Genomic DNA, 248,010 nt, shown 5'->3' on the forward strand with positions numbered 1-248,010 from the left:
TCAGGAAAGGATTTGTATCCTTTCCATTTTCTTGTATGCAGTCTTTATGAACTCAGTAGATTGCCATCATGAATATCTTCAGCCTGGGATTGGAGATGCTAATAAAACCTCTGCATCCACTGAATAATCTTGTTTTTGTTTGGTTTTTTTTTGCAAGGCAGTGGGGTTAAGTGGCTTGCCCAAGGCCACACAGTTAATTATTGAGTGTCTGAATCCGGATTTGAACTCAGGTACTCCTGACTCCAGGGAAGGTGCTCTATCCACTGCAGCACCTAGCTGCCCCCCTCCACTGAATAATCTTGAATGAGATTTTGAGTAGATCACTTCTCTTAGTCTGTTTCCTCATCTATAAAATAAGGAGTTGGAACCAAATACCAGCATCACAGATTTTCAGAGTTGGAAAGGACATTGGTAGCTCTCTAGTACAACCCATCCATGGAAACAAATTTTTTTCTACAAGGTACCCAATGAGTGGTCATCAAGCCTTTGAAAATTTCAAGTGAGAGAGAATCCATTCTAAACTCCCCATCTCCACCCGAAGCCCAAAGACAGCCATTCTGCTATGCTTCTATTGTTGGATTTTTTTAGGGGATATTTTACATGAAGCTTAACTTTTTTTTTTTTCTGTCCTCTCAGACCAAAAGATGCCAGATGATAAATCTTTCCTAAGACAGGTAGTCTTTGGAGACAACTATTACTGTCTTTGAGTTGTGTTTACTTTTTTCTAAAGGACTAAGGGATTTTCCATCTGATTTGCAGCTGAAACCTTATGTATTAACCTGTCCCATCAGAATGTGATCCTCAAGATTTGATTTCCTTGTAATCTTCTGCATTATATTTTATGCATTTTTCTAAGAAGGGATTCCTAGGCTTCAATAGACTCATAGAGGTAAAGGATGAAGTCCCTAAATGTCTGTGGAGGAACTAATTGCTTCAAGCATGAAAAGACAGTTGCCTCCTAAATGAAATTCAAAACCACTCCAGTTTAAGCCTCTAAAAGTCCACATAGGAAAAAAGAAGTGGATGAATAACTGCTCATAAAATTTATATGCAATGTATGCTTTAAGGTTTTCCATGTGCTCTATTGTCAAGTCCAGGGACAGCCAGTCTGCCCATTATCTTGGATATCTTGGATAGACATTATTTGATTGGAATGGGCTGGGTCTAATTGGAAAAATGTCATAAACTGCATATAAGAAATTGGGCAGTTCTTTTAGGTTGTTGAAACAAAAATAATCAAAAATGGACAACCCAAAGGGGCAATAAAGAGATATAGAAGTAGGCATAAATAAGCTTTATAAAGCACATTTACTGTGGGTTTTTTTTATATTTTTCAAGGCAGTGGGGTTAAGTGGCTTGCCCAAGGCCACACAGCTAGGTAATTATTAAGTGTCTGAGGTTGGATTTGAACCCAGGTACTCCTGACTCCAAGGCTGGTGCTCTATTCACTGCACCACCTAGCCACCCCTTTACTGTGTTTTTTATTGAAAAATGTAGCATAAGAAAAACTAAATGAATCAGTAGCCAAGTAAAACATAAGATATAGATACACCTTATAAAATGGAACAGGTCCAGGGGAAGACCTCTAGCTCACTGAGTAGACTCCTTGTGGAGATTTATGGAAGAGTTGCACAGGCTGAGGTGTATATAATAACTGCTCTGTTGCACAAGATCTCAGTTTGAATCATTAGAAAGGACTTGGACTAAACTTAGATTTAGGTTCTGGGGCTGCTTCTTAAAGATACAAATAAATGTATTTTTCCCCTCTCTGTTTCCTCATCTGTAAAATAATGGAATTGAACTAAAATCTAAATTTAGAACCTAGATTAAAGTTTTATGACTTTTTTTTAAATCCTGTGATTCCAGAGCATTCTAGGAAAGAAAGAAAAACCTAAAAAAACCTTGTGACCACTATGACTCTGCTCCAGAGATGTGTCCAACCACATATAATCTCAGGGATATAAGAAGCCCCAAGGAAGGAATGTGGGCACCCCAGCAAGAAGTTCTTATGACTTACTGCAGTAAAATTTTGCCATGATTAAGTCATATATAGATAGATAGATATAGATATATACCACCCATATAGTGTAGTGAAAAGAGCACTAAATGCAGGAATCAGAAGACCTGAGTCCAAAACTTTCCATAATACATACATATTTTATGACAACCTTGGGCAAGTCTTTTATCATCTCTGGGCTTCATTTCTTCTGTAAAATGGCCTCTGAGAACCCTTCCAGTTTTAATTCTTTGATTCTGCTGCTCTCTATTGAAAAACTTCACTTTAACTAAAGAGGCAAAGTGGGTTGAACAGGGAAGTGTCAACATTCTCTCATTTTCTAGCTTAAAGCTGAGAATCCCAACCTTGGTTTAGAAAAGGGGTTAAAACATATCAGACTGGGGTTGCTCAGTGGTGCAGTGGATAGAGCACCTGCCCTGGAATCAGGAGTACCTGAGTTCAAATCCGGCCTCAGACACTTAATATAGGGGAATTACCTAGCTGTGTGGCCTTGGGCAAGCCACTTAACCCCATTTCCTTGTAAAAAACAAAACCTAAAAAAAAAATCAGACTAAGGTGGGTAATAACTTCCATTTATACAAGCTTTAAAGAACCCTGTTAGATTTTGCTTCATTGTCTCCATATTACAAATCAGAAAGCTGGTATTCAGAGACTTTGACCTAAAGTTTTCTGACTTCTCAAATCCAGGACTTTCTACTGTAACAGAATTGAATGAGAGAACTGGGAGGTTAGAGAAAGGCCTAGGCTTGTGGCTTGGGCCAGACATGAGTATTGTTTGGTTTTCTGTTCCCAAAGTCATAAATGAATCTCTAGTCCCATATATTTCTAAATATTACCTTATGGATCCCCGCCTCTTACCAAGGTAATTTTTAGAGGTAAAAGTTGAACTCAAATCTCAGCTTGCTTCAAGAAACTTAGTTATGGTTTGAGGCTGTTGATGAAATCAAATCTTTTCATGCGTTGAAGAATATTATGTGTTGGTATTTTTTTACTTTTTTCCTAAAAATATCTGGTGACTCAAGGTTGGAGAGGAGTACTAGGATTATGATTTTTTTTGTGTTGGTATTGTGGGGTCTGATAAGTCCATGTTCATTTATCAATTAACCAATGTTATTAATTGCTAGGAGCTACAAGATATAGAGAATTAAACAATTCCTCCACTCCGTTGGAATTCAGTGGAATACAGCACGAGTCAAAAGAGCTTTGCTCTTTACATTAAGTATGATACTTCCTCCCTTGTGCCTCCACTGTCCGTAAAAAGAGGGGGAAGGAGCCCAAGGGCTCTAAATAAATGATCTCCAAAAATCCCTTCCAGTTCTAATTCCTATAGATCACATTCTAGTTAGTTTTCATATTTCCTATGAAAAGACTAGGGAGCTGATCATAATTCTTTTTTATTCTCCCTACTTTCAAAAGCTCTTCCATCTGATGTTTGGGGGAGACTAAACAAAGGTTCATTCCTCAGTAAGACTGATTGCACACATAACTCTGAAACTTCTCCCGGCCTCATCTTGGTGGAAGTTGTGGTTTCAAACACCCAAACTTCTCCCCTCCCCCCCCAAAATGCAAGTCAAGAGTCCAGATGCCATAAACCAGGGACTTAAACCTCTGTGCCTCGGTTTTCTTATTTGTAAAATGAAAGGCCTGGATTTGTCCTGTTTGGCTCTTCTATAGCTAAATAATCAGGTGTCCCTTTCTTCCTGATGTCCTGTGATTCTTCCCAAAGATCTTCCTTTGCCCCCCCCAAGTGGAAGTTGATGGATGGAAAGCTGGCCCTGTAAATGAATTGCCTTCATTAAGAGGGAGATCGGGATAGAATGTTTGAGGTCTGGGCACCTGGGGTCAAGGCCGGCGCACAGCCCCCCGCTTCTGTTCACCACCTCCGGAATGCTTTCCATTGTGCCTCTTCCAGTACGTTTGGCCCCCCGCGCGGTCCTCACCGATCCGATCCAGCGTGTTGTGCCCCTTCTGGGTTCCAATTTCCTTTCCTTCCCTCCCCGGGATGTACGTTCTAGCCCACTTCATCTCCCGGGCTTCCCTCCGCCCCTTCCACCCCATCCTTGGGTTCTCTCACCACCACCCCCCCCCCCCCCCCCCCGCCGTCCGGAGGGGGCGGAAACCCTCCTCTCTCCAGGAGCCTGTCTCTTTAAGAGACGCCGGAGCCTCCGAACTCCGCGCCTCGGCCTGACGCTAGAATGACAGCAGCTGGCCCGGTATGCCAATGCAAATGAACAACCTCCCCCCCCTAAGGCGGGCCAATGGGAAGCGGAGGTGCCGGAACCGCCGACCAATAGGGCGGGGGCGCTGGGGCTCACCATATAAGGAGCGGCCTCGCCATAAAAGGAAACATTGTATCTCTTTATATGGGGGGAAGGGTCGGGGGATCCCTCCGCCGACAGCGCGTGGTCCCGGCCCCCTCCGCCCTCCCGCCCGCCGCCGCCGCCGCCGCCGCCGCTGCCGCCGCCGCCGCTGCCGCCGCCGCCGCCGCCTCCAGCAGCTGCCGCCTGGGCCCCAGCCCCCGGGGGCACGTTGACGGCCGCGGGGCGCGCCGCCCAAGCTCTCGGACAGGGGGCGCTGCACGCGGCCTGGGGCAGCCCGGGCCACCGGGGCAGGAGCGCGAGGGCCCGGAGCGGGCCGTGCCAGGGGCCCCGGGCTCGCGGCGGCGGCGGCGGCGGCGGCGGCGGGAGCAGGAGCAGCGGCGGCGGCGGCCGAGTCGGGGCGGGGAGCGGAGACCGATGGCGGCGGCGGCGGCGGCGGCAGCCCCGGCCCCGCGCTGATTGCCCGCCCGTCCCGAGCGCCATGTTACCGAGCCAGGCCGGGGCCGCGGCGGCGCTGGGCCGGGGCTCGGCCCTGGCGGGCGGCCTGGGCCGGGCCCCGACGGGGCGGCCGGGCGGCGGGCCCCGCGGGGCCAACGGGGGCCGCGGCCCCGGGAACGGCGCGGGGCTGGGGCCCGGCCGCCTGGAGCGGGAGGCGGCGGCGGCCGCGGCGGCGGCGGCGGCGGCGGCGGCGGCCACGGGGACCCTGTACAGCGGCAGCGAGGGCGACTCCGAGTCCGGCGACGAGGAGGAGCTGGGCGCCGAGCGGCGCGGCCTCAAGCGCGGCCTGAGCGACATGGAACTCGGCGTGGTGGTCGGCGGCTCCGAGGCGGCGGCGGCGGCCGTGGCGGCGGCGGCGGCCGGGGGCTACGGCCCGGTGAGCGGCGCCGTGAGCGGGGCCAAGCCGGGCAAGAAGACCCGCGGCCGCGTGAAGATCAAGATGGAGTTCATCGACAACAAGCTGCGGCGCTACACGACCTTCAGCAAGCGGAAGACGGGCATCATGAAGAAGGTAGCCGCGCCGCCGGCCACCGGGAGCCGGCGGGGGAGGGGGCGCCGCGGGCGGGCCCGGGATGAATGGGAGGTGGTGCGGCGGGCGGCGCGCTGCGGGCCCGGGAGACCCGGCCCGCGGGGAGGAGGAGGAGGAGGAGGAGGAGGACGGCGCCCCGCGCCCCGCGCCCGGGGGAGGCTGCCGGGAAGCGCGGCCCGGGCAGGGCGGGCACCGAGGCGAAGAAGGGACCGGGCGAGGAGAGCTGCCGCAGCGGTCCGCCTCCCCGGCAAGCCAAGACCCCCCGAGCGGACAGCGGCCCCGCGGGGCCGGGGAGGTAGGGCCATGGCCGGCTGGAGAGCCAGCTGGCGCTCTGCTTCAGAGACAGACTTACGTGCACATGGCTGGGGAGAGCTCTGATAGCACAGACTGGGAAAGAGGCAGAGGTGTATAGCTCTGGTGAGTGGGGTGAGGAAGAGTACCAGCTCCAGGGGCGATGAAGGCTGGCACAAAACGGAGATCCACGAGCATTGGGAGGGAAAGTGGAGAAGCATGGGGGAGGGGAAGCCCCCCCGGACCTTAAGAAGAAAGACTGTCCAGTTTTCCAGAGAAAGTGAGAATTCTGAGGGAAAGCTGGCTGATGGATCGTACTGCACCTGAACATTGAAATCCCAATTCCCCTCAACACTTTTACTCTCTTTTGTGGAAGAGGGCCTAAGTTTCCTATGCTCTCCAACATGGTAAAAAGTGGGTGGGAAGAGGAGGAGTCTAAATTGTTAATTGAGGTTCAGGAGATTTCTTTCCGGTGAGAGAGGAATAGGTTCTTTTTTGTTTGTTTGTCTTTTTGGTTTTAGATTTTTCAGGGCAAGGGGGGTTAAGTGGCTTGCCCAAGGCCTCACGGCTAGGTAATCATTAAGTGTCTGAGGCCAGATTTGAACTCAGGTACTCCGAATAGGTTCTTGAAGAAAGAAAAGATGTCAGAACCTTGGAAGGTACTATCCTTGTATCTGACCAGTGCCGAAAATAGCATTGTGCTGTTGCTCTTACCCCCCCCCCCCCCCAAAGATGTGGAAGACCTAAACTAGAATGTAGCTGTGGAGCTGGCTTCTTGAGAGACTCCAATCCTTGGCACAAGCACAGTGATCGATAAGGGGAGCCTCACCTCCCACTGAAATACAGATGCTTGGAAATTGAGCTATGAGCTGTAAAAGGTTCCTGAATTGAGAGGAAGATTATTGTTGGTTGGTATGTTCAGGGGCTTGATATAAGGCTAAGCAGAGCAATGATCAAAGAGGCAATTTGGTGTCCAACAAACAGATGAGCACCAGATAGGAATTCCAAAAACCCAGATGAAAGTTCTTATTCTTTCATGAAATAGCTGGATGGTCACTTCAGACAAATCAGTTCTTCTCTGGCCTCTGATAGTCTTCCTCTCCAGAATGAGGGGATGGGACAAAATTAGATTTATTTCCAAGATCTCTTTCAACTCTGAACATTCTTTATTTTGAATTAACTCCTCAAAATGGGGGAGAAGGAAGATCAATGCAATTAATGGCAACTAACCATTACTGTTAGGATTCAGGAGATAAAGGAAGGGTGATGGCATTAAAAGTCCTGCCAAGAGTGAGAAAGGGCATGACACAAGTATGGATCCTGGGACAGATCATGTTGGACAGGAAGGTGACTTCAGCTGTTTGTAGAAATCCCAGACACATGTTTCTTCCTAGTGCCCTGCTTGCCTTTCAAAACAGTGGGCATATAAAAAGTTGGGGGGGGAGGTAAAAAGAGAATGTGAGATTGTATGTGTGTGTGTGTGTGTGTGTGTGTGTGTACACATATGCACACTCACCCCTAAGCCTCCCAGCAGCTATGCTTGTAGGACCCTGAATGTGACCAAATGGATAAGAGAGTAGCTGTACTGGGCTCCTTCTCCCCTAGAGTTGACATAGGTCATCAAGAGGGACCTGGAACCTATAACTAAGCTAGGGTATTGGTTATATTGCCCTGAGGATGATTGGGGGGGGAGATACTTAGTTGAAGTATGGGGCATGGATCTATATGTCTTAAATGTGCTGCCTTTATAGTTCAACTTCTAATGTTCTCAGAAATCTGATCGAAACTCAAGTCAGCATGGAGTCTTAAGGCCTAGGTCATTATATAATCCATTCCAGTATCTCAGAGGAGCATAGAGTTAAGAAGTTTTTGAGGGTCTCATAGGGGTACTCCCACCCTTTTACTGACAACACTTACTTCCTCCTTTCACTTCCAGGCCTATGAGCTATCTACACTGACAGGAACACAGGTTTTGCTACTTGTGGCCAGTGAAACGGGACATGTATACACCTTTGCCACTCGAAAACTGCAGCCCATGATCACCAGTGAGACTGGTAAGGCACTGATCCAGACTTGCCTCAACTCGCCAGATTCACCACCTCGCTCAGACCCCACCACAGACCAGCGAATGAGTGCTACAGGCTTTGAAGAGACAGACCTCACCTACCAGGTGTCTGAGTCTGACAGCAGTGGTGAGACGAAGGTGTGCACATGGTGGACTACCTCTTGGAGGGGAGAAGGAAGGGGGAAAAAAAGGCATAATAATGTAGGGAGGGACTGGGCTAGTGCTCCCCCCAGCCTGAAGGACAGGTGCCCAGTTCCCACTGTCTGAGCTGGAGCCCAGCCCCCTGATAAGCGGGTGGCCTCCGTGCCCATATAAGGCATGCTCCGGCTCCACATGAGCCTCCTCCCGCCCGCCCGGCTGCCTGCCTGGCAGGGGCCCTTGCATTCCTCCAGCCAGCTGTCTCCCCACTGGGGGTGGGGGTGGGGGTGGGGGTGTAGCTGAATCCTGCCTGACTGTGTGGGTTAGGAGGCCAGCATTCACCGGTCCCAGGATGATCCTGGGAACCCGGCATACCTCATGCCTGGCTGGCTTAGCGGCAGACTGACTACCTATCCAGCCTGCCCTGCCAAGCATGTCACTAAGCGTGGTGGGGTGGGGCCATTCACTAGCCACTGTCTGGGTCACCCCCTGTCCCGCCCCTCCTTTTTCCCTCCCTTCCCCCATTTGGGGGAATGGGCTGGGCTTTCTCCCTTTAGTCATCAGCAGCTCCGCCCTCTTGTGGTCTTCAGCCAAGCCCTCCAACTCTCTTAGCAACACCTCCACCAATGGGTGGCCACAGACAGGCAGTTTACTTCCACATACAGCCTGGTCTCTAATCCATCCTACAGATCTTGGTTCTTGTCTGTCACTGGGCAGTCAGGATCCCTTTCTCCTCTTCCTCTTCCTGTTCCTCCTCCCCCTGCTACAAGCCCTTGTACTTTTCTGAGGACAGAAGAGACTGGCCTGCTATATCTCTACCTATAACTGGGGCTTTTTCCTCCAGCACATGTGTGTTGGGAGTGGATGGCCAAAAGATTAGGTGTTATTTTGGTGGAAAGGAAACAGGCACTCAGACTGAATTGCTGTTTCCTCACTGTCCCTGCCAGTGGGATCTTGAGTACTTCTTTGGAATAGGACTCCTCTTCTCTGGAGCTAGGGAGTGAGAGCTAGCATCTGTCTGCCTCACTTTCCTCACCTAAGGAATGGGGATAATGATAGCACCTATACCTCCTTGGGTGCTTGTGAGGCTCTAATGAGAAGTGCTTCGCAAACCTTAATGTTTTATAAATCATCATCATCATCATCTGTCATTATCAGTCAGACCTTTGTTTTAGATTTTTTCAACTTTAAAACTTGAAGGGACTTTAGAGACTACTAGTTTAAACTCATTTTATGGTTAGGCCTGCTGGGGTCCAAAGTGATTGTCCTTCTTAACTGAGCATTGCTACTGGGGACCTAATGCTCAGGGATATTGGGGGTCGTGTTTCAGTGACAGGTCATGATGGGTAGGATCATCTGATCTAGGCTCACAGCCCCATCCTTGCCCTGGCTGTAGGATACACTGAAGCCAGTGTTCACAGTCACCAACCTGCCGGGTACAACTTCTACCATCCAGACGGCACCCAGCACCTCTACAACCATGCAAGTCAGCAGCGGCCCCTCCTTCCCAATCACCAACTACCTGGCACCTGTCTCCGCTAGCGTCAGCCCCAGTGCTGTCAGCAGTGCCAATGGGACTGTGCTGAAGAGTACAGGCAGTGGTCCTGTCTCCTCCGGAGGCCTCATGCAGTTGCCCACCAGCTTCACCCTCATGCCTGGTGAGTGTTGAGAGGAGCAGAATTGATGGGTTTTTTCCTACTTCCCACTTTATGCTTGGTGCCTTGAAGAGCAAGCCAGTTCTGAGAGTAGGGTTGGCACAAGAAGATCTTTTCCACAAGAGAAAGGGAGCAAATAGTAGCAGCAAGGACTAGGCCTGACTTAAAACCTCTTATGTCCCATTCATTGGCAGGTGCTCCCCTCCCTGTTAGGAAAGCTACCACCTTACTCTGGCAGGGACAGCTGCCTTCACTTGCCTTATCTAGTCAACCAAGCCCTGCTGCTTCCAGCTGTGATGGGGACAGCTTTCCCACCCATGTTGATGGGCAGAACTAGCCTTGTCCTAGGTGAGGGCCTGTGACCAGGCAGGGGAATGGAGTAGAGAGATCTAGAGCAGGGGTAGAAGTCTAGGGGGAAGAGAGAGTTCAAACTACTCCAATTCAGACCTCTGGTAGTACCATTTTCAATTCACCAATTCCTCAGTTCCTACTGGGTGCAGTTCCTTTTAGGAATAAGGAAATAAGATGTAGCTTCCATCCACAGTTAGTACATGTCAGCTATGTTAGAGAAGTACCCAATGAAAGTGTTACTGAGGTTGGAGGGGAAGGGGAGATAGTCTACTTAGTGATCAGAGGGCAGGAAAGGAATGTTCTAGGGAATACTGTTAACAGAATAACAAGGAAGGGAAGCAGGGGACCAGTTGTTCTGTGTTGAGAAATAGTGTGCTGAGAAAAAGAGAGATTACTTGATTATGAAAGGCTTTGAATGCCAATCTACAGGGTTTATTTAAAATCTGTGTGTGTGTGTGTGAGAGAGAGAGAGAGAAATAGAAGCACATTCATTCTATAGCACCACAAGGCAGTAGTGCTATATTCAGTGGGGGTAGAGGGGAAAATGAAGAGTGAGAAAGGAACTATGTCAGACCATAGAAACTGGGTGTGCTTTGGAAGTCCATTGGTGTCTGAGACTTGCATCCTAGCTGGGATAAACCATGAGTAGGGTCTCTGTTTCTGACAGGTGGAGCTGTGGCCCAGCAGGTTCCAGTCCAGGCCATTCAAGTTCACCAGGCCCCTCAACAGACGTCTCCCTCTAGTGACAGCAGCACAGACCTCACACAAACCTCCTCCAGTGGGACAGGTAGGGTTCAGATCTTTGCTCTTCCTTTTCCCCAAGGAATAGATATGAGACCCTGACAAAGCCTTTGCTTATAGGTAGTTCTTGAGACTTTATCCTTACACCTGAGAACTGTGGTGGGGAAAGTGGGCTGTTTCTTCCTTTTGTAAGGGGACAAGAATGGAAGAAGGTTTTGAAACTTTCTCTTGTTTGGCATCAGAGTAGACTAGACCTAGACTGGAAGACTATAGAACAGTACAGTTGAAATTAGCAGAGGATAAGTAGAGGAGAACAAGAAGGGGGGGGCAGGGAATTTGTATGAGGTTGGACAGTTATCAGTATCCATCTCTGTATGGTGCTGTACCAGGGATTGGATTCCCTGAAGTGTATAGAAACCCTATGTATTGAGCTCTTCCAAGACTGTTCTATGATGAATAAAATGAAGTTAAATGAAACACATTTCTATTTCCAGGAACTTATGACCCAGTCAAGAAACAAGACATATATACAGATATATAGAGCATAGTATGAGAGCCAGATAGAGAATCCTTTAAGGCACATGGCTTGTGGTTGGATCAGGGCATGAATCGGAGGAATTGCAGATGTAGAGTTGAGCCTTGAAGGCTAGGTAGAATTTCAACTGGCAGTTGATAGGATGGAAGACTTTCTGGGCATGCCTCCAGTTACTTCAAGAGTAACATGAAGTTCTGGGGCAGCTAGGTAGTGCAGTGGATAGAGCACCGGGCCTGGAGTCAGGAGTACCTGAGTTCAAATCTGGCCTCAGATACTTATTAATTACCTAGCTGTGTGGCCTTGGGTAAGCCACTTAACCCCATTTGCCTTGCAAAAACCTTAAAAAAAAAAGTAACATGAAGTTCTTAAGATGAAATGTATTAGAATTCTCCTTGATTTAAAAGATAAGTGCAACAGCTGCATATTTAGTGAATGGGGAATGAGAACAAACAGCATGGCCTTCTAACTCCAGAGGAGTTTATTGAGATTTTTCAGTGTATGAAATCAGTTTAAACAGGTGTGGCTCCTACTTAGGGAATGGGGGTGGTTCATAGTCTTAAAACAAGCCCATGAGCAGATGGGCAGAATAGCTAGCTTGAAAATGGTGATAAAATTCGTGTTGATTATTTTAGAATTTAAAATAGACTTTCTGAATAAGATTTAGGTATTGATGTTGCATTTGGGTAAAAGAATAATCACGGGAAAAAGAGGCTGATTAAAGCTTTATCATTAAGTTGAACATAGGTGGTTCCTGTCTCTGAACTTCCAGGGTAATTATGTCTGTCTTCTTCCTTATTTTCCAATCCTTTGTTGGAGGATCCTTTCTGCCTGGGAATATGTATGGGGATAGGCCAGAAGAAATGGGGGTAAGAGAGAAAATGCCTTTTCTTAGCCAGATTCTTGTGACACTCAATTATCTGCTTACCAGTGACACTGCCCGCTACCATTATGACTTCATCCGTGCCCACCACAGTGGGAGGTCATATGATGTACCCCAGCTCCCATGCAGTGATGTACGCCCCCACCCCAGGACTGGCTGATGGCAGCCTCACCGTGCTCAATGCCTTCTCCCAGGCGCCTTCTGCCATGCAAGTTTCCCACGGACAGGTCCAGGAACAAGGTAAATTATGTTATGGGGGAGGAGGAGAAGAATGAGCAAGGAAGGCTTTCCCCATTCTCTGAAAGGTGGTCTTGACCACAGACACTGGGTGGCTTATTCAATTCACTAATTGCTGCCCTGCCCCCAGAAGCTTCTATGTTAAGACCTTTGACCTCAGCCCCTGTGTTTTTCTGATTCAGGTGGAGTCCCCCAGGTGTTCCTGACTGCACCCTCAGGAACTGTGCAAATCCCAGTGTCTGCTGTTCAGCTTCATCAGGTAGTTGGATGGGGTACCTTTCTTCAGTCCTACTACAATCATAGTCATCATTCACATTTCTTGAACACACTTAGCTGTTGTGGTTGTGGTGGTTATCATTTGGGGGAGGGCAGCTTTTTTGAATCAGATTGAGAATTCATCATCAGTGTAGGAATTTCCCAATGAAGAATCTCCATGTGCCAATTCAGATCAGTAACTGTTCTGCAGCTAGTATACTCTAAGCTAGTTACTTGGGACACTAAGGGGTTGGTGATTTGTCCAGGGTCACCAGTCACTGGTAGAGGTGGGTGGTCTTTCTGACTCTATCTCCCACACTGTGCTTCCATTCTGTACTGTCCATACAGCAGCCTAGGAGGGACTCTGCCCAAGGGATGGGTACTATGGGTGTTTTACACATGAGGGGGCAGGTTCAGAAAAGTTGCAGAGATGTCAAGGGTCAGAACTAGAAAGCAAACTCGGGGCTTCTGCCTCTAAAGATAAGAGTGAAGTCCTTCGTATTACATAGTCCCTCATTGTCTCCTACCTTGGCACTGGAGCAAGATGAAGCTCTTCTACTAGAGACTCTTTTACCTTCTGTTGAATAAGTTTAAAGCATGCATTGCCTTCATTCCTCCCCTTCTTCCCTTCCTACAGATGGCAGTTATTGGGCAGCAGGCGGGCAGCAGCAGTAATTTGACAGAACTACAGGTGGTGAACCTAGATGCAACATCGCACAGCACCAAGAGTGAATGAGTAGCCCTGCCAACCCTGGACTGATAGATGGACGGCCTCACTTATTTATTGTTGCCTTTTTCACGTTTTCTTTACACACACGTTGACAGGCCGCAGAGGGAGGCAGGGAGGAGAGAGGGGCCACCACAGGACTTCACCCTCTCACTCCAGCCAAAGAAATGGACTTGCCTGCCCTCCACCCTTTTCCTCCCTCTCTCCCATCCTGGTTCCACCTCTCATTTCTGTTTACTGTGGGGCTGCCTTGCTTCCCCCCTTGCAGCTTGGCTCAATGTTTGCCACAAGTATTAACTATGCCCAATGGGACCGTGCCCCCTCCTTCCCTCTGTGGGACCGGTGGTTACTAGGGTACTGCATCCTTCTAAGGAAGCAGCTTGGAAGTTCTGCCTTCAACCTCCTTGCTGTTCTTGGGTTAGCACTGTGTCTGCCATAGCTGGGTGAGAGACCACCTTCCCTCAGAGCCAACTGTGTTGCTGGGGAACCATGTTCCCATCCCCTCAATCCCATTAGCTCCCAGCAGTTGGGCCTATGCACGGGGCAAATGTCCATGGCCAGTGGGCACACTGCCTCCATCCCTTGCCACTTGTGCCACAGTGGCTTCTGGGATGGAAGGAATGGCCTGGATCCCCTTTCATCCCCACTTACCCCCCCCTGCTGCTTTACTTAAGGTTTAATTTTGAACCTTTTATTTGAGAGGAGACAAGTGAAAACAAATCTATAAATATATATTTTTAAAATATTTAACTTTTTTTTATGGCGTTTTTCTCATTATCCCACCACCACGTTTTTCCTTCCTTTTCCCCTTTTCCTCCTCCTCTTCCCATCCTCTTCCCTGGGGAAATGCTGTTGGCTTCCCCAGGACTGGTTGGGCTATAGGAGGTAGAGCCATCCTGTGATCTCCAGGATCATCCCACCAGTATGGAAGGGTAAAAGATGCTTTGGAATCTTAACAGATCCTGTGTATAAGTCAGGAAGATGTGGGGAAAGGGCCCCTTCGGCCATGCCTCAAAAGAGCAGAGAAGGTTCTCCACTGGCTCTGGACCTCGTCTGCCCTTTAGTGTTGAGTGAGACTGTTTCTAGGGAGCAGAGAAGGGGGTCCAGCTTCTAGGATCAGGGTTTGTGGGGACCTGGCCCAACCCCACTCTGGCAGAGGCCCTGGATTTTGTTTGTGCCATGTGTATGGGAGTTTTGGCCATGTATTCCATCAGGCCTCAGCTGCCTGGGACAAGTTGCAGTGTGCAGTGGTGGGAATTGGGGATGGGGTGGTGGGGATTGGGACTGACTAGTAGAGTTGGGAAGCAGCTCAAGAGATCGATGCAGTACCGGGGAGCCAGAGAAGGGCAGCTCTCCCAGGGAGTGAGCAGCTACTGTAACTTTTTAAATTTAAGACAAAAAAGCCTTGAAGAAAATGACTTTATTTTTCTAAGTGTAACCTCAGTATTTATGTATTTCTTACAGGGGCCGTGCCCCACCCCCCCCTCTACCCCCCATTAGGCGGATGTGCAGGGTAGGCCAGCATTATTAGCAGAGGGTTTTGTACCCAGTGAACCTGCTCTCCTCTATTACCTGTATTCTGAGCATTTGGTTTTCCAGAAGCGGGGAACTGCAGTTGAGTTGGGGTTTTTTGGTTTAACCCTTCTTTGACTGCTTTTAATTCAGTGAAAAATAACCCTGCCTTGACAGCTTGGTGGTGGGATGCAGAGTCTCTGCTCACAGCCCAGATCTCAAGGGGATTGATTTACCAACAAACTAAAGAGCCCTGTAATCTGCTTTTCTCCATGCTCTCTTTCCCAAATCTGGGGTGCTGGAGTGGGAGCCACCATACTGAAATTTCCCACAAAACCTGGTTGGTGGGGCAGATGGATAATACTGGATGGGTTGCAAGGATGGGTCACGGCTGGTGTCTGGGACTAGGAATTGCCTCTCAGAGTCAGGGATTGGGGGAGTTAGGGACTCAGGTCTGTAATGTGCCCAGCCTCTCTTCTCTGAATTGCAGCCATGTCCTCCTAGGACCCACCTTGTCTCTCCTTGGGAAGAGAGCTTTATTTCCATCATCTCCCCAAAGAAGGCAAGATCCAGTGAGATAAGGTTAAGTGCTTATAATGTTTATGTGAGCGCAGCCTTGTAAGAACATGTGTGCTTCAGGGATGAGATGGCATTTCTTGTGTGGTGACCCTTAGCTTTCCCCCTCCTCTGGCGGCTCTGGGTGTGTGAGTGTGTGGGTGTGTGGGTGTGTGTATGTGTGATGAGTGTGTGGCGTGTGTTTGAGTGTCAGTGGTTTCTACATCCCTGGGGTGCTGACCCAGGATTTCATGGACATGATCACAGTCCTCTATGTACAGAGCTTTCTTTTGTATTAAAAAAAAAATACTCTTTCAATAAATGTATCATTTTGTGCACAGAATCTGGAGTCTTGGTTCTTTTTTTTTTCTTAGTGCCGATAGCTATACTCCAGACCTTTAAATGAGAGGTGTTAAGTGGTGGTGATTTTTTTTTCTTTTAAAAGTTAATCAGGAGGGGTGGCTAGGTGGCGCAGTGGATAAAGCACCGGCGCAGGAGTCAGGAGTACCTGGGTTCAAATGCAGTTTCAGACACTTAATAATTACCTAGCTGTGTGGCCTTGGGCAAACCACTTAATCCCCAGTTGCCTTGCAAAAAAAACCCCTAAAAAATATAATAAAAATTAATTGGGGCAGCTAGGTGACATAGTGGATAGAGCACCAGCCCTGGAGTCAGGAGTACCTGAGTTCAAATCCAGCCTCAGACAATAATTACCTAGCTGTGTAGCCTTGGGCAAGCCACTTAACCCCCATTTGCCTTGAAAAAACCTAAAAAAAAAATTAATCTAAAAAATATTGATCTTATAAAGTCAATTTCAGTTCCCAATATATCTCTCAATTCCCATAAATCCATCCACTGTACAAATAAAAATAAAAAAGATAATACAAAATAAACCATGGCAATTAGATATAGGGTACTCTTCCAAACCCATAGTCCCTCACCACTGCAAAGAAGGGAAAAGAGGTATAATAAATTTTTATTTCTATAGCCAAGATTGGTCATTTCCCAGTATGAGTTGGTATTGTTGGCAAAAAAGAGTCCAGTACTGGGTTGGGGAGGGCCTAGGGGCTGGTGTCTGGAATGGAGAGGACAATTTGAGTTTCCTAGGCTCGGGCTGGTGGATAGAGGAGCTGAGTTCATATTTGACTTTAAGACACTAGCTGTGCGAACCCTGGGCAAATCAACCTGACTGCCTGTTTCCTTAACTAAAATGAGGATGAAATGAGAATATTTGTAAAAAGTGTTTGGCACAATGCCTAGTATACATAGTGGGCATCATGTAAATACTTATCTTTATACTCCCCTCCCCCTTTGGGAAAGATGGAATTTTTAAAGTTGGAGGAGGGAATAGAAAATTAAAGAGATGGGAAAATAACATGGACTCAAAAATAGCATTTGGGGACAAAGTAAGGGTTGGAGAGGGGTTCTGAAATAAGATTTACGGAACCAATGAAAAAGCATCTCAATATTTCAAAAGATCCAAGATGTAACGTAGACTACAATGCAGCCATACCTTCTTTGTGTCCTACAGAGGATCTGCTCCAGATGGGGGGAGACTTTCCAAGGGATCTAAGTGCAATATGTGAGCTGTCCCTCATTCAGAACAGGAAGATAGACTTATTCTGATACATGTTCTAATAAAGTTTTATACACTTTTTTTTTTAACTGAAGTCATCTCTGGAAACATGTTGCAACCTAACTGGCCCTAATAATGGATTTTTTTTTTTTTAGGTTTTTACAAGGCAAATGGGGTTAAGTGGTTTGCCCAAGGCCATACAGCTAGGTAACTAAGTGTCTGAGGCCAGATTGTCTGAGGCTGGATTTGAACTCAGGTACTCCTGACTCCAGAGCAGGTGCTCTATCCACTGTGCCACCTAGCCGCCCCCTCTTCTTTGCCTTTTACAGTCACCCAGTTCTTTGGAGACTAGTATCCAAACTACTAAATTTGTTGATAATGGAGGAGGGCTCAGAAGAAAAAATAGGATTCAAGAAGTAAATGCAGATAAAGGCTCAGAAATAAAAGTCAAACAAATGAAGATAGATTCTTTCTTCCTCCCAACATCCTGAAACCTTAGGATCTGGACCTGCACAGGTCAGCATTTAAAGTTTTAGTGAGTTAACCCAGAAGACTGTAATATGAAAGGAAGAGAATAAGCCTACTGCCTATTGTGTGCCAGTCAGAGAGCAAGTGTTTTACAAATATTTCATTTGATGCTCACAACAACTCTTAATATTCCTCATTTTACAAATGGAGAATAAGTGTTTTATAAATATCTTGTTTCTTCCTTACAACAAGACTGGTTAGGTTCTGTTATCACCATTTTAAAAATAAGGAATCAGGCAAACAAATGACTTGTCTAGTAAGTATCTGAGGTCAAATTTGAATTTAGGTCTTCCTGGCTCCAAGCCCCCTGCACCATCTAGCTGCCTCATTAATGGTATACTATCACAAAGCCAGTTTTTTCCATCACCAGTGGTCCTGACTTTAATCCTGTCCCTGGACAAGAGGTTATTTACTTTGTATAACTGTCTTACTTAAATCCAATTCATAATTAAGTCAAGAGTTACTGGTCCTCTGAAAACAAAGGATATTGTCAAACCTATATAGCAGGTACTATACTAGTAGATAGGGGTCTAAAGACAAAAATGGAAAATTCTTTAAGGAAATGACATTCTAGGTAGGAAGCAACCTATGATGTATATGGAAGCAAATAAAATCTATACAAATATATTCTATATATTATGAACACAGTTATTGGGAATGAAGGGGCGAGAAGAGCATTCCCAGAAGGACTGCAAGTATTCCAAGACCGAGGTGAGAAGGGAGAGTTCATTTTAGATGGAGGACATACACAGCCTGCGCAAAATGTTCATAGATGGGAAGTGAAATATACAGAGGGAAGGCCAAGAAGGCCCATTTGGTTGTATTGTAGTTTGTGAAGGGGAGAGTAATTGAATGCAATAAGCCTACAAAAGTAGGATGCATCCAGATTTGCCAGTGGCTTCAAGTGTCAAAAGCTTTTGTATGGTATTCCAGATGCAATAGGGAAACCTTCCTGACTCCAAAGTGGCCCTTTATCCACTAGGCAATGCTGCCTCACAGAAATATGTTGCCAAATTCGCTACAACTAAGTTGAATTACTTGAGTGTTGACATTTATCAAACATGGAAAATGTTCAGTATTGTTAAGGGAAAGAGTCCCTCTGGTGGAGTTTTAAGCAGGTAATTGGTATTAGTTATCGTGTTTCAGGGCAAACAATTTCTATGTTATAGAATACAACATATTTTTTTGTATCAAGATTGATACAAAACATCAATGCAATGCATCATGAAAAGAAAATTTGTATTTAATGAAAAGGTGCTTTACACATTAAGTTTTGGTATTTGGGGGGAAATTTGTTACATTTAAGAACTATTCTGAAGCTGTTAATTAAAAAAATAAAATGTTGCAGATTTTCAAATGAATGAATGAATGAATGGATGGATGAATAAATAAATATGTTGCCAACTAACAGAGACCATATCCTGGAAAATTTTCTGTCCTGGAAACTTGGAATGCTATTACAAGAATAGTCATCTAAGGCCATTCCCCTCTGGTTCTGGAATCATGAACTACAATCAAATTAACTTTGCCATTGTTCCTGGATGGAATGTGATGATACCCTCATCATGCCTGTGCTCCATCCTGTCCACCATCCCCCCTTCCCATATGAGTTGTTTACTCTCAATAAAATGAAAGTTGTTTGAGATCAGGGACTGTCTTTGTATTGTTTTCCTATCTCCAGACAGCATAATGTTTGAGACATTCCCCTTAATCAATGCTTTTTTATTCATTCATTTTTTCCCTTTGATAATAGGTAAGAAAATTGTCTGAATTCAAGCAAGCCCATGTGTTTGAGGAATAGAGCTCCAGGAGAGAGGATGTCAGAAATAAGTTTCAAGAGAATAAAAATAGAGAAGGACTTTGGAAGAAAAAAAAGTCTGGAAAATGAGAATTCCTGAAAGCTGAGGGGGAAAAAAAAGATTATGAATATAAGCGTTCAAAAATAAGGCCAAAATGTCAGGCATGAATGTCAGGTCTAAGCTCCAGGAAGGAAAGGTAGATACAATTTCAGAAATAGGGTCACAGAACAGAGAAAGCCTTAGAGCCCAGGACATGAGGATCGAGAAGGATAAAGGAAAAAAAATAAAAACAAAGTTGATTTGGGGCTCAAAAATAGGGCCCAGGATTCATACAATTTGAGTCAGAATTACCATATGGAATTATAGTCCAAGAAAGTCAAAGATGGAAAAGAGTTCAAAATTGACCAAACTATTCAAAGCAGGATTTTTATGGCACCCCCCCCCCACAAAACCCAAATAAACAAAATGAAGTAGGAAACAGTGGGTGCCAATGGATTGAATGAAGAGGAATAATTGAATGAATTGTGATATATGGATACCATAGAATCTTATTGCAACAAAAGAAAAAATGATTCAGGAATTTGGAGAAACTTGAGAAGACTTTTGAGCTGATAAAAAGAAAGCAGAGTACTTCTCTTGGTAACTCCAGTGTCAAGGAAAATAAAACCAAAGATACCAGAATTCAGTAGAAAGATGATGAAACATTTCATTCCTCAGGAAAATTCTGTTTCAAGAAAACTCCAGCCTACTAGGGCCATTCCCTTCTGGTTCTGGAACCATGAACCACAATCAAATTAACTCTGACATTCATTGTTCCTGGATGGAATGTGTCAAAATATTCTTTTATGACCTCACTTACCATCCGTATAATCTTTCCAGACTAAAGTGCTTCTTCCTAGCCCACTCTGCCCCCATATGTGTTGTTTCTCTCATTTGAATGAAAGTTCTATGATGCTACATAATGTAGTTAAAGTGCTGGTTTGATTTACTTAACCATTTATTGGGAAATCTTAATTGTGTCACTGTAGGTGGAGGTTATGGAAATAAGGGCAGAATTGTTAAAAAAAAATGCTTATTTTAAAAAAAATTTTTTTTTGCAAGGCAATGGAGTTAAATGGCTTGCCCAAGGCCACACAGCTAGGTAATTAAGTGTCTGAAGCTGGATTAGAATTTAGGTCCTCCTGACTCCAGGACTGGCGCTCTATCCACTGCACCACCTAGCCGCCCCTAAAAAATGTTTATTTTTTTTTAAATCAAACGTTAATTTTAGAACTTTAATTTTTAAAATTTAAAAATAAAACATTTTTCAAAATCTTATTTTAAAAGAAAAAGTGGTCCAAGAAATAAGAGCATGGGTGAGACTAGGAAATAGGGAAAGGCAAGGATTGAGAGAAAACTGTGGAACTCAAGAATCTTACCCAAAAACATAAATATTGAAAACTATCTTTTGCGTGTAGCTGGGAAAATAAAAATCAACACATTTTTTATTAAAAAAAAAAAGAAACAAGGCTTAAAAAGAAAGAAATAGGGGCATGGGAGGGAAGTGTAGCTGGAAGCTGGGATAGGGTCAGGGAAGAGCTCAGCTAGAGTGAGCCCGAGGTCCTCCCTCCCGAGCCGCGGGCCCGCCCGCAGGGAGGCGGCTCCCATCCCGCTAGAGGTCGGGCGGCCCCGCCCCGCCCCGCCCCCCCGGAGGGCGCCGCGCAGGCGCACGGGCCCCCGCCGCCCCTCCCCCCGGCGGGCGCTCCGCCTGGCTTCCGTAGAAGCCGCGCCGTCAGCGCAGGTGCGGTAGGGACCCGGAAGTGAGGGCGCCCGCTGACTGAGGCGGCCGGCTCCGGCGGGACCGGCTAGTCGGAGCCGGCGAGAGGGGGCGCGCGGGGCGGCGGGAGGTGAGAGGAGCGTGCGCACGGGGGGTCCCCTGTCTCTCTCCAGCCCCTTCCACTTCGAACCCTGCCCCGCCGCCCCGAGCCGCGCGGCCCCAGGAGCCCACTCCCTGTACCAACGGTCACCCCGCCCTGACCCTCCCCCTCGCAGCCTTGTCCCCACCCCACCCCGCGCACGCGCCCCCTCCCGCCGACCCTCCCCCACCATGCGTTTCCCGGGGCTCCCCGCCGTGCACACCTGCCCGGACCCTTCTCTTTCCGCACGCCCCGACTTCCGCCCCGGCTCCTCGAGGCGCCCCCCCCCCCCCCCCCCGCGACCCTTCCCCTTCGCAGCGTGCAGCCACGGCGGGCGCCTTCCCGGGGCTCCCCGGCCGTGCACCCGCGCTCCCCTCCACCCCGTCTGACACACAAGCTTCTCCTTCCCAAGCTCTCCTCCTGGTGGCCCTTTTTTTTTCTGTCCAGCCAGTCCTATTCTTGCTCTTCCCCTTGCATACACCCTGCTGGAATCCTCCCTGACACACAGACACACACACATACACAAACACACATATACTTCCCCTTGCATGCACCCTGCTGGAATCCTCCCTGACACACAGACACACACACATACACAAACACACATATACTTCCCCTTGCATGCACCCTGCTGGAATCCTCCCTGACACACAGACACACACTCATACACAAACACACATATACTTCCCCTTGCATGCACCCTGCTGGAATCCTCCCTGACACACAGACACACACACATACACAAACACACATATACTTCCCCTTGCATGCACCCTGCTGGAATCCTCCCTGACACACAGACACATTTCTCCCTTGCATGCACGCTGCTGGAATCCTCCCTGACACACACAGACACACACACATACACAAACACACATATACTTCCCCTTGCATGCACCCTGCTGGAATCCTCCCTGACGCACACAGATACACACACATACACAAACACATATATACTTCCCCTTGCATGCACCCTGCTGGAATCCTCCCTGACACACAGACACACACACATACACAAACACACATATACTTCCCCTTGCATGCACCCTGCTGGAATCCTCCCTGACACACACAGACACACACACATACACAAACACACATATACTTCCCCTTGCATGCACCCTGCTGGAATCCTCCCTGACACACAGACACACACACATACACACACACATATACACACCCTGCTGGAATATACTACTTCCCCTTGCATGCACCCTGCTGGAATCCTCCCTGACACACAGACACACACACATACACAAACACACATATACTTCCCCTTGCATGCACCCTGCTGGAATCCTCCCTGACACACACAGACACACACACATACACAAACACACATATACTTCCCCTTGCATGCACCCTGCTGGAATCCTCCCTGACACACACACATACACAAACACACATATACTTCCCCTTGCATGCACTGGAATCCTCCCTGACACACACAGACACACACACATACACAAACACACATATACTTCCCCTTGCATGCACCCTGCTGGAATCCTCCCTGACACACAGACACACACACATACACAAACACACATATACTTCCCCTTGCATGCACCCTGCTGGAATCCTCCCTGACACACACAGACACACACACATACACAAACACACATATACTTCCCCTTGCATGCACCCTGCTGGAATCCTCCCTGACACACAGACACATTTCTCCCTTGCATGCACGCTGCTGGAATCCTCCCTGACACACACAGACACACACACACATACACAAACACACATATACTTCCCCTTGCATGCACCCTGCTGGAATCCTCCCTGACACACACACATACACAAACACATATATACTTCCCCTTGCATGCACCCTGCTGGAATCCTCCCTGACACACAGACACATTTCTCCCTTGCATGCACGCTGCTGGAATCCTCCCTGACACACAGACACACACACATACACAAACACACATATACTTCCCCTTGCATGCACCCTGCTGGAATCCTCCCTGTCACACACAGACACACACACATATACTTCCCCTTGCATGCACCCTGCTGGAATCCTCCCTGACACACACAGACACACACACATACACAAACACATATATACTTCCCCTTGCATGCACCCTGCTGGAATCCTCCCTGACACACACAGACACACACACATACAGAAACACACATATACTTCCCCTTGCATGCACCCTGCTGGAATCCTCCCTGACACACACAGACACACAGACACACACACACACACACACACACACACACACACACACACACTCCCCCTTGCATACACCCTGCTGGAATCCTCCCTGACACACACAGACACATACACACACACACTCCCCCTTGCATGCACCCTGCTGGAATCCTCCCTGACACACAGACACATTTCCCCCTTGCATGCACGCTGCTGGAATCCTCCCTGACACACACACAAGCGCGCGCACACACACACACACACACACACACTCCCCCTTGCATTCATCCTGCTGGAATCCTCCCTGACACACACACACACACACACACACACACACACACACACACACTCCCCCTTGCATGCACCCTGCTGGAATCCTCCCTGACACACAGACACATTTCCCCCTTGCATGCACGCTGCTGGAATCCTCCCTGACACACACACACACACTCCACCTTGCATGCACCCTGCTGGAATCCTCCCTGACACACACAGACACACACACACACACACACACACACACACATTCCCCCTTGCATGCACCCTGCTGGAATCCTCCCTGATACACACGCACACATACACAAACACACATACACTTCCCCTTGCATACACCCTGCTGGAATCCTCCCTGACACACACAGACACACATACACACTCCCCCTTGCATGCACCCTGCTGGAATCCTCCCTGACACACACACATACATACACAAACACACATACACTTCCCCTTGCATACACCCTACGGGAATCCTCCCTGACACACACACACAGACACACAGACACACACACATACACACACTCTTCCCCTTGCATACACCCTACTGGAATCCTCCCTTACACACACACACACACACACACACACACACACAGACAACCACCCCTCCTCCTTGCCTACTCTTCCCCTTCAGGTAGAAACACACTCCTTACTAACCCATTTGCTCCAGGACACGGGAAGCCAGTCCTGATTTTCACCGCACACATTCTGTCTGGACTGAATTGAAGGGTGAAATGGTGTAGGAAAGGCAAGAAAGGAATACCCCTTTGGAAGGAATTATCCAAACAAGCGTGGTGAGGTTCTGTTTTGGGGTGATCCCAGAAACATTTGTATCATCATTTTCCATTTTCATACCCCTACACTTTGACATAGCCTGGCTTTATTAATTTTTTTTTGTCCATATCTGCTCTCTCTGAAATAGCCCTATGTGATTATCTTCCTATACCATCCCCCAGATATTAATTTTAATATAGTCACCACGTGCCACCAAGCTTGCCATAAGCTCTTCTTTCTACTGGAACCATCGTTCCTTACTTTTTTTATTGCTCTGTTTGTCAATCTTTTCATTTTCAATTCTTCCAAATTTTACCAATTATTTTATCCTCTCATTTCTTTTAATCTCCAAAAGACATGTTTGACTGGATGATCTCTCCAGGTCCTTCAGGCTCTAATTCTATGACCCATCTTCCTCATTCATTATTATTATGCCTCACTTCAGTTCCTTGTCTTCTTAAGTTACATTGCATATTTTACCTTCCATGTTATTCTAGTCCTAGTTTAATCATGTCTGGCATCTTATGCTCTCCTGCAACTACCGTCTGTCACCTTCCAACAGCAACCCCAATTCCTTTTATCTGTATCCCTGCCCTGGATCACTGGTCCTGGGCTCCTCTTCCCCTCCTCCGCTCTGATATGATCATTGTGTTCTGCAACCCTCCACATCCCCTGAGAAGATTATTTCACAATGGGTACTTTTCCTCACTTCTGCTCCTTTTCTTCCTCTGATCTAGGAGCCCAGAATGGTGGGAGAACGTAGAACCAGAGATTTGCTGGTGCCCTTGGGGCCACGACTACAAGCATACCCTGAGGAACTGCTCCGGCAGCGCCAGGGTCACGATGGGCATCCAGAGTACTTGATCCGTTGGACTGTCCTTCAGCGTGGGAAGGAGGGTGGAGTGGGCAGTGGAAGCTCTCTAGAGGGCAAGGCGGAGCATATCCTCATGTGGCTCTCAGCCCCCGAGGTCTATGCCAACTGCCCCATGCTTCTTGGCGAAAGAGCACCAGCCAAGGGGCCGCAGCACGAACCAGTGGGGAGCGCGGGCGCCTTTCCCCGGGATGCTGGGGGGCTGGACGAAGCCTCGCTGGGAGAGATGGCCGCAGATGTCCGAGGACTGGTGCGCAGAGCTGCCCGACAGCTGGATGGTGGGGGGAACTCGAGTCCCGCGGCTTCGGTGCTACACACCATCCACGTGCTCAGCGCCTATGCCAGCATCGGACCCCTTGCCGGTGTCTTCAGGGAGACAGGGGCCTTGGACCTGCTCATGCACATGCTGGGTAACCCAGAACCACAGATTCGCAGGAGTGCCGGAAAGATGCTCCAGGCCTTGGCAGCCCATGATGCTGGTAAGGGCCAGTGGGGAAAGAAGGGGAAGCAGGAAAGAGGTGGGACGACAGCAGGACCAGGGATCAGGGAGCACTTGCAAAGAGAGGATGTCAGAACCTTTTGGTTTCATCAGAGACAGCGTGCTATCTGCCTGTGCTCAGTTACAGTGAACTTAGAGCTACAGTTCACACCCACTGATGAAAGAGAGAGACATCAAGAGACAGTGTCTTCCCTTACTAGTTTAGAACTTACAGGTCAGGCATTAGGATAGATGGCTTTTGTACAAGATGTGATCTCACTTCTCAGAGCACGTCGTTCCCCCTGTCGGGTCCTTTGGTGAAAAAGGACTTGGTTCTGCAGGAGGGTGGAAGAGAGTGAGGCTAAGAGAGAGGCAGGCAGTTGATAAGAGTGGAGGAGTGGGCAGAGAGAGAGGTAAAGCACATTCCCTGGGACAGGTTGCAGAGCAGAGTTTGTATTTTAGGGAGCAGGGCCCACGTGCTCCTGTCACTGAGTCAGCAGGATGGCATCGAACAGCACATGGACTTCGATAGCCGCTCCACTCTGTTGGAGCTGTTCGCGGAGACCACATCCTCCGAAGAGCACTGCATGGCCTTTGAAGGGATCCACCTGCCCCAGGTAACCTAAGGGAATTGAGGAAAGGTCTCAGGACTGGACTTTCATCTCCTTCCCCTGCCCCCATCTCTTGGCAGTATGGTTAGAAGCAGCAAAGTAGGGAGATCACTGGCCTGAGTCCAGTGTGTTTATCCTGCAGATCCCTGGAAAGTTGCTCTTCTCCTTAGTGAAGCGTTACCTGTGTGTCACATCACTCCTGGACCAGCTAAGTAGCAGTGTGGATCCAGGGTCTGGGGAGTGGGGGAACCGGTGCTCCCCTAACAAGGCCTCTGTTGTGGAAAAGAGCCGAGGACAGAAGGAACTGGAGTTTAGCATGGCCATGGGCAACCTGATTTCAGAGTTGGTTCGGGGCATGGGATGGGACCGGGGCCCGGGGAGGCAGCCCGTGTCTCCCCCTCGGCCTGCCCGATCTATCTTTCAGCCCCTATCGTCTGTGCCGAGCACCATCCTCCCCACCCTGCTCACCCCTACGTCCCCCAGGAGGCCAAGCCGGGCCTTCAGACCACGGTCTGAGTTCTCGAGTCTGAGTGGTTATGCTGACTATGTTCAGGAGACACTGCAGCCGGGGATGCGTGTTCGAATGCTGGAGGATTATGAGGAGATCAGTGCTGGGGACCAGGGCGAGTTCCGGCAGAGCAACAATGGAATGCCCCCTGTACAGGTCTGTGTGAGTGGATTGAAAATGGTGACCTGAAGATACAGATGGTAGAATAGCATCCTTGGGAAAGAAGACCCTATAAAGTAGGGGAAGAAGATGAGAGAGTGATTTTCTTTCTACCTAACCCCCCAGGGAGGGAAAATGGCCATTTGGAGAAGATTGTCTCACCAAGAGGGCAGATAGAGAGAGGATTCCTTGTAGGTGGTAAGGAAACAGAGACATCTTAGGATACTGATAGACATATTTTCTTCTCATTTGGCAGAAGAGAAAGGGATGCATGTTTGGATCCTTTTTGTCTTGGGCAAATCTCTTCACCTCTTTCCTAATTTTCCTCATCTATAAAATGGGGCTAAATAATAGCCCCTCCCTCCCAGAGTTGTTGAGAGGACTATAAGAGGTAATAATTATGAAGTGTTTAGTATAGTGCTTTTCACATAGGACATACTATATAAATGTTAGCTGTTATTATGATCATTATTATTATTATATGCCCAAGCTGAGGTTGCTTCTGCTAACCTAGATGACTAAACTTCCTCCTTCTCCATGCCAGGTGCTGTGGCAATCAACAGGTCGTACATACTGGGTACATTGGCATATGGTGGAGATTCTGGGTCCTGTTACTGAGGATAAAGTCACTGCTGAGCCAGAGAAAGGGACAGGGGGCAGTGGTCCCCAAGCCTCAGGTATAGGTGAGCTTGGGGTGGCAAGAATACAGGTTCCCTGGGGAGTAGTATATGGAGGCTTTTCTGGGTAGTGGAACTGTGAACGAAGAGGCACATTACCCTGACAGTGAGCTTCCCTGAAGGTGTCCAGTGTCACATTCTTCTGGTTAGTTGGTCAATACCCTCATGTCTTATGCCCACAGCACCTCCTTCCTTAGACTGGAAACCCCTTGGGGGATTGTATGCTCTGCCATACCTTAAACCTGAGGCTCAGAACAACACAGAGTCTGGTTGCCTGAGCCAGGCGGAATGGTGGGAGCTACTTTTCTTCATCAAGAAGCTGGATGGGCCCGAACAACAGGAATTTCTTCGGCTCCTCCAGGAGAACCTGGATGGGGAAGTATGTTGAGCCTGGTAGTGGAGCTCTGAGAAGTTGGTCTGTTGGTAACGGGGAGGTGAGTCAGGATGGGAGGAGCTAGTAAGTGGAGGTCAGGAGAGGGATTCAGAAGCTGACATAGTTCTGAGCAAACCATAACTACCCAGGGTAGAGAAATATAAGAAGGTATTCCAAGGTCTATATTCCCTCTTAATCCCGATGGCTCCTTTCCCCTATTGTTTAGTATAATGAGTTTTCCTCATTGTCCACAGACCCTGGAGGAGGAAGCCCTAGGTGAGCTCTCAGTGCCAATGGAATTGGCACAGAAGCTGGTATTAGCACTTAGTGGGCAGTGCCAGGGCAGCACCCACAATGATCTGCTGAGTTCTCATGTCTACAGCAAGTATGGGCCACAGCCTAATACAGGAAATTCAACCAGCCCAGTCCCTGTGGTGCCTCAGGACACCTGTACCCCTAAGGCATCATCGCCTGAGAAAATCAAGGTGGAGGCTGAGTCCCCTAAGGCTCAGAATGATTCCCAGCTATTCAACCAGCTTCTTGTGGTGGAAGGGCTGGTTCTGCCCTCTGAACTGAAAGAATCAGCCAGTGGTGAGTTCAGCCATAATAAGGTGCAGTAGTGACTTGTATTAGGTATGTGGTGGTCCTGAAGGAGAAGAGTGGGGAAGGCCACCTTGGCCTGTAAGTTAGCCCTAGGTGAGGTCGTGGCCTGTGTTTATTACCTATAAGGATCCATTCCTCATGATTTGATTGGAATCCAACCATCCTTATCTTCCTTCTCTGTTTCCAGTATCTGTAAAAAGAGGAAAATTCATGTTCTAGGTTCCTCAGTGTTGAAAATTGCTTTACCACTTGGAACCTTTAGAGTGATTGTTGACCAGGGAATCCAGGGAGCATTGTACATCAAGGAAGACTGAGACATTATGTCTTTTTCCCTAAACTGCAGAACTGTGCAGTGCCTTGAGGGGCCCTGGTCGGAGGAGCAGTCTGGAACAGCATGTGACAGAGGCTATTGCCATGGTGCAGAGATCCAGCTCCGAAACAAATCTGCAACTTTCAGGGCTCTATGCTCTCTCTAAAGCTGTAGAGGAAGCCATAGGGCGTGACCACCCTCTGCTCCGTCCAGACAAAGCCCTCAGGTCAGACCTTTGGAGAGGTTGGGAATGACTGGCAGGTGGTATGAGGCATGAGACCAAGTGTGAGAGGAAAGGGAACAAAGCCAGGTAGACTAGGACATGAGGCAGAAGAAGAAGGAATGGGAGCTATCTTAAAGAAAGGAAATGTAGAGGGAGAAGAAGGATTTCAGAGTAATGGAAAATAATTGGAAGCTGGGCAAAAAAGGATTGGTTGGGGCAAGGAAGAATTCATTAAAGTGAGGGGAGAAGATTGTAGAGTATCTTGGGTAGAATAAGAGTTAGGAAGAATCAGTTGAAATAGATGAGGGAGAGTTTATGACTTAGAACAGTTGAGAATTGAGATAGGAAATTGGGAAAATTTATTCCATCCTCTTCCCCCCACAACCCTAATCTTCAAATCAAAATTATTTGCTGCTCTAATATCTTTTCCCTTTAGAGAGAAATTAGTCAAGACATTGATTGAGCTGCTGACCAATCAGGTTGGGGAGAAACTGCTGGTGGTACTGGCATTACGCCTTCTTTATTTGCTCATGGCTAAACATGAGTGGCGTCCCCTCTTTGCCACAGAAGGTGGGGTCTATGCTGTGCTGGTCTGCATGCAGGAGTATAAGACTTCAGTTCTTGTGCAACAGGCTGGGCTGGCGGTGAGTAGTAGAAATGAAGATGGACCATGACCTTCAATACTTGACCATTCCCAGTACCATCTCTAGGATTATATAGGGCCTAGACAGATCGTGGTATTCTGGGGTCCCCCACAGTTTTATACTTTGTATAAATCAGAAATCATTTTATACTTCGTATCCAAAGCAATTTCGAAAGTGAAAAAGAAATCACAGGAAATCACAGCCACGTGGTCCGATTCAGAGTGAGAGATGTGCTTCCCCCCACCTTTGCTTTAAATGAAGTAAGGGAGAGTATTGCCGCCTGATGATATTGTACCTTTTATCATTTTTAGTAGCAATTGTTCGAAGTACCTTTCGTTCACTAGCTGCTTCCTCAAAGCATTGATCAGCTACTACTAGCACAGGGCTCAACAGAACACTGAGTATTGTGGCTGGTTCTGGTCATATCTTCCCATCACACCACATTTCCTTGTAGGCACTGAAAGTCTTGGCCAGTGCTGGGCCCTGTGAACTCCCCAGTGGAGACAGTGGTCGAGCATCCCCCTTGGCAGCTTCTGAAGCCCAGATGATCCGGGAAATATTTGCCAGCATTGGCTCAGCTGCCCGCCCTGGCACTGACAACCTGTTGGGGGCAATTCCTGCTGCTGTCATCCTTATGCTTCAGACTGAAGGGTAAAGGAGTTTGCTGCTTTTTGCCTCACCCCTACTGCCCATTACCTCTGTCTCCAAGAATATCATTATCTCTTACACCCTTCTGAGCTTAGTACTACTTGACCACAAGTGTTATTTCCTCATTGTAGAAATTCCCTTTAACCATCAGGTTAAACATTGATGGTCTACCTTGACTGATGTTGGGGCAGATTCTGTATGGGAATGTGGGTGAGGAGATCTTTAAAGATCTGTAGAAAAAGAAATTCTTTTTTAAAAATTAATTTTTTCCATTGAACAGAAATCTATTTTCTTTTCCTCTGACACCCTGCCTGTTGGAGAAAGAACAGTAAAAGGAAAAACACTTAAAACCAATATGCTGTCAAACAAAAAAAAATCCCTACTTTGAACACATTCACATGTATGTATGTATGCATGTGTCTGTGTTCATGGCATAATATATACATACATTCATGTGTGCGTGTATTTATATACATGTCTGTGTGTATACACATGCATACATGTATGCTTACATATAACTCTTGTCTTGATGGCCTGAGTTAGTAATGTTCCTAGAGGCAGGGAGATGAATATGTGTTGTACTTATATATACATAGACTACTGTTTTAAGGGCCATGAGGGCAGGGACTGTGTCTTTGCATTATTTTGTATCTTCTTCAGTATTAGGGCAGTACTCTGCAAACAGAAGATGCTTGATCATTGTTGAAGTAATTATTAAATCTGGGAGCCTGTTATTGGAGTTCTTTCCAACTTCAGCCACGGATCGTGTAATGGAAAGAACACTGGATTTGGCCTCAGAAAGTTTTAGTTCAAATCTAGCTCAGAAGCTTTTATTACCTGTTTTGCCTTGAATAAGTCACTAAAATTAAGTCTCTGCTACTCAGTTTTCTCATCCTTTAGGTGAGGAGCTTAGATTAAATGCTTCCCAAGGTCTCTTCCTGCTCTTAAGTCCTATGTTCTTCCTTTCCTTCTATTCCTTTTCATCCTCCTCTACCCTATCTCTCCTCCTCCTCCACCCATCTCCTTTCCAGGTGTTCCTCAGCTGTAGGCAATGGGCTGCTCCTCCTCAACATGCTTATGTGCAACCATCAGGCCCTAGGAGAACAACTGGCAACCACAGACCTACAAGAAGCGCTGCACAGCCACTGTGGTGGAGGGCCAGAGCCTGTGCCCCCCACCTGCACCCTCATCCTCACCCTGCTTAGTCGGCTTTCTGAGCATGGACCCCCTGGCACTCCAGAGCATGCAGGTACCCCCAGTGGACCAGGAAGGACTGGGGAGTGGTAATTTGTTCTGGAATTTAGAAGAAATCAAGGACTGCTGGTCTCTAGTTGAACATTGAGACATTAATTATCAGCATTTTCACTGTGGGGTCATATTAAAAGTCAAGGGAGAAATAAGAAAAATGGGGTTCAGTGGTCTTTTTTAGATCTGAGTACAGATTTTCTGAATCTGAGGTACAGGAGGTCTTAGAATGGACAATGAATAGAGGCTGGGGAGTCCCTTCTAGAGAAGACTTTGAACACAGGAGGGAGAGAGAAAGAGAGAGAGAGATAAGATGATTTCTTGATTTCCTCTAATTGAGAGGAAATCTAGAACTCCCCAAGGGTCACAGAGAGTGGGAAAAAGTAAAGTGGTTCCAAGAAGTGAGAAAAAACAAGGCTAAAAGTAGAAAATGTTTGGAAATTCTGAAGCTTTGAAAAAGATGAGCCTCCTTTTAATTTATTGGAGGAAATGGAAATGGGGTAACACTTTTTTTTAATCTCCCTCTACAGATTTGAAATCACTTAATTTGGGAGAATAAAAATGTATTTTGTGCTACATGACTTTCTTTGGAAAAAAACTCACAGAAGGGATCAAAATAAAAGAGAATTTGCTACATATTCCTACGTTGATGGGGGTAGGCCTTTAGTTGTGCATTATTTTATTTACCCTTTTCCTTCTGTGTGTTTGAACTATAGTAGCAGAGCCACCTTGCCCTGAGCCCCAAGCTGGAGCAGATGAACCATTGCTGCGGAGCCTGGTGGGGAGTGCTGGCCCCTCTGGGGAGCTACTTTTGGAGCTGGAACGAAGCATCTGCCCTGAAGGATCCCGGGAAAGTGATGTGAACCAGGTACTGAAGAGGCTTCAACATCAGCCCCAGCCTTTCCTGCTGTTGCTACAGAGCTTGGAAACCCCAGGGCCTAACAAGTCACTGCATATGACAGTTTTGAGGTGAGAGAATGAGTGGGTGGAAAGGAAATAATGGGCTTATTAGGCGATGGGGAGGGGTAGAACCTGAAATCAGAGGATGTTGAGTTAGGGTAGAGACTATGCAGAAGAGGAAGTCAGTGGTCAGTATGAAGTAAAAAGACTATTTCAACCCCCACCAGAATACTGATCAGGTTGCTGGATTTCCCTGAGGCCATCCTCCTCCCTTGGCATGAGACTATGGAACCATGTCTGGCCTGCATGAATGCCCCCAGCAATGACCGGGAGGTATGACTCTTCAATGGGGAGGGAGTCTGGGGAGCAGCATCCAAAATACAAAATAGAAGACTCCATGTGTTGCTATTCCCTTTTGCCTGACTCCTGTTTTCTACTGTGTCTCTCTCCTTGTATCTATTTGACTAAACTTTGTGTATTTGATTTTGCCCATCTCTTGATCTTCGGCCCTTTTCTACTTTACCTTCCCTGGTCCCCTTCCCAGGTGGTTCAGGAATTAATTCGCTTCCTGCATCGCCTGGCCACATTACACAAGGACTGTGCAGTGGTTTTGTGCCGCCTGGGAGCTCGAGAGGCCCTCACCAAGGCCCTGGACAAGCACACAGCCCAGCTGCTCCTGGGACCTGAGCTCCGGGACCTAGTGAGCGAGTGTGAGAAGCATGCCCGACTCTACAGTAATCTTACAACGAGCATCCTGGCTGGATGTATCCAGGTCAGAAGCACGGGAAATGAAGGAGAGCCTAGGAAATAAAAACAATTGGGGTGGGAGGTGAGGGAAAGTACCAGGTAAAAGCATGGGTCCACACCAACAAGAAAGAGGGGTTAGTGGCTTTTATTTAAGAGGAAGGGAGAGAGCATCTGACCTGAGAGAGCATCTGACCTAACAGTATGATTTGGGACAATTAAGGGAGTGGGATATTCTCCTCCATGATACTCTAGTCTATAGGATTTGATGGGAGGAGAAAAAAAGCAAAATCTTAGTTCTTCAATTTTTTTTTTCTCATAAAACCATGTTTCTGTGCCCCACTCTGCCCCTTTATTCCCATGAAACAAATCCACTCATACCTCTGTTGTCTTTCTATAGATGGTACTTGGCCAGATTGAAGAACACAGAAGAACCCACCGACCAATTAACATCCCTTTCTTTGATGTCTTCCTCAGACATCTCTGCCAGGGTCAGTGTCTTTTACCTACTTCTGGCTAGGGTCAGTGTCTGCCTCTCCCATTCCCATCTTTCTCGGCCTAGTGGTATTTCCATTCCTTCTTTGTTGTTCTCTGTCACTTGTCCTTTCCTCAACCAGACTGTGATTTGTTCTTTCCTTCTTTTTTGGCCCCAGGGTCCAGTGTGGAGGTAAAGGAGGACAAGTGTTGGGAGAAGGTGGAGGTATCATCCAATCCTCATGGGGCCAGCAAGCTGACTGACCGAAACCCTAAGACCTACTGGGAATCCAATGGCAGCACCGGCTCTCACTATATCACCCTGCACATGCACCGAGGGGTCCTTGTCAGGTGGGTTGAAATGGGCAGTCTCATGAGGCATGCTTATGTATTACCTGTGTTCTAGATAACATACACTGTCACACATTGGGTTGCTATATCTGTCCCTCCCAGGACCCATATGTAAGGGAGCATGTCTGTACTTGGTATGAGGTTACCTGCATCTGCTTTTGGTTCAGCTGCTAATTCACTTGTTGACCTTAGGCAAACCACTCAGCTCCTATGGGCCCCATTTTCCTCATCTGTAAAAGGAAGGGCAGGAGAGGGGGACTTACCTGATTTATTAAGATCCTTTCCAGGTCTAAAATGTTTTGATTCCTTGACTCTCTGAGCCTAGAAGTACAGGAGAGAAGGAGATCTTTGAATCCTGACTAAGGAGCTACCCTCTGGGCATGGGCTCTAATGGATTCCTCCCCCCCAGACAGCTAACTCTGCTGGTGGCCAGTGAAGACTCAAGCTACATGCCGGCTCGTGTGGTGGTTCTGGGGGGAGACAATGCCAGTTCTGTCAGCACTGAGCTCAACACAGTGAGAACCCCCCTCATATACCTTATTCCCATTCCCAACAGCTAATATGACCTGAACCTTATGTAGAGACGATTCCTCCTCCCCCAGAGGGAACTCTAACCCTTTGTCCCACAGGAGGAATAAATTAGTGAGACTAAGAGTTAGGATTGTAGAATTGTCGGGGCATGAGGTCCCTTGGAGCTTGTGAAGGAAGAAAAGATTAGTGGTGCCAGGGGGCTCTAGTAAGTTGATTAGGGGCAAGAGGAAGAGAGTACGGCTCCCTTCTGCATCATCAGGAACATAGCAACTCTTACCCATGCCCCAGGTAAATGTGATGCCTTCTGCTAGCCGAGTGCTGCTTCTGGAGAACCTGACCCGCTTCTGGCCCATTCTTCAGATCCGAATCAAGCGATGCCAGCAGGTAGAGCATAATGCAGGGTCCATGGAGATCAAAAGACCTCCTTGAAGAGGTTAGGAAAACATTAAACAGAACAAGAACCTTGTGTCCAAGGAACAGGAGGAGATAATAGGAGTGGGAGAGTTATCCTAGCATTTGAAGTATTTGAAGGATGGATACCAGATTTTCAGTTTGAGTTCTCACTTGGATGGGGAGAGGTTCTAAAGGCAGTAGAATTCTAATAATGTGGGGTGGCTAGGTGGCATAGTGGATAAAGCATCGGCCTTGGAGTCAGGAGTACCTGGGTTCAAATCCAGTCTCAGACACTTAATAATTACCTAGCTGTGTGGCCTTGGGCAAGCCACTTAACCCCATTTGCCTTGCAAAAAAAAAAAACCTTAAAAAAAAAAGAATTCTAATAACGTGAGAGTTATTTTTTAGACAGTTAAGACACTCAATGTTGGTGGGATTTGGGGTCCCAACTTTCTACCAGCACTTTATTCCAAAGCTGGGCTGAAGGAAGGCTTGGGGAGGGAGCCAGGCTGTTGCAAGAAGTAAATGACAACCACATGTTTCAGGGTGGCATTGACACCCGTGTGCGAGGGGTGGAGGTTCTGGGCCCCAAACCTACATTTTGGCCACTGTTCCGAGAGCAGCTGTGTCGCCGCACACACCTTTTCTACACTGTTCGAGCCCAAGCCTGGAGTCAGGATATTGCTCAGGATCGGAAGCGCCTTCTGCAACTCTGCCCTAGGTGTGGAGAGGGACATGGGGGGAGGAGGGGAAGCTGGGACTGGTGTGGTGGCAGTGGGAGTAGGACAGGAGCAAAGAGGTCAGGGGCAGGGTGGGAGTCACTGCCTGGGAGAGTCCTGGGGGAGTCAAGGAGGGGGGATAGAACAGTTCTGGGGATGAGGCCTTCCTGATGTCCATGGAGGGCTCTTGACATGAGAACCTTCAGGGTATGGTATTGAGGGAGAGTCTTGGGGCCAGGGGCTCGTGCCTCTAGCTCCTGACCCTGTCACCAGACTGAACGGGGCTTTACGCCATGAGCAGAGTTTTGCAGATCGCTTCCTCCCTGATGATGAGGCTGCCCAGGCCTTGGGAAGGACCTGCTGGGAGGCTTTAGTCAGCCCTTTGGTGCAGAGCATCACTGCCCCTGGTAACTATCTCATTGTTTCTCCCTGAGACATTGTTCCCCCCCCCCCCCAACCTGGTAACTTCTATAGACTCTGCTCTGGGAGCTTTTCCTCATGAACTTTGCCTGGTAGTCATTCTGTCACATTCCCTGGTAACCATCCTGTAACTTCTCCAATGATAGCTTTCATTCAAGAACTGTCCTCAGTCTGTATCCTACCAACCAGCTCAAAATTTCTTCATTTTTTCCTGACCCTTTACCTGCTATTTGTTCCCATATTGGAGTGTCTCCCTGAACTATCTTCCCTTTTCAGATGGCAGTGGGGTAAGCCCCCTGGCCTGGCTGCTGGGTCAGTACTTGGAGCACAGAGAGAAGGCCCATTGCCCACAAGGCCGAGCAGATTCTTTTACCTCACGGGTCCGTCGCCTGAGCCACCTGCTGGTGCATGTGGAACCTCCCCCAGGACCCCCTCCTGAGCCTCCCACCAGACCCAGTGAGTCAGGGAATAAGTCCTGGTTGAGGTTCTACAGATAGAGCCTGTTTGAAAAGAAAAAAATCACTCCGGTACTTCCCCTATTTCAGTTCACTGCCTCCCTTCCCTCTGTTTCTCCCTAAGTCCCCATTTCCTTTGTTCTTCCAAGTTTGTTACATTTTCTGCTACTCTCATCCATCTTTGAACATTATTATAGGTTAGGGATGAAGGGATGGTGTCTTTTGTTCCTTACTATATCTACTACTCTTCATGAAAAGTTGGGGGGCTAGGGTGGGTGGCCTCAGGAAAGCATCCACAAACTGAAGACTCAAAGCCTACGATTTTTCCTCTTTTTAACTCTGTCTCCACAGATGGCAAGAATAGTAAGAGTCGGGAGCTGAACTCAGGGGCTGGCCTGGGACCTCCTGGTGGCAGCCTGAGGGGTATCACCCTGTGCTGGAGGGGTGTGGTTCAAGAGCAGGTGGGCAGGATGGGGGCTGGCAGGGTTGGAGGAGGGCCTAGATGACTGGCTACCCCTTCATGCTCCAGCATCTTGCCCCCCAGGTGAGCAGGTTTCTGACTGCAGCCTGGCAGGCCCCGGACCTTGTGCCCAGATACTGTGACATCTATGAACGGCTCCAGAGTGCTGGGGCAGAGCTCTTTGGACCACGTGCAGCCTTCACACTGGCCCTCCGCCAGGGTTTTTCTGGAGCTCTGCTCCAGCTCTCCTTTCTCACTGCTGCCCATGTGAGTCCCCTCTGGCCCCTCATCCTCAGATATGCATGTCTAGATTCCCAGGCCCCTCATCCCTCCCTTGTTACCTCTGCCTCCCTTTCACTCCTTCTCCCTTCTATTTCCTGTGCCCAGGTGAGTGAGCAGTTTGCCCGGCACATTGACCAGCAGATCCAGAGGAGCCGGGTAGGTGGACCCCAGGGGGAAGAGATGCTGGGTCAGCTACAGAGGAGCCTGGAGCCCATGATGGTCCTCTCTGGCCTAGAGCTTGCCACTACCTTTGAGCACTTTTACCAGTGAGTGTGGGGCCTCAGAGGGAAAGGCAGAGGGCCAACAGGGATGGGAGACAGGGGAGCCAGTCATGGCTGAGTGGGGACTCTAGACAGGGTCCTCCAGCCTGGAGGGAGGGAAGAGCCCCATGAAGTATCAGGGAAGGGGGAGCCCAAGGCCACAAGAAAAGGCTGGCACCGAGTCCATCCTTGGTAAGGCCTGGGCTGTGTGCACTACAGGTACTATCTGGCAGACCGCCTCCTGAGCCTGGGCCCGAGCTGGCTGGAGCAGGCTGTGCTGGAGCAGATTGGGCTCTGCTTCCCCAACCGACTGCCCCAACAGATGCTGAGCAGCCTGAGCACATCAGAGGAGCTGCAGCACCAGTTCCACCTCTTCCAGCTTGAGCAAATCGACCAGCAACTCCTAGAACAGGAAGAAGATGAGGAGCAAGGGTTGGAGGCCCATTCCCAGGAGGAGGTGAGGCAAGATGCCGGGGCTTCAGGAAGTGAGGGACAGGGGCCAGAAACCCAGTCCTAGCAGGAGGTAAGGTGAGAGAAAGAGGCTGGAAGCCCATCCCCAGGGGAAGGTGAGGGCCAGGGGTCAGAGGCTCAGCTCCAGGGGGAGGGGAGGTGAAAGAGAGAAAACCATCTCCAGGGAGAGGTGAGGGACAGGGCCCAGAATCTCATCCCCAGGGGGATTTTAGGTGAGAGAGTAGCTCAGACCCAGGGGAAGATGAAGGACAGGAGTCAGAGACTCAGCCCCAGGGGGAGGGGAGATGAAAGAAAGAGGCCCAGCCCCAGGGATAGGTGAGGGACAGGGCCCAAAGGCCCAACTCCAGGGGGAGGCAAGCAATAAAGCCCAGAGACCCATCCCCAGGAGAAGTTGAGGAATAGGGACCAGAGTCCTATTCCTGGGAGGAGTTGAAGTGAGAGAGAAGCTAGAGACCCATACCCAGGGGGAGGTGAGGGATAGTTGTCAGAGATCTAGTCCCAGAAGGAAATGAGGTGATGGCAAGCCAGAGACCTATCCCCAGGGCGACATGAGGGACAAGATTTAGGGATAGGAAAACAGGAAAGATAAAGAACTAGGGAAGCCCTTGCCTGGGTAGAAGAAGGATCTGTGGTATTCATGTTTGTAGGGCATCTGGCCCAGTGCTTTGCACATGGTAAGATTTTTATTAAGTATTTGTTAGATTGTACTGATTTGAATGAAGAAGATCCCTGAGAGCCATTTGCTCCCACAGCCAGGGGAGGAGCTGCCTGAGGAGTCAACCCCTGAGGTGTCTGTGCTGGTCCTGTCTCCCCGATGCTGGCCTGTGTCCCCCCTCTGCTATCTCCATGAGCCCAACAAGTACCTTCCCCTGGTTCTCAGTACTAACCTCAGCCGGTTTTCCAACTTCTATAGTCAGAGTAAGAGGATGGGGTGGACAATGGGGAGGTGGGGGGTAGAAGGGCTTTTCAAGAAGGAATAGACTGGGGGCGGCTAGGTGGTGCAGTGGATGGAGCACCAGCCCTGGAGTGAGGAGGACCTGAGTTCAAATTCGACCTCAGACACTTAATAATTACCTAGCTGTGTGGCCTTGGGCAAGCCACTTAACCCCATTGCCTTGCAAAAAACCTTAAAAAAAAAAAAAAGGACTAGAAAGCATCTGGCAGAGCAGCCTGAAGAAGGCCTATTAGGAGAGGGTTTATGTAGGAAGATATAATGAACATCACGGTACATGGAAATGGGATAGCACTCTAAACTATAGGTGCTGAGTTACCACTGGAGTCTTTAATCCTCAGCATCCTGTTTTTGATAAGGTCAAGAGTTCTGTGGAGGGGAGGAAAAATGGAATGGACAGCCATGGTCACCAGGGGCCATAAGTGATTCTGGAAAAGTATGGTACATGGGTGCCTATGGCATCTAAAGTCCTTTTGTTCTTTCATCAAATAAAGAATTGGAAAGGACATTACAGATGATGCAGTTCTACTTTCTCACTTTTTAGGTGAGGCATCTGGGCTTTAGAGGGATGATCACTTGCCCAAGATCACATATTTAGTGGCAGCATCTTTACTATATAGTACTATTTTCCTGCCTTAAAAGTCTAGCACTGTCATATTTCCTTAGCTTCTTCACTGAGCTAAGCCCTGCTCTGAACTTTGGGAAAGGGGAAGTCAAGAGATGGGTGATCCCTTTTGAGGGGAATTTTCCTCCTGGCTCAAGGGTAGAATGGAAACAGCTATCTAGGGCAAAATGCACAATGTGTGGTACAGCAGAGGAATATTTAAAAATTACTTTTGTAATATCCTTTTTAATGCCAGAAAATTCCACATTCTATGGAGTAGACTATTTTGTAATAACAAGTACAATGAAAACTCAGACTATCAAAGGACCATAATGTGTAGACAGTGTAATTTTTAAATCTCATCTGAGATCCCAAACATTTAGCCTTGCTCCTGCCCCTAGATAATTCCCATGCCCACAGGGGAAACAGCCAGTGTAATGAAGACACATTTTTGCCTTCACTAACCTCCAAATCTCATGATCTTTGTTTCCTTAGCTTTGAAAGATTGCTTTGAGAATTAGATTTCATGCCTTACTAGTTTCATGTTTCCAATAGCACCAAGCACAGCATTGAACACACAGGAAAGTCAGTAAAAATGCATTAGAAGAGAGGCAGAGAAAAGATACTGAGACATAGACTTCTGTGGACAGTTCTTACCTCATTTCCAGGTCAGAATCGACCAGTCCTAGAACTGGGGCCTCGTCGTCGGCTACAGTGGTCATGGTTGGGCCGGGCTGAATTGCTCTTTGGAACACAGACACTGCATGTCTCCACTCTGCAGATGTGGCTTCTTTTGCACTTCAACGAGATGGAGGTATATTCTTTCTGTTCCACACTGCTTTTGATCTTCCTATCTTTTCTCTGTCCTGTATGCCTTCCTCCATCTTTTTTTTTTTCCAGTCTTTAGGACCTAACTCTGCCTCTATCCCTAAGTAACCTCTCTTAGTAGGTACCCACTAAATACAGGTTTCCTTCTACCACCTCCAGCCCTTTGATCTTCTTCCTAAGGCCAGCCATTTGCCAGAATTGCTAGGGGAAGGAGTGCTTTATAACTCTTAATTCTGTTATTCCTTTCATTAGGAGGTACCTCTGGATACTCTGCTTCAGAGCTCAGACCTCTCTTCTGAGCTGCTGAATCAAGCCCTTCAACCTCTCACCTCAGGGCTGGGCCCTCTAAGCCTTCATGAGGGTCAGGGTTTTCCTCCTGGAGGTAGGTAATGGATGCTGTGCAAGCCCTCTGCCCTGGGGAAGGGCAGAACAGGGAAGGGGAGGTGAAGGGAGAAGGGAGGGATTTAGGCTTTTACACCACTTCTTCCCCTCAGAGGAGCTGTGTCCTGTCCCCTGGTCATGTTTCTGAGGGCATTGGGGGTGGGGGTGGTGTCTCAGGTGTGCTGCGACTTCGGGAGGTGGAGAAGGAGCCTGGGGGGGAGGCCCTGTGGCTGCTCCCCCCCCAGACATACCTGAGTGTGGAGGAGGATGAGTGCCGGACCCTGGAGAGGAAGAGGAACCTCCTGAGCTGCCTCCTTGTCCGAATCCTCAAAGCCCATGGGGAGAAGGGCCTGCATATTGATCAGCTTGTCTGTCTGGTATGGGGGAAGGGGTCCTTGGAAGGTGGTGAAGTGGGAGCTCCCTGGGGAATGGTTACAGAGAAGCTCCATCATGAAGAGGCCACCAGGAGGAAGGGGCATGGGTGGATCTGGGGGTACTGGATACCATAGAGGGTCATTCTCGCAGTTAGGTAGCAAAGGGGACAACGTGTTGGAAGAGCTGAGTTCAGTTCCTGCCTCAGACACCTCACTTTGCAATCCTGGGAAGGCCTTTATCCTTTCTAAGCCTGCTTTGTCATCTGTAAATTAGGGATAGTAGCACCTACCTCACAGAACTGTGAGGATCAGATGAGGATAACATGGAAAGCACTTTATATATCTTAAAGTGCTGAATAAGTGTTAGTTATTGTTACTCTCTGGAAACCAGAGAGGAGATCAGGGTTGGGTGACAATGACTTTTGTGTGCCCCTAGGTGCTGGAAGCCTGGCAGAAGGGCCCAGCTAGCCCCAGGGGTTTGGGCAGTAACATGGGTGGGGAGGCTGGTTGCAGCAGCGCCGATGTCCTCTCCTGCATCCTCCATCTCCTGGGCCAAGGCTATGTTCGAAGGCAGGAAGACCGGCCCCAAGTCTTGGCATATGCAGCCCCGGAGCCTGCAGATCCCCAGTGGGGTCAGGCCAATGTCCCTTTCTGTGGCACTCGGAGTTCTGTGACCTCCCAGCTCAGGTAGGGCTGGAGGACCCACTTTGGTCCCTTACTTTCTGATGTACTCGAAGCAAGCTAGGGTAGCTTGACTACTGGGGCCCCAAGTTCTGCTCTTACCGCCCCAAATCCCCTCCTTCTCATGCCCTCATCAGGCCAAGTGTTCAGTGGAACAGGCATTTTGCAACCACATTGTACTCTAAGATACTGAAGTTGCAAAGATAGCCATCTGTACTCAAAGAGTTTATTATATTTTCCTTACTAAGCATATTTCACAATAAGCAAATCTGTATTAAAAATGTAACTCCACTTTTCTATATATGTCTAGCAAGAAACAGCAGGAAGAGCTGGAAAGAGAAATCCCATTCAAAGTAACCTCAGACAATATAAAATATTTGGGAGTTTATTTGCCAAGACAGACTCAGAATCTTTTTTGAAAACAATTGTAAAACACTTTGCACACAAATTAAATTAGACTTAAATAACTGGGCAAATATCAACTGCTCATGGATAGGTAGAGCTAATATAATAAAAATGACAATTCTACCAAAACTAAACTATCTGTTTAGTGCCCTACCAATCAAAATTCCAAAAAATTACTTTAACGAGTTAGAAAAAATTGTAAGTAAATTCATATGGAGAAATAAAAAGTCAAGAATTGCCAGGAGCTTAATGAAAAAAAGTGCAAAAGAAGGTGGCTTAGCCCTACCCAATCTAAAATTATATTATAAAGCATCAGTCATGAAAACTGTTTGGTATTGGCTAAGAAATAGAGTGGTGGACCAGTGGAATAGACTAGGTGTAAAAGCAGGAGATGATTATAGTAATCTGCTGTTTGATAAACCCAGAGTCTGGCCATTGGGATAAAAACTCCCTTTTTGATAAAAATTGCTGGGAAAATTGGAAGTTAGTATGGAAGAAACTTAGATTAGACCAAAAATGTAACTCCATTTAATAGAAGCTCCTATAATGCATCTAAAAACATGAAAACCTGTGTTTGTACAAAAGGCAAATTGACAGATAAATTCACGTCTTAGAATCGCTACAGCTCTCTCTTAATATTTTAAAAATATAAGATTAATTTTTACCAAAATTTTACTTGTAAATGGTCATAGATAATCTGTCTCTAGCCTGATCTTGATTGGGATGGGTTAGACTTATCTAAGTTGTATGTATGAGATGGTTACTAATATTCCATATTCCATCCCCAACTAGACCCAAAGAAGTGGCTGCCTTGGCATCCTTGCAGCTACCTGCAGGCAGAACCATGAGCCCCCATGAGGTAGAAGGCCTAATGGAGCAGACAGTGAGCCAGGTACAGGAGACCCTGAACTTGGAGCCAGATGTTGCCCTGCACTTACTGGCCCACACTCGATGGGGGGCTGACCAGCTACTGCAGAGCTACAGTGAAGATCCAGAGCCCTTGCTGTTGGCCTCAGGCCTTCGGGTACCTCTGGTCCAGCCTCCACCACCACTCCCCACCCAGTGCCCTGTCTGTGTCAGCCCCCTGAAACCTGAAGACCAGCCACCTACCCTCTGCTGCATGCACTACTGCTGCAAGGTGAGGATCCCCTACCTCTAGCCACACATCCTTCCCCCACCTAACCAAAGTTCTGTTTTCTCTTCCTTTCTTGACTTCTCTCTTTTTGATCCCCTGCCCTTAATTTCTTTTACCTAAGCTAGACTTTCATCTTGCCCCTGCCTAAAGTAGTCAGTATTCTCTGTTTTCCATCATCAGTTTTTCTTCTCTTTCCCCTAGTCTTCCTTACAACATGGTTCTCATTTCCTTTGGGATCTCTTTCTTCTCTTCGGAATGTTTTTTCTTTTCCTTCTCTTTACTACATTGATTCAATCGTTCATTCATTCATTCATTTATTTATTTTTAGTTTTTGCAAAGCAATGGGGTTAAGTGACTTACCCAAGGCCACACAGCTAGGTAATTATTATGTGTCTGAGGCTGGATGTGAACTCAGGTACTCCTGACTCCAGGGCCGGTGCTCTATCCACTGCGTCACCTAGCCACCCTCAATCATTCATTTAACAAATAATTATTGATCATCTACTATGTAAGGCCAATGGCCTAATAGAAAGCATGTTAGGACTGAGTCAGAAGATCTGAGTTGTGGTCCTAATTCTAGTCCTGACTAGCTGAGTGACCTTAGACAGATTCATTTATTTTTGTCTCTGTCTCATCACTTATAACAGGGCTGTCCAACCTTACTTTTAAAAGTTTTTTATTGAAACAATAGACAATACATTTTGATTTGCCATTTTAGTGAGAACTCTGCGGTAGCTTGGCTTTGTTTACTAAAGCATTTAGGCCGCATTTTGGACAGCTCTGATCTATAAAGTGACAATTATAACTTCATTATCTACATTATAGGGTTGTGAGAAAAATACTTTAGGGGCAGCTAGGTGGTTCAATAGAAAAAGCATCGGACCTGAAGTCAAAAAGACCTGAGTTCAAATTTGACCTCAGACACGTACCAGCTGTGTGACCCTGCACAAGTCGTTTAACTTCTCTTTATCTTATTTCATTGGAGAAAGAAATGGTAAACTACTTCAGTATCTTTGCAAAAAGAAACCCCATGGATAGTGTGGTTCTTGGGGTCACAAAGGGTCAGACAAGACTGAAAATATCAAAAAAAATTACAGGGGTGTGAGAAAAAAGTTGATGAGCACTATATTCATGAGATGTTGGTATGTGCATGGTACTCCTCACTAGGCACCAATGAGAGATGTTCAATCAGATTACAAACCTTTTCCAAGCCACTGAATTATGCTGAGGTCGGTGGGGGGGGGGGCATTAAGCCCAAAGTGAAACAATCCATACCATGAGGAATTTAGAATTGTGACAGGGAGATGAGACAAAACACATGAAAAATTCAATAACAATATAAAGCACTGTGTGCTAAATGCTTAAATAAATGGTAGAAATGCTCCCAGAGTTTAGAAGAAGCCACTGGGGGCAGCTAGGTGGCACAGTGGATAGAGCACCGGCCCTGGAGTCAGGAGTACCTGGGTTCAAATCTGACCTCAGATACTTAATAATTACCTAGCTGTGTGGCCTTGGGCAAGCCACTTAACCCCATTTGCCTTGAAAAAAAAAAAAGAAGCCACTTCTTGAGGCTAGCAGTGGCTGGTAGGGAAGATAGGTTAGCACAGAAGTGTCCGACTCAAGGCCAGATACCCAGATGTGTTGATAAAACTCCTGAATGGGGCCTTAGACCACATTGAAATGTAATTGGGAAATGTTTAATAAAAATACAAAAAACAGAGACACCGTTAATTTGTCCCTTTTTATTTGATTTTGACATCTCTGTGACAGAAGATATTCCAGGTAAGAAAGGCAGGACAAGCCAATGTTAGGGGTTGAGATGACTTTTCTATTATAGTTGAGTAGACTTGCTGTGGCAGAGGATACTTGTAGGGGAGTAGTGGGAGCTCAAGTTGATGCCTAACTGATTAACCAAGGAACTTGAACTTTATCCTCTACATAAGAGTGAATCATTTTACATTTTTGAGTTGGAGAATGAGATGGTTAAAATTCAGAATGATTAACCTGGCAGTCTTGTATAGGATAGATTGGAAAAAAAATGGGAGAGAAGAGAGATTAGGAGAATCATGAATACAGGTGGGAGATACTGAAGGTTGGAGCTGTAATGGCAGCAGTAGAGCTACAGAAAGAAAAATGTGTGGGAAGAATTTATTGATAGACTGAAAATTAAAATGGAAAAAGGAAGTCAAGGATTGCTGAAGTTTTTGGAGCCTGAAGTTTTTGGAAAATGTTATATCATTGGCAGAAATAGAGGAACCCTATTTTGAGGAAGGAAGATGATTTTTTTTAAGGGTCATTTAAGGGTCATTGTTGCCTTCAGCATTATGTCATACTCAATGCTGAATATAATCCCTCCTTCTCCTGTCCCAATCTAGGCTTTCCTCATAAGATTTTTTTGAAAAGCACATCAGCAAAACTAGCTAACATGATGACCACATCTGACAATAGAGACAACATAAACCATCCACAGTGTCTTGAGTGAAAGGATGCTATTTTGCTAATTGGTTTTAGATGTTAAATTTGTAGTGACTTCAAAACAGTCAAGTGGAAATGTCCAACAGAGGACGGGAAATAGAAAAAAATGGTCCAGGTGAAGTGAAAGATTGAAAGGCAACCACAGTAGCTAAATCTTGTCCTCTCTGCCTTTTACCTTGTCTGAATTCTGCTTAGAGCTAATGTCTCTGATTCTCCTCACTCTATTATAGTCATCTCTATTATGCATACATGCTCCTTGTCCAGCTCCCAGAGGTGTAGATATGGGTCATGCCCCAGGAGGTTAAGTACAATGACTGCCCTTAGTTAGCACTGAGGAGTGACAAAGTGGTTTTCTCACAGCAATCCAGTCATACAGGTTCTCTAAGGGTCCCAATTTCATAGAAAGAAAGAAAGACTCAGAAAGAGTGAATGACTTGTCCATAGGTAGTGTTAAAGCTAGCATTACAGTCTGGGTCTTCTAGCTCCAAATCTAGTATTTGCTTTCCACCGCACCGAGACCCAGATCACTCCAGCTGAATCTTAAGGGGAAATATCTGGCTGTGTGGGGCAGGTCACAGGGCCCCAGGTACAACCTCAGTGTTTACCTTCTGCTGTCTGTTCTCAAGCTGTCTTTGGTTCTGATCATCTCAGTCCTGTGTCCCTAGTCCTGCTGGAATGAGTACCTAACCACACGGATTGAGCAGAACCTAGTGTTGAATTGCACCTGTCCTATTGCTGACTGCCCTGCCCAGCCCACCAGTGCCTTCATTCGTGCCATTGTCTCCTCCCCTGAAGTCATTGCCAAGGTACTTGACTATTCCTTTCCCAACTCCCCCTGCCTCTGCAACTCCAGTGCCTTGGAAACTGCAGGGACTGACTCTAGGCCTGGGGCAGGAGGGATATGATTCTGAGATTTAGAGAAGATCTCGTGGAATTCCCTCCTGATTCTCGTGGTCTCTCTTTCTGTTATAGTATGAAAAGGCCCTTCTGCGGGGCTATGTGGAAAGCTGTTCCAACATGACCTGGTGCACCAACCCCCAGGGCTGTGACCGTATCCTGTGCCGCCAGGGCTTGGGCTGTGGGGCTGCCTGCTCTAAGTGTGGCTGGGCCTCCTGCTTCAATTGTAATTTTCCTGAGGTGGGCACCCCATCCCTCTACATATACTCACATGGTTTCCTCACATATGATGTACATAGTCACGTGTGTTCATGAGCATGTGTGCATGCAAACCCAGTATTGTTTTTTCTCTCTCCATTCCCCCTTACCCCCATTCTTTTGCTGCATTGAGATATGCCTATTCCTCTTTCCTCTCCAGAATTTGGCCCATTCTTTCCTTTGATATCCCTCCTCTTCCCTTCTTCTCCTTCCTCCCCTTCCTCCTCCTCTGGCTTAATGGATTTAGGGCCTCTGCCCCCCTTTTTCTACCCCTCTTCTGAACTCAGGCTCACTATCCTGCCAGCTGTAGCCACATGTCCCAATGGGTAGATGATGGTGGCTATTATGAAGGCATGAGTGTGGAAGCCCAAAGCAAGCACCTGGCCAAGCTCATCTCCAAACGCTGTCCTAGCTGCCAAGCACCCATTGAGAAGAATGAGGGATGTCTACAGTAAGAAGGGGAGAAGGAGGTGGCTGTGGTAAAGAGATGGGGGAGGGGTCCCCATGGAATGATCAGCCCTTAGTTTTAAAGCCTTTAAACTCTGCCTGACTAGAACAAATAAGAGGATTCAAGAGAAAGAACATATTTCAGTTGGGGAGAAGTGCTGAGAACTAAAAAGGAAGGAGCTGTTCATTGGAGTGGGTTTGTGATCAGGTTGTAGAATTTCTGAGGCATGGGAGAAGAGTGGAAGAATGGTGATGCAAGGGTTGGATAAGTTAAAGGCCTGGGTCCTGCTCATGTCAGCTCTTGGATTTTATGATAAATTTAGCGGAATCAAAATTTCCCCAATCATTTTAGAAAGGATTTGGGGGTACTGTAGCAAGGGCAGCTATTCCAAGTGCTCTGGGTCTTTGGCATTGCTGGTAGCAACATTATCCCAAGACAGACCTCTGATCTCTGGTCTCCTCAACAGCATGACATGTGCCAAATGTAACCATGGCTTTTGCTGGCGTTGTCTCAAGCCTTGGAAGCCAACACACAAGGACTATTACAACTGCTCAGCCATGGTGAGAGGAGTAGAGAAATGGAGATCTGAGGGTGTTGGGGATAGGAAGTTGAAGCTCCTAGAAGGAACAGGACATGGCAGCCTCACAGGTTCCAGCTTGGGCTTTGTGCTCTAGAGCACTGGTTACCTCTCATTCCCTTCAGAGAGGCTGGTGGAAGTAGGATGGGGAAAAAGGGAAGAAAGTCTTAGGACATGGAAACCCTCTGCTTGATCAGTCTATTCAGAGATAAAGCCTATCCATGGGATGCATAAGCTGGGATGGCTCTGTCCTTCCTCCTTAAGGAGAGGGGCCCAACTCCTAGAACACCATTCATCACACTTCAGATTGAGGTGGGGAAGATTACATAAAGAACCAAAGATGGGGAGTCCTTGTTCAATGAGCTCTTTCCTTACCCCCCCCCCCCGAAAAAAAGGGAAAATCCATTTCCTGTTTCCTCATCCAGGTAAGCAAAGCTGCCCGACAAGAAAAGCGGTTTCAGGACTACAATGAAAGATGTACTTTCCATCACCAGGCCCAGGTGAAAGAAGGTCGGGGAGGTAGACAGGAAGTCTGTGGTCTCAGATACAACTGATGGCCCAGAAGCAGCAGAGTCCCTGAATTGCCTAAGTTTTGGGGAATGAAATTTAACCTGCATATGCTGATGTTAATGAATGTCTCTTTGGGCAGGAGTTTACACTGAATCTACGGAGCTGTGTGTCTGCTATCTCAGAGATGCCCCCACCACAGCCCCTCACCTTCCTCATCGATGCCTGCCGGGGCTTAGAACAGGCCAGAAAGGTTGGATGGGGGTTTGGGAGAGGCAGGCTGATGGGTCTGGCTTCCTTCTCATTATCTAAATTGAAGTGAAGGAGGGAGTAGAGGAGACAAGCCTAACCTCCCTGGACAGGGGGTATAGGAAAAAAGTAGAGTTGAGGAGGGAGGTGTTCTCAGCTGCAATTGGAAGGCTCTCTAATCATCCCCTAGGTCCTCGCCTATGCTTGTGTATACAGCTACTACAACCAGGACACAGAGCGAATGGATGTGGTGGAACAGCAAACAGAAAATTTGGAGCTTCACACCAATGCTCTGCAGATCCTTTTGGGTGAGGCCCCCAGTCGTAGAGTAGGATACCTCAAACCTGCCCCCTCCCACAGCTTCAAGGCTGGGCCAGGAACAACGTTCCCCCTTCCTCTCTGTCACAGATTCCCATAGAGAGGACACCCTTCTTCCTTCCCCCCTCACTTCCTTCTCTGTTCAGTGTTCTCACTGCCCACAAGGAATAAAGACAGACCCTGTGCTAAACCATCCCTGCAGAGGAGACCCTACTGCAGTGCCAGGACCTGGCTGCCTCCCTGAAACTCTTCAAGGCAGAGTACCTAAGCACAGGCCTGGAACTTCTTCGACGTATTCAGGAGAGATTATTGGCCATCCTTCAGCATTCCACACAGGTGACTATCCCCTGCCTGGGCTTCCTCTGTACACATATGGACAGCCCATCCCTCCAACATACACACTACTCCTCTCCTTCCTGGTACTTTCAGCAAAATATTTGAGCCTCTTCTCTACCCAAAAATCATTGTAAGGGGGCAGCTAGGTGGCACACTGAATAGAGCATCGGCTCTGGAGTCAGGAGAATCTGAGTTCAAATGTGACCTCAGACACTTAATAATTACCTAGCTGTGTGACCTTGGTTGGGCAAGTCACTTAACCCCATTGCCTTATTAAAAAAAAACTAATAAAAAAGAAAAATCATTGTAAAACATCAGCACTTTTGAAATGAAACTTTTCTTGCATTCTAGGAAGACTGGCAGTTAAGTTGAAAGATTAACTACATAATAAGAGAGAGCTGTACCACTTTATATTACCACTTGAGTATTGTATAAGGAGTCAAAAAACTGAGTATTCTAGTTCACAAGAGAGAAAGATCACTGGGTATTTTGGGGTAAATGAGGACAGAAATTTGCTATTTGATCTGATCTTGAAGAAATGAGTGAGATTCAGTTAAGTAAAGAAGGGCATTCTAGGTAACTTTTATCCTTGGCCCCTTTACATACCCCATTCTATAGGACTGCACAGTAGCCCTGCCCTAAACTTTGAAAGGAGGAAACTCAACAAATTTCATCTACTACCTCCTGCATTCAAGCTTTGGTCTGGGAGATTTAGATTTGTTTTCTCTTTCCCTCTCCCCTCCTTTCCTTTCCTCCCTTCCCTCCCTTTCTCCCCTTTCCTCTCGCCCTTTCTACTTTCCCTCTTCCCATTTTTCCCTCCCTCTTTTTTGTCCCCTATTTTCCCTTTCTCCCTTTCCTCCCTCCACCCCCCCCCCCAAGACATCTGATGTTGATTACAGATATGTGAATGAGCAGGAAACTCTTCACCATCCAGTAACTCATAGCTAATGACCCTCTCCCCCAAATCTTTCCTTTCCTCTGGCAGGATTTCCGAATTGGTCTTCAGACTCCACCAAGTTCAGAACCACAAGAAATGAAGGTGTCTAATGTGCCTAGCAACCAGTAAGTAGAGGAGTAAGAGGTGTTCTTGCAACTGATAAGGGTTGTGGGATGTGGGAAAGCCCTGAATCCTTTAGGTCCTCCTTCTACAAGCTGTTGCTGAATATGTCTCTCCTCTCTTCCTCCTTTTTCTTACCCCAGGCCACAGGGATCCTCAGAGCTGGGCCAGGAAGAGGAAGATGAGGAGGATGATGATGAAGTGCCGGGATGGCAGCAGGATGAGTATGATGATGAGGAGCTGGATGATGACAACTTCTCCTATGATGATGAGTCAGAAAACCTAGATCGAGATACTTTCTTTTTTGATGATGAGGATGAGGATGAAGGCTATGACTAAGGGGTGGTGGCTGTGCCTCCCCCCAAAATCAACCCCTCCCCCCAGAGAGGGTAGAAAGTGCCTAGGGTGATTGTTTAGGAGTTAAGGGGGGATGGGGGTGGGTCATCCCTCTCCCATAGAGGGGTCCCCAGGAGGGCTGCCCTGAAACTCCCTGGGGAAACCAACCACCAGGGATTGTATTTTGTTCTGTTTATTAAATAAACGGCTTTTCTTGTATCTGTCTTCATCTTAGTGCCTTTCTTCTGAAACTGCTCCCAGCTGAACTTGAATGTACTTGTTTTATATATCATTGTTTGCACCTTGTTTCTCCTTGAGACACAGAGAGTTTTCTGCCTTTGTATCCCTAGTGCTTTGGACAGTGCCTGACACCCAATATATAATGCTAGCCCACTGCCTGGGGGTGGGCCTTGCATTTTTATTTAGTTGTCTGTGTGCTGCCCCCTAGTGGCTGGTTTGAGGATTGTGAGGATGGATTTTTGCCTTTGTGAGAATGAGGAAGAACATAACCTAATTTAGGGAGCTTTAAAGATTAGCAATTCAGTAACTTTATTGTCTGTAATGGGCAAGAAAGGTGCTTAGGGACCCACAGAAATGAAGAGAAGCCTGTAGCTTATTATATGACCACAATGAAAATATGACAAATATGGACAAGATATAACAAAAAAGGTTTATGAGACTTGAAAGGGGAAATAACATGCAAGGTGTCTTGGTGGATGTGGCACCAAAACTGGTTTTTGAAGAATGAGTAAAACTTCAGTGGGCAAAAATGAGAGTTGAAACATTCTAAGTATAAATATATAGAGAAAGGCACAGGGGAATTTAAGGGAATGGTAAATAAAGATGATAGAGTAAAAGAAAGTAGCACATATACTTGCTGAGAAAAGGAAGTTTTCCTTTTTGGGTATAGTAGGCTTTTAAATGTTTGCTAGTAGTTTGCATATTGTTTGCAAATAGTAGAAGACCTTGAATTTTAAACTAAACCTTTTAAGCTGAGACTGAGGGTACTGAGCAATCAATCTCTACCAATGAAGAGAGAGCCCCCTTCACATGACCCTCAGGCCAAAGGTGGCATTCCTCCTTTGAACTGAAATAATACAGTCCCTTGCAAAGAACAGCCAGGGCAAATTTGAAACCTGTAACAATGCAGTATAAATGCAAACATGAATGCTTTAAAACAAGGGTGGTCTTTTCCTTGTATCTAAGATGATCATCCTTTGGTATTGTTTTGGTTTTTTGGGAGAGTTTTTGTACTTAAAGATTTTATTTATTTTGAGTTTTACAATTTTTCCCCTAATCTTACTTCCCTCCCCCCCCAGAAGGCAATTTTCCAGTCTTTACATTGTTTCCATGGTATACATTGATCCAAATTGAATGTGATGAGAGAGAAATCATATCCTTAAGAAAGAAACATCAAGTATAAGAGATAGTAAGATCAGACAATAAGATATCATGTTTTTTTCCCAAATTAAAGTAAATAGTCCTTGGTCTTTGTTCAAACTCCACAGTTCTTCTTTGGTATTGTTGAAACTAAAATAAATGAATGTTAACATTTCTGCAGTAGATATGGCACTCTACAGAGCATCACCTGAGAGGATGCTGTAGCTACTACATACTCAATTCCATAAAACACAATGCACAATGAGAAAGTCCATGATCAATCAAAAAGCAAGTATGACTAACAAGCAAAGCAGTTACCCAGTTTAAAAAGAAACACTAGCAATAGACCCATATTACAGCTTAGTTATAAGCAGTATCATATGTATCACTCATTGCTATAATGTAGACATTACACAAAAACAGACATCACAGAAATGTAAGTGATGGCACAGGATGCTCAAACACAGAATTCAATTCACATAGCAGTCATATATCACCTGAACAATCTATAGTATCACCTAGAATCTAGGATATAACTAGATCTTCAAGTTGACCTATAACATAGCTTAGCTTAGTTCTCTGTCAGTCAGCTAATGAAGAATTAGAATTAGACCAAGGTCATTCAACAATTAGGTGGCAAAACTGGTGAAGCACACAGATGCTAGAGGACACTAGCTGGATAATCTTGGAGGAATTATTTAAGCTTTGCCTTAGTTTCCACATCTGAAAGTGCCTACCTCCCAGGATTGTGAGGATCAAAGGAAATAACAATTGCAAAGCATTTGGAGAAGAACATGGCACATAGTCATGTCAAGTTGGCTATCAATGTGTGGATGCACTATATCCCAGGAATCTTTAGCAGTTTGGGGCAGGAAAGGAATTGCCTCTAGTTTCAAACACTCCTGCTTTGTGATAATCCAGTTTCCTTCACTGAATACAACACTAAGCCCATATCTGGGTCACATAGTTTCATTTAGCTGCTATCTTTTTTTCTCAGACTTTGTTTAGGGATTGTTCAGTCAGTCATTTCAGTGTGTCTGACTCTTCATGACCAAACCTGGGTTTGTTTTTTTACAAATATATTAAAGAGCTTTGCTATTTCCTTCTCTAGATCATTTTACAGATAATGAAGCTGAGGCCAACAAAGGTTAATGACTTGCCCAGGTCACACAGTTTGTAAGTGTCTGAGGTCAGATTTGAACTCAGGTCTTCCTGATTCCAGGCCTGGCAACACCAGCTGCCTTTGTTTAGATGAGTATCCATCAATTCTCTCCAACTATGTATTAGAAAATTCAATTAATTCTCCTCGGGGCTAATTAAATAAGTGGTTAGAGTGAATAGTCCTGATGGAGTCCCTCCATTCCCTGAAACTATTTTATAAATAGACAAGTTTCCCAAACTTTCAAAAAACTTTGTGAATTCATAGACAGATGACCATTATCATAAACTCGGGACTGAAAACTGTTCTTTCTAATAAACAATCTAGGGCAAATGGCATATGTGCCAAAGTACTTACTGGTCCATTTTAGTTCTTTTGTTCAAGTTAAGTAATAAATCACATGTGCATCTTTCCATTTTTTTCCTAGTCACTACCACTGTAGGTAATACAGAAGGATTGCCGAGTTCTGTGATGATGCCAAATTAATCAGCATCTCTTTGAGATGGTTTACGAAATCTTCCATCATAGACAGAGAAATCCTCCTTTATCTTTATCTGAGTGCTCAAGAATTGGTGCCCTGGATTTTCTTGGTTGCACCCAAATTCATGAAATGAAAATTGGCCTGTCCTTTTGCGGAGTTTCATCCTCAACCTATCCTTCCACACTTGTGAAACTGAAGAGACCCCAAAGTCATATTTCTCAGGATACATCAAAGAGGTGAACAGTGGGTGCTCCTGTAATGTTCACTAGAACTTCTTGCATCTCTCTTTGTAGGTCCACATGGATGGTCTGTTAGTTTTTTGCCTACAATGTCCTGCTAGAATTTTGAAGACTAGAATTAGTTACAATTGGTACTGAAACTCCAATGAATTTTGTAGGGTCTGGACATACCAGAGCCAGAATGTCCCCTTTTCTATTGACATTAACAATATTTTAGGATATTTTAAGCTCACCTGAATGTTTCTCAAGCATATTAGTATCACTGAGATCATCAGGTCCAAACCCTGTTTTAGACTTTGTTTTTTAACTTTTCTTTTTTTCCAATTGCATGCAAAGGTAGTTTTCAACATGCATCCTTTAGCAAGTTTGTGAGTTCCACATTTTTCTACCACCCTCCCCTTCCCCTCTCCCTCCCCATGGCAGCAAGCAATCTAGGAAAAGTTGTATATGTACAGTTGTGTTTAACATATTTCTATATTAGTCATATGTAAAAAAGAAATTAGGTTTAATGGGGGAAAACCATGAGAAAGAAAGAAAAAAAGTAAATTTTTTTTAAAAACTGAACATAATATGCTTTGCTCTGCATTTAAACTCCATAGTGTTTTCCTTTCTTTGTTTTTGGATGTGGATGTCATTTTCCACCTGTTATAGAATTTAAAGATATTTTCCCCAAATGCTGTCATAAAAATATGGGAAATTGATATGTTCTTGAAATTCCACTATGCAGGACAGCATCACAGTCCATATTCTCAATTTTTACCTTCACCTCAGCATAATGTCCTGTGAGTTCAGGTGTAATCTATGCAAAAGGAATTGAGGATGAGGTCAATGTTAGTGTTCCTGGGACCCAGGGTGACCTCCCCTGGCCCTGTTCCAGTTTCCCAAAACTGGATCAGAAAATTTTAGCTTTTCTGTGACCCAGGCTACATTCTTTTTGCTACCTCCAACATAAGCATAGCCATCCATTCTACAATTATAACAAAAGCTAGGTCAATTACTCTGATGATTTACCTCTTAAGTGTTCTTATGTTAATTTTTCCTGGCCTCCATTTCCATAGTCTTCTCCAAGGAGAGAAGGATAATGTACTCTTACTTCTCTCATCTGATTGTCTTGGGTTCTGTGCCTGCAATTCAACTCTGGTGGTGCTGTTATCTCATTTTTCTCCTGTGGCCTACACTTGGAAAGCCTGGAACCTACTGAGGCTGAGTTCTGTGCAATATTGACCCTTGAAACTCTAGAGTGCTTATCTCATCTAGACCATTGCTGGCAATGCTTTCTATGCCTGCATTGCTCTGATGACATCAGTTGTATGAAGGTCATATACAATCTCTGCACTGTAATTTTTCCTGCATTCCCAGGATCCACTTATTGCTCCACTGTGAGTAGTTCAACAGACTTCTTTCCTCCCTTCCTCTGTATAGAATTAGAAACAAAAATTAGCTCAGGGATCTTCTTATTCACCCTCTTCAGACATCACAGCATCAAACATTTACAAAAGATGTTATCCACTTCTAGAATGAGAAATGATGAACTCTGAGTGCAGATTGAAGCATACTTTTAAAACTTTCTTTTTTTTGTTTTGTTTGAGTTTTCTTTTTAGGTATGGCTAATATGGAAATATGTTTTGCAGGACTTCACATGTATAATTTATATAGAACTTTTATATAGGGACAGGAGGGAGGGAGAGAATTTAGGACTCAAAATTTTGGAAATGAATGTTAAATTTTTTGTTCTTAGTTGGTAAATATCTCATGAAATAAATAAAACTATATTTTTAAAAATAAAGTTTGTATTCATTCCTTCCAGGTAATATTTGTCCTTGCTATGAGCCTCATCGCTTTTTCTGGCTCTCTTGTGGGGACTTCTAGTGTCCTTCCAGGTGCCATTTTGCCTAACCAGTCCAAGTCCAGGTATTGTTCTCCTGGGGAACAAGGTTCATGTCCAGGGAAAATATCAATTTGGTACCTATAGAGTAAGTATATAAGTAAGCTTCAGACATATTCATACATGAAGTGAAATTCTTAAATTTAATTGTTACATACATCTCTTGAAGGGAGGCAGGCATTTTATAGTGAACTAACACCTTGTCATTGTCCAAAACCTCCCCTCGAGCAAAAAACTAATTCAGCAAACTTTTTTTGAGCATGTTTTGTTTGTACAACACTATGGTGAGTGCAGTAGAGGTCCAGAGATGATAAAGAAATCAGAGTCCTATCTCTCAAGAAGCTTATGACCCAGGGGTGGCTAGGTGGCGCAGTGGATATAGAGCACTGGCCCTGGAGTCAGCAGTACCTGAGTTCAAATCTGACCTCAGACACTTAATAATTACCTACTTGTATGGCCTTGGGCAAGCCACTTAACCTCATTTGCCTTGCAAAAAAATAAAAAAAATTTTTCCAAAAAAGTAGATAGTACAGTAAGCAAGTACTTTGCAAATTTAGCACAAAGCTGACTATGTTGGGTTCTTCTTGTTTTTGACTGGACTTGTGTTTTCCTTGGTAGAGAGAATTCCTAGGAAAGAAATTCCTTTTACTAAATAATAAGCTGACTGAAGGAAAGTGGTCAAACAGGTCACAAAGCCATCCTTACAATAATTCTCATAGGCCTTCCTCTCCTTGTTCCCCAAACACAGGCTCTGGTGTCTTTGAACTTTGACAAAAGGCCTAGGGAATGGAGTGGGATGAGGGAAGCTGGAAGGAGAAGGAAGGTATGAAAAGAAGGTGTGGAAATAGATGATGCTATTCTAGCATCAGGATGCTTCTCTAGCCTGGGGAGTCTTGGGCTCCAATCCTTCCCAGCTCCCTCCTGTTTCCTTCCTGCCCCTGCATTTAGATGGGAATTTTTCTTCCCTGTGGGAATAACAGGGATAGTCTTAGGAGAAGCTATGAAATTGGGGAAGTCCTGGGAAACTGTGAATGAGGAAACAGAGTTGTACTGAGAATAGGGATGGGACACCAGATGATTGAAAGAGGGAGGGAGCCAGTTGACTAGAGTGCTGAACACTTGAGGCACTAGGCTATAATCAAAGAGGTTGGTCAGGGTGAGAAGTGGAGAAGAGGCCAGGCACTTGAGTTCTTAAGGGTGATCAAGAACTGAGCAGGTCAGAAGTAAGAGACTGAGACCCAGACACCTGGGTCCTGGAGGAGTTAAGAACATGATCAAGAAATTGTATATTGCTAAGGAGGGGCTGTTAAGAGCTGGGCAGGAGGAGGAGATGACTGAGGATTTGGAGGAGAGGTGATTAATGTGTCTTACAGTGAAGAGGCCTGGAGATGGGCAAAGAGCCAATACAGACCCCTTAGGTCTTAGAGGAATCAGATTTATTCAAGAATGAGTCATTACATCTCCTTTCCCACTCCACAAGTCCTCCTACTGCTCTTTCTCTTTCTCTTCTTCCTGATTCTCCCCTGCTCCAGGACCTCAATGAAGGTAGGAATTGTGGTTCTCAAGGTGGAAATTAACTGTGAGCCCCTTGATTCAATATATATGCTAGGGAAGCCGGTCCTCTCCATTTCCAGAGGCTTTTCACCCAACTCACTGAGATCTGATTAGTCAAAAGATAAGTGTCCTGGTGGCAGATGGAAAGCTCTCTGTCCCAGACCTCTCCTACAATGACCTTTATCCTTCCACTCCTGGATGTTCTCTGGTCTAGAATTTCCACATGCCTAGAATGATCTTCCACTTCAATTCCACCTACTGATTCCCTTGGCTTTCTTTAGGTTTGAACTAAAATCCTGTCTTTTAATTAATTTATATTTCCAATTATATGTAAAGATAGTTTTCAACATTCTTATTTTGTAAGATTTTGACTTTCACATTTTTCTCCCTCCCCTTCATCCTCTTCCCCCTCCCCGCCAAGTAATCTGATATAGGTTATACATGGCCAACTATGTCAAGCATATTTCCATATTAGTCATATTGTAAAAGATGAATTATGGGGCGGCTAGGTGGCACAATGGATAGAGCACTGGCCTTGGAGTCAGGAGTACCTGAGTTCAAATCCGGCCTCAGACACTTAATAATTACCTAGCCGTGTGGCCTTGGGCAAGCCACTTAACCCCATTGCATTGCAAAAAAAACTAAAAAACAAAACAAAACAAAAAAAAAAGATGAATCAGAATAAAAAAGAAGGGATACCCATGAGAAGAAAAAAAAAACATTTTAAAAACTGAAAATAGTATGCTTTGGTTTGCATTCAGACTCCACAGTTCTTTCTCTAGATATGATGGTATTTTCCATCCAGTCTTTTAGAATTGTCTTTGAGGTCAACATTCATTTTTTTAAAAAATTAATTTTCTGGGGCAGCTAGGTGGCACAATGGATAGAGCACCGGCCCTGGAGTCAGGAGGACCTGACTTCAAATCCAGCATCAGACACTTAATGATTACCTAGCTGTGTGGCCTTGGGTAAGCCACTTAACCCCATTGCCTTGCAAAAAAACCCCTAAAATAAATAAAAAAAAAACCAAAAATTAATTTTTTTCTTTTTTTTTGGCAAGGCTATGGGGTTAAGTGACTTGCCCAAGGTCACAAAGCTAGGTAATTATTAAGTGTTTGAGGATCAACATTCATTTTTTTAAATTTATTTTTTATTCTCATTTTGTACAAATGTTTTTTTTACATTAATAAAATATTCTTGTTTACAGGTAATCAAAATACCCCCCCATGAATATAGATAGACTTGCTTGGGCAAAAAAAGGAAAGGGGAGAGAAAATAATTAAAATAAAAAAATAATAGTAATAATTGTAGGTATGGCCAGGTGGCACAATGGACAAAGCACCAGCCCTGGAGCCATGAGCACCCGAGCCCATATCCAGCCTCATAAACCCAACAATCATCCAGTAGGGTGACATGCAAGCCACCCGATCTCCACTGCCCTGCAAAAACCAAAAGGAAGGAAAAAAAAAGACCCAAAATAAAATAAAATAGTAATAATAGTAGGGGTGGCTGGGTGGCAGACAGACTACTGGCCCTTGAGCCAGGAGAACCTGGGTCCAAATCTGGCCCCAGACACCCCAAAATCACCCTGCTATGTGGCCCCAGGCAGGCCACCCAGCCCCACTTGCCCTGCACCTTCCCCCAAATAATAATAAAAAATATGGTTCAGTCTTTGTTCCAACACCAACAACTCTGTCATGGGTGGATCACATTCTTTATGATAAGTCCATCACAAAAGTTACTTCCATATTTTTCCAACGTTGCCATTGCTGATCGCAACTCCCTCCTTTCTTATTTCTCCACTACCACTACTATATTTTCTCTCTCCTGTCACTCTGACTCTGCTGTAGGGTCGCTGAGTGGCGCAGCAGACAGATCCCTGGTCCTGGGGCAAGAAGCCCTGAGCCCCCATACCACCCCTTAGGCCCAGAATCCACCCAGCCCTGTGGTCCTGGGCAGGACTTCCAATCCCAGCCCCTTGCAAGAAGTAAAAAAGAAAATGTGTTATATCTGACCACTCTCCCCTCATGGTCCATCCTCTCCTCCTTTATTCACATCCCCACCCCTTCCCCCTGCTCCCCCCCCTCCTTTTTACTCCAGTTGTCTATACCCCATTGAGTATATTTGATGTTGCCTCTCCTAGTCATCTCTGATGAGAGAAAAGGTTCCCTCATTCCCCCTTGCCTCCCCCCTTCCATATCATTGCAATAGCTCATTGTAATAAAAAAAAATCTTATTATGTGAAATATCTTGGACTATTCCCCCTTTCCTTTTTCTTTCTCCCATTCCATTTCCCTTTTTTTCTATTGACTCCATTTTTACACCATATTTTATCTTCGAATTCAGCTTTCTCCTGTGTTTCAACTATAAAAGCTCCCTCTACCTGCTCTATTAACTGAGAAGGTTCATATGAGTATGATCAGTGTCATTTTTCTATGCAGAAATACATACAGTTCATCATCATTAAGTCCCTCATATTTCCCCCCTCTCCTCCAATCTGTATCTGAAGATCAAACCTTCTGTTCAGCTCTGGCCATTCCAAAAGGAACATTTGAAATTCCCCTGTTTCACTGAAAGTCCATCTTTTTCCCTGGAAGAGGACATTCAGCCTTGCTGGGTAGTTCATTCTTGGCTGCATTCTAAGCTCTTTTGCCTTCGGGTATATTGTATTCCAACCCCTACGAGCTTCCAATGTAGTTGCTGCTAAGTCCTGTGTGATCCTGACTGCAGCTCCACGATATTTGAACTTTGTCCTTCTGGCTGCTTGTAATATTTTCTCTTTGATTTGGGAGTTCTGGAACTTGGCTATAATATTCCTAGGGGTTGGTTTTTTGGGATCTCTTTCTCCGGGGGATCGGTGGATTCTTTCCATTTCTATTTTGCCCTCTGCTTCTAGAATATCAGGGCAATTTTCCTGTAGTAATTCTTTGAAAATGATGTCAAGGCTCTTTTCCTGATCATGACTTTCAGGTATTCCAATAATTTTTAAATTATCTTTCCTAAGTCTGTTGTCCATATCAGTTGTTTTTTCAATGAGATATTTCACATTTTCTTCTAATTTTTCATTTTTTTGGTTTTGAAGTATTGATTCCTCATTTCTGGTAAATTCACCAATCTCCCTGAATTCTATTCTTTGTAGGATTTGTTCTCCTCAGAGAGTTTTCTTATCTCTTTTTCCATCTGGCCAATTTTGCTTTTTTAAAGCATTCTTCTCCTCAATAACTTTTTGAACTGTTTTATCCATTTGACCTAAGCTGGTTTTTAGCATGCTATTTTCTTCAGCATTTTTTTTTTGGATTTCCTTGACTAAGCTGCTGACTTCATTTTCATGTTTTTCCTGCAACTCTCTTTCTTTTCCCAGTTTTTCTTCCAACTCCCTCATTTGATTTTCAAAGTCTTTTTTGAGCTCTCTCATAGCCTGAGCCCAATTTCTGTTTTTCTTGGAGTCTTTAGATGCAGGAGCTTGTGCTTCCTCATCTTCAGACTGAGTATTTTGATCCTTCTTGGGCTCATTTGCAAAATATTTCTCAATGGTCTTCCTCTTATTTCTCTGCTTGCTCATTTTCCCAGCCTGGGACTGGTTTTGGGGTGCTTCCTGAGCTTTTGAGGCACTCCCACAAGGGTCTCAGTGTGTGAGGCTCTGTCATCCCTCCTGGTCTGTGAATGCCATGGGGCTGAGGTGGGGGGGGGCTGCTGTTCTATGAGGGGGTCTAGACTGTGATCAAGATCTGAATGTGGTCAGAACCCCAGAGTCCTATTCCAGGGGCAGAGGACAGAGCTCTGCAGTCTCTCTTCACTCCCCTCCTTCAGCTCAATGGGCTCATGCCCTGGGGGCTCTTGCTTACGGGCTCCGCCTACTTCTGGGCTGCAGAAAGACCAAGGTGCTGGCTGTGTGCCCTGAGGGCTGGGCTCCACGTGCTGGCTCTGGCAGAAGTCCCCTGCTGTTCCCCCACTTTGTGCCTGGTGCTCCCCGGGGTGCAGCTCAGGAGACTCCCTCCCAGCGCCTTGGAGCTGCCTCTGGAGGCTGAAGTTCTTTTGCTCTGGGGGGCCACCCCTCTGGCAGGCGCCCCTCTGACCCCGGGGAGCAGAGCCTTTCTGCTCTTTTCCAGGTTACCTTGAGTAGGAGAACTGCCTCTCTTGGTCCCTTTGTGGGTTCTGTCTCTCCTCAACATTCATTTTTATAAAAATTTCTTCCCCCCATCCTTCCTTTCTTCTTCCCTAAGATAGCAAGTAATCTGTATTTTATACATGCACAATCATGGTACACATATAAAATCTTATCTTTTATAGGAAATCTTTACCTAACCCTTTTTATTCCAGAGTAGCTAAGTGGCATAGTAAATAGATAAGCAGGAGGACCTGAGTTCAAATTCCACCTCATTTATTAGCTGTATGACTGTGGACAAGTCACTAAATCCTGATTGCCTCCAATGTAAAAAAATAAAATAAAAAAAGCCTCTTCTCCCCCCAAAATCCTAATGCCTTCCCTATGTTAATCATTTCCCATTTATACTGTATAAAGCTTGCTTGTATATATTTTTTCTTCTTATCTCCCTTCTTAGATTGTGAGGTCCTTGAGGGCAGGGATCACTTTTTACCTCTTTTTTTTTTTAACCTCCTGACAATCCAAATTTCCCAGGATTGTTCTGGCACACTGTAGGTACTCTTGTCATTTTGGGCCCTGTGAATCACCCTCTTCTCCTTGATGCTGTCTTCTCTCTAGGTTTTTAGGACACTGCTCTCTCCCGATTCTCTTCCTACTTATCAGACCACTTCTCCATTGATAGATCCTCATCCTTATCATGCCCCCTACCTGTAAGTATCCCATGTGATTCTGTGGTGAGTTCTGCAATACGCATGCAATTGATTATCATACTGATGATTCTTAAATATACCTATACTACTCTAAACTTCCTGCCAACCTCCAGTCTTGCATCTCTAATTGCCATTCAGACATTTCCAAATGGATGTCCAATAGACATCTTAAACTCGTGTCCAGAACTGAATTCATCTTTTCCCCAACCCTCTTCCATCCCAAACTTCCCTCTTACTTGAGAAGGGCACCACTATTCTAATTCTCCAAGTTCACAACCCAACTGCCATTTTTGACTATTAATTTCACTTTTGCAATGTCTCTTACTATAGAGCTTTCCATGCTTCTCTATTCATCCCATATATAATTTCTGACAGCACAGTAATACTTCATTATATTCATTTATCACAATTTGTTTAGTCAATCAATGGGCTGCTACTTTTGTTTCCAATTCTTCGATTTTTAAAATTAAATGCTACCATATTTTGGTGCATCTGAAGAGTCTTATCACTGACTTTCTTGGGGTTTAAACCCAGTAAAGAGAATCTGGGAAAAAGGATATAGACATTTTATTTTTATTATTCATTTATTTATTTATTTAAGGTTTTTTTTGCAAGTCAATGGGATTAAGTGGCTTGCCCAAGGCCACACAGCTAGGTAATTATTAAGTGTCTGAGGCCAGATTTGAACTCAGGTACTCCTGACTCCAGGGCTGGTGCTTTATCCACTGCACCACCTAGCCACCCCTGGGCCTTAAACATTCTGAAGAAATCTTTGTTGAATTCTATCTTTGTTTCTGTGAGCAGGTTTCTGTAAACTCCCATCTCTTTTCCACCTTCCCCACCCCCAATATATGACACAAAAATACAACCTGAATACACGTTTTAATTCAGGATTGGGGATTGGGGCCAAGAATAACATATGGAAGAAGTGAAATCAAGCAGGTTTTGGAGTAGAAATTTAAATATAAAGGTTAAGTCAAGAAGTAAGAGTTGGAGATGGGGAGGAAGCTCCAGGCTCAGGAGAACTGAACTCAAAGTACCGGTCCAGCAGTGTCTCCACTTCGTTCTCTTCATAGTCCCACACCTGGAATTGTGACCCATCAGCAGCACCCCGGATCATGGCTGAGAGCACTGGGGGAAGAGCAGAAGCAGGGGTGAGGCACAGTAGTGCCAAATGTCCAGATTCAGTCCAGGATCACTCTGGGGGAAGGGTACTAGTCTGTGAGTCTGTTTCAGTAGAGCTGCCTTCCAGCACCTCAAAGGACACCATCTGGACCAGGAATAAGGCCCTGGAGGCAGTGCTAGGAATAATGACTGGAACCTAAGAAGAGGAAGAGCTTGACTCAGGGTCAAAACTGTTTGCAAATGTTGGGGGCTGCCCCTTGGAGGCAGCTGAGCACTCTTCAGGGAAGGTCTTCGAGCAGGCCTTGGAGATCACTTGTGGTGGGTCTTGTAGATGGCATTCTTCTTCAGCTCTCTTTCCAAGAGTTCATTCTATACAGATGGGGCTGTGATGAACACACTCTGACCCATACTGCTCAAGCCTCTCTTATGCTCCTGTCCTCTCAGGAAGCTAGGAGTGGATGGCAGAGCATAGGGGCACTCACCTCGGCCAGACTGAGGGCGAAACAGACATAGAATTCTCTTGTTGAGAGCCATAGCCCGGCCAAGCTCATAGCCGACACCCAGGGAAGGTTGAGTCACTTCAGCCACCACCACTACAGGGAGACAAGTAGATGATGAGCTGGCTTAAAGTTTCTCCAGTGTTTGTATGGAAGCCTAGAGGGCTAGAGATTGCATAAGAAATGATGTAGCATGGGTACAATTAAATGTAAGGTGGGACTATTATTCTAGAAAGGTATGCAGAGAGCACACTCTGGATGTCAACTTTGGAAGGGAAGGGCAAAAGACTCTTTGGGCATGCATGTGGATAAAAACCATATAAATCTATACTGTGCTTCCATGAACTGGAAATCCAAAGGGGGCAACTCACCATCTGCCTGCTGCAACCAAGCTAGGTCACGCTCATGAATCAGTCTGTCACCCCCTGCTGCTTCTTCCCCTGCAGAGATTGAATGAACAAGGAGTCAGCTGAGCAAGGATGGAGACCCACTCCTACCCTGCCCCATCACCTATCCCTGAGCCCCTCTCTACTCACTATCCATAATCCCACTGTCTTTTTTTTTCTTTTTTGAGGCAATCAGGGTCACAAGTGTTTGTGTGACCAGACTTGAACTCAGGTCTTCTTGATTCTACCCACTGAGCCTCATAGTTGTCCCCACTCAGTCTTCTTTATCCCACAGTCACTCACTATTAACAGGATTAAAGAATAAGAAGTTAGCTTGTGTGAGTTATATAAGATTCTTTTCAAACTGAAGATTCTATGAAAAATGTTTAGTAAGAATCCACTATATGCTAGGTTGTATCCAAGATGGAGCTGTATGGAACTGAGTTCCTGTCCTCAAGATAAGAGAGAGAACACAATAAGTGTTCTGGTCCTTGAAAGATGGTTAAGAAATGGCTATCTAGAGTGAGGGGAGTATTCTCGGTGTGAAGGATGGTATATACACAAAAGCTGAAGTGAGAATGGGAAATCGAGAAACAGAGGAGTGGGTCAAAGTGAGTCTTCTTCAAGTGAGAGTGGGAGATAAAACTACTGTAGATTGTGGGAAGCCTTGAATGCCAGGCTAGGAAGTTTAGATTTTATTCTGTAGGCAGTAAAGTAAATTTTTGAGCAGGAAAATAAGCATGATCAAAGTAATATCTTAGGAAGATTAAACCAGAATGAATCGAAGGAGGAGAAACAGGATACAAGAAGATCTACAAAGGAGTCTATTCCAACAGTTTTAAGATAGAAATGATTGTTTTAGGTTGGTGACTGCATTAATGGAAAGAAAGACATGACATCATGGATACTTGGAAGGAAAATGCAACAAGATTTGTCAACTGACAATGTGGAGGATAGGGAAGAGATTAAGAATTAAAAGAGGCCTCTGATCAACTAGTTTTAGAGTTTGTGATTCCAGCAGAACATTGGGAAGAAATGTATTTCAGATAATTGGAAATGTGGGTCTGCAGGTTATGAGAGGTTAAGGAGGGCTAGAGATAAAGACTTGGAACTCATCTGTATTTAGAACTGATAAAGTCAAGGCAATGAATAAGATTTCCAAAGGTTAGTATAAAGAGGATCACAGATAAATCCTTGAAGGATACTAATACTTAAAAGGTGAGAAATAAGAATTAGCAAGGGAGCACTATAGGAACTAAATAGAGGTTGGAGGAAAACCTCAGAAGCAAAGGGTTTCCAGAAGAGAAAGCTGATCAACTAATATAAGGTATTTACAGAGAGGTCCTAAAGAAAAAGGCTATTGGATTTACATTAATTTAATATTCCCAATGAGAGAACAATTATCAAAAGAAATCAATGTAGCTATACAGGGAGCTAAAAAGAAAGACATATGTATGAAGGATGGAAGATATGACATGTCACCAAAAACTTAGGAAAAGAGTATATAATGTTAGCAGATGCAAAGGGACATGTGGGAAAAGGACCCTGAGGAGGCCTTTTCCAGGAGACTAAAACTTCCTAGATAAACAAAAAAAACAGCCATAATGGTAAAAGAGCTCAAAATCATGATTCTGGGCTCTGTTGAAGGAACCAAATATAGTTAACCTGGAGAAAAGAAGGCTTAGGGAGAGCATAATAACAATAATTGAAAAGCTACCCTATAGAAGAAGGATTAGCCTTTTTCTTTTTGGTCTCCAAGATGTAGAACAAGAAGCAATGGATAGATGTTGAGGAAAGGGGTAGCTAGGTGGTGCAGTGGATAAAGCACCAGCCCTGGAGTCAGGAGTACCTGGGTTCAAATCCAGTCTCAGACATGTAATAATTACCTAGCTGTGTGGCCTTGGGCAAGCCACTTAACCCCATTTGCCTTGCAAAAAAACCTAAAAAAATATATAAAGTAGATGTTGAGGAAAAATAGATTTCAAGTCACTATAAGGAAAAAAATTTCCTAAGAATTAGACTGTTGGGGGTGGCTAGGTGGTGCAGTGTGGCCCTGGACTCAGAAGTACCTGAGTTCAAATCCATCTCAGACATTTAATAATAACCTAGCTGTGTGGCCACTTAACCCCATTGCCTTGCAAAAAAAAAAAAACACCTAAAAAAAAGAATTAGATCAATGAGTAGCATTAGACTGCCTTTTTCACTGCCACTGGAAGCCTTCAAGCAGAGATTAAAGACTACTCCATGGAGGTATTGTAAAGGTACAGTTGTGGATGTGTGACTACATGACTTCTGAGGTTCTTTTAAAAACTATTATGCTTAGATTTTATTATAGAATTACACTATTCTATTTCCAATTATTCTGGAAAGAACAGTCAGTGAATTGTAAAAAAAAAGTTCTGACAAATATCACTATGAGACAATTGAACTTAAAAGTGACTGAGAGACTAGAAAGGCAATTATATACCGAATTTACAGATGTGATTGTGGAGATAGTGTGAGCAATTTTTAAGAATTGACATGGAAGAGAAGAGCTAAATGACTAGAAACAGGCAAATATCTCAAGTTTTAATAAAGAGAAACAAAATTAAATGGATTTTTTAGAGAGAGAGCTTGTGACTCTAGAAAGGCAGGGGGTGATTACCAAGAGCTGAGTTCACTAAAAACAAATACTTTAACTTCCTTCCTTTTGTGGCAGGGTCATTGGTCTTGGTGGCTACTAGACTCTAAGCTCCTTGAGGATAAGGTCTATCTTTGCCTTGTTTTGTAACCCCAGCAACTAACACCTGTGCTTAGTGGGCACTTAATATCTGACTGATTGTAGAAAGCAAATTTCTTTTTTCTTTCTTTTTTTTTAAAGAAAGATTTTATTTAGTTTGAGTTTTACAATTTCCCCCCCATTCTTGCTCCCCACCCCACAGAAGACATTCTGTTAGTCTTTACACTGATCTCAGTTGAATGTGATGACAGAGAAATCATATTCTTAAGGAAGAAAAATAAAGTATGAGATAGCAAAATTACATTATAATGTAATGCTTTTTTTTCTAATTTGACGGTAAGTCTTTAGTCTTTGTTCAAAGTCCACTATTCTTTCTCTGTAGAAAGCAAATTTCAATTCATTATATATATAATATACTGAATATATATATTGAATATAATATATTAAAATATATATACAAAAAAAATTATTGACTTTATCGAGGCGGAGGGATTGGGTGCTGAGAGAATGGGTCACCTCATCCTTCGGTCCCCACTTGCTAATAATAACATTAGCAACGGACCCTGCACCAGAGTCTATGCTAAGCGCTTTGCAAAGCTCATCTCATCTGAGCTTCACAGCAACCAGGGAAGCTTTTACTGTCTTTTATTAACCTTTCCGATTTTGCAGATGACTTTAGGTGGCGTGCTCAGAGGGCCCCCCCTCGGGCATCTCGGGGGTTACATTTGAACTCGGTCTTTCCCAGGCCGGCGCTGTGCCCACCTCGCCACCCAGCTGCCCCCAGCTGCCCCGGAGCGCCTTCCCGGGATCTCGGGTCAGCCAGTTCAAGGGAGGCGGATCTCTCCCCGTAGCTAACAGTCGGCCCCGCCCCGTGACCCCGGTCAGGCCCCGCCCCGTGACCCCCGGCCAGGTTCCGCCCCTCTCCAGTCCAGACCTCGCTCCCAGCCACGCGCCGCGCAGACTCGGCAGGGGGCGAGGAGGGAAGCACCCCGCCCCCCTCCCGGAAGCACTGGGGCGAGAGCAGGCCCCGCCCTCGCCCCGCCCCCCGCCCGCCTCTCACCGCACGCGCTCAGTTCGGCAGCCGCCACGTGCTCCGTGAGCACCGCCCCGTAGCGCCGCAGTCTTGACACGATGCGCCCGTAGAGGGCTCGGTCCTGCCTCCCACCTCGGATGCTCCCGCAGAAGTACAGGGCCCGTGGGCCCGGCTCCTCGGGCTCCCGCCCCGGAGCCATCGCCGATGCGGCCGCCATCCGCGCCTCAGGTACGCTCCCTCCAGGCTCCGCCCCCTGCGTAGGCTACGCACCGCCCCGGGTGCCGCCGGGAGTGGCTCCAGGCGCAGGCCCCGCCCCTGGCGCTGGGGAGCTGACGCTCGCACGTGCACAGCACGTGGGTCTCCCGTGGCCCTCCCCTTCCCCAGTGAGCCTGGCACATCATCCCTCTGTAAAATGGGCATAGGGCAGCCAGGTAGGTGGCGGCGCCCGGGATCAGGGCGTTTTCGGAGTTCAGACTTGACCTCGGACATTGCAAAGTCACACAACCTTGTCTGCCTCAGTTTCCTCATCTGTAAAGTGAGCTGGAGAAGGAAAGGGCATTCCACTCCAGTATCTTTGTCAAGAAAACCCCGAATGAGATCACAACTAACAAACAGCAACAGAACGGGAACACCAATAAAAAAATTAATTAATTAATTAATTAATTAATAGATAAAAGCACCTTCCTGTAGCCTGTGCTTGTTTCAAAGTTATTTCCACGGTGTCCACCTCCTCTTGAGGGACCCCATTGGTCTGCCATTTCTTTCTCCAGCTCAATTTTGGGTCAAAACGGATTAAGTGACTTGCCCAGGATCACACAACTATTAAGTGTCCGGATTCAGTGGCTTCATACTGGCTGTGTGACCTCAGGCAAGTCATTGCCTCGAATCCAGGGCCATCTCCTGTCATCCTGATTCATATCTGGCCACGGACTCAGATGTCTCTGGAACAGAAAGTGAGGCTGGTGACTTAGCACAGCATCCCTCTCACTCAAATCCAATTCATGTGCTTGTTGAGCACCTTCCTGATGTCACAGTCTACTTCAAAAATGAGGGACAAATATCAAGTGTCTGTATGTAGAGAGCTTTGCAAACAATAATCTTAATAGCAATCATAGTTATGGAATTTAGAGTTCAGGTGGAAGTCTTTTTTTAAATTTTTATTAAAGATATCATTTGAGTTTTACAATTTTCCCCCAATCTTGCTTCCCTCCCCCCACCCCCACCCCACAGATAGCACTTGTCAGTCTTTACTTTGTTTCCATGTTGTACCTTGATCCAAATTGGGTGTGATGAGAGAGAAATCATATCCTTAAAGAGAACAGAATTCTCAGAAGTAACCAGATCAGACAATAAGACATCTGGGTTTTTTTTTTTCCGAATTAAAGGGAATAATCCTTGTACTTTGTTCAAATTCCACAGCTCCTTATCTGGATACAGATGGCACTCTCCTTTGCAGACAGCCAAAAATTGTTCCCAATTGTTGCACTGATGGAATGAGCAAGTCCTTCAAGGTTGAATATCACTCCCATGTTGCTGTTAGGGTGTACAGTGTTTTTCTGGTTCTACTCATATCACTCAGCATCAGTTCATGCAAATCCCTCCAGGCTTCCCTGAAATCCCATCCCTTCTGGTTTCTAATAGAACAATAGTGTTCCATGACATACATATACCACAGTTTGCTAAACCATTCCCCAATTGAAGGACATTTACTGGATTTCCAATTCTTTGCCACCACAAACAGGGCTGCTATAAATATTTTTGTTTTTACCCTTTTTCCCTCATCTCTTCAGGGTATAGACCCAGTAGTGGTATTGCTGGGTCAAAGGGTATGCACATTTTTGTTGCCCTTTGGGCATAGTTCCAAATAGCTCTCCAGAAGGGTTGGATGAGTTCACAGCTCCACCAACAGTGTAATAGTGTCCCAGATTTCCCACATCCCTTCCAACAATGATCATTATCCTTCCTGGTCATAATGGCCAATCTGAGAGGTGTGAGGTGGTACCTCAGAGAAGCTTTAATTTGCATTTCTCTAATAATTAATGATTTAGAGCATTTTTTCATATGGCTATGGATTGCTTTGATCTCCTCATCTGTAAATTTCCTTTGCATATCCTTTGACCATTTGTCAATTGGGGAATGGCTTTTTGTTTTAAAAATATGACTCAGTTCTCTGTATATTTTAGAAATGAGTCCTTTGTCAGAATCATTAATTGTAAAGATTGTTTCTCAATTTATTACTTTTCTTTTGATCTTGATTACATTGGTTTTATCTGTGCAAAAGCTTTTTAATTTAATGTAATCAAAATCATCTAATTGGTTTTTCATGATGTTTTCCAACTCTTCCTTAGTCCTAAACTGCTCCCCTTTCCATAGATCTGACAGGTAGACTAGTCCTTGATCTTCTAATTTGCTTATAGTATTGTTTTTTATGTCTATGTCCTGTAACCATTTGGAGATCTTATCTTGGTAAAGGGTGTGAGGTGTTGGTCTAATCTAAGTTTCTTCCATACTAACTTCCAATTATCCCAGCAGTTTTTATCAAAGAGGGAGTTTTTATCCCAGTGGCGGGACTCTTTGGGTTTATCAAACAGCAGATTACTATAATCCTCTCCTGCTTTTACACCTAGTCTATTCCACTGGTCCACCACTCTGTTTCTTAGCCAATACCAAACAGTTTTGATGACTGATGCTTTATAATATAATTTTAGATTGCGTAATGCTAAGCCACCTTCGTTTGCATTTTTTTTTTCATTACGCTCCTGGCAATTCTTGACTTTTTATTTCTCCATATGAATTTACTTACAATTTTTTCTAACTCATTAAAGTAATTTTTTGGAATTTTGATTGGTAGGGCACTAAACAGATAGTTTAGTTTTCAGGTGGAAGTCTTAATCCACTGGAGAAGAACATGGTACTCCATTCTAGTATATCTGCTAAGAAAATCCCAAATGAGGCCATGAAGAATCAGGACTGAACAACAACATATTTCAGGACCTGTGCTAAACACTTTATAAATATGATCTCATTTGATCCTCACAACAATCCTGGAAAGTAAGCACTATTATCATCTCCATTTTACAGATGGGGAAACTGAAGAGGACAGAGATAAAATGTTTGGCCCAGGGTCACACAGATAGAAATATCTGAGGCTGAATTTGAACTCAGGTCTTTGTGACTCCAGACCCAATACTAGTAACATAATTCTTATTCTTGGAAACTTTGCCTTTCAGAACACCAAACCGCATTAGCTTTTCACATCACTCTCCTGACTCATTTGAACATATATAATACAAAACAATTCCTGGAGCTTCTTTAATTGAATTACTGTCTAACCATCCCTCACCTAGCTTATACTTGTGAAGAAGATTCTTATACTCAATTGAATTTGATCTTATTAGATTCATCTAATGCTCAAACCTGTTATTTTGATTATTATCATGGTGACAAGTATAGTGACAGTGGAGAGTTCAGAATTTGGAGTCAGAAGACCTGGGTTCAAATCCCAGTTCTGGTACTACTTGTTTGACCTTGCACAAATCATTTTATCTTTTCTGTGTCTTCATTTAGGAGGATGAATATTATTATGGTGGCAGGCATGCTCAAGGCATACACAATGGCTTCTAAGGTGTCTCTCTAGATTTAAGTCTATTATTTTATAATCTCATAGAATTATTCCTCCTATGTGCATCTCAGTTTCCTGACCCGCAAAATGAGAAAGTTTTGTAAAAACTAGCAGATATGCAAAAAAAGGATATACCAAAATTCTAAAAAATTCTGTAGTTCTATGAATCCTTAAAAAGACACAACAGAAGATAAGAAAATGGCATAAATGCACAGAAAAGATGTAACAATTCACATTTAGATAGTGCTTAAAAGTTCATACAATATTTTCCTCACAGTAATACCTAAGGCATATGTTACTTAATTATTCCTATTTTAACTTTTTACTTCAATACTTAAAAGTTTCATCATTTTATTCCTATGGATATTTTCTCCTTGGGCAGGATCATTATTGCCCTTCCCTGCCATGGAGTTTGGCCAGTGGAAAACTCTATGGAGTATTGGAACACAGGGGAGACACTGTGCACTAGATCAATAGGAGGTCCAAGACCCATACCAGGGCAATGAGAACAAAAGATAGGAAGAGGGGTCAGGTTGCAGGTCCCCAGCCTGAACTGTCCTGAGATCTTGGACTAACACAAGAATCAATACTCTAAGAAAGCAGCAACAGGAACAGTCTAGAGTCCAGATTTTCCCTAAATAAGTGCAGAAAGCCCAACCCAAATATCAAATCTGAAGATGGTAAGAAGCCTGGAAGAATGAACAACAACAACAATAAAAATTCCATTATAAAGAGGAGCTATTATGATGGTTGGCATGCTCAAGGTACAATCCCAGAAAGAATGACTCCAAAACAATTATAAGCAAAACTTCAAAGAAAAATATAGCTTGGGCACACTTTTCTCTAGAATTCCAAGACACAACAAAGAAAGATTGCTTTTTTTTTTTAAATAAATCGTTCCAAAAGTATTTATCAATGAAATGAGAGCTCTGGAGGAAAAAAATGAGAATTGTGGAAGAAAGAGTTGGAAAGGGAGCTTCATGCTTGACGCAAGAAGCAAACCTTATCCAAGCAACAAACCTTCCTGAAATTTAAAATGTACCAAAGAGAAACTATGAAGCAACAAGAAATATTATAAGAAGTCAAAAGATTGAAAATATGGCAGGAAATGGCAGAAACATCTGATTTGGAAAAAAAAAGATTGAAGAGAAAAAAATTTTAAATCTTTGGACTACCTTTAAAGTCCTCCCCCTGTCCCCATCAAAAAAGAACCTCAGATGTCATATTTCAGTGATATGCTTATATCTCTTAGAACCAGAAGGCAAAATGAGAATAGAAAGAATATTTCATGAAAGAAATCCCAAATTGAAACTTCCAGAAACATTATGGCCAAAATTTGGTTTTTAGATCAAAGAAAAAGTACTCCTAGTAACCAGAAAGAAAATTCAAATCTAGAGGAGTTGCAGTCAGAATTTTACACAATTTAACAGCCATCATCATAAAGGAGAAGTGAACTTGGAATCTAGTATTCCAAAAGGCAAAGGATATATGACTGCAATTAAGAATAACTTATCCGGGGCAGCTAGGTGGCTCAGTGGATAGAGCACCAGCCCTGGAGTCAGGAGTACCTGAGTTCAAATCCGGCCTCAGACACTTAATAATTACCTAACCGTGTGGCCTTGGGCAAGCCACTTAACCCCATTGCCTTGCAAAAACTAAAAAAACTAAAAAACTAAAAAAAAATAACTTATCCAGCAAAACTGAGTAGAATGAAGGGGTGAGGGGGGGAGAGAATTGGACCTTTAATGATATCAAGGACTCCCAAGCATTCCTCATAAAAAGACCAGAGCTTTGGAGAAATTTTGTAGGTTGAATATAGGAGTGAAAAGAAACATAAAAAGATAAACATGAATGAAGAAAATAACAGCTAAACTGCTTACTTCTAGTATAAGGGAATTCTTCCATGTGACCCTTTTTAACCCTATTATTAGGGATAACAGTTTAATTAGACAGAAAACCTATGATGGTTTATGTTATGTCCTGATGATCTTAAAAGGAAAAACGGAAAGAGAAGGGAAGAGAGATACACTAAGGGGAGAAGGGAAAGAAAAGGTTAAGGAAAATTATTTTACATAGTTACAAAACATTTGCCTAGTGAAAAACATTTGGGGAAAAGGAGCAGAAAGGGGAGAAGAGGAAATGGAAATTAGAAGGAGTTTAGATTAAGGGAAGAATTAGTCCTAAGGGAGGAAAAATATACTGTAAGGATATGCAAAAAATTTCATGGGTTTCTTTTTTGAAGTGACAAAGAATGGTAATCTGAGAGGTATCATAAATTGGGGAATGGATGAATAATATATATTATAAATGTGATGGAATGCTATCATGCTGTAAAAAATGAAAATAAAGGAGATGGTTTTAGAGAAACCTAAAGAGACTTACAAGGATTGGCACAGAGTAAACTGAACTTGAACAATATATAGAATGACAACAATATTGTAAAGACAATTGTATTGTAAAGTCAGGAACACTAAGGACTGATGATGCAACGTGCTCTCCCCTCACTTACTAAAAGTAAGGGGAAAGACTCAGAATATGGAATCACATACACACAGACAACTATAAAAGACATAAAAATATGACATAATAATGAGACATTTGTATAATTAGACTGTAATGATTTTTTATATATATTATATATATATATATGTAAATATGTAGAGAGAGAAAGGGAGTTCTATATATGTGTGTGTTCCTAAAAATTACTGTTCTTTGCAAAATTCAACAATTAAAACTCAGAGCTTGCAGGAAAAAAAAATGGGTTTTGGAACACAACACTTCTAGCCATAAATGTTTCTTTTATTTTTGTAACTTTGTCTTTCATTCATTATTTTTGTAACTTTGTCTTTGCATTCCTCTTCCCTTAATACTCAGGAAATAGCATATGTTCTCTCATTTCTTTCAAAACATTTATTCTTTCAAGCAACTTTTTAATCGTTAAAGCTTTCTTTTTGCATACTCTGCTTGTGGTTTTTTGTTTTTTTTTTGTTAAGAAACCAATGTTTATTTTCCATCAGCATTTTTCCAGCACTGTTAGAGCATCTGGGTAAAACTTAGGACCACTCTGTGGTAGTTCCTACCCATTCAGTGGCCTGAGCAGTAGGAGCTGCAGACCAGTCCTCAGTAGCCGGCTGAGCACTCCAATCTTCAGGAGGGAACTGCTGAATGGGCGTAGATGGCACCTGGACGCCCTCAGACCAATCAGCCACCTCTGGCTGAGCAGCAGTGAATTCTGGGGCAGGTGCAGTTCATTCACCCTGAAATTTCTCCTTTGTCACTGCCTTCTCAGCTGCGGCCTGCTCTTCCTTTTCAATCTCCTCTGTATCTCTGTAGAAGTAAAGATCAGGCATGACCTCACATGGGTGCTCACAGGAGATGGTACCACGCATCCGCAGGACTGAGTGAGCTCCCTTGTTGTTACACGGAATGGCAATGTCCACATAGCGAAGTGGTGAGTCTGTGTTGCACAGTGCAATGGTTGGAAGATTAACATATGATGCTTCTGTCAAAGGCTGATGATCTGCACGAGGATCAGTGACCACCAAGAGGCAAGGCTCCCTGAAAGCTGTCTGGATCTGGTTAGTAAAGGTGCCTGGGGTGAAGCGTCCAGCAATAGGTGTGGTGCCAGTGGCAGCAGCAAATTTCAGAACAGCTATCTGGCCAGTGTTCCTGGATGAGATGACATTAACATCAGCTGGATTTTCAATGGCAACAATGGCACGAGCTGTCAGCAGAAGCTTTTCCCAAGTTTTCTTCAAATAAATGATATAGATGCCATCACTCTTCCTTTTGTAGATATACTGTTCCATCTGGAAGTCTAAATTGGTGCCACCCAGATGGGTGCCTGCAGCAAGGAATTTGAGGACATCCTCCTCCTTCATCTGCAAGATATCCAGGGCTCTGGACATTGTGAAAGTCTCCCTTGAAAGTTACAACCGAAACCGTGAACACTACCATATGGACCCCTCTTCTGGGCAGCGTGGAAAGGCTACTTGTAGTTTTTGAACTAGAATGTTTAGGCATATTTGGGATATTGAACGAATGATATATTTCTATAGGTGTATGAATGTGTATACATGTATGAATATATGCATATATATATTTGTATATATATATATATATACATGAGAGGGAGAAATTCACAAATGTGAAAGATTTAGCGAAACACAACTTTGTAAGATAATATGTGGAAAACTAAAGTAAATGTTTGAGGTATATATGTATGTAATGTTCATTTTTTCTATTTCTACGCAGCTCAGTAGAGCTAAGTGCAGTTTTCTGTGTTCACCTAGTATTTCTTGAGGTTGAAGTCATCCATAAGCAAACATGAAATTTATGTTATGCTTAAATTAATCCTTAATAATATATCAGTTGGAGCAATTTCATATTTTCAAAATAAGGATCATAATAGAACTGATTATATAATTTATATATATGTATACCTATACATATATTAATTTCATTTTGTATATGGTCAGTGTGGAAATTTGTTTTGCTTAACTATATATGTTTATGAAAGAGGTTTTGTTTTTCTTTAATTCTCAACTGTGGAGGGGATGGATAAAGTGGGAAGAAGAGGTATATTTTTGCTGATCAAAAATAAATAAATATTTATGTATACACACATATTTATACAGAGAGTATCAAATAGCAAAAATCTACCTTATCTGCCCATGAGAAAAAAGGAAAAGAAAATCCATTGCAAATATATATATATATAATAAAAAATTTCACATTAGTCATATCCAAAAATTTCTCTCTTTCTACAATTTAAAATCTTTCTCCTCTTGATCAGCATATGAGTAACTGTTGTATCACTAGTTCACTGAAATTGTAGTTGTTCATTACACAGAAAAAAGTTTCTAATTTTTTCAGTTATTTACCATTACCGTATTATTGTCATTATATAAACTATTCTCCTGTTCTATTCCCTTCATCTGACATTAGGGTCATATAAGTATCCTTTGGTTTCTCTAAAAATCATCTTTTTCATAATTTCTTTTTTTTTAATTTTTTGCAAGGAAATGGTTGAAGTGGTTGCCCAAGGCCACACAGCTAGGTAATTATTAAGTTGTCTGAGGCCGGATTTGAACTCGGGTACTCCTGACTCCAGGGCCAGTGCTCTTCTCAATGCAACACCTAGCTGCCCTTTAAAATTTTTTTTAAAAGATTTTATTTATTTTGAGTTTTACAATTTTTCCCTTAATCTACTTCCCTCCCCCCACCCCCCACAGAAGGCAATTTTCCAGTCTTTACATTGTTTCCATGGTATACATTGATCCAAAATGAATGTGATGGGAGAGAAATCATATCCTTAAGGAAGAAACATAAAGTAAAAGAGATAGCAAGATCAGACAATAAGATATCAGTTTTGTTTTTTCTAAATTAAAGGTAATAGTCCTTGGTCCTTGTTCAAACTCCACAATTCTTTTTCTGGATACAGGTGTTCTCCATCACAGATACCCCAAAATTGTCCCTGATTGTTGCACTGATGGAATGAGCAAGTCCATCAAGTTTGATCATCACCCCCATATTGCTGTTAAGGTATACAATGTTTTTCTGGTTCTGCTCATCTCACTCAGCAACAGTTCATGCAAATCCTTCCAGGCTTCCCTGAATTCTCATCCCTCCTGGTTTCTAATAAAGTAATAGTGTTCCATGACATACATATACTACAGTTTGTTAAGCCATTCCCCAATTGAAGAACATTCACTTAATTTCCAATTCTTTGCCATCACAAACAAGGCTGCTATGAATATTTTTGTACAAGTGATGTTTTTACCCTTTTTCATGATCTCTTCAGAGTATAAACCCAGTAGTGGTATTGCTGGATCAAAGGAAATGCACATTTTTTTGTTGCCCTTTGGGTGTAATTCCAAGTTGCTCCCCAGAAAGGTTGGATGAGTTCACAGCTCCGCCAACAATGAACTAGTGTCCCAGATTTCCAACTTCCCTGCCAACATTGTTCATTGTCCTTTCTGGTCATATTGGCCAGTCTGAGAGGTGTGAGGTGGTACCTCAGAGATGCTTTAATTTGCATTTCTCTAATAAATAGTGATTTAAATCAATTTTTTTCATATGACTATGGATTAATTTAATTTCCTCATCTGTAAATTACCTTTGCATATCCTTTGACCATTTGTCAATGGGGGAATGGCTTGTTTTTTTGGAAATTTGACTCAGTTCTCTTTATATTTTAGAAATGAATCCTTTGTCAAAAATACTAGTTGTAAAAATTGTTTCCCAATTTACTACATTTCTTTTGATCTTGATTACAGTGGTTTTGGCTGTGCAAAACCTTTTTAATTTAATGTAATTAGGGGCGGAGCCAAGATGGCGACAAGAAGGGATCCAGTCTTAGGAGCTCTCTGATAAAACTCATAAACTTTCGAGAGACAGAACCCACAAAGGGACTCAGTGAGGCAGTTCTCCTACTCAAGGTAACCTGGAAAAGAGCAGAAAGGCTCTTCTCCCTGGGGTCGGAGGGGCAGCTGACAGAGCGAAAGAACTTCAGCCTCTCGGAGGCAGCTGCAGGGCGTTGGGAGCCACGGCTCACAGCAGCAGGGGAGTCTCCGGAGCTGCACCCCAGGGAGCACTGGGCACAAAGTGGGGGAACAGCGGGGGACCTCTGTGAGAGTGAGCATGTGGAGCCCAACCCTCAGGGCACACAGCGAGCAGCTTGGTTTTTTGGCAGCCCAGACCCAGAAACAGAAGCAGGCGGAGCCAGTAAGCAGGAGACCCCAGGGCATGAGCCCATTGAACCTAGGGAGGGGAGTGAAGAGAGAGAGACTGCAGAGCTCTGTCCTCTGCCCCTGGAACAGGACTCTGGGGCTCTGACCACATTCAGATCCTGATCCCAGTCTAGGCCCCACCATAGGACAACAGGGCCCCCCGACCTCGGCCCCGTGGCAGAGGGGGGCACATATGGTCATTCACAGACCAGGAGGGAGGACAGAGCCTCACACACTGAGACCCTTCTGGGAGTGTCCCAAAAGCTCAGGAAGCACCCCCAAAACCAGGCTCAGGCTGGGAAAATGAGCAAGCAGAGAAATAAGAGGAAGACTATTGAGAAATATTTTGCAAATGAGCCCAAGAAAGATCAAAATACTCAGTCTGAAGATGAGGAAGCACAAGCTCCTGCATCTAAAGACTCCAAGAAAAACAGAAATTGGGCTCAGGCTATGACAGAGCTCAAAAAAGACTTTGAAAATCAAATGAGGGAGTTGGAAGAAAAACTGGGAAAAGAAAGGAGAGAGTTGCAGGAAAAACATGAAAATGAAGTCAGCAGCTTAGTCAAGGAAATCCAAAAAAATGCTGAAGAAAATAGCATGCTAAAAACCAGCTTAGGTCAAATGGATAACACAGTTCAAAAAGTTATTGAGGAGAAGAATGCTTTAAAAAGTAAAATTGGCCAGATGGAAAAAGAGATAAGAAAACTCTGAGGAGAACAAATCCTTCAGACAAAGAATAGAATTCAGGGAGACTGATGAATTTACCAGAAATCAGGAATCAATACTTCAAAACCAAAAAGATGAAAAATTAGAAGAAAATGTGAAATATCTCATTGAAAAAACAACTGATATGGAAAACAGACTTGGGAAAGATAATTTAAAAATTATTGGAATACCTGAAAGTCATGATCAGGAAAAGAGCCTTGACATCGTTTTCAAAGAATTACTACAGGAAAATTGCCCTGATATTCTAGAAGCAGAGGGCAAAATAGAAATGGAAAGAATCCACCGATCCCCCCCGAGAAAGAGATCCCAAAAAACCAACCCCTAGGAATATTATAGCCAAGTTCCAGAACTCCCAAATCAAAGAGAAAATATTACAAGCAGCCAGAAGGACACAGTTCAAATATCGTGGAGCTGCAGTCAGGATCACACAGGACTTAGCAGCAACTACATTGGAAGCTTGTAGGGCTTGGAATACAATATACCGGAAGGCAAAAGAGCTTAGAATGCAGCCAAGAATGAACTACCCAGCAAGGCTGAATGTCCTCTTCCAGGGAAAAAGATGGACTTTCAGTGAACCAGGGGAATTTCAAATGTTCCTTTTGGAATGGCCAGAGCTGAACAGAAGGTTTGATCTTCAGATACAGATTGGAGGAGAGGGGGGAAATATGAGGGACTTAATGATGATGAACTGCATGTATTCCTGCATAGAAAAATGACACTGATCATACTCATATGAACCTTCTCAGTTAATAGAGCAGGTAGAGGGAGCTTTTATAGTTGAAACACAGGAGAAAGCTGAATTCGAAGATAAAATATGGTGTAAAAATGGAGTCAATAGAAAAAAAGGGAAATGGAATGGGAGAAAGAAAAAGGAGAGGGGGAATAGTCCAAGATATTTCACATAATAAGATTTTTTTTATTACAATGAGCTATTGCAATGATATGGAAGGGGGGAGGCAAGGGGGAATGAGGGAACCTTTTCTCTCATCAGAGATGACTAGGAGAGGCAACATCAAATATACTCAATGGGGTATAGACAACTGGAGTAAAAAGGAGGGGGGGGAGCAGGGGGAAGGGGTGGGGATGTGAATAAAGGAGGAGAGGATGGACCATGAGGGGAGAGTGGTCAGATATAACACATTTTCTTTTTTACTTCTTGCAAGGGGCTGGGATTGGAAGTCCTGCCCAGGACCACAGGGCCGGGTGGATTCTGGGCCTAAGGGGTGGTATGGGGGCTCAGGGCTTCTTGCCCCAGGACCAGGGATCTGTCTGCTGTGCCACTCAGCGACCCTACAGCAGAGTCAGAGTGACAGGAGAGAGAAAATATAGTAGTGGTAGTGGAGAAATAAGAAAGGAGGGAGTTGCGATCAGCAATGGCAACGTTGGAAAAATATGGAAGTAACTTTTGTGATGGACTTATCATAAAGAATGTGATCCACCCATGACAGAGTTGTTGGTGTTGGAATAAAGACTGAAGCACATTTTTTGTTATTATTATTTGGGGGAGGGTGCAGGGCAAGTGGGGCTGGGTGGCCTGCCTGGGGCCACATAGCAAAGGATGATCTTTGGGTGTCTGGGACTGGATTTGGACTCAGGCGCTCCTGGCTCAAGGGCCAATGCTCTGTCTGCCACCCAGCCACCCCTACTATTATTACTATTTTATTTTATTTTGGGTCTTTTTTTTTCTTCTTTTTGGTTTTTGCGGGGCAGTGGGGATCGGGTGGCTTGCATGTCACACGGCTGGGTGATTGTTGGGTTTACGAGGCTGGATGTGGGCTCGGGTGCTCGTGGCTCCAGGGCAGGTGCTTTATCCATTGCGCCACCTGGCCATACCTACAATTATTACTATTATTTTTTTAATTTTATTTTTTTTTCTCTCCCCTTTCCTTTTTTTGCCCAAGCAAGTCTACCTATATTCATGGGGGGAGGGCTTTGTTTACTTGTAAACAAGAATATTTTATTAATGTAAAAAAATTTGTACAAAATGAGAATAAAAAATAAATGAAAAAAATGAAAAAAAATTTAATATAATTAAAATCATCTAGTTTGTTTTTAGTGATGTTCTCTATCTCTTCCTTAGTCATAAACTGCTTCCCTTTCCATAGATCTGACAGGTAAACTACTCCTCCTTGATCTTCTAGTTTGATTATAATATTGTTTTTTATGTCTAAATCCTGTATTCATTTTGATTTTATCTTGGAATGGGTGTGAGATGGTCTAAGCTATGTTTCTTCCATACTAACTTCCAATTTTCCCAGCAGTTTTTGTCAAAGAGAGAGTTTTTATCGAAGAGAGAGTTTTTATCCTAATAGCTGGACTTTTGGAGTTTATCAAACAGCAGATTACTGCTATTGCACCTAATCTATTCCACTGGTCCACCATTCTATTTCTTTTTTTCTTTTAGTTCTTTTTTTTTGCACAAGGCAAATGGGGTTAAGTGACTTGCCCAAGGCCACACAGCTAGGTAATTATTAAGTGTCTGAGGTTGGATTTGAACTCAGGTACTCCTGACTCCAGGGCCGTTGCTCTATCCATTACACCACCTAGCCTCCCCCCTACCACACTATTTCTTAACCAAGACCAGATGGTTTTGATGACTGATGCTTTATAATATAATTTTAGATCTGGTAGGGCTAAGTCACCTTCTTTTGCACTTTTTTTCCCCCATTGAATCCCTGGAAATTCTTGACTTTTTATTTCTCCATGTGAATTTACTTACCATTTTTTCTAACTCATTAAAGTAATTTTGGTAGGGCACTATACAGGTAGTTTAGTTTTTGGTAGAATTGTCATTTTTATTATATTAGCTCAACTTATCCATGAGCAGTTGATGTTTGCCCAGTTATTTAAATCTGATTTTATTTGTGTAAGAAGTGTTTTTTAATTCCTTCATAATTTCTTTTTTGGGGGGGTTGTTTTTTTGGTTTTGGGGGGGTTGGGTTTTTTGCAAGGCAATAGGGTTAAGTAAGTGGCTTGCCCAAGGCCACACAGCTAGGTAATTATTTTAGTGTCTGAGACTGGATTTGAACCCAGGTACTCCTGACTCCAGGGCCAGTACTTTATCCACTGCATCACCTAGCCGCCCTCCTTCATAATTTCTTACAACATAATAGTATTCCATTTATATTCTACAATTTATGGGGGCTCTCTCAGATTTCCATTCTTTGCTACCTCAATTAGAGTCGTACATATTTTATATATCTTTAATTTATTTTGCTTGGAACTAATCATTCCCTTAACCAAATCTCTAATTCCCCCTCCTCTCTTCTTCACTTTCCTTCCTATTTCCCTGTTGAGTGAAATGTATTTCAGTAGTCAGATCCCTTTCTGTGTGTGTATGTGTTCTTTCTTCCTTTGACCACTTCAGATGAGTGAGGTTGAAGTGTCAAGCTGCTTTCCCCACCCCCTCCTTGTTTGTGTAGATATCTATTTGCACACCCTGATTATATTAGTTTTTCCTAATCTTCCTTCCCTCCTTCCCATTGTTTTCCTCTTCCTCTCTCTTTCCATTTTCTTTTAAGTTCATCAGGACATAACAGAACCATTTCTAGGCCTAGTATACTTAGATTCCCTCTATGATCCCTAGCTATGATAGAGTTCAGAAGAAACATTTGTCTCATCTCCTCATACCAGAATGTAAGCACTTTATCCTTCTGTATTTCTTTGTGATTATTCATTTATGTTTACCTTTTATATTTCTCTTCACTCCTATATTTGACCTTCAAAGTTTCAACAAAGCTCTGGTCTTTTTTTTTTTTTTGAGGAATGCTTAGGAATGCTATTTTATTAAAGATCTATTCTCTTCCCCCTAACCCTGTAGATTCTACTCAGTTTTGCTAGAGGAGTTATTCTTGGCTGAAAGCACACATACTTTGCCTTCTGAAATATTGGGATTCCAGGTCCTCTTCTACTTTATAGTGATGGTTGCTAAATTGTGTTTAATTCTGAGTATGGCTCCTTTGTATTTGGATTCTTTATTTCTGGCTATTGGGGATTATTTTCTCTTTGGCCTGGAAACTAAATTTGGGCCATAATGTTCTTGGAAGTTTCATTTTTTTTATTTCTTCCAGGAGGTGACCAGTGAATTCTTTCTATTCCTATTATGGTTCTAAGACATCTGGGTAGTTTTCTTTTAAGATTCATAGAAATATGATATCTAGGCTCTTTGGGAAAGCAGTTTTTTGTTTGTTTGTTTGTTTGTTTGTTTTGCAAGGCAGTGGGGTTAAGTGACTTGCCCAAGATCATATCACACAACTAAGTAAATATTAAGTGTCTGAGACAGCTTTTGAACTCAGGTCCTCCTGACTCCAGGGCTGGTCCTCTGTCCACTGTGCCACCTCACTGCCCCCTCCAAGTCAGTTGTTTTTGCTAAGAGATATCTTATATTTCCTTCCATATTTTCAACTTTTTGACTTCTTTTAATTCTTGTTGTCTCATGGAGTCATTAGCTTCTTTTGGTCTATTCTAATTTTCAGGGAGTTTGGCTTTGGCAAAATTTTGTACTTATTATGGCAAACTATTAATTTCCTTTCTAATTTCTTAACTCTCATTTCTTTTCCTAAGGCTATTAAAATTTTGTAAACCTTTTATTCTTAATCTCTTAGAGATATTCTAGTTCAGTTTGTACCAAGCTATATATTTTTCTGAAGTTTTGCTTATGGGTATTTTGGAAACATTCTCTTCTAGATTGATTCTTAAGCATGCCTGCTACCATAATAACTCTTTATAGTGGAATTCTTTTTCTGTTTACTCATTGTTCTAGTCTTGATGTGAGAGCTGGGTTTTTGTCATCCTTCTGTAGTAATCTGGACAGGTCCTATTGCTGGCTTCTTGGGCTAGTGATTGTTGTATTATTTCAAGATCTCATGGACAGGCCTAGGACATGCAAGCTTTCAGTGCTCTCATCTTGATCTGATTGAAAAAAAGCCTATTTGTACTTCCCTCTTTTCCCCTTAGCTTTGCAAGTTCCTTATCTGAGTTTTGGTCTAAGCAATAGTAGATTCTACTAGATTCAGCCACTATCAGCTATCTGGAAAGCTCTGTTGGTACAGAGTGATAGAATTGTGTGCTTTCCTTTGATCTAGAATTCCTATTATAGTTATTTCAATGCAGGCTGAATTAAATTCTAGAATTGAGACTCTTGTTCTTCTGGATTCTAAACTTCACTTCTGCAGCTTTCTTCCAAACTTTTTTCCTTTCTCAGTACACCACCTCTCTGCCTGGGAACACCACCCTCATGCACAGGGCCCTTTCTCAGTCTACCCTGGCTCTGCAACTTAGAACTTGGTAGTGGGCAATATGCTGCCAGTTGGCAACTGTCCCCAACTCAGTGCCCAAGTTTGGGCCTGAAATTCCTTTTTCCCTGGTGTACAACCTCTCCCTGGGCACCAGAGTACCCTTGCCCTACTCAACTTCTTCAACTTCCAAAGACTTCTCTGTCTTGCTCCCCAGGCCAAATTGGGCTGGACAAATGATTCAAAGTGACTTTTTCTGAATTTATCCATCAAATTTAGTCTGGTATATATATTCTAGATCTGTTTGGAGGTTTGTGGAGAAGTGCTTGGCTATCCTGCTTCTTATAATTCTGTCATCTTGGTTCTACTTCCCTCTTTTCCCTCTACACTTTAATAAATACATAGCAATGAGTTACTGTGGCCAAAAAAAAAATCATCATTTGGTAGTTAACTATCTGATGATGAAATCTTTATTTTACAGATGAGGAAACTATAAACCAAAGAGGAAAAAATGAGATTAGACTAAAACTGAGTCTTCTGACTCTTGAACAGTTCAGTGACAGTTCCACTGTATCACAAATCCAATATGTGACTAGTAATAATGATAATTATTATTACTATGGAAAATTTCCTTACAAAAGGCATAAGATATCAATGAAATACAGGACCTATTACACAAAGCTAGAGAAAGATTACAACTTCCTCAGAAAAAGAAGGGAAATGATAGTTGTTTGTAGAACAGGTCAGAAATCTACAGAAATACTTTTAGAACAAGTAGACAGGGACAGCTAGGTGGCACAGTGGATAGAGCACTGACCCTGGAGTCAGGAGTACCTGAGTTCAAATCTTCATAATTACCTAGCTGTGTGGCCTTGGGCAAGCCACTTAACTCCATTTGCCTTGCAAAAACCTAAAACAAAACAAAACTAGTAGATATCACTTTACCAAGCAATAGTAAAGGCTAATAACATTTACACACCCTTAGATTTGTTGAGTGGAACCAACAGTGGTTTACTGCTAGTTAGAACCAAGGACAAAATTAAAAAGCTCTCCACGTGTGACAGCCACAAGAACTCATCCAGTACTAAATCAACAGGGAAACAAGAAATAAATGATTGAGTCATGAGGATTTGTTTGTGGAAGTGGAAGGGTCTTTGATGGCAATTCAGGACCAGGTTATTGCCATGAAAAATTACAGAAAATTGATCCTTAAGGATCCCAGATTTAGTGCAACAACATATCACCATAGGTTTTAATTTTTTAGCACTTGAATAATCAGAATGATTTGACTTGTGTCTATTATTAGACATCAGAATTTTTCATGGACAGATAAATATCCATGATACAAATACAAACCTTGTTGCCTGGATATAATTTTGACCTATAAAAACTTAAGTATCACATTTTAAATCACCATACCAAATGCTCATAAGCATTTGGTAGCTCTAAGCTACATTGAATGAAAAGCTTTCAAAACATAGAGACAGTGTGGGAAAACAAAATCATGGTAGACTAGGATGAGGCACATTATCACCCTTTTATCCTGTCTGCTACTACAGAATTCTTTCAATAAAACTCCATAGATGATGAGCATACACCCTTTTTTTAGGTTTTTGCAAGGCAATAGGTTAAGTGGCTTGCCCAAGACCTCACAGCTAAATAATTATTAAGTGTCTGAGGTTGGATTTGAACTCAGGTACTCCTGACCCCAGGGTCGGTGTTCTATCCACCCCACCACCTAGCTGCCCCAAGCATATATCTTAATGTGTATATTCACCAACAAAAAGCAATTGTTTTATCCTAGCCTATCATTCTCTGAGTTTACTACTCTGATGTCTCTGGCATCAGCCTCTCTTGCCAATCAAAGGGAAAGAAAAAAAGAATTTAGAGCTGGAAAGAATCTTAGAAATCATCTAGTCAATACTCTTATTTTATGGATGAGAAAATTGAATGCCCAAGGCCATATAATATAAATCAGTGTCAGAATTAGGATTAGAATCCAGGTCTTCCAATTCCAAACTCAGTACTCCTTTTGTCACATATTTTGTCTCATTCAGCAGGCGAGGAACTGAAATTCTTCAATAGGAGATAAAAATCAAGCACTGCCTGAATTAAAGTGATCCCAATCCAAAGGGGGCAGGATACTGGGGCTGATAGGAAGAGGAAAATAAATCTCTAAAGAAGGTAGGTCGAGAGATAAAGAACAAATGAAAATGAAGAGAGGAAGTGTTATGGAGATTGTTGAGGGATTCTGAGGAAAGGAGGGATAATAGGAAAAGATGGGGTGATTATGGGGATAAGTCAGGTGATGGGGACAGGTGGGGAGACGTGAGGGCAGGTGGGAGAACAGGTGAGGAAATAAAAGTGGGACAGGTTTGGAGAGTAACTCAGTAGGATCAGTGAAATCGGAGTTGAGGGACCAATCCCTTATTAAAGGGATTAAATGAGGGGGATCCTCTCTCCACAGACAGAAGAGGGTGTTGTCAGAGCCGAGGTGGTGATGTCAGAGCCGGAGCGGTGATGTCAGAGCCCGGGCGGTGGGGCGGTGATGTCAGGGCTGGTGCTGATGCTGGCGGCGCAGTGCATTGTGGGCAGCTCCCCGCTCCGCCGCCGCCGCCGCCGCCGCCGCCGCCGCCGCGGGAGGAAGATCGGGGTCGGGCCGGGCCGGGCCGGGATGGTCGGGGTCGGGAGGTCGCCGCAGCCGCTGCCGCTGCAGCCACCACCGCTGCCAGGGGGAGCCGGCTGCGCCAAGCCGCACTGAGCCGCCCCCGCCCCCGCCCCGCCCGGGCCCCGGGGGATGCGCCGCCCGGAGCCGCTGCAGCCGCAGCCGCAGCGGAGACAGAGCAGGTGAGGGCGGGGCGGGGCCGGGAATCGGGGCCCTGGAGCCTGGATCCTGAGCAGCCTGGGTTGGGGGCTGGCCGCAGGAGGCCGCGGCAGGAACCCGGCGGGGAAGGCCCGGGCGGGGGCCAAGGAAAAGAACGGAGGCAGGGAGGGCCTCCCGGCTTCTCGGTCTCCCGTTCTCACCCATCCTTGCTGCTGCATCCCTCCGCTCTCAGATCCAGGCTCCCTATATCCTCCTACTCCCCCGCCCTCCCGTCACCACCCAGAGCAGGGCCAGAGGCAGCAGAACCGAGAGCCGTCCTTGTCCTCAGCCCCGGCTCACTCATTCCTCCTAATGCTCTAAGGAATCAGGCATCCCCGTTTCCTCCATGGATTTTGCCCTCATGACTTTCATATTGCCCACCTGCAAGCCCTTCTTATCTGTCTATATAACACCTGTTCTCATCGCTTCTCTGTCCCCATTGCCCCTTTACTAGTCCAGATTACCCCTTTACATGTATCCATCAATCCTTCATCTATTACCATCAGTTTTCTCGCATAAATCTATCCTATTACAATCTTCCCTTGATCCCATCTTTTTCTACCCCTCTCCTGTGTAACCATCATGCCCTCAGGTGAGGAGTGATCATAATCCTCTCAAACTGTTTCCTCAATTTTCTAAACAACTCCCAATGTTCCCTCATCTCTTCCCATCATTCTTATCTGTCCCGATCCACTTTCTGTTATCTCCATCTATTCCTGTTACCTCTCACCTGTTCCCATCACCCCTTATCTGTTCCTATCTTCACTTGCCCCAGTTCTCCAAACTTGATCTTAACTCTCCAGCTCTTCCTATTACCTCCTTCACTGACTCCATTATCTCCTCACCTATTTCCATCATTCCACCTGACCCATTACCCTCTCCACTTGTCCCATCACTCTGTCTTTTCATACCCATTACTTGAGTTCTTTAATATAGACTCCCTATAACATAGACACACACACACACACACACACACACACACACACACACACACAGGAATTTTAATGTATACCTCCATGAGTTTAACTTAGAATTACTTATACATTTACTTATACAATTATTTATACATCTTTACATACACACATTTGCTGCACACATGTACTATTAACATGTACCTACTATTTCATACCAACAGACACATACTTATAAAAATATACACAGGCACAGGCTTTCCCTGTTCTACCTCATATGCATCCCTTGATCCAAGTCATGGAAGTCTTGACCCAAAGAAGAAGGAGGAGGTTCAGTTCTTTCTTCCTGTATACCTACTTCCATCTCCACCTAAAATAGATAAGGTGATCACTAAGGAGAGGGGGATACAAGTTGACAGACTTCAGAGTCACATCAAACACAATCCATAATTTCTCCCTACAATTTCTTCAAGCCTTATGTCTTGGATTCTATTCTTCCTTTCATTCTGTCATGGTTTATACTATCCAAGGGAATCTTCCTCCTAAATACCCCTGTCCCATTTTAGCAAGGACAGCTAGGTGACACAGACTTGGTTTCAGGAAAACCCATCTTTGTGAGTTCAAATGCAACCTCAGACATTTACTAACTGTGTGACTGTGGCTAAGATAAAACCCTGTTTGTCTCAATTTCCCCTACTGTAAAATGAGAAGAAAATGACAAACCATTACAGTACATTTGCCATGAAGAGTTGGACACCACTGAAATGGCTCGGCATCAATAACAAAATATTTCAGTACTGGTGAGAGACTTGGTGGGGTCTCAGCTGTTGAATAAACTGACTTTTTTTCCCCCATCAGTTACACACAACTCCTCCTGCCTAGATAGCAAAACCCAACCACTAAAGGGAGTTCTGAATCATTTACCTCCAGCAAGAAACTATTGGAAATTGGGAGGGTTCATACCCCATTTCTTATCTAGGCCTCCCCACCCATGAACTTGGTTTTAGGATGTCTAAATGCTGGTTCCCAGGGAAACCACACATCCTATCCCAATGATAAAAAGAAGCAGTTTCTTAATACCTTCTCAGACTTCCATTCTGGTATAGATACTCTTTCCTACCCATGGCCTTACCAACTTTTTCTTTTTCCTGGGTGCCTAGATACTCTACTTTTTTCTCTCTCATCTTTCTTAACAAAGTATACCTTTTCTACAGAGTTAATTTGAAGAAGGGATAGACAGCTATTTTAGGAGGAAAAAAGAAGAGCAAAAAAGAGAAAATTGACCCTAAATCCCCAAATAATATTATCACCTTCCATGCCCACATGATCATAGAGAGAGGGAGGATGATAGCCAATTATTTCTTTCATTCAAAAATCTCAAGAGAAGATTCCTGCTCTTACCTCCCTAAATGACAGGTGCAGTTTGCTAAACTCTCAAGTTTAGGAAGCCTTTTCTTATGACTACCTTGTTTTGCTCTTTTTTTCCCCTGAAGTCTCATCCCCTCCTGTCCTGTCCTAAACAGAGTAGTCAAAGTCTCTCTCCCTCCTCTATCCCAACCAAGAAAACTCCTCTATGAGAAAGTCATCTGCCCATTCATTCTTCCTTTTAATCCTCCTTTACTCTATTAAGTGACTTCATTTTCCTTCATCTTCTAATTCATATTGGCTCCCTGCTTCTCTCTCACCCTCCTGCCGATGCCTCTTCTCTTTCCCTCTCCTCTCCTTCCAGCTGATTAATTGTCTCTACTTCTAAGGGATATCTTGGGCCTATTTCACAAGGGGATGCTCTATTCCATCTTTCTTACCCCTGTGTCTGTATTAGTGAGTCTCTCTTTCCAGGTAGAAATTCTCCAAAGTTGGTTTTGAGGTTTTGGTGTTTTTTTTTCTTTCCCATTTATATGTCTGCCTAGGGTGCATTTATATTGTTTTGGCTTTTCTTGTCTAGGGTGATTTCCAAGGTCAGCATGTCTCACCTTAGATTTCATGTCTTTTCTGTACTCACATGTCTCATTTTTGTTTGCATGGATCTCCTACATAATATCTCATCTTAGATAATTCTCAGTTACATTGTCTCTTTCTCCATTAATTTTTATCAAATCTTTTTACATTAGCATGTAGCACCCCTACTCTAGCATGTGTCTCCTTAGTTAAAATAGCTCTCCTACAATGAGTAGCATCTCACCTTAGCATGTTTCTCAGACTTAATATAGCTCTCTTAAACTACCATTGTGTCTCTGGTTAACCAACATGTCTCACCTTGGCTAGTATATCTCTCACTTGCCTATCAAGATGCCTATGATTAATATGTTCCTCTTCTCATCAAACATGTCTCTTTTTGGTTTGGGGGTTCTTTATTAATGTTTTTCCCATAAATTGTTATTGTTGGTGTCTCCCTCAGTTCTGCTCTTGGCTAGCATGGCTTCTCCTGTTGATTCCTTTCTCACACCAAGATTCATGTCTTTCCCTCTTCAAAATGTTCTCCAGATGGACTTACTCTGGGTGGGGAAGGTGAATGGTACAGATAACAATTTCCCTTTGGGAGGTGGTGGTTGGGAAATTTAGATTTGGGAGATGTTGGACTTTCCTTATCTTCGAGGTGGGTCCTATGCACTACCCTAGTTACTTTCATCCCCACCCACTCACAAACCCTCCCCACTTCCCCAGGTAGATGGCCCAAACCAGGCAGGTGCCACCGAAACCCCTCCCTCTGGCTGGTGGATGCAGTGCCTAGCGGCTGCCCTCAGGGAAGAGGCCAACATGAGTGGGGGAGGGGAGCAGGCCGACATCCTGCCGGCCAACTACGTGGTCAAGGAGCGCTGGAAAGTGGTGAGTGACCCATGGAAATAGAAGGGCAAGGAGTAATGAGGGATGCTTGGAGGGAGGTGGGTAGGATGGAATGGGACGGAAAGGGTTAAGTGGCTGCTGCTCTACGTATCCCAGCTACTGAATCCCAAAGGGGGTGGTGCTCACACACATTTGCATATTGTTAGCATTCTATTTGCATGCTTAATTTTGTAAAGCTAGGCTGAGAAATCTTTGTTCCTGCCCTGCTTTCCCGATCACCCCTTCCCAACAGTCCTTGCTCTAAGCTCCTGAAAGCTCTCTTTTTCTGCAATGTCAGATTGCACGGGCCCATTCTAGATGTTGTCCTGATTAGATTTACATCAATGCTCTGGGTATGAGCTGCAGAGCTCCAGGGAGGAATAAGAAGGGAGTTCTTTTTTCTCTATCAGACCCCATTAACTCTCTAAGGCACTGGTTTAAAGATGGTCCCCTCCCTGGTTTGGCAGAAGTAGAGAAGGCTGAGCAACATCTCTCCTAGACAGGCTCTAGGGGTGAGGACCTTGCACACTGCAGCCTACTCCACCCTACCCATGCTCAGATTCCTTCTTTACTCCCTCCCCCTCTGGCTCCTGCGGCAGGTGCAGCGTACAGAGACTACATTTCCCACCATGCATCACTCACCCAGATCCAGGATTCCTTGCTGCTTAGCCTCCTGGGAATTGTAGTCCTGACTTCCTTTTTATTAGTTCTGGGCTGAATAGGAGGTGAATGAAGAAGGAGATGTCAGAATTTCATTGTGATGGTGGTTTAATCTCCTTCATCTCTCCACTACAATCTCAGTGTTCTGTTGGCATTTTAGAATCAAGATATTTTTTAGGAAATTCTGGGATGAGGGTGAGGTTCCTTCTGTTTGGGGAACTGAGTGACCCTCCTCTTCTTCCCTCCCCCCTTTTGAATCTCAGGATTGTAGATGTGTGTGTGTGTGTGTGTGTGTGTGTGTGTATGTGTGCATGTCTGTGCATATTATGTTTGTTTGGGGTGGGTAGCAGGAGGGCTAAAAGACATATTTGGGGATGGAGTAGCTAGAAGAGGGAGTTTATTGGGGTATATATTACCTAGACTAGTGTTAATGCTAGGACTTTGTACAGTAGTGGGAACCCTATGGAGAAGGGAGGGCCTTGGGCTTTGGGGATAGGATTGTCTCCTGGGGCAAGAGCAAGCAAGGAGAAAGCCTGGATCTTAGATTTGGCTAGTCTCCATGGCATCAATCACCAGGTCACTCAGGTTCCTGTTGCTGGGGAAGAGGAGGAGGGGGAAAATAGAGAATCAGGGAGAGAAGGGGCAAAGGTTGCCCTAGTGTCAGAGAAAATGACACCTATGCCTAACTTCCTGAGCTGGTGAGAAGGGGCACTCCCCTTCATTCCCTTCCTCATACACTGGCATCCTGAGGTGGGAGAGCAGATATAACTGAATGGTAATTCAACTTAGGAGAATGGAAGAGGAGAAAGCTAGAAATTATTTTAGTAGGACTTTCTTCTCTTAATTATTAATAATCAGAAATCTCTAATCCAACTATTTATCTTCTTGTTTTCAGGAGGGGTTTGAAAGCATAGCACTTTAACATAGGAAATAAGAAAATATAGGACAGACTAAGAAAGGAAGATGGAAGTATCTGGGACTTGGGACTAAGATAGTTCTACCTTTGTCTATTCTAAGTCTTTGTATATGTAATGCTATATATTGGTATCTCCCCATAAAATGAGTTCTCCAGTCTTCCAGTCTGGGGGAGTGGGAAACAAAGTCTCTGGACTCAGAAAACTCCCAGTATAATGATGATGGGAAGAGATACAGGTCAGTTTTCTGATCTAATTTAAAGTCTGAATGGGACAGAGAAGAAATTGAAAATGGGGAAATAAATCCAAACTCTTCAGAGGCAGAACCATGTGGGCTAGCAATACTGAGAGAGTAGCACCAGGTGGTGTTATTTAGGGAAGGCTACTGGGCAAATAGGGGCTGATGAGTATTGTTGAGTAGAATATTGAAGGTGAGAAGACAGGATTTGGTAAGGAATGAGGAATGAGGAAGGGCTTCTCACTGGAGAGGTTAGGGAAGGGGAGTATAGACATGGAGGGCAGTAGATATTCTAATGCTATTTTCTAGGGGAGCGGGTGGGCAACGTCTGTAGAAGAAAGAAAGAAAGAAAATGCCCAAAGAATTTAGTGGGGGATGGGGATGAGGATGTTCTAGTTCTCCCAAGTTTTTATGCTTTATCCCCTACCTTAGGGAGGCTGGCATATGTCACTCTGAGTCAGAAATTCTTACTGGTTATCTCATTACTTCAGGGGCACTTTTTCCCTTTTCTCCCTTTCCCAAAGCTCTTTCCTTTTTTCCTTCCATGGAGTCCGTTTCTGACCCAAGCCATTAACACTGCATTCCACAAGGCCCCTCTTCCTTCTGTAGTCTTCCTCCATGTCTCTCTGTCTTTATCTCTTTGTCTGTATTTATCTTTCTTCTCTCTCTATCTCTATCTGTCTTGGTTTTTCTGTCTTTCCCTGTGTGTCTCTGTCTCTCCCCTATCACCACCACTGTGGGGAACAACTTAGTTTTTGTTCACCTGTCCAGATTTCTAGCTCCGGTCCCCTTCTTTCCAATAAATTCTTTTAATCAATCAGAAAGTATTTATTTAGCACCTACTATATACAAGACACCATACTAAATTTCTGGTTTGGGTTGCTAGGGGTAGTGCAGTGACCCTAGAGTCAGTAGGACCTGAGTTCAGATTTGGCTTTAGATGCTAGCTGGGTGACTTGGACTGGTCATTTAACCCTGATTGCCTCAAAAAATGTATAATGCCCCTAAAGAAGGGATTTCAATAAGACATACACATACACAGTCAAATAACAATGCTAGTCAGTATTTATCATATACAGCATATATATATATATATATATATATATATATATGAGAGGTACCTCTGAATCAGGAGCCTCTGGATTAACTTCTACCTTCTGACACTAAATACGTGAGCCTCAGAAGGTCACTTGACCCCTTTCTGTCTCAGGAAACTCTCTGAAGACTGTAAATTGGAGAGTAGGTGCCATTTTCCAATTATAGAGAGAGTTTTCTCACTAGGAATTTCCGATATGATCCTCACTGTCTTTCCTGGGATTTCCTATAAATGTGAAATCACAGGTCCTGAACTAAAGAACAAAGAAATGAATGAATGAATGAAACATAACATGTGAAGCTGTTTGGTTTGGTTCCCATCACATATCTGCCACTTACTAACTGTATGACCTCATACCTTGTCTTTCTGAGCCTCCATTCCCTCATCTATAAAATGAGTGAGTCGATTCACACATTCTCTAAGATTCCTTATGTTATATATCCTAACAGTCTGTATTCTATGGCTCCTGCCGACTCTGATATTCTGTGATTCTAGTGCTATGTGACAAAAGGACTGAGTGGACTAGAAGCACTTTAGAAGTAAAGCAGAGGAAGAGACAGTTTACAGTCTGGATGACTCCCTGAACTGAATAAGTTTGAGGACCTTCATCTCCTTGTCCTCTTTTTCTCCATCATCATCCTTTGAAGCCATGAGCCTTATAGCCTTTTATGCCAATTTCAACTCCATGATTTCCTCTCCCCTCCTCATTTCTTCCTTCCAGTTATTTCTCTATATTTCATTTTCTCTTTTTCCCTCATCCCACAGTCTCACCTATGGCTTCTTTACTCTTAGATTATTGACATAATCTCCTGGTTATTTCTAATCACTTCAATATCTCCTGTACACATGATCTTCCCCAACCAAACCCCATTCTCTTCTCTCCCTTGCCATTTAGTCTACAGTTATCTCATTGAAATAAAATCCTCATCTAGAACCTCAAGGACCTTCGCTCTTCTGTCTCTTATTATTTTTCTTCCCCTTCTTTCCCCTTTAAGCCTACTGTCTAGAACTCTCCACTCCAGCTAGCCAAAAGTCTCCTCCCATGCCATCTTTTCAGCCTTAAATGCAACTCTCTTTCACTGAATAGCTGGGAATAATCCTTTGACCAATATCCTTCCAGAAGCCTTAGGCCTCATTGATCCTCAGCCTGTTTCCTGAACCATCATCACTACTTCTCAAAACTGTTCCAGAAGACTTGTCTTTGATATCCTTTTTTTTTACTTTTTACAAAAACTTCCCCAATTCCTGAAATCAAGGCTACTAACTAGACCTTCCTAATGCTGAACCAACTTGGTTTTCTTGAATTCAAAGGACTGACACAGCTCACCTCTAATTATCCATTTCCCTTCTGGCACTATCACTGTCTCAAGGTATCCCTTTCTCTAGGCACATACTTATCTGGGTATTTGTTCTATACCCTACCCGAGATATATCTATATATCTATAGCTCTCTCTCTCTTTCTCTCTCTCTCTCTTTCTCTCTCTCTCTCTCTCTCTCTCTCTCTCTCTCTCTCTTTCTCTCTCTCTCTCTCTCTCTCTCTCTCTCTCTCTCTCTCTCTCTCTCTCTCTCTATATATATATATATATATATATATATATATGTTCTATACCCCCATCTCTTAGAAGCCGAAAGATTTTTTTTCCTCCAGCCTATAGCAAGCACATAGGAGTCACTTAAAAAAAATATTCTTTGAAGCTCTGTATCTACTTCCCTCTTGGAGGCAGCTAGATGGCACACACACAGGATTGAGCACTGGCCCTGGAGTCAGGAGAACATAAATTCAAATATGACTTCACTTACTAGCCATGTGACCCTGGGAAAGTCACTTAACTCCAATCACCCCCCCAAAAAATAATAAAAATAAAAGGAATCTCATTCCAGAGTTGGTGGCCCTGTACTAACCTACCTATATCCCTAAGCCTACCTAACCTTGCCATATTGATCTCCTGTACTCAGGACCAAAGCTACCACTGGTAATTTTTGCATTTAGAGCCATGGGTAGGTGGAAGGTCCTGGGATCACAGTGTCTGAGAATGAATAAATGAACTTCAGAAAGTTTCTACATGAAAGTTTCTACAGAAAGACTGATTGATACTAGGATATTGGGAGGAACAAGGAGTCAGGAACCAAAAGGGTACTCCTAGGAAGGAGAGAATATACTACTTGATGGTATTGTCAGGACTTTAGAAATTTTGGTGCTCTGAAATTTAAGTACAAAATTCCACTTGCTCCACTCTAGTTACAGCACTGACTGGGTAGGTTTGACAACCAGCTCTGCTCTCCCAAGAGAAGAATCTGAGTTCTATACACCTAAGTTTTCAAGACTGAGATTCCTGGATTGGTTTATGATGTTTTAACCATAGTCCTATGAGAATTATTTAGTCAAGTAAGTTGCATTTCATTTTTCTCCAATAAGGGAAATACCAGGAAATACAAATCAGTAAAATGGCATCAATTCCTATCATCTAATTATCGGAATTAAATCTTATTTGAAGGTCACCCTCAGAGTTCACAAAAGACACTCTTTTCTTTAATCCTGTTCCCTACCTCCACTTCTCCAAACTTTCAAGAGTAATTAATTTTTCTAGGAAGTCTGCCTTGATAAATGTCACTGTGCTCATCCTTGTCTTTGCCGCTTCCTCTCAGAACTGCCATTTATTGCTCTTCCATGTATAACGCTCCAGTGTCTAATGTGATGCTCTATTGTATAATGCTGGTCTGAAAGTCCTTCCTTTATTTTCTGTTATGGGGGAAGGAGAAGAAAAATAACACCAGATTTCAAATGAGGAGATTTGATTTCATATGCTGGCTCTCTTACTCTCTCTTTATATAGCTTAACATTAGGCAAATCATCTCATTTCTCCAGGCCTCAATTGCATCCTTTGTTAAAACAAAAAAGTGGATTAGCATATGTGATTCTAAGATGCATTTTTAACTTTAAATCCTGGAATTTTATGAGTGTTGGGAACATGATATAGATATAAATGTACCCCAGAAACCCAACTTGTCTTACTGGGGAATCTAAGTTGAGAAGAGGGTGTTTCCCAAGTGGTTTCCCTTTTAGGCTTCAGTTTCCTCATCTTTAAATTCCCTAGTTTCTAACATAGGGCTCTTCCTGCTCTAAATTCTACAATTTTGATCAGGAAGAGCCAAGGACAGATAGAAAAATGAGAAATGACTTGGGAAGGTTGGGATAACGAGAATCTAAACTTGTGCCAGGTACAAGGGCCTTTAAAAATTATAATCTAACTTTCCCATCTTAGAGATGAAGACTGTATCCCAAAGTAGGAAAGTGACTTACCTAAGTTTATTAATGGAAAAGTTGGACTAGAACCTAGTTCTTAACTCCCAGCTTTTTCTACTGTATCATAGCTGTAAAGGGAATGAGATTCATTCAGTTCCCTAGAACTGCCTGGACTCAGTGGAGGCCAGACCAAGAAACTGGGGCTGCTACCACTCAATCCACCATGCTAAAAAGGCAGACAGTACAGACTGATAATAGCTAATGTTTGTATAGCACCTACTATGAGCAAGGCACCATGTAAGTACGTAACAATTATTATCTTATTTGATCCTCACAACTGCCCTAGGAGGCAGGTATAATTATTATCCCTACTTTACAGATGAAGAAACTGAAGCAAACAGAAGTTAAATGATTTGCCCAGGTCCCATAGCTAGGAAGTGTCTGAGACTGGATTTGAACTCAAATCTTCCTAACTCTGGACCTAGTGCTCTATCCGTCATGACACCCAGCTGTTAGGTTACAACTTCCCACATGCCCCCTTGCTGTCTGATTTTTTTCCACATCCTTAATGTTCCACTCTGTTCTCAACCTCTTGCAGCCTGACACCAGCCCAACCCTACACTGAAATTGCTCTTTTCATGGTTGTCAGTGACCTCCCAAAATAACAAAGAGCCCCTTTTCTGTTCCTATCCTCCTTGACCTCTGTTTAGCATCTGACATCCTTCTTGCCCACTGATTAAGTCTCTCTTCTCCTTTGACTTCAGAAACCAAGAGAAAAGAGATCTTTTTTCCCCTGAGAAATACTCTTCTTGGTTCTCTTAAAAAAATCCTCCTCTGTCTCCTTTCTTGATTTCTCCAAGCTTTCCCCTTCTCTTAAATATGGTGATTCCTTAAGGGTTTTTTCTCAGACCTCTTTTTTCTCTCTACCTCTCTCTCCCTTGGCAAACTTATCCTCTTCCAAAGTTCCAATTACCACCTCTTTGCAGATAACTCCCAAATCTGTATCAACAGTCCTGACTTCTCTTCTGAGTTCCAGAATTACATCTTCAACAGCTCCACAGGATATTTCTATCAAGTTGTCTGACTGGCATCTCATGACAGAAGAGAAAGAACGCTGGCACTGAAGTCAGAGAACCTGGGTTCAAATCCCATCTTTGATCCTTATGACCCTGGGTGAGTTATTTAAACTTCTGAAATCAGAAGACTGGGTTCAAATCCTATCTTTGACCCTTATTACCCTTGGGTGAGTTACTTAACCTCCTGGAGTCAGACCTATGTTCAGATCCTATCTTTGACCCTTATTACCCTTGTTGACCTTGGATGAGTTGTTTAAATTATCATAGGAGGTCTCCATTTCCTCACCTGTACAAGCAAGGTATTGAACTAGATGATCTCTGAAGTCCTTCCAGCTCTTGTGATTTTATAAACTTGTTATGTTTTCCCTGAAACTTATTCCTCTTTTTGATATCATTATTTCTGTTGAGAGTATAAATCATTCTTCTGTGTATCAGGTACAAAATATTAGGTTTGCCTGTAACTCATTTCTTCTCCTTTATCTCTTATGTCCTTTGGCTACCAAATCTTGCGATTCCATCTCTTCAACATCTTTCACTGTGTTCACTCCTCTCTGTCTCCACTGCCACCACCTTAGTACAGGTCCTTTATACCATCTGCCTGAACCATTGCAATACTTTTCTAACAGATTTTTCTTAGCCCCACTCTTCATTGCTTCCAGTTCATCTCTATGCTACTATCCTTCTGTATAATAGATGTGATCATATCATATCATAATCAGAATTTTCAGTGGTAACTAGATTACAAATGAAGTCCAGACCCTTTTATGGTGTTCAAGACCTTCCAAATTTGGTTTTATTTTATGTTGACTATCTTCCATGTTCTCTGGGCTTCTTTTTGCCTGTTGATCACAGTTCATGCAATTCCCAACACCAGGTCTCTGCTCACACAGAATTCTTTACTTTGACTGTCTTCTGTTTCCTTTACCTTTTGTAGTTCAGCTTATGAAGGCTAGATAACATTCTTCCTCCCTTCATTTCCCTCTTGGATCTTACAATATACTTTTTGGGGCACAACTCTAGCAATATCAAATGTTTATCATATAATATTATATATTATAATTATGTCTTATTCTACAACTAGACTATGAGTTTCATGAAGGTTGGGGGAATGGGTCTTATCTCCTGTGGCCCTCTCCATATATGAGACTCATAATAAATGTTTAATGAATGAATGGAAGGATTGTTACCTGTGTTGAGCATTTGTCTAAGGGTTGTCAGAATAGTTGGCACTTTTCGGTGAGCAGAGAAGTTAATGACAATCCTTTGTTGAGCCCCACTTCCATTGTCCCATGATATAATAAAGGATGCAACCTCTTCTCCTAGAAGCTTTTTACCATTACTTATGTATTCTGAGAAGGTGCCTGCTCTCTTGAGTGAAGGTTATCTAACTCTGGGTTCCTGGCAGTCCTCCTGGAGGAGGAAAAAATTCAGAACCACCCAAGCAGTCAAAAAGGCTTTTCTCCCTGGATTGTTCTCTGCATGGAAACATTAAGACCACATTCCCTTTTCTCAGACTTTAAAATCTGATATATTTTGTGTGTTGTGTGAATATGTAGACTAAGCCCTCCCTCTCTGCTATGTAAGCCTTTTATCTTGGGCACTAAGTAGAGGAACTGATGGGCAGGGGAAGGAGGGAGGGTTTGACATAATCTTTGCCCTTAGAAAGCTCCTATTTTAATGGAAGAAACACACCCTCTGCATTTAGATAACTCTCAATTTAAGGAGGGAGGGAGATATAATTCTTATGCCCAAGATCCTTGCCTTCTGAGAGCTCCCAGAATGAAAAGCAAGAAATAGTCCCTTTCTTCAGGAAGTCACCCAGCTTATGGGGAAGACAAAACACTCCAGGTGGACATAGAAGCAGACTGTAGTTCACAGAGGGAGAAGGTAGTAGTGAGGAAAGGGGGGATCTGTTCTAGAACTGGGCTGAGCTCTCTCTCTCTCTATCCCCTTCTGTAGCTAAAGAAGATCGGGGGCGGGGGCTTTGGGGAGATCTACGAGGCCATGGACCTGTTGACCCGGGAGAATGTGGCCCTGAAAGTCGAGTCTGCCCAGCAGCCTAAGCAGGTCCTCAAGATGGAAGTGGCGGTGCTGAAGAAACTACAAGGTACTTATTCAGGCTCCTAGACCTCCCAATGCTTCTCACTCAGGGTACACTCTCTACCTCAAAGGAACTGACAGTGATCAGCCCTGAATCTCCCCATACCATTAGGCTTTGCTAGGCAGTCATGGGCATAGTATCCTAGGGTAGAGAGGTGGGGGTAGGGATGATAGTGGGTAGATGATGGAGGGGAAGGTGATGGGGAAGTGGAACCTGAGAAAGGGTTGTAGGATAGGATACTGGGGGTGGAACAAAAAAGAATGATGGAACTGGTCATGACAGGTTTGTGATTCTCTGTGGTCCACAGGGAAGGACCATGTTTGCCGGTTTATTGGCTGTGGAAGAAATGAGAAGTTCAATTATGTGGTAATGCAACTCCAGGTGAGACCCCTGAGGACTGCCCATCTTTACCCTTCTGTCTCTTCTTGATGAGTGAGGACTCTGGGGAAGCAAAGGAGGGCCTGTGGTCAGATTAGGGAGGCTAGTGCCATCTTGGCTGCTGAGCCAGTGGGTGATGGGACTCTGGGGAGGCACTATGACCACTGTAGCCCTGGCATGACTCCAAGGGTTATAATGTGGCCAACACATTGGGGATGATGTTCTAGGGCCGCAACTTGGCAGACCTGCGCCGCAGCCAGCCCCGGGGCACCTTCACCCTGAGTACTACGTTGAGGCTAGGCAAGCAGATCCTGGAGTCCATCGAGGCCATCCATTCTGTGGGATTCCTTCACCGGGACATCAAACCTGTGAGAGCTTATTGCCCACCTTTTCTTTTTTCTCCTTTCCCATTCCTTTCTCCTTCTACCATATATGAGAAAATCAAACTCCAGACAAAAAAAGGAAACTAGCCAGTCCAGATATTACATCAAGCTTTTCTTTCTTCTTCTTTCTATCAGTTTTCTAATGTGAAGTCTTTAAATTTTTATTTTTATTTTTTAATAATTTGACCCTTATTCATTATAATTGGTTTCCTATACATTCTATTTTATACATTTAAAACTATAGTTTTGAAAAGGGATTCATAAGGTTTCATGAGACTGCCAAAGAGATCCATGATTTAAAAAAGGTTAAAAATTTTCAGTCTATACTAAATCATTACTAGATAGCTAAGCTAGAGCTTTCTCTGCCAGAAAAAGTCTGTTTAGTATAGGAGAAACCTGGGTTCTACCCAGCTCTGACACTTGTGAGCTATGAGAATGTGACATTTTAGTAAACCTCTCTGAGCCTCAGTTTCCCCATTTGTTAAATAGGTTAATATACTGGAGTAACTGTCTCATTGGCTTGCATGAGAATTAAATCAAATAAGCCATGGAAGATTCTTTGTAAACCTTAAAGTGATATGTGAATGTCAGTTGTTATGTTTAGTTGCTAACATCTCAAAACTCTTGGGAAACAAAATCTTTTCTTATCTTCTTTGTCCAACTGTTCTTTATGAATAAAAAAATGAAGTTTTGTGGACTAGGTATTGTACAGGATGAACAAAAAACTGGTTTGGATGTCCAAACCCAAAGAGTAGTTATTAATGATTTGATGTCCCTTGGATGGGTGGGGATTGTCAGTGAGGTATTCCAGAGATCTGTACTTGGCTCTGGGCTGTTTTACATTTTCACCTGTCACTTGGATAAAGGTATAGACAATATGCTTTTCTTATTTGCAGATGACAGAGAGTTTGGATGGAGTGATAATTTACACTCTATGACCAAGTCAGAATTCAGAAAGATCTTGGAACACTAGAACCCTAGACTTAATCAAACCAGTTGAAATTTAATAGGGATAAATAAGAAGTCCTATTCTTGGATACAAGAAGTCGCTTCACAAGTACAAGACGATGGAGGCATAACTACGCTACAGACCCACTGAAAAATACCTGAGATGGGGAGGTTTAGTGGACTGCAAAGTCAATATGAGCCAGCAGAGTAAGATAGCAGCCTAAAGGAAACTAGACCTCATCACTACAGACAGAGAATTCAACATTAAGGAAATCACAGTCTCATGGTACTCTGTCCTGGTCATACTACCTCTAGATTCTAGATACCTCAGTTTAAGGAGGATATTGACAAACTGAAGAGTGAAAGGCAACCAGTTTTAGCTAAAAATCAGCTGGAGGGATATTTCTTCTGGGGAAGAAAAGTCTCAATAGGAACATGATAGCTGTTATCTAGGATTTTAAGAACTGTCATAGTGAAAAGGGATTAATCATGTTCTGCTTGGCATCAGATGCAGAAGTTGTGAGTAAAAGTTGCAGAGGCAGTTTTCTGTTAAGAATTTGTTGTTGTTATTGTTTGTCCTTTGTTCTCCCAGAGAACCAATGACATCAACAGGGCTGATTTGACTTGCAAGTGAATTAGATTTAAGTGAGGCAGAGCTGCATAAAATCATCAGCCTCACTCCCTCCTCCAGAATCATTGAAGTCCAATGGCAAGACAAAGGTCAAGATGACCAGTGATGGTACAGGATGCAGTGGAAGATCTTGGTCTTTCTAAATTAATGTCTCTCCCAAGCCTCAGTTTGTCTGAGGAAAAGCCCATTCAATGATTCAATGATTAAGGGCTAGGTAAGAAATATATGTAACATATTATAAATTATATATATATAATTATATATTATATAAATTATATATATAAAACAGTTTACTATCACAAAAATATCAATCTGGGAAATAAAGAACCTCGGATTTTCTGAAATAACTTTCTAGCCATTTGAGTGGTTCGGTAGCAGAATGGGCTTCCTTGATAGATAGTAAGTTCCTTGTCCCTAGAAGTATCCAAGCACAGGCTGAATTTTCACTTGTTAGGGTGCTGTAGAGGGAACCTGTCCATGTGGAGATTGGACAAAACAGCCACTGAGGTCCTCACACAAGGATTCTGTGATTTTGATTTGCTTCCAAGTGCAATCAAAGATAATGCCAGAAAAGGAAACAGATCAAGTGTGTCTCCATATGCCCCTTATCTTGCCAAATCAGGCAGCCTCTCTTGCTTAGAGACTATGATTCCCTTGGGGGGGGGACTTCTCCACAGATGTTTCAGGTAAGGAAATGGGACCCCAAGGAGGGAAGGAGACTGGCTGACCTCCAGGCCCTCACTGCCACCAAATGTAAGGCACAAGACCTAGATGTTGCTCCCATCTGCTTGGTCTTCCTTCTTACCAGAGGTCGAGTTTCTTCCTCCACTACATCCCTACAGCCTTCCTATCTTTGAATTCCTTCCTCTTTCCTAGCTCTCTTCTCCTGAGGGGCAGGGTCTGTCTTTTTACCTCTTTTTGGTTTCCCCAGAACATAGCACCGTGCCTGACACACCTAAAAAGATGTTTATTGATTGATTGATTATCAATTAGAAAAAATAATTACTGAACACAATTCTGTGCCTAGCCCTAGGGGAGGCTCCAAGGAGGAATGCAAGATGTCATCCTTGTCCTTGTTAGTATCTAACAGTAATGGAAGACACAAACAAACAGTATCCATCATATAACAGCCCAGGGAAGGTGGGAAGGTGTGGAATGTTGTGATGTGATGTGATGGACAGAACAACAGATTGGCAGATGGAAGACCTGAATTATAGATCCAATTCTGTAACAATGATAGCAAATATTTATATTATAATAGATAACATTTATACTGAGTTTCTTGCTCTTTACAATTATTATCTCATTTAACCTCACAACAATCCTATAAGGTAGGTATTATTATATCCCCATTTCACCGATGAGGAAACAGAGGCAAATGGAGGTCGAGTGATATGCCCAGGGACATACAGATAGAAAGTATCTGAGACTGAATTTGAACTCAGATCTTCATACTCTAGGCCTGGAGCTCTATCCATTGCCTCACCAAGCTGCCCCACTATGCCAACAAGCTGCATAGTGTCTCAGGTGAAAGACAAAGTGTGACTTAGTGAATAGAGAAATAGTTGCAAAGCCAAGAAAACCTGGGTTCAAGTATCATCTCTTATACATACCTCTTTTTTCCACCTATCCCAGTTTCTCCCAGAGTATCCCCTAACCTATTCTCATCCCTCTAGTTTCCCTTCCCTAGATGTGCTTAAAGATGGTTGGGGGCAGGGGTTGGGAGACTGCAAGATGACTCAGCTTTTTTCTCCTTCCCATCTCCTCAGCTACAGTACTCTAGACTCTGGTGTCAAAATCTGCCCTTTTCCTCCTTTCTTCCCTCCCCTCTCCACTTCCCTCCAAAAGGCACCACCTCTTCCTCCTCACCTGAGCTTGCCTCTGTCCTTTTCTCTCTTCCCTACCCCGGAAGGAGTATTTTTCTCTCTAACTTCCAGTGATACAATTTAAGTTTCTAGCTAAGCTAGGAGAGACAGAGGCATAATAGAGGGCAAGATCTGTCCACCCAGAATCATTGTATTTTCATGGGATCCTAGATCTTAGAACTGGAGCTCCAGAAACCATGTGGTCCAGTAACTCTGGGTTATTATCTCCTATTTTAGAATTTAGACAACTAAGTTTCAAGGAGGTCAAGGGAGTTTAAGAGACTTGTCCAATGTTTAATTGTCTAATTTTTAATAGGAAAAAGGGGGTGTGTGACAAGAACAAGAGCCAAGTTCCCTTCCTCCTAGTGCAATGTTCTTTCAACATTAAACCCATGAATGTGCTGATAAATGTTTAACAACTGGCTTGATGGGGAAAAAAAGTATGTATTAACATTTTCTTGTTCATAGTGAACATTTACCATCTGCTTTGACTACAGCATATCTCTGATTTACCCTTGATGCCATGCATCCTGGGTCAAGAAATGAGTTGGGGGTAATGGTACTAGTAAAACTACTATGGGATTCAGAGGGTTAGCTGTTTCCCTTGACCTTTACTCTCACCCCAGCACAAGGTCATTTAGAGCAGCCTTTAGAATCAAATGGGGTGAACCTAAGTGCAAGGCAAGGAGAGGGAAATATTAGGGAGAGTTTTCCTCCTCTCCTATTCCCCTATTCCCCTATCCCACTACATTCATCTGACCTAGAGAAACTCAGGATTCATGGATCCACTCCCTGTCCCCTCCACAGTCGAATTTTGCCATGGGTCGCCTGCCCTCCACCTACAGGAAGTGCTACATGCTGGACTTTGGACTGGCTCGACAATATACCAACACCACGGGGGAGGTTCGACCTGTGAGTACCACCTCCCTACAATCTGGAGACACTTTCATATTAGAAACCTCCCACACTCCAATGGCTCCCTGAATACTCATAGTATACCCCACCCAGACATAGATATCTGGGATACACCTACTCTAACACAAGGAGTGAATGAATACTAGTCTCCTCCCCTTTGAGATCTGCCCTTCACTTTCCAGTGGACAGGGGGTCCATCAGCATCCCCTCCTTCAGGATGGAATTATCTGGTTTGTATCCCTTGCCAGAGATAGGAAGAAAGGGACTAGGGGCAAGGGGTTATTTGAATCAAATGTCAGTGTATTTTAGGTCAAAGGTGTGCATGTGTTTGAGAATTGAAGCGTCTGGAATTGAGATGAGTAGGATTGAACACCTCTGAGACTTGGGTCAGGTTTTAGGGTGTTAAGACAAGGTTGGCTTCTGGAGTGTCTTTGTGCCTGATGGGTAGGGCTAGGTATGGCATCTTCCAGACAATGTATAGAGGGTGTCAAGTCAATATGACAATGACAATGATGACAGTAATGATGATGATGAATTTATATAGTGACTACTAAGTGTCAATCACTGTGTTAAGCATTTTATAAACATCTCCTATGAGCTGATGACTAATAATCTTTCTCCCCTGCAGCCTCGGAATGTTGCTGGGTTTCGGGGGACAGTTCGATATGCTTCAGTCAATGCTCATAAAAACCGGGTAAGTAGGTGATACTTGGAGTTGGTGAGGACTGGGGTAGAGGTTGTTGAATAAGGAGATAGAGGTTCCTAAGAGAGGAGAACAGGGTACCCTCAATAAGTTCCTTTCCCTCCTTTGTCCTGTGACTCCAGATTCTGTCCCCACATTTTTCCAGCTCAAGACAAATAATGCAGAGAGCAGACAGAGGAAATTTGGTTTTCCTTGGGAACATCAGGGTCCCCTGTCCCTTTGAGGCCCCTCAGCCTGCAGCCTCCTACTACTCAGGGACAGAAGCCTGGGGGAGCCTTAGACACTCTGGATCCCATTCTGTCCCTCCAGGAGATGGGCCGACATGATGACCTGTGGTCTCTCTTCTACATGTTGGTGGAGTTCGCAGTAGGGCAGCTTCCCTGGCGCAAGATCAAGGACAAGGTGAGGAACCTGGGAAGAAAATTTGACTAAGATGAATGGGGTGGAAGTGGGGGGCAAACCTGGGAGGGAGTTGGGGAGGGGCAGGGAATAGGAACCAGGAAGAGCCGACGTGGGCCCAAGGGCCTGGGGAAGGAAGGCAGTGCTGGGGCGGCCTCACTGTTGAAGGGACCTTTACTTCTTCCTCTCCACATCCTCCAGGAGCAGGTGGGCATGATCAAGGAGAAGTATGAACACCGGATGCTGCTGAAGCACATGCCCTCAGAGTTCCATCTCTTCCTAGATCACATAGCCAACCTCGACTACTTCACCAAGCCCGATTACCAGGTCAGTGCCATCTCCATCCAGTGCCTTCAGAACAGGACTCTAAGAGAGAAGGAATGGGGACAGGGAGCAAGGGAGGCTCAGCTGTAAGGGGCCTGGGACCCCACCCTGCCTGCTGACCTCCCTCTGAGCATTATCCTGCTTACACTTTGGGGGTCCCATCCTGGGTTGCTGCTTCTGAGCATCCCTCCTCCAGGCTGCCTACAGGATTGCTTAGATACTGAGGACAGCTCTACCTGTTGTCATCCTGGGGTTCATCCATCTGCTGGGAATCCCTACTGCTCTATTCTCTCTGCTCCACAGCCATTTAGAACACAAGGGAATTTTTGGACATGGAGGAGATCCTTTACTGAGCTTTCTGGGAAATATATGGGCCCTGCCCCCAAGGAACTTATAGTCTCCTCAGAGCATTTCCTTAAAGGCAGAAAAATAATCAAAAAGGAGAGGATGTAATTCTCCCTGCTTGGGTGCCCCTAGCTCCTTGCATGGAGAGGTGGCATATAATAGATAGAACACTGGAAGGAATATCTGACACTGATCCTGGACAAATCACTTTCCTTCTCTAGGCCCCAGTTTCCTTATTCCTAAAATGAAGGACATGCTAAGATCCCCTCCATCTCCAAATTTTTTTTAGGAATAGGACAGAGGGGCGGTTAGGTGGCACAGTGGATAGAGCACCAGCCCTGGAGTCAGGAGGAACTAAGTTCAAATCCAGCCTCAGACACTTAATAATTACCTAGCTGTGTGGCCTTGGGCAAGCCACTTAACCCCATTATCTTGCAAAAACTTAAAAAAAAAAGGAATTGGATAGAGGCATTAGGAAGTCTCACAATCAGGGTGCCTGTCTTCAGCACCAATTTTATTTTGCCACCCAAGTTAAGAAAGCTCTTTATTTGAAGTGCTAATTTGCATATCGATTATTCAGTATTTATTTAAAAATCAAAATTCTTTTTTTTTTGGTGTTCTACCCAATTCCCTGCAGATTCTGAACTTTTAAAAATTTTTGGTAATATTTCCATTTAATTAGTTTCCTTGAAAATACCAAGGGGTTCTTAGGCTTCACCAAACTGTCAATGGAGGTTCAAGACACACAAAAAAGATTCAGAACCCTTGAGCTTTGATGCTTTTCTGGCCCATCTCCCTAAGTTCCCATATTTTACCTTTCTACCTCTCCACAGTTGATCATGTCTGTGTTTGAGAACAGCATGAAGGAACGGGGCATCACTGAGAATGAGGCCTTTGATTGGGAAAAGGCAGGGACTGATGTCCTCCTTTCCACCAGCACGTCTACTCCACCACAGCAGAACACTCGACAGACGGCAGCAATGTTTGGGTGAGTCGAGAGAAGCTAGTGATTACAGTACTTGTGACCTCTTTCCCAGCACAACAATTCTTGATTTAGAGAGGTAATTTCATCCAACTCCTGGTGCCAGGGCAGAATGTCCCTGCTATCCCAACAAGGGATTGCCTGCCTCTCTCTCTCTCTCTCTCTCTCTCTCAGTTTCTCTCTCATATAAACTATTTTTCTGTCTATTCTTTTATTTAATTCATTTCTCTATTATTTATCCATTAATTAGTCTATTTATTAATGTATTTTAAATTTAGGATTTTTTCAGTTAATATAACTCAATTTTTTAATCTACCATGCTTCTAGAGCAAGGTATTCATGAGTTCATGGAATGGGAGTGAGGACTCACAGGAGAGGATTCCCAACCTCTTACTTAGGCAACCATAGTAATGTTTTCCACATCATAAAATTCTAACTAATTTCTTAATACCAAATTCTGAAGAGAAACTCAGAATCCTAGGCAGGAATGGGCTTGAATCATTTCAAATTCTATAATTTTCAGATCTGCACCTTTTCTTCAACCACATTTTTACTCTGTCTGACACAGTAGGCACTTATTAGCCTTAAATTGCTCCTTATTATCAAATGATCACAGTTTCTGTTTCTATAGCACTTTGAAATCTATATCATTGAAATCTATCTCATTTAAACTTTACAACTACCCTGTGGGATTGGCACTTTTATTATCCCCATTTTACAGATGAGGAAAGAAAGGTTCAGAGAAAGTGACTTGTCCAGAGTCACAAAGGTGTTAGTGGAGGCTAGATTTTGTCTTCTTATGTATAAATCTAATACACCATGCTGAATCTCCTGGTCCAGGCTCCTTGGAGATCTTTACTCTTCCTTTTGGATATATAAAGACGAGTGTTCTTTTTTTTTCCTTTTCCTTCCTTCCTCCCCCCCCCCTTTTTTTTTGAGGCAATCAGAGTTAAGTAACTTATCCAGGGTCACACAGCTAGTGTCTGAGGCCATATTTGGATTCTGGTCTTCCTGACTCCAAAGCTAGTTGTCTTTCTATTATACTTTGCTGGGCCATGTCTAGGTGTCCACAGTGCTTTGTTGACCCTGGATTCTCCTGTCCTAAGCACATCCAGTCAGCCCATAAGCTTTTATTAAGTGCTAAGCACTGTGTGAAGTACTGAGGGCAGAAAAGCAAAAAGAAAACCAAATCAGGAGCTCACAGTCTAATAGGAAGACAACATACAGATACCTGTAGAAACAAGATATGGATAGCATATATTATAGATGATCTCAGCAACCATAGGAGTGAGCACATGAGCCACTGGGCTATAAGGCTGAGGTCTGTGGTTCCTGAATCCTGCTGTATGAGTGTGGACTATGGGAAGCTTTTAACATGGATGTTTAAATGACCAGCATTTGCTGTTCCTCTCCCCTCCCCCCCAACTCTGAAGGAAGTGTTTGGTTAAGGTAGTTGTTTCCTGGTAGACTCACTTATGTTATCTGTCCATCCTGAGACTCAGAGACAATGAGGCAATATCAGGTGAACTTAAGTTTTTTGAAGAGATGAGTAGAGTAACACTATCCCTCAATTTGTCTTCCTTAGTATCCATGTTCATTCCTTTTTCCTCTCTCTTTATTTCTAATAAGCAAAAAAAAAATCAAACTCAGCTATTATTGATCTTAGGGATACCAGTTTTTCAGCCTCCCAATCGCCTGATTGCTTATAGGAAGGGACTAGGACAAGTAAAGAAAGCTGTAGGAAAGGGATGATAAAATCAGGCCTTGAAAACTAATGCCTAAACTAATGCCACCCCACCCCTCTGCCAAACTGGTATGATCCTGGACATTTCCTCCTCCATTACCACCATCCACCTTTGCTGTCTTCTGCTCATGTCACTGCTCCAGAGAAATGAGGGGAGGGTCAGCCAACTGCTGACTCTGAATCCTTTACCCTGTGGTGACCAAATTCTCAGTCACAGCTCCCCCCTGAAACTTGCCTGAACACTTGTAACAAATAAAATAAAATTATTTTCAGATTTGAAGAAAAAAACAAAGATAATCTCAGAGAGACAGTTCTTAAGATTAACGATTAGGACTGAGAAAAAAAACTTCTTGTGAAAGGTGGAACTTTACTTGTGGGACATGAAGGGAACCAGCAGGTTAAGGAGGTGGAGATGAGGAGGGAGAGGGTACCAGGCATGAGTGACAGCTAGCTAAAGAAAATGCCTGCAGTCTGAGAAACAGCCATGGTGGAAAGGATTGCGGTATACTAGAAAGGTAGAAGGGGCCAGGTTATGAAAGGCTTTAAAAGTCAGAGAAAGTATTTTATATTTGATCATGGAGGGTTAAGGTTTCAAAAGACATTTTTAGCATTTGAAATAATGGACAGCTTACTAAGCTTTTTACTACATTGCTTCTAATTTGAGGGAAGTTCAATTAAATTCAACAAATTCTTATCAAGCACCTACTCTATGCAAAGCATCATACTAGGGGCTGGGAATACATGGATAAAAAATATTTAAAAAACAGCAGTCTCCATCGAGTATGATATAGATACAAATAAGTAAAATATAAGGTAAAACAACAGAAACTTTAAAAGGGAGCTGTCCAAAGTAATCTAGGAAGGTGTATGGAGGGAGAGGTTAAGATAATACCTGCAGATGACAGAATTGTGGAGTTTCCCTCCCACTGAGCTAGCATCTGGCTTAGACAAAACATGACTCTACTATCTTGATTAGGTGAACCAACTGTGGTGCATTTCCTCCCCAGCTGTGCATAAAGGTAACTTCTGGCTTTTCACATTTCAAAGCTGGCATCTTGGCAGACCATAAATCATAATCCATGGATCGTAGAATTTGAAGTCAAAAGAGATCTTAGAAACAATATAGTCTATCCCCCTTTTAAACATATATCCATCCAGCATTTCCTAGGTTTACAATAATACAGTTGAATTATGTTTGTAGGCTTTTCCACACATGATTTTCAACCATCAGAAGGGAAGGGCCATGTTTTTACTTCATTTAGAATTAGATCCTTGACAGAATAGGAGCAAAGGATGGGGTAATAATGAGCCATTGATTTGCACACAGATCTCACTAGTAGTTCTGCATGAATATTCCCCAAGCTTTCCCTTCTACCCCACCAAAAAATATTTTCTTCTTATTACTTATAACAGTGTTCTCTACCAGAGACTTAAAAAAAAAACTACATGCAATTTAATGAAATTGTTAAATTTGTTACATGTCTTTTCTGATGACTAACATAAGACAAGTCTAAAAGAAAAGAATGGGTTAGTCTAAATAATCTCTGAGGTCCTGGGTTCTGGGAACCAATGAAAAAGGACCTCCCCCTGGTCATGATGGCCTAGCTTTTAACTTCTGCTGCTGAGGATGCTGAAGCTGATGGATCACTTAAGCTTAGATGTTCTGAGTTGCAGTAGAGGAAAAGCTGATTGGGTATTCTTACAAATCCAGCACCAATATGGTGAACCCCCAGGAACTGAAGTCCACCAGACTGCCCAAGTGAACTGGCTCTAAGTGAATTGCTAAGTGAACTGGGTGAACTGGCTCAGGTCATAAACTGGGGAAAGCTTTAGTGCTCACCAGCAATGATTTTGAGCCTGGGAATGGATTGTACACTTCCAACCTTGGCAAGATAAAAAGGCCAAGTTAAAAAAGAAAGAGAGAAAGAAAAGAAAGGAGAGAGAAAAAGAAAGGAAGGAATGAAGGGAAGGAAGAAAGAAGGGAGGTATAGAGGGAAGGAAGGATTGAAAGTAGGAAAAGGAGTGGAGAAAATAAAAAAAAGAAGGGAAAGAGAAGGAATGAAGGAAGGGAAAGAGAGAAGAAAAGAAAGAAAGGATGAGAGAAAGAAGAAAGGAAGGAGGGAGGAAGGGAGAGAGAGAAATAAGGAAGAGAAAGCAGGGAAAGAAAAGGAAGGGAGTGGGAAGGAGGGAGGGAAGGAAGAGGAAAGGAGAGGGAAGGAAGGAAGGAAGGAAGGAAGGAAGGAAAGAAGGAAGGAAGGTCACATTGAACCTCTTGATATAGATTTATGTTTCTTACATGCCACTTTGTTGACCCAGTGGACACCACATTCCTCCACTACCACTTTGGTTCTTTATTAGAGTACTTTTCTTTTCATAGTTCCATCTAGAAGTAGTTGAGTGCCACCCACAGAGCTCACTGGTAGATAGGACACTTGCAGGGTTTCACACAAATATCTCCTAAACATTCCTCTCTACCCAACCCATAGACCTTTCCTTTCCACAATCCACTGCCCCACTTCAATGCTTAGTAAATGCTCTCTTCTTATTAGTCATAAAAAGAATTATTAAATTTTTGTATGATTTGAAGTAGATGATTTCCCCACTCTTGACTTCAGTTTGCCCACCTGTAAAGTAAGGCATCTGAGAACAATTGGGGATAGGGAAGAAGGACCTGTGGTGGAGGGATCACTAATGATTTTTTTCTATCTGTCTCTTCTCTCTTTCTCCAATCATAGGGTGGTGAATGTGACCCCTGTGCCTGGGGACCTGCTAAGGGAGAACACAGAGGACGTATTGCAGGGTGAACATCTGAGTGACCAGGAAAATGCACCACCTCTTCTACCTGGGCGGCCTCTGGAAGGGCTGGGCCCCATCCCTCATGCCACTTCCCATCCTGGGGTCCCCGAAGCTGAGATCTGGGAGGAGACTGATGTCAACCGCAACAAGCTCAGGATTAACATCAGCAAAGTAACCACCAAGGGGAATAGCCCAGGGGAAGACCTATTTCCCCATTCCTCAATTCCTCTATCTTCTTATCTCCCATCTCTCTATTTCCCCATTCCTCAGTCTCCCCATCCCCCCATGCTCTTGTCCTCATCTCTCTGTCCTCTTACTCATAATCCTTCAATTATTATGCACCATTCCACATCTCCTCCTCCTCCCCTTTCCCCTAGTTGTCCTTTTTCCTTATCCTCCAGTCTCCCCTCTCCCAGGAAAGGGGGCCTCTCAATCCTCTCATCTCAACACTCCTCCCATTTTCCTTGCTCTGGAAAAGAACCATCCCATCTCCTCGAGGATCCCCATCTCCTTGAAAAAGGGGAACTCTCCAGGAGACAAAGTCTCTTCCCAACCTCCTACCCCAACCCAAAGCATTCCTTTATCCCCTCCCATCAAGCTCTGGCCACTGTAGCCTACAGACCCCCCACTCTCCCTTGCAGACACAGTGTGTGGTGGAGGAGGATCAGAGCCGTGGAGTGGGGGTCCCCAGCTCCCCAGTACGTGCACCCCCAGACTCCCCAACCACCCCTGTTCGCTCCCTGCGCTATCGAAGGGTCAACAGCCCTGAGTCTGAGCGACTATCCACAGCTGATGGGCGGGCTGAGCTACATGAGAGGAGGTGGGTCTGGAGGCTGGGGGAGGGATCTGGGTTGACTGGGTTCAAAGACTCAGTCCCCTCCATATTTTCCTTCAGCTCTTTCTCATTTAGCTCTTATTTGGGTTTGGGATAGATCATACAAGGGAAGGGGTGTTGGTTTTTATATAGTGTCAACCATACATAAATCCTGAAGGATGCTGAGGGAGACAAAGAAGGTCTCAGATACAGGGGACAGGGTAGCCTAGGCCTTAGACTAGGACTTTAGAATGGGATGAGTTAGTTATGGATGAAGAAACAAATGAATAGATGAATGAATAAATGAATGAAATAAAAAAAGCATTTATATTATGCTAAGTACTGGTGATACAAATACAAGTAAGCATGGTAGGAGGTGGGACTAAGTCCTGAGAAGAAATTTGGGTCCAAAGATATTTCTCTTCACTTAAAAAGGCTTCTGAGAGGAAAAACCAAGGAAAAACTTTTGGCTAGTGGACAAAGGGAAAATGGAGGTCTTCTTGGGTGGAGAGAATATATTTGGCTCCCTTAGAAACCAGAGTGGAGGAGAAGAAGTGTTTCTGAAGCCCCAGAGTCTGGGGAGGCCTGATGTCAAGGGAAACTATAGACATAGATGGTGGAGACACAGGAGAATGTTGATGGAATAAAGAGTGTCTGAGGTTGGATGAAGTGCTAAATTAGGGGTGTGGGATGGAAGGGAAATCTAAAGGTGTGTTTTCTTCTGTGAACTTGTCCCTTTTCAAAGAAAGTACATCCCTCCAGAGGGAAGGGATGGTGAGATGTGTGTGGCAGTTGACCCAAGCCTCTCTTGGGCATCATGGCTATGGGATAATTGGGGTTATAAGAGTAGAACTGCTAATTTCTACTGCAATCTCATCCCATAAGGAGACTACAAGAACAGTCTCTTGCCTCCTTTTTCAGAGGATGTAAAGAAATTATTAGCCAACCCATCTAATTGAAAAACCCCTGTGTGCAGTCTATATTGTGGTAGAAACAAGAAAAAAAAGAAGGAAACTCAGTCCCAGAAGGTTAAGAGTTTACAGTCGCAGAATCTCAGAGTTAGGAAAGGGACTTAAAGAACATCTAGTCTAGCCCTCTCATTTCAAAGATGAGAAAACTGAGGCACAGAGAGGAGTGACTCAGTTGATCATTCACAGAAGAGTCAGAGGTTCAATTCAACATGTATTTTATTTCACTAAACCACCTTTGTCTCTATCTCTCTGTGTCTTTTTCTTTCTCATATTCCCATTAAAAAATTAATTCCCTTAGAGGGCTAAAGAGGATTGAGGAGGTGCTGATGGGTGTTTAATAAGGCTGAGTAGAGACTGTATGCTTCTGGGGGAAAAATTCTTGACTGATCTTCAGGAATCCTGAAATCTAGTCTTGGCTCTGCTACTAATTATCTTTGGATTCATCATTTCCTCTTCTATGATCCTCAATTTCTTCATATGAAAAATGAGAGAATTAGATTAGAAATCCTCTATGGTCCCTTTTTTCATGAAACTCATCAGAGAGGGCTTTTTGGAATTGGTGAGTTTTAAACAAAGTTTGAAAAGACCAAGAATTGTAGGAGAGATCAATACAAGTTTTGGACAGAGAACAGTAATAAAATAGGAAGGGTCAGGGAGAAAGTATGCAGATTAATGATTTTGAAGGGAAACTCTAATAGCTAAGAAAGCTGAGGTTTGGGAGAGCTTTGGTGAGGGAGCTTGAAAGCTAGACAGAACAATTTCAGTTGCCTTTGAAGGGCTTCTGTAGACCCAGTCCTAAAATGTAGACACCCTGTGGAGTTTTCATCTTGAGCATCCTTTTCCTTCTAACTTCCACCCCCTCCCATTCTGTAACTCATTTTCACCAGGGTGGAGTGTCTTCATTTCTCTCCTTTCCCCTCTCAAAACCTGTTTTGAGGTAATGAATGTGAATGAATGAAAAAGCATTTATTAAGTGCTTACGATGTGCTAAGGTAAGGGCTTAATATCATTTATATATTCATGTCTATTTACATTTTCATGTAAATTTAAGTCACTGACAATATTTGAAGCCTTATAAACCAATAAAATCAATAGCTATTTATTGAGTCCCACCATTGAGAGGCAGTATGATGTAATGGGAAAGGTACTGGATTTTTGTTCAGGTCCTCCCTCTCCCCTCCCCCCAATTCCCTGTCCTACTCCTCTCACTATCTATGTGACTTAACCTGTTGGGACTTCAGTTTCTTCTTCTATAAAGTGAAGTTGGCCTAAGTGACTTTTAAGGTCTCTTCTTTTTCCACTGAGTCTGGAATTCCAAGAAGTATAAGAATCTAGGAGATTGTGATTCAGCTGTAGAAATGCGTCATAAACAGAGAAAAGATTTAATAACAAAATGTTTAAAAAGCAATTAGACCGAAAGAATGTAGATTTCATATGATAATGCCCAAACTATTGTATAGACAATGATTATCACACATGACTTTATGAATAGAGAGAAAAAGAAAGGAAGGAATGAAGGGAAGGGAGAAACGAAGGAGGTATAGAGGGAAGGAAGGAATGGAGGAAATGAAAAAAGAAGGGAAAGAGAGGGAGAGAAGGAAGGGAAAGAGGGAGGAAGAAAGGAAAGAAAAAAGGATGAGAGGGAGAATGAAAAAGAAAGGAAGGAGGAAGGAAGAGAGAGAGAAAGAAGGAAGAAGGAAAAGAAAAGGAAGAGAATGGGAAGGAGGAAGGGAAGGAAGAGGAAAGGAGAGGGAAGGAAGTTAGGGAAAAGTTTATGAGAAGCATTTGGATTAGTAGAGGTGGGGTGGATATTCAGGCTATCAGAAAGCATAGAGCCAGACCTAGAGATGAGAGAGAGTAAAAGACATTAGAATTTCAGGATTGAGAGCAGAAAGGAGCCTTAGAGATCATCTAATCCAATCCTCTTCATTTTACCAAAAAAAGAGGAAACTGAGGCCCAGAACCAGGATGGGAGGGAGAGGGGAAGGACTTCCCGAAGATCACAAAGCAGTAAACAGAGAACAGGGATTTGAACCTCTATTTTCTGTCACTAAAACCAACCCTCTTTCCAAGAGGAATTTATTCTATGATGAGAAGACTATTCTTACCTGAGTAGAATTATATAATAATGAGAGATATACCTGGAAAGGTAGATTGGGGTCCGATGATGGTGAAGTCTTCAAAAGCCTGGTTAGTTAAGGAGTCTGAACTTTATGCTGTAGGTAGAAGGGAGCCAGTAAAACCTTTTGAGTTTGGGGGAGGAGGGGAAAAAGGAGGAAAATTAAACTGGTCTAGAATGGATTAGGGATGGGAGCCAGAGTCTGGTGGACAGGGATGGAGGAGTAGGTTTGGGCTTTCTCCTAGTTGGTGGTCTTCAAGCAAAGGTTGGATGGCCATTTGTCTGGTGTGTTGTAGTAGCGTTTCTTTTTCATGTGTGAATTGGACTCCATGACACTGGCTGAGGAACCTTTAAGCTCTGGAAGTTTGATTCCAGATCAGACCCAAATCTGTGATTCTGAGTAGAGATAAGGAGATTAGTTAGGAATCCAGGCAGGAGGACCTGGAATAGAGTGGCAGCATTTTTCATGTCTAGGATGTCTTTCTCCGGCTCCTGAAATCGCACCAGGTGGGTACAACATTGGCCAGCCAGGAGCCTGACCCTACTGGGGAGTTGACCTGGGCAAGCTGGGCTGGGGAGAAGGGTGGGTCTAGAACTGGGCAGGGTCAGGCTGAGCCCCCAGGGCTGTGTGGCTTTGCAGGTCTCGGATGGACCTTCCGGGATCCCCCTCCCGCCAGGCGTGCTCGTCCCAGCCTGCCCAGATGCTGTCGGTGGACACGGGCCAGGCGGACCGGCAGGCCAGCGGGCGCATGGACGTGTCCGCCTCGGTGGAGCAGGAGGCCCTGAGCAACGCCTTCCGCTCCGTGCCGCTGGCCGAGGAGGAGGACTTTGACAGCAAGGAGTGGGTCATCATCGACAAGGAAACGGAACTCAAGGACTTCCACCCAGGCGCGGAGCCCAGCACGTCGGGCACGACGGACGAGGAGCCGGAGGAGCTGCGGCCCCTGCCTGACGAGGGCGACGAGCGCAGGCGGCCGGGGGCCGGGGCCGGGGCCGGGGCCGGGGCCGGGGCCGGGGCCGAGGCCGCCTCCGTACGGCCCCGAGGACGCAGCATGCAGACTGTGGCCGAGGAAGACCCCCGGCAGCATCAGCAGCACCAGGGCTCGGCAGAGCCCGGCCTGCCTCCCACCCCGGGCAGCCCCTCCCACTCCTCCCTGCATTCCGGACCCCGGCCTCGGAGGAGAGAGTCGGACCCCATCGGCCCGCAGAGACAGGTAAGGTCTGCGCTCCCCGCCCCTGCCCCGGGCAGCTCCTCAGCCCAGTCCCAGGGGTCTCCGCTAGGGGAGTGTATTGAGGGAGGGGAGACTAGGAGCCCCGCGGCGATCCCACGGCCCCCACTCTGGTGTAGCAATGGTGAGGAAAGCCTATGGGGCTGGGGAGACAGCCCCTCTGGGGTTCTCATCCCAACTCTGCAGTGAACTTTCTGGGAGACTGTGGACCAAGCACTCTCCCTCTCTCACTTGTTAAATTGCAATCCCCTCGCCTGCCCTGCTTTCTTGAGCTGTTTGACACCAGATTGGGATAGTGAATGTGTGAGTGCTTTGAAAAGAGGAAAGGTGAGAAACACATTCAACAAATATATGAGTTATTGATGGATGTGTGCTATTATGGGGGATGAAAAAAAAATGTTGAGACAAGGTCTGCTCTGTCTTATGTACCTGCCCTCAAGGAACTTACAAAGTCTAGCCTGGAGACAAACTCTGATCACTATATATTGTTTTCTGTTATTTAACTGTTTCAAAGGGATAAAATGCCCAATGAGTGACAGAGGCAGTAAGTGCTTTAAGAATAAGGGGCCTGTAAATCGCCATAGGGTAGGGCTGCCAGTAGGGCCAAAGCTGGGCTTGGAAGGATAGGTGGATTTGTTCAGGAGAAAAGGAGAGAACAAGGGAGAGCAGAGGAATGGAGACATGAATATACAAAGGTTTCTTTGGGGAGGAAGGAGGGAAAAATTGTATGACTTGGAACAGAAGCTGTTAAAGGGAAATAGGGAGGTAGGGGCTGGATTATGGAGTTCCTTTAATGCCAGACCAAGGAGCTTGGAATCTGTCCTATGAGTAGAAGAAAGTGGTATTTATTATTATGCTCTGAGGGAGTACAGGTGTCAGGGTGACCAGGCATGCAGCCAGCAAGGAACTCTGAGCTCCTTTCTTCTCTGGTGCCCACACACTCAGCTGCTCTCCCTGATCTTCCTCCCTGTGACCTCTGGGGTGCCAAGGGGTCAAGATGGGTGGCCAGTTTTCTATTCTGTAAATGAGGATTTTAGGCTAGTTTAGTGCTTGCCTGGTGCCCCTCAGGCAAGAAAGGTTCTAGTAGAAGGGCTGAGACATCTTCTATATAAGAGATGATAGGCTCCTTAGGAGGTGCCAGGGGAATGTCAGAAGGTGCCAGGCAGGGAGCTGGGCTTGTATGCGTCAGCACTCTACTTCCAGACTCTGGGGACAAAGGGTCCTGTGGGGTTACAGCCCTGGTGCACTGTCTTGCTCTTACCTTGCCCCACCCTTAGGTAGAAGAGGTCCTACCTCGGTGGTACATCTCCCAGAAGAGTTAAAGCATATTACAGAGATATGGAAGGAAGGAGGGGGAGGAAGAAAGAGAAGAGGAAAGGAAGGGGGAGAAGGAAGGAAGAAAGGAGAGCAGGGGGAAGGAGGAAAGAAGAGAAGGAGGAAGGAAGGAAGGAAGGAAGGAAGGAAGGAAGGAAGGAAGAAAGAAGAGGAAGAAGGAAAGAAAAAGGAAAGGAAGAAAAAAGAGCAGGGAGAAGGAAGAAAGAAGGGAGGGAAAAGGAGAGAAGGAAGAAGAGGGAGGGAGGAAGCATTAAGTGCCTACTCTGTGCTGAGCACTTTTCAAAGTACTTTACAAATATGATCTCATTTGACAAATATGGGATAGTGTTCCTTATAGATTTAACTCCTGCAAAAGGCTGCTCTGGCATGAACTAAATAGATGGCAGGGTTGGGCACAGGAGCTCTCCAGAGGCCCTATCCCTCTGGGAGTGTGGCAAAGCAAAATAATGAAGATGAGAATTTGTGTCCATTCCTCTTCTGCTTCCTTTTCTGCTTATGTTCTGGTCTCCTTCCTCTGGGTCCTATACTCTATATTCTCACTACACAGCCCCCATTTGTGCTTCCCAGGATGGTACAGTGCTAATAGGAGCCAGCTGAAAGAGACCAATCTCCCTGTCTCCAGACCAAATAGACCAACTAGTCCTAATATATTCATTCTACCTTTGGTCTTTTGAAGATAAAGAAAACCCCATCTCTGCTTTCTAGATTAGAGAGGCATTGTGGTATGTTGAAAGATCCTAGGTCTTTGGAAATTCATGCCATCCATATACACAGCCAGTGCATATACTTACACACATACAAATATACGTACATATCCATGGGCACTCTGTGTGTGCATCTACATATTTAGCCTGTCTATAAAATGAAGGCTAAGGTTCTCTATGGCTCTCTAACATTCTGTGAACCCTAATTTATCTCATATGATGAAAATTTCAGGCTTTTAGAAGTGGGTGATATTACATAAAACCTGAGAGGAGTAGACTGGGAGTACAGATTAAATCTTAGGGCAGATTTTTTTGTCAAGGTATTATCCTGGGCTAGAGGAGTGAAGGGGACTCATTTTCTCACATTTTCTCACATTAGGCACTCTGAATTCAAGGGACACAGACTTGGGGCAGGGGGAATTCAGGAGGAGGATACCCCAAGTCTGAATAACAACCTCCCAGTGACTGAACAAATTATCAGAACGCACTCATTATTAATAACTCTTTCTTAGGGTCAATAAGCACTTTTGAGGGGAAGAAGATGGGAATTACATGAAGGTATAGACAGGTGATATTCAGGGAGAGGACATTCACTTTCTTTCTGTCAGTAAATATAGTTGGAAAAGGGAGGTTATATGAACAAAGAAGATTTGTGGGGCTGGAAAGGGTGATCTGGGTTCAGATATGGAAGTAGGGTGAGATGTCTAGAAGGAAGAAGTGATGATGGACAATGCTACTGAAGGCAACAGATGGACCTGGGACTGGCTTATAAAAATGAGAATAGATGAGTAAATGAGGCAGGAGTTGGAGCCTTCAGGAAGAAGGATAAAACTATATCTTACACACATCTGAAGACCTCTCTTGAGAAAGTGGCTTGAGCTATCAGAGTTTCTGATAGTATTCCCCCTCTGTCTCTCTTTCTCAGCCCCACCACCTCCTGTGTTCCAGCTGCCATCCCAACTGCTTGACCACCCTTGGGGTTTTATTTCTGTTTTCAAGAGCCAACTGTTTTCTTATAGTCCTTCTGACTCATGGTACTGGGTCTTCCCTTCCCCCACCCCCATGCTGGGCTTGGCGCCTCAGGCCATGACCATCTGTCTGTCTCTTTCCAGGCAAAGTGGGGAGAAGGGGAGATTTGGAGTGGTTTGTTTTTGAGCTTATCTGTAAATGTGTAAAATTCTGATAGCAAAGGAATATATAAGAACAAGCTGTTTTTCTCTGTATGATTGTGTTTACTTGCTTGAGTGGATTGGTGAGTGATATGCCTGTGTCATGTGACAGAATGTGACAAGGTCCATGATTATGTATGTGTTTATCTGTGTCATTTTGTATAGAAGTGCCTCAGTTTTCTATTCTGTAAATGAAGGTTTTAGGCTAGTTTAGGAGTTCTTAACCTGGAATATTTAGATTTCAGGAATTCCTTGAACTTGGATAGAAAAAAATTACATTTTAATTTTCACTAACATCTAACTGAAATTTAGCATTTTCTTCAATTCTGAACATAGGCAACAAATCACAATCATATTAGACTTCAACAACTGCCAAAGGCATCCATTATACCAAAAAAAATGGTTAAGAACCCCTGGACTAGCAGATCTTCTAAGGCCCCTTCCAGTCCAGGAATTTGGGGCTTCTTTGTGTGTATTTCACTGTTTGGATAATGTAACTCTGCTAAGTATGATGGTTCAGAGACAAAATGAAATGGTCCTGTTCTCAACTTACATTCTGTCACAGAAATGGATTCAGCTATAATATACAGACATGAGCAGATTTCTTGTATAGACAAATAAGAAAAGATCAGGAAGAGTCTCAAGGAAGAAACTTAATGTTTGAGCATAACTTAGAAGGTGGGAAGAATGCCTATATCTGTATGTGTACATGGGTACAATAGGCATATGAATATGTATATTTGTATATGTCTGTGTCTACTGTACATGGATTATCAGAAAATGGTCAGTATGTGTGAGATCTGTGTGTGGGTCAGTATATATGGCAAATGTGGTAGTATCTGTGTAAATTTATACATATCAACCCGTATTGTCAGGATATAGCCTTCAATCATTCAGTCTGGGTCCATATAGGATCATGGACTACTTGACCGACAGAACCTTTTGAGATGAGTAAGTGATGGATAGTCAGCTTGTGAGATGGCCTCCATAGGTAAACTGTTTCAGTACAGGAGTTTTCTTATCACTTTTTTTGCTCTGGATTGATCACCTGACTTCCTTCCCACCCTCTTCCCCGCCCCAAATTTTCTTCTTCCTTTGAAGGGTGCTGGGTCCTGAGCTGAGCTTTATTTTTTTTTAAGATTTTATTTATTTTGAGTTCTACATTTTTTCCCCTAATCTTACTTCCCTCCCCCATCCCCCACAGAAGGCAATTTGTCAATCTTTACATTGTTTCCATGGTATACATTGATCTAAATTGAATGTGATGAAAGAGAAATCATATCCTTAAGGAAGAAACATAAAATGAAAGAGATAGCAAGATATCAGGTTTCTTTTTCCTAAATTAAAGGTAATAATCCTTGGTCTTTGTTCAAACTCCGCAATTCTTTCTCTGGATACAGATGGTATTCTCCATCCCAGATAGCCCCAAATTGTCCCTGGTACTGTTGCACTGATGATTGAATGAGCAAGTCCATCAAGATTGATCATCACCCCCCCCATGTTAGGGTGTATGGTATTTTTCTGGTTCTGCTCATCTCGATCAGCATCAGTTCATGCTTCCCTGAATTCCTGTCCCTCCTGGTTTCTAATAGAACAATAGTGTTTCAGGACATACATATACCACAATTTGCTAAGCTATTCCCTAATTGAAGGACATTTACTTATTTCCAATTCTTTGCCACCACAAACAGGGCTGCTATGAATATTTTTGTACAAGTGATGTTTTTACCCTTTTTCATCATCTCTTCAGGCTATAAGCCCAGTAGTGGTATTGCTGGATCAAAGGGTATGCACATTTTTGTTGCCCTTTGGGTGTAATTCCAGACTGCTCTCCAGAAAGGTTGTATGAGTTCATAGCTTCACCAACAATGTATTAATGTCCCAAATTTCTCACAACCCTTTCAACAATGATCATTGTCCATTCTGGTCATATTGGCCAGTCTAAGAGGTGTGAGGTGGTATCTGAGCTGGGCTTTTAAGTTTGGGAATTCTTGAAGTGACAACATAGTATCTGATGCCCTGGAAGAACTTTGAGGTGACTGGTTGTATCACTCTTTTGCAGGGGCATCTCAATCTCATTTTCCTCATCTGTAAAATGAAAGGGGTGAACTCACTGACCTCCAAGTTCCATTTTCCATATCTATACTCCTGTAAGCCTTTGATTTCATCACCCTAGATGAGGCCTAGAAGGTATGAGATGGGGAGAGGGAGCTATGCCAAGATCCCAAAACCTGTCCACTCACAGTCCTGTCCCAATCTCACTTTCTTCCTTCCCAGCACCAACCTCTTGACCCACTCTTCATCAGTTATCATGTCTCTCAGTATGTTAGTTTGCACAGTTTGAATAGCTGAATTGGAGGACATGCTCTAGACCCTGAGAGCAGATCCAGAGAAACTGGTTCCTGCTCTCAGGACCCCAGGTGTGAAGAAGACACATGATTGAGCTTTTGGGGAACTTTTGGGGATCAGCTTTGGAGAACTCTCAGTCTGAAGGGATAAACAAGTCCCTGTTAATTCAGTTCAATTCAATAAACATTTTTTAAGCATGAGACACTATCTTAAGGCTTTCCTAAGTTTGATGGTAAATAGCCCATGTGGACCTAAGACATACTTCCCAACAATGTAAAACTTGACTAGAAAACTTTTCTAATTATTCCCAGGATTATCTGAGGGATGGGACTGCTGGGAAATAAAACCAGTCCTGCCCATCACTAAACCCTGTTTTGGATTTGCAAGTTTGGGGACTGGGAATGACTTCCTGTTTTATATCTTTCCTTATTAAAATGATCATTAAATAAGTTAAGATATACAGTCAATTCTTGGTTATCTGAACATAGATATTCTCCAAGAGTATATAATAATGAAATGTTGTTTTAACTTTAGAAAGTAAGGTGTGATTTGGGATTTGAGGTTGTCACAAGATTTTCCTTCCAAAAGCTCTTTGCCTCAGGCAGCTATTATTTTATGTCATTATGTCTTTGTTTCCTGTAAGCATTTTAGACTGGGTTGGGGTAGAAGGATGGGTCATTCTGCAATGTTACTTCCCATTTCTCTCAATATAATCTAAAACCCAATCTGTAATATTGAAGAATCCTGACCATTCTTGAGAAAGAGGGAGCCCTTTGCCTCCCCGGGGTTCAGGAGAGTGTCTATGCATTGGAGTATCTCTCAATGATTGTACCCATCCTGAGGATAAATCCTTTGGCATCAGGAGTTAGAAACTCACTGAAACAGTCAATTGTCATCAAAATGCCTTTTATTCAGCCCTGGCAGGTCAGTCATTCATTCAACAGTCATTTTTCTGCTTACTACCTGTATGATGTTGAGCAAGTTACTTAACTTTATTTGGTCTTAGTCTTTTCATCTATAAAAGGATGAAGCCTCTAAGATCTCTTCCAGCTTCAGAACTATGAATAGACAGTATCTGAGGTCCTTTGCAACTTTAGCTCAATGAGGAATCTATCTTTCTAGCCGTATTTCACTTTTTTTGTTATTGTTGTTTAATAATTTTTCAGTCATGTCCAATTCTTCATGTTCTCTCTTGGGTTTTTCTTGGCAGAGATACTGAATTGGTTTGCTATTTCCTTCTCTGGCTTATTTTTATGAATGGAGGCAAAGGGGCTGAAGTGACTTGCCCAGGGTCACACAGCTAGTCAGTGTCTAGATCTAGATTTGAACTCATAAAGCTGAGTCTTCCTGTCTTCAGGTCTGGCACTCTATCCACTGCACCACCTAACTGCTCACATTACTCCCTTTCATTCATTCTGTATTTTAGCTCATCTAAACTACTAGCTGTTCTCTGATATCACTCATTCATGCAGATACCTGGATATACCACTTTACTTACCCCATGCCCTTCATTCCATTATTCTTCTCTATTTGTTAAAATCCCTATCTTTCTTCAAGGTATTGCTTAGTTACCACCTCATCCATGAAGTCTTTCATAAACTCTCTCTAGCTAAAAATGATCTCCCACAAATTTCCTTAGAAATTCCTTATAGAGGGCAGCTAGGTGGCACAGTGAATAGAGCACAGGCCTTGGAGTCAAGAGTACCTGGGTTCAAATCTGACCTCAGACAAAAAAAAAAAAAAGAAATTCCTTATAGAAAAGCACCGGCCCTGGAGTCAGGAGTACCTGGGTTCAAATCCAGTCTCAGACACTTAATAATTACCTAGCTGTGTGGCCTTGGGCAAGCCACTTAACCCTGTTTGCCTTGAAAAAAGAAAAAGAAATTCCTTATAGAGCTCTCCTATGCTTGAGAGTATATGCCATGAGTATGAAGATATACTAAGGCTCTTCATAACCTTCAGCTCTCCCTGTTGAGAACATTGGCACAAGGAGAGTTACAGTGTACTGATCTGATGGAGTGGTTTCCTATTCTATTCTCCCCATTAGACTGTAAGCCCTTTTCATCTTTTATTGCAAGTCAAGGACCTGAGTTCAAATCTTGCATGAGAATGCTATCTGTATGATTTGGGCAAAGCAATTCATATTTTAAACTGGTTTATATAGTCTCTAAGGTCCTTTCTGGATTTAAATCTAAGATTCTATAATCCTACTTATGTGTTATATTATGGCGTTCTCAAATCTTCCTTTGCTTAATGCATAGCCTTGGATATAGTAAGTGCTTAATAAATGTTGAATTAAGTGTCTACTGTATGCATTGGGGAGGTAAAAAGATAAGTTAAGCATGGCTTTGGTCCTCAAAGAGCTTATAGTTAGATGTCTTTTTTTTTGAAGGAAGATATAAATTCAGATAGAGTTAACATTAAGCTATGCAGTTGTTAACCATGAGCAGTGAGGTCTTCATCCCTGTCAGCTCCTGTGGGCTCAAAGATTGCAGACCCACTAGCCTACTTTATCTAACCTGAGTCAAACAAAATGATGAAAGAAAACATAATTCAATAATAGATTTTTTTTTCTGTTCTGCTATTCAGCAGACTGTTTCTTTTATGCAGACTGCTTTTCCCCTACTTCAACATGGAAACTTGAGAGTTGATTATAAGTAAGAATTTAGTGTCATACCAACACACTGACTCCTTCCTTCCCATAGGGACAGTTGAAGATAGCCTAGCATTGGGAAACAGGACACCTAAATCTCCATTGTAGTTGTAGTTGTATGACTGGGGTAGGGAGGGAGAAAAGCCCTTTTCTTTGATGCTCTTTGGAAAAGGGGGAAGCAGGATGTCCATAAAGATGGCAGTGAGACTTGAGGTAGAACTTTCCAACTGGAATGGTGGTATGGGCCCTAAAGCCTGAATTGATCAACTACGGAAGGCTTAGTACTATCTATAGGCTCTTCCTTTTTCCCAATTTAGCATATTTTCCTTCAACTTCCTCAGCTAAACTCCAATGAAAAGGAAGGAATCTTGATATCTCTAAATGTCTATCAAACCTTTTGCCTCCTCTTGTCACCTTTTCCCTACAGTTCCCAATCCAAAGAGAGTAGGCTGAAGCAAGAGAAGTTTGTTCCCAGTATATGTTCTAGTACTGTGCTAGAATGTACTCCTGAACTGGAAACAACATTTTATTCTGTTCTGCCCTCCACCCTCCCTCAAGCATTTACAGACCCCTTTTCTGGTATTTTCTTCCTTCCATTTCCAGGATGGGGAACAGTTTAAACTTTTCTCAGCAGATCCATTAGAAGAAACATTCAAAAGAAATCCTGGACCAAATTCTAGAAGTCTTGACCTTGCCTGGTGCTTTCCTGTGGCCTTGGATACATCAACCATACCTTCTGTTACAGTCTGGAAATAGTGCTCCATTCTGAGGATCTCAGAGGAGGGGGGGGGGCAGAGGAGATAAGTGATGGAGGTAGGAAGTAGGAGAGGAGGAAGAGTGTTCATGGGGAGAGAGGTGGGGGGTGCAGCCAAGGATTATACCCCTGAGTAAAGTAAAGTAAAGCAAAGCCCCCTGGCTCAAAGGAAGGCATTCTAGGCCAGACTGCTGCCTTTAGGAAGAGGTCATATGGAACAACAGGAGTATATAGGGGGATGAACTTTCAGAAGCATCTGAAATGAGGAAACAGGCAAGAAGTCACTAGTCAGGCTCTGGAGCAGAGTGCAAGTGATTTTCTGTTAGCTATAGTAGGTAGAGAAGGTTCTATTTATATAGAGTAGGACAACCTCTCCTCAGGGGGTGGGAACACACATCTATCTCTAGTCAGGGGGAGACTTCCAAGGGTAGGACTCTCTGAAGCGTGTGGTTTGAGGGTGATGATGTCATGTGTGATTTCAGTAATCAATAACCAATCAATCAACCAAGCAATATTTATTGTTGCTAAGCTCAGTAGAGAAGAAATAGCTGGGGGAGGGGCAAAGTGCTGAAACCTTTGGAGGATCAAGAGACACATGTTGGGATTCAGGACCCTCTATGAGTGTGGAAAGTGGATCAAGTGAACCTTTCCAGATGAGGTGGGGGTAAGGGATGCAAACCAGAGAGGGCTTTGAGGTTATCCCCAGAGTCATGTGCCAAAAGCAGTTTAAACCATCCCTAAGGCATCATAGAGAGGACTAGACTTGAGTCAGGAAGAAGCAGACTCAAAACTTCCCTCAGTTCCTCTCTGTATGACTGACCCTGGAGAAGTGAAGACTTCCAAGATCCCCTTATAGCTCAAAATCAGCACTATGATTGAGCAATGGTAATTGCTGTCAGCTGTTCAAAGTAGCTAACACTGGCTTAGCCATTCATACACACCAGGTGGTCTCAGGCCTCCTCTAAGGACTATGGAGTTGGCAGTGGATAGCAACACCTGTGATTTTTCCCAGGAGAGAGGGGAGGTAACTTAAGCTGATTGAGCCACAGCATGCTGCCTAGTGGCCTGATCCCGGGGACGGTAGGGAATGAGAGCAGCTGATTTGGTGGAAAAGTACCCCACTTTCACCCTCCTCCCTCTTTTCTGGTGGCACATCTATTTCCTTATCCTCTCTAGGGTATATGATCAGGTGGAATTCAGTACCATGCCCTTACAAGCATTTTTTTTTTCTGGGTGAACTACAATTCAAAACAATGGTAAGTCTCTGATTTTAGAGCATGAAGGAAGACAAATTCTACACATGAAACAGTTTAAGAATGACTGCGACGGAATTGACTTTGGAATTTGGAAAGACTGTAGTTTAAGTCCTGTCCCTGCCAAGCTGATATTTTTTTTAAGTTTTTTACAAGGCAAATGGGGTTAAGTAACTTGCCCAAGACCACACAGCTAGATAATTATTAAGTGTCTGAGGCCAGATTTGAACCCAGCTACTCCTGACTCCAGGGCTGGTGCTCTATCCACTGTGCCACCTAGCTGCCCCCCAGGCTGAGATCTTAAAGAAAGTTATTTAATTTTTTGGTACCTCAGATGCCCAGACTGCAACTTGGAGAGTTAGGTATTGATTAAAACGGATAGGAAGAACTACAATAAGGATGACTCCTTCCACTGATGAACTGAGGGGGAGGAGGAGGAGGGGAAGAGAAAGAGGCAGAGAGACAAAAGGAAAAAGGACGAGAAGAGAGAAGATTTAAACATTAACTTGAGAGAGAGATGTGAAGAAATTAAGAAAATACTGTTCTTGAAAGTCAGTAAGCCTTCGTTTGAATTTGGGTTCCATCAACTTAACTAGCTGACTCTGACCAAGTCAAGAACCTTTCACGTGAAAGCCCAAGTTCCCATCTATACAACGTATAGATTTATATTTTATTGTATATTATATTTATAATATGTGATACATAATATATTTATAATACACAAATACATTTTATAACATATATTTATAACATATAAATATATTTTATAATTTATAAACAATATATTTATAGTATAAATATATTTTATAATATATAATGCATTTATAATATAAATACATAAACATACTTTCATAATGTATAATATTTATATGTATATTAGCTGTTATATTTCTACTCCTCACTTCCCAGGATTGTGGGGAGGCAAGCTGAGACTATAACAAAAAGGGCAGTCATTCTTAGGAACACACACCCACACGTGGAGAAATACAAAAGTGCGAACCAATACTGAATAGAGCTAAAGAAGCGCCGTGGAAGGGCACCACGCAAGCCGGGGCGGAGGCGCGCCTGGGGCCCCGGAGGGGCTGGCGGGGGGCCGGGGCTGCCCGAGTGCGGGAGAGGCGGCTGGAAGCCGGGAAGGGCCCGCCGGCCGCACGCTTGGTCAGCCGGCGCGGGAGTGCCACTGGCCGGGAGGGAGGAGTCGGGGCGGCGGCTGGAGCTGGCGAGGCCCGCGGGGTCCCCGGGACGCCGGCGTCGTCGAGGGGGCTGTGAGCGGCGTGTTGGCCCCCCGAGACGGAGCTGTCGAGTCTGTGCCTGACGCCTCTTTTCCCTCCACTCTTCTTGGTCTCTTTCAGTCGGAGGAGGACAGACTCTCTGGGCACTCCCTCCCGAGGTACAGCCCCCTGCGGCGACTGGCGTCCTCCGTGTTCTCCTCCTCCACGCTGGAGACGGAACATTACCCTCACCCCGGCGGCCCCGGCTCCGGCTCCCTCATTCAGCGCAGTCGCTCGGCCGAGAGCAGCCCGGTCCGAGCGCCCCACCGGCGCCACGCGCCCCTCGCGCCCGGCAACCACAGACTCATGCCCTCGGTGCTCCGAATCTCCAGGTCCCAGCTACAGCAGGTGTGGGCCCGATTCACCCACAAGACCTAGGCTGGGCCCCCCTCCCCACCAGAGGGGGCAGGGCGGGGAGGGGGGCGCGTGGAGGGAGGGGGGCGGACAGAGAAGGTGGCCCCTTCCCAGAATGCAATAATCACACACGTACACACACCCTTACACACCTTACACACACACACACTCTCATGCACACTTTTCCTTCCCCACTCCATCATGCAATACACACCACCCCCAATAACATTGGCTCAAGGTACTGTAACATTCCCCCTTCCCTGACCAAAAAAACCATCCACTTATCCAGCCCAAACACGAAATGAAGGTCTCTTTCCCCCATCCCTTCTCTGCTCCTATTCTTCCCTTTTTTCCAATACCCAAGGGAGGTGGGGGGGAGGGGGAGCCAGTGGTGGCAGTGATTGGTGTATGTAGTAAGCAAAGTCAAATGAGGATGAAAGGCCCCGCTCCCAAATCCCTCAGATGCGGATGACTGACTGTCCAAAGTTCAGTGGAAATGAAGGTGTCAGGGAGATGGGATGTCCCAGACCTCAGGGTCAGTCTGGGGTGAGGTTTTTCTTTGCCGTGTAATCTGTGATCTCCAACCTCCTGCTGCTGCTATGTGTGATTTATCCTCTCCCCACTTACTGAGGTGGAAGGCAAGATCAGAATAGGAGAGAAATGTGTGTCACTGCTACTCTGTATCTGACCGGCCAGCATTTCTCCCTCAGAATAGGCAGCTGAGTCAGAACAAGTATCTAGTATGCAGAAAGGAAGATGAAGATGTGTGCCACTGTCCCAGGTTGGAAAAGGTGGGAGGGAGGGCTTCCCTGTTGCCCCCCATAGTTTTTCAAACAGAACAGTCTCTGGGACCTGGCTCCCTGTCTTTAGTGTCATCATCCCAGGGGGACAGTGTTTTCCAATCACCTCCCAACCTTCAGGCTCTACTTTCAGGTACTCCTTGGAAACACTGAGGGGCCTTGGGACCCCAGTAAAGGTGCCTCCCCACTTAATAGCTGCCAGTGACATCCAGCACTTCCAGCCTCAGGGAAAAAAAGAAAGGACAGTTAACACCTGAGTGTAAGAAAGAACAGAAGTTTGAGGCTAGGACTCCCTGGAGAAAGTTTTCCAATGGCAAACATGTTTATTGCATGTAGAAAAGCTAATGCTGAGTATCATATTGTGTATGTGTATGTGTGTGTGTGCATGTGTATGTGTGCGTGTCTGTGTGTATGTGTGCTCAAGCTATCCCTTTATTACTGAGTACCTCCATACTATCAGTTCCTCAACCCTAATCCCTCCCCCTATCTTATTGGCTCATGTCCTTGTCTCCTCACCTTACCATCTGTTTCTAGCTGGAGATGGTGATCACAAAAGGAATCTGTAAATGAAAAAAAAAATGAGAGGGTTGGAAGAGATGGTTCCTGAAGTCTTTTACAACTTTGATATTCTATTTTCCAGGACTCCAAGGAACTGAGCGCTTTCCCCTGGTATAGCTTGTAATAGGGCCATTGGTCCCTTGGTTTGAGGAAGTCTTTAGGGACCAGGACAGTCTCCATTTGTATTTTCTGGTGACTGATCCTGATTTCCCTTGGCCTCAGTTACCTCATCTGCAAAATTGGGAGGTTGGGTTCAATGACTTCTAAGCAATGATGCTATGACGCCTCCATGTCAGTGAACTTTTATTCTCTTCCAGTTCAATGGACAAATCTGGGGTGTGTGAAGTAGGGATTTTTCTCTTATCCTTCCATCTTCTTCAGAAGTACCTCTCCAAACCCAGGACAGTGCCAGGGTCTGAGATTTGGTTGGCTTGGGTTTCTGTGTCTGGAATCTTAGAATCACAGGGCATTGTTCCTGGAAAGGATTATGTACACTTCTCCCTGCATCCTTCCTACTTCCCACTCAACTTTATTCCAGCAAAGGAGTTTTTTAAAAAGCTGGCAGCCCCATTTCTGCAAACAATCTTTGATCTTGGATTCTTTGCCCTCTACCAGATTTATAATCAACTCTGAGTCCCTAACTCTGCTGCCCTTGAAACTTCCAAATGCTTTCTGTGGAGGGTAATGCTTAATTTTTTCTGCATCCCCTTCCTAGGAGGTGGCAGGCAAAGAGCCTCCAGAAAATAAAAGCACAAAGCACAGGCAGATAGATCATCAAATCCAAAGCCATCCCTCCCTAGGATAAAACTTGAGGATAGGGATGTTCTATAACCTTTGACCTACCTTCTCAACCAATGACCCACTCCTCTCAATTCTGGTAAACTACAGAGCTAAATTTCCAGTGGACTCTCAAAGGAACCCCTGCCCCCCCCAGCGCACACACACACACACACACACACACACACAAACACTTATTTTAAATTTTTGCTTGCCTTCCACCTTCTGCCATCTTACTAACTCTTTACTTTCTATTCAAGAAAATATTCAGTATATCTTAATTCCCATGAACCTTCCTTTTCTGTGCCCAGCTTTCTTCCAATTCCTCTTGGCCCCTTCTGTCTCTAACCACCTTTGAAGGCCCCCTCCCTTTATCAGTAAGACATATAATAAAAATGCCCTTTCCTTTATTTCCCCAAAATTCTCAGCTAAGTTTGCAGCAATGGAGAATTCCAAAGGCCTGGGCTAACTGGAATTAGGCCATTTTGATTACTGTCAGTGTGAAAGAAGTCAGCATTGTTAGAGGACATTCTATTAATAGAATTCTCCATTAACCAGATCTTTCATCTAGTTGTTCATTGATCACTGATATTATGCCCAAAAAGTTATGAATAGTTTCTAAATCATCAAAGATTAAATTTCATTCAGAAGAGTAGCATTTTACTGTATTCCCTTTGGGAAGCTGCAACCTTAATTCCAACAATACCTTATAATAAGGTAAGGAGACTTTTTTTTTAAACAGTCATGAAGAACTCACTTAATGTAATCCAGTGACCAGTCTTTCAGAGTAGTCCATTTGGGAGGTTCAAAACACATTGAAATTCCTCTTTAAGGATTGTTTTTGGAGCCTGGGCCCTTCCAGGGTGACATCCTTGGATTTTTTGAAGATGGATTTGTTTTTCTGTAAATAGTCAAAAATCATTCTGAGCCAATTTTACAGAATGTAGTAGGTAGTCAGGCTGGAGAATGATTGGCCTATGTGGCCAAAAGTGAGGGATGCCCAGTAAGGAGGCAGGAGATTTTGTGTGATTTTAAAGCAGTTCTCTAAAGGCAGTTCTCTACATGGAATATGCTCAGCTTTTGCTTGGATGAATTCTGGTGTGTTTGCTTGAAAAAAGTGTTTCCTTCTTTTTACTGGAACATTTTAAAACAGAATTCTTGGATTTACCAGAACATCTCATTCCTGGGATGCTAAATAACTGGGAACTTATGTACTTTATTGGTTTATTTATTTAATCTTTCATTTATTTACTTAAATTATTTATTGATCTTTCCTGGATTATATAAGTGTGGGGAGCCTGGAGTTAAAGCGAAAAGAAAACTTTTTTTCTTCCCTTTATCCCTTCTTTGGATGTTTCCACAAAGGGATGGAGTAGTATGCAATATGTTTTCCTTCCCAAAGCTGACTAGCAGTCTCTCCCCTTTCTTCTTCCCCAATAGGAGGTGAGGACATTCACTGTTGATTTATCTTTAAAAGAGGATAAAAAGAGCACACACACATAATATGTCACATCATCTGTATGCACTCATCTCCTATTGCCCTGGGGATAGTCTTCCATTTCAGAGACAGTCTTTACCCCCTTATATTGGTCCTTTACTTCTCACAGTGCCTGCAAGTTGCAGGACAGAGAGGCAGAGGCAGAAATCAGAATATAACTGTAACCTAGTGTGAGCCAGGTCAATGTGAATCCCCAAGAGAAAGAGTGGATATTTAAAATCAGATTATTGGGAAATAGCATCCATGGCAGGATAACTGATTGGGTATTCAGTAAAATACATAGTTCTCACTGAATTTTGAATTTGATTTTCTTGGCCCTTGTCCTAAAGGTACAAAATTGATGTTTCTTTGGCCTCTGAAAACCTCATCTTTCTGTTAGGGAGTAACTTGGTGTCCTAGAAAAGACATCTGACTGGGCCACCAACTCCACTTTGTGACCTCAGAACTTCCCCTCTCTGAATTTCTCTCCTCTGTAAAATGAGACAGTTGAATTAACTAGCTTTTTAAGTTCCTGACAAATCCAATAACCCCATGATTCTGTCTTTTCTTAAATGAGTGGACCTCAGACTTTTTTGGAAAATAGATGGACCCAGCCTTCAGGGTTCTGAAAGAGTTGTCTTCTCCCTTACCCATTCCAAGCAGTGGGCTTCTAAAGAGAAACTCTTGCTTTTTGACCAGGCAAAGTATATGGAATTTAAGATCTTAGAGGTAAAAGGAAAATTTTAGATGTCATCTAATTTGATTCTCTTACATAAGAAAAGTTCAGAGGGTGTTAAGTGACTTGCCCAGAATCACATCATAATACAAATTTTTAAATGTAGGTCTTCAGACTCCAAATCTAGGATTCTTTCATCTATCCCAAGCTACAATACCATCTGCCTGTCTGTGTATGAAGGGTTGTATGTGTGTGAACAGGTGCATGCTTGAGAGTTTATGTGTGTGTTTAGTGACTCCATGTGATTTCAACAGATTACCATATGGTTTTCCTGGGGTGTTTTAGAAAGAGTCTTAACAGTTCTTGGGGCTTACAGAGCAAGAGTTAGATGGGCAAGATGGTTATAAACCCTTATACCCCCCCATCTCTGACTCCCTGACCTTCAAAAACCTTCAAACACTAGGTCCACTCATCCAGTGTATATGAAGGCAAAGCATGAACACATGGGCACTTAGCTAGCCCCTGATCTAATGAATGAGTGGAAGTTGGAACTCCTGAACTATTCCTAGTGTATTATTAACCTTTCTTAACCTACTTAAGGGGATTTCTACTTGCAACTGCATAAGGGCTCTTGATCTCTCTCCATTCCTTACTTTGCCTGTCTTACCCCAGCTGGGTTACTGAATCCAGTGATTTCAGTTTGGGCCAGAGAGGATGTGTGGTGAACTCACCCATTGCCTGCTAGGAAGGCCATGGAGGGTCTGGTGTTTGAAATCTCTCTCTTGCCCTTCCCTACCCCCCCCCCATTCTAGCCCAGAAATAGGGCTAATACCTGATACCCAGTCTGATGTGTGTCCTTGGATGCTGGGGTGGCCATAATGAGGTCTATCAATTTTATTGAAGGGACCAAAAGAAATGACTTTGAGGAGGGGGTTAATGATGATCTGGGTAGGAGGTGGAAGTTTTCTTTTCAGCTTACTGGTACTGGGGGATGCTGCCTTCTCTTACTGTGTCCCTTGCATGGTTCTTGATTGCAATGGGCTGGGGGAGACACTTTGTTCTTCCCACCTGTGTCAGGATTCAGTCCAAGCTGAAAGATAGGACCTGGGCCAGTGACCCTTTTGCTGGTGAGAGGCCCCAGTGTGCTAAAGTTGCTGGCATTGTAGAGTGGTTTAAGGAGTATTCAGATCAGCTTTCATTAAAGAAAAAGAGCAAGTTTCTTCTGCAAAAGCCCTGATTCCTAAGCCAGAGAAGAACAATCTAGAGGGCTTTATTTCCTTCAAAGTAATGGCTAATGTTTTATCTTATTTTTGTTAACACTCACCCCAAGGCATCTGGCTCCCTCCAAATCCCCTAGGAATTTTCTCCACAGAGACCCACATTATTTAACCAGACCTTTCCCATCTCTACCTTTGTACCCAAGCCATGGGGTAGGTTCAGTTAAGTGTGACAATTCATCTCCTCTTTTTTTTATTCCTCTTCCAACCTGTCATCCTGGGGTTCAGGGTAACCAAAGGTCAGTCCAAGGCATTGAATCCTCTAGTCTTGCTGACTTCTGGTAGTTCAGAACAAGCTTGGTTGGGTTTCAGAGAACTAAAGGGCTATTACCTACTAGGGATGAAGATTGGAGATTGGAAAGTTGTTTGGGGGACTAAAGGTATCATTCTGATGAGGAGAAACTTCCAGTCCCATACCCTTATCTGGCACCGTCGTCGGCTGTGTGTGTGGAGCTGGGAGGGGTTCTGGGGGTTCCAAGGAGGCTCTGTTCCGCTGTGCCCCCCCAAACTCCATTCTTTTCATGGGGTCTGCAGATGTTGAGACAAGATGGGACAGGAGGAGTGAGGGGGGGAAGGGGAAGTCGGCTCTGCTATCTTCCGACAGCCCCCACTCAAGTTTTATTTTCTGAGAGACTTGGAATTCTGCTTGGGCCACAGGGCTCCGCCCTGCCCCCATTTCCCGTCATTTCAACCCCCTGCCCCTGACGCCAAACTAGAGTTTTTCTCCCCAGCCCAGACAGCACAGAGGCGGTGGCGTTTCTGGGCTGTTTTCCCAAAAGTTCATTCACTGTAGTAAGTTTGTACTCTGCCCCCCACCCCCGCGGCGGCGATCGATCGCATCACGAATGTATCTTGTGTCTTTTTAACAAGCTGCTAAACCAAGCCGCGTGACCGGGGCTAGAGACGCGGGCGAGGGAGGAGAGCGTGGCGCCGGGGATGCCGGGGGCCCCCGGGGCCCCCGGGGGCCGGGGCTCGGGAAGGGAGGCTTTCTGCCCCCGCACCTGCCCGGAGATGGCTCCCCGCTTTCTCCTGCCCCTGGCTAGCACCTCATTTCTCACACACTGATTTCCAGAGCTTCCGCCTTGGGGTGACCTCAGCCCCCAAGCTGGCAGTGGGGGCCGTTTTTCTCATTGTCTCCTCCCAGAGGAGCTGGGGACCAGGCTGCGCCTCCTCCCCAATTGTCTGCTGCTATTTGTATATATGTTGGTTTCTCATTTTTTGCCCCTGCCTTTGTCTATGTCCGTACCTTCCCTGCCATCCTCCCCCCCCCCAACATTTCTTTTGGCCTCCGGCTCTCTTTTCTTTTTCTCCCTGGGTGAGGCCTGGAGGATTGAGGAAGGAGATTCTCTTCCCCCCCCTTAACTTCCTAGATGGGGAGAGAGAGAGAGTTGAACCTGGGGGAAGAGTTTTTGTTAAGTTGGGGGAATGTTTTTCTGGCTCAGTGGGTTTCTCTTCCTCAACTTCCACTTCCCCCCAGTCCTTTCTTACCTCACCCAGCCAGAAGAGCTGGGTCCCCCTTCCTTTACCTCTTTCCACCACCACCCGCCCCCCCCCAAAAAAAAATTTGGCCTTGCAATTTGGATGCCAAAGAGCCTAGAGTGAAGGGGAACGAAGCTCAGAGCCTGGGTCTCTCTGAGCAGTCCTGGCCCTTACTGGCCTTGCCCACTGTTCCAGATTCTCCATTCCCTTTCCTCTCCTTCCCCCAATAATGGAGGCCACGGGGGAGGGCGGTCCCCTAACCTTCCACTCCTCCCCATAAAATAAACTCAGGGACCAACATCTGCTTCCTTTGCACTTGCTCCACCACTGTACCCCTCCCTACCCACTTTGAGGGGTTGAGGGGAGGGGGGGAGAGAGACAGGGCTCGGGGCTCCTTCGATCTGACAGTATTGGGCAAGAGGAGGGACTGCCCCAAATCCCTTCATCCCCATCCTCATTACCATCGACCATTTGGGGGAGGGTGTTGATTGGGCAGCTCAGCCTCGGAGGCACAGCCCAATTTCTCTGAGGCCATAAGCACCCTTCTTCCTCTCCCTCCCTGCCCCCTCACACCTTCACTCAGCAGACACCTGCTGGCCAGGAGGGCCCTTCTTGGCCAGGAGGGGAACCGGGGGGGGTGGGGGACACAGGAGAAATGAATCTCCCGAGAGGTCCTGAGCCACAGCTGGTTTATCCCTGAGCCTCCTCCCACCATCACCCCAGCCCCCTTTTTTAATGCAATAATACTGTATTATACGCTTGCACTATTCTCCCGGGGCAGACCAAGCATGCAAGAAACAAGAAAAGAAACACTCGGACGCTTCTTTTCTTTCCTTCCTTCTTTCTTTGTTTCTGTTTCCACCCTCCTCTCCCCCTCGGGCCCTGCCCTTCCCTGGTGTACATAGCGGCGCCGAGAGCGGCCCGGCTCCGGCCTCTGTATCATACAAGCATGCACTGGAGCGCCCCCGCCCCTCGCCCCCTCCGCCCCTCGCCCCCTCCGCCCGCCCGGCCGGGCTGCCTAGGACTGCGAGTACTGTACAAATCCAACACTTGAACATGACACACCAACTCCACAAACGCACACGCGCAAGGTCACGGGGTGGGGGCGGACACGGACACGCACCGACACGCACACGCGCGGGGGCCAGAGCGGAGGAGGGGAGCGCCCCGAGGGCCCCCAGCCGCTGTGCAAAGGATTTTGTGCCTTTTTTAAGTCCCTGTATGTTAACCAGACAATCCGGAGAGCTTGTATACTACCAAATCCTTATTAAAGACTCCTTCCAGGACTCTGCCCGCCTCCTGCCTGCTTTCTTTCGCTCACTCCTGCCCTGGCCCTGGCCCTGTTCTTGCTCCGACGGTCACCCCGGGGTCTTCGCCTTTGGCTCGGTGCTCCCGGGGCCCAAGCACTGGGCTCAGGATTTTGACCCAGCTGAAGGAGGGGAAATGGAGGGGTGCGAGAGAAGGGAGGGGAGGAGGAAGGCTTTCCTGGTGGCATATCAACTCTTCCCCCTCCTCACCCCAATCCCCCAACTAGGGATGTTGACATTCCTGTTCAAAGATACTCCTTGGTGTGCCCCGACAGGCATTCCTTCTCCTTAGTCCTATTGAGTTCATCATATTTTCATACTGTGTGCTACTAAGCACTGCACTGTACCGGGAAGGGACAAGCTCCCTCTCTGACCTATAGGCCAGTACAAAGAACTGAATCTTTATATATTTAGGGACTGCCTGTTTTCAGCACTTAGATATTTGCTGGTCAGGAGGCTTGGTGGCACCAGGTTCAGTCTTGATTTCCTTTTGTGAGGAGAGCAGAGGAGGGGCTTAGGGAGAAGGGGCCCTGGGACTAGCAGGCCAGAGCTGGCACCGCTCCTTTACCCCTCTTTGTCTCTGGGTGGCAGTTGATGGCCGCAGCCTGCATTCCTGTTCTGCTCCCTTGGGAAGCTGAGGACAGTCAAATCTTTGCTTCTCCCAGAGGGGCTCTAACCTTGTGAATGATTTGTTAGGATTGCAGAGACTAGTTACAGCTAGGAGTGGAGAGGGGGAAATTTAGGTGGTAGGGAGGCAGAGAAAAGGCAAGAAAAAGGAAGAGAAGAGAAGGAAGGGATGGGATGGGAAAGAAGTGAAAGACTGAGAAAACCTCAGACACAGAAAGGAGAAATGGAGGGCTGAGATAGAGAAAATCAGAATCAGAGAAAAGGGGAAAGAAAGGGAGAAACAGGGCAGAGAGGAACAGATATTGCAGGAGAGATTCCATAGAGAGGTAGGGTGACTGAATTACTGTGGGGGTGGGGCGAGAGAAATAGCTTGGAGGAGGAGAAAAGGAAGAACCAGAGAAATCGGCTCTGCGGAGCTGACTGCCGCAGTGCCCAGCCCCCAAGGCAGGCTGGACTGTCTCCTAGACTATTATTCTCCTTGGGGCAAGGAATAAAAAAACAAACAAAAAGGACGAAAAGAAAACCTCATTTCTATGTGGAGCCTTCCCCAGAGAGGACAAATGGGGGTGAATTCCCTAGTGTACCCTCATCCCCTAGAACATTTAGACTTTGATTTATTTTATCCCTATTTTTTAAGTTCCCAGGCCTTGCCACAGGGGATGAGACCCCAGGGTGAGGAGGCAGTCAGTCAGATGGGTGAACCTTTCCCAATAATTTCAACCCACCTTGTGTCTTAGAGCTGGGCTGCCCGCTTACTGGATCCAGGCAGCAATATCTACCTAATGTGCTCAGTTGTATAATCCTAGGCTGTCCTAGGGATGGGAAGGACATGAGACAGGCCCAACTCTCAAAGGACTCGGAAAAGAATGTGACTGTAATCAAATATGGAGAGGCATAGAGAAAGGGAGAGGACAAAAACCTAGGAGAACAGAACTTGAGAGACAAAGCCAGATGAAACAGAAAGAGAACTGAGAGAGCCATATATAGGTTGCAATTAAGTAGAAAAATGAGGGTGGACTCTCTTTAACCTCCCGATAACACACATTTCCTGAGACACCGTGAGATACCCCCTTGCACTGGAGTGTAGTCCAGGAGAAGTGGAAGAGGTAATGGAGGATGCTTGGATGGATGTTCTGCAATGGGAGAGGGTGGAGCTGGATTGTAGGCTTCCCTGGGATGCTGCTCCCTTCTGCTTCTCCTCTCTACTTTGCTTGGCTCAAAGTGTAACATTGATCTGTAGTGAGCAAAAGGCTGGGCTTGGAAAAACAAGCCCTGTGTCAGAATTTTTGGCTCTCCCATCTGTAGGCACTATTGGGCCTCAGTTTTCTTCCCTGTAAAAAAAGGGGCTAGATGAAGTTACCCCTAGAGTCCATTCCAGTTTAAAATCCCAGCATCCTCTGATGTTCAGCCTGTATCTCTAATTAAAGATCAGTACTTTGACCCCATTAGATAAAAGCTGATGAAGGAATTTTTTATATCTTGGCCCTCTTGTAAGCACAAGAAGGAAGAAAAATCAGATGCCTTCTCCATTTCAGTGCCCATGCTCATAAGTTTAGAGGATCTGAATTCAAATTTGACCTCAAATATTTACTAGCTATGAGACCCTGGGCAAGTTACAGAACCTCTCTCACCTTGTTTCCTCACCTGTAAAATGGAAATCTCCATCTCCCAAGGTTATTGTGAAGATCAAGAGAGATAATATTTTTAAAGTTCTGTCACATAGCAGGAACTTAATAAATGCTTCTTTTCTTCCTCTTTTTTTTTGTCAGTTGTAAGCAAAGGGATAGGAATAATTATAAGTATTTGATTCCCAAGGCTCCTTTGGAGGTTAGACAACTTCCTAGATCACTGTGGGGTTTGGGGGAACACAGAGGGAGGCATACTGTACCTGGGTAAGAAAATCAGAAGGATTCATGCTGACCTTGGAACAGCCTGCAGTTTATAGGAAAATATTTCCTCCTCAGGAAAATGCTGAGCTAGGATCTGCCCATCTAACTCATTTATTCCTCTCTAAAGGAAAGAGTTAGCAAAAAAAAAAAAAAAACTGTCAATAATCTACAATGGAAAGAATTCTGGAGTCAGAGGAACTGGGTTCAAATTTTATCTTTGATTATTCTATCCATGTGGCCTTGAGCAAATCACTGAACTACCCATGGGCAAAATCCTTAACTTCCTTGAACCTCAATTTCCTCCTCTGTAAAATGATAAGGTTCTGCTAGATGACTTCTAAGGTTGTTTCCAGCTCTAGTTTTATGGATATCACTTCTCCTGTTCTGTTTCCTCTTCCCTTCCTTGCCTTGCCTGAACTGCCCTGGAGTCTCTATTGGCTGTTTCAGCCAGCTAAGGCCAGACTCCCAGAGTTGTTTCCTTCTAACCAGAGATTTGCTCCCTTTCACTATAAGTGAAGGGTCAAAGGAGGAGAGCACACTGACTTGGGGCTACTTTACCCTGAGGGATCATAAAGACCCTTATAGTTCATCTCGTCAGGCTCTAGAGCTAGTCTACTTGTGAGGTTCTTCCTGAGTGGTTAACCCAAGATTTTCAAAGAACCCCCCATTCATTGATTTCCCCCCAGGAATCTCTCTAAATCACTATTATCTCAAACCAAATTTAACAGAATTCTGGCATTCTATTATGTGACTAAGAGCTCAATATGACTCTTTGGTGCTGGTAGTATTTTATTCCTTTTGATTATTAAATATGAAATTGATATCTTGAAATATCCCCCACCCCACCCCAATCATACGATTTCATCTGTGTAAGGAACTTCAGATTGGCAACTTTTCTGTCTTAGAAAATTACTTGGGTCCATTTCCTCATCATAGTCACAGTTTAGTATGTGTTCATTAGTCAATAAGCATGTATTAAACATTCAAATTTTGTGCCAGATACTGTATCAGAGGTAGTAGAGGACTTGAATTGTTCTTGTCTCCAAGGCTTCCCTCTTTCCCTTAGGCCACATTGATTCTCTGTGTCTTTTAAAAATGAACATTTTATTGATGTCCCTTTCTTACATCACTATCATTTCTCAGTGATTCGCCCCTCTCCTAAAAGAACCCTCCCTTGCAACGATAAGCATGGTTAAATAAAACAAATTAACACACTGGTTATTTCTGACAGAGCATGCTTCATTTTATACAACCACTTTGCCAAAAAAGGGAAGCATAATTTACTGTCAGTTCTCTAAAGTCATAATTAGTTCCTGAAGTGATGTTTTCCATTTAGATCTAGGTTCCAGTCCCATCTCTGATATATACTAGTTGGGTGAGCCTGGGCAAGTCTCTTAATTTCTTGGTACTCTCATCCAGAAGTATGAAACAATCAGCTCAGTTATTGCTGCTTTAACCAGATTAAAATATAACTGAGAAATATTTAACAAAATAGATAAAATTACAATAGAACATAAATGATGTTAATCTGTAGTTTTCTAATTCATTCTGTGGTCTACAGGGATCCTTATATAAGTTTAGTGACTCTGTATTTGAGTTTGATTTCTCTGATCTAGGTAGCACTCTACTATAAATGGCAGAAAAGCTGCTGACCTGAATTAGTAGAGGAAGTTTCCTCCCTCACCTTAGATTTCCCTATGCTAATGAAATCACATTTTCTTTCCTGGTCCCTAGATTTCCATCAACTCCTAACCAGAGGGCCCTCTGATGTCTTTCAGTGTTGCTTTCCTTTATATTGTTGTGGGCTTTGTTATACTGCTTTCCTGGTTCTGTTTACTTTACTTCAAAATGCATCAGTTCATACATTATATCTATCTATTTATATTTATATACCCATCTGTATATATACATATAAGATCTATAATCCTCTCTATTTACACAACTACTAGCCTACTATAGGGTCTAATCACCTCAAGGCTGGGTTATTTCAATTATTTCTATTTGATCTCCCTGCCCCAGGTCTAACACTACTCCATTCTACCTTCACTCATCTGCAAAAGTGATTTTCCTGCAATTCATATCAATCACCACTTTCTCTGAAAGACTCTTAAATCAAACTTCTCAAGTTTCTCTGAATTCTTATATATTCATATAGTATAAGACTATTCCATTACATTCACAATTTTTTCACCACACTGCCCTACTTCAAAAAGCTTAGATAAACAAAATGGACACAATTTCCTCTTTTTGTCCAAAATTTCCCAACCTCTATCTGTAAGGTATTTCAAAATTGTGTGTAGGGGTCATTGTGTGTAGGTTCCATCAATATATTCCAGAACTACAAGTGATCTGTGGCCAAATTAGTTTGGGAAACACAACTTCAAAGGTCAAAGAAATCAATGGTTCCCTATCCATTCATTCCTTTTTTTTTTTTTTGGCAAGGCAGTGGGGTTAAGTGGCTTGCCTGAGGACACACAGCTAGGTAATTATTTTTATTAATTTAATATTTATTCTCATTTTATACAAATAATTGTTTTATACATTAATAAAATATTCTTGTTTAAGAGTAAACAAAATACCCTCTCCCCCATAAATATAGACTCGCTTGAGCGATAAAGGGGAGAGAAAAAAATCAAAATTAAAAAAAATAATAGTAATAATTGTAGGTATGGCCAGGTGGCGCAATGGACGGAGCACCAGCCCTGGAGCATGAGCACCCAAGCCCACATCCAGCCCCGTACACCCAACAATCACCCAGCCATATGACGTGCAAGCTACCTGAACCCCACTGCCCTGCAAAAAAACAAAAAAGAAAAAAGACCCAAAATAAAATAAAATACTAATAATAGTAGGGGTGGCTGGGTGGCATACAGAGCATTGGCCCTTGAGCCAGGAGCACCCAGGTCCAGATCTGGCCACAGACACCCAACGATCACCCTGCTATGCGGCCCCAGGCAGGCCACCCAGCCCCATTTGCCCTGCACCCCCCCAAAATAATAATAATAATAAAAAATGTGCTTCAGTCTGTGTTCCAACGCCACCAACTCTGGGTGGATCACATTCTTTATGATAAGTCCATCACAAAAGTTACTTCCATATTTTTCCACCATTGCCATTGCTGATCACAACTCCCTCCTTTCTTATTTCTCCACTACCATGTACTATATTTTTTCTCTCCTTTAACTCTGACTCTGCTGTAAGGTATCTGAGTGGCGCAGCGGACAGATCCCTGGCCCTGGGGCCAAGAGGCCCCGAGCTTGCATACCACCTCTTAGGCCCAGAATCCACCTGGCCCTATGGTCCTGGGCAGGCCATACAATCCCAGCCCCTTGCAAGAAGTAAAAAAGAAAATGTGTTATATCTGACCACTCTCCCCACCATGGTCCATCCTCTCCTCCATCATTCACATCACCCCCCTTCCCCCTGTCCCCCCTCTCCTTCTTACTCCAAATGCCTATACCCCATTGAGTATATATGCTGTTTCCTCTCCTAGCCACCTCTGATGAGAGCGAAGATCCCCTCATTCCCCCCTTGCCTTCCCCTCTTCCATATCATTGCAATAGCTCATTGTAATAAAGAAAAATCTCATTATATGAAATATCTTGGCCTATTCCCCCTCTCCTTTTTCTTTCTCCCATTAATTTCCCTTTTTTCTATTGACTCCATTTTTTACACCATATTTTATCTTCAAATTCAGCTTTCTCCTGTGCTTCAACTATAAAGGCTCCTTCTACCTGCTCTATTAACTGAGAGGGTTCATATGAGTATTATTAGTTTCATTTTTCTATGCAGGAATACATGTAGTTCATCATCATCAAGTCCCTCATATTTTCCCCCTCTCCTCCAATCTCCATGCTTCACCTGCGTCCTGTATGTGAAGATCAAACCTTCTGTTCAGCTCTGGCCATTCCAATAGGAACATTTGAAATCCCCCTGGTTCATTGAAAGTCCATCTTTTTCCCTGGAAGAGGACATTCATCCTTGCTGGGTAGTTCATTCTTGGCTGCATTCTAAGCTCTTTTGCCTTCCGGTATATTACATTCCAAGCCCTACGAGCTTTTAATGTAGTTGCTGCTAAGTCCTGTGTGATCCTGACTGCAGCTCCACGATATTTGAACTTTGCCCTTCTGACTGCTTGTAATATTTTCTCTTTGACTTAGTAGTTCTAGAACTTGGCTATAATATTCCTAGGGGTTGGTTTTTTGGGATCTCTTTCTCGGTGGGGGGGGGATCGGTGGATTCTCCCCATTTCTATTTTGCCCTCTGATTCTAGAATATCAGGGCAATTTTCCTGTAGCAATTCTTTGAAAATGATGTCAAGGCTCTTTTCCTGATCATGACTTTCAGGTATTCCAATAATTTTTAAATTATTTTTCCTAAGTCTGGTTTCCATATCAGTTGTTTTTCCAATGAGATGTTTCACATTTTCTTCTAATTTTTCATTTTTTTGGTTTTTAAGTAATGAGTCCTGATTTCTCGTAAATTCATCAATCTTCCCAAATTCTATTCTTTGTCTGAAGGATTTGTTCTCCTCAGAGAGTTTTCTTATCTTTTTTTTCATCTGGCCAATTTTACTTTTTAAAGTATTCTTCTCCTCAATAACTTTTTGAAATGTTTTATCCATTTGACCTAAGCTGGTTTTTAGCATGCTATTTTCTTCAGCATTTTTTTGGATTTCTTGACTAGGCTGCTGACTTCATTTTCATGTTTTTCCTGCATCTCTCTCATTTCTTTTCCCAGTTTTTCTTCTAACTCCCTCATTTGATTTTCAAAGTCTTTTTTGAGCTCTGTCATAGCCTAAGCCCAATTTCTGTTTTTCTTGGAGTTTTTAGATGCAGGAGCTTGTGCTTCCTCATCTTCAGACTGAGTGTTTTCATGCTTCTTGGGCTCACAGGCAAAATATTTCTCAATGGTGTTCATCTTGTTTCTCTGCTTGCTCATTTTCCCAGCCTGAGCCTGTTTTGGGGGTGCTTACTGAGCTTTTGGGACACTCCCACAAGGATCTCAGCGTGTGAGGCTCTGTCCTCCCTCCTGGTCTGTGAATGACCATATGCGCCCCTCTTTGCCACCGGGCCGAGGTGGGGGGGCCCTGTTGTTCTATGGGGGGTCTAGACTGGGATCAGGATCTGAATGTGGTCAGAGCCCCAGAGTCCTGTTCCAGGAACAGAGGACAGAGCTGGGCAGTCTCTCTCTCTTCACTCCCCTCCCTCAGCTCAATGGGCTCATGCCGTGGGGGCTCTTGCTTACTGTCTCCGCCTGCTTTTGTTTCCTGGAACTGGGCTGTGCTGGCCATACTGCTCTCTGTGTGCCCTGAGGGCTGGGTTTCAGGTGCTCCCTCTGGCAGTGGTTCCCCCCCCCCCAGTTCCCCCAATTTGTGCCCAGTGCTCCCCCCGGGGTGTACATCAGGAAACTCCCCCACTGCTGTGAGCTGCAGCTCCCAGCGTCCTGGGCTGCCTCCAGGAGGCTGAAGTTCTTTCACTCTGGCAGGCCACCCCTCTGGTGGGCCGCCCCTCCAACCCCGGGGAGCAGAGCCTTTCTGCTCTTTTCCAGGTTACCTTGAGTAGGAGAACTGCCTCATTGGGTCTCTCTGTGGGTTCCATCTCTCAAAAATTTAGTTAGGGTTCTTAGTTTATGAGTTTTATGAGAGAGCGCCTAAGACACATCAGTTCTTGTCACCATCTTGGCTCTGCCCCACACAGCTAGGTAATTATGTGTCTGAGACCGGATTTGAACTCAGGTACTCCTGACTCCAGGGCTGGTGCTCTATCCACTGAGCCACCTAGCTGTCCCCATTCATTCATTAAACAAGCATTTTTCTCATGCTTGTCATTTATAAAGGATTCTACTGGAATAGGGCTGATGTAAAGTTAAGTAAGTCTTGGTGAGTCAATCAGCAAATATTTATTAATTACCTACTATGTATTAAACACAGAAGATACACAAAAAGGGCAACAAAAGGTGAAAACTAGGGAAACAACTTTCAAACAGTTACATGCATACCATATATATTTATATATGTATGTATACAGTATAAATTGGAAGCAATCTCAGAGGAAAGTCACTAACCTGGAGAGACCTACGAAAACCTTCTTGCAGAAGGTAAGATTTGAGCTAAGTCTTAAAAGAAGACAGGAAACCAGAAGTTAGAGGTGAGGACAAAGAGCATTCCTAGGACAGAAGATGAGCAAGGTGGATTTTAGAGGCTGTGATAGAGAGTAAAATGTAAGAAGGTTGAAAAGGTTAAAAGGGAGCAGATTATAAAAGGCCAAACAATTTTAGATTTGATTGAGGGGCAATTGGGAGAAGGTGGTGGTTGATGTGAATTTTAGGAAAATTAGTTTTGGCAGGTGAATGGAGGCAAATTTGAGTAGGGTTAGACCTGGGACAGGGAGACCAAATAGAAATAATTGAAATAACCCAGCCTTGAGGGGATGAGGTCCTATAGCAGACTAGTAGCTATGTGTGCGTGTGTGTGTGTGTGTGTGTGTGTGTGTGTGTGTGTATAAAAATATATATATCAATCAATAGATATATAATAGATAACATATAGATAAAGATAGATAATAGATAAATAGACATATACATATATGCATATATATGTATCATAGATTTCGTGAAGGTAGAAATTATAAGACTGGACAACAGATTAGTTATGTAGGGTGAGTATGAATGAGGAATCAAGGATGACACTGAGTTTTTGGTGAAAGGGAAAATAGTATTCTCAACATAAATAGAAAAATTGGGAATTAGAAAAGGTTTGGGGTTTTTTTTTTGGGGGGGATGAGAGAGAATGAGATGATTTCTGTTTTAGATATGCTGATTTTGAGATGTCTATGGGTCATCCAGTTCAAGAAGTCCCACAGGGTGGGGATGCAAGAATGGAGATCAGGAGAGAAATTAAGAGGAACTATATAGGTCTGGGAATCATTCACAGAAAGATAATTGAATCCTTGGGAGCTTATGAGATCATCAAGAGAGACAGTATAGAGGAAGAAGAAAAGAGGGCCCAACACAGGTTCCTGGGAGATATTCATAGTTAGTGGATATGACTTAGAGGGGAACCAGAAAGAGCTGTCTCACAAAAACTTAGCTTCCTTCTCTGAGGAGTCTCAGAATGAGCTATAAGTGAGTGGATAGAGGCCACTATCCCTAGGCCCCATAGATTTACCCCGAGTACCCTCAAGAAGCAAACGACGGAGAATGTCCAGGGCTACAACAGGGAAGGAAAGGCAGAATTTCTCCAGGTTGTCCCTCTCTCAGCCCAAGGTCCTCTTTCCTCTGGGTAAGTCTCCCCTCTGAAGAGAGTACCACTGATAGGGAGGGACTGGATATTACACAAATAAAGCAGGCATTGGGAATAATGAAAAGAGCTCTAAGATTGATCAATGCTGTGATCAGTAGCAACTTTGGAGGACTGAATCTGAAGGGAGGGCATAGATTCTAGGTGGGAAATATCTTCAGATATGGCCAGCATGTTTATTTATTTGGCCTAACTGTACTTATTTTATTATACTTATAATAACAGAGTTCTCTGAGGGAAAGGGGACATTCTTTGGAAGTAAAAGTGATTTTTAAAAAATAACATCAGACGGCTAGGTGGTATAATGGATAGAGCACTGGCCCTGGAGTCAGGAGTACCTGAGTTCAAATCCAGCCTCAGACACTTAATAATTACCTACTGTGTGGCCTTGGGCAAGCCACTTAACCCCATTGCCTAGCAAAACAAACAAACAAACAAAACAAACCTAAAAAAATAGTATCAAAAATCTTAAAAGGAAAAATGCTGAGCTACTAGGCAGTAGGAGACCTAAGTTCATTCTCTGCCATAGTGTAAAGCTTTATCATTTCCTTTTTCTAAATCTCAGTTTTTTTTATACCAGTACAGGGGTGGAAATTATTACCTCCCTGGTAATAAGAGCCATTCATAGGGCTTTGAGAATAATAGAGAAAGGAATTATAACCATGATTCTAGGGGAGGTGGTGCACCATGACTCAGAGCACTTCCTTAAAGAAGGGTTGGGAAGGTGTGGAAGAGAGAAGGGAGAATTGGAACTTTAAGCAAAACTATCCTAGTAGAAGACTTCAACCTGCCTCTCAGAATCAAATGTCTAACCAAAAAATAAACAAAAAGGAAGTTAAAAAGGTGAATAGAATGTTAGAAAAGTTGCATATGATAGACCTCTGGAGAAAACTGAATGGGAATTGAAAGGAATATACATTTTTCTCACTGGTACATGGCACTCACACAAAAATTGACCATGTATTGGGCATAAAACCCTCATAATAAAATGCAGAAAGGCAAAAATATTAAATGCATCCTTTCCAGATCATGATACAATAAAAATCATGTGCAATAATATTAATTGGAAACTAAATAAACTAATTTTAAAGAAATCATAGATATAATTAATATTTTCATCCAAGACAATGACAATAAAGAGACAACATACCAAAACTTATAGGATACAGCTAAAGCAGTTATTAAGGGAAATATATCTCTAAATGCTAACATGAGTAAAATAGAGAAAGAGGAGATCAATGAATTGAGTGTGTAACTAAAAAAAGCTAGAGAAAGGACAAAGTAAAAATCCCCAATTAAATACCAAATTAGAAATTCTGAAAATTAAAGGAGAAATTAACAAAATCTAAAGAAAAGAACTAATTGAACTAATAAATAAAACTGAGTTGGTTTTCTGAAAAAAAAATTAAATGGATAAATTTTTGATTAATTTTATTTTAAAAAAGAAGAAATGGAATCTTAACTGAGTGGCTGAGTGGTAGGGTCTGTTGATTATGCCCAAGGGTAAAGAAGGAGCAAGCAACCTTGGGTAAAAAGAAGATGGGTATAGGGAAAGGAAAGGGGATTTTGATAGCTGGTAATTGAGGGGAACAGAAGGCATTCCTTCTAGGATGATGGGCTAATTTTCCCCTGAGCAAACCAACCAGGAGAAGGTGTCCAGGAAACAGTTGAACGGGGAGAGGAAGTAGTGATAGATAAGGAGGTACTCAGAGATCAAGTTAGTCAGTCTGTCAATATTTATCAAGTAGTGACTCTGTGCCAGACCCTGTGTTGATCACTGGGAATAAAAAGAAAGGCAAAAGACTTTGGAAAGACTTGATGTTTAAGGGAGGAATTTAACTTGGAAGATAAGGAAGCTAGTAGGAAGAAATGAGAGAGACAATTCCAGGCATATGATGTGCTTGAAGATACAGTGAAGGAGACTGAAAAGGAGCAGTCAGATATATAGTAGGAGGACTAGGAGAGGACAATGTCACAGAAATCCAGAGAGAATAAGGTAACCAAATAAATGAGATATTGGGGTTCTGCAAGAGCAAAAGCCAAAGAAACAGAAACTAGGAGAAAAGGGACCAGAATTTGTGTCTGAGACCTGGGTTCTAGTCTTCTCTTTGCCATTAACTCCCTGTATTTCTTTGGACAAGTCATTTATACTCTCTGTGACTCAGTTTACTGAACTGTGAAATAAAATTGGGGTTAGTCTAGATCAGTGGTGTCAAATTCAAATAGAAAGGGATCCCTAGACAGCATATGGACTTCGAAAACTTCAAATTAATATTATTTATGGTGATTTTTGTTTGTTGAATTGTTATTTCACAATTCTAAGTGTTTGAAAAAATAAGCAAAAATACACCATAAATAATATTAATTTGTATCTTAATTTGTAGATTAGTCTGGTTGAACCCACTTATGAGTTTTCCTGGCTACTTACAACAGACAGGCAGGGAGTGTGACACCTTTGGTTTGGATGACCTTTTAGGTCTCTTTCAAGTCTGATATTTTAGAATTCTTTGAGTCTCTTGCTCCCTTTAGCTAAGATTCATCTCATCCTCTTTCTGATGTTTTCTGGTGCTAAGCTCTCAGGAAGAGGGGCTCAGTCAATTGGCAGCTAAGAGTGAAGATTATGATTATGGGGAGGGGACCCTTCTTTCTTTCAGATAGCAGTGATCTAAGCCAGTGTTGCTTTGGGTTTGTAGAGAGCTCATTTCTCAGTCTAGGTTTATGGATCTGAATGACCCTAAAGGGCTCAGAATCTTCAAGAACCCTTTTAACAATAACGGCCCACATTTTTCTAATCTTTTGGGTTTACAAAACACTTTTTCACATAGCCATGAGGCCATAATGCAAGTGTTATTCTCCCCATTTGACAGAGGAGGTACTCGAGCTCCTGAGTTTGGGAAGGGACTTATCCAAGGTTACATAGCTATTAAGTAGAGAAGCCAACATTCAAATCCAACTCTCTGGACTCTAAGCCTAGTAAACCTTTCAACTATAGCACACTAACTTAAGGACTTCTTCCCCTCAGTAGTTTTATGCAGATGAAACAACAGGATCATAACATCATAGATTTAGATTTGGAAGGGCCCTTCGAGGCCATCTAGTCCACAGATGGGGAAACTGAGGCCTGTAGAGGTTCAATGACTGGAACAGGGTCACACAACTATTGTGTCTGAGAGGGCTTCCTAAAGCCAGAACCAGCTATTTAGTATTCAAGCAACCCTCAAATCCAGATTCCACCTGCAACATAATAAACATAATAAACATAAACATAATAAAATAAAAAAGCCTTTCTTCAAAGATTCCTCATGGCATGGAGGTGAACTGGGTTTTCAGAAACTAAACCAACACACTAAGTGTGCTCTGAATGGTCCTGCCAAGCTGGAAGGGCTTGCAAATATAGCATCAGGGAGATGTCAGTCTGCAAAGGCTAAGGTCAGTGAGTCTTAGAAGATTCGCCACCAGCTGAGGACTTTTTTTCTACCATGGTAGCTCTTGAAGGTCATCTGATAGGGGCTGTGAGCTGCATGAATAGAGTGAGGAACCCTCCCTCCCAGAGGCAGTCCCAGATGTGTTGGGTATTCAAAGCTTAATCATACTAAAATCTTGTTGTTGTTATTTAGTCCTCTTCAAGTGACCCCTTTTGGAATTTTCTTTGCAAAGATACTGGTAAGGTTTGCCTTTTCCTTCTCCAGAAAGGAATGAGGAAATGATGAGGAATGAGGAAACTGAGGTAAACAAGGTTAAGTGACTTGCCCAGGATCACACAGCTAATAAATCTGAGACTGGATCTGAGCTCAGGGCTTCCTGACCACAGACATAGTTCTCTATCCAATGCACCACCTAGTAAAGTCTAATGGAGGAAAGTGCTTGCTGGTTCTAGAGTTGTAGGACCTGGGTTCAAATCCTGCCTATGATACTTACCATGTGTGACTTTGGACAAGGGACTTCATTTGCCTAGGTCTCAGTTTCCTCTTCTGTAAAATGAGATCTAAATGGTCTATGAGGTCCTCTCCAGTTCTGTCTATTCTGTGACCTCTAAATCTATGATCACCAATTAGTCATTTATGTTCCAGGTGACTCTGATATTACCCTTAGGGAAATTCTCTTCCTATAAGGGAAGACAACTTGTTTGTCTGTGAGATGTTCCAAAAGTCTTGGTGCAGTTTTAAAGATTTTCATAGCTATTAAACCATTAAAGCTGAAAGGTGCATCAAGACTTCTTGAGGAAGTATATCTAAGTTAGATAATAAATAATTTGGGGGGGGGGGGTGGAGGCTCCTGGCAGCTGGGTTGGGGTGGGGAACATTAGTAAAAAGATTCCTGTAGAAATTGACTCCTGAGCTGAGTAATCTCTGATGGCTTCTAGTCATCCAGTTTCCACTTTAAGACCTGTAGTCATGAGGAAGGAGGTATCCAATGGTGGAAAGAGGACTTGCCTTGAAGTCAGAAGACCTGAGTTTGAGGACTGGTGACCTTAAGCTAGTCACTTCACTTCTCTAGAACTAAGTTTCCTCATCTTTTATCTGAAAGGGTTGGATGATTGGTGGCAGGGGTGGGGTTGCTTGGTGGCAGGGGAGCAATCTCTAAGATCCCCCTTCAACTCTGCCAGCAAGTGGCCAGCAACTCTGCCCTTCAGCAATTGATTCAACCTCATATCATACCTATTTATCTCACCTTACAAAGGCTATGGTAAGAAATCATATTGGCAATTATTATTATTGTTATTATTTTCAAGGCAACTCATTCCACTTTTGGATAGTTCTGAGAAGTCTTTCCCTATATCCAACCAAAATCTTCTTCCCTGCAGCAACCCCCCATTGCTGATAAAGTGACCTTCTCAGATCAACCGGAATGCATCTAATCACCCTTTCACAGGTCTCCAAATGGATGAGGGCTACCATCAAGTCATTCTGTTGGTCTTCCCCTTTTCCAGGCTAACTGTCTTCACCTCCTCCCTTGCCATAAAAAGCCTTCCTGAGGTAATGGCTAGAAGCAGCTATTCAGTATTCAAGCAATCACCCTCATATCTAGATTCTCCCTTTGAATCCTAGATAGATGATCCAGGGTTAGGGAGCTAGTTAGGAGGGAAAGAGAGGAAGCAGGAAAGGAGAGAAAAAGAGGGAGAGGGAGAAGTAGAGGGAGAGAGAAAGAGAGAGAGAGAGAAGAGGGAAGAGGGAATGAGAGAGATTGGTCTCATCAATCAGTAAGCATTTATTAAAGCACATTTTGTTGTTGAGTCATTTCAGTCTTGTTCAACTCTTCCTGACCCTATTTGGGGTTTTCTTGACTACAATACTGGAAAACTTTTCCATTTCCTTCTCCAGCTCATTTTATAGAGGAGGAAACTGAGGCTAACAGGGTTAAGTGATTTACCCAGGTTTACCAAAGCAAACTCAGGAAGATGAGTGTTCCTGACTCCAGGCCCGGCACTCTATCCACTATAACAACTAGCTGTCCTGATTAAGTACCAATCTATGCCAGTCTATCAGTCTTCTGTCTAGTATCTGACATACAGTAATAATGTCATAGTGTCTGACATATAGTAATAAGAAACACTATCAATGATACAGCATTTGAAGGTTTTCAAAGCATTTTCCATTTATTGTCTCATATGAGTCTTACAACAGTCCTGGGAAGAAAATGCTACTATTGGCTTCATTTTATGTATTAGAAATATAAACATTGTATACACTATTTAGACTGATTCCTCCAAGTTGGGGATTGGTGGGGAGGGCAGTACAAAAGTGACCCAAAGGAGTCTTAGATGTTTATGGCTCTCCACTGGATGTTCTGGTTAGATGGAGGCAGTCCATAGGAAGCCCACTGCTGGGATACTTTGGGTTGGAGGAATCGGAATTCCATAACTCATCCAGTCCTCCCTGAATCCAATTGCAGGTATTCTCATTGTCTTCACCTTTTGAGGTAAATGGCCTCCCTAGGGCTGTGCCCCTGAGCCTGCCCTACCAGGACTTCAAGAAAGACCTGTCTGATTACAGGGAGCGTGCCCGCCTCCTGCATAGGGTCCGAACAGTGGATTTCTCCCATGTTGTCCTCAGTGCTCCTTGTCAGTCCATGCCAGCTCCCATTCAGCAAGAGATCAATGGGAAGGACCAGGAAGAGGATAATGAGGAAGAGGAAGAAGAGGAGGAAGAAGAGGAAGAAGAAGAAGAAGAAGAGGAGGAGGAGGAGGAGGAGGAGGAGGAAGAGGAGGAAGAAGAAGCAGCAGCTTTGGGGCAGGTGCTGGGGCTGAGAAGTGACTCCAGCAGTGAAGTGAGTGAGAAGAGTACAGACAGAAGTCAAGAAGGAGCCCCATCCACACTGCTTGCTGATGATCAGAAAGAATCCAAGGGCAGGGCATCCATGGCTGATGGGGACCTGGAGCCAGAGGAGGGCTCCAAGACACTGGTGCTCTTCTCCCCAGGTGACATGAAGAAGTCACCTGTCACCACTGACCTGGCCCCAGACCCTGACCTAGGCACCCTGGCTGCCTTGACCCCTCAGAATGAGCGGCCCCACCCCACAGGGAGCCAACTGGATGTATCTGAGCCAGGGACACTGTCTTCTGTCCTCAAGTCTGAACAGAAGCCCCCTGGGGCTAATACTGGGGTGGGACTGGCAGGAGGACCAGGGGGAGTTGTGGCAGCTGCCTCCTCACCCTTCACCAAAGTTGAGAGGACCTTTGTGCACATTGCTGAAAAAACCCATCTCAATGTTATGTCTTCCGGCGGGCAACCTCTTCGACCTGAGGAAGCCTCTCTTGGCAATGGAGGACTGAGCACAGAGGCCATCCCGGAGAAGGGAGTTGTTGAGGAGAGGCCCCCTGTTCCCTTAGAGAATGGCAGTATTCTGTCTGGGCCAGATGGAGCAGAGACTGAAAGCTGTGCCCTATCAGTGCTACCTGGGGATGTACCCTCAGAAGTGACTGGTGACACTCTGCTCAATGGCCTTGCCCCCACCACTGGGCATCCCCCCACCATCCCACCTGAACCTGGTTTATCTTTAGAGCCTGGAGTGCCAGAGAAGTCAGTCCCTGTGGTTCCTGGATCCCAGGCTCTTCTTGGCTCCCGACCCCGGAGCCGTATCCCCATCCTCTTCTCTGAGGAGGACACAGGTTCTGAGCTGTCAGCCTCAGCCTCGGCCAAAGAACGGTGGTGTAAGCGAACACGGCAGCCTGACCTTGCCCGCCTGGTGATGGAGAAGCGGCAGGGTCGTCTCCTGTTGAGGCTTGCCTCTGGAGCCTCATCCTCCGCTTCCTCCAGTGAGGAACGGCGTCGGGCCTCAGAGACACTGTCTGGCACGGGATCCGAGGAGGACACTCATGACTCGGATGACTCTGCTCCCAGGAAAGTGGAACGGGCTGTGGGCACGAGGAGCCGCATCCCTCGGCCTGTCACTGTCAGGACAGCCACCCCAATACAACTCAAAAGTGGGGGGAGTCCCCAGAGGATGCCACACCCCAACAGCATGGTCCCATCACCAGACACAGCCATCACCAGCAGGTAAATAGCTCTGTGCCCCATCCCTCTCTTCCATGGTGAAATGCCCATAGATGTGGTGCTATGTAAAGGATCTGGCCTTAGTTTCATTAAATCTTTTCAGAAATCCAACTTTCTCTTTTGGAACCCACCAAGGGACCTTTGCCATTTGTTTTCAGTATTTTCACCTTTATCCTAAATCTTCACTGATCACTGCACTGAGGCCTTGGCCCTGAGTCTGGCTTCTGAATACAAAATTTGCCACCTTCAATCCTTAATTACCCTTCTTTTTCCTTCTGCCATTACCCCCTAATCAGACCTTGGAATCCAGCAGCCACTTCCTTTTTAGCTACTAACCCAGTCTCCACCTCCATACAAAAAGAGTACATTTTCCAAGTTTAGTTAAAAGGGAAGAAAGTAAAATAAAAATTCAGAGTTAATACTATTGAGTAAGATAATTGAAAGTTCAATTGGGTAGTATTCTACTTCTAAGTTATTCTATCCAGCTATAGTATACTGAGAACTGATTTTGCCTATGAGTCTCTCTAGGCCCCCCTGTCCCCAAAGGATGGCTTCTCTGATCCTAAAACTCATCACCACCCTCAAGCAAATTGGGATTCAACTACCTGGGTATTCTGGAACTGTGGGATCCTAGGTCATGGCCAGACAGTTAAGAAAAATTGGGGAAATGGAAGGAAAGACAGGAGGCCTTTGGCTACCTGATGATGTATCTATCTATCTTTCCTCTAATCAAAGGAAAAACAAAGAAATAAAGAAAAGTAAAACATCACCTAAAAAAATAGAGACCAACACTAATCAATTCATCAGCCAGCATTTTTTAGGCAACTACTAAATACCAAGGTGGTGAGGCTACAAAGACAAAAATGGAACCATTTCTACCCTCAAGGAGCTTGCATCCTATGAGAGAGACAGCATGTACTTAGACTACTCTCAAAGCAAACTGAGATGAGCTCATCCATCCTCTTGGAGGAATCCATCCATCCCTCTACTAGGTTGAGCCATGAGGATTCAGGGTGAGCCAGCAGGATGCCAGGCCTTGAGGCAGTGTCCAGTGACTTCAGGCCACTGCTGAGTCCTTCCCAAATGGACAAAAGTAGGTTCATACCAGATATGCTGGGGCACAGGGTCCATCATCCTGTCGCCCTCCTTAATAATGCCACATTAGGTGCTCCTAATGGTGAACACCCTTACCTGGTTACATTATTAGCTTCTAAACCCAGTATATTCCAAATGGCATGTATTATGGAGAGTGAAGAGCAGGCAAAGGAGTCAAGAAGGAACTCAGGCTGGAATTTTCTTGTTTCCATTGTCCAAAGACTAGAATTCTTGGACTTCAAGGAAACATGGATGAAGTAGAAAAAGTCCAGAAGTAGAAGCTCCAATATTTCTCCCCCAGAAAAGAAAGGGTTAAACTAGATGATCTCTAAGGTCCTTTCCAATGCAAAAGTTTGAGGATTCTAAATAGAATTCTACCTGCTAACTCAGTTTCCTGGCACATTCTGAATATGCTCTCATGTTCTCTCCCATTCTTCCCTCTTAACAGGCTCCAGCTACAGAGATCCCCTGGGCCTCCAGCCACTGCTGACCTCCGCGCCAAACAACCTCCTGCCCACTCAAGCCCTGGTTCTGCCCCAAACCGTGCCAGTCCCCGCCGCCCCAGCCATGCCCCTTCCTCCCGTGGTCCAGTCCTCCCTTCCTCCAGACATCTCAGTGCTTCCCCAAGGAGCCAGTCTCTAACCCGGAGAGAGAGTCCCTCTCCCTCCCACCAGGCTAGGCCAGGTGGCACCCTACCACGGGGAGCACCCCTGGCCAGGGCTCAGCCTCAGGCTCTGGGATCCGGGCAGCCTGAAGGCCCCCCCTCACCAGGGGGCCCCAAGAAAGGACCTAGAGGGAAACTCCAGACTTATAGCCCGGCAACCAAAGGCAGAGCGGGGGCCTCAGGGGCCTCAGAGGGCAAAACCGGGGCCAGATAATGATGCCTAGCTCTCAATCCAGTCAGGCTGGGTACACCCCCAACTTTCACACACACCCCCCACCTTGGCCGATGACACTGGAACAACTCCCCCAGCACAGCCTTACATGCCAGATATTTGAGCAACCCACCAACTCTACCAGTTCCCTCCCAAACACCCACATGCAGGTACACCTCCATGCACACGTACATACACACACACACACACACACACACACACACACACACACACACACACACATTGTGTTGGCGCCTTTTAGGTAAGCCCTATCCCTTTAATAGGCCACCTGGAACCCTTGCTGCCTGGGCAAAAGGGGGTACTTCAGAGGGGAATTTTCCTTCTCCTTCCTGGATGCCTTCTACCTTCCTCACAATCTTCTCTGCAGAAACTCCAAGGCTGGGCTGGATTGGGCTGAATTGCTTATTCCCCAAGAAATGAGGCTCCTCCTTGCTTCCCTAGTTGCTATTGGGAGCCGGGGGCAGGGGGGGGGGAAGCCTGATGGATGTATTGGTCTTGGGACCAACCCCAGGATGTTTGGGCTGGGACCCTGAGGCCCCAAAGGAGTTAGCCACACTTTAATTCAGGTCCCCAGCTTTCTTCATAGATGTCAACAACCCCGAGGCCTGCCATTCATTCATCCCTAGCCATAGCTTCATTCTTCATCTCTCTCTGTCCCTGGTGGGGTTCTATTCATATGCCATGGATGACCTCCCCTTCTCTCTTTCCTTCTCCTCCCCCTTCTTCCCTGGAAGTCTTCAAATCCCAGCAGTGAGAATTCCCTTCTTCACAGGAGTTAGGCCCCACTGCCTCTTAAGAGTCAATCCAATCTTCACACCCTTTTTTCCCCAGAAAGGATGGAGCAAAACTATTGAGCTCCCCTAGATGTCTGAGTGCTTTGGATTGGGGAGGGAGAGAGAGAGAGAGAGAGAGAGAGAGAGAGAGAGAGAGAGAGAGAGAGAAGGGTCAGGTCTGGCCACTGTTCTATCTCTGCATCAAGTGATCCTGAAGAGGCAGGGTGATGATGTCATCTTCCTCCCTGGGTATAGTTCTACACCATCTCTGTCCCTCAAAGAACAAGGGTGCCTCTTTAGGGCCTACCACTGCAGACAGAAGCCAAACAGCAACCCAGGAGAACCCTCCAGATTATGACCTGGTTTTGTGGGTGAGTATTGCAGGATAGTGGACCTGTAAAAAATATTTAAACCCCTCCTGGGATCACTTTGCCCAATGCTCAGAACATATCCCCCACCCATTGTCTAACTTCAATTCCTTTCTCACCCCATACTCAGTGTTGTTGTTGACATAGCTGTACACAGCACATTTCATTAGGATATGCACGACCCAGAAAAATTTTTAAGGTGAATATTTATTGAATATTACAATCATAAAAATCATTTTTATTGTTCAGATAAGCTAAGAAAAGACTAAACATAAATTTAATTTTTAAAATTATTAATTATACTTTATTTTAAAATACAAACTAAAAATGAGGCAGAAAAATAACAATTTTGATATTATGTTGTGCCCAGACACTAAAAATTTAATTTAATTTTCTAAAAAAATTAACAATTAAAGTTTATTTTAAATATAAACTTAAAAAGGAGGCAGAAAATACTAAGTTTTAATGACATTAGAATGTGTCTGGGCATTAAAACTTAAATGAATTTTTAAAAATTACAATTAAACTTTATTTTAAAATATAAAAAAATGAGGCAGAAAACACCATTTAAAAATATTAGGATGTGCCTAATGAGCTTTAGTTTAAAGTTACCTTTCTCTGCCTGCCTTCAGTGAAGAGGGAGAAGTATTGCTACTTGTACTGTCTATAGTGACTTCTTAGATTTGAAGATTATTAAAATACCTTCTAGGTGGAGAGAATAAGGAAGACCAGAGTTCAGCTCTATCCTCAAATACATCAGATTGGGTGACCCTGAGCAAGTCAGTGTGCCAGGAGACTTTTAGAATTGCAGCTGTAAATAGGTAAAGGGAGCTACAAACCTTGAGTTTCTGGTGGCAGTGGAATCACAGGAGTAGACAATACATATATGGATGCATCTATATGTATATGTCCATGAATATATATACACACACCCATATATATCATATATATGCATGTGTATGTGTGAAGTATAGCAGTGGTGAGGTGGGGGAGGAGCAGGGTTCTCCCAGCTTCCAAATCATGCTCATACCTTTTTAGAACTGAATGATCTTCTGAATATGGGGTGAAAAGGAGCAATCCAATTTGGGGAAGCTTTCATTTAGTCATTCAGCAAACACTTACAAGTGCCTCCTTTGTTCCTAAGGTGGATCTCTGGGTGGATGCCACGGAGCTCACCACTGCCCCTCTGCTCTTCTGTCTGTAGGTCTGCAGAGAGGGCATTCTCTACTCAACAGGCCTGCCCAGCCCCTCCCTGCCCCCACTGCTGGCCACCCTCCCCTTCAAGCCTGGTGCTGTTTTCTCTGTCTCTGACCCCAGTGCTAGAGGCAGCAGAGACTGGACTGTAAGGGTACTTAGGGTCCCAGGCACCTGAGGGAGCTGTATATGGGAGAAAGGAAGCATGAGAAGAGGAAGGTTGGCAGGGGAAGGAGAAGGTTAATATTGGCCCTCCACTTCCCTGTCCTCCCTCCCACCCCACAATGGAGCAGGAGGAGTGCTCCTTTGAAGAGCTTCTTCCAAGTGTCCCTCCCTGAGCAATCAGTCCCCGGGTCAGCCCGACTCTGCCTGCTCACTTCTTGTTCTTGCCTTTCTGCTCTCCTCCTCCTTCTCTGGGGTAGTAATCCTTAATACCAGAGAGATATCCAGACAAATATGGAATTTTAATCCTGAATCCTCCCAAACCCGTACCCTGCTTCCAAGGAGAGTAGACAGATAAGACAGCTTTCCCCCCAGAGCACTGAGACAGGTTTAGTCCTCCTGGGGCTACCTCAGCCTGTCCTAGTCAATGCATGAAGGACTTTAGAGCCGGGATATTACCTTCAGCTGGTGGTAGGAAGCACAGGCAGCTGGGACGATTGAAGCTATCAGGCCAAAAGAATGTAACGTCCTCTTCTCTCCTACCTTGGCACTTTCCCCATCCTGCCACTTATTTCCTACAGCTTGCCTGTAGGACTATTCAGACAATCTGTTCAGCCACCCCTGAATGGGGTGGGTGTTCTGGGGAAGGGAGGAGGGGTTCTCCCTGCCAGGTCTGTGCTCCAGAATCAAGATTGGGAAAGGAAACCCCTCTCCCTTCTCCCCAAATGTGCAGCAAAATCTCAGAAGAATAGCACTATGGGTTACTCCAAAAAAGGTCAAGGTCAGGTTAGCATTTAGCTCATCTTCAAGAACGAGAAATAGAAGACATGGGGACTCAGGTTCTTCTTGCCCTGAAAGAAGGATTGGTCTAAGAGAGAGGGCAGAGGTGGGATACTGGCTTCTTTTCCCTCCAGTGATTCAGAACATTCTAATACTCCTGTCCATCTGGACTAGAGGACCCTGATGGCCAGAGAAAAGACTGGGGATTCAGGGTTCTCTTCTCCTTCCCCAGCAGAACTGGTCATCTTCCAGTCATTCCTTAATTATCTGCTTGCCCTATCCTCAGCAATTGACACCTGCCCGTACCCTCAGCCCCACTTTTGGACTTTAAGGGAGAGAAGACCTGTAGAAGAAAGATGGTCAAGGGAACTGTTAGCAAGGATACCTTGGTTTGTTTTCTTCACTCCAGAGAGGTCTGGACCCTAGAGATGGCATAAGGGGCAGGGTCTCTCTGAGATACCAAGTTGGTGTAATTTAGGATCTATATAAGAGATGGACGTATCATTGGAGCCTAGGGAGAAGATCAAGAGGAAGTGTAGGTGGCAACAGCTTCCACATCAGCTGCCAGCAATTGACCATTTCCAAAGTGACTGGACCCAGTTGGGCAAGTATTTGGCACAGCAAGGGCATGCTAGACATCCTTGGTTAAGGCAGCACCAGTCAACCCACTCCCAGGGTTGGAGATAGAGGAAGCTGGGGAATGTGTCTCAGGCATGGCCACCTCTCAACCTGCCCTTTAGAGGTGCCTGTCTATACCTGCAGGGGCAGAGAAATCCAAAGGAAAGTTGAGGCTGATCTAGGTCACTCAGGAATCTCCCTCCCTTCTCACCGATGACAGAACCTCTTTCTATCTTCCCACCCACTGCCCAACCCGGTCCCAGTCCAAGGCTATCCCATTCCTCTAGATTCAGCCTAGGAGATGTTGAGCCTCCAAGTACCAGGTTACAAAGAATTATGCCATGCCCAAGGGGTTGGCAAAGGGAGGGTAATGCCCAACTCCTCACATACAAAAACTTAGAACATCTCTGACTGACAATCCAAAAGTCCTGGAGGGGAAGGGTTATGACCCCCCTTTGTTGCCACCCCAAATATGAATGTAAGTTCCACCCTTGGGGCCAAAGTCTACCCAGGTCAGATCCTTAAAGCAGAGAGATAGAGCCTAAGATAGCCTTTGGATACTTGCTGCCTTCCCTTGGAAGAAGAACTGGTCAGACACTCCCAAGTCTTTTGGGGGTGGAAGGGGATGGGAGATTGGAAAGTCAAGCATCCTTATGTCTAGAAGCTGACTAAAAACACCTCCCACTGACCTCAGACTTCAGCAACACAGAATGTCACGAGGAATGTGAGGGAAGGGGTCAGGGCTGGGCTGGTTTGGACCCTCAATTCCCACTTCTCCCCCCTCCCCCATGCTACCAAGGCTCAGAACAAACATAATTGCTATGGCTCCCTCTTTCAAAGAACCCAGCAGAGCTCTGCCTCTTCCTTCTCCTCAATATACCTCTCGACCACCATCCAAAACATATATCCAGTAAGGCTGGCCTAATGAGCACCCATACCCTCCTCTCTCCCAGATGAGGTCTACCCAGCTCAGAGCCCCTCTCTCCCTTTCTTTCATCACACAAATGCCTTTCAGAAGGAAGAGCAAGCCTGTTTTAATCTCAGAAATGGGGTTTCCTTTTCATAGGCCTCTCCTCTCCCAGAAAAGAAAATACCCCCTCCCCCAACCCTTAACTGGGCCTGGCTGGTCCCACCATGCTCTTAGGGGATGGGAGGTGTGCCAAGACACACAGACTACTCTGCTGGCATTCGAGGGGGCAGGTCTCTGGCCTAAAGTCCCTCACTTCAAGGGGAGGTGGGTCAGGATAGACCTAAGGCTACCTGGCCTTTCTCAGCTCCCACTGTTTAGGGATGTGTTGGATCTAGGGGAAGGTTTGGCCATCCTCCAATCTCTGTTCTGCTGAAGAAGCCACGGAAGAATGTTTACATGCCAAACAGAATGTAACAAATCCCCCACTACCCCTACACACACAAACACACAGATGCATACACTCTGCCTATAGTCACTGCATGGCCTCTGCCCCACCTGCCTGGCCCTGTCCTGCCCCTGGCCTTGGAACTCCAACATGGTCCATGCCCCCCAACACAGGCCATTCCCACTTCCACTACCACCCCAAGCCACTGTCATCATTAGATTGGGTCTTGGAAGGGAAGTAGCCATGCCATTAAAGCCTGTTGACCTTTTAGCTGGCTTGGACTCTCCTTCCCTGCAAGGGAACTGTTGAAGGGACCTGCCTTCATTTCAGTCTCAGGGAATTGGGGTTGGAAAAGGAGGGGTATCTGTTTGTGGAGGGGAGTGGGAGGTAAAGGTATCTGCTTGGGTAAAGACTGGCCAAGGAGGCACATGTCCCAGGGTCTGTTCTTTATCTACTCCAGAGCTAATCAAGTCATCATTAGTTGACCACAAGTTCCCAGGCCCTAGGATGGGGGAGGGAGGGTAGTGTAGTAGGATAAGGCTGGAAGAGTCAGGAGGTAAATTAAGGCACCTTAATATATGATTGCTAGTTCCCTTCCTTTTAAAAATGGTCCAAACCTTGATTTCATCAGCATAAAGGAATTCCTTATATGGAAATTCACAATAACAGATCAGCATCCAACATCCCTGGTTTGGGGGACGTGACTATTTGATGACTCTACTAAGATGACTATTGATCTGTCATACTTGAATTTGTCTGAATCTTGCCTTTACCTCTGCATATTATCAGCTTGTGTCATTTTTCCAGGTAAAAGATTTCCTTCCTTTATTCAAAGTTAGAAGAGTTTAATGGGGTAACTAGGTGGTGCAGTGAATAAAGGACTGGATCTGGTGTGTCAGGAAGGTCTGAGTTCAAATTTGATCTCAGATATTAGTTGTGTGACCCAGAGCAAGTCACCTACCTAACTTATAGTAAATTCCTCCTGTTTGTGACTTTCTAGGCTTCAATCCTGTTCTTTTTCAACCTTTGAAATAGTGCATTGAAATGGCCACATTCTTTTACTTTGGTGCCCCATGGTGTCCCTACCTTCCACATCTATTCCCTTGCTTCTTTGAGGCCCCACCTGCACCTCCTCCATTCTGTGTCCTTTCTAAGGAATGGTGATTAGATCTGCACATAAATTCTATGCAATTCAGTACCCGCATCCCTGCTGAAGTGTCTCCCTCTGCCCCCATCCTTCTAGGCCTGGTTGTTACCAAAGGGTCAGAAGAACCCAACTCTATCATACTCTCAGGAATCCCAAGACCTGCTAGCCAGACACAGATATTAAAACTAGTATTAAAACTGGACTCATTTCCCTTGAGGAAGTCACTTGAGTAGGAAAAGAAGCAGGAATAGGTACTGAGAGAAGGCATTCTCTGTCTCCAAACTACAGGGCTTCAGGAAGAAAAATCTTTTGCCCTCTCTTCAATCATGGTGAGAGTCTACCCAGAATCCTACAGGTCCTTTTTCCTCCCCAATCAGTCCCCTTTCTCTTCTGTGCCCCTATCACTAAGGAACTAGGGATATTGAGGCACAGGGCTGTCAGAAATGAGATACTCTGGGCAAGGTACATCTCTGTCTCCTGGAAGCTCTCAGTCTTCTTAGAACATAAGAGACATAACACAAACACACACACACGCACACACACACAAAATGTTGATACAAATAATAGCTAGCATTTATATATCGCTTTATGGTTTGCAAAGTATTTAACATGTTAACTTATTTGATACCTATCTGCCAAAATGAAACTGTCTGGCATTAAAAATATATACATTTATGGAAAACAATATAAAAATGTGTCCCTTGTTATACCCTTTGCTTATATTCCCTAATTTCCACTCTAAGAGAGGTTAAGTGATAAGTAAGATTGAAATTGAGCTCCTAAGTATGACAAAAGGGAAAAACCCAGAGAAATATCCCCCTTTCCCTTTCTCTTCTCTCCTCCCCCTTCTCTCTCTCTATTCTTTTTCTTGTCTTCCTCTTTTCTTCTTTCTCTCCTCCTTTTCTTTCTCTCCATATCTTCTTTTTTCCTTTTTTCTTCCTCTCTATTTGCCTTTCTCTCCTTTTCTTTTTTTCCACTTCCCTCTTTTGCTCTTTCTCCTCTCTTTTTCCTCTCTCCTCTGACCCTACTAGACAAAGGGGAAGAAACTATAAGGAGAGGCACCAGGGAGCAGTTCAAAAGAGAGATCAAATTGAGTAGGGAAGATTTCTTTTACCTGCAGCCCTATTAGCAGTTTGAAATAGCAGCAGGCCTTTCTCATCAGATTCCTGCCTGCTCCTGTCAGGTAAGTTGCTGCTGCTATTCCTTCCAAGACTGGGACATATCCCAAACCTCTCTATCCATAGAGGACTCTGAGGTGAATAGAAGGTGACTGAGGAATAGGATGGACAGAGAGAATCAAGGGCTTTCTGGATAGCTAGAACTAGATGGGTTTATAAATTGTGGAGGAGTTCCCTCCTTAAAGGCTTCAGATTTCATTCAGCCCAGGTCCCAGACTAGGCCCAATTCCAAACTTAGGGACTCCTTTTGTGGTTCTGTGGTTCTGTGTACCCTTTGCATTCTCTTTCATCCCCATATCTTCCATCATCCCTATATTTCCCATCATGAATTTCCCTATTATCACCATCTTTAACCTCCCCTTTATAATTGTCATCTCCTCAATTAAGTCCTCAAAATCACCTTACCATCAAAATCCTCAAAATCCAGTCAAAATGCCAATTATCACTATCTCTTCTATTATCATATCACCATCATTACTGCCATCATCATCCTCATAACTATCCCCCTCATCTTTTCTATTAGCACCCCCATTCCCAACATCATTACTCGGTCATTTACCTATCCCTGTTGTCACTACTACCATTCTCACAACAATCTCCTGTTCCCATTACCATCCTCATTCCCATCTCCTCTATCCCATTACCCTACTTCATTATCATTATTCTTGTCACCATAAGCAACATCTACAAGGAAAATGGCCTCAGTTAAGAAGTGAGCCAACCCTGGGTAGAATCCAGAGTTTTCTTTCTTTGAAAAGAATCTTGACCTTTACCAATCAACCACTTCAAAGTTATAATCCTCTCCTATTGCCGTTATTTTTTGCCAAGGCTATTTCCCTTGATCTCTGAAGTATGAAACTGTATTTTGTCAATAGAATTTCATTATCACTGAAGGGAAAGCCAAGCAAATGAAAGCAAATTTATCAATACAAAATCGACAAGTTATGGTATACAGTAATTTTATACTAAATACTACACCCCTTGATGGTGATATTAATTTCTAGTTTCTCAGACCATTTTGTGATAGGACCAGTAGCCATCTCCCTTCTCCCTTTCTCATTTTAAAACTAGTGAAACTTTGTTCCAACCAATTTCTGGAACAGGGCTTATAAGCATCTAAAGTCCTCTGTAAGAGCAAGTCTGATCCAACTAGAAGTGGGGAGAATCATTACTCCTCACATCACCCAATTGTGAACACTGAAGAATCTTGCCAGCTTTAAGAACCTACGCTACAGACTTTAAAACTACACAGAGTTAGAAGTCAAAAGACCCAAATTCAGCTTCGTTATTTATTTCGTAGTTGACCTGAACAAATCGCCTTTAAACTTTTTAAGTCTCACTTTCCTTGTCTGTAAAATGGCTGGGGTGTCCTGGGGTTCCCTTGATATTTGAGTGTTTTTCAAAGAGGATTTTACTATGATTTGGGGGCTGGGGTAGGGTGGGAGAAGAAGAAATAAAGGAAAACTTCTAGCGAAAATACTTCTGGCTTCCCTAAGCAACCTAAGAAGGCTTATTTGCCCCCTGCATGGATCAGACCACATCTAGAGGCTGATGTTGAGTTCTGCATATCATATCTTCCAGAGAAGACAAGTAGAAGGGTGAGGGAATTGAAGACCATGCCATGTGCGAGCTCATAAGGCACATTACCCAGCACATAACCCTTGTCCCTACCACTCCTCACATTACATTTATGACTAGCTTTGTTCAAGCCATATCCCCACTAGTCAAAAGTATGCCTCTGGAGGCATTTTTAATTGTTGTAACCCTGGTGCTTTGTTCATCTAACCATTGACATATCCTTGCCATCCAATCTGCTACTGATGCCTCTTGATCACCAGACTTTCTGAGATCATGCCCTGGGATCCTTCATTCCCATGGCTTTAGAATCATAGCTGTGAGGCCATACTGTGTTGACCGGAGAGTCAGATGGCCCCATTTAACCCAACAGATTCCAGACCATGCTTCACATTCCATCAAACTCTAACATCCACCTAACTGACTTGTGGGTAATTCCCTCCCCTGCTCATTCTCATTCCCAACTTTCCACTTTTCTCTGGAAACAATCATTAAATCAATATTACCATTGCTTCTAAAAAGGGTTTGCCAATAGACTCCTTCTTGGTACCACTTATCATGGTGGTGACTTCCCAAACAAAAATACTCTTCCTTGGCCATCACTCCATTATGCCTATTATTTCACATACTAGAATGATAACTTCCTGAGGACAGGGATTGTATTGCTTTTGCTTGGGCTTAGCACAAAAAAGTACACAGTAAATGCTTAAGAAATGCTATTCATTCACTGACCATCCATTCCTTTAAAAATAGATGTTGTTAGGAGTTGGGAATACAAATTCAACCAAAAAGAAAGACAGCCCCTTTCTACAAAGAGCTTTCAATTCTTTGTGAAGACAAAAACATAAAAGAGAAGGGGAAAGGGCATGTTGGTCTAGTGAATGAGGGGTGGCCAGTCTGAGGCTCTTCCCCAAAATGGGGGTTCTGGGAAAAAAATTGCATCAATAAAAGAAGGGGCCTGCAGGAATAGTCCAATTCAGGCCCCAAAATGAGAATAATGAGTCCCTTGAAGTAGCCAAATTATTTGAATTTGTATTGCATATTTCCATTGAGCTGGGATCAATTACCATAGTTTGCATTATGATAATTTCTAATAGTACAAATTCAAATGTCAGTAGATTTATCATACACACTAATTGGAATCTAGCTATACTAGTAGACTTCAATGTCCTTCTCTCAGAGTCAGAAAAATATTAGTCTCTTTTTCTTGACTATTCAGATGCAAGTTAACCTAATTTTCATAGAGTGGGGGGGAGGAAGGTTAGAATCTCTTGAAATAAACAATATGAATATAGGTGTTTTGTGGAAGAAAAAAACCTTTTTAAACAATTAAAGCTATAAATAGACTTAAATTTAAAAAATTAAATAAATAAATAATGAACTCCCAGTCACTGGGGGTCTTCAAGTAGAGGCTGGACAGCCATTTGTAGAAAGAATTCCAAAGTTTAAAATATCACAGAACTCTACATATACTCTGATTCAGAGATGTCATGATTAGGAATATCATTCAAGATGGTCATATACAAAGAGGAAAGTAACATATAAATTTGACTTATAGTCATTTTTTTGTAGTTGAATTCCCTTTGTTTTTCCTTAGGAAATCCTTAAGCCTTCAGAAAGGCAATGCATTACTATATTAATTTAATCATCCAGCAAGAGAGTGATACATGAGTTATCCACCAAATGGAATTTCACTTGAGTTACCAATATAGTATGCTGTCAGTTTTGCAAAGCACCCGTGTCTGTGTGTGTGTGTGTGTGTGTGTGTGTGTGTGTGTGAGAGAGAGATAGAGAGATAGAGAGAGAGAGAGAGAGAGAGAGAGAGAGAGAGAGAGAGAGAGATTGAGAGGACTTTCCTCTGACCACAAGCCCTCACTTTAGTGGAAGTCCAAAATCAAAATTACTATTTGTAATGTGCTTATGAGACCACACTTTGTTTGGGTTCCCTTTTCTCTGGTCACAGTCTCCTGATTTCACAAGACTCAAGGATTTTGCATATTGTGGTCATATAGTATATTGTACATAGAATAAAATGGAAAGGAAATAGACCAAATACTCCTAATATGTAATCCTCCAGTCATCTCCTGTTTACCCTTCCAGATCCTCTGATCATACATATCAGCCAGTAGTAGTTACAGAAAAAAGAAAGGGGCTGTCTACATCCTATTTCAGGATTATGGATTAGGAACAGGAGAAAGTAGAGAGGACAGTGAAGAAAATCAGTTTCCACAATCTTATGGTCCAATAGCTGACTGCTCACCTCCCATCATCTCTGGTTGTCTCTCGGGATCAGAGCCTCTTCCAAGCATTAGTCCCTGGTTGTCCTGCTCTCTGGGCACTATCACTTCAGTGTGTCATTGGTCATGTTTTCTGCATTCCTTCATATGTCCCCATGGATCAGCAGTTTACCTATATTACTCCAAGAAGTGCAAGTTGGAGGTTAGAGAGGAAGCCAATCTTGTATACCACAGTGTACACATTCCTATTCATCCTCTCAGAGAACTTCTCTTCTTTTACAATCGCAGGTTCACTAAGATCTCTAGTGAAGGGATCCCAGAAGGGCAATCACCCTCTGATGTACCATTATACACTGCTCTGCCAGTCTTTTTCTCTCTCAGTTATTACCCTGGGTTCAGGGGCAAACATTGCAAAGAGATAAGAGGGCAAATAGGAGCACATGTTCCTGTTACAAAGCACCAAAAGAGAAGTGGGTGCCCATTGATTGGGGTGAATGTTAGCATAACAGAATAAATTGTGGCCTATGACCAAAACAGAAAATTATTATGCCTTAAGAAATGATGATTTTGAAAACTTCAGAGAAACTTAGGAAGACTTAGATGAACTGATGCAATACAAAATGAGAATAGCTTGGAGAAAAATTTACATAATGAAACACAATAATATGAAAGAAAATAATATATTTAAAGACTTCAAAACTATAATCAATACAGTCACCACTAGATTCCAAGGGATTAATGGTAGAGAATGTTTTATGCCTTTAAGCAGAGAGGTGATTGATTACAGATGAATGAATGAAAGAGCATTTTTTAAAGTGTTTACTCTTTGTCAAATATTGTTCTAAGTGCTAGGGATACAAGTAGAAAAAGTGATGTAGCCCCTGCTGTCAAACAGCTTATACTCTCAGTTTGTTTGTTGGATGGAGGCAAGTAAGACCCAGGGACCATCAGTCCATGGAAACTGGTTAGATAATAATACCTGGGGTCTGCATGATACAGAGGTAGAAAGACAATAAGGTCAGATGGTCCTCTGTTTGACCAGAAGGAATAGAGTTGGTCATTCCAATCTCATCCAAGCCATGGGAATGGTCAAGCAACCCTGAAGGGTTATGAGTACCCTGGTAAGGTGAGCATGGAGGAAGAAAAGGTAAGGAAGAAAAGTATGTCTAGTGGTGTTAGGTCTTCCCCACACTCTGCCTTGAACAGGTTCTAGGATACCTGGGGCTCAGGGCCAGTGGAGTGGGGGTGGGGTGAGAAGCAAGGAAGGGGGAACATTCCCAATGGGAAGGATGCCTTCCCATTACTCAGTTGTCTTGGATGAATCCTGGGACCAAAGAGTGGGGGGGGGGGAATGGGTGAAGGTATGAGACCAAGGAATAAAGGTGCTCCTCAAAAGAAGCATAATGAGACATGTATTACCAGAGAAGGTCAATGTCAGCAAGGTGCTATGGTGGAATGGGAACTGAGGGCCTGAGAGACACTGGAAAAGCAGGAAGACGGCTGGGAGACATGGTGGGTAGTCATGTAGAAGGAATAATTTTGAAAAAAGAACTAAAGAGAAGGAAAGAGAAAAAAGAAAGAAGAAAAGAAAGAAGAAAGGAAAGAAAGCAAACAGAAAGAAAAAGAAAGAAGGAAGGAATAAAAGAAAAGAATATCAATAAAACTTTTGTTTAAAAACATTGGGGCGGGGCGGCTAGGTGGCACAGTGGATAAAGCACCAGCCCTGGAGTCAGGAGTACCTGGGTTCAAATCCCGTCTCAGACACTTAATAATTACCTAGCTGTGTGGCCTTGGGCAAGCCACTTAACCCCATTGCCTTGCAAAAACCTAAAAAAAAATTAAAGAATTGAGGTATAGGTTAGACCAGATACCCTCTGAGATCCTTTTGGACTTTGAGCCATCTTCTCTGAGCCTCAGTTTCCTTAACTGTAAAATGAATGATGAACTAGATTTAAAGTCCCTCTCTGTTCTAATTCCCATGATCTTATGATCTTATAGTTAACTTGGGTCTGTTTGATCCAGGGAACTCACTATACGACTTTGGGAATAGAATGTAATTAGCTCCTTAGGGGAAATGACCATTTTTCTGTGGCAGTCAGGTGGTACAATGATGAAGCATTGAATCTAGAGTCAGTTACTTAAACTTTCTCAGCCTCAGTTTCCTCGCCTGTAAAACAGTAATAATAACACCTACCTCACAGAATTATTGTCAAGATAAAATGAGATAGTATTTGTAAAATGCTTTGTAAATGCTATTGTTATTAAGTTATCCCATTGTGTCTGATTCTTATCTTGTCAAAGATACTGGAGTGGTTTGATATTTCTTTCTCTAGTGTGTCCTCATTTTCTGTGCTTTATCCACTGCACCACCAATGTTAGCTATCATTATTATTCCATACTAGTATCCTCAGGACCTAGATACTTTGTATGCAGTAGACACTTAATAAATGTGAGTTGAATTGAATTGAAAACAACAATGACTTTATACACTGACAGGCATTGATAATTTGTATTTGTTTTTCATATTCAAAACTCTGACCTTTCCACTGGGTTCAGGGAGGAAGTCAGCATTTCTAAGAACATTATGCCACCATATTACTGAAACTGTCCATTTAGAGTCATCAATTGGTCATCATGATCACCATCATATTAATTATTCTAATAATACCTCCTAGCACTTTACTGTTTACAAAGTATCTTCCTAGCAACACTTTTGTGGGGGGAGCATGACTATTTTCACTTGGGTTTGGGGAAATCATCAGAGTTTACTCAATATCACACAACCAGTAAGCTGCACAGTTCAACCTAAAGTCCAGATTTGGCACCTTCAGGCAGAGAATGGGACCTGAGGAAAGGTTGAAAGAAAGAGGATCTGGGGAGACTAGGAGAAAAGAGAGTGGAGCTGAAGACCAGGGGTGGGTAAGGAGTCTGCTATTTTCTTGAGAGTCCTGAGTTTAAAGGGACTAGGAGTGGCAGGGGCAGAGGAAAGGGGAGAAGGAGGTTACTGGAACTGAAGCATGAAAGTATAATAGAAAGGATCTTGTTGGAATGTGCTAGGACCTTGGTCCAGGATCACTGGGGCAAAACGACTCCCACAGGTGGTCAACCTTAGGTCCAGGGTCAGTGTCCCTGTGTCTAGGCTTTTAGACACTGTGAATACCATTGGCCTTGAAGCCCTGTGCCTCCTTACTTTAAAGAGATCCAGGTAACTTCAGGAAAGTCAGGACAAAGGGCACCCAGCACAGACTGGCATGATGCCCAGGACCTCTCCACCTCTGCCCCAGCCTGAACCTACTACGTGAATTCATTTATTCAAGTTGGAAAAGCAGAGCCTTGGAGCTCCACTATGAGGTATGGCTGAGACATTGGGATATGGGCTTCGGTGACTCTTATCTGGAAACTGGGGCTAGGGGAACCTGGAGGAGGGGCTGTGGAACATTGAAAGAGGGAGACTAACTGGTAGGAATGAATGGTTTCATTTTGACTTTTTTGTCCCCAGAGAAATGGATGATTCAAGATACATGGTGGATGATTTAAAAGTGTTTGTTGAATAGGAGAGGGGAGAGAGCTATACAATATTGGGGTAAAGGGTTGGCCAGGCCCTGGAGAAAGAGAGTGTCCAAAGGGTTGGCATAACTTAACTGTTGGTTTTAGCACCTTCTGGTCCACTCCCTTTGACCTGCTCATACCATGATGGTGATCAAAATTTCATCATCATTATCGTTGCACACCAAATATTTCCTGAACCACAAAATCTCAGGAGAGAAACAAAAGCTCATCTCAGGTTCCCTTCTCAGGTCTGATCTCCCTTCTGCTCCCCCTCCTCTATTTCCCAATGACCCCTCCTGGATAATGATTCCTCTTGTCAGTGCAATGATACTGAGTTAAATAGGTGAGTAACAACCCTGATATGATGGGGGGGGGTGAGTTGGAGAGGAGTGAGAATGGGGTCTGGGACTGAGTGGTGGGAGGAATCCCATGATAAAGATGCTCCTCTGCCTATATATCCACCTAAGCAGTATGTCTCTACCTCAGCCTAGCCCAGCCCCCAGAGTGGGCGGGTTCTCAACTCACCCAGGTTGCTGGCTTTTAGATTTTCCCCAGAGTCCAAGGGTCCAGGCACTGGATTTAACAAGTGGGTGCTTGACAGCCAGGGCCCCATGCCCCGGTGGGAGTCATGGGCTTTGAGGAGATCCTAAAGGAGGTGGGTGGCTTTGGTCGTTTCCAGATTCGAAATGTGATGCTGTTGGCACTGCCTCGGATCCTGCTGCCTCTGAACTTCCTCTTGCCGATTTTCATAGCTGCAGTGCCCACCCACCATTGTACCCTGCCAGCCCAAGACCCTCTCAACAACCTCACCCAAGAAACAACTTGGCTGGAAGCCTATTTGCCCCGAGAGCTTGATGGTAGCCTCAGCTCCTGCTACCGATATCTCTACCCACATCCACTCTCCAACACTAGCCGGGGGGAAGGGGAGGACCAAATTGTGCCATGTTCTGAAGGTTGGGACTATGACCAATCACAGTTCTACTCTACTATTGCTACGCAGGTAAGGTTCCCTTTCTCCTGTCATGTTTGTTGGACTTTACCCAAAGCGTCAGAGTGAGGAGGATTTCTTAGGTCACGCCATTCAGCTCCAAGAGTCTATGGATACCTGAGAATTGGATAGGCCAAATGTGGGGGAACTCCAAGAATGAAAGGGATAGCCCTATTCCCTACTTGCATATTCCCAGAATAGAAGCAAGGGACCATTGACTTCAGAGCTGGAAGGGAAGCGAGAAAGTACATCCCTTCATTTACAGTAGATGTTACTGAGCTCCAGAGAAGCTAACTAATGACCAAGGTCACATAGGGAGTAAATAGTAAAGTCAGGATTTGAACCTGGGACTTATTCATTCTACTGTATGCAGCACAAGGAGAGGGAAAGACAGTGACTGAGGACATTGGAAATGTGTGAGCCAGGGTCTAGCAGAATGGAAAGAGTAAAACTAGGAATAAGGGTTCTTATTTACCTTCTCTGAGCCTCGGTTTCCCTCATTTGTCAAAGGAGTTCTCACTAAGGAGTCTACTAGCTCTGAATTTCTTTGAGGGTTGGGATTATGTTCCTTTTTTGTTTTAGTTTTGTTTTAGTAGTTCCAGACCCTAGCCTACTTCTTTGCATAAAATAGTAGAATAATAAATATTTGTTGATTACCAAATCAAGAACAACATAATAGACTATCTCCAACTCTCATTCTGGGATAAAAGTAGAAAGTGGATTATATGACCCTGGTGGGAAATATCAGGCCATAGCTTTCCATTTCCCTCTGAGATAGAGGCAAGAGTGGGAGGGGAGAGCATTATCTTTGGAGGCAGAGGGGTGGATAATGGACTGGGAGAGTGGGGGGACTCCTAGACAAACTGAGCCCAATCCTGCATCCTTTATGGATGCCAACATAGATTCTCTAGGGCAGTGACTGAGGCAGACAGCGATCAAGGATGCTTAGCTTCCTGCCCTCAATCCCTACCCAATCTAGTGGGACCTAGTGTGTGAGCGAAAGGGACTGAATCGTGCCATATCCACCTTCTTCTTCGTTGGTGTGCTTGTGGGAGCTGTGATCTTTGGATACTTGTCTGACAGGTACAGGGGTTCAGAGGGCCCGGGGATGAACCAGAGAACCTAGGAAGACAACTGGGCTTTGCAACTCAACTTGCACCATCTGTGCCCATCTTAACCAAACCTAGGTCCCAGATCTTTCTCTGCCTAGCATGTGCCCTCTCACTGACCCATCCCCATGCCGGTATAGCCCCATAGCCTAGGGACATACTCCTCTGTCTCCATGTTTTATTTCCCTGCCAGAAGTCTCCATTCTAGGGGGGGAGGAAGCATTGCCTTCTAGACCCTTTGGAAGACCTGATCCCCGTGTGACTCTGATGCCAGGTTTGGGAGACGCCCACTGCTCTTGGTAGCCTATGTGGGCGCGCTAGCCCTGGGCCTGGTCTCCACCATTTCGGTCAACTACATCATGTTTGTCATCACGCGCAGCCTTACAGGTGTTGCCCTGGCAGGCTTCACTATAATTGTCTTGCCCCTAGGTAAGAACCTGCCTGGGGGTAGAGGGGAAGGGGAATGGAGGAAGAGGTGGCATGTTCTCTTCCTTGGTGAGGGCAGAGAGAGAAATACAAAGGTGGGGAGGGTCTGGTTGGATGATCAGTTATGGTCTGGGGTGTTAGTGAACCCAGAATTTCTATAGGGATCGGAGAGGGGGCAGATCAGGTTGGGAGAAGGGGATGTATCTGAGGGCCAGATAATGACAACTCAGGTCTTCCATCTGCATTTCTTTCTCTCTATTTCCTCTTGGTCTATTCCTTCCCTGACCCTTGTATGTCTCTCTCTCGCTCTCTCCCTATCTCTGACATTCTTTCTGTTTTCTCTCTCTTTCTGTCTTCTTCCCTTTCTTTTGGCAACCTTTGTTTCTGACCCTCTGGGTCTCTTTCTTTTTATCTGTCTCTGTGTCTTTGTTCCTTTCCCTTTCCCTTTCCCTCTTTCTACATCTGTTGGTCTCTCTCTCTGTCCATATTTTTCTTTCTCTCTGTCTCTTTGTCTCTGTCTCTCTTACCTCTCTCTCTCTCTCTCTCTCTCTCTCTCTCTCTCTCTCTCTCTCTCTCTCTCTCTGTTTCTGTCTCTGTCTGCTTGTCTATCTGTCTCTCCCTCTACATGCCTCTCTTTATCTCTTCCCCTTTTCCCTGTTCACCTTCCTGGAACCCAGAGTTAGAGTGGTTAGATGTTGGACATCGCACTTTAGCCGGTGTCCTTGGCAGTGCCTTCTGGTCTGCGGGGGTGATGCTCTTGGCTTTGATTGCCTATTTGATCCGAGACTGGCGGTGGCTGCTTCTGGCTGTGACCCTGCCCTGTGCCCCAGGCATCCTCAGCCTCTGGTGAGATGAGTGTGTGGCTATGGGCATCGAGGAGGAAGTGGGGTAAGGGGAAGGTCCTACAGCCCACTACATCCCAAAGCAGAACATTAGTGTGGGTATCTGGTGGGTGGTTTGAATTATCCCTCCCTCATTCTTCCATTTCCTTGGAGGATGGTTCCTGCACCCCTTGGCTTGAGAGTGGGTTTCCCTAAACATGAGAATACTGTCCTTACATAGGCTGAGGCCCAGGGACCAGTTTGATTTGGGGGTGCTCCCTTTCCCCACCCATCCCTCCTGCCTGCCCCTCTTGCTGTCCCAGGCTTCTTTCTGGCTGGAGTGCTCCACCCTCTGCCTCCTGCCTCCCAGGTGGGTGCCTGAGTCTGCCCGATGGCTTATGACCCAGGGTCGCATAAAGGAAGCCCAACTTTACCTCCTCCGATGTGCAGCACTCAATGGCCGGCCTCAAGCTAGGGAAAAACTAAGCATTGAGGTAAGGGGATTGGGGAAGACAGTCCTGATCATGGTCCACACCACCTTCACACACACCACTCAGCCCTTAGGAGTAGGAGAGAAAGGGTGGCTAGGTGGTGCAGTGGATAGAGCACTGGCCCTGGAGTCCAGTCTCAGTCCAACCTCAGACACTTTATAATTACCTAGCTGTATGGCAAGCCACTTAACTCCAATGCCTTGCAAAAACTAAAAAAAAAAAAAAAAAAAAAAAAACCTAAAAGGAGTAAGAGGGAAGTCCAATAGATTTGGGGATAAGCATCAGACTCCCCTGTGACTATCATTCACTTTTTCCATTCACTTTTTCACCCTGACCCTTCAGGCTCATGTCCTCTACCCCCCATCTCTGTAGACACACAGGTGGGTAGTGGGAAAAGCAACTGCCTGGGAGTTAGGAGACATGGGTTCTAGTTTCAGATAAGTAATTTGATAATTACTGATTATGTGACCTTGGACAGGTTATTTCTATTTTCTAGACCTCAGTCCAACCCAATTCCACAGTCCCTCTAACATGAAGATGAATATTAGAAGAGCAGACTGTGAGGCAGAGAACTTTCAAGCCTGATTAGTCTGCAAGATTGGTGGTGCTGTTAACAGACACTGGACATTTAGGAGGAAGATGGATTTGGGGAGAGAGAGATTGGACTGGCACATAATGTGTAATTTGAACTTGTTGAGTTTGAGGTAGTGTTGGGGAGATTAGTTCAAGGAAGACATGGATTTAGAGAAGACAGGAGACTTAGGTCTAGTCAATCCTGCCATCTGCTTGTAGTTGTTCAGTCATTCTTCATGATCCTATTGGAGATTTTCTTGGCAAAAATACTGGAGTGGTTTACTGTTTCCTTCTCCAGCTCATTTTACAGATGAGGAAACTGAGTCAAACATGGTGACTTGACTTGCCTGGGGTTACACAGTTAGGAAGTGTCTGAGATCAGATGTGAACTCAGGTCTTCCAAGGCCCACATGCTATCCATTGTTCTGCCTAGCTGTCCACCTGCCATCTACTTCTTTGATGGTATGAACTTATCCAAGTCACTTCCCTTTCTTAGAAGGAGCCTCAATTCCTCCTTTCTCTTTTTGAAGTATTTGTGAAATGCTTACACATTATGTGTCAGGCAAGGTCATAGACACCAGGAAAACAAAGAAGAGAAGAAAAATGGGAAAAGACAAATTTATAAAATGAGTGAGTTGGATTGAATGACCTCTAAGGCTCCTCTAAGCAATTCCATTCCAGGATTTTAATTCTGGATTTCTCTATATTTCCTCCAACCTCCCTGACTATTCTGGGAAAACTGGGGGCCACTGCCAGTCATCTTGACCTATGTTTTGTCACTGGATTCTGATGACTTTGCCTCATTTAAATCCAATTTACTTGCAAGTCAAGACAACACCACCCTGAAGTCATTGATCCTCTTCGAGGACTAAGAACAAACAACAGTCCAGGTAAATCCCTTTCCCTAATGCCAGGCCCTGAGTCTGGTGGCTGAAACGGAAAAGGTCGTTAGAAAGCCTTCCTACCTGGACTTGTTCCGGACACCCCGACTCCGGCACATCTCCCTGTGTTGCATGGTAGTATGGTGAGAACTGGGGCCCTGTCCTAAAGGGGGCATGGCTGGCATAATCCTCCCACACACCTGGGTTCTCTGAAGGAAGAGGGAGAAGAATCCACCTGAGAGTGATTGGTTCTAGGACACTCCAGTCTGAGAGAGGGTGGGACTTGGGAGGTCCGGGACCCAGCCCAGTTCTAGAACCTGAGATGGTAGAAGTCTTGTTGGTGGGGAAGGTGAAGGATCTTTAAGGAGGAGAGGTCCAAGGGGAGGAATACAAGGAAGGGTTCAGAGTGCATTGTGTGAGGGGTTGCCTGAAGGGAAGACAGAAAGGTGAGGGTCAACAGAGGAGTCTCAGAACAGAGAGGTCTAGGAAGGAGGCATCTGAGAGGAGGTCTAAGGGAGGGTATGGGGAGAGAGATGGGGGTGAGGCGGGGGGGCACTTTATGAGAAAGGAGGGGCATCTGTGAGGAGTCTCTGAGTCATGAATTGTGGTGTCCCAGATCCTCCTCCTCCCATCATCACAGGTTTGGGGTGAACTTCTCATACTATGGCCTGAGCCTGGACCTTTCCGGACTGGGGCTGAACCTGTACCAGATACAACTGCTGTTTGGGGCAGTGGAGCTGCCCTCCAAGTTGATTGTCTACCTGTTAGTGCGCTATGTAGGGCGCCGCTTCACTGAGGTGGGGGCCCTGCTTGGCACAGCCCTCACTGTGGGCACCAGTCTGCTTCTGCCCTCTGGTGAGTCCTCAGGAAGCCTACCAGACTACAGACTTGCCCCCTGTAGTGAGCCCTATACTCACTCTGAGATACTATTTCTAAAGTGCCTAGAATAGTGCCTAGACATAACAGGTGCTTGATAAAGAATTGTTTCCTTTGTTCCTCCCTCCCTTTTCCCCCTTCCTTTCTTCCCTCCTTCCCTTTCTCTTCCTTTTTTTCCTTCTTTCCTTTCTCTTCCCTCTTTTCTTTCCTCCCTCCCTCCTTCCCTTTCTTCCTTCCTACCACCTTCCTCCCTCCCAACTTCCCTCTCTCCCTTCCTGATTTTATTTTTCCTTCTTTCATCCCTTGCAGACTAAAACCTCTCCTTTTGACAGGGGTCTTTGATGTCCTAGAAAAGAGTACAGGACTGTGAGTCAGGATCACTAGGTTCTTGTTCTGTCTTGATTACGACTGATTGTTTAACCTTGGGCAAATCATTTCTCCTGATCCAGCCCTTAGTTCCCTCATCTGTAAAATGGGTTGGTCTAAATGATCTCCAAGCTTTCTTGAAGATCTAAATTCGATGCTTGTAGCTGTGATCCTTCTAACTCTTCAAAGTCCTATGGTTCTACAATTCTGAAAAGCCTCAGTCTTCCTGTGAGATGCCTGCTACCCGCTCCCACCCCCCAAATGTGCTGACCACAGAAGGTCCCTAGTCACTCCCCAGCATTCTTCTCCTCCCAGGGTTGGTGGTATGGAGATTAGTCCTGGGGGTGGCTGGAAAAGGCTTTTCAGAAGCAGCCTTCACCACTGCCTACCTGTTCACATCAGAGTTGTACCCCACTGTATTGAGGTGAGTCTGGGATCCAAATATCAGTCTTCATCTTATTTCAGCCCTATGCCTCACCAGGCATTTTAGGAACCACTTTCCACCTTCTATCCCACTTCTCCACCCTCTGAGATCTCTCATTCTCTCTCTCTCTCTCTCTCTCTGTGTCTGTGTGTGTGTGTGTGTGTGTCACACACACACACACACACACACACACACACACACACACACAGAGCCATATCCACCAATTGGTATACCCAAGAAACATCAGAACTGGTCTGTCTGTGCAGAACTTCTGTCTACATATTTGGAAGGATATAGGTCTGTAGTTAAGTCTGTATCTGTTTAGAAGCCTAGGGAGTTAGGAGTACCTGAGTTCAAATCTGACTTCAGACACTTAATAATTACCTAGCTGTGTGGCCTTGGGCAAGCCACTTAACCCCATTGCCTTGCAAAAAAAACCCAAAACTCTAAAAAATTTTTAAAAAAGAAGCCTATGGAGATCTGGGCTCTTCCTCTACTCTGTGTTCTTATGAGCTTCAACTATAAAATGCAGTTAAATTAAATTGAAATCAATTAATTTGAACAAACCTCTGTGAGGCTTAAACAGTTAAGATCTGTAAAATGCTTTGTAATTGGGAAGGACTACATTGAAGAGTCTGCCAGAAAAGAATCTGGGTAAAGGAGAAATGTTGATTCTGAAGAAATTACTTTGGAAGAGAATAATGGTTTTCAAGCATTTAAAATGCTGTTAAATAGAACACTGACCTTAGAGACAGGAAGATCTCAATTCAAATCCTACCTCAAACATTTACTAGCTGTGTGACCCTGGGCAAGTCACTTAACCCTACTTGCCACCAAAAAACTCGACCACTAAATCAAACAAGGAAACAAACAAACCAAAAAAACCCACAATGTTGTTAAGAGACTTGGGATTAGAGTTATTCTACTAGGTCTCAGAGTTTGCAATTAGGATTACTAGGTAAGGTTTCAAAGAGGCAAATTTGGGCCCAATTTAAGGAAAGATTTCCTAACAACTGAAGCTGTCTAGAAGTGAAGGGTGGGTTTAGCCTTATTGTCTATACAGGGTCTTAGTGAAATTCATAAACTTAAAATAACATCAATATTTTTGGGATACTCCATATGTCTCAAAGGATCCATAGGTTAAAGTTGCTATGGATGGAATTTACTCTCAGCTTTAAATTGGCATAGAGTTGACTGGATCATTCCTGAAAAACCTTCCAATTCTGGGGATTTGGGGACATGAAGAATAGCTATGATGTGGTTTGTTTATTATCTATTGGTCATGTGAATAGTAAGCTCTGCCTATCTCCCAGGGCCTTGGGAGCAGAAGAACTGGAATTGAGAACACAGTACCATGAATGGGGGCAGACTTCCCAGCATTGAGCCAGAAAGACACTGGATGGAAGCAGGGGATAGCTAGCTCCCCACTGATACTAAAAAGACCCCCCAAATACTAAAAAAGATATTTGTATACCAAGCATCAATCTATCCCCCTCCATTTTAAAATAATACATTTCATTTTTCTCTAATAACATGTTAAAACAATTTTAAAAATATTTTTTAAAAAGTTTTGAGTTCGGGACAGCTAGGTGGCGTAGTGGATAAAACACTGGCCTTGGAGTCAGGAGTACCTGGGTTCAAATCCGATCTCAGACACTTAATAATTACCTAGCTGTGTGGCCTTGGGCAAGCCACTTAACCCCATTTGCCTTGCAAAAAAAAAAAACCCAAAAAGTTTTGAGTTCCAAATTCTATCCCTCCCTCCTTGAGATAGTAAGCAATCAGATACAGGTTATACAAAACAATAATGCCTCACTCTTTTAAAAAAAAATGGGAATCTTTCCCTTTCTTGTAATAGATTGTCCTTTTAAGACTTCTTTTCCTATTCAGAATCAACCTGGCTTTTATTCTAATCTGACTCCATCTGTGTTTAGGTAGTACAGTAGATAAAGTGCTGGTCCTGCAGAAAGGAAATCTAAGTTCAAATCTGACCATAGACACTGGTTGTGTGACCCTGAGCAAGTCACTTAACCTTGTATGCCTCAATTTCCTTATCTGTAAAATGAGTAAAGAAGAAAATGACAAACCACTCCAAGATCTTTGCCAAGGAAGCCCTAAATGGAGACATAACAGAAACAACAACAAAACAACTGACCACCACCCACAACAACAACCTATGTATAGGTGTTAGGAGAAGAGGGGAGGTGAAAAGCCTTATCCAATACCAAATTGCCAGATATCTTTCAAGGGAAATCTTTGGTCCTGAGAATCAAATTACATAGATGAGGGAATTTCCTCTGTATTTCATATACAGTCTTAGAAAGTTGTCCATGGCTAAGAGAGGTAGGAAACACAATTTGCCCACAGTCACATTAACTGCTAAATATCAGAACTTTGGTCTTCCCGATCCCCAGATCCTATGTTCTACCTGTGACATTGCCTCTCAAATAAGATTGGATGAGAAAATGCTTTGGAGAGCAGCCTTGATCTGCAGTCTGAAGACCTGGGTCCTAGTTTTGACTGGGACTAGTCATATATTTCTGTATTCTGGGCCTGAGGTTCCTGACCTCTCAAATGAGGGAGGCTGGGCTAATTGCCCCCTTCCAATGTGAGACAAGTGGAGAAAGACAAGGATGACTAGATTTAGAGCGATTTATTTATTTATTCATTTGTTTATTTTAGGTTTTTTTTGCAAGGCAAATGGGGTTAAGTGGCTTGCCCAAGGCCACACAGCTAGGTAATTATTAAGTGTCTGAGACCAGATTTGAACCCAGGTACTCCTGACTCCAGGGCCGGTGCTTTATCCACTGCACCACCTAGCTGCCCCTAGAGTGATTTAAATCTGAAATCTGTCACTTCTTAAGTTTTGTTACGTCGGTAATTTCTTAATTTCAGTTTTCTCATCTATAAAACAGGGATTATGCCTGTAATTCTCATTACCCAGGGTGGTGGAAGTGAGGTTCACTTATATATGTTATCCCCTTTTGGGGGCTCAATTTCACCATTTGCCAAAGACTTGTTGATCTCTTATAGCTCTCTATCCTGTTGAACCTCTGTGATTGAGGAAGGAGGGCCTGCAGTTTATTATTATACATTTAAGTGGGCATATTGGTCATCAATTGGTCAGATGGTAGTTTGAGACACTGGTTCATCACCTTTCTCTGAATTCTCTGTTCTCTACTTCCCTGGCACAGACAGACAGGGTTAGGACTAACTGCTCTGGTGGGCCGACTAGGGGGCTCCCTTGCACCACTGGCCACCTTGCTGGAAGGGACCTGGCTCCCATTGCCCAAGGTCACCTATGGTGGGATTGCCCTTCTGGCTTCAGCCACTGCCCTCCTGCTGCCAGAAACTCGCCATGCAGAGCTTCCTGAGACCATCCAGGATGTGGAGAAAAAGAGGTATATTGTTTTCTGTTTTAGATTTAGGGCTCTAGGGATGGAGCAAGCAAGCCCTGCCTTAACAAGGAGTTTTAATGGATTCCCTATTCCCTCACTTTCAAGGAAATATTCTCATTCTGCTCCAAACTGGGTCAGTGGGAGAAAAGTGGGTTGAGGGGTTTGAGGAGGAGAAATGTTTGAAAAACAATATTTGAGGAACAATGGATTGCCCAAATCTGTTGTATTACTTCCTCTTCCTCAGGACCTTGTCAGACCCCCAGGAAGAGGAGATACCCATGAAGGTACTACAAGATTAAACTGGGAAGCATCAGAGCACTGGGCAGAGAGTACCAGATGTGGGATCAAGAATCCAAGCTCTGCTAACTTCTATGACTTCAGTTTCCTCATCTTTAAATAAGGGGACTAGACTAGTTCTCCAAGGTCACTTCCAGCTCTAAATCCTATGATACTATAAAGTGAGCAAAGACATCATCTCTTTCCACTTGGTCCCTGGGAAAAGGAGTAAGTGATGGGACTAATAGATCTCACCCCTACCCTGCAGAACTGCAGCCACAATGCACTGGACTACCCGATTACCCCTAAAGAGTTGGAACAGACTTTAAAGACAGTCTAGCTCCTCTACATATGGTATTTAAGCCTCATATAAAAACTTCAGTCACAGGACTGCCCGCAGGGAATCTCTCCCTGATCCCTGTTTGGGTGTGTGGATAAAGAACTCCTGTCCTTCATTCTGGGGACAGGGCTACTGGACAGGAATAGGGGGAAAGAATGTCCTAGTCTGGGTTCTGTTGTGTGGTTTGCTGGGTCAATTTCCTTCCTCACCTGTAGAATGGGGAGAAGACCACCTCCCCAGCCTACCCCACAGGGCTGTTGCAAGGATCAAATGAATGAATATAGATCAAGTGCTTTGAAAAGTTTAAAGTCCTTGTACTGTAAGTACTCTGATCACCTGAAGCAGGGCTGCCTCCTCTCCATGGATGTTGTAGCCTGGAACTGGCTACTAACGTGGCTGATTTACACTCCCTGCCTGAGGAGGCATCTCAGTAGGTTCCTCCCTGTCCCCCCCTCCCAACCAGTCCTCCCCCACTATGTCCCACCCTGCACCTCAGGCCTAATACAAAGGGCAAAGGGACTGAGGTCAAAGGAGCAAACTCTTTTATTGGATGAACTTCAAGGAAAGGGGAGAGAGAAGGTAGAAATGTAGGGAAACCCATAGAGAAAGATGGCCATTCCTTGAGGTCACTGAAGGGAGGGGATGGCACTGCCACCAGGGCAGCTCTGGCATGCTTCCAAAAGTTCTCCCCAATTCCTCCTCATGAATTTGGTTTGTTCTGAAACCAAGGTCGGAACAATGTTGTCGAGAAGGGCATCCTCTCCCTCTTTCTATACTGCCACTCCTCTTCTCTCCATCATTGGATGCTTGGCAGGTGCTATGGGGATAAGTGTAAGCCACCAACCAGGGTGGGGAATGGGGAATGAAGTCTGGAGGCTATCTGGAACACTGATCCCTGTCCAATCGGAAAGGATGGAAATCTCTGACCCTTTTGTTCAATCTGGCAGATGGGAAGGGAACCAGAATAGGGGAAACAAATTGCTCTTTTAGCTTCTCAATCAGATTTCAACTCTATGGAGTCGTAGATGTAGCAGCCAACGTCACCAATGTTCACACCTGGAGAGGTGGAAGAGTGGAGTCACTGAAGGCACAGGGGGAACACTGGGGAAGAAGGGAGGAGAGAGGACGACTAGGGAGACAGTGGGTAAGAAGGGAGGATAGTAAGGAAGACACAGGGTAGGGGGCTGGGGAGAAATGGGAGTTCGGGAATGAGAAGGTATTTTAATATATAAGGGAGCTACATGCACATCATGCATAAGGTATATAAATGAAATGCATATCAGCTTGGGTAGTTCTGGGTTGGGGCTCCCACCTTTGGGCCCAAACAGGTATCCGTAACAAGGAACGTGACAGTACGGGAAACCATCATGCTGGGAAGACAGCAGGAACTTGCTTTAGACCTGCCCTAAAGTCTTCTGTGCCTCCCCCACCCCCAGCCTCCCAGTCCCCGCTTCCCTTCCAGGGCGCTCACTAGCTTCCTGAGTCTCCCCAACCCCCACTCTTCCTTCTCTCCTCTCCAGGGAGAGAATCTACAGCTGCAGTCACATCACTGACCTTTTCTGAGCCCCAGATTTTCCATCTATGAGATGAAGAGGGTTGGGGCTAGACCATCTGACTCTCATGGTCTGTGGCTCTGGGGTTCTAGGAGAAGGCAGAGACCCCTCCCCTAATTTTGCCTGTTTCTGGATCCCAGGCTTTACTGTACTCATTTCACCGTCCCACCTGGTTTAATCCCTTGGCTTACCTCTGCGTGGCTCCCTGCCGTTAGGGTTTTGCGGCAGCGCTGGCATCGGAGACAGGGTCGATGCCAGTTCCTGCCCAGGGACATCACCTTCTCAGCTAGTGGAAAGAGAGGTCATGGTACCCAGAGTGTGGCTAAGGGGGTTGTTCCCCAGTGCCACATAGGGTCCTGCCTGGGCAGGAGGAACAGGAGGAGAACTGATCACCTCTCCCACTCTCATATCTCTCCCAACCCCATGCCTGCCCATCCCAATGACCCAGATCTGACTCTGACTCTCCCCCCTCCCCCAACTCACCAAAATAAACAGGGTTCCCACAACCAGGACACAGAGACGTCTCGCCAGCATATGTCTTCACCTGTGTGGGGCCTTAGGAAACAAGAGACTTTGGCTGGACCTGGTATTGGGAGTAACCTGGCCAAACTCCTTTCACTAGAACTGGGCAAAGGGATAGTCTGCTGCAGCAGCTAGTGCCCTCCTCTATTAGGTGCCCAAATTTAAGAGGTGAAAGTAGGGACCTGCTCCACTTTAGAAAAGTTCTACTCCATTATCCCATCTTCTCGTCCCCCCAATGCACACACCCTGCATCTCAACATCATCCCTTCACCCCGACTCAGCAGTTCTTACCACCCACCTTTCTATCCCATCAGGGACCTTGGTCATCTTCCTTTTTGATGCCAAGGTGCCAACCCCCTCTTGCCCGCCTGCTTGGCCCCAATCAGCAGCAACTCAATCCCTAAGAAACTTGAGCTGGACATTGGAGCTGAGGCCCAGGGCAGGTGGTGTCAGGTGTTGGAGAATGTGGTGTCAGTGCCTATTTGGGCCCAGGGAAGAACAGGAGGAAGGGGAGGCAGAGGGGACACATTCCAAGCCCAAACTTCATACACAGGCAACAGAAGAAGGGAAGGAGAAGTCAAAAGACAAAGATAACTATTGCTACATCTTTCCAAAGCAATGGACTGAGTGACCTGGGTTTCAGTCCCATATTCTTCACTGAATAGCTGGGTGACCTCGGTCAAGTTCAGTTTATTAACCTCCCTACACCGCAATTTCCTCATTCATTTCTACAAACATTATAAACTGAGTGAAGGAGCTTAGAGATGAACTAACCCAACGCCTCTTTTTACATATGAGGAAACTGAAGTGAAATGGGAAATAACCACAGGTCACACAGATACTAAGGAGCAGATCCATAATACAAAGTAAAATTTCTAACTCTGCTGTGTACTAGTTTGTATCTTCTCATTGCCTTGCATAGTGTGCCACACACAGTAGATGATTAATAACTATATTCTTATATAATAACATATTGCATAGAAATAAAACAAGTCTATTAGATAAGTAATATAATAAATACAAAATAAATATAATATGAACATTTATATAAACATAAATAAATTAATGAATATATGATAAACATCATAATAAATAGAAAATAATATAATACATTCTGTATGAATATATAAATAAAATAATAAATATCATATTATAATATATTAATAAATATATATATATATTATACAGGTAAAGATCAACAAGGCCTAAAGAGGCAAAAATGAGAAACCTTCTAAGTGTGTCTCTGAAGGCCCTATTCTCTCCTTTCTGGGATGCATCCTGCCCATAGCTGGGGCCCCATCCTTCAATGATAACTTAGATAATGTGAAGGGGATTAAGCAGGAAAGGTAGGTTGGGACTATAAGACAATGGGGTTTAAATGGAGGCTGAAGAATTTTGTGTTTTCTCTTACAATAGGAGAAAACACAGGGACAACAGAAAGCCCCTGATAGTTTCTAGGCAGGAAATAGAGCAGCATTGTTTCTATGGTAGACAATTTAGCAGTTTTGGGATGAATAGTTGGTTAAAGGCAAGGCGGGCCTAGTTGAGAGACTGTAGTGAGGTAAAGAATGAGTGGCTATGAGCCTGAACTAGAGTAGAGACCATAGGAGTGGAGAGAGGAGGATGAATTTGGCAGATGCTTTGGAGATGAAATCAACAGGATTTGATGACTAAAGGTGCATGGGCCAGATAAAGGAGAGGAAGAAATCAAAGCACTCCCAGGTTATGAACCTGGGTGAACAAAAGAAAAGCATTCTCAACAGACACAAGGAAGCTGAGGTGGATGGGGACCATAGAGGGAAAGAGAGGTTCAGGTCAAAATATATTAGTTTCCACATTGTAATGTGTGGAGTTTGAGGTTCCTGAGGAGATGTCCAACATCCAGTTGGAAATGTAGAATGACATTTCAGGGGAGAGGTCAGCGCAGGTTACTCTAATGACCTGGGAATCATCCTTGCCATGAGAGCAGAGAGATCATCCCCCTGACCACCTCACAGAACTAACATAAGTATCCAGTGAGATAGATATTGGGAATGGATTTGGGATCTCATTAGTATAGAGAACACCAGAGTGAGCAAATTTCCTCTACCAATTCAGGTCAGCACTTTCCAACCCAACCCTCTTATAACCTTAGAACAGAGGTGTCAAACTGACCGCTCCATCCAGATTAAAATGTAATTGAGAAATGTTTAATAAAATAAACAAAAATATAATACAGTATACATAATGTCAACCTGTGGTTTCTTAAATCAATATAAAGGCCACAGGGATCTATTTCTATTTGAACTTGACACTGAAGGTCTTAAGAGATTTTTATGTAACACCACACAGCTAATATGTGGGGCTCAAATCATGCCTTAAAAATATAACAAGAAATGGCATAAAGAGTGCTATTGTTTCTGGCCCTAGAAATGAGGGTAAGTGATGAGGATATTGGAATACATCTCTCCTTTCCCAGTAATTCTGAGTTTTCTGCTACTCCAGGAGGGCAAGAAGCTGAGTTAGCTTTCTGATGCTGTTTACTCCACTTACTCCAAAAGGGCACTTACTCCTCCTTGCCCTCTTGGCCTGAGGGAGGCCTGTCCTGCTCCTAGGTGGGCTGAAGCTGCCAGCAGTCAAGGGCATGGTGGTAATGGGGGTTGGAGGACGGGGAGGTTCTTCCACGTAGGAGCCCACCCCACCAATTCTGATTCCTGAAACCAAGAGCAGAGAGGAAGAAGAGTGGAGGTGAGAATTCGGTTGTCCAAGTATACCCCAGAAGATGTCCCCTGCCCAATCCAACATCCATTCTGGGAACTGCTCCCAAGTCCTCCCCAATCTCATGGCTCCATTCCTAGGACCATCTCATCATATTCCTTTTTTCCCAAACAAGATGAGATACTGCTCTCTACTGCTTTCCTTTCTTCCCTCCATCCCTTGTGAAGACAGACACTTACCTCGGGGACCAAAGAGAACTGCATAACATGGTTTGTGACAATATGGCTTTCCATTATGCTGAATTCAAGGAGAAAGCAGAAGTTGAGAAAAATGAAGTCACTACCAAGATCCTATGGAGGATTCACAGGGGACCCTTACCACCACCCCATGACCCTTGTTTTCCAGTGAGGGGAAGCCACAATCTACTCCAGTTTAGAGTCCCAAAGCCCTGATGCTCTCCGGATACCCACCTCCATAATCCAAAGTTATCTAGCAAGTTAGGGATCACCTGTTCTTCTATAATACCCAATGGGTATTATGACTTGTAGTGGAAGATGCCAGTTCCCTGAACCCAGCTGGACATTGGACTGACTCATGACCAACTGCAGAAGGGGATCTTCAAGGACCAGAAGGCAATCATCTTCCATTTAACCTTCTCTCCCTACCCTCCTTCTAATGCAACTCCTGAACTAGGGATTTCAAATTAAATAGGGGCGAAGCTGAATTTCTCTGATGTCAGGGTATGATATGGGAAATGGTGGCTGACTGAAAGGTGCTGAGGGATTGGAGAAACTGAATTGGGTTGGAGTTGGGGGGGAAATGCTATAATGAAGACAAATATTTATACAGTGCTTACTATGTGCCAGAGTTTTACAATTATCTCACAAGAACCCTTTACAGATGAGGAAACTGGGGCAAAGAGAGGTCAAGTGACTTGCCAAAGGGCACCCAGATAGTAAGGGTCCAAGACCAGATTTAAACTTGATTTTCCAGATTCAGTGCTCCATCCACTAAGCAGCCTAGTTACCTCCAAGGCAAACAGAGGTTAAGTGACTTGTCAGCTAGTGTCTGAGACCAGATTTGAACTTAGGCTTTTCTGGCTGTACTGGGAGACATTGACTTGGGGAGGAGGGAAAGAGCTAAGAAAGGGCAGTCCGATAACAGAGACATGATCCAGGCTCAGAAAGGATAGCCAGGCAGGGCATTCAGGACTGATAATCTGGACACCTTTTATGCTTATCTCTCCACCCATTTGGGTCATACCAGCTTCTCTCTCCTCCCCTTCCCTCCCTTCCCTTCTTCCTAGTTTCCCAATAGGGGCCTCACCTCAGCATGTCCACCCGCAGCTAGGACATTGTGGCAACGCTCACATTTCAGGCAGAATCGATGCCAATTCTGACCCAGGGAGCTCACCTTTTCAGCTGTGTGAAGGAACAGAGTGGACAGTGGAGAGTCAGGATCTCAGTTTGCAGCTCAGCCCCTCAGGGACTGCAGTAATAGGATAAAAGGGAATAGATAGGTGGGTGTTACAGAGAGCAGGGAATGCTCTCACTGGCGCTGAGACCACTTCTCATTTCTCCACTCTACCTAAACCCTTCCCAAACTTTTGCATCTTTGCCAGCTCCTGATAACCCAGTCTTAGGATTGGTTCACTCAAGAAGCAGTAGAGAGGACTTTCAAGGGTACCAGCCCCATTCCTGGGACTCTACTCTGGGAAATGGGGGTAGGGATAAGAGACAGGTCCCCTACTCCAGCCCCTACCCAGTCAGCCAGGGTACAAATTGCAGTACAACTGCAAAGGGGTGGAAGTCCTGGGGCCTCATATTCTTTCCCACTACCTTTCCTGTCCTAAGGTAATAAATTACTTCCTAGGATTCCCTCCCCAAATAACGTCTTCACCAAATTTTCATCCCATAATCACTCCTATTTCTAACTCGTGATCTTCCCATACTTTTTCCCCTAGGAGATTCCCGAAACCTTGTTACCAGAATGTTCCCTAACTTTTTTTTTGTACCCTGGAGTTTCCTTCACAAAGTGCCTCCCAAGGTATCCCCCAAATTCTCCCCAGTCTAGGGTCTCCCTCAAAAATCTCTCCATTCAAAAGTCATTCCCAGAGTCTCCCTCAAATTTCCTCAATTTCTTCAAACTTTTCTCCCAGCGTCTTCCCCAAATCCCTCTCTGGGTCTCCCCTCGATTTCCCTGGCCTCACCGAAGAACACAGGCTGCTGGCAGCGCGGGCAGGTCCAGCTCATGGTTCCCTCGGGCTCCAGAGTTAGTCTGGGCTCTCAGGCTCCAGGCTCTGGTGACTTAAGTCCTCCTGGGGCTCCCTTCTCTCCCCGCCCACTGTCACACTCCAAGCCTCATTGGACATTGTCTGCTTTATCTGTTACTATTGGCTGTTGAGAGTTTCAGCCTCCTTTACCTGGGGACCCTGGGTTTCTTCACAGGTGCTGCCGGGAATGTGAACTTTCTTGAGGAGGGAAGGATAGAGGGAAGGCGGGGAGCAGAAGGTGGATGGACATCAAGAGGGGGCGCAGAAGAGGTGTGAGTGTTCTGTCAATGCTTCCCTCGTGCGACAGTCACACCAATGTAGGGCTTCCACCCAGGAAGACTGAGGGGTGTGTAGAGGATGCCGACCCTGGAACTCAGGAGGTACAGGGCTACCAGGAAGAGAAGCTTGAGCATCTGTCTTTAAATGTAATGGGAGGGCAAGCACATGTATGTGTGTGTGTATAGAAATATCTGCAACACCAGTAAAACAGGAAGATGAGTTCAACTGTGACCTAAGACTCTTTCAAGATATATGACCCTGGACAAGTCACTTTTATTTATCAATTCATTAAAAAATAACAACAAACCCATTACATTTTAAGGGAAAAAAAATATATTTTCCAAAACCAAGAACATAATGACAATGGTGACATTATTTTATATATTTTTGAAATATCTTTAATGTCAGCTTAACCAAAGACAGCTGGGTTTTCATATCTACTTCTGTATTCAATCTGTGGTGTTATGTTGTTTTAGATGTAGTATATGAAAAATAATGTAACCATACACAAAAATGTAATTGGAAAAGGGAGAAGTGTTTCAATAAGAAAATGTCAGTATTATTCTGGGGGGGGGGTTCTTTGTTTGTTTTGGATTTTTGAAAGGCAATAGGGTTAAGTGACTTGCTCAGGTCACAAGACCAGTTTGAAGTCAGGTCCTCCTGTCAGTGCTCTATCCACTGTGTCATCTAGCCACCACCCCCTTTTTTTTTTGTTAGTATTATTCTGAAAATATTTTTTACCTTCTTAAAGAATCTCTGGGACTCCTAGGGATTTATAGTCCATATTACATTAGTAATAAGGTCTGAACAAAATCTCTGTGAGGGCAAGGAATGTGTTGTTTTTGTCTTTACAGATATGGTACAATGTCTATTTAATGAAATTGCTGGCTGTTGTCTTAATATTCATAACATTTAATATGGACCTGGAATTTAATAGAAAGGGCCCCATCTTTTCAACATCAGTTTTCTCCTGGTAATGCTATTTTACTGTGACTCATGAAACACCCACAATCTCTGAAGAATCAAAATTGTGCCTCTAAAGGGCAATGGAAATGCTCAGGGTGGGTAAGAAGGCATTGGCGTATCATAAAAAATATTCATCAAGGACACTTAAGACAAGAAAACAAGATAGGCTAGTGCATTGACAGCCAGCCTAAGTACTATATTAATATTCACAATACATTAAAAGATTTCCAGTAAATTGTGTCAATCCTTTAAGGAAAATTTATGGAAGGACCTAGACAAGAATCATAGGATGAGAAGACATGGAGATATTGCAGTCTCTTTGCACTGGTGGTTGGGAGTACCCTTTCTTGTAAAATCCTGGGTCCACCCAACTTTCACCCAACCTGGATCCACCCAACTGTAACAGCCCTATTGTCTCTTAGTTTAGGAATAAAATATGCTTATTCAAAAAATCCCTATTAGAGTTGTCTTCTAATGCCTCATCTTGGCCAGGAGAAGCCCTAGGGTTCCTGAAGTCATTGTGAGCAGAGCATAATCTCTGTTATATCTCACAAGGCTGGAAAGGCATTGCACATGAGCTCTAGAGCCACAACTAGGGCAAAGCAACTGGGGCTTTGTTCCAGGTTTCAAAAATTTGCACTCCTGTAGCATAAAAACAATTGAGCTTAGCACATATATGTTGTTGTTGTTCAATCATTTTTCAATAGTCTCAGATTTCTTGTGATTCCTTTGGGGTTTTTCTTGGCAGAGATACTGGGGTGGTTTGCCATTTCTTTCTTCAGTTCATTCTACAGATGAGGAAACTGAGGAAAACAGGGCTAAGTGACTTGTTCAGGGTCACATAGCAAATATCTGAGGTCAGATTTGAATTCAATTATTTCTTACTCTAAGTCTTAAGTTCTACCCACTGTGCCACCTAATTGCCCTAGCATAATTGCCCTAGGATAATTAATAAAAATAGGAAAATGCCAGATGATGTCTTCTTTCTTGATGCCATCTTAAACCAGTGGAGTTCCTCCAAAGCCTTGTCTCATCTCCTAACTGGAACTGAGCTTCTGAGCAGCCTACCGATAGCAGCTTCACAGCATCTTAGCATTTGTTTCCTTCTCACATAGGTCTGTGTTCCCCAGTCCTCTGCCAACAGGGCAAGAATTCTACAACTTTCGCAAAACAAAACAAAACCCCAAATAGTAAGATATAAAAATAGATTGTTGTCTTATAGACCAGGGATAGAAAAGAATTTTAAATGCTTAAAATTTTCTTCCTCCTAAACTGATTGTATCACTTGGTTGGTCTCAATGACAAGAGTGTGTGCCTGTCATTTGAGTTAAATTCAGGGAGATGGTCACCTGATGATTTTTTTCTTCCATGTAACTCATAAAGACCTTCGACTCAGGCATGGAGGAATAGAGATGGGCATCCACAGAGGGAGGAGCATCCTGCCTCTGATGTTCAACTGCCCTTGAGACTTAGAGTAAATAACTCTGTCTCCCCAGCTTCAGTTTACTCCTTACTCTTGCTGAACCAATGATATCAGGAGGGTAGGTCTTAACTTGAGAATGAAGTGGATTTAAGTGAGGCAGAGCTGAGCAAAGTCATAAACCTCACTCTCTCCAGTCAGAGTCATTGAAGTCCAGTGGCAAGACAAAGGTCAAGATGATTGGTGATGGTCCAAGATACAGTGAGTGACCTTGTTCTTTTTAAATTAAGGTCTTTCCTAGGTCTCTGTTCTTCTGAGGCAACGCCCATTCAAAGACTAAGGACCAGGTAAGAATTGAAACAAAAGATGACCTAGTTTACAATCACAAAAATATCAGTTAAGGAGAGGAAGGCCCTCAGTTTCTGGCCAGAACAGAAAACATTTCTCTGACTGAAAAGGAAGACAAGAGGAAGGGACAGGTTGTGCTAAGCTCAACAATTATTATCTCATTTGATCCTCATAACAACCCCGGAAAAGAGGTGTTATTATTATTATTCTCATTTTACAGATGAGGAAACTGAAGCAAACAGCTGTGAAAGACTTGCCCAGGACCACATAGCTACAAAGGTCATATTCTAACTCGTCTTTTTATTTGAGACCCAGAACTCTATCCACTAAATCATCTATGGATGTAGCCCCTACTTTTGAATAATCTTAGCAGTAACAAATCTTTGTCCTTTCTGGGTTGACAACTGTAGAGCTGTGATTCTGTTGTTGCTAATATTGCAGAAATATTCATCAACAAAATTTGTTTGGTGCATAAGTTTTTCTGCTCAAAGAATGATCACATTTGTCATATTAATTGTAAAAGTGTAGTCAATATTCCAAGAATAATTACACTTTTCCTAACAGAACTTACTTTTTACCCCCTCAAATACGTTACTTGATTTTTTTAATTATATGTAAGTAAATTTCAACATTTGTTTTTAAAAAATTTTGAGTTCCAAATTCTCTCTCCCTCTCTCCCCATCCCTCTCATTGAAAAGGTAACTAATTTGATATAGGTTATACATATGTAGTCATGCAAACATATTTCCATGTTAATCATGTTGTGAAAGAAAACAGACCAAAAAAAACCAAGAAAAAATAAAGTTTTAAAAAATATACTTCAATCTGCATTCAGTTCTTTCTTTGGAGGTAGATAGCATTTTTTTTTTATCATGAGCACTTTAGGATTGTCTTAAATCATTGAATTGCTGAGAATAGCCAAGTCATTCACAGTTGATCATCATAAAGTATTGCTTTTACTATTTGCAGTGTTCTCCTGGTACTACTCACTTCACTTTGGCCATGTAAATCTTCCCAGGTTTTCCTGAAAGCATTTTGTTCATCATTTTTTATAGCACAGTAACATTCAGTCACAATCAAAAACCACAACTTGTTTAACCATTTCCCAAGTGATGGACATCCCCTCAATTTCTAATACTTTGCCATCTCCACAAAAGAGTTGCTATACATATTTTTAACATAAAGGTCCTTTAAAAATATATATTTATATATGTATATATATGTATGTATATATATATGTTTGGGGTATAGTTTCAAATTACTTTTAAAATATCTTTATATTTTATAACAAATAGCACTTTAAAGGAAGGTAATGAATTTTAGCTGTGCAAATTAGCCTATTATGGCTTTATTTGAAATTATTCAGTGACTTTTCATACTGTCTAGAGTACCATTAGCAGATAGGTATTCCTTAGGTTACTCTGTGAGTCTACATTCCTAAAGCTACAACTCATAGACCCCCACTGATATATTTATCTCTCAACAGTCAGCCAAAGGACACAATTAGCTCATAGCAAAGGCTTTTTTTTTGAACTAATATAAGAAGGAGTTCTTAGAATGTTCCCTCCATAAACCTATTACACACACACACACACACACACACACACACACACACACACACAAACACACAGTCCCATGGACAAACACACCATCATTGAAGAGATTGAGCAAGTACAAAGATCACCCATAAGGGAGTTGTGTGTGAATGGGAAACTCATTTCAACACTACAGGATCCCCTAATGTCAAGTCAATCAGATTGGAGAGGGGAAAAACTAGAAAACAGGAAGACTGGTTAAGGAGTATTTTGCAGCTAAGCAAAGAGTTGCCTTTAGAAAAAACTGAATGATACTTAGAATACCTTTATATCTCCTCATTTAGAACTATTTTCAGAGATCATTTAGGAGCCACCTAAGAAAACAAGAATTAGGGACAGCTAGGTAGTGCAGTGAATAGAGCACTGGCCCTGAAGTCAGGAGGATTTAACCCCATTGCCTTGCAAAAAAAACTAAACAAAAAAAAACAAAACAAAACAAAACAAAACAAGAATTAGTTTGTCGTAGGTTTATTTTTGTCCAAATATGGTACAACTCATCAAGCCTGACTCCAAATGAATTTCAGCTGTTTCTGAAAATCAAACCATCTACAAAGGACAAAAATTTGTCACTAAAAACATTCTTCAAAAGACTAGGCTGTAATCCCATTATTGGCATAAACTTCAAGGACTTGAAAGTTAAAAAAAGAAAGGTACATTATATACTCCAGTATTCATAGCAGCATTTTATTTTTGTGGTAGGAGATAACTGCAAAGTCACTGCTCTATGCCTATGGCTGGACAAATCACAAATAAGAATAGAATGGAATATGCCATGAGAAATTACACATATGAAGAATTCAGAACTGATACAGTAAGCAGAACCAGAACAATGACTATACTAGTGTAAACTAAATGAACGCTAACAGAGTGTTGGACTCTGAATAAATATGATAACCAATTTTGACCCTAGAGAACAGATAAAGAAACGTACGTTCCTCTTCTCTTACTTCAGACACTTGATACTTCTAGCTGTGTGACCATGGAATGTGCAGCAAGAAATTATACAGATGAAGAATTCAGAACTGATACAGCAAGCAGAAGCAGAAGCAGAACAATGATTAACCTCTTGTAAACAAAATGAACACTAACAGCATGTTGGACTCTGAATAGTTATGAGAATCATTACTTTGCAAAAACCAAAGAAGAAAAAGGGGAAAAAAAGAGAGAATTAGCAAGGATGCCACTGTCCCTTAATCACAGAGAATATAGAGGGGAGACACTTTACCAGTTGTTTTTGCTTAGTTGTTTTTCTTTATTACAAGCAAGGACCTAATTATTAGGGAAGAAATTTAGAATGGGGGAGGTCATATATTTAGAAATTCCTGTGATGTGAAAGGAAAACAATAAAATTTCCAAGAATATTGATCAAAAACCCTGATCAAATTCGGCAAGTCTTTGTTTTTGACTTTTGATTTGAACTTCCTATAAAAAAGCTGGATATCTCCTGGAGGTCTCATAGAGGATGAATCTCATTGACAAGGATGAATTAGTTGACTCTGACCACTTCAGGACATACCACTGAAAGAAGAACCACACTTTGTGCTAACCTTTAAAATGATTCTTCAATCAAATTCTTTTTGTCTCTTTTCATTTTCTGAGTAGATCAGAGATCTACTTGAAGGGGGGTACCTGTAAATTGGCATATCTTCCTAGTAGCTATCCCCTGCCCCAACACTCACCTCAGCCCTAGTTGAAGGAGGTAGTATAGATTTCCCTGGACATAGCCCTGAAGAAACATATACTCTGAACTGTGGAGCAGCTGTAAAAGTGAGGAATTATGGGATCTCAAGAGAATTCCTGAATTCCAACTTCTCACAAGAGGTTCGAATGCCTGAAGCTCAAACCTCTAGAGTTACTAATCATCATAATTCTAGAACTCAACAGGATGGAGGAAAGGAATTTTTGCAGTGTCAGATTCTTGCAGTTCTATTTCCAGCCTAGTCCCCACTGCCATCACTAAGGGGGCAATCACCAAAGAGGTCCTCCTTCCTCATTTGTCACTTGTCACTATCACCACCAAGGTTATAAATGATCTTATCTGCTGGTAGGTGAGCCAAAGAACTCCAAGAGTAGCAGTTCCCACCAGACCACAAGTCCAGTTGCTAGGGCAACCACCACAGCCATCATCCTGGGAATCAGCCCCTGGGGAGATGTGGCCAGGCCATTGCCTCTGGGGATGCTGTAGCCAAAGCAACTTAAGATCCACCCCCCCAAAAAAAGTTATCTCCATCAAAGTCCTTGAACCATTATCTAATAGTTCAAACTGATTTTATCAGTGGAAATGACATTAAAGATACATGATGATTTGTTTTGCTGCTTACACACTACAGATCGCAGGACTTTTCCATATGACAAGCAGTGGAAACTTTCTTGTCTAGGCTGTATCCACTGTTATAACATGAGCTTCTTGAATACAGGTATTTAATTCTGCCTTTTTATTTGTATTTTTTTAAATTTTTATTTATTTTATTCATTCTCAAGAAAGAAGAGGATAAAGCACAGACTAATGCTCCAAAACTAAATGAAAACCAGGGATATCTGAGCCATAAAATGGGGAGAACAGAAACCCTGGAATTTGAGTGTCATGTTTTTTTTAAATTATTATAATGCTACCTTTATAATAAGTTCCATTGGAATAAAGAAAAAAAAAGTACGAATATCTTAGAGGCTGCCGGGGAAGAAGGAATTCACTATAAACCCTGGAAGAAGGGATGTCATCATTCCTGGGACCTGTGAATGCTGTAAAAAACCCATATAGACCTGAGTGTGAAAGAACTGACTCCAGGCACATCATCAATAAGCAATAGAGATGGGCATGAGCCATAGAGTTATTTGGTTTCTTCCTTTTTCTCATTTTTTTTCTGCTTTTGTTGCATGATCTCCAAGTTCTGCTTTTGGTAAGCAGCAGAGACCCCCACCACCCTGGCATTTTCCTTTACCCATTTACTTTACTTTTCATGTTCTTTTGGCAGTTTATGCTGGTTTGGGATAGGGATAGTCATGGCTCCTGTGGAGGCTCCAACCTGATTCAATGGCCTCTGCATTTTCCCCTCTAATGTTACCATGTGTTCTTTTGACAATGAAGGTCTGATGGGAAAGAGTTGCTCTTCCAGCAATCCCAATCATCTCTTTTTTCCTAGGGAATTCAAGTCCTCTGGGTGGTATCATAGGACCAGAGGTCTCCATGGGTTTCTCACAAGAACTCACTGGAACTCACTGGTAGGCTGTGGGTGGAGAGGTAGGTGCCTGTCTAGCAAGTCTAAGTTCCTTACCTTTCCAGAAGGAGTTCCAGCCCTTAGGAGAACACCATAAGGGAGAATGCTTATATCAGTCTCTGGAATGAAAGTGGGACCCACTGGAATGTTGGGAAATTGCCTCACTAATAAACCCCAAGTCATTTTCCTTGTGAAAGGAGACCTGTGGGCAAAGGCAGTGCCATAGGGCAATGCAGTGAAACCAGACCCTGGAGAAACGTAGAACTCAAAAGAAAGGATTTTGATAGTAAGCTACTATGAGTCCTTTGTGTTTTCTACATTTTCTATGGGGTAGAGTAAAAGCTATCCTACATGAATAAATTCAATGAATATTAAATAGCAACTAAGAACTCTTTTATTTACCCTGCATGTGAAGAGACTTATAAACTATTTTTGAGGTTTTCTAGATGCAACTCTTGATGAAGATAACAACACAAAAAGAGTGATTTTGCCTCAAAGCCAAATTGGACAAGTGTAAATATTGGGTTTGGAACAGGATCTGTGAATGAATGGTTCTTCTTGCAGTGTTGGTTTGGTGATGCTGTCTTTGTATAACTAATCAGGCAATATAATGTTATCAAACAGACTTGGAATTATGAAGCATAGGTTTAATCTTGTATCTGATATTTGTTTGTGAGACCCTGAGTTATTACTTCATTATCCTGTGCTTGTCAACAGCTTAATTTTTAATTGAATACATGAAGTTCTTTTTTTATTTTATTTTTTTTAAGGTTTTTGCACAGCAGTGGGTTAAGTGGCTTGCCCAAGACCACACAGCTAGGTAATTATTAAGTGTCTGAGGCAGGATTTGAACCCAGGTACTCCTGAGTCCAGGGCTGGTGCTCTATCCACTGCACCACCTAGCCACCCCACATGAAGTTCTTTTTTTTAAATTTTATTTTTTTATTCTCATTTCGTACAAATTTTTTTACATTAATAAAATATTCTTGTTGAAGAGTAAACGAAATACCCCCTTCCCCCCTGAATATAGACTTGCTTGAGTGATAAAGTAAAGGGGAGAGAAAAAAATAAAATTAAAAAAATAATAGTAATAATTGTAGGTATGGCCAGGTGGCACCGTGGACGAAGCACCAGCCCTGGAGCCACGAGCACCCGAGCCGGCATCCATCCCCGTAGACCCAACAATCACCCAGCCGTGTGACATGCAAGCCACCTGATCCCCACTGCCCTGCAAAAACCAAAAAGAAGAAAAAAAAGACCCAAAATAAAATAGTAACAATAGTAGGGGTGGCTGGGTGGCAGACAGAGCATTGGCCCTTGAGCCAGGAGCACCCGGGTCCAAATCCGGCCTCAGACACCCAAAGACCACCCTGCTATGTGGCCCCAAGCAGGCCACCCAGCCCCACTTGCCCTGCACCCTCCCCCAAATAATAATAATAAAAAATGTGCTTGAGTCTTTGTTCCAACACCAACAACTCTGTCATGGGTGGATCACATTCTTTATGGTAAGTCCATCGCAAAAGTTACTTCCATATTTTTCCAACATTGCCACTGCTGATCGCAACTCCCTCCTTTCTTATTTCTCCACTACCATGTACTATATTTTCTCTCTCCTTTCACTCTGACTCTGCTGTAGGGTAGCTGAGTGGTGCAGCAGACAGATCCCTGGTCCTGGGGCCAAGAGGCCCTGAGGCCCCATACCACCCCTTAGGCCCAGAATGCACCTGGCCCCATGGTCCTGGACAGGCCTTCCAATCCCAGCCCCTTGCAAGAAGTAAAAAAGAAAATGTGTTATATCTGACCACTCTCCGCCCATGGTCCATCCTCTCCTCCTTTACTCACATCACCACCCCTTCGCCCTGCTTCCCCCTCCTTCTTACTCCAGATGTCTATACACTATTGAGTATATATGCTGTTTCCTCTCGTAGCCACCTCTGATGAGAGCAAAGGTTCCCTCATTCCCCCTTGCCTCTCCCCTTCTATATCATTGCAATAGCTCATTGTAATAAAGAAAAATCTTATTATGTGAAATATCTTGGCCTATTCCCCCTCTCCTTTTTTTTCCTCCCATTACATTTCCCTTTTTTCTATTGACTCCATTTTTACACCATATTTTATCTTCGAATTCAGCTTTCTCCTGTGCTTCAACTATAAAAGCTCCCTCTACCTGCTCTATTAGCTGAGAAGGCTCATATGAGTATTATCAGTGTCATTTTTCTATGCAGGAATACATGCAGTTCATCATCATTAAGACCCTCATATTTCCCCCCTCTCCTCCAATCTCCATGCTTCACCTGAGTCCTGTATCTGAAGATCAAACCTTCTGTTCAGCTCTGGCCATTCCAAAAGGAACATTTGAAATTCCCCTGGTTCATTGAAAGTCCATCTTTTTCCCTGGAAGAGGACATTCAGCCTTGCTAAGTAGTTCATTCTTGGCTGCATTCTAAGCTCTTTTGCCTTCCAGTATATTATATTCTAGGCCCTACAAGCTTCCAATGTAGTTGCTGCTAAGTCCTGTGTGATCCTGACTGCAGCTCCACGATATTTGAACTGTGTCCTTCTGGCTGCTTGTAATATTTTCTCTTTGACTTGGGAGTTCTGGAACTTGGCTATAATATTCCTAGGGGTTGGTTTTTTGGGATCTTTCTTGGGGGGATCGGTGGATTCTCTCCATTTCTATTTTGCCCTCTGCTTCTAGAATATCACGGCAATTTTCCTATAGTAATTCTTTGAAAATGATGTCAAGGCTCTTTTCCTGATCAAGACTTTCAGTTATTCCAATAATTTTTAAATTATCTTTCCTAAGTCTGTTTTCCATATCAGTTGTTTTTTTCAATGAGATATTTCACGTTTTCTTCTAATTTTTCATTTTTTGGTTTTGAAGTATTGATTCCTGATTTCTGATAAATTCATCGATCTCCCTGAATTCTATTCTTTGTCAGAAGGATTTGTTCTCCTCAGAGAGTTTTCTTATCTCTTTTTTCCATCTGCCCAATTTTGCTTTTTAAAGTATTCTTCTCTTCAATAACTTTTTGAACTGTTTTATCCATTTGACCTAAGCTGGTTTTTAGCATGCTATTTTCTTCAGCCTTTTTTGGGATTTCCTTGACTAAGCTGCTGACTTCATTTTCATATTTTTTCTGCATCACTCTCATTTCTTTTCCCAGTTTTTCTTCTAACTCCCTCATTTGATTTTCAAAGTCTTTTTTGAGCTCTGTCATAGCCTGATCCCAGTTTCTATTTTTCTGGGAGTCTTTAGATGCAGGAGCTTGTGTTTCCTCATCTTCAGACTGAGTATATTCATCCCTCTTGGGATCATAGATAATATATTTCTCAATGGTGTTCCTCTATTTTCTCTGCTTGCTCATTTTCCCAGCCTTAGCCTGTTTTGGGGGTGCTTCCTGAGCTTTTGGGACACTTCCACAAGGGTCTCAGTGTGTGTGAGGCTCTGTCCTCCCTCCTGGTCTGTGAATATGCACTCCCATCTGCCACGGGCCTGAGGTGGAGGGGGGGCCTGCTGTTCTATGGGGGGGCCTAGACTGTGATCAGAATCTGAATGTGGTCAGAGCCCCAGAGTCCTGTTCCAGAGGCAGAGGACAGAGCTCTGCAGTCTCTCTTCACTCCCTTCCCTCTGCTCAATGGGCTCATGCCCTGGGGGCTCCTGCTTACTGGCTCTGCCTGCTTCTGTTCCTGGATCTGGGCTGCCAGAAAGACCATGATGCTTGCTGTGTGCCCTGGGGGCTGGGCTCCACGTGCTCACTCTGGCAGAGGTCCCCCGCTGTTCCCCCACTTTGTGCCCAGTGCTCCCAGGGGTGTAGCTCAGGAGACTCCCCCACTGCTGTGAGCTGGGGCTCCTAGTGCCCTGGGGCTTCCTCTGGAAGGCTGAAGTTCCTTCCCTCTGGTGGGCCGCCCCTCCGACCCCGGGGAGCAGAGCCTTTCTGCTCTTTTCCAGGTTACCTTGAGTAGGAGAACTGCCTCTCTGGGTCCCTTTGTGGGTTCTGTCTCTTGAAAGTTTAGAGTCCTTAGCTTATGAGTTTTATCAGAGAGAGCCTAAGACTCAATCCTTTCTTGTTGCCATCTTTCAGGTTGTTTCCCATGAAGTTCTTTTAAAGAAAATTATCAAACTAATGCACAGTTGATGGAGCTATGAACTGATAGAACCATTCTGGAAAGCAATTTGGAATTATGCCTAAAAGGGCTATAACATTGTGCGTACTCTTTGATTCAGCAATACCACTACTGGGTCTGTATCTGAAAGAGATCATTAAAAAACGGGAAAAGATCCACATATACAAAAATATTTAGGGCAGCACTTTTTGTGGTAGAAAGAATTGGAAATTGAGGGAATGCCCATCAATGGGGAAATGACTGAATAAATTATGGTATATGAATATAATGGAATACTATTGTTCTGTAAGAAATGATGAGCAGGGGGCAGCTAGGTGGTGCAATGGATAAAGCACCGGCCCTGGAGTCAGGAGTACCTGGGTTCAAATCCAGTCTCAGAAACTTAATAATTACCTAGCCATGTGGCCTTGGGCAAGCCACTTAACCCCATTGCCTTGCAAAAACCTTAAAAAAAAAGAAATGATGAGCAGGTGGATTCCAGAAAAGCCTGAAGCCACTCAAATGAACTGATGCTAAGTGAAGTGAGAAGAATCACAGAAATACTGTGCAGTAACAGCAACATTGTGTGATGATCAACTATGACAGACTTAGCTCTTTTCAACAATACAGTGATCAGAGACAATTCTAAAAACTCATGATGTTAAAGTACCACCCACATCCAGAGAAAGAACTAGGGAGCTGGAGATTGAAGGGATGTCCAGTGGTTGGGGAATGGTTTGAATAAATTATGGTATGTGGTTGAGACGAAACGCACTTCTATTATGGGAAATGATGAACAGGATGTTCTCAGTAAAAATGTTACCAGAGCAGGTGCAATGGGAAATGTACCTCATACAAAGTAACAGCAATATTGCAGGATGATCAGCTGTAAATGACTTAGCTTTTCTCAGCAATACTATGAACCAAGGGAACTCTGAAGGACACGATAAAGAATCCTATCCATTCCAGGGCTGGTGGTGTCTAAATATAGACTGAAGCTTCCTCTTTTTTTTTTCACTTAATTTTTCTTAAGGTTTCTCAATTGGGGGGGAGGGGTTATGTTTACTTTTACAACGTGACTATTGTAGGAATGTTTTTCATGATTATACCTTTTTAATGTATATCAAGTAACTTGCTTTCTCAAGGAGGGGGAATGGGGTGGGAAGAAGGGAGAAAATTTGGAACCCATGGATTTGGAAGTGAATGTTGAAACTTGTTTTTGCATGTAGCTGGGGGGGGGAATAAAATATAATTAGAAAAATTCCAATATAAATTTCAGTTTTAGCTTGTATTTAGGGTGTAGCAAAACATGGCTAGTAGGAACATCATATTATGTCCAGGTACTCAGTGTACAATGGATATTGGTTATTAGACAACCTTTATATTATCCCACAGAAAACACATAAGATGTTAAAGATTCACAGGAATCCATAAAGTATTCACATAATGCATTAGCTGCTCCCAGAAGGAATTGAACTTGGGGTTGCTGTCATAGCAACCTTCTCTCTTTCCAGTGTGTACTTCTTTCCTGGAGTCCTATAGTCTCCCCAAGACTTGTAGTGCCACCCTGTGGTTTAGACTTCACCAAAAAAAGGAACCAAGCTTTGGAGCCAGCTGAAAAAGCAAACCTTTTTTCATCAGATATGCATTGTTTGAATAACCCACTAGCTTTGTTCTTCTACAGAAGAATCGTAAAGACTATCTTCTATTTTTGTCAAAGGTATTGTTGAATCAAGAAATGTCTCTCTAGGAGACCTAGTGCCTGAATCAGAACATAAGGAATTCTTTTAAAAATTGATAGTTTTTGTTTTTTATATCACCTTGATTTCTCAATATAAATTCCCTCCCTCCCCACCCTCCTTCCCCAGAAGGCATTCCTTATAACAAAGGACAAAAAGTAAGGAGAAAAAAAGGATAGTAATACTGGTATATCAACAAACTTGATATTTGCTGTATTTCAAGCCCATAGTCCCTCACCCCTGAAAAAAGAAGGAAATATAATGTGTCTTCTTTAGGACCAAGATTGATCATTATAACTACACTGTATTTACTGTCCTTTTTTTTTGTCTCTCCCCCCATTTACATTATCATAGCCATTGTGCACAACTGTTTCCTGATTCTGCTTACTATATTTTGCATCAGTATAATATGTTTTCTCTGTGCTCTTCATAGCCAGGTCAGGTTTTTTTCACTTTTGATGTGAATTTAACAATTATCAACAAACATTTCCATATATAAAAAAGAAGTGGATTCTATCTGAAATTTTAGAGTTCTGTTATATATAGTTTTTTAAAAAGCATTTATAATTAATGAAGTGGTGGTATAATAATATTTCCTCACATGTATGAACCTAAATTTGTTTAGTCATTCTTAAATTGATGGGCATCTACTTTGTTTTCAATTCTTTGCTACTATATGAAGTGAAATGACATAATTTTGGTGTAATTGAGAAATGTCATTTTATCATGCTGGGTCTCCTGCCTGGTGTCAGCATCTCATAGGAAAAGGAGAAATACTATTCTATCATGTACCCTTTTGGGTAAGAGGAGAAAATGCCATTTCATCATGCCAGATCTCCCTCCTGGTTTCCAGTTTCCCCTCTGAAGAAAAGAAATACTATTCCATAAAGTACCAGGTTTCTTGGCTTTGTGGTAAGGGGAGAAAACACCATTCCACTGAACTAGTTCCATCTGGTCTCATGTCTCTGGCTAAGAAAGAAGAGAACATCATTTCACTGTGTACCAAACTTCTCTCTTCCAGGGAAGAGGAGAAAGAGCATTTCATCTAGCCTGGTCCTTTTAACTTGGGAGAAAAGAAGTAACACCTTTCCTTCAACTTTAACCATTTGTACCCTAGCCTGAAATGCCTAAAAATGGGTCCCCCCCACCAGAGGCCAGAGATTCATGGACAATGAAAATTTTCAAAAACTCATTCCTTAATGATCAACAAACTCTCCCCGGTCTCATGTCTTTCTCATTCTAGTGATTCTGAGCCACAAAGGATCATCATTCAAACATACTTCTCCACTCCACCTCTCTCACCCAATCCCTTATTACTATTCCCCTCAACCCAAACCCTTCAATGTCCCCATTTTAAAGCTGCCCACTGTGCAGTTTGGAATATCTGTTCCAGAGGCAACCAATTTGCTTTCATATTAAATCTTTTCTTTTCCCACTTCTTTCATCTACTCTCATTGAGACCCAGAGCCCTCTTGATAACATTCTTCCTAGCCTCCATTTCTAGTATTGACTGCACCTCTACCTCTTGTCTTTCAACCTCAAAACTCATTTTTGTCCATTGCTGTGACCTCCAGTTTTTCAGTCTCTCAGTTCTTTCCAAGTTCATCACTCTTTTAAGTTATTCTTCCATCTCTGTCCCATCATGGCCTCTTGATGAGCCAATTCAACTCTACACTGTCTTCTTGAGTCCCTCGAGTCATTTATAATCTCACCGAATTAGTTCTACAGAGCCTTGGTCTTGGATTACTCCTATTTTCTGTTGCTTTTGCTCCCACACACAATGAGAAAAATCACGAAACCATGCTGATTGGGTCCACTCTAAATTTATGTTACACAACCTCAATTGGTATGTCTCTGCTGCTAGGCAACCCTTCTACACCTCTCTAATCAACTCAGTATCCCACTCTCCACAGATGCTCTTCCAAACCTTTTCATCCCTCCTCAAACCACCTATGGCTCCCCCTCTCCACCCTCTCAGCTGAGATCCTTGCCTCATATCTTACTGAAAAACTTGAAGCTATTCCCTGAGAGCTCTCTTTTCTCTCCTTGTCCTTATCTCATATCAGCCAGATGTTTTTGCCATTATCTTTTCCTTTATCCTTGTCTAACATGAAGATGAGGTGCTTTTTCTTGCCCAGGTAAATCCTTTTGACAACAAATGATTCCATTCCATCTCATCTTCTTTAGATTGCCCTTTCTACCATCCCCATTTTCTGTTAACTTCAATTGCTCCCTGATTACTGACTGCTTTTCTATTGCCTACAAATAAGTTCACACCTCCTCCATCTTCAAAAATCCTCATTTGACTCATCCATTGCAGCTAGATATTGTTCCATATCCCTACAGATCGCTGTATTATCATGGTGGAAGAACTTGTTTAGCTCAATGAAACTATGGTCTATGTCATGCAGGGTTAGCCAAGATAGAGAGGTCATAGTGGAGAATTCTGACCAAAGGTGATCCATTAGAGAAAGAAATGGCAAACCATTTAATAGAAACTCCACTATCTTTGCCAATAAAACTCAATGGACAGGAGTGGCTAGGTGGCATAGTAGATAAAGCACCAGCCCTGGAGTCAGGAGTACCTGGGTTCAAATCCGGTCTCAGATACTTAATAATTACCTAGCTGTGTGGCCTTGGGCAAGCCACTTAACCCCATCTGCCTTGCAAAAACCTAAAAATAACTAAAAAAACCTCAATGGACAATGCTAAAATGATAAAAGAGCTGACATCAGAAAATGTTCTCATGTTGGAAGTATCCAATGCACTACTAGGGAAGAAGGGAGGAAGACTAAAAGTAGCTCTAGTACCATTGAAAGCAGCTGGGCCAAAGACAAAAGGAATATTATACATCTGATGATAAAAGGAAAGTCTGATGCTGAAAAGATAATATAGTAAAGGAACTTGGATCTATGAACCATGGTAAGTTGGATGTAGTCAAACAGGAAATGGAAAGATTAAACATAAACATCTTGAGTGACAGTGGATGGCAATACATCAATTTAATTCAGATGATTACTACAAATATAACTATGATCTCAAAAATTATATCTGTTCAAATTCAAGGCAAATCATTCAAAATCACAGGAATAAGGGGTGGCTAGATGGCATAGTGGATAAAGCACTGGCCTTGGAGTCAGGAGTAACTGGGTTCAAATCCCATCTCAGACACTTAATAATTACCTAGCTGTGTGGCCTTCGGCAAGCCACTTAACCCCATTTGCCTTGCAAAAAACCTAAAAAAAAAAAATCACAATAATACAAGTCTATGCTCCAACCACCAATGCAAAAAAGGTCAGAGTTGATCACTTCTGCAACATAACACCAAAAAAAGAAAAAGTCATATTCATCATAGGGGATTGGAAAGCTAAAAAAGATAATTGTAATAACAGTTTATTATTAGAATACAAAGTGAAGCAATGCAGAAACTCATAAAGTTTTGTCAAGATAACTCACTGGCTATAACAAACTCTTTTTCAATGACCCAAAAAGTGACTCTACACATGGACATCATCAAATGGTCAATATAGAAATCAGATTTGCAACCAAAGATGAAGAAACTCTATACAGTAAATTAAAACAAAACCTAGAGCTGATTGTAGACCAGATCATGCAAAATTCAGACAAATTGAAGAGAGGAAAATGATTAGAAATGTAGATATGACCTAAATAAGATCCCTTAGAAATATGAACTGGAGATGATGAACAGATTAAAGGGATTTGATATAGTAGATAAAAGATACTGATTCACAACATCATATATGAAGCAGCAACAAAAACATTACAAAGAAAAAGAAGAGCAAGAAAGCAAAATGCTATCTGATGAGGCTTTACAACTCACTGAGGAAAGAAGGAAAATAAAAGGAAAAAGAGAAAGGTAAAGATCTATCCAACTGAATGCAGAATTTCAGAGAATATACAGGAAAGATAAAAAGTCTTTTTTAAAATTTATTTTTATTAAAGATATTATTTGATTTTTACAATTTTCCCCCAATCTTGCTCCCCCCCCCCCCAGAAAGCAGTCTGCAAGTCTTTACTTTGTTTTCATATTGTACCTTGATCCAAATTGGGTGTGATGAGAGAGAAATCATATTCTTAAAGAGAAGTCTAAGAGGTAACAAGATCAGACAATAAGATATCTGTTTTTTTTCTAAATTAAAGGAAATAGTCCTTGAGCTTTGTTCAAACTCCACAGCTCCTTATCTGGATACAGATGGCACTCTCTTTTGCAGACAGCCCAAAATTGTTCCCAATTGTTGCACTGATGGAATGAGCAAATCCTTCAAGGTTGAACATCACTCCCATGTTGCTGTTAGGGTGTACAGTGTTTTTCTGGTTCTGCTCATCTCACTCAGCATCAGTTCATGCAAATCCCTCCAGGTTTCCCTGAAATCCCATCCCTCCTGGTTTCTAATAGAACAGTAGTGTTCCATGACATACATATACCACAGTTTGCTAATCCATTCCCCAACTGAAGGACAATTACTGGATTTCCAATTCTTTGCCACCACAAACAGGGCTGCTATAAATATTTTTGTACAAGTAATGTTTTTACCCTTTTTCCTCATCTCTTCAGGGTATAGACCCAGTAGTGGTATTGCTGGGTCAAAGGGTATGCACATTTTTGTTGCCCTTTGGGCATAGTTCCAAATAGCTCTCCAGAAGGGTTGGATGAGTTCACAGTTCCACCAACAGTGTAATAGTGTCCCAGATTTCCCACATCCCTTCCAACAATGATCATTATCCTTCCTGGTCATAATGGCCAATCTGAGAGGTGTGAGGTGGTACCTCAGAAAAGCTTTAATTTGCATTTCTCTAATAATTAATGATTTAGAGCATTTTTTCATATGGCTATGGATTACTTTGATCTCCTCATCTGTAAATTGCCTTTGCATATCCTTTGACCATTTGTCAATTGGGGAATGGCTTTTTGTTTTAAAAATATGACTCAGTTCTCTGTATATTTTAGAAATGAGTCCTTTGTCAGAATCATTAATTGTAAAGATTGTTTCCCAATTTACTACTTTTCTTTTGATCTTGATTACATTGGTTTTATCTGTGCAAAAGCTTTTTAATTTAATGTAATCAAAATCATCTAATTGGTTTTTGGTGATGTTCTCCAACTCTTCCTTAGTCATAAACTGCTCCCCTTTCCATAGATCTGACAGGTAGACTAGTCCTTGATCTTCTAATTTGCTTATAGTATTGTTTTTATGTCTATGTCCTGTAACCATTTGGATCTTATCTTGGTAAAGGGTGTGAGGTGTTGGTCTAATCTAAGTTTCTTCCATACTAACTTCCAATTATCCCAGCAATTTTTATCAAAGAGGGAGTTTTTATCCCAATGGCCGGATTCTTTGGGTTTATCAAACAGCAGATTACTATAATCATCTCCTGCTTTTACACCTAGTCTATTCCACTGGTCCACCACTCTATTTCTTAGCCAATACCAAACAGTTTTGATGACTGATGCTTTATAATATAATTTTAGATCGGGTAGGGCTAAGCCACCTTCTTTTGCACTTTTTTTCATTAAGCTCCTGGCAATTCTTGACTTTTTATTTCTCCATATGAATTTACTTACAATTTTTTCTAACTCGTTAAAGTAATTTTTTGGAATTTTGATTGGTAGGGCACTAAACAGATAGTTTAGTTTTGGTAGAATTGTCATTTTTATTATATTAGCTCTACCTATCCATGAGCAGTTGATATTTGCCCAGTTATTTAAATCTAATTTAATTTGTGTGAGAAGTGTTTTATAATGGTTTTCAAAAAGATTCTGAGTCTGTCTTGGCAAATAGACTCCCAAATATTTTATATTTGAGGTTACTTTGAATGGGATTTCTCTTTCTAGCTCTTCCTGCTGTTTCTTGCTAGACATATATAGAAAAGTTGAGGATTTATGAGGTTTTGTTTTATAACCTGCAACTTTGCTAAAATTGCTAATTGTTTCCAGTAGTTTTTTAGATGATTACTTGGGATTCTCTAGGTAGACCATCATGTCATCTGCAAAGAGTGAGAGTTTTGTCTCTTCCTTCCCAATTCTAATTCTTTCAACTTCTTTTCTTCTCTAATTGCTGATGCTAACATTTCTAATACACTATTGAATAGTAGTGGTGATAGCGGGCACCCTTGTTTCACCCCTGATCTTATTGGGAATGCCTCTAGCCTCTCCCCATTGAATATAATGCTTGTTGGCTCACTCTCTCCCGGAGGCAATGTGCCCAGTGCTCTCATTGTGCGCTCCCGCCATGGCATACCGTGGCCAGGGCCAGAAGGTGCAGAAGGTGATGGTGCAGCCCATCAACCTCATCTTCAGATACCTCCGAAACCGGTCCTGAATTCAGGTGTGGCTATATGAGCAAGTAAATATGCGAATAGAAGGCTGCATAATTGGTTTCGATGAGTATATGAATCTTGTATTGGATGCTGCAGAGGAGATTCATTCTAAAACAAAGTCAAGAAAACAACTTGGCCAGATCATGCTAAAAGGAGACAACATTACTCTACTACAAAGTGTCTCTAACTAGAAGTATATGGTCAGTGGAGTTAGAAGACACTTGGAAGGCAATTTTTTTTTCTTAGTTACACTCACTGGGAAGCAATAGTACTACATATTTTTTCATGTTATTTTGGTCTTTTATGGTTTAACAATAAATGGACTGTTCTGGGGTTTGTTTCTATAAAAAAAAGAATATAATGCTTGTTGATGGTTTCAGATAGATACTGCTAATTATTTTAAGGAACAGTCCATTTATTCCTCCACTCTCTAGTGTTTTTAATAGGAATGGATGCTGTATTTTGTCAAAAGCTTTTTCAGCATCTATTGATATGATCATATGATTTCTGATAGGTTTGTTGTTGATATAATTGAGTATACTAACAGTTTTCCTAATATTGAACCAACCCTGCATTCCTGGAATAAATCCTACTTGATCATAACGTATTGTCCTAGTGATGACTTTGTGTAATCGTTTTGCTAAGATTTTATTTAGGATTTTTGCATCTATATTCATTAGGGAGATAGGTCTATAATTTTCTTTCTCTGTTTTAACTCTTCCTGGTTTAGGTAACAGCACCATATTGGTTTCATAGAGTTAGGCAGAGTTCCATCTTTCCCTATTTTTCCAAAGAGTTTATATAGGATTGGAACCAATTGTTCCTTGAATGTTTGGTAGAATTCACTTGTGAATCCATCAGGCCCTGGAGATTTTTTTTTAGGGAGTTCAGTAATGGCTTGTTGAATTTCTTTTTCTGAGTTAGGGTTGTTTAGGTATTTAATCTCTTCTTCATTTAACCTGGGCAACTTATATTTTTGTAAATATTCATCCATTTCACTTAGATTATCAAATTTATTGGCATAGAGTTGGGCAAAATAATTTTGAATTATTACTTTAATTTCCTCCTCATTGGTGGTGAGTTCACCTTTTTCATTTATGATACTAGTGATTTGGTTTTCTTCTTTCTTTTTTTTAATCAAATTGACCAGAGTTTTATCAATTTTATTGGTTTTTTCATAATACCAACTTTTGGTTTCCTTTATTAATTCAATAGTTTTTTTGCTTTCAATTTTATTAATTTCTCCTTTAATTTTTAGAATTTCTAATTTGGTATTTAATTGGGAATTTTTGATTTGTTCTTTCTCTAATTTTTTTAGTTGCATGTTTAGTTCATTGATTTCCTCTTTCTCCAATTTATTCATATAAGCATTTAGAGCTGTAATATATCCCCTGAGAGTCACTTTGAATGAATCCCATAGGTTTTGGTATGTTATTTCATTATTATCATTATCTAGGATAAAATGTTTAATTTTTCTATAATTTGTTTTTTGGTCCACTCATTTTTTAAAATGAGGTTATTCAGTTTCCAATTTGTTCTGAGTCTATATCTCCTTGGCCCAGTATTGCATATGACTTTTATTGCATTGTGACATGAGAAAGATGTATTCACTATTTCTGCCTTTCTGCAGTTGAGCATTAGGTTTTTAAGTCCTAGTACATGATCAATTTTTGTATAAGTTCCATGTACTGCAGAGAAAAAAGTATATTCCTTTCTATCCCCATTCAGTTTCCTCCATAAGTCTACCATATCTAATTTTTCTAACAATTTACCTCCCTAATTTCTTTCTTGTTTGTTTTATGATTCGATTTATCTAGATCTAATAGAGGGAGGTTGAGGTCTCAAACTAATAAAGTTTTGCTGTCTATGTCTTCCTGTAGTTCTTTCAGCTTCTCCTCTAAGAATTTGGGTGCTTTCCCACTGGGTGCATATATATTCAATATTGAAATGACTTTATTGTCTATGGTACCTTTTAGGAGCATAAAGTTTCCTTCCTTATCTCTTTTAATGCTATCTATTTTTGCTGCTGCTTTGTCTGAGATAAGGATTGCTACCCCTGCTTTTTTTACTTCAGCTGAAGCAAAATATATTTTGCTCCAACCTTTTACTTTTATATATATATATCTGCTTCAGATGAGTTTCTTGTAAGCAGCATATTGTAGGATTCTGGTTTTTAATCCATTCTGCTATTTGCTTACGTTTTAAGGAGCGTTCATCCCATTCACATTCAAGGTTATGATTACTAATTCTTTATTGCCCTCAGTGCTATCTTCCCTCTGTTTGTATTTTTCCCCCCTTTCCCCCCTTTTATCCATATTCCCCAGTATTTTGTTTTTGAATACCACCCCCTTCAGTGTGTTTGCCCTCCTATATCACACCCTCCCCTTTCTTTCCCCTTTCCCTTTTCCCTTCCCTTCCTTTTGTTATTTCCCCTTATTTCCCCCACTCCCCTTCCCTTTCTCTGTCCCCCCCTCCCCTTTTCCCCTTTTAATACTTGAAAGGTTAGATGTTTTATAAGTTAACTGAGTATGTGTAGGTTGACTTTAAGCCAAGTCTGATGAGAAGAAGATTCAGGTGTTTCTCCTCTGCTCCCTTCTTCTCCACTATTACCATAGGTTTTTTGTCCCTCTTAGTGTAATGAGATTTACCCCCATTCAATCCTCTCCCTCCTCCCATCTCTTTCCTGTCCCCCTTTTTAGGGAGGTAGTGTTTTTTTAGATCATTCTTTCTAAGTCATAGAAAATTCTGAGTGTCTGTCCCTTCTAGTTCAATATATTCTATCAAATAGAGTCAAAATTCCTGAGAGTTATTAGAGTCTTTCTCCCAAGTGGGGTTAAAGCCAGTTACATCCCATTAGATAGTAGTCTCATGGATAGGTCATGGATGTCTGTCATTTATGGCTAGGTGTATTCTCTCTGTTAGAGTTACATTTCTCAAGATTTATGAGAATCTTTTTTTTTCCCCCATACTGGGATATAGCCAGTTTCAACTTACTGGATTGCATTTTTTTCCCTTTTACTGCCCCTCCCTTTTTTTTTACCTTTTCAAGTGTCTCTTGAACCTCCTGTTTGATGTCCAAATTTTCTGTTTAGCTCTGGTCTTTTCATCAGAAATTTTTGGAATTCTTCCATTTCATTAAATGTCCATCTTTTTCCCTGGAAGAGAAGGCTCAGCTTTGCAGGAAAGTAGATTCTTGGCTGCATTCCAAACTCCCGGGCTCTTCGAAATATCTCATTCCAGGACCTTCTATCCCTTAAAGTTGATTCAGCCAGGTCCTGTGTGATCCTTACTGTGGCTCCTTGGTATTTAAATTGTTTCTTTCTGGTTGCTTGCAGGATTTTCTCTTTTATCTAATAGTTCTGGAGTTTGGCCCACAACATTCCTTGGTGTTTTCATTTTAGGATCTTTTTCTGGTGGGGATCGATGTACTCTTTCAATAACTACTTTGTCCTCCGATTCCATGATATCAGGGCAGTTTCCCATCACTAGATCCTGTAATATTAAGTCCAGGCTTTTTTTCTCTTCAATGTTTTCAGGAAGTCCTATAATTTTCAGGTTGCCCCTCCTCGATCTATTCTCGAGGTCAGTGGTTTTGTTGATGAGGTATTGTACATTTGCTTCTATTTTTTCCTATTTTTTGAATTTGTTTAACTGACTCTTGCTGTCTCATGGAGTCATTAGTTTCTGTAGACTCCATTCTTTTTTGGGGGAGGAATTTTCTTCATTAACCTTTTGCAATTCCTTTTCCAATTGGTCAATTTTACTTTTGAAAGAGCTTTCCATTTGACCAGTTGAAGTTTTGAGAGAAATATTTTCTTTTTTGCATTTGCCTAATTGAGGATCTGACAGAATTATTCTCATTTTGTATTTGTCCATTGGTTGATGTGAGAGAGTTGTTCTCATTTTGTATTGGTCCAATTGTACTTTCTAAGGTTTTGTTTTCTTGTTGCAAGGTATTGTCTCTCCCAAATTTTTAAGTTCCTTCCTTATTTCTTCAAGGAAGTCTTTCTGTGCTGGATACCAGATTGTATTCTCCTCAGAGGTTCCAGGTCTCTCCAGGAATTTTTCTATGGATCTACCTTTCTGCTGACCCTTCTTCATTATGCTAAGACCTTGAGTTGGGGGGGGGGGGGGCTGGTTCACCTGGGCTTGGGATTGCTAAAGGGTTTACTGAGTGCAGTTTCTCTGACTGGCCAGTAGGAGGTGCTGGTTGATTTCTCTGGAGTGTCTGTGACCGTGGTTGAGAGGCCTTCTCCCTTTGCTTGAAGGGAGGAGTTGGAGCTATTGAATTCTTTTGCCTTCAATTAATGGTGGGCTTTACCCTAGCCTGAGGTCATTCCTCAGCTGGGCTGGTTCTTCTGCTCACACACCTGGGCCTGAGGCAGAAGTAATTTGCATTTGTTTGTTTGGGAAGAGGCCTCTGTCCAATGGAGGTGTGGACTCAGAGTTTCTCAAACCAGAGGAGCCCAGGGATGGTGTCCTCAGCTCTCCTGCACCAGAACTCTCCCCCCAGCCTGGTCCCCAAGCTCCAGGGGGACAGCACCAACAGCAGCGCCTCTGTTTCCCTGCAGACCCAAGCCCCTTTCATCCATCCCCACTGCTGATCCAGCAGGTCCAGCTCTCTGGCCCTCAGACTCCCAGTTCCAATTCAGCTGTTAATCTGGCTGATCTGGGGCTGATCCTCTCTCTGAGCCCAGACTCACCCGCCTGAATTTGGCCAAAGCTGCTATAGGAGACAAATCCTGAGGTAGATGTTCTTTCTCCTGGCTTTTCTTTCTGGGTTTTGTGGGTCAGATTTCTTTTAAGAGGTTTTTTTCATGTGATAGATGGGGAAGAAATCAGGAAACTTTAGAACAGTGCCTGTCTTCTCTCCACCATCTTGGCCGGAAGTCGATAAAAGGTCTTAATTGAACAAAGACATAGGATAAAAATAAATGAATGGGAAAATCAAAAAATCTCTTCAAGAAAATTAGAGATATCAAGGGAAAATTTCAAGCAAAAATGGGTATGATAAAAGATGAGAATGGAAGGGACTTAATAGAAGCCAAAGGGATTAAGAAGAGCTAGCAAGCTTAACCCTACTAGATCTTAAATTATATTATGAAGCATCAGTCATCAAAACTGTCTGGTATTGGCTAAGAAATAGAGTGGTGGACCAGCAGAATAGACTAGGTGCAATAGCAGGATATGATTATAGTAATCTAATATTTGATAAACCCAAAGAGTCCAGCTATTGGGATAAAAACACTCTCTTCAATAAAAATTGTTGGGAAAATTGGAAGTTAGTATGGAAGAAACTTGGACTAAACAACACCTCATACCCTGTATAAAGATAGTATCAAAATGGATACAGGATTTAGACATAAAAAACAATAATAGGGGGCGGAGCCAAGATGGTGACAAGAAAGGATCCTGTCTTAGGCGCTCACTCATAAAACTCATAAGCTAAGGACTCTAACTAAATTTTCCAGAGACAGAACCCACAGAGGGACCCAGAGAGGCAGTTCTCCTACTCAAGGTAACCTGGAAAAGAGCAGAAAAGCTCTGTTCCCTGGGATTGGAGGGGCGGCCCGCCAGAGGGGTGGCCCCCCAGAGTGAAAGAACTTCAGCCTCCCAGGGGCAGTCCCAGGGCACTGGGAGCCATGGCTCACAGCAGTGGAAGAGTTACCTGATCTACGCCCCAGGGAGCACCAGGCACAAATTGGGGAAACAGAGGGGAACCTCTGCCAGAGCAACCATGTGAAGCCCAGCCCTCAGTGGCCACAGCAGTCCAGGTCCAGGAAACAGAAGCAGTCAGAGTCAGTAAGCAGGAGCCCCCAGGGCATGAGCCCATTGAACCTAGGAAGGGGAATGAACAGAGAGAGACTGCAGAGTTCTGCCTCTGGAACAGGACTCTGGGTCTCTGACCACATTCAGATCCTGATCGCAGTCTAGGCCCCCCCATAGAACAGCAGGGACCCCCTCCACCTTAGCCCCGTGGCAGAGGGGGGTAAAATTGGTCATTCACAGACCAGAAAGGAGGACAGAGCCTCACACACCGAGACCCTTGTGGGAGTGTCCCAAAAGCTCAGGAAGCACCCCCAAAACAGGCTCAGGCTGGGAAAATGAGCAAGCAGAGAAAAAAGATGAACACCATTGAGAAATATTTTGCATATGAGCCCAAGGATCAAAACACTCAGTCTGAAGATGAGGAAGCACAAGCTCCTGCATCTAAAGACTCCAAGAAAAACAGAAATTGGCCTCAGGCTATGACAGAGCTCAAAAAAGACTTTGAAAATCAAATGAGGGAGTTGGAAGAAAAACTGGGAAAAGAAATGAGAGAGATGCAGGAAAAACATGAAAATGAAGTCAGCAGCTTAGTCAAGGAAATCCAAAAAAATGCTGAAGAAAATAGCATGCTAAAAACCAGCTTGGGGGGGGGGGCTAGGTGGCATAGTGGATAAAGCCCTGGCCTTGGAGTCAGGAGTACCTGGGTTCAAATCTGGTCTCAGACACTTAATAATTACCTAGCTGTGTGGCCTTGGGCAAGCCGCTTAACCCCATTTGCCTTGCAAAAACCTAAAAAAAAGCTTAGGTCAAATGGATAAAACAGTTCAAAAAGTTGTTGAGAAGAATGCTTTAAAAAGCAAAATTGGGCAGATGGAAAAAGAGATAAGAAAACTCTCTGAGGAGAACAAATCCTTCAGACAAAGATTAGAATCCAGGGAGATTGATGAATTTACCAGAAATCAGGAATCAATACTTCAAAACCAAAAAAAATGAAAAAATTAGAAGAAAATGTGAAATATCTCATTGAAAAAACAACTGATATGGAAAACAGACTTAGGAAAGATAATTTAAAAATTATTGGAATACCTGAAAGTCATAATCAGGAAAAGAGCCTTGACATCATTTTCAAAGAATTACTACAGGAAAATTGCCCTGATATTCTAGAAGCAGAGGACAAAATAGAAATGGAGAGAATCCATTGATCTCCCCAAGAAAGAGATCCAAAGAAAACAACCCCTAGGAATATTATAGCCAAATTCCAGAACTCCCAAGTCAAAGAGAAAATATTACAATCAGCCAGAAGGACACAGTTCAAATATCATGGAGCTGCAGTCAGAGTCACACAGGACTTAGCAGCAACTACATTGGAAGCTTGTAGGGCTTGGAATATAATATACCGGAAGGCAAAAGAGTTTAGAATGCAACCGAGAATCAACTAGCCAGCAAGGCTGAATGTCCTCTTCCAGGGAAAAAGATGGACTTTCAATGAACCAGAGGAATTTCAAATGTTCCTGTTGGAATGGCCAGAGCTGAACAGAAGGTTTGATCTTCAGATACAGAACTCAGGTGAAGCATGGAGATTGGAGGAGAGGGGGAAAATATGAGGGACTTGATGATGATGAACTGCATGTATTCCTGCATAGAAAAATGACACTAATAATACTCATATGAACCCTCTCAGTTAATAGAGCAGGTAGAAGGTGCCTTTATAGTTGAAGCACAGGAGAAAGCTGAATTTGAAGATAAAATATGATGTAAAAATGGAGTCAATAGAAAAAAGGGAAATGTAATGGGAGAAAGCAAAAGGAGAGGGGGGGAAATGCCAAGATATTTCATATAATGAGATTTTTCTTTATTACAATGAGCTATTACAGTGATATGGAAGAGGAGAAGGCAAGGGGAAATGAGGGAATCTTTGCTCTCATCAGAGATGGCTAGGCAAGGAAACAGCATATATACTCAATGGGGTATAGACATCTGGAGTAAGAAGGAGAGGGAGGACAGTGGGAAGGGGAGTGATGTGAGTGATGGAGGAGAGGATGGACCATGGTGGGGAGAGTGGTCAGATATAACACGTTTTCTTTTTTACTTCTTGCAAGTGGCTGGGATTGGAAGGCCTGTCCGGGACCATAGGGCCAGGTGGATGCTGGGCCTAAGGGGTGGTATTGGGGGGCTTGGGGCCTCTTGGTCCTAGGACTAGTGATCTGTCTGCTGCACCACTCAGCTACCCTACAGCAGAGTCAGAGTGAAAGGAGAGAGAAAATATAGTACATGGTAGTGGAGAAATATGAAAGGAGGGAGTTGCTATCAGCAATGTCAATGGTGGAAAAATATGGAAGTAACTTTTGTGATGGACTTATCATAAAGAATGTGATCCACCCGCGACAGAGTTGGTGTTGGAACAAATACTCAAGCACATTTTTTATTATTATTATTTTTGGGGGGTTCAGGGCAGATGGGGCTGGGTGGCCTGCCTGGGGCCACATAGCAGGGAGATCATTGGGTGTCTGAGGCCAGATTTGGGCCCGGGTGCTCCTGGCTCAAGGGCCAATGCTCTGTCCTCCACCCAGCCACCCCTACTATTATTACTATTTTATTTTATTTTGGGTCTTTTTTTTCTTTTTTGGTTTTTGCAGGGCAATGGGGTTCGGGTGGCTTGCATGTCACACAGCTGGGTGATTGTTGGGTGTATGGGGCCAGATGTGGGCTCAGGTGCTCATGGCTCCAGGGCTGGTGTTCCGTCCATTTCGCCACCGTCCATACCTACAATTATTACCATTATTTTTTTATTTTAATTTTTTTCTCTCCCCTTTACTTTATTGCTCAAGCAAGTGTATATTTATGGGGGGGAGGGGGTATTTTGTTTACTCTTAAACAATAATATTTTATTAATGTAAAAAAACATTATTTGTACAAAATGAGAATATTAAAAAACAAACAAAAAAAATAATATAAGCAAACTAAGAGATCAAGGAATAGTTTGCCTGTCAGATCTATGGAAAGGGAAGCAGTTTATGACCAAGGAAGAGGTGGAGAACATCATTAAAAACAAACTAGACAATTTTGATTATATTAAATTAAAAAGGTTTCGCCCAGACAAAACCACTATAACCAAGATCAAAAGAAATATAGTAAATTGGAAAACAATTTTTACAACTAGTATTTCTGACAAAGGACTCATTTCTAAAATATACAGAGAACTGAGTCAAATTTTTAAACAAACAAGCCATTCCCTAACTAAGGAAATGCAAAGGCAATTTACAGATGAGGAAATCAAAACAATCCATAATCATATGAAAAATTTCTCTAAATCACTACTTATTAGAGAAATGCAAATTAAAGCATCTCTGAGGTACCACCTCACACCCCTCAGACTGGCCAATACTACCAGAAAGGACAATGATCAATATTAGAAGGGATGTGGGAAATCTGGGACACTATTACATTGTTGGTGGAGCTGTGAACTCATCCAACCTTTCTGGAGAGAGATTTGGAATTACGCCCAAAGGGCAACAAAAAAGGGCATACCCTTTGACCCAGCAATGCCACTACTGGGTCAATACCCTGAAGAGATTATGAAAAAGGGTAAAAACATCACTTGTACAAAAATTTTCATGGCAGCCCTGTTTGTGGTGGCAAAGAATTGTAAATTAGGTGAATATCCTTCAATTGGGGAATGGCTTAGCAAACTGGTATATGTATGTGTTGGACGACTATTGTTCTATTAGAAACCAGGAGGGATGGGAATTCAGGGAAGCCTGGAAGGATTTGCATGAACTACTGCTGAGTGAGATGAGCAGAACCAGAAAATCATTGTACACCCTAACAGCCACATGGGGGTGATGATCAACCTTGATGGACTTGCTCATTTCATCAGTGCAACAATCAGTCACAATTTTGGACTACCTGCAATGTAGAATACTATCTGTATCCAGAGAAAGAATTGTGGAGTTTGAACAAAGACCAAAAACTATTACCTTTAATTTTAAACATTTTTTTAAAAAACCAATACCTTATGTAATTTTGCTATCTCTTATACTTTATTTATCTTCCTTAAGTATATGATTTCTCTCTCATCACATTCAACTTAGATAAATGTATACCATGGAAATAATGTAAAGACTAACAGGCTGCCTTTTGTGGGGTAGTGGGGGAGGGAAGCATGATTTGGGGAAAATTGTAAAATTCAAAATAAATAAAATCTTTCTTTTATAAAAAAAAAGATCTGGCAAGTTTACATAGAAAGAAAGAAAGAAAATTACATCACCAATAACCACCATGGAGTGGTTACTCATTTAGAGTCATATACTAGAGAATAAAGTCAAGTGGGCCTTAGGAAGCACTGCTAACAATAAGGTTAGTGGAAGTGATGGAATTCTAGTTTGAGCTATTTAAAACCCTAAAAGATAATATAGTTAAAGTGCTGCATTCAATATGCCAACAGATTTGGAACAACTCACCAGTGGCCACTGGATTGGAAAAGGCCAGTTTACATTCTAATTCTAAGGATGGGCCATTCCAAGGAATATTCAAATTGCTGAACAATTGTGCTCTTTCCACATGCCAGAAAGGTTATGCTTAAGATTCTGCAAGTTAAGCTTCAGAAATATGTGTACAGAGTAATAAGTTGATTCAATGAGTGAGGCCCCCTATTCTATTCCAATCAGTATTAATCAGTTTGATATATGATTCCACTGGGCTAGTGATTACAAGTTTCATATATTAGGCTTCAGAGCTATGAACTGCAGACCGTATAATCATAGAAGGTCCTCTACCCTTGTTTTTCCTTATGTTGGTGACCAAGCATACTGTGGCTAAAGTGACTCTACTACATGGAAAGTCACTCAGTTTATTTTTGTACTTCTGAACCATTCTCTCTTGTTCAACATTGACCTGGTCAGCAGAACACCTGGTCAGCAGAGATGCCCCATACTTCACCAAGTTATGATCCTGTTGACATATCATTTTTGTGAATTTAATGTATGCATCATTTGACAACTGATGGAATTGCTCTCTATTTTGTTTAATTATTCTGAATTGTCTAGATATCAACCCCTATAAAATTAGGAGGCCGGATTTGAACCCAGGTGCTCCTGGCTCAAGGGCCAATGCTCTGTCCACCACCCAGCCACCCCTACTATTATTACTATTTTATTTTATTTTGGGTCTTTTTTCTACTTTTTTTTGGTTTTTGCAAGGCAGTGGGGTTCGGGTGGCTTGCATATCACACAGTTGGGTGATTGTTGGGTGTACGGGGCCAGATGTGGGCTCAGGTGCTCGTGGCTCCAGGGCTGGTGCTCCGTCCATTGGGCCACCTGGCCATACCTACAATTATTATTATTATTTTTTTTAATTTTAATTTTTTTCTCTCCCCTTTACTTTATCACTGAAGCAAGTCTATATTTATGGGGGGAGGGGGTATTTCATTTACTCTTAAACAAGAATATTTTACTAATGTAAAAATAAAATGAATTGTACAAAATGAGAATAAATATTAAAGAAAAAAATAAATAAAAAAGAAAAAAATCATTTCCACCTACAGTTTAAAGTGAAAAATAAAACAAAATCCTAATTAAAAAAAAAAGAAGTCTAGATGAAGATGAAAGAGGACAATGTAAAAGTTGACTTGACACTTAACATCAAAAAAAAAAAAAGAACTAAGATCTTGGCTATTACCTCCTGGCAAATAGAGGGAGAAGAAATGGAAGCAGTGTCAGATTTTATAGTCTTCAACTCAAAGATCACTGCTTACAGTGACTGAAGTCATAAAATTTAAAGATGCTTGCTCTTTGGAAGGAAAGTTGTGGTAAATCCTTGATATTCTCTTCTTTCTAGGTTTTTATGACACTATTCTCTCTTGCTTCTCCTCCTATCTGACTGCTTCTCCTCAGTCTCTTCTGCTGGATCTGCTAGGCATAGGCATCTCACAGGACTCTGTCCTAGGTCTCTTCTCTTCTCTTCTCTCTCTCTATTTCACTTGGTGATTTTGTCACACCCAAAAGATTCAATTGTCATCTCTATGATGAGTCTCATACCTTATTATCCAGCCTTAACCACTTTGATGCTCTTCGGACTTATATCTCCAACTTGCCTATTGTATATCTTAGTCTCAACATATCCAAAATTGAATTCATTATCTTTTCCCCTGAACCCTCCTCTCTTTCTAACTTCCCTATTAAGGGTCCCATTATCCTTTGACATGTCACTAGCATGGTGTGGGTCCTCAGTACTTCATACCTGACTGCTGAAATGGTCTCCTGATTATCTCCCTACCACAAATATCTCCACAGTCCAGTCAATCCTCTTCCTAAGTTACAGTCCCCACTCTCTTACTCAGTCTGCAGTGATTCTATATCATTCTGAGTATCAAATACATAATCCTTTGCTTTCAAAGTTTTTCATAACCTGCATTCTCCCCTACTTTTCCAGTTCTTACCTCCCCTTCTTCCTTTGGTGGCCCCAGCCTCCTTGTTCCTTGAATGGACATTTTCTCTTGCTGTCCTCCTGGTCTGGAATGTGCACCTCACTGTCTGCCTTCAAGTCCCAGCTAAAACATTGCCCTGTATTTCCCCATGTATAAGATGCACCTTTTTTTGAAAATTTTAGGGTCTAAAACTGGGAGCATCTTATACAGTGGTCATAGGTTTTTTGTTTATTTATTTATATTTTGTTCAGGGTTTTTTTGTTTTGTTTTGTTTTGTTTTTTGCAAGGTACATGGGGTTAAGTGGCTTGCCCAAGGCAACACAGCTAGGCAATTATTGTCTGAGGTCGGATTTGAACTCAGGTACTCCTGACTCCAAGACCGGTGCTCTATCCACTGAGACACCTAGCTGCCCCTGTAGGCATTTTTTTTACTTAAATTTCCCGCTTTTCCCCTGCTCGTTGTCTTTGCACATATTGTTTCGTTTTTGTTACTTTTATATTATGTTTTGCCATGTTCTGCCTAGAAGTAGATCAGAAAAAATTTTCATACAGTGCTAAATTCAAGTTCAAAGTGAACCAGTTTGCAAAAGTGAATGGAAATCATTCTGCTAAACATCAGTGTGGTCCTGCTCCAACTGAGAAAACAATCCGAGACTCTCTAAGAGAAGAAACTGGACTGAAAATACCCCGGCAGAAGAGACAAGTCAGCAAAATGGCCTGAGTTAGGGAATTGAAGAGATGGATTGAAGAGCAAAGGACCATTGGAATTTCTGTGTCCACAAAGATGGTTCAGCAGGAGGTCAGAAGAACTGCTGATGAAAAAGTGACTGATTTCAAAGGAGGACATGCATGATTGGTGCTTTAGGTTCATGAAATGGAATGGACTAAGCATGTGTCCACGCACCAGATTTGCCCAAAAGATGCCTGAAATCCATGAGCAGAAAGTCCTTGAATTTCATGATGACTAAAACTTGAGTTCAATAACATTATGTAATATAATTTTTTTCAAATTTCAGGTCCCAAAATTAAGGTGCATCTTATACATAGAGAAATACGGTATTCTTTATTTAACTTGTTTGTATACTTATTTGCAGCTGACTCACCAATGAAAACAAACTCCTTGAGAACAGGGACATATTTTGTTTTAATCTTTCTTTTTATCCTTAGGTTTTAGCATAGTATCTGGTGCATGACTGAACTCCTTAGGATCTATACCTAGCATTAGGATATCTGGGTCAAATGAAATGGGCATTTTAGTCATTTAGCTTAATTCCAAATTTCCAGAGTGTTTGGACCAATTCCTACTCCACTGGCAATGCAAGTGTGCCTGTCTTTCCACAACCCCTCCAACATTGACTATTCTCATCTTTTTTCATGTTTGTCAACTTCAGAGTTTTTTTTTAATTTGAATTTCTCTCATTAGTGATCTAGAACATTTTTTTTAGTTATCTATAGTTTACAATCTTTTTGAGAACTGTTTGTTCATTTTATTTGACTCTGCACTCTTTAGAGAATGGTTCCTATATCTGCCTATTTGGAACTTAGGAACTCTTTAAAACTAGGGTTACACAAGGGATTTTTAAACCTGGTGCTGTTCAGGAAATCTAGAAACTCCAAAACTGGTGCTGACTAGGAAATTTTCCTTCTCTGCTGGAAGGCTAGATCCTGGGATCACACTATCTAGGGCCTTCAGAATCCATACCTTCCTCCTCACAGGAGGTTGCCAGTTTAGGAATTGTGCCCCAAAACTCCATTCTGAAACTGCAAACAAAAACAACCTTACACTGCCGTTTGCTTCCATACATCTACATCACTGCTCCAGTTGGGGGTGGAATTGTGACCCAAAGGATCGATCAGCTGGTCAATCGACAGACATTTTAAAGCACTTATTACATATCAAGCCAAGCTCGTACCCAGCTAAAAGCACTAAGGATACAAGGAGACAAGGAATTCACATTCTGATGGGAGAGAAAACATGCTCCAAGATAGATATTGAATGTGTACTGGGTGCTCTCCCTGAGCACAGCTGAGGGTAAGGGGATATCTCTGATGCCATTGGCACTTTAGTTGCCAACAAGTCCTAATCCCATTTGGCAACTTAACATCAATGAGTTTATAAAGGGATATTTATTTTGAAGATAGGGTGATTACAAAAGTACAAACATTTCTCAATATCTCCATGGTGCATGCTTCCCTTTCTCACCTGCCTTTAGAGTGTGGGCTTTACGTGAGCTCAATCCCTCATCTAGTTCTCTTCCAGCACAGCTGTCAGCGGGATCCTTGTCTCTGCAACCAAACTAAAACATCCAGCACGGCTGTCAGCAGGATCCTTGTCTCTGCAACCAAACTAAAACAGAGTCCTGAAGGTCACACTCAGAGTTATTCTTTGCTGTTGAGTTGCAAAACCTAGGCTTTGGGACAGGAAGATGTTTCCCTTGACTTTCCTAAACTCACAAGGAACAAGTCTCCAATCCCATCACCTGAAGTAGAAAAGAGCAAAGACCAAGTCTCATTTCATGAGAACAAACATATGGGACCCCCATTACAGATAATGTAAATGGAAGGTGGAGGGGTGGTTAGTGATGTGGTCAAACTGGCACTTCAGGAAAATCATTCTGACAGCTGAATCTGGGGGATGGATTGAAATGGAGAGACATGAGGCAGAAGACTTTAATTTGATAGAAATAGTCCAGATGAGTGGTGCCCAAGGGTGATGACTGCTCTAATGGAGGGGAGGCATAGATAAGAGATAACAAAAGTAAGAATGGCAAGATTTGCTCACAAATCCAATGCACATTTGCTTAGATGTGTGGGTGAGTGTAAGTAATTAGTTAAGGTTGTATGAGGATTATTTGGGAATTTTACAACTGTGGTTCTAAAAGCCTAGGTGAATGGAAGAATGGTGGTGTTTTTTTATTAATTTATTTTGAATGTTATAATTTTTTCCCTAATCTTGCTTCCCTCCCCCACCCCCCACAGAAGTCTTTACATTGTTTCCATGGTATACACTGATCTAAGTAGAATGTGATGAGAGAGAAATAATATCCTTAAGGAAGAAAAAGTATAAGAGATAGCAAAATTACATAATAAGATAATTTTTTTTTCTAAATTAAAGGTAATAGTCTTTGGTCTTTGTTCAAACTCCACAATTCTTTCTTTTTTATAGCAGAATTATATAATAAGACAACATTTTTTAAAAATTAAAGGTAATAGTCCTTGGTCTTTGTTCAAACTCCATAATTCTTTCTCAGGATACAGATGGCATTCTTAATCACAGATTGTGCCTGATTTTTTGCCCTGCTGGTATGACCAAGTCCATTAAGGTTGATTATCACTTCCATGTTGCAGTTAGGGTGTACAATGTTTTTCTGTTTCTGCTCATCTTGTTCAGCATCTGTTCATGCAAATCCTTCCAGGCTTCCTGGAATTCCCATCCCTCCTGGTTCCTAATAGAACAATAGTGTTCCATCACATACATATACCACAGTTTGTTAAGCCATTTCCCAATTGATGGACATTGAGGGAATGCATATTAAACCAACTTAAGAATTTACTTTCTACCCATCTTATTAGAAAAATTTTAGAGAAGTAAAAGTTATATTGCTGGATGGACTGAAAGATGACAGACACACTTCTTTTTTTTTAGGTTTTTGCAAGGCAAATGGGGTTAAGTGGCTTGCCCAAGGCCACACAGCTAGGCAATTACTAAGTGTCTGAGTCTGAGATCAGATTTGAACCCAGGTACTCCTGACTCCAGGGCCAGTGCTTTATCCACTGTGCCACCTAGCCACCCTGACACACTTCTGCTATCAACTGCTCCAACCATTTTGAGAAGCAATTTGGAACTATAAACCTAAAGTCATGGAATTATACATATCCTTTGACCCTGGCTATTACCACTACTAGAATATATCTCAAGGAGTTCAAAAACAGAGAGAAAAGACTTTTTTGAGTTTTACAATTTTCCCTCCAATCTTACTTCCCTCCCCCCACCCCACCCCCACAGAAAGCACTCTGGCAGTCTTTACTTTGTTTCCATGTTGTACCTTGATCCAAATTGGGTGTGATGAGAGAGAAATCATATCCTTAAAGAAGAGAAGTCTAAGAGGTAACAAGATCAAACAATAAGATATCTGCTTTTTCTAAATTAAAGGGAATAGTACTTGAACTTTGTTCAAACTCCACAGTTCCTTATCTGGATACAGATGGCACTCTCCTTTGCAGACAGCCCAAAATTGTCCCTGATTGTTGCACTGATGGAATGAGTGAGTCCTTCAAGGTTGATAATCACTCCCATGTTGCTGTTAGGGTGTACAGTGTACACCTAGGGTGTACGGTCCCATCCCTCCTGGTTTCTAATAGAACAATAGTATTCCATGACATACATATACCACAGTTTGCTAAGCCATTCCCCAATTGAAGGACATTTACTTGATTTCCAATTCTTTGCCACCACAAACAGGGCTGCTATAATTATTTTTGTACAAGTAATGTTTTTACCCTTTTTTCTTCATCTCTTCAGGATATAGACCCAGTAGTGGTATTGCTGGGTCAAAGGGTATGCACATTTTTGTTGCCCTTTGGGCGTAGCTCCAAATTTCTTTCCAGAAAGTTTGGATGAGTTCACAGCTCCACCAACAGTGTAATAGTGTCCCAGATTTCTCACAGTCCTTCTAACAATGATCATTATCCTTTCTGGTCATATTAGCCAGTCTGAGAGGTGTGAGGTGGTACCTCAGAGAAGTTTTAATTTGCATTTCTCTAATAATTAATGATTTAGAGCAATTTTTCATATGACAATGGATACCTCATCAACAACACCACTGACCTTGAGAATAGATCAAGGAGGGGCAACCTGAAAAATTATAGGACTTCCTGAAGACATTGAAGAGAAAAAAAAGCCTGGACTTAATATTACAGGATCTAGTGATGGAAAAATATCCATAATTCTTTCTCTGGATACAGATGGCATTTTCCATTGCAGATACCCCAAAATTGTGCCTGATGGAATGAGCAAGTCCATTAAGGCTGATATTCACCCCCATGTTGCTGTTAGGGTATACAATGTTCTTTTGGTTCTGCTCATCTCACCTCAGTTCATGCAAATCCTTCCAGGCTTCCCTGAATTCCCATCCTTCCTGGTTTCTAATAGAACAATAGTGTTCTATCACATACAAATAGAATGGTGGTATTTTTGACAATAATGGGAAAGTTGGGAATGGAAGAGGTTTGGGGGAAAATTCTTTTGTGGACATATTTAGTTTGAGATGCCTACAGAACATCCAATTCAAGATATCCAAAAGAAAGGGTAATATAGGACTGGAGATTATAATGGAGAGAAATGTGCATAAAATCTTCAGTGGTTGGGGGCAGCTAGGTGGCGCAGTGGATAGAGTACTGGTCTTGGAGTCAGGAGTACCTGAGTTCAAATCCGGTCTCAGACACTTAATAATTACCTAGCCGTGTGGCCTTGGGCAAGCCACTTAACCCCATTGCCTTAGAAAAATCTAAAAAAAAAAAAAACTTCAGTGGCTCCCTATTGCCTAGCCTGGCACCAACTTTAATCACATATTACTTTCTCTGTGTACTTTTATGTTCCAGTTTAACTGGACTACTCTATCTCCTGAACCTCCATATGTCTTTGCTTAGACTTTTTCCTATCCCTAGAATACTCTCTCCTTCTTCCTCTTTGCCTTTTAAATTCCTAAATATCCTGCAAACATCACTTCTCCGTGAAGCCTTCCCTGGTCCTCCGATTAAGATTAACTGTTTGTAGTGGTCTGAGTGTGGCAATAGTCTCTTTGTCCAAGGGTGACCCAATATCACTCTCCTAGTCCCTCACTAGAGTTGAGCCCACTTCTCTTTGTAAAGTTCATCTCTCATTTAGGGCAGCTGTATGGCATAGGGGTGGAAAATCGAGCCTTAAGTCAAGTGGACCTGAGTTCAAATCTAGTCTCAGAGGCTTATTAGCTGTGTATCCTTGGGCAGGTCACTTAACTCTGATTGCCTCACATCTAGGGTCATTTCCAGTCCTCTCTCTGGAGAAGAAAGTAAGGCTGGTCACTTAGCACAGCACTCCCTCACTCAAATCCAATGCACATGCTTGTCATAGTATCACTTCCTTCTTAGAGAACAAAGGACAACTATTACCACCTCTCATTCAATATTAACACAGAACACCCATTTTTCCGAGGACATATACATTATGAACCCTCTACCATGATTATCTTTGGTCCAAGAGAGAAACTGCCAAAGAACATTGTCCTTATTAATAAAATAATTGAACTTTTTAATGTCATATGCTCAAATCCCCATGGCCAGAAGTGCTCCCCCAATGTTAGCCAACTGTGACTAGCATCCCAATTCCACAAAATCAATGAGCAAAATAGCTTTTGTCAAAGGATATTTACTTAAAATATGTAAAAAGAACAGAAGTAAAAACATTTCCCACCAAAACCTTAAGTGCACGCTCCCTGCTCTACCATCTCATTCTCCAGGAGAGTGGCTTCATTTTTAATAGTTTCTGAATAGTATTGGTTCCACCAATGTGGCATAATTACTGTAAGAGATTTCATCTCAGGCCCTGCTGGGATGGGTTGGGATCCTGAAGCTCTTGATTCTTAAGACTCCATTCCAGACTCCCAGATTTTTGGACTTCAGGACTCAAAAGGTCACAACCTGCAGATTACTGTTCTTCACCTGCAAAATAATAACAGAAACTGAGGCAAAAAACTGAGACCATATCCAAGAAGTTGCCTGTTAGTCTTGGGGTTCCGAGACATCACTATTTCTCACCAGGTACTGTCAGGCAAGAAAAAGTCACCAGAAAATATGGGGGTCCAGCCTCTACGAGGTCCTTGGAACCTGACAGGAGGGATAGAGTCGGCGAAATGAGTTGAGTCAATACAGGGTTAAAGGCAGGAGCAGGTTGACTGTCAGCTACTTAGATTTTTATAGTCTCAGAATCATATCAAACAAGCAAACTAATCATTTCCTTGGTTACAAAAGTATACAATTTTCATCATTAATCATATAGTTCATATGGTTACAAGTTTGATCATGTAGTAGTTACAAATGTGATTATCAATCATGTAATTTTCTTGTCCCTGCTCAGACTGTGATGACCTCAACCTGCCTGTTGCCTAGTTTGTTGCTGCATAGTAAAGTTATTAAGCAGAACTTTCCTGATAATAATCTTTGATATGTTTAATGGGATGCTTTTATGTTTTTGTACTGCAAATGTAATGTTTTTCAATATTCCCTTGACAACCTAGTTATGTTTGTCCACCCATCCATTGACTCCTTCAATAACCAATTTTCCTTTCAGCCCTCGTTGGTAGATGCTATGGTTTCTATGACTTCTTATTCTTTCCCAATAAACTAAGGCTATTAGAGTTCACATATTGGTCACCTATACTAACTATTCTCTCACCATCTTTATCATATATTCCTGTGTATGATAAGAGGGGCAAAACTTAATTTCCCTGGAATTCTATTTGACCCATCTTGTATCTGTTTTCCCTGTATATATTCTAACATCTCCCTGGAACTCCCAGTGCTGTATTTTCCAAAGATTTCATAATGTTGAAGACTTTTGTATGTCTCAGGGAGAGGCAATCCTGTTAAATTTGGACAGAGTTCACAATCTGTTGTATTCAAGGAATTTCTCTGAAATCCTCCCTTTATAGTCATTCCACTATTAGGATAAGTAAGTTTTGTAATCAATAATAGACCTATAAATATGGGTATACATGGAATCCCTATATATACTGAAGAAGGAAATGTTGTTCCATCAGGCAGTATGGCCACCTTGAGTCTTCTTGCTGCAACTGTGTCAAACAGCTTAGAGACCCTGGCTCCCAACATTTCCCCCTTTTAGATTAATTTGATAGCAGAAAGTTCAACTTGGGCTGTTTGAATTAATCTTATTATAATCTTGAAGAAGACTGGAAGACAAAAAAGGAGGATTAACAGGGATAATATAACACCCAAAGATGCTATAATATACATTATTAAATTGCGAAAATTAAAGGACTTCAAGTTTGTTAAAAATTTGGAAGTTGGGGCGGCTAGGTGGCATTGTGGATAAAGCACTGGCCTTGGAGTCAGGAGTACCTGGGTTCAAATCCGGTCTCAGACACTTAATAATTACCTAGTTGTGTGGCCTTGGGCAAGCCACTTAACCCCATTTGCCTTGCAAAAAACTAAAAAAAAAATTTAGAAGTCACATCAGCAGGAGTCAGAAGAGCCGATGGAACAGAAGACAAGGCAGATATTTGGGAATGTAATTTTGATAAATCTAATGACAAATCAGAATGATTCCAGATACCAAGGACATGGTTCTTAACATTGTCCCAGGGAATAGCCGAAGCATTCCACAGCAGAGGGGTAACACAGATAGATTTCAGGGAAAAATGACACCCAGTGGACTGACAAACTTTCAAATCTTGTAACTGATCCCCTAAATATAGAACTGTCTCCTCTAAAGCATTGACCTTAGCTTCTAGCTTCCTATCAATAATTTCCTGTGACATTAGGGCTAGGGAAGCATTCTTGAAATCTGATCCACTGTGTGTGCTATATGCACTTCTTGAATAAGAGCAATGGAGGCTAAGGCAACAGAAGTTATAATAGCAATTAAGGCAGAAACTCCCAGTGCTGTATTTTCCAAAGATTTCATAATGTTGAAGCTTTTTGTATGTCTCAGGGAGAGGCAGTCCTGTTAAATTTGGACAGAGTTCACAATCTGTTTTATTCAAGGAAGTTCTCTGAAATCCTCCCTTTATAGTCATTCCACTATTAGGATGAGTAAGTTTTGCAATCAATAATAGACCTATAAATACGGGTATACATGGAATCCCTATAAATATTGAAGAAGGAAATGTTGTTCCATCAGGTGGTGTGGCCACCTTGAGTCTTCTTGCTGTGACTGTGTCATCAAACAGCTTAGAGACCCTGGCTCCCAAAAAGAAAATGAGAGGTCAACCCAAGGGAAGTAGCCAAGACAAGGGACCTTGTGCTGCTGGGCTGGTGCCTTTTGGCCCCAGAGTTAGCAGCCTGGACATGACAGAATGCTGTCCTCTAGACACTTTCATTATTCCTCCTCAGGGCATGAGTGTACAGATGAGCTTAGTGGCCACTTCCTGATACAGAAGGCTTATTACAGAGACAAAATTGTAAACTCTTTCCATTTTTGATGCCCTTAACATCATTTACCTCCCCCCAACACAACTCAGGTTCTAGCTTCTCCATGATTTTTAACTCCCTCTCTCCCAAACCAAACAGGAAAAGATCTGATATCACCATTTGTATCAATTGAAACTTGTGCTTTAACACTCTCCTAATTATATTTGAACTTTTCAGTACTTTAGAACCACATAACTTACAATGTCAGAGTCAGAGGAGATGTGGTTCAGGCCCTTGTTTTTATATTTCTTTTTTTTTCCCAGGACTTAATTTATTTGGTTCCAAATTCCTGGGAGGAAAGGATGGGGGAGTTGAGTTCACTTAAAGAAATCACAAAGACTCCTCCTGGTGCATCCTAATACCTTAATAAATTGGTAAATAAATACTGGGGCAAAGGGACAAGGACATCAACAGTCCCAGGAAAAGATTGAAGGTCCCACCATGTCCCATCATAAAACTTGAGGAACAGGGTCCTCTTTCCACTTAAAATCCAGGCAGGAGTCATATGACCCCTCAAATTGGCACTCAGGGTACCTTCTCATTGGTCCACTAAAACTTGGACTGTCAATGGATTCCAGCCTTCTGCCTGGTCCCTTAGGAAACAGGACTCAATGCACCATGCTGGTTGATGCTCCAGAATTTTGACCAGGCTGACTGGCTCAGTTGCCTCTAGAGCCCCAAGCTAGAGGGTGTGGGGGTGTGTATGACAGGGGGAAGCCCCTAAACCAGGCAGAACAGGGGGTTTGGAATTAATGTCACAGTGTTCCAAGAAAAGGTCCCTTAGGATCATAGATTCAGAACTGGAAGGAGCCTCAGAAGTCTTTTAGTCCAATAACCCCATTTTTACAGAGAAGGAAACTGAGGTACCCTTTACCCCCAGTCATTACTCCTGGGTCTAAAAAAGGTGGGTAGAAAGAAGTTAAGGCAGCATCGACCAAGTCAGAGCTGAAAGAAGGGGCAAGTGGGGGCTGATTGCAGGGGTGATGGGAAAGGGGGTGCTGCCATTAGGAAAATGACACCCACTAGAGTGAAGCAGGAGGTAATGCCCAACCTAAATGGGGAAGAGATAGCACATCCCTTGGGAAGTTGGGATGCAGGTCCTGCCTTACAGATGCCAGGAGAGAGAGAATGTGAGTGTGTGTGTGTGTGTGTGTGTGTGTGTGTGTGTGTGTGTGTGTGTGTGTGTGTGTTGTGTTATGGTGCAATTAGGGGAGGGAAACATTCAAACTGGAACAGGATTTAGAGACTGGGATCTTCTCATGACCACGGAGTCAAAGAGACTGGGGGAAGAAATGGGAATAAGATGACAGCCCATCCTCTTGGCTGCCCTGCATCTGGTCAGACTGCTTCAAACATCTAGCCCTGCTATCAAGTCTGCAATACTGTCCACATAGTAGTGGGGCACCAGGTCAAGCTGGCCTGCAGCCAAGTAGGCCTGATCCAGCTTGGAGACTCCAGTAAGGGTGAGCACGGTGGTCAGGCCACATTGGTGACCAAAGAGGATGTCCGTCTCCATGAGGTCACCCACCATCATCAGGGTGTGAGCTGGATCTGCCAAAGTGCTCTGTGATACACTCGAACATGTAGGTGCTGGGCTTGCCCACGACTAGGGCCTGATGCCGTGATGCCATCTCCACTGCTGCTGTCAGACTTCCTGTCCCTGGGGTGGTGCGGCCACCGCCCAGCGGGTGCCAGGGGTCCAGGTCGGTGGCCACCAGCATGCAGTCAGGGTCGCGTAGGTGGGTGCAGGCCTCGCTGAGGTTGGCGACGGTGAAGAGCTCGTCGTAGCCCACGAGCACGGCGCACAGGCCTGGGCTGGTCCCCCGCCAAGCTCAGGCCCACAGCTCACCACACAACCTGTTGCTGCCCAGCACAAAAGACAGCACCCAGTGGGCAGCAGCCTTGGTGCGCCCGGCACCATGCTCTCCCCATCGTAGTGGAGCAGCGCGCTCCGTGTGTGGCCCCGCAGCCACTCGCAGGCCGCCATCTGCCACCCCCAGCTCAGCCCCACCCAGGCAGCCCCCCTTGTTTTATATTTCATTGTAGAATTTGTATCCTGTTTAAAAAAAAAAAAGTTAAATAATCAAGAAAAAATATTAGGCAAGGAAACCTTGTCTCTAAATTCATAATAAGCTGAAACAAACCCTAATGACAAACTTTAGTTATTTTAAGGTAGCTAAGAGAGGCAAAAGATAGAGAAGTTAGTTTCTGAAAGGACAAATTCATATAGTAGCTATTGGCTCTATTTCCTAAGAAATGCAGAATAAATATGGAGGGGGGGAAACAACTATATAGCCATGGAGATGAGAAACACTCAAGTAGATGCTAGCCCAGAATCCACTAGTTGGTGACACTTTGGAACTGGGACTTCTGAGAGTGGTGTGTGTGTGTGTGTGTGTGTGTGTGAGATAATTTCTGGGAAAGCAAAACTGGAAAAAAGTGAGCTCCAGCCAAAATTCAGAGTTTGGAAAGCAGAATTAAATCTCTCCTCCCTTGCTTCTCCTTCCCACATTTCCATCACCATCCTAGATGCTTGGGAGCTAATTCCTATTCCCACTGTACCCTATTCCCCTTTCTTGTGATGCCACTGTAAGAACACCTGGCATGAATTCTTTAGCTCCTTACCTCCATCATGATCTTGCCATGGTATTCTTCTCCCCTCACCCTCTCCACCATCCAATGGCAAACCAAGGTCTCTTTACTCATTTCTGCTGCCTTAAACCTTTCAAATCTCACAACCATTCTGATCCCCCCTGGGCTTATTATTTAAGAACCTCTTAGAATGATTCAGGGCAGCTAGGTGGCACAGGGCAAGAGTACACTGGCCTGAAGTCAGGAAGACCTAAATTCAAATCTGGAGTCAGACACTTATTGTGTGACCCTGGGAAAGTCTCTTAACTGGGTCTGCCTCAGTTTCCTCGCCTCTAAAAGGAACTAGAGAAAGAAATAGCAAACCATTTTTTGGTTAAAAATGAATGAAAATGACTAAATATTAAGAGGCTAATTTCATTCTTCTTTCCAACCTAATCCCAGACTAAAGAACCCTTAAGTAATAGAAGGAGCCAAATTGGTCATGGAATTTATAAACCTTGGACAAAGTTGGTAAAATTCATCCTCCATGACCACTGGGGGACTTTGAATCTGCACTGTGACACACAAGATTCAAAATTACAAAATAAATCTCTATGGGTCATGAAGAAAATAGTTTTCTGGCACATTAAAAATTTGTAGTCATTATAAAATAATATTTTAAAAGTATTAATTGTGGTAACTTCCTGTCTTTTTATAAACAAACACATACATCACACACATAGATGCCTATTTTGTTTAACCTTTGATGGCTCTGAGAATGGGTGATAGGAATGGACGGATAAGAGATGGAGCTTATGAGCAGGCTCAGGGAACATTTTCCCAGGAGACCATTAAGGCAGGGTGACTACTTCAGCTCTTGGAATTAAGTTCTGGAACCTCTGTTATTTATCATGCATGACCATTTCACTATATAACTGAGATAAATGTATAAAGACCAGCCATTCCCTCCTAGAACTTACTAAATCAACTCATGTCGCTTCTTTCTTTCTGGGCATTTGGATATCACTCGATTGCCTCTCTACATTTTGCATGCACTAACCCAGGTACTAACATCTGTATCTAGGGATGTGTCTGTCCAGGAATCAAATAACTCAGCTCCAGCTCTAGTTATCCTCAACTTACTAGGCACTCTCTTTAAGAACTCATTTTTTCCATGTCACTCCTTTACAAAAGGCATTAGAGGTATCCCTCCCACATCATGACTTTGCCTATTACGGTTTTGATCTATCTCAGATCAGCATAAGAAATTAAATGGAAATTTTGAGGAACTTTTACGGAAAGTGCAGATAACACTCAAAGGCTAGCAGATGACACAGAGCCCATGATCAAATACTTAAATCAAAATTTTACAATAAGGTACTGTAACTGCCTCTTAAAGAAGAAGGCAAAATTTAGACTTCTTCTCTGTATGAAGGGAAGGACAAAAAATTTTATATGGATTTTATAGATTGCAGAGCACTGTGCCCCCAATTCTCATGAAGTGGAAAGGATAGCTGCATTTTAGAATGTCTTTAATCAAAGTGGTTTAAAAAAAAGTTTTTAAGGGGCGGCTAGGTGGTGTAGTGGATAAAGCACTGGCCCTGGAGTCAGGAGTACCTGGGTTCAAATCCGGTCTCAGACACTTAATAATTACCTAGCTGTGTGGCCTTGGGCAAGCTACTTAACCCCATTTGCCTTGCAAAAGCCTTAAAAAAAACCCTAAAAAAAGTTTTTAAAAGAATAAGCAAATAATCAAAGTAAGAACAAAGCACCCACCATCTGCAAATCTTAGACCTAACATTCATCTAGGTCTCTACTTTGACCCTCAAGTTGAAGTATTGCCATGGTATCCTTCTTCCCTCACCCCCCCCATCCAATGGGCAGCTGATAAATGCAGTGACTAGAGGATGCAGCTCTGTCACAGGCAGCAGTTTTACCTTTCCCCTGCTCCACATCACTTTCTTCTCATGAGAAAAAAACATCTATATTTATCTATACCTCTGTCCTTTTAGTGCTGGAACTAAGTCTCTTGAGCTTCTATACATGGACAAAGTGGCATCTAGCTATCAGTTATTCTCAAAGCCAACAGATGGGAGAGATGAGGGCTGGCTCAATATCAGTCATTATTATTCTTCCTCCTTGTCATTATTCAGTATTCCTCCTATTTTAGTCTCTGCCCATCATCACCATCACAGGCATTCTTTAAACATAGGCTTTTGCATCTCTATTGGTTAGGACATGCCTGCCACAAATATACAAGTGATAATGAAGAAAAGAACCATAATTTCAAAGAAACTTGATGTAGAGACTGATTATAGATGCCAAAAAAACCCAACCTCTTAATAATATGGAAAGGCACAAAAAGAAAAAGAAAAGGAATTATTATACCTTAAGTGAACCTCAATGTAGATTAAGTTAGTATGGTTTGGACTACATGTCCTCTAAAGACCCTTCCAATTTTGAAATTCTGTAATTTGGGATAATAAGCTAGACTTTTAAAGATGAATAGGATTTCAAAATGCCAAAAAAGGAAACATTTTAAATATACTTAACAGTGTTAATAAAAAGGCAGAGAGGCTGGAAAACACAAGATATATTTGGAGAAATGGTCTGAAAAAAGATACATGGTTTAAAGTAGTATGGAGCAGGTGCAGCTAGGTGGCACAGTGGATAGAGCACCGGCCCTGGAGTCAGGAGTACCTGAGTTCAAATCCAGCCTCAGACACTTAATAATTACCTAGCTGTGTGGCCTTTTAACCCAATTTGCCTTGCAAAAACCTAAAAAATAAAAATAAAAAAATAAAGTAGCATGGAAAGAAATGTTGGGGACAGACTATGAGAGCCCTTGAATGCCAAACCAAGGACTGTGGAATTTATTCAACAGACATTAAGGGAATCCTTGAAAACTTTTTAGCAGGTAATTGATATATTTAGACCTTTGCATTACAAAAACTTTTCTGGCTATCATAGCATATTTGGGGCTGTATAACATCAATTGGAGGAAGAAAAGACAAGAGGTAAGACTAGATAGCTTGCTGTAGTAGTTCAAGTGAGAATAAAACATACATCATGATATTGTGGAAAGTAAACTGATTTAGAGGTAGAAAACTTGGGTTTGAATCCCGGCTCCACCATGTCTCTTGGACAAGTCATTTCAAAAGTCTGGGTTCTCAGTTTTCTCATCTGTAAAATGAAAAGGGCAGAATAGAAGTCCCTTCCAAATCTAAAACCTTATTATCCTAAAAAATATGATTTGGTGTAAAATGGTGTTTACTATGAGTCATATGAACTATTCACCATTGAACTTTAATGATATGCAGCACAAAAGCCAAGATATGAGATACTAAGATGTTAAAGTTTAGATTTGTTATGAGTTTTTAAAGAAATTTAGCCTATATTACACTCTGACTGTGTATCCTCAGTTTCCTTAGGCAGGTCTTTATGTGGTATGATTTAATTATGGTTGCCAAGTTTAGGAATGAGAGGGCAACATGGGTGGTAGAAATCCTTGAGTTCATGTTCTATTAGAATTAGTTGAAATAAATATTTAGCCTGGAGAAAGGAATAATGGAGCAGTTTGGGAAGGGAGCAGGGAGATATTACCATCATGGTTATCTTCAAAGATTTGAACCACTGATATTTAGAAAAAAGGAATTAGATTTATTCTATTTAGCCTTAGTGGACAGAACCAGAAGCAATCTATGGATGCTATAGAGAGGGAAACTTAGGTTTAGTGTCAGGAAAAGATTTGGGACCAAAGTGAGACACCTAAGGAATGGGTTCTCATTCATTGGAAGTATTCAAGAAAAATCTCATGGTCACCTCTCAGGATTAGAAATCTCCTGAGGTGCTTTTGAACTCTAAAATTCTGTTATTCTGCTCAAAATATTTTTAAAAATTTTAAAAAACCTTTTTTGATAGGAAACTCCTTTTAGTGTCTAAGTTGTTACATGTTTACTGTAATGTCAAACTCTTTACCTTATAGTTATACTTTGTGCATCGAGAATTTGTTCACTGGCCCTGGAGTCAGGAGGACTTGAGTTCAAATACAGTCTCAGATACTTAATAATTGATTAGCTGTGTGATCTTGGGCAAGCCATTTATAACCCCATTGCCTTGCAAAAAACAACCCCCCCCCAAAAAAAAAGAATTTGTTCGATTTTTCTGGGTCTATAGATATCATCTTATTCAAAAATGGTGGCACTTAAAATATTTTATATATAGTTTTTTTGAACTCTCTAGCTAATATAATATGTTGACTGGGAACCCTTAATGATACAGAAAGAACAGGAGAAGCCAAGAATAAGAATAGTTACTAGAGTTTCATGCAGTTTATTAGTCATGACTCCCAACATGAAGGGTTAACTTGCTAGCTTTTGAAATTAATATATCAAAGGCCTGAAATTCATTTCAGATGTAGGAACTTCTTCTAATAGCAAATCATAACAATCTATAACTTACAGTCCTAGTGAGTTGACTTGCTATGATAGAATAAATTTAACAAGAGCTAGAGTTAGCTGCCAATACTAAAGTTGATAGGTTAAGAGTAAGTTCTGCCAATGTGAAGACTAACAGAATGCTTTCTGTGGGGGGTGGGGGGAGGGAAGCAAGAATGGGGGAAAAATTGTAAAACTCAAAATAAACAAAATCTTTCTAAAAAAAGAAGAAAGTTTGATAAATTTTCATTTTTACCTTTTAGTAAAGCAATTCTATTTTTTTTAAACTCCTCTGTCAACCTCAAGGTCACAGGGCTAGAGAGAAGCAGATTCCAATTTCTTTCCAAATCCAGAGATTAGTGGTCATCTTTATACTCCTTGTCCTTAACCTTTTGAGGAAACACATTTAATTAATCTTATTTCCAATCTCTGTAGAAATAAGTGAATGAATAAAGAAAAACAGCCTGAAAGACTTGATCAATGCAATGACCATCTATGATTCCAGAGGGCTGATGATGAAGTATTCTACCCATCTCTTAACAGGTGACAGACTCAAGATGCAGAATAATACACACATTTTTACATTCAGGCAATTTGTTTGCTTAACTATGCATATGTACTATAAGATCTTTTTTTGTTGTTTTGTTTTGTTTAGATTTTTGCAAGGCATTGGGGTTAAGTGGCTCGCCCAAGGCCACACAGCTAGGTGTCTGAGATCAGATTGAACCCAGGAATTCCTGACTCTAAGGCCAGTGCTCTATCCACTGTGCCACCTAGCTACCCCAAGATTTTTGTTTTTATTTTTTATTTATTTTTTTGTTTTTTAGGTTTTTGCAAGGCAAATGGGGTTAAGTGGCTTGCCTAAGGCCACACAGCTAGGTAATTATTAAGTGTCTGAAGCCAGATTTGAACTCAGGTACCCCTGACTCCAGGGCCGGTGCTCTATCCACTGTGCCACCTAGCTGCCCCAAGATCTTTGCTTTTAAATGAGTTATTATTCCTTTAGCTGACCTCAATGTAGATTAATTTATTATGGTTTGGACAATATGCCCTTTAAGGACCCTTCCAATTTTGAAATTCTGTATTTTGGGATAAACTGAAGATGAACAGGATTTCAAATGGCTAAAATGTCAGAAAGAAAACATTTTAAAGTGTTAACAGTGTTATTAAATGGCCTAGAGGCTAGAAAACATGAAATATATTTGGAGAAATGGTCTGTTTTACCTGAAAAAAAAAAGATATAGTAGAAAGTAGTATGGAGGGGCAGCTAGGTAGTGCAGTGGATAGAGCACCGGCCTTGGAGACAGGAGTACCTGGGTTCAAATCCGACCTCAGATACTTAATAATAATAATTACCTACCTGTGTGGCCTTGGACAAGTCACTTAACCCCATTGGCCTTGCAAAAAAAAAAACTAAAAAAGAAAGTAGTATGGAAAGAAATGCTGGGGGCAGACTTTGGGAAGGGAAGAAAAAAGAAGGGGGTAAAGAAAAAAAAGATTATTTAAATAATGCATAGAAGAAAAAGAAGGAAAGAAGCACAAACAGGAATATAGGTGGAATACTACAGATTAAATTTATTACTTAAAAAATATGCTATATATAATAGAAATCTGCAATTTCATATGTAACCTTTATCTTCTATTCTACCCCATACACATGAAAATGTTCATTTTATTTGGTTTTAAAAAATAGAAATGCAAGTTGCTGCCAGTATTCATTCCACTTCCTGTTTTTGGAACATAGCCATCAAGAGAACACAACCACCAAATCCTACCTCAAAAACCAACTAGCGAAGAAAATGCTAAAACTTTCTTCTTTTGTGAAATAGCCAATTCCCTATTTGCCACACCCTATCCCCTCAACCCACCCAATACAAATACATCTTACTGTGATATTTGAGGTCTATCCTATAATACTTGTCCTCTCTATATAGGAATTTGAATCAATGAATCATTGAATGATAGAGCCAGGATGGACCTTAATGGTTTTTGATGGACATCAATTGAGGAAAGGTTGAATAAATTGTAGTATATGACTGTGATGGAATACTATTTGCTATAAGAAATGATGAAGGTGGTCTTTCAGGGAAAAAAAGGCAAGATTTATATGAACTTATGCAAAGTGAAGTGAAAAGAACTGGGAGATCATTGTGCAAAATGCAGTACTAGCAATTCTGCAATGATGACCAACAGTGAAAGACTTAATTTACTCTGATCAATACCAAAGGATTTATGATAAAAAAAAATGCTAACTCCCTCCAGAGAAAGAATAGTTAAACTCCGATTACAGATTGAAATATATTTTTTCACTTTTTAAATCTTTCTTGAATTTTTTTTTGCAACATAAATTGTGGAACTATGTTTTGTAGGACTTCATAAATAGAATGTATATTGAATTTTTTACCTTCTCAATGAGTGGGGGAAGAAGTGGCAGGATGGAGGAAATTTGGAACTGAAAATAAACATTTTAAATTTTAAAAAAGTTTAGGGGTGGCTAAGTGGCACAGTGGATACAGAACCAGAGTACCTGAGTTCAAATCCAACCTCAGACAATAATTACCTAGCTGTGTGGTCTTGGGCAAGCCACTTAACCCTATTTGCCTTGCAAAAATCTAAAAAAAAAAAAATCTAAAAAAAAGTTTAAAAAAATTTTTAGGATGGCATTTTACAAGTTGTGTTCTATAGAATCCTGAGGTTTCATAAGCTATAAAAGGGCTTGAATCCAGATATTTTTAGGCTAGTGATACTTTCCTTCTAAAATATTAAATATAAAATTTTGGGGCACCTAGGTGGTGCAGTGGATAGAGCACCAGCCCTGGAGTCAGGAGTACCTGAGTTCAAATCTGGCCTCAGACACTTAATAATTACCTACCTGTGTGGCCTGGGGCAAGCCACTTAACCCCACTGCCTTGCAAAAACCTAAAAAAATAAAATAAAATAAAATTTTGTGCACATCAAAAATAATTGTAAGAATAACAATTTTTAGCATGAAAATAGGCTTGACTTTTTGCATTTTGCTTCCAGTTCTACTTGGTTTTCCCCTTTGGGAGGGAGGAACATACTATAACTCCATGTTCTTCAGCCTAGCATCTTGGGGAATTTTTATCATTTAACAAATGAGGAAATAGAGGCCAAAAGAGGTTAAGTGACTCGGATAGCAGAGTGTTGAATTTGGAGTCAGAGAACCTGGACTCAAATCTAAGCTCTGTTATTTGGAACCTGTGTGACCTTGAGACAAAACTGCTTCTCCAGGTATCCTATTTCTCCTCTGTAAAATGAAAGATTTGGATTACACGTGCTAACATCACTCTAAATCCATGATCCTGACTCTTAGCCCAGTATTCCTTCCACTACAGAAATAACATGGGAAGTTTTACATATGAAACTTCCAACTGCATATTTTTAAAGAAATTATTTAGGGGGAGTCAAGGCCAAATAGGAATACAGGAATTCTTGTTCTTTAACACTCTATTCATGATTGTAGAAAATAATTTCATAATTTTACATTTTTTTTAAATGGAAAGAAAGCATCTGTGTCAAGTCCATGGGAAAAAATCTTTTCCCCAAATTTTCTGCTTTGGTCTGTTTAAGGTCTTTATCCCTATTGGCAATGTAGCACAGGCTTCAGGTAGGGCTCTTGGGAAGCTGTGCTCACCTGGGCAGTATGGCAGAACCCAGAGGGATCAGGACAGATAGTCTGAGCCTTAGAAATGTGGGGGATGGTCAGGAAAGAAAGCATGAGACTCATAGTTTCAAGTGGTCCTAGAGAGAGGAATGTGGTGATTGAATGACAAGGCAGGCAAGGACTGATGGGACAAAGTTCTGGCAGCCTGGCCCAGTACCTCTTTCTATTACCCTATCTTTAGGGTCATAATTTAGGAATGTGGGGGAATCACTACCTTGCTACAAGCCAGAGAGCTCCTTCTGGAGACAATGACAATTTTGGTTCAATAGACTTAAAGTTAGAAGTGAGCATCTAGTCCAACCCCATGTTTTACAAATATTAAAGAAAAAAATACTGGACATTGTGTTTTAGAAGCAAGACTGAAAGAAATAATTTTTATTAATTTAAGGTTGTCCTAAATTCAAGTATTTCTATTCTAGAGACCAACTGAAACCTGACATAATCCCCATCTCCAATTCCATGCCCTCAGATAGCTATACCTCAAAATTTGAGGCAAAACATGAACCAGGAAAATATCACAGTTTTTGGTTAACAATCGAATATTCATTTAGCCTCTAGAAACGTCACTGAAGAGTCAATGCTACTAAAACAACTCATTCCTCTAACCAGTCCTCACAAACCCTCCCTTACTCTCCCATCCCACTCCCCTCCCCATTCATTCCTTCAACCCATGTGTAACTGATGTCAGATGATATGAAGTAATCAAAAGGACCTTCTTCAAATAAATATTCCAATCACTTTCAGAAATGAAGAAACAGAAGATTGCTCTTAGACAGCTCATTCATTACTCATTCTCTCTTGGGAAAAGGAAAAATTAGGATCTTAACTAAATATGAGATGTTTTTCCTTTCTAAATTTGGTTACCACCAAATTTCTGGAACCTTGGCCTTCATTCTTGACCCTTTACACATTTTCCTAATTGGAAAAGTCTGGAAAAAAACTTTAGACTTGAGGAATATCATTTCTCAATATTTTCAATTGAAATAGCAAGGAAATCTTTACTCTGCTTCCACACAAATGGAAAACCTGAGGTCCAGGGATGGGAAAGAGCTCACTCTTAAACACAGGGCACTAATTAAATAATAGACCCAGACCTCTGAGAAGCTGTTGATCTTTTCAATAGACCATGATTTTGTTATAGAAAAATAAGGTGTACTCAGGATTTATACAAATATTATAGATGCATAGTTAAAGAGCAGCAAGGGACCTAAAAGGTCCTCTCCTCTTGGGTCAACTCCTTCATTTTATAGATGAGGAAACTGAGGCTGGAAGAGACTCCACTTGCTCAGGGTTCCACAGATGAACTGAGTACATCTAACTTCAGTATTGCTTACCACCCTGTCTCTTGATATTTATCATGAGGATCACATTGAAATCAAACAAACAGACAAACAAAAAAGACCTAAAACAAAAAAGACACTGATTTCTATCAAGGTGGTTTGGGGAACAAACCAGGCCCCTAGAGAAAGGTGGACATTCAAGGGTCATGGATTTCTCTGCTGGACAAATCTGAAACTGGGAACAGCTCCTTTTGACATTCTGTCATTTGGCCTTTACCTTGTGACTAGTAAACTCAGGATGAGACTTGGGGTATGGGGGTGGGAGTGGAGGGCACTATGATGAAAGAGATAAATAATTACATGATAATCTTCCCCTCAATCTGGAAGTAGCAAGGAGAAATGTTTATCTAGTCAGTAGGTACAGAGAAATGTGAATAGCACATGAAAAAAAGAACATGAATAAAACATAGAAAATACATTCTTGTAAGGGGGTTGGCACATGTAAAAAGAATAAGGAGCATGGGTACAAGATTTGGGCATCAAGACAAATGGCATTAAGAAATAATGGTGAAGGGGCAGCTAGGTGGTGCAGTAGATAGAGCACTGGCCCTGGGGTCAGGAGGACCTGAGTTCAAATCCAGTCGAAGACACTTAATAATTTCTTAGCAGTGTGACCTTGGACAAGCCACTTAACCCCATTGCCTTGGGGGAAAATAAGAAGGAAAGAAGGAAAGAAAGAAAGGTGAGGATATCAGCTCTTTGAACTCTGGGCTCAGCCTTGGAAGGTCAAGAGGACTGATACCTGTAGCTAGAGCTTTATAGTGAGTACAGCTTTGAGTTGAATGAAGTTTGGGATATAAGAGAAAAATATAAATGCTGAAAACAAATGAGGAAGGGCTGGTTTTAGGAGGAGCTGCTAAGATGGTGCAGTGGATAGAGCACTGGCCCTGGAGTCAGGAGGACTTGAGTTCAAATCTGACCTAAGACACTTATTACCTAGCTGTGTGACTTTGGGAAGTCACTTAACCCTACTTCCTTGTAAAAAAAAAAAACTAAAAAACTAGAAGGAGCTGCTCCTGTGGGATACTGATGAATTTCTATCCAAGGCTATATGTCTTCACTGATTTTTTTTTAGGTTTTTGCAAGGCAAATGGGGTTAAGTGGCTTGCCCAAGGCCACACAGCTAGGTAATTATTAAGTGTCTGAGACTGGATTTGAACCCAGGTACTCCTGACTCCAGGGCCGGTGCTTTATCCACTATGCCACCTAGCTGCCCCTTCACTGCTATTTCAAAGGAATTCAGGACTATTCTATTTTGGCCCAACCAAGAGTTTAAATGAGGAGAAGAGAGATGGAGGAAATGAAGGAGCACAACAAGTTTCATAGAATCATAGGATAATTCATTTAGAGCTGTTAAGGAAACTTAAGGGTCACATAGTCCATCCTCTTCATCTATAAGATGAGGAAACTGAGACCCAGAGAGGTGACTGACAGGTTCAAGATGACAAACAGGATTTGAACTCAAGTGCTCTGACTCCAATTCTGGAATCCTTTCAGTTGTACCATGCCATTTATCCTCTGAACAGAGGCAAATATATTGTCAGGGCCTAGAGATCCTGTGATTTCTTCTTTATCTTTTAATTACTTATTCTCTCTCCCCTTCACTGAACACTTTCAAGAACATGCCATCTCCCTAGCCCAGCTTTTTTATTCTCACTTTTCTCACTCCTCCATCCATTGCAGGTATTTCTAATCCTAATTTTAGAATGCTAATTTTACCCTAATCTTAGAATATTAGGGCTACAAAAATTTTTAAGTATCCAGTCTAACTGCTCCATTTTTACTGAGGGGAACATGGAGAGATGATTCATATAAATTACTGCAATCTACTTTTCCCATTATTTCTCATTTCCCATTATTCTCTTTCAAATACTCTACATTCCAGCCAATAGGATTATTAGCTGTCATTATTACTCAGCATGCTATCTCCATCTCTGTGCATTCCAGCAAACTCTTGACTGCAATCCCTTCTCATTTCCACCTTTCAGAATCTTTGTTTTCCTCTGAAGACTAGGTCATATGCCATCTGTGACTCCTTTGATCTCCAGTTTTTGGTGCTCATTCCCTTTCCCAATTACTTGTATTTATTTCCTCTGTATACATGCTATACCTCCCCAGTAGAAAGGAAGCTCCTTCACATAAATAGTAAAATGGCAGAGGCAGGACTAGATTCCCTTACTTTCTGACTCCTTTACTTTCCATTCTGTCCAGTATTGCAGAGACACAGACCAAGACCAAGACTCTCCTGCAATGACCATTGTTACTGTGGGAGTTGAGGACAAAGGATAGGTGACTCCTCCCCCGCTAAAGCTTGAGTAACAGAATATACTTCAATTGGGCTGAATTCCCTCATCTCCTACCAGTATTTGCTCTCATCTCTGCAGATCGGACAAACTCCTCATACCCACCTTTTGCACACTTGGTCCTGGAATCAACTTCCCCAATGGCAAGGATGCTGAATGTTGCTACGGACATCCTGCCTTATGTCCATGCCTCCGTGAAGAACCGTAATTTGTGACATGAATCCTACCTGCAGAGAAAGGAAGACGACCAAGTAATAGTTAATAACGTTGTCATCTCCATTATGAAGAAGACCTACTAAAGATTAAATGAGATAAGCAAGGGAAGAATATCTGAGAGTATGGAAGAAAACATAAGCTGACATTTTTAAAAATCCCATTGCCAACATTTTAATCACACTGCTGACTTTTTTCTAGTCTTCTTTATACTCTGTATCATCACATTAATCTATTTAAATTCTCAACCTGCTCTGATTTCTCTAAATCATCCTATGTGTATTACCTGACATTTGCATATTGATTTAAAGTTTCTAAAGGATATGATCCTTGTGAAAATGCTCTGAGTAGGGGCAGCTATGTGGAGTGGTGGATAAAGCACCAGCCCTGGAATCAGGAGGACCTAAGTTCAAATCTTGTCTCAGACACTTAATAATTGCCTAGTTATGTGGCTGTGGGGAAGTCAATTAACCCCATTGCTTTACAAAAACTAAAAAAAAATGCTCTGAGGTAGGTAATAGATGTATTATCAAATTCATTTTAAAGATGAAGAAATTGAGCCTCGGAGACAACTCAACAATGGTCACACACATATAGGAAGCTTTGGGGGTTAAATTTGAACCTGGGTCATCCTGAACTTCAGTCCCACTTTCAATATTCAATATTGTCTTTCCCTATGTGATTGACCTAAGGCCTGAACCTTAAGAAGATAAATTTTCATTTAAAATTATCCAAGACTATAAAATGTTCCATTGCATTTGAATGTTGATTTGTGTTGCATTTCACAGGTGAAAGAAATGTAAATATTGCTTGGCTTCCATTAACATTTGGCTCCAACTATTTCTTTGCCAATACATCTGCCTCAGAGCATAATGTATATATTAGAAACCCCCAAGAGCAGCAAGACTGGAAGAGCAAGAGGAGGCTTTCTGTAAGATGCTGCCTAACCAGGAGAAAGATCACCCTGTTTTTAAATGACCTGTCCAGCAAAAACCTAAATTTCACATCAGACCAAATAACGAAATCCAGTGAGACACTAATAGTGACTTCTTCCTCCCTGGAACTACACAAAAAGTTAGCCAGAAGCCCACAAGCTAAAGAAAAGGAGGTGGTTAGCAAAGCCAGTGCCAGAATAGGCAAAAACAAACAAACAAAAATCTATCAGTTTTCCAGCATGACCAGAGACAGAGCAGAGCAACCCATGCCTGGGAAGGCTCTGTGTCCAGAGGCAGCAATAACAAAGGGCTCCCCCCAAAAAAGGCTCAGGGAGATCAGAAAACTTCAAAGTGGGGACCCTGGAAATCCAGGAAAGCTCTAGCTGTAAGCAAGGCTGCACAGCTGCCCTCAGATTGCGAAAGCCCAGGCTTCCATGGCCTCACAAAGGTCTCTGGCATGCTGTTTTAAAATATCATAGAGGAATGATCCAAGGGAGCTTAACCCCAGGAAAAGAAGGTCAATGCAGAAACCAAAGTGAGCCCAGGAGAGACAAAGCAGGGTCTACCAACCCACCCAAAAGCCTAGCAGAGGTCATAACTTGGCCTCACAACAAAGTTCCAATTCAAGTTCTAACACTTAAAGGGATAAGTAAATCGAAGAAAACAGTAACCACTATAAAAAAAATTTT

The 248,010-nt window shown here is 43.1% G+C and overlaps 6 protein-coding genes and 3 pseudogenes across 17 annotated transcripts; 5 read left to right on the forward strand and 4 right to left on the reverse strand.

Moving 5' to 3' along the window:
- The first annotated feature begins 4,801 nt into the window (after positions 1-4,801).
- On the forward strand, positions 4,802-15,647 carry SRF (serum response factor). 2 transcript variants are annotated; one of them, XM_074237003.1, is made up of 7 exons: positions 4,802-5,344; positions 7,590-7,856; positions 9,253-9,514; positions 10,512-10,649; positions 12,067-12,258; positions 12,438-12,514; positions 13,148-15,647. In XM_074237003.1, the coding sequence occupies exons 1-7, from the start codon at positions 4,817-4,819 to the stop codon at positions 13,244-13,246; spliced, it is 1,563 nt and encodes a 520-aa protein (XP_074093104.1). In that variant the 5' UTR covers positions 4,802-4,816; the 3' UTR covers positions 13,247-15,647. The 2 variants fall into 2 exon arrangements, with proteins under 2 accessions (XP_074093104.1, XP_074093105.1); XM_074237004.1 differs by having other exon boundaries at positions 10,530-10,649.
- Positions 15,648-20,987: 5,340 nt separating this feature from the next.
- Positions 20,988-51,178, forward strand: CUL9 (cullin 9). Of its 7 annotated transcripts, none has more exons than XM_074237005.1 (42): positions 20,988-21,093; positions 24,219-24,342; positions 25,060-25,672; positions 26,134-26,288; positions 26,425-26,946; positions 27,494-27,632; positions 27,809-28,005; positions 28,254-28,590; positions 28,946-29,138; positions 29,572-29,779; positions 30,234-30,430; positions 31,459-31,676; positions 32,389-32,641; positions 32,800-32,905; positions 33,117-33,344; positions 33,717-33,807; positions 33,970-34,141; positions 34,551-34,656; positions 34,961-35,056; positions 35,611-35,786; positions 36,058-36,191; positions 36,481-36,660; positions 37,011-37,120; positions 37,204-37,386; positions 37,507-37,667; positions 37,881-38,118; positions 38,885-39,050; positions 40,357-40,502; positions 40,769-40,898; positions 41,075-41,274; positions 41,708-41,958; positions 43,150-43,495; positions 46,633-46,773; positions 46,940-47,104; positions 47,410-47,573; positions 48,037-48,130; positions 48,573-48,647; positions 48,797-48,907; positions 49,094-49,211; positions 49,424-49,557; positions 50,543-50,619; positions 50,758-51,178. In XM_074237005.1, the coding sequence occupies exons 3-42, from the start codon at positions 25,069-25,071 to the stop codon at positions 50,951-50,953; spliced, it is 7,518 nt and encodes a 2,505-aa protein (XP_074093106.1). In that variant the 5' UTR covers positions 20,988-21,093; positions 24,219-24,342; positions 25,060-25,068; the 3' UTR covers positions 50,954-51,178. The 7 variants fall into 7 exon arrangements, with proteins under 7 accessions (XP_074093106.1, XP_074093108.1, XP_074093109.1 ...); XM_074237007.1 differs by having other exon boundaries at positions 27,494-27,626; XM_074237008.1 differs by having other exon boundaries at positions 49,312-49,557; positions 50,758-50,847.
- Positions 51,179-63,326: 12,148 nt separating this feature from the next.
- Positions 63,327-68,495, reverse strand: DNPH1 (2'-deoxynucleoside 5'-phosphate N-hydrolase 1). Its single transcript, XM_074237013.1, has 4 exons — positions 68,251-68,495; positions 64,457-64,525; positions 64,071-64,181; positions 63,327-63,594 (listed from the first exon to the last, which is right to left on the reverse strand). Exons 1-4 carry the CDS (start codon positions 68,438-68,440, stop codon positions 63,440-63,442), a joined length of 525 nt encoding a protein of 174 aa, XP_074093114.1. The 5' UTR covers positions 68,441-68,495; the 3' UTR covers positions 63,327-63,439.
- On the forward strand, positions 68,182-158,903 carry TTBK1 (tau tubulin kinase 1). Its single transcript, XM_074237012.1, has 17 exons — positions 68,182-68,451; positions 86,597-86,720; positions 87,004-87,383; positions 90,975-91,136; positions 100,322-100,469; positions 100,771-100,844; positions 101,069-101,209; positions 105,476-105,580; positions 106,212-106,277; positions 106,596-106,688; positions 106,887-107,012; positions 108,188-108,342; positions 112,816-113,047; positions 113,518-113,696; positions 117,421-117,994; positions 153,911-155,514; positions 157,055-158,903. Exons 3-17 carry the CDS (start codon positions 87,057-87,059, stop codon positions 157,482-157,484), a joined length of 4,416 nt encoding a protein of 1,471 aa, XP_074093113.1. The 5' UTR covers positions 68,182-68,451; positions 86,597-86,720; positions 87,004-87,056; the 3' UTR covers positions 157,485-158,903.
- LOC141523650 (small ribosomal subunit protein uS2 pseudogene) lies at positions 74,877-75,753 on the reverse strand (annotated as a pseudogene).
- A 13,237-nt stretch (positions 158,904-172,140) lies between the features above and the next one.
- On the forward strand, positions 172,141-185,247 carry SLC22A7 (solute carrier family 22 member 7). Of its 3 annotated transcripts, XM_074237015.1 has the most exons (12): positions 172,141-172,240; positions 172,687-172,781; positions 173,118-173,438; positions 174,406-174,509; positions 174,810-174,964; positions 175,639-175,807; positions 176,153-176,276; positions 177,761-177,870; positions 178,368-178,582; positions 179,285-179,393; positions 182,588-182,794; positions 183,036-185,247. In XM_074237015.1, exons 3-12 carry the CDS (start codon positions 173,130-173,132, stop codon positions 183,088-183,090), a joined length of 1,557 nt encoding a protein of 518 aa, XP_074093116.1. In that variant the 5' UTR covers positions 172,141-172,240; positions 172,687-172,781; positions 173,118-173,129; the 3' UTR covers positions 183,091-185,247. The 3 variants fall into 3 exon arrangements, with proteins under 3 accessions (XP_074093116.1, XP_074093115.1, XP_074093117.1); XM_074237016.1 differs by lacking the exons at positions 172,141-172,240; positions 172,687-172,781 and adding an exon at positions 173,007-173,024; XM_074237014.1 differs by lacking the exons at positions 172,141-172,240; positions 172,687-172,781 and having other exon boundaries at positions 172,931-173,438.
- CRIP3 (cysteine rich protein 3) lies at positions 183,930-190,462 on the reverse strand. Of its 3 annotated transcripts, XM_074237017.1 has the most exons (8): positions 190,389-190,462; positions 189,506-189,600; positions 188,419-188,476; positions 188,032-188,175; positions 185,444-185,515; positions 185,152-185,246; positions 184,720-184,777; positions 183,930-184,463 (listed from the first exon to the last, which is right to left on the reverse strand). In XM_074237017.1, exons 1-8 carry the CDS (start codon positions 190,429-190,431, stop codon positions 184,402-184,404), a joined length of 627 nt encoding a protein of 208 aa, XP_074093118.1. In that variant the 5' UTR covers positions 190,432-190,462; the 3' UTR covers positions 183,930-184,401. The 3 variants fall into 3 exon arrangements, with proteins under 3 accessions (XP_074093118.1, XP_074093119.1, XP_074093120.1); XM_074237018.1 differs by lacking the exon at positions 185,444-185,515; XM_074237019.1 differs by lacking the exon at positions 184,720-184,777.
- Positions 190,463-210,355: 19,893 nt separating this feature from the next.
- LOC141489643 (small nuclear ribonucleoprotein E-like) lies at positions 210,356-210,805 on the forward strand (annotated as a pseudogene).
- An 18,552-nt stretch (positions 210,806-229,357) lies between these two features.
- On the reverse strand, positions 229,358-233,825 carry LOC141489221 (chronophin pseudogene; annotated as a pseudogene).
- Between the last annotated feature and the right edge of the window lie 14,185 nt (positions 233,826-248,010).

Source organism: Macrotis lagotis, chromosome 5 (assembly GCF_037893015.1).
Source record: "Macrotis lagotis isolate mMagLag1 chromosome 5, bilby.v1.9.chrom.fasta, whole genome shotgun sequence".
NCBI lineage: Eukaryota > Metazoa > Chordata > Mammalia > Peramelemorphia > Peramelidae > Macrotis > Macrotis lagotis.

Coding starts and splice junctions, on each gene's coding strand:
- CRIP3 (XM_074237017.1), bottom strand. CDS start 190,431: ATGAGCTGGACCTGCCCGCGCTGCCAGCAGCCTGTGTTCTTCG. Junction 189,601..190,388: donor CCAGCAGCCTGTGTTCTTCG/GTGAGGCCAGGG, acceptor TCCTTCACACAG/CTGAAAAGGTGAGCTCCCTG. Junction 188,477..189,505: donor CTGCGGGTGGACATGCTGAG/GTGAGGCCCCTA, acceptor CCTTGAATTCAG/CATAATGGAAAGCCATATTG.
- TTBK1 (XM_074237012.1), top strand. CDS start 87,057: ATGTCAGAGCCCGGGCGGTGGGGCGGTGATGTCAGGGCTGGTGCTGAT. Junction 87,384..90,974: donor CCGCAGCGGAGACAGAGCAG/GTGAGGGCGGGG, acceptor CCACTTCCCCAG/GTAGATGGCCCAAACCAGGC. Junction 107,013..108,187: donor TCACCAAGCCCGATTACCAG/GTCAGTGCCATC, acceptor ACCTCTCCACAG/TTGATCATGTCTGTGTTTGA.
- SRF (XM_074237003.1), top strand. CDS start 4,817: ATGTTACCGAGCCAGGCCGGGGCCGCGGCGGCGCTGGGCCGGGGCTCG. Junction 5,345..7,589: donor AGACGGGCATCATGAAGAAG/GTAGCCGCGCCG, acceptor TTTCACTTCCAG/GCCTATGAGCTATCTACACT. Junction 7,857..9,252: donor ACAGCAGTGGTGAGACGAAG/GTGTGCACATGG, acceptor CCCTGGCTGTAG/GATACACTGAAGCCAGTGTT.
- CUL9 (XM_074237005.1), top strand. CDS start 25,069: ATGGTGGGAGAACGTAGAACCAGAGATTTGCTGGTGCCCTTGGGGCCA. Junction 34,657..34,960: donor TCAGCACTGAGCTCAACACA/GTGAGAACCCCC, acceptor CCCATGCCCCAG/GTAAATGTGATGCCTTCTGC. Junction 39,051..40,356: donor TTCCAACTTCTATAGTCAGA/GTAAGAGGATGG, acceptor CCTCATTTCCAG/GTCAGAATCGACCAGTCCTA.
- DNPH1 (XM_074237013.1), bottom strand. CDS start 68,440: ATGGCGGCCGCATCGGCGATGGCTCCGGGGCGGGAGCCCGAGGAGCCG. Junction 64,526..68,250: donor TGCCGAACTGAGCGCGTGCG/GTGAGAGGCGGG, acceptor CAATCTCTGCAG/GGGAAGAAGCAGCAGGGGGT. Junction 64,182..64,456: donor TTGGTTGCAGCAGGCAGATG/GTGAGTTGCCCC, acceptor GTCTCCCTGTAG/TGGTGGTGGCTGAAGTGACT.
- SLC22A7 (XM_074237014.1), top strand. CDS start 173,067: ATGGGCTTTGAGGAGATCCTAAAGGAGGTGGGTGGCTTTGGTCGTTTC. Junction 176,277..177,760: donor GGGAAAAACTAAGCATTGAG/GTAAGGGGATTG, acceptor CCCTAATGCCAG/GCCCTGAGTCTGGTGGCTGA. Junction 177,871..178,367: donor CTGTGTTGCATGGTAGTATG/GTGAGAACTGGG, acceptor CCATCATCACAG/GTTTGGGGTGAACTTCTCAT.